The sequence below is a fragment of the Apostichopus japonicus genome, chromosome 16 (assembly GCF_037975245.1).
Source record: "Apostichopus japonicus isolate 1M-3 chromosome 16, ASM3797524v1, whole genome shotgun sequence".
NCBI lineage: Eukaryota > Metazoa > Echinodermata > Holothuroidea > Aspidochirotida > Stichopodidae > Apostichopus > Apostichopus japonicus.
In genome coordinates, this window is record NC_092576.1 from 1045437 (window position 1) to 1300333 (window position 254897).

The following is a 254897-nucleotide window of genomic DNA, read 5'->3' on the forward strand; positions in this document are numbered from 1 at the left end:
TTATCTATTTATTTATTCATTCGCATTATATTGAAACTGTCTGGTTATCTCCCAATTGAATTTTGATATTATCCCCAGGCTATTGACTATTCTTTGGAACTAAGACTTGGGTTTCCTAAAAAAGTTCACTGTTGTATTTATTTTGTATTTTTCGGTCTTTCATATAAACGGGCATAGGAAATTAACTCAGTATATATCTCAAGTTACTGTTCTTAACTTAATTTTTTGTGCGTGCCACAGCTAGAATGGTCATGTATGTTATGTTCCGTTGGTTCTTCAAACAGTGAAATATGTTAGAAACGAAAATATAGGTAAAACTGTACAGTAAAAAGATAATGAAGACCATGTAGACTTCTGTAATAAAGATTCTTTTAAATTATTCTGTTCCGACCATCTTTCTCATGGCCATACGTTTCAATTATCCTCCTGATTTTCTTGACATTACTTGTTGTAATATCTTCCTTCCTTTCAGACTGAATTTCCATTCAAATTCGAAGGCAAACTACCAAATTTGAAACAAGGTCCTTAATTATTTCAATTTTACATGTTTTGCTTCCTGTTCGTCCATTGTAGTAGCCTATATACAGCATCTTGAACAGGTGAGGCGGTCAGTGTTGTTTTCAAGTACAAATGTAATGTATACTCTTGGCCCACAGATAAATCAATCTACATTCTTATTCATTAGCCCAAATGCAGCTGAACTTGGTTCGGAAGAAAAAAGGTCCCCCATCCCAAACAGGCTAAATAAACCTGGTATTGACTTATGTAGGCAAGGGCAAGGCCACTTGTATCACATTTTAATATATGATCTTTCTTGTTGAAGGGTTTGATTGCGGTCACAATACCCATGCCTCAGGCGCGGTTGCAGGGATATCATTCCTTTTATTCTGTAGCCTTTAGAACACTTGATAAAAATACAAACAAAAGGATTTTTCCTGTTGGTTTTTCCCCCTCCCGCAAGGATGGTCATAGCTAGGTCTATTGTCAAAATCAGAAGAAATCGACAGCCTCATTACGCCTACGGCGTCATGTTTTGAAATTGCCGGCCGTATCTTGACAACACCGTGAAATATCCGCATTATTCATCCTCCCCTTACACCCCTCCCCCATATCAATCGCAAAAAGTGCTCCCCCTGCCAAATTCCTGGCTACGTCGTTGGGATATGTACATTGTTTCTATGGTATACAAATAAAACACTCAATGCTCATCTACGGAAGTTTAAAAGTGCCATCAACATAAGCAAAAACTTTGCCCCATAAGGTACAAATGTTGTTGACGATTAGTACGGGGGGGGGGGGGGGGGGGGGTAAAAGGCAGCAGTAGGAATTTTCTGGCTCCAAAACCCATCCAATTGGAATTTCAGCCACTACACCCCCCCCCCCCCAATCATCAGGCCTTAGCTACGTCCCTGGACTCAGGAAAACTCATTTACTCGCTGCGCGATTCCTGGCGTCTTGTAATATGCTCTACTTTTATCGTCAAGTTGCTCACGATTCATTTTCTGCGAAAAGTCCATTCACACTCCACGAATTCGTCGCGCACGTCTGTCGTGCACGACAAATCGTGAGGAAAGGACCACAACATATGATGATGTTACTGATGATCTTATTTTGTACGATCATGTACTAAAAACTTACGATCATGTACTAGAAATACAAGATCGTGTACTAACAATTTACGTTCATGTACCAAACAAATACGATCATGTACTAAAAGTATACGATCATGTTCTCAACATATCCGATCATGTACTACAAACGTCTACAAAAGATTTGGGTCTCCAAAGGCATCTGTAAAAATAAGGCTATTCAAAACACTGGTACTACCGGTCCTACGATATGGATGCGAGACCTGGAGAAAGAATAATGGGGATGAAAAGAAAAGCGATATTTTTCATAACAAATGCCTCAGGAGAGTACTAAGGATAAGATGGCAAGAACGAGTCAGCACAAAAGAACTGCTAAAGAGAGCAAAAATGGGACCACTAAGCATCGAAATTAAGAAAAGAAGATGGAAATTCACTGGGCATATATTGCGCCAAAACCCTAACAACGACAGCAACATCAGCATGACTTGGGCACCAGAGGGCAGGAGTAAGAGAGGGCGACCAAAAACAACATGGCGCAGGGCAGTAGACAAAGAAAGAGAGGGGGCTGGTTGGCCATCCTGGAATGAGGCCAGAAACGCAGCTGCCGACCCAGATAAATGGAGACGATCTGTGGAGGCCTTTTTTGCCTCTAGGCAAGAAGACAGATGATGATGACTACAAACGTACGATGTACATCAAAACAAATACGATCATGTACTAATAATGTTATGTTCAAAAAAGTGGCGTCTGCATGCGCGTATGTATATTCATATGTGGCGTATGCATACGAGTATGAATATTCAGTGTAAACTCATTAAGAACCATTAGGGGCGGGACTTCGGTATCAACTTTGATATTCCTCGAGGTACAGTACTTTGTAATCAACGGGTATCATTCCACAGTATTTATTTAATGTGAGTAATAATACTGCACATAGAGTGCTACTGCTAGCTTAGCCTTAGGCTAGGCTCAAACTCAAAGACCCATATCTCTCGTGCACAAAATAATTTCATGGCCCAGGTCACTTTATTCTCTATTTAGGTCCATTGGTGCCAACTGTGCCATATTCATCAATCGCGCTGATCAGTACTATATATTTCTGGCAGATTCAGAGTGAGACTGAGAGAAAAGGGCTAATAATAATTAAAACTATGTAGGCTTAAATTAAGGCTGTAGTTTAGTCTTTAAGTCGCTCAAATAAAAGTATACCGAGCAAACACAAAAACGTTTTTAAAACGTTTCACCCTTTGTTTTGATAACGTTATTTGTGGTGTAATAAAACTGTCACAAAACGTTTTCAGGCTATTATTTCAAAACATTTTTTTTCGTTAAAACATTAATATAACATAAATATCTCATAAAAACGTTATGCCGACGTTTCTATAACACCACATTTAACGTTATAAAAACATATTTTAGAGGCTCTTTTAAAAATGTTATGATAACGTTTCACCAGTTACAGAGTGAAGTAACATCCTTCTTCCTAATTCCCAAGGATGACCTAATGCGTTTCAAAGTTGTTACGCTTATATCGAGCATATCTGCCATTTCCTCATTAGTAAAGCCCATTTTAACAACTCCTCTAATCGTTTTTCTGTAGCATCTTGGGAATCCGTTTCTTATAGCAAGTAGTAGTAAATTGTTTTATTTAAAAATCCCGCGTAGGCTAAGTTAGGTAGGCCTATATACTTAAGTATAGGCTAGCCCTATCGTTACATGTATTATTATTTCGACGAAAGTATATATGACTACGTGCGTTGAGACTAACCTTCGTACCACGGAGCAAAATAATAGCGACCACGTGTATTCATTCAATATAAGCACCGCCCCAATAGACACTTACATATTGATATTCATTCGCGTATTCAAACGACAATACTGGATGTTCATACGTCACTTTTTTGGTAAATTACGCTTTTTTATCATCATCACAAGTTTTCAGTACATGATCGTATATGTTTTGATGTACATCTTAAGTTTTTAGTACATCATCGCATGCTTTGATGTACATCTTAAATTTGAGTACATAATCGTATATTTTTGGTACATGATCGTAAGTTTTTTAGTACCTGAACGTATAAAATGAGATCATCATATGTTGTGGTCCTTTTCGCGTTCCATACTAATGTGTACTACTATGGACAACGAACTAAAACTTTCTGTTGGATAATTAGTTATTCGTGAAATTTCCTGTGATAAAGAAATCTGTTGAAACCAGAATATATGTATACAGATTTTTGTCAGTATTTTTTATTATATCATTTTCACATCCTATCAAAAGTGAGAATAATGCAATTTCCGTAATCTCGAGCATTTGCTGCTCAACCTTGAGAAACCCTATCACTGTTAAATGCATATCTTCATGAGTGCCTCCGAACACAAGACTACAAAATTCCCATTGTTTATGAGCAAAATACCTGAAACTATTCTCTCATAATGACAATACCAGCGCCGTTGGAAACAGGAGGTCGGAGGCGATTAGGAATCGATGATTTCATAACTCTATCGACCATCACACATAACTTTGCGCTGTCTCCTCTAGTCAGTTTACCTACCAACTGAGTGCGGGCGCCTTTCCCGATGTATCACGTGACTCTAGTTTAAGCGTTTCATCCAAACACACAGTAAATCAACAGAGTGACGATCTTTCCGAAGGTGAAATAGTTTATCTTTGACGCTACTCTCACATGCATGGATTTTCGAATGGCTCAAGGAAACAACGGATGATGAACTCAGCTCTCTTGTGATTGGCTGAATAGCATCGCTCGTGTCTATGCAAATTACGGATTTTTGAGAGCATGGTAAATAAAAAACTACGAGCTAGGCACACAGAACTGATTAATTTCTGTGGCTAGTTGCCACAGAAATTAATTTCTGTGCTATAATTTGAATAACAAATAAATTTCGTTACAATATGAAGCCAGTAGCGGAGGTGGACTGTGATGTGACGTCATAAGTCTAATTGTCATATAACCAATCACACTGTTATAGTATATGCCAATCAGATAAGATGCTGGTTAGCCAATTACATCCCATGTATGTAATTATAAGTACAAATATACGCTACCGTACTATCACTCTCCATGCTTGCTGCTACTCCTTGCGGATATACCCTACACATCATTGTTTATGGTTATTTACGTTACGTGAAATATATACATTCAAGAATCAAGAATGACTCTTCCTTCATTAAATTGACGTCTTCCGGAACACATAATATGACAGTGGCTGCCACCATGTCAGCCAGAGCTCCAGCTAGAGATTTATCTAAATCATGCGCATTAGAAACGTTTGCCATCTAATATAAGTCCCTCCTCCTTAACGAGGGAATTTCCAACTCCTTGAAACTGTGCATGAGCTTATCCGTGGGCCGAAGTAGGAAAAGTGATCTAAAAATGAAATTTCGTTGCAAAGTCACGGGGTCTACATGAAACCCATTATATTTTATTAGCAATATGTATTATTTTTCAAACTCAGTTGTTCCCAAGCGTCAATGTTGCACATTAATGTTTTTATGCCAAAATGGCGGCAATTCCCCCATACATTTCTGCACAAAATAGAATAGGCCATAAATACCGTAAAATTGATCAGAAGGAGAATCTACCTTCATGTTGAGGTTCCGCCGCCTATTTTGAACATATGTGGAATGATAATTTGTTAAGTGTGGGGGGGGGGGGGTCTACTGAAAGGTCATAAAGCAATAAAAACAGAATAGAGGGCGCTGTCCATTTCAGTATATCAGAGCATTGCATACTGCTATGCGAAAAATTATAATTAAAATTACTTCGCGATGCTTTTCTTTGTAATTACATGGAAAATCTGTCATAACCTTCTGATCATATGCCAAACATCATTCTCCCCAGCCCAAACCTATGCACTGCAATTCCCATACCTATGTTTGGTAGCTGGACATGGATATATTAAATGGTGCTTAAAATCCTACCCCTCTCCAAAATTTCAGAGATTGAAGCCCATCTTGAATTGAAAATATTGAGGCAAAGTTAAGGGTTTGGGAATGTGTGGGGAAGGGTGAGGTGGTGAAAGGAGGGGATATGTGTAAATCTAGTTTATAAATGAGGAAAGCATATGAGAGTGAGGCTCCAATGTAAACCATAAAGTGTTATGAAAAGAAGGCGAGAAAGGCGTGTTAGTTTCAGTTCTGAATTATATTATTATCGCAAAAGATCTTTTTTATAATATTTTCTTTTCTTTTTACAGTTACTTTATAAGAGCCAATACCTTATGAATGGAGAAGTGTAACTAAAAACAAGCATTTAGCATATTTGGTCAACGGCATATATGAACAGTGACAGTATTCTAGTAATTGTTACACTTTTTCAAAAAGACAAGCAACATGCACTGAGTGAGTACATTATGTGGTAAAATGATAATTATTTTTATATAATCATTCAGAGAGTCAACTGAGTTGGAGATTCCTTGGAAAACAAGATTTTCAAAGCTAACAACACTTTTGACCGAAAGAGATTTAATAGGTGTGCCTACATGCAAGTTTGAAAATGTACTTAAATACTAAAATATACTGTAATAAAATATTATGTGTACAATCCAAGACATCACAGGCACACACAATCACCAGTGCATAAATTTCTTTTTACCAATATTGTTAAACTGAAGTAACAATTGAAAACATTTACTATATATATCTAGTAGCTACAGTATGTATACATTTTCATAGAACAGGACCTATGAAGTACATTGTAAATATTCATGAAAATTTGCAGGAATTTAGACATAGCAACTTTCCATCATGTCGTCTCTCATGCAGAATTGCAAATTTGAAGGTCTTGAATAATATAACTACTGGAGGCAGAATGTGGCCACTGTGTAGTGTGTGGATGGATCGCAGCAGCTTTGGGGCAGGTCCTTGATTCATTGATTCTGTTGACAGAGCAGATGAAGATTTATTTAAAATGTATTTGTGATACACTAATGGGCTACTTTACTTCACCTCAAGTAATTATGTTGCTTTCAATTACTTCAATGTTGCATAGCTGATAGATAGTTTAAAAAGAGATATGCAACTTTACAATAAATTTCCACATTAATAAAAACAGTGCCTGATAAAGCTGAAATAAAATATGCTAACTTATGCTGCATACCATGAGTTTTGCAAAATGATTATTCTATATTAATTTTTTACTTTACAATTCAAATTATTTCCTCCCCTCTTCCCCTCCCTTATTTACGTTTAAACAGAACATGTACCTGAATTTACATTGAAATACATTTAAGTAGCAAGACGGTATGCATGTCTGTTTTACTTACCGAACCATGTGTCGTTTTTTCAAAGATATGTTCACAAATAGAAAGGGACTACAAGCACTTATGTATGTTAAAAGAGCAACGTTTTGCATCATTACAGTATCATAAGTTTCCATATAGGCCTATATTCCAACACGTACATAATTGCACTTTATTTGAAGGCAACAGATGGAAATCTTACCTGATTGATCATTGTGTGAGAAGTCTCCAAAATCTGCAGTATCAGTTTGAGCTGGTAAATCCTCTGCAAGACAGAAAATAAAGAAAGAGATTTTAACAACAGTTTTGTTGTATTAAGCCTAGGATGACGATAATATATTTACTTTGTGATTACGATTACTTCAAGGCCTGTATCCAAGAAAAGGGTTGTAACTGTTCAGTTGGTTAAACTTGTATTAGTTCAAAATATATATAAACAAGGCATCTTCAACAAGAAATACAGCATATTTCAAAGACCATACCAAGGGGAAAAAACTTTGAATTCATTGCAAAGTTTTACCAGCACCAGCAACCCACTTCGTTCCTGTGACAAATTGTACACAGAACGTACACCCAGCCAACCTTTTTGTTTCAGCATAGCCTGGACTTTGAATAACAGTTTAGTCAACGTTAGAAATTAGCTAGAGCTGTGTACATTTTTTACAGCGTAGGCCTAGGCTAGTTGAGAACGACTGTGGTTACTGTAACGGTACGAACTCGAATGACGCAGTTTCCAGTCGAATATTTCATTCATTTTCAAAGTAATATTTCAAGAATACTTTAATACAACTCACCAACTGATTGTGTAAGTTTAGATATAGTCCTGGAGATTTTGGATACGTCGGTAAACTTCATATAACATTGCCGATGATACCGGCACCTTGTTGAGTCCAACGTCAAGTTGAGGTCTGCATTTTCAGAAAGAAATAGTATTGGCAAAATCCCTTAATTCTCCACCTCAACCCTCCATTCCTTAGCACATCTGATTACTTTAGCTTTGAAGATATTGGTTAATGCAGTCACTTTCCCTGAGGCTGTCTTTGAAACATGGATAATGCATTCTAATTTCATTTTCGTTCTGCAGGTCCGCCTTATTACTAGTTGACGCCATGTTCAAATGTTGCCAGGTGTTGAAAAGTATTGCGCAAGCCTGTAGAGCGATTGTGATTGGTTACTCGTGACATCATACGCTGTATTTTCGCCTTATAAACTCTCTCCAAATTTGATTAAAATGGTAACGGTTATTAATAACAACTGCAAAAATGTGCACGTTAGACAACTAGGAACAATCGATAATGGTGATTTCATATTATTTTCATAATTATAATGGCATTTGTTGGTAGTCCTCTCTCTGTTGCAACGAACTTAAACGATTTTGGATTTCGACCCACGGTCTATATGAGGAAGTAACCTGTTCATGTGCTTATAACACTACGTATATGAACTGATTTGGACGTAAGTTTCAGTTCCACGTGTGTTTCTGTTTGTCTGGATTGCACGTCCTTGGTAAGCTATTAAATTATATCATGTCCAACTGTCACGGGATGATAACCCTTTCGCTGGAAGCGTGCATCGCTTAATTCGAGTCATTTTACGATACACGCATAGTAGGCTGTAGGCCTATAGACACACCCCGATTAGCATTCGCATAGGAATAGCCCTATCCTATACTATACCCTACACTCTAGCCAGCTGTAAAATTACGCCTACGCAAGCCTAGCAAGGTAATGAAAATACCATTCGAAGTTAGGCCTAGCTTACCACCCATTATTCTATGGCAGTAATGGAGACTTAGGCAAAAGAACAAGATCTTGCTTGGCCTAGTTTCGGAATATGTTAACATGTTAGGTCTAGGCCTAATTACTTTTTTTTTACAAATGTTGGATAGGTAATACATGGTCATTCCATATCAAATCACCAGATTTTGGAGCATGTTGTAGTTCGAAATTTTTGAAAAATTCCCAAATATATTGTATGATTGGAACACCAGTCAGAAATCAGACTGCGACTTTTGACCGTTATTTCGCAATCATTAAACACTTCGCAAAACCGGTGAAATGCATTGTGGGAGTTTAGCCCACTATATTAGCTCACTATATTTCAGTACACTGCAGCTTGGATATCGTCTAAAAATCCGTTTTAATACATATTCGTAGAGCAGCAATCGAATTGCTTGAAGCAAAACTTTGAAGAAAAGAAGTTGAATATTCCTTAAATATCTGTTTGCGACTATGTCGGACTCACGATGTGGATGAAATTCGGAAATTTCTTTGCCTCGGCTTGAAAAATAAAAACGAAACGCCGTGAGTAAAAACCTTTCACCTTTCGAATTGCACATTTAACGTTTTCAAGGAGATACTACCTCCATCGTCCGGTCGATGGTAAAAAACAAATTAAACAATGATTTGGGGCTAAATTCGGAGTTGTTCCAGCATTCTGGTTTGAATTAAAGTGACTTTTGTAAGGTTGCTCTTGATCACCGGCATCAACGTATCCTATCGTGGTTAAGTGCAAATGTACATGTGTATGCACATTACCATAGCGTGTAGCCTAGGGTTATAGTTTTAAGTATTCTACAGTGCAGTATATTAATATTATTGTGTTTATGAATTATGATGTTAGACATTGTTTACGAATACAATGTCGTTTCCTTGAATTTTGGAGGACTTGAGCTGTTCAAAGTAGGGTAGTGCTAGTACTCTAGTGACTGAGCAGTAGGACCCTACAGTAAAACTACACAATACTAGACCTATGCTGGTATTATTAGTGTACTACTGACTTCTGCCACTGGTGGTTGTCAGCACTGACAATACCTTCATGTCCAGTACATATGATAGTACTTGAAAATTAAATAAGCTTATATTAAAAAAGATACTGCCTTGGTCGGCTCTGGTTAGTACTAAGTAGTTTTACCCTTGTGTGATTTAATCAGGTTTACCTAGATACATAGGCTCACCTGTTAATTCTGGATAAAGTCACTGTAGGCTACATTGCAGGTTGGTCGAGTATCAGTGACAAGTGAACATTGGTTCTCAATTTTGTCCAAAGGATAAGGCAAAGGATAAGTCTGCACTGAATTTTCCTTCAGTGTTCGCAATGCATTTTGGTGGTATTCTTTTGTGTGTGAATTCTTATTGCAGTTATTTATTTATTTTTTGGTTGTGCATGTGCCTATTTCACTTTGTTTCGAAGTTCTTCACCCTGTACTGTATGTATGTCTCTGTCATTTTCAGAGAGAAAATGCATTTACAAGTTCCACTACAATGTTATGTAATATGGGCTTGTTGCAAGTAGTCTCTGCCTGTTGCATTTAAAAGCAATGTGAAGTCATTCGTCATGTGACTTTATATATTGTCTCCTATTATCCAACGTTCTGTTAACATTTATTTTTGTTTTCTTTCTTTTTCAGGACTCTTTCTGCATCTGCGGGTTGGATTCTCCTATGTGGGCACTTGGGATATAGTACATGTATCAATATTCGAGAAAATTGTAGCCTGCAATTACTTCAAGTTGCTTCCTTAATGTGTTTGTTTTTACAATATTCACAGTTTCAACAAATATGCAAAGTGTAAAATAAAAACCCAACCATATTATCTTCATTGTCTTACATCATGTAGCAAATATTGATGGAATTGCATGTGGTTGTTTTTGTAGGTCCAGTTTGAAATAATGTTGCGGTGGACTGGAAAATCAATTGTGCATCTTTTGTCCCTTGCAGAAAGTACACGAACCTAAGCATGCAATAAGGCCCAGGTTGATGTTTGTGTTCATGCATATGTGACATCTACCTTCGATAATTCACTATGTAGCCACAATCTAATGGGTATAAGTGACCTGTTGATCTTGCTACTTGGTCACAGGGTCAAACATGACAAATTTCAAATAATGACAAGTACCATTGTACTGGATCTTGGTGTGATCACTGTGATGTTGTTTGGTGATAATATGTACATGTTATAGGGAGTAAATAACCCTATTGTGTTGGTACTCATCACGAATACTAATGAGGCCACAATTTCAAAGTTAATTCTTCAAAAATATAGTTAGTGCCAGCAATTGGTCTAACTGCATTGAGACATTGTGGTTGTTGGCTGATGACAGGTAAATGATAATATTTGGTATATTGATTATGTATATTAATGAGGGGATGTGTCCTAATACTAATTTGCAAAACTAAGATTGGGTGGCCCATTAACCCTATACAGTAATATGGCATATGTTCACCAAGGTATAATAAATATTTTAATTAAAGCTTGTTTCAACAGACTACTAATTAAGTCATTTCCAGTCAATTTTTTCCAAGTCAGATCAATTTGCTGGTCCTTGAAGAAATGCAAGTCGAGAAATTGTGAAAGTTTTGCTATCGCACAGGTTGTTACACTGTTACTTCACCCTGAATTTCCTCGTTACATATTTGCTGACACCTCATAAACATCTTAATGTGCTTGCTAAGAACAGAAGTACAATGCTAAAGTCAGTTTTGTCAATCTCACTCACATTAACCTACCAAACAATTATTTTTTCATGAGTGTTTGTTCATTGAGCATGAAACATATAGCCTTTGCTTTGGCCATACCAAAACAGTTCATGGAAGACATAGTCATCCAATTCTTTCATTTCACCTTTTAACTTACATTTATGGAAAAGCGTCTTTACACTGAATCTTTCGTGTTGCTTTGAAGTGTTTCGAATGATATTTAAGGTAGTCAGTATAGGCCCCAAATTATAGCACGCTATAATTGCTAGAAGTTTTCAAAAATTACTTTCCTTGAGGTCTTTACTCTCCAAATGGTTCTCAGACATTTTGAGGAACACAAAAGGTGACTGAATGTCCCAGTGAGGAAAATTCCCTCGAAGGTTGTTATACAAACAGTTTAAGAATTTTGACCAAAGGTGAACATACTTTAATATCTAGCATATTTGTGGCAAATACAGCATACCTCTAATGGTAACATGTATGTTTATGTGTTTCATATAAATTTAAAATAGAGGTTTCCTAATGAGCAACTATCAAAAGTATAGTGTGTTCATATATTAGATGAACAGCTTAGTACAAACTACTGAGTATTGTTTACCTTTTCTCTAATTTATGACAAAAGTAACTCTTTTTTTGTTTCTTTGTACATTTATTTTAAGGCAATCAGTCTTTAAGGTAAAAGACATTTTCCTCCAATAAAAGAGAAATTCCTTTACAATTGGTTTTCTATTTGATTCTTTGTTTGTCAAAGGTGTCAGATCTTGTACCTCATACCACATGTCCATAAGACTACTAATATTTACAGTTCCTTAAAGACAAACATGCTATTCTGCTCCTCTGTACCTTTAAATGCAGTCCCTTGCAAGAGAGTTGTTACAGATATGCAGTTGCACATACTTATCCATCCCTATGCAAGTTATGCTACAAGCGGATACCTCCTGTGGGTGTTGTGGGGGGGGGGTGTTCCAATCACTATACTTTGACTTCACCTCTCATGGGATGCTAAGGAATATGCAGTGCAATGTTACTATGATTAGGCTAAGCACATGAATTCGCTATAGTAACCACACGCCACTCTTTGAATCGCATTCTCAAGTTTTCATAAGGAGTGTGATGTAGTATGCTAAGCACATCACTTGTCTGAGATCCCCCACCACATCCCCAGCACACACCATCGTTGAAACGTGCAATTGAAAACGAACCAGGTGTTTGATTATCGGCTGCTACGTAGTGCTTACGAGTATCCCTACGAACCGTGGAAACGTGTTGAATGTAGAGCTGGATATGATGCTAACTTCGTTACAAATTCAGTGATAGTTGTCTAACATCACTCGCGCCGTGTGGACTGAATTTTGACGGGTTGTTTTCTAGCAAACTGAAATTTGACGAATGTTTTCATTTGTGGTATGGATTTATCCAAGCAAAAACCTATCTAAACCTTTTACATCTGCTCAAATCGATGAAGTATGTACACTGGCTTCTGCGTTGTTTCATTCCAGCGCATACGCTGTGTTAAATTTAGAGCTGTATATATGATGCTAACTTGTTAAAATTTCAAAGATGGCGGTCCGACATCACCCGCGATCATCGGAGACATGTGAAATGAATTGTGTTCGGCCGTTTTCAAGCAGACTATGATAATTAACGGATGTTTCTATGTGTGGAATGAAATTATCTAACTGTTTGTGAACATTTGGCGTTTGTTCCGGTATTTTAAGTCTTTTTTGAGTCGATTCATGATCGGTCGCTGCGACTTTTGACCTAAAAAGTGTGACGTCACCAGAGCTTAATAAATTCCGGCGAACCCTGGGTCTGCTTCTCAACTGCACTATGAAATAAGCATATTCAGAAAATTTCAGTTGCACTACTTCACAATTGGCCGACTTATCACACTTTGAAATTCCGCAATTTGTCGCCACCGTGGCATTTGGCATTTTTGTGGCTTTTGAGGTCTCATTTCTCAGCAATTAAACATCCTACTACCTTTCTATTACAGATGCATATAGAGTCTATCCCATAGAACAGGAATTTAATAAAAAAAATTAGGCTACAAACATATTTTCTTGTGGAGTTACGTCAACTTCAAAGTGTCAAAATAAGTTCGATTTTTGTACTTTTCACTCAAAAATTAGTGATGAATTGCTCCTTAACCATTCCTTTAGGGTACTTTATTCTTTTAGAGGTTATTATTTCTAGTACAAAAAATACAAAATAATGATGACAATTCTTTCCTATAATATATTTGCAAGTTGTGCAACTCTAAAGTTGCTATTTCATGCTGCGATTCATCTTGAGGAAGAGGTTTTGATGCCAAGTTTTTTACCAAAGTAACCATGTTAGAGCTGTCAGAGTTTCATACTTTAATTATAAGTATAAAGTTCTAACACCTTAACAAATTTCAGGGTTCTAGCTTTTCTCAATATTAATTTATGAAGTTGTTAAGTTGCTCCGATGTACAAAAGAGGTCGTCTTTGACAGCCAATAACTCTAAACGCGTCATGTTGAAAAAATCTGATATTTTTTTCTGGGAGAGATGTAGTACCACCCTGTTTGTACAAAAAATTTCAGGAGGGTGTTTTGCCTAATTTTGAAAAAAAAATCCACAAAATTTGCGATTTTTACAAAAACAACGTTTTGCCTGTTTTGATGTTCCACATGTTTTGAGCCTGGGTATTGTATTTCAAGGACCTTCAATTTAATACTGTGCAGTTTTTAATTTCATATAAACAAAAACTATTTGCAATGTACCTGTCTGTTTCTGGTTTAATTCATTTAATTAAAAGACTTTACTATAAAATGAATATCAAACAGTACATACATGTACAGTGTGTACAGTACATACATACATGTACTGGGTGTACATGCACAGTGTGTATTTAGTGTTATGTGTAAACATTGTCTTCTGGCACTCATTGTCCTTATCCAAATGCATCCCCACCAAACATGATTGTAGCACAGCCTTTTACACTATATTATCGTGCAGATTTCAATGTCATATAATTTTTGGAGAGGGTGCAGCATCAGAGAGAAAAGTAGTGGCTCGAAGTTTGAAATACGTACCAACTCATCATTCCCTTACCAATGTTGGGACGCGGCCAAACGGGAGAGGGACGTACTGAGTAAGCCCGTCGGTAAAGATCGGTGACAACAATAAAGGCGACACTCTGATGTTAACGTTAACGTCTTCTTTATTTAATAAGGGAGGAAAAACAGCTTCAACCCAACAAGATCATTTAAGTATCGGATCCAGAGTAACGGATGACATCAGCCTAGCATTGAATGTTGGAGTACACAGAACCAAACATCTTATCTTACAAATCTTATTTCATATCGAAACGCAAAACCTTCTCTTTGACTTCTGTTACGATATTTTCACTTTACTTTGTTTGTTTATTTGGAAACCCACGCTCGGAATGGCTGGGATGCACCACGCTAGCGTGCCTACCATTCAGCGGAGTGATTCAGTTCGCATCACTACCTACAAGCTGACGGAGTAATGTACATGTATACCATGCCGTTACTACATTAACTGCAGTACGATACTATTATGTAGGGTGAAGAGGGTGTCCAGCAATTGGTCAATAGTGATACCCCCTTGAGGATATAGAAGTAGTACCAAGCTCTGAATATTCAAAACTTCACCTCACTACACTAACATTGTCTATGTCACGGGTACTCCCGACATTTGTCATACAGTTATTACAAAAGAGAAAACCACGACACTGACACAGTGGTAGTCTAGACCTGGTCTAAGCTATACTGTAAAAAATAAAGTTTTAATTTAACGGTAAAATACCGGCTGCGAGGATTCCGGTGGGGCGACGTACTTTAACAGTTGCCAGTAGAAAACGTTAGGACGTTATTTTAAGAGTTAGGTTACAGCTTTCATCATATGATTTTTTTCGTGCACATTAAAGAAATATCACTATAGTCTTCCATTGCGCACAAGCCAATGTTTTGTCAGGGTTCATTATAACTACAGTAAGTATGGTGCAGTCCCGTAGAGCTATATTTAAGTGCATGTTTTCATTGAGGACTGTAGGGACGCAAGTTTTTCTGAGCAGATACAAATATTTTTAAGACATTGCGTCCCGCGGGCACAAAATTTAAAATCCTGGTAACCTAAGTTACCTTTGGTTGTGTACAAGAACCCGATTGGTTCTGGTGAAAGTCAAATGAATGTATTAGTGCAAGAGCATTACTGATCACTTGAAGATAGTAATGGCCAATACTTCAAAAATCTTGTAGGCAAATGAAATAAAATATAGCAACATTTACTGTAACAACTAAAGGAAACAGGCTCCGTGAAAGAGACTTGTGTTGCTAAGGACAGCGAATCGTATCGTCTGATGCTATATGTGAATATGTATATTGATAACAGTCATATATGAAGAGTACGTGCGTTCCATCTGCTGTTCGACAAAAAACATCACTTTTTGTAAATGAATATTGCGGTAAAATATGAAAAATGTATACCACTAAGCTGAGTTTCACCGGGGCGGTCACAGCTATGCCGTCATAACATAACTCAGTGGAATAATTCTAGAAGAACCAGAGTTCATTGCAAAAGTATAGAGCACGTCAAGTTGACACTCAGTAGTTTGTATGGTTTCTGCCTGCTCCGTATTTACATCAGTGGTCTAGCTTTCGGCTTCAAATGTCTATGTTCAGCTGTTGCAAAGACACTACCTGTGACTAATTTTAGCATGCTGTATTCTGCTAGAGAGTGAACGCTGTCAATTTGAAGGTATTAATTAGCATCACCTTCATAAAATTGTTAACCAACCCCCCCCCCCCCAGTAATCATTTCTGATCGTTCACTTTTCCTGAATGTTCCCAGCCTTCCACTTATTTCAGACTTCGTCAAAATTCTTGGAAGATAACCAGTAAAATCCTTTTCGGAATTTGCATCAGTTACACGTATTTGACTCTCTAGCACATTTTGGGGCGGACCTGTTACGGTGCACCGGTAACAAAGGACAATTGTTGCATAGTTCTGAATCACTGACTTTTATATGTGCAGAACCACGCAGAGGTGTATGCACCCCCCCCCCCTCCCCGTTTCAACCTAACATATCGGTATAATAGTTGTTATTAACATGACATAGCATTTGAAATTAAAATCGAATCAGCATCAGGTGCGTTAAATTATGTAGAAATTACTTGTTCTCAATTATAAAGCACCGTTTCTGTACGAATCACATGATTTTCTTTTACAACACTGTGATCATGTGAGCCTATGCCTAACTAGACAACCATTGTTAAGTCGTAACACCCACTACGTGACCAAGTAGGCCTATTATTTTTGTTTTCGACAGAATTTTACATATAGGTCCAAACCGGATCATGTGTGCAATAGTATGGTACCATATGTTACCATTCTTGTATTCATTTATTTATCTATTTATTTTATTCATTCATATTATTCGTATTATATTGAAACTGACTTTTTATCTCCTAATTGTATTTCGATATTATCTCACACTATTGACAATTTTCTAGAACTTACACTTGGTTTTCTTAAAAAAGTTCACTGATGTATTTATTTTTCGGTCTTTCATATAAACGGGGATAAGAAATTAACTCAGTATATCTCAAGTTTTAAACTTAAATAAGAAGACAGTTTGAAGTTATGTTACTGTTCTTAACTTAATTATTTTGTGCATGCCACAGCTAGAATGGTCATGTATGTTATGTTCCGTTGGTTCTTCAAATAGTGAAATATGTTAGAAACGAAAATATAGGGAAAACTGTACAGTAAAAAGATAATATAGACCATGCAGACCATACAGATTCTTTTAAATTATTCTGTTCCGACCATCTTTCTCATGGCCATACGTTTCAATTATCCTCCTGATTTGCTTGGCATTACTTGATATAATATCTTTCTTCCTTTCAGACTGAATCTCCATTCAAATTCGAAGGCAAACTACCAAATTTGAAACAAGGTTCTTAATTATTTCAATTTTACATGTTTGGCTTCCTGTTCGTCCATTGTAGTAGCCTATATACAGCAGCTTGAACAGGTGAGGCGGTCAGTGTTGTTTTCAAGTACAAATGTAATGTATACTCTTGGCCCACAGATAAAGCAACCGATACATTCTTATTCATTAGCCCAAATGCAGCTGAACTTGGTTCGGAAGAAAAAAGGTTCCCCATACCAAACAGGCTAAATAAATCTGGTATTGACTTATGTAGGCAAGGGCAAGGCCACCTAAAGGATAACATTGTATCACATTTTAATATATGATCTTTCTCGTCGAAGGGTTTGATTGCGGTCACAATACCCATGCCTCAGGCGCGGTTGCAGGGATATCATTCCTTTTATTTTGTAGCCTTTAGAACACTTGATACAAATACAAACAAAATGATTTTTCCTGTTGGATTCCCCCCCCCCCACCCCGCAAGGATGATCATAGCTAGGTCTATTGTCAAAATCAGAAGAATCGACAGCCTCATTACGCCTACGGCATCTTGCTTTGCCGGCCGTATTTTGATAACACCGTGAAATATCCGCATTATTCATCTTGCAAAAATTATGCAATTTTCTTCTGCTGTCAATTCCGTTAACAAGTTTGGAAAGTCTCTTTCTGAAGGAGCCATGGCCTTGGCCATTAATACGACCCTCTTCTTTCTGCGCCGTGGCCTTCGTCTTTTCATCAGAAGAAGCACGAATTGCGATGATGCTACAGCCTCCATGTCACACATATTTATTGCATACGACTGTCGTGTCGTGTAAATGACAAGTTATTCAAATGGAACAACTTTCTAACTGTGCGTGATAAATCGTGCGCGACTCAGGAAAACTCATTTACTCGCTGCGATTCCGGGCGTCTTGTAATATGCTCTACTTTGCGCTTCAAGTTGCTCACGATTCAGTTTCTGCGAAAGGTCCATTCACACGCCACGATTTCGTCGCGCACGTCTGTCGTGCACGACAAATCGTGAGAAAAGGACCACCACATATGATGATGTTACTGATGATCTAATTTTGTACGATCATGTACTAAAAACTTACGATCATGTACTATAAATGCACGATCATGTACTAAAAATGTACGTTCATGTACCAAACAAATACGATCATGTACTAAAAGTATACGATCATGTTCTAAACATATCCGATCATGCATGTACTACAAACGTCTACAAAAGATTTGGGTCTCCAAAGGCATCTGTAGAAAACAAAAATAAGGCTATACAAAACACTGGTACTATCGGTCCTACTATATGGATGCGAGACCTGGAAAAATGACCTGGAAATGAACAAGGGGGATGAAAAGAAAAGCGATATTTTTCATAACAAATGCCTCAGGAGAGTGCTAGGGATAAGATGGCAAGAACGGGTCAGGACAAAGGAACTGCTAAAGAGAGCATAAATGGGACCACTAAGCATCGAAATTAAGAAAAGAAGATGGAAATTCATTGGGCATATATTGCGCCAAAACCCTAACAACGACAGCAACATCAGCATGACTTGGGCACCAGAGGGCAGGAGAAAGAGAGGGCGACCAAAAACAACATGGCGCAGGACAGTAGACAAAGAGAGAGAGGGGGCTGGTTGGCGATCCTGGAATGAGGCCAGAAACGCAGCTGCCGACCAAGATAAATGGAGACGCTCTGTGGAGGCCTTATTTGCCTCTAGGCGAGAAGAAGACAGATGATGATGACTACAAACGTACGATGTACATCAAAACAAATACGATCATGTACTAATAATGTTATGTTAAAAAAAAGTGGCGTCTGCATACGCGTATGTATATTCATATATGGCGTATGCATACGAGTATGAATATTCAGTGTAAACTCATTAAGAACCATTAGGGGCGGGGACTTCGGTATCAACTTTGATATTCCTCGAGGTACAGTACTTTATAATCAACGGGTACCGTATCATACTACATTATTCATTTAAGGTGAGTAATAATACTGCACATAGAGTACTACTGCTAGCTTAGCCCTAGGCTAGGCTCAAACTCAAAGACCCATATCTCTCCTGCACAAATAATTTCATGGCCCAGGTCACTTTATTCTCTATTAAGGTCCATTGGTGCCAACTGTGCCATATTCATCAATCGCGCTCATCAGTACTATATATTTCTGGCAGAATCATTCAGAGTGAGACTGAGAGAAAAGGGCTAATAATAATTAAAACTATGTAGGCTTAAGGCGGTAGTTTAGTCTTTAAATCGCTCAAATAAAAGTATAGTTCATCAAATGCCAAAAATGTCCTACTTGGTATAAATGCCTCTAGTTGTAACAAAAAAATAAATAAAAAATGACGTCATGCAGATTGCTACTACTAGTAGTAGGCTCCTAACGTGTTGTTAAGTAAACTCTGTACTGTACGTAGGCGTTAGCTTAGGCCGTTACGCGCCCTAGGCTAGTTATACTATGCTCACCAGTTACAACTGAAGTAACATCCTTCTTCCTAATTCCCAAGGATGACCTAATGCGTTTCAAAGTTGTTACGCCTATATCGAGCATATCTGCCATTTCCTCATTAGTAAAGCCCACTTTAACAACTCCTCTATTCGTTTTTCTGTAGCATCTTGGGAATCCGTTTCTTATAGCAAGTAGTAGTAAATTGTTTTATTTTAAATATCCCGCGTAGGCTAAGTAAGGTAGGCCTATATATATATATATATATACACTAATTTAGTATAGGCTAACCCTATCGTTACATGTATTATTATTTCGACGAAAGTATATATGACTACGTACGTCGAGACTAACCTTAGTACCACGGAGCAAAATAATAGCGACCCCGTGTATTCATCCAATGTAAGCACCGCCCCAACAGACACTTAAATATTGATATTCTTACGCGTATTCAAACGACAAAGATGGATATTCGTACGTCACATTTTTGGTAACATACGCTTATTCATCATCATCACAATTGTTCAGTACACGATCGTATATGTTTTGATGTACATCGTTTTTAGTACATCATCGCATGTTTTGATGTTCATCTTAAATTTGAGTACATCATCGTATATTTTTGGTACATGATCGTAAGTTTTTTAGTAGCCTACCTGAACGTATAAAATTAGATTATCATATGTTGTGGTCCTTTTCGCGTTCCATACTAATGTGTACTATAATGGACAACGAACTAAAACTTTCTGTTGGATAATTAGTTATTCGTGAAATTTCCTGTGATAAAGGAATCTGTTGAAACCAAAATATATGTATTTGGATGTTTGTCAATATTTTTTATTATTTCATTTTCAAATCCTATCAAAAGTGAGAATATTGCAATTACCGTAATTTCGAGCATTTGCAGCTCAACCTTGAGAAACCCCATCACTTTTAAATGCATATCTTCATAAGTTCCTCCGAACACAAAGACTACAAAATTCCCATTGTTTATGAGCAAAATACCCGAAACTATTCTCTCATAATGACAATACCAGCGCCGTTGGAAACAGGAGGTCGGAGGCGAATAGGAATCGATGAGTTCATAACTCTATCAATCATGACACATAACTTTGCGCTGTGTATAACAAATAAATATCGTTACAATATGAAGCCAGTAGCGGAGGTGGACTGTGATGTGACGTCATAAGTCTTATTGTCATGTAACCAATCATACTGTTATATTATAGGCCAATCAGATAAGATGCTGGTTAGCCAATTACATCCCATGTTATAATCTCATGTATATATGTAAGTATAAAAACTCATGTAGGCTACGCTACAGTACTATCACTCTCCATGCTTGCTGCTACTCCTTACGGATATACCCTACACATCATTGTTTATGGTTATTTACGTTACGTGAAATATATACATTCAAGAATCATGAATGACTCTTCCTTCATTAAATTGACGTCTTCCGGAACACATAATATGACAGTGGCTGCCACCATGTCAGCCAGAGCTCCAGCTAGAGATTTATCTAAATCATGCGCATTAGAAACGTTTGCTTACTTATATAAGTCCCACCTCCTTAACGAGGGACTTTCCAACTTCCTGAAACTGTACATGAGCTTATGCGGAAGTAACCTGTTCATGTGCTTATAACACTTCGTATATGAACTGATTTGGACGTAAGTTTCAGTTCCACGTGTGTTTCTGTTTGTCTGGATTGCACGTCCTTGGTAAGCTATTAAATTATTTTCATGTCCAACTGTCACGGGGTTATAACCCTATCCTTGAAGGGTGCACGCGTGATTCGAGTCATTCTACGATAAACGCATGGTAGACTGTAGGCCTATAGATACACCCCGATTAGCATTCGCATAGGAATAGCCCTATCCTATACTATACCCTACACTGTAGCCAGCTGTAACATTTCGCCTACGCAAGCCTCGCAAGGTAATGAAAATAGCATTCGAAGTTAGGCCTAGCTTACCACTCATTATTCTATGGCAGTAATGGAGACTTAGGCAAAAGAACAGGAACTTGCTTGACCTAGTTTCGGAATATGTTTAACATGTTAGGTCTAGGCCTAATTACTTTTTTACAAATGTTGGACAGGTAATACATGGTCATTCCATATCAAATCACCAGATTTTGGAGCATGTTGTAGTTCGACATCTTTTGAAAAATTCCCAAATTTTATTTTTGATTGGAACACCAGTCAGAAATCAGACTGCGACTTTTGACCGTTATTTCGCGATCATTAAACACTTCGCAAAAGCGGTGAAATGCATTGTGGGAGCTTAGCCCATCACTATATTTCAGTACACTGCAGCATGGATATCGTCTGAAAATCCGTTTTAATACATATTCATAAAGCAGCAATCGAATTGCTTGAAGCAAAACTTTGAAGAAAAGAAGTTGAATATTCATTAATTATCTGTTTGCGACTATGTCGGACTCACGATGTGGATGAAATTCGGAAATTTCTTTGCCTCGGCTTGAAAAATATAAACGAAACGTAAGTAAAAACCTTTCATCTTTCGAATTGCACATTTTCCGTTTTCAAGAAGGTACTACCTCCATCGTCCGGTCGATGGTAAAAAACAAATTAAAAAATGATTTGGGGCTCAATTCGGAGTTGTTCCAGTATTCTGGGTTGAATTAAAGTGACTTTAGTAAGGTTGCTCTTGATCACCGGCATCAACGTATCCTATCGTGGTTAAGTGCAAATGTACATGTGTATGCACATTACCATAGTGTGTAGCCTAGGGTTATAGTTTTAAATATTCTACAGTGCAGTGTATTAATATTACGGGACCGTGCGTTTATGAATTATGATGTTAGACATTGTTTACGAATACAATGTCGTTTCCTTGAATTTTGGAGGACTTGAGCTGTTCAAAGTAGGGTAGTGCTAGTACTGTAGTGACTGAGCAGTAGGACCCTACAGTACAACTACACAATACTAGACCTATGCTGGTATTATTAGTTTACTACTGACTTCTCCCACTGGTGGTTGTCAGCACTGACAATACCTTCATGCCCAGTACATATAATAGTACTTGAAAATTAAATAAGCTTATATTAAAAAAGATACTGCCTTGGTCGGCTCTGGTTAGTACTAAGTAAGTTTTATCCGGTGTACCTAGATACATAGGCTCACCGGCTAATTCTGGATCAAGTCACTGTAGGCTACATTACAGGTTGGTCGAGTATCAGTGACAAGTGAACATTGGTTCTCTACTTTGTACAAAGGATAAGGCAAAGGATAAGTCTGCACTGAATTTTCCTACAGTGTTCGCAACGCATTTTGGTAGTATTCTTTTGTGTGTGAATTCATATTGCAGTTATTTTTTTTTGGTTGTGCATGTGCCCATTTCACTTTGTTTCGAAGTTCTTCACCTTGTACTGCTGTATGTCTCTGTCATTTTCAGAGAGAAAATGCATTTACAAGTTCCACTACAATGTTATGTAATATGGGCTTGTTGCAAGTAATCTCTGCCTGTTGCATTTAAAAGCAATGTGAAGTCATTCGTCATGTGACTTTATATATTGTCTCCTATTATCCAACGTTCTGTTAACATTTATTGTATTTTCTTTCATTTTCAGGACTCTTTCTGCATCTGCGGGTTGGATTCTCCTAAGTGGGCACTTGGGATATAGTACATGCATCAATATTCGAGAAAATTGTAGCCTGCAATTACTTCAAGTTGCTTCCTTAATGTGTTTGTTGTTACAATATTCACAGTTTCAACAAATATGCAAAGTGTAAAATAAAAACCCAACCATATTATCTTCATTGTCTTACATCATGTGGCAAATATTGATGCAATTGCATGTGGTTGTTTCTGTAGGTCCAGGTTGAAATAATGTTGCGGTGGACTGGAAAGTCAATTGTGCATCTTTTGTTCCTTGCAGAAAGTACACGAACCTAAGCATTCAATAAGGCCCAAGTTGATGTTTGTGTTTATGCATATGTGACACCTACCTTTGATAATTCACTATGTAGACACAATCTAATGGGTATAAGTGACCTGTTGTTCTTGCTGCTTGGTCACAGGGTCAAACATGACAATTTCAAATAATGACAAGTCCCATTGTACTGTATCTTGGTGTGATGTTGTTTGGTGATAATATGTACATGTTATAGGGAGTTAAAAACCCTATTGTGTTGGTACTCATCATGAATACTAATGAGGCCACAATTTCAAAGTTAATGCTTCAAAAATATAGTTAGTGCCAGCAATTGGTGTAACTGCATTGAGATATTGCAGTTGTTGGCTGATGACAGGTAAATGATAATATTTGGTATATTGATTATGTATATTAATGAGGGGATGTGGCCTAATACTAATTTGCAAAACTAAGATTGGGTGGCCCATTAACCCTATACAGTAATATGGTATATGTTCAACAAGGTATAATAAATATTTTAAAGTGGCCATGACACGAAAATGTCAAAGTCCTATATTTTTGGGGAGAAGAAGACTTGAGAATGAATTTACTCTCTTCGGCGTTTGAAACTTTGTTTACTCGAAAATTTTCCGATTCGCATGACGTCATGTGACGTCATGTTATGAACACGCTTGTTGTCGCTGTTTACGATCCTCCGAACATACCATTCACGTACACATTAGACAAGTACACATACCACTAGTAGTTACTAAACAAAACACCGATCACAAGTGCGATATCAAATCAAAATTTCCTGTGAAATGGTGGATCCAGAACCAATTGCGGCAACCGAAGTTCAAAGTGATAGTGGTTCTTCACCAGGCAGTGAAATTGGGCTATAATTAGAGTGCCCTTTCTCATATTCGAAGCAGAGAGTGAAGGCGATGATCATGCCAATATTGAACCGAACGTTGAGGGTGGACCTGAGGTGTTAGAACCGTATCAGTTCGAGCCTGTTAAACGAGCCGAAATTGAAGCTCCACAACATATCGAAGAAGAAACCCGTTCGAAACGATTGCAAGGAACACACAACGTGGTAAGAATTTATTAACGAAGCATTTAAAAACAAAATCCAGTCCATTTTGTGCATGTGTTGTTGGAATTCGCGGAACCCCCTAAACCGTATTGTGCGTTGTGTTACGGTAACTTACAACCCATATGTACAGTGTGTTGGCCATTACATATACTTTATAGTAGTAGTCGGGTTGCTTGCATACTGAAAGTTTGGCGCGGGGATGTAAGTTGCATTATGCAGCCATGCTAGGTAGGCATACGTGTTATTTCATACTCATTATTACTAGGCTAGTACTTTGGCCTGGATTTTTGCAAATCAATTTTCTGAAACAAAAGAATGTTTCATGATACATGGAAGGTGTAAATTCACAACAAATGTAACCATAACTGTACATTGTATGCCTGCTTGTTATTGTGGACATCATGGGCCAACATCAATACATTTTGAACTTTCATAATTTTTTTCCCCAGGCAGTACAGATACATAGCCTACTGTCAACAGGTTCAATGGTACTGGGGATTCCTAGCAAGACACGTTAGGGTTGTGCTACCATCATGTGCAGTCCAAAGGATCAGAAGTGAGTTTCCAGCCAATGGTCATTACACTGGATTCAAGTTGCCAGGAGAAAACTCATTGTATAGGAAGCCTTGGTTGAGAAATTCCTCCAGAAACACCTTTTCTATTCTACGATTGTGTTGGATTATCAATCCGTCAGGGTTCCCTCAGTGCATGTTGATATATTGAAATTCAAGACTTTTAATTCAGGATGAAATGGTTATTTTCCAGACCCAACATCAACAATGAAAGAAAAGGCATGTGTTGAAGCATTTGGACACAAGTATTGGCGTGACCGTGACCGTTTTAGGAGCATTTACCTCCCAGACATGTTTGCTTCGTACCTTTAATCTGGAAGCCAAACTATCCGTATCACCAATGATATTTGACAGAAAAGTCATAATAAAGACCAATGGAGGCAGCAGAACTCTTGAATGTTTATACTTTGTTTCTTCAGCAGCAGTTGGTTTGTTTTACAATCTTTCTTCAGAAACTCAGCAGTACACCCTGTTAATGGTCTTCGATTGTTTTAATGCGTGTGATGCTGTGTTTCACGTTGCCCGACAGTGTTGTACGTGTCGTAGTGCGTGGGTAACATTTTTGCATGTGAGTTGCGTCGTGCAATGTTTCTTGGTTTAAATTACCCTTTATTGTATTTGCTTCTGGATTATTCTAATTAATTTGTCACAACAACGATTGATAGCGATGGACATGCAACTGCTTTGTAGGCTTAAAGCAAAAAAAAATCATGTAAGTTGTTTTTCTTTAAACCTCCTTTGATGTCACAAATTACATTAGTGTAATTTAAGAATGATAATGTCTATGGAAAGTACAGTTTTACTTTTATGTCATATAATACAATGATTGTTGTTAATGTTAGTTTAGTCACAGGCTTGTTCAGATTGTCCAGAATGACTGTCTAGAACTGATATTGAATAAACTTTCTTCAATGATTTAAAACTTGAACTACGTTGTGTGGATTTTTGGCTCTGTCACTTTAAACTAAATCGCTTTGAGATTTAAACACCCTTTGGAATAAAATATTTTTACCTACCTATTTTGACCCATCCCCTATACCCCCACTCCCTCCCAACATAAAAAATGGTGTTCCTGGAATAGGAATAAGAAATTATTGCTATAACTAACTGATCCAGCATATTCCAGAAATAAATTGGGGCACCGAGTTTTTCACAAGAAGATGTAACCCATCACTTCTGAAGCTAACCTCATAGCTTATTAGTATACAATGGAGCAATGAAGGGGGTGTTAATTTAGATGACACAGCAAAATCTCTTCGTCTATTGCGACTGCAGTGTAGTACAGCTAATACTAGTACTACTAGTGCTCGGCCGCGCTACCTCCAAAGGATCGCCACTTGCCCCATTGGAGGTTTCCTGTTCCCCGATCTGGTCTTCAGAGTAGTTTTAATGTGGATTACTTGACAGAAGAACGACTCTTTTATGTCGAACCGTTAAAGTCCATTTGTTTTATTTCATCAAAAAAGGAGGGATCGTAGTATGCTTCCGTGAAGTGTTCGCTTCATACGGAGCTGCATACTGGCTAGGCCCAGTGAAATCGGCGCTGGTGTTGTGCACTAACTTGGTCATAATCGCCGTGTTTTTTTCGTCCTTCGGCCATCGATGAAGGCTAATTGCATGGTTTATGTTTTGTGCAGCCCCCAACAACACAACGGACCGGCATTTCTCTCGGATATTTTACAACATGTTGTAAAACAAACTTGAAAATTCTAACGATATAGCGTAATACAGTGGTTGTTCTCTCAGTGTAAATGTGCGTATATGTGTGACGGTATGATTGTCGCGCATCCGGTACGTGCCTGGGCTTGGCACTTGTGTTCCTAACAGGACGTCATCATTGTCTTGTTTTGAAATCGCATTTTCAGATATCTATTTTCAGATGCGAATATTAAAACGTTAATTTCTAATTAGTCCTTGAGGTTTTCAAGGTGATGAGGATAGTTTTGAACATAGATTTTCTCATAGATTCAGGGGAAGTTACTCTCGATAAGTTGGATTTTTCGTGTCATGGCCTCTTTAATTAAAGCTTGTTTCAACAGACTACTAATAAAGTCATTTCCAGTCAAGAGTGTAAAGTAATGTGTTAGTTCACATACAATTTTTTCCAAGTCAGATCAATTTGCTGGTCCTTGCAAAAATGCAAGTCGAGAAATTGTGAAAGTTTTGCTATCGCACAGGTTGTTACACTGTTACTTCACCCTGAATTTTCTCGTTACATATTTGCTGACACCTCATAAATATCTTAATGTGCTTGCTAAGAACAGAAGTACAATGCTAAAGTCAGTTTTGTCAATCTCACTCACATTAACTTACCAAACAATTATTTTTTCATGAGTGTTTGTTCATTGAGCATGAAACATATAGCCTTTGCTTTGGCCATACCAAGACAGTTCATGGAAGACATAGTCATCCAATTCTTTCATTTCACCTTTTAACTTACATTTATGGAAAAGCGTCTTTACACTGAATCTTTCGTGTTGCTTTGAAGTGTTTCGAATGATTTTTAAGGTAGTCAGTATAGGCCCCAAATTATAGCACGCTATAATTGCTAGAAGTTTTCAAAAAGTACTTTTCTTGAGGTCTTTACTCTCCAAATGGTTCTCAGACATTTTGAGGAACACAAAAGGTGACTGAATGTCCCAGTGAGGAAAATTCCCTCGAAGGTTGTTATACAAACAGTTTAAGAATTTTGACCAAAGGTGAACATACTTTAATATCTAGCATTTTTGTGGCAAATACAGCATACCTCTAATGGTAACATGTATGTTTATGTGTTTCATATAAATTTAAAATTGAGGATTCCTAATGAGCAACTATCAAAAAGTATAGTGTGTTCATATATTAGATGAACAGCTTAGTACAAACTACTGAGTATTGTTTACCTTTTTCTAATTTATGACAGAAGTAACTCTTTTTATGTTTCTTTGTACATTTATTTTAAGGCAATCAGTCTTTCAGGTAAATGACATTTTCCTCCAATAAAAGAGAAATTCCTTTACAATTGGTTTTCTATTTGATTCTTTGTTTGTCAAAGGTGTCAGATCTTGTACCTCATACCACATGTCCATAAGACTACTAATATTTACAGCTCCTTAATGACAAGCATGCTATTCTGCTCCTCTGTACCGTTAAATGCAGTCTCTTGCAAGAGAGTTGTTTCAGATATGCAGTTGCACATACTTATCCATCCCTATGCAAGTTATGCTACAAGCGGATACCTCCTGTGGGTGTTGGGGGGGGGGGTGTTCCAATCACTATACTTTGACTTCACCTCTCATGGGATGCTAAGGAATATGCAGTGCAATGTTACTATGATTAGGCTAAGCACATGAATTCGCTATAGTAACCACACCCCACTCTTTGAATTGCATTCTCAAGTTTTCATAAGGAGTGTGATGTAGTATGCTAAGCACATCACTTGTCTGAGATCCCCCACCACATCCCCAGCACACACCATCGTTTAAACGTGCAATTGAAAACGATCCAGGTGTTTGAACATCGGCTGCTACGTAGTGCTTACGAGTATCCCTACGAACCGTGGAAACGTGTTGAATGTAGAGCTGGATATGAAGCTAACTTCGTTACAAATTCAGTGATAGTTGTCTAACATCACTCAGTGCGGTGTGGACTGAATTTTGACGGGTTGTTTTCTAGCAAACTGAAATTTGACAAATGTTTTCATTTGTGGTATGGATTTATCCAAGCAAAAACCTATTAAACCTTTTACATCTGCTCAAATCGATGAAGTATGTACACTGGCTTCTGCGTTGTTTCATTCCAGCGCATACGCTGTGTTAAATGTAGAGCTGTAATATTAATTTTTGAAGTTGTTAAGTTGCTCCGATGTACAAAAGAGGTCGTCTTTGACAGCCAATAACTCTAAACGCGTCATGTTGAAAAAATCTGATATTTTTTTTCTGGGAGAGATATAGTACCACCCTGTTTGTACAAAAAAATTCAGGGGGGTGTTTTGCTTAATTTTGAAATAAAAAATCCACAAAATTTGCGATTTTTACAAAAACAATGTTTTGATCCTGGGTATTGTATTTCAAGGACCTTCAATTTAATACTGTGCAGTTTTTAATTTCATATAAACAAAAACTACTTGCAATGTACCTGTCTGTTTCTGGTTTAATTCATTTAATTAAAAGACTTTACTATAAAATGAATATCAAACAGTGCATACATGTACAGTACATACATACATACATGTACTGGGTGTACATGTACAGTGTGTATTTAGTGTTATGTGTAAACATTGTCTTCTGGCACTCATTGTCCTTATCCAAATGGATCTCCACCAAACATGATAGTAGCCCAGCCATTTCCACTATATTATCGTGCAGATTTCAATGTCATATAATTTTTGGAGAGGGTGCAGCAACAGTCATCCGTGATTTGACACGGAATACCCATATGTAAGCCTTTACCAGAAATAATGCTGATAAGTTAAGTAACTTATGCCATAGAGAGAAAAGTAGTGGCTCCAAGTTTGAAATACGTACCAACTCATCATTCCCTTACTAATGTTGGGACGCGGCCAAACGGGAGAGGGAGGTACTGGGTAAGCCCGTCGGTAAAGATCGGTGACAACAATAAAGGCGACAATCTGATGTTAACGTTAACGTCTTCTTTTATTTAATAAGGGAGGAAAAACAGCTTCAACCCAACAAGATCATTTAAGTATCGGATCCAGAGTAACGGATGACATCAGCCTAGCATTGAATGTTGGAGTACACAGAACCAAACATCTTATCTTACAAATCTTATTTGATATCGAAACGCAAAACCTTCTCTTTGACTTCTGTTACGATACTTTCACTTTACTTTGTTCGTTTATTTGGAAACCCACGCTCGGAATGGCTGGGATGCACCACGCTAGCGTGCCTTCCAATCAGCGGACTAATACAGTTCGCATCACTACCTACAAACTGACGGAGTAATGTACATGTATACCATGCCGTTACTACATTAACTGTAGTACGATACTATTTATGTAGGGTGAGGAGGGTGTCCAGCAATTGGTCAATAGTGATACCCCCTTGAGGATATAGAAGTAGTACCAAGCTCTGAATATTCAAAACTTCACCTCACTACACTAACTTAGTCTATGTCACGGGTACCCCCGACATTTGTCAAACAGTTATATATTAAAAGAGAAAACCACGACACTGACACAGTGGCAGTCTAGACCTGGTCTAAGCTATACTGTAAAAATAAAGTTTTAATTTAACGGTAAAATACCGGCAGCGAGGATTCCGGTGGAGCGACGTACTTTAACAGTTGCCAGTAGAAAACATTAGGACGTTATTTTACGAATTAGGTTACAGCTTCATCATATGATTTTTTTCGTGCACATTAAAGAAATATCACTATAGTCTTCCATTGCGCACAAGCCAATGTTTTGTCAGGGTTCATTATAACTACAGTAAGTATGGCGCAGTCCCGTAGAGCTATATTTAAGTGCATGTTTGCATTGAGGACTGTGGAGACGCAAGTTTTTCTGAGCAGATACAAATATTTTTAAGACATTGCGTCCCGCGGGCACAAAATTTAAAATCCTGGTAACCTAAGTTACCTTTGGTTGTGTTCAAGAACCCGATTGATTCTGGTGGAAGTCAAATGAATGTATTAGCGCAAGAGCATTACTGATCACTTGAAGATAGTAATGGCCAACACTTCAAAAATCTTGTAGGCAAATGAAATAAAATATAGCAAGGTCAACCACTATGACAATTGGTTTTGGATTTTTGTCATTAGTGATGCAATTTTACTACCTGATCATGTTTGTTTTGTATTATTGTATGTTCATGTAATTACATCAACGGCACATTTTCATGTACCTTTATTGTCACTAAGTAAAATATGGTCGTCGTATGTGGTAATCAGTGTGTCATTCCATATTATTGTACTCTGAATAAATAAAACTATTTAAGACATGTGCAAGAAGTTAATCTCGCTCTGCGGATTAATTATAATGATCTGTTGTAGGTAGGTTTTAACTCATTTGACATGACGATATTTCTTGTGATTACATTGATGTACAGTAAGCCAGAATTAGATCTACCAACTTTAAAATGGAATATTTGCTTTCTCTTACAGGGTTGTGCAGTAGTTTCAACTTGTCAACCAATTTTAACATTCTTATTGGGATATGTAGTCTGTTGTGACTGGTTGCAAACTTTTTTAATCCGATACTTTGTACAATGTAACGAACTGGCAATATATATCTTGATAATGTGTACATGAACTGGCAATATATATCTTGATAATGTGTAATTACTTTTTTTTTTCTTTTGGCAGAACTTGACATGGCTGGAAGAGACAATACTCCAAATGGTATGAATGTGAATAAGTTAATTACTGCGTAATTGTCTTGTGAATCGTTTTCATTATAATGCTAACAACAATTTTTGTACAAAAAACAATAGTATAATTTATAATGGACCACATGCAGAGCCTCCAAAATTGCTTCACCAAATTTGAATACCAAATTATTCCCTGGTATGTGATGCTTGCTACTCAACACTGTAGCTCAAATAATTTATTGTAGATGAACTTCACACTTGGTTTGTGAATTCATCTTATTAACTACATGGTCATTTGAGGTCAACAGAGGTCAAAGTCTGAATACCCTGTCAACACTACAGTATAAGTTAAAATAGTGCATCTTTGTTAAGGCTCATTTGTGTACAAAAGCCTTATGGAAACTGGATGGAGGTCAAGGTCATTTCAGATGAACAGTCAATACTCTAACTTTTTTTAATGGATTTCAAAGGTCATGTGAGGTCAGCCCAAGTATGAAAACATTGAAAATGGAAAATTCCAGAAGTGAATCTTGATGAACTTCATAATTTGCGTGGGGCTCCACATTAGTCAGTAAAAGAAGCTTGGATGAATTTACTTGACTGTGGTGGTTCCACATTATTGCAAGAACCTTGCTGATCATTTGAAGTCGGTAATATTAATGTTCGATTACAAAGTGTTTGTCTGTTTCTAAGAATCACTAAAGGAACTGGCTTTCTGCTTTTTGTATTGGAGCAATACTGAACAGATTGAATTCGATCTCCAGCTGTCCCATGGAAACACCCTCTTTCATGAATCATTATGTCCAGAGCAATAATGTGAAACTTAAACAAAATATCCTGTCTCAAATTCATCATGTGTAACTCAAGGTTTACAATCTTGCAGCACAAGTTTGCAGTAAACAGTCTCTAGAACTCTGATAGGCAGTGTGGCCCTGCATTAGGTAAACCTTGCACACTATTTGTGCATTTGAAAATGGTAATTTAGGGTCCGGTACTCAGGTGGTAGGAGTCCTTGAAATGATATTCTTTGTCACATTTATGCATGCTGCTCTTTGACCTTTTTTTTTTGAACTTTGTAGTAGGCTATGTAGATTCAGCTTGGTGAGTGTAATCACCCTTTTGAAATTGGTGGAGGTGAAAAACGGCATGAGGTCAAGGTGTGTTAAAGTTTGAAAACTTGTGAATATGATACTCCAAAATAAAACTACAATTAATCTGTGAGTTTTCTGATTCCATAATGTTCTTTTGGTGAAAATAGTCAGGGGCGTATCCAGGATTTTCTAACCCGGGGGGGGGGGGGCGCGAAAAACTATCTAAGCGGAGCGCCACCGTCGGTTGGAGCGCAGCGTACAAGAAAATTTCTTGTATTGATACCACCCAGATCACAGGAAATGGCACTTCTCGGGCTTGGAAATGACCAACCAGACGTACACTTTTTGCCTGAGAACCAAGTATTTCCCAAAAGTTTTTTTTTCCATCCATAACCTTTTGACGATTGTCACCAGTCACAAATCATGTTCGACCTCATCGCATGTCCTGTGGATCATTGCTTTTGTAGTTGATTCTACGTCGCGGCCCACAATATCCGTCAACCCCACTTTTCAACGTTTTAAGCCAATTATTTGTTCAGAATTTGAAAATTCACATTTCTCGTGAATAAACTCACTTCAAAACATACCCATAATGTTGTACAAAATTTCATCTATGGACAACCAATATAGAAAAATTTCCTTCAACCCCTAACAGGCCGGTCAAAATTGCACTAGTAGAGGGAAGTGTGATGAAGAATGTTGGTCAGAAATTTTCGAAAATTCAGACACAGTTAATTTATTGGTGTAGAAATATTAAAACCTCTTATAACGACTATTATAAAACTTCGTTGAAGGAAATGATAAAATAGCAGATATTTCCGAAACTGAACACTACACATAGGTGTAGGAGGCGGGGGGGGGGGGGGGGTGCAGCCCCTAATTCGGCATTACTAATGTTAAAGAGAGTTTTGACATAATTGGACATCCATACTTTTTCTCCATCTACATAAGACATTTCGTTGTTTACATTAGCATCCCGCGGTATACTGCGCAACTTTCTCGGACCGAACGGTACACGATGGCATGCGATGTAATAACCGATGCTTGCTTATATGATATTGACATTAACATGTTGAACGCGCGCGCAGCACGCGAAAATTTTTGGTTATTTTTGTCGGGCAAGTCGGAGAGTTTTGAGGCTTTTCATCCTGGAACGCCATTTTCATGCTCACTGATATGATGTGATATATGCTGTTTGCTTTACAAATTAGAACAGGCGCGTAGCGAGGAATTTGCCAAGGGAGGGGCGAAGCCTGTAGGCAAATTATCTAAGCGTACACTGTTAAAAGAAATTCTGTAAATTAACAGAAAACGATTAATGTAATTTTTTACAGACAATCTGTAAAAAGGAATTAACTGGAAAATAATGTTTTCTTTTTACATATTTTTCCAGTTAAAAGTTTTACAAGAATATTCTGTTCGATAGATTAACATGAAAATTATGTTTTCTTTGAGCATTTTTCTTATGTATATTTAACTGAATTCTTCTGATAGAATTACAATTTATTCCTGTTCGTTTACAGACAGATTTATTGTGTTTTACTTCCAAATTCTGTTTTTTTACAAGTTTTTTATGTTAATTGTTCAGTTAATTTATCAAATCGTCTGATAAAATTACAATTTTTTTTTTTTTTTACAGAAGTTTTTACTTCTAAATTCTGTCTTTTTTACAAGATTTTGATGTTAATCGTTCAGTCAATTTACTTAAATCTTCTGATAAAATTCTAATTTACGTTTTTTATACGGACGCTTTTAACGTGTTTTTCTATACCAAATCTGTCCTTTAAAAAAAATTTATGTGAATTCTTAATGATTTATCAATTGCATAAAAAAGAAACATAAGTGTGAAAATTTAATATTGACAATTAAAATAAATTGATGGGTTTTATCTGTCTTAGTTTACGGGAAGGTTTCTACAAAAAGAAAGTGCATATTTAGGGAATACGCCAAAAATACACGGTAGAAGTACGTTGAAATGCTCATGTTTATTTTCACCCTTTATTTACACAACTTCTTCATTCATCTTAGAGTGAGGTCTTCCCCAAAAACATGCACATACAAAGGTGCTTTTAACCTATCACTTTTAATCACTTTACTAAAACTAAAAGCTTCTTAAGTAGATACTAGAAACACGAAAACTCAATTATAAAACAACAAGTAGAGAACTTAAACTTCAACACTGAAACAGTAATTCTACTTCTAAACATTTGAGAAAAGACTGGTGACTGATATCACAAACTTCAGGTAAGAGTAAGATTTTTCATACAATAATATCCTTGTAATGTATTAACATTCATATACTATATTATGTCAGCCTCCTCACAGCATTAAAAAATCTCCATAGAGTTGGTCAAGGCATGTGGCCGATGACCAACTATTCAAGAACAACTATATGATCATCTTCTATAAATCAGTTTCATACATTATTTTTCAACCCATGAAGTGGAAGACCCCATTTTGGGAAGACAAACACCCTGAAACTATCCCAAAGTGGGCATTTCAAATGGAAACAATCATTAGCCAAACCCTTATAACATGGTAGGCTTAAGGGCTAATTGACGTTATAGGCTTCAAACTTTCTAATTAAACTTTCAAACATTTTCATATAAAGCTGAGCCATGATATCATGAATATGCAATCATTTCTGCAATGCAAATGTCAAAATGGAAACTAAAACACAGAACTTAGTAAATCAGCAAGGAAGTAACTTAAAGTCCAAAACTGAAACAGTAAAACTCTTTTTCAATGTTGAAAAAATTGGTGCATGCCAATATAAACTTCAGGCCCTGACAATTCCAAACCAGCCACAGATGTCTATGAATACCAAGACTGAAATATTAATTCCAGCCAGAATTGGATATTCTCACAAGTACATGAAGAATTATTGGATGAAGGAGTATTTCACTGGGGTAGGGGATGGAGAAAGGGAAAACTTGGTCTTAATGTTTAGGCCGTGCAATTCCTATAGACCCTACACTACACACAGTAATAGACTAGCATACGTTAGTATAGTTTTGTGGCATTACACACTGTAATCACACTTTTTTTTTAAATGAAGTAGTTTAAATAATATCACATAGTATAAACTCACCACTGAGAACGAAAAATGGCAAACATTTCACCATTTAAGGAATGGTCCAATGTGCATGAGCACTGGTATGAAAATAAACCCATTGTCTTTGTAAACATATATATTATACTTATTAAAAGTTTCTTCACGAGTTCCTACTTGCAGGAGGATCTAATATACATACATACATATACATACATTTCTTTCGTGGCTACTGCCTTAATGCATGCTACGATCAGGAAATCCACCGGATGAAATTTTCTTCAATTGAATAGCACTCTAGGGTGACGATAGAAGAGGGCACAAATTTGCAGTCAATTTCTTTGGGCAATTTGAAAAGTAAGGTCATAGAAGGTGTCACATTTACTATCAAAAGTGAACTTAAAGCAGGCAGGTGTAACAATATAGTGTTAGTAATAGTACTTCATATTAATCAATACTTTATATGTCTGAATAACATGCCAATATGAATGAATAGAATTCCTTAAACAGACTCTACAGTCTCATCTCCTGTTTGCTTCAAGTCCACTTTAGGTAGAAAATGTGATAAACTTATCTGCTAGTACCTCAAAAATTGTAAGAAGGATCTGTGTGCAAAGCCCATGAAAATGCATAGATTTCAGTTCTCTTAAATGATCTAAAACAAAATTTCATCTGAAACCATTCTGCTTTAGAGGCACAGAATATGGAGATTGGTGTGCAGATTATTTCATGTCTGTGTATTGATCGTAGTACATAAAAACATTATCCACCTGAACGTTCCTTACAGATAAGCTGAATGTCTATATACATGAAGGGAACACTAAGTGTGGCTAAAGGCGACACTGAGGTTCCAGCCAGAAGTAACCATCTTAACTTGATTTTGAATGAGTTGAATGAAAACAAAAACATACGTTTGCAAATTGTTCCTGTAGTCACTAAACTCGAAATAAGTCCACTGATCACCATATTACACTGTTTGATTGTTTTTTACTTTGTGCATGTTTTGATCGTTGACCAGTAGAAAATCATGTCTTTAAAACATGATACTTCTGAAAATGTTGTTGTTGCACATTTATTAGTAAGTTCAATGTTTCAGGTATAAATTAAATGGCTACTCACACTGCTTTCATATTTCTTTGTATTTATAATTCATAATAAGTCATAATGATTGTGGTCAAAACATTTTCCAGCATATTTCCTAATTCACAATTCTTTTATACTTTTTTTGAGAACAGTTGTTGTTTATAACAGTTAATTCCACAAGAAGACTGTCCATGAAATCAATTTGGAATGTACAGTTTGAAGGATTAAAGCCTGGGTCCCATCTATACAATTCTACAAGCAACACAAACACTAAGTAAACACCTACTGCAGTTGTTCATCTAAACTGAGGTAAATAATTGTTAAGTTAGACTATGACCAAATTTTATCTAACAGTACCTTCAATGGTATTCTAAGTTGGATCATGATCTTCTCTCTAGACAGACAAATTATGACTTACTTGTGTAACTACTCAACTGAATTTTACACCTGTTTAATTCTTTCCCAAGTGTTGGTAGAAATCACATCATACAAGGAAAACACTACCATGAGTTACAACTCCAATCCCAGCTATAACCACTAGTCTACTGTACAAATATTCATTCATATTCCATTAACACTTACCTCCGGATGAACTCCAATGTCACACAGCTGTCTGCAGGATACTGAATGTTTAAAACATAGTATGTGGCAAAGAGGTAGGCAAGGGCACTCTGAAAATCAGCCATAAGATGATTGACAACGACCTTGTCAACTGCGATCATATACTTCCGTCCGGCCAACAGTTTGGTTCCTGTGATATCAATATTCAAACAAAGATAAAAATGTCAATCCCTGTTTCACTTTGTCATTATTTTCCGAAATTGAATTTTTTAGTGCTGTTACGGACTAAGAATATGTTTCCATTCTTTTACTGAAGGATTATCATGTTACATTCTCAAGACTCCAACTCCAAGAGTAGTAACTTTTTTAGGGACCTTAAAAAAGGTATGTCCATTTAACACTTAACCTAGAAACTGCAAGGGCAAGATCAAAAGTTAATTGCAAGCAGAACCCACTGATTTTTCACTGAATGATGTAAAGCCTAAATCAGTAGACAACCCCTCCCCCACATTGGAAGAAAACAATTCTCTGCATTGCCTCTGTAAGAATAAGTATCACACCAACACTGCTAATTTGGAAAAGTTTGAATAACCTACTAATAAACCCACACCAATTTAATTTGCACTAACTTCGGTTGTTAAAGCTACGGTGAATTTATACATTTTTTTATGTTTGAAGTTGAACATGTACTGAGTACAGCTACAGTACAAGATATAGGAAAGCTCTTGCATACTTGCTTCTTTGTGTACACATGATTTTGTCTAGATGCATAATCAATGCAAATGGTTGTGTCAAAATGATTGACAGACTGTGGTAGTGTGGACAGGTTCAGTCCAACTCATACTGGTCCTCACATAATAAAACTACTCTAGCATTACTGTTAGGCCGTAAGCTTTGTTGGGTATCATAAGCTTTCAAAGCTAATGAGTAATGTTGGCCTAAATTTGATCTACAATTTGGTTAAAAAGTAGCCAATTAACTTAAAAAAACTTGAATGAAACTTCCACTACGCCCACCTCAGTCGAATATTGAAGAATTCTCCTGCGTCTTCAGTGATTCTTCCACGAAAAGGCTGCTAGTGTTGTGAACTGGATGCTGGACGGTGGCAGTAGTAGTGTGTACGTACGCACGCGGTCGGAGTTCGGAACGCTGTTGTATTGTTCTGCATGTCATATATAACTGCAAAGTTTCTTGTGCATTGATACGTCAGGCCGTGGACTGTTATTTTAGCGGGAAACGTTGATATGCATATGTTACACTCTTGGAACCCAGTTGGAAACCATGACCTTAGGTCACCGAGCCATTGCAAAACCACTGGACTGGATTAGGTGCGCCATACGCGATGTAAGTTGTTTTTCACTCCAATGCAACCCTTAACAACATCAATCTGTCTCACCCACATGCTCGCTGTATCACAAAATCGATCGGCATTTACTCAACTTTAAATTATTTTAAATAAAAATGCCCAAATTAAATATAATTTTTTTCGTCTATTTAGTGCGCATTCAATGCCAATTGAAGACAGTTAATTGCTTCTGATTATCACAATTTTTTTTTTAAACCCCAGAGCTTCCGTGCATGGGCATCGCCCAAAGGTCCCGAAAACACATTGAATAACAAAGGCCCGAAGCGGGTCCCTGGACCACACACCCTCGAGAGGAGCGCATCCCATATATTGTTCAGTCAGATTGTGCTTGAAGAAACATACGGTGAATTGGTCTATAAAAGGACCCTATAGTGTTGCTAATTGAAATACTAAAAATGTGTTTATTCCGTTAAAATGAAAAGGTTCTGTTTAAAAACATTTTTTTGTCGTAGTAAATACAAACTGATGGTAAAAAGAAACAGTGCGATCATGTTATTGCAATAAAACAGATATAAGTTGTAAAATAACAGGATTTTTTAACTGTAACTTTAATTTACAGTTACTTCTGTAAAAATATTAATGGTTGCAGTCAAATTTTGTTAAAAAATAGAAAATAATTGTTTTCTAAATAAACAGAAAATATATGTATTATAACATTTTGTTTTTGTATCAATACAAACTGTTTGTAAAAATACAGTAATTTTGGGTTAATGTGGAAAAACCGGAAATTTATGTTAAAAGAGTAAACTGACAGATATGTTTAACAGTGTAGCGCCACCATGTGTTGGCGCGAAGCGTACAAGAAAATTTTGGCAAAAAATGCCTTCTAGATCGCTGGAAATGGCACTAACCAGGACCATTTGTTGGCGAGGAGCGTGCAAACAAATTGTGGCAGAAAATGCCTCCCAGATTGCTGGAAATGACACTTCCCAGGCCTTGTAAGTTGCATCTAAGCACTTTCTATTTTGAAATTACTAGCGATATCATAAAAAAATATGCTGAAGAAGGGGGGGGGGGGCGGTCGCCCCCTTCCCGAAATGCGTCATGTTCCCCGACTACACGGTCGAGTTCGAGACCAGCGACAGTTGGGTTTATAGCACACTTCTACAATTGTTTAAGGCGTATATACACACATGCGCGTTATGATAGACCATATATAGTATATATATATATATATATATATATATATATATATATATATATATATATATATATATATAGATCATGAGTGAGAAAGGAAAAATGGAAACGTCAAAACTGGAGTTGTCGGTGTAAGGGGTAGGATGAGGCACACGCCCATTCCGAAATCCTTGATCCGTCACTGGCTACCCTGTGTATATAATAGGGATCAGCGCTGTAATGATGTCACTGTTCCTCATTTTCTTCCCCGGTGTCTTGACGTTTTTCTTTTACTCCCTCCTTTTCTCTTTTTTCTTTCTTTCTTCTTTTTCTTTTCCCTTCCTCCCTCTCCTCCTCTTTTCCCCCTCTTTTTTTCCTTTTTTCTTACTCTTTTTTTTCTCTCCTCTTTTTCTTACCCGGGGGGCGTAGGGTTAGGGTTAACCCTGGATACGCGCCTGATAGTTTAACACTTACCGTTCAGTCTGGTTGATTCAAGCACTCAAGATGCCCATATTTTCACCCTTTGGCTTCCAGGGGTCTACAGGTTGTCCCAAATAGTCTCAAAAAAAGCCATTTTCTATGTGATTTAATCTGGATTACTCTGGCAGTAGGTTGTGAGAATATTTCACAGTGTGTAAACAATGTCATGTAACTCTCATTCGCTAATAGCAATTATTAAAGGGATAGACGGTTGCTGGCAGAGCCGATTTGCTATCACAAGATTGGTGAAAGAAAATGACCATTTGCTCATACATCTATGTGTCTCTATATACATATTGGAAGACTGTCCTTTCTGGATATTGAATCATTTTGGAATGAAAATGCTATACTGTAAAATCCTTTCAAGTGAATTAATTGATTGATGCCCACAAGGGATTGCTACAATAAAGAGCAAGAAACCTGATCTTTTCTGTTTCTCACTTAATTCTTGGACAAACTTTAAACTCAATTGCTCCACATTAGTCAGACATTTGTTTCTGTGAGTTCTCCAATTCTGTAATTTTCTTTTGGTGAACATAGTTTATCAATATCAGTACAGTTTAGTGAAGGGGTTCTATACAATAGGTCTTCCACACGACATACTGTCAACCATGAAATAAAAACCAGCTTTAAACAGTTGATACTCTTGTGTTAGGTGATTTAAACACTAAATTGGCTATTTTTTTTCACCCTTTACTTCAAGAGATCAACCAGTCTCAAAATTGGCCATATGCTCTGCAATTCATACTAGACGACTTTGGCATTTGAAGTACTAGGTTGTAATATAAGTAATATCAAGTAACTCTCATTCATTAATTACAATTATTTTAGGGATGGTTGGTGGCAAAGCTGATTTGCTAGCTGAAATTTGGTGAAAGGAAATGTCTATTTGCTCATACACCTATGTTTCTATTTTCACATAGGAAGACTGTTCTTTCTTGATATTGAAATATTTTGGAATAAAAATTCTACTCTGTAAAGTCCTTACCAGTGAATAAATTGGGTTGATGTCCACCATGTATTAATACAATTAGTAGCTGGAAACCTCTGATCTTTTCTGGTTCGCATTTAATTCTTGGACAATTTAAGTCACTTGCTCTTTATTTGACAGATAGTTATGTGGAATGTTTAGCAAATTGTTTGCCATTGTATTCAACTGTCTCTCTGGTTCCTTTATGTTTTGGTCCTTTTAAAGTATACCTTGCTGGTCAAATGACCCTAGTGTAATCCCACCGGCAACTTTAAAATATATTCAGGTTTGAGCCATTGTTGAAGGACACGAACGGCTTTGTGTGAAACAGAAAATGGCAGAATAGAATTTGAGAACACACTTGTTGCGAGAGGTGTTATAAAAAAAATGACATGTACTGTAGGTGCTTGACTATTACAAGTAGACACCCTCTTTGATTCCTTGCCGAAGGCCGAAGGAATCTATGCGATGGTGATGGCGTATGTGTGTGTATGTGACGCTTTGGCTTGTAACACGGTTTCTCAAGAAGTTTAAGTTGCATGAACTTCAAACTTGGTGTGTGGGTAGCCCTTAGTAAGTTGATGATCCCTATTGTTTTTCATGGAGTTCAAAGGTCATTTGAGGTCAAAGTCTGAAAACCTTGTAAGAACAATATCTCAAGGAGTAAAAGTTTTTTGAATTTCAAACTTAGTATATGGGTAGCCCTTAGTAAGTAGATGGTGCCTATTTTTTCATGGAGGTCAAGGGTCATTTGAGAGATCACCAGTGGTCATAGGTCAAAAACATTGTAAACACGGTATCTTAAGAAGTACATATTGCTTGAACTTGAAACTTGGTCTGTAGATAGCCCTTGGTGAGCAAGTAATCCCTAATGTTTTTCATGGGATTCAAAGGTCATTTGAGGTCACCAGAGGTCAAAAGCTGAAAACCATGTAAACATGATATCTCAAGAAGTAAAAGTTGAATTGAACTTTAAACTTAGTATATTTATAGCTCTTAGTGATTAAATGATCCCTATTGTTTTTCATGGAGGTCAAAGGTCATTTGGGGTCACCAGAGGTCAAAGGCTGAAAACAGTAATTCCCATTGACAGGGTCCGACATGTTTTTTATTAGCTCATACCAGCATGCTGGTGTGAGCTATTGTTACAGTGCGGCGTCTATCACTCTATCATTCTATCACTCTATCACTCTATCCGTCAACAATTGGTAAAACCGCTCCCACTCGCACAGTGTTTGATGGAATTTCATGAAACTTGGACACAAGGACCATTGGGTATAGGGCCATCAGACATGGTCCGAAATTTGGGGTCAAAGGTCACCTGTGGGCCGTAATGGGTCATTTTGTGGAAATACGCAAAATGCTTCTTCTCCTACAGATTCCATGGTACAATGTTGAGGGTTTGTCACGATAGTACTATGGAAGTTTTACCTTCAGGTTGTTCATGAATTTGAGATCAAAGATCAACTAGGGGTCTTTTGTGGCCCGGGCTGCGGCCCTATATTTTCAAATTGCTCCTGTTCGTACAGTGTATGGCCAGTTATAATGAAACTTGGTCACAACGTTCCTCAGGATGAGAGTTAGGAGGGGTGTTCGGAAAATTGAGGTCAAAGGTCATTTAGGGGGTCATCGGGGGTCATTCTTTGTAATATTTTCAAATATCTCAATCTCCTCAAGATTTTGATGGATCATATTCAAAGTTGAACTGATGATTGTTGGATTGTGTATGAATAAGGTGATGCCTAATAATTTTTGGTCAAAAGTTAATTAATTATAATTAATCCCCATTGTTCAAAAAAATCTGAGGCTTCACCTTTTGCCAAAGCTCCTTTAATTTGTCTCCCAGTCTCTGCAGTGTTTGTTTACATTTGTGGTTAAGCTCTGCAGAGGCTGTTAGTGGAATTAAAGCAGGACTGGGAGTTGTTATTAACTGTTGAACTGTAAGCATGAGAGCCTAGATAGCCAATCAGCACTTGCCGATTCTTAGAAGTCTTTGAGCCTGAGGTATGTAGGCAGCCAGCCAAAATTTTGGCAAGGAGTGCTTCAGGTCTGCTCAGGTAGAGGGGAGAAAGTTTAATAGGGTAGGTCAGTGGTATTGTTTGAGACTGAGAGAGTGGGTAAAATAGGATTTTAAGGGGAATTATAGCCAGTGGTGTGGCCAGGATTCTGCTAACGGAGGGGGGTTATCCCTCATGGGCCCAAAATTGGTGGAATCTGAAAAATGGCCTGAAATTTGGTGGGCCATAAAGTTTTGTGGGCCCTACATTTTTAAGCTCGAAAAGGTATAAGCTTCTGCACCATTGGTGCTCTAGTTTTGGTACTAGTTGTAAATGGGGTAGGGGATCGTTTTCAAAAATAACAGTCGTGTGCTCCAAGGTCAACAAGGTCAATTAGGGGTCATAAACTAGTATTTTTGCGATAACTTGAGAACAAAATGTCTTTCAAGGTTGGGAGTTACGCTATTGTAATCCATTAGTCGACCCGCATGTTTGTGACCTTTGACCTAAGGTTGACCTCTGGTGACCTGTATTAGTTTTTTGGTCATTTGAAATTTCGTGGCCATATTCAGATCTCAAATGATCTTCCAATCAAAATTGTCCATGGGTTGACCTCTGTGCGACCTTCGGGTGCAAAGTTATCAGAGGTTACATTTTTTATAAATAAGCCCATTTTAGGAGATACAGGGCAAAGAAAAAATGTGTGTCAATATTTTAATATATGATAGAGCTCTGTGTGCTCTAAACAGACCAAACCAACTCCCGCTTCGATCGGACACCTGGTTCTTAAGTTATGAGGTTCCAAAGGTTGGATTTGATACCTTTTTAGCAATAACATTGGAGTGCATAACAATTTTAGGATGGACTGCACATCATCAAGGAGAACATTTTTCATAGAAACCGTCATGCCATTCAAGGTCGCTTATGGGCAAAAGACGGCCCACTTATGTTAGCTTTTGCAACAACTTCAAGTGACGAAGTCTGACATTGCTGATATATTTGTATAAGTTGTGAATGAAGTAGGTGCACGTTTTTTGAAATAATCGTTATGTAATCCAAGGTCACCAAAGGTCAATTATAGCTCCAAAAGGTGTTTTTTGGGGAGCAGTAACTTGTGAAACTCCAACTGATGGGGTGAGACATGGTTGACATTTTGAGACTAGTTGTGAATAGGGTAAGCGATTGTTCCAAACATAATGGCCATGTGATCCAAGGTCAATTATGGGTCAAGAACTCAACCTCCAAACTGATCAAAATTGTCCATGGTTGACCCCTGTGCGACCTCCATGCGCAAAGTTAGCAGAGGTCAAGTTTTTTTTTTGAGGTGGACCTATGTTGACCTCATATGACCTTGGAATTGCGCCTCCAGTTATTAGTTTTTTTAAGTTGAATATTTGAATTTCTGTGGCCATATTTTAATTGTCCATGGGTTTACGCCTGTGCAACCAAAGTTATTTAGTACAGTTAGGATGATTCTGCAAGTTCTTATAAACAAATCTAACAAAAGTCAATAGATTCTCAAAAGGACCAATCATTGATCTGTGATATTTATGGCAATAATATTGTGTGTGTACATTAAACCCGGAAATAACAATTTTAGGATAGTGCTTAGTCCTTATAAGCAAGGAACCATAGTGCCTTTGGGCTTTTGTGTTTTCCATGGCGGTCAAAGGTCATCGAATGTCAGTTGTTGGTTACAGTCATAAGTCTTATTATGCAGAAACGAAGTTTGTTTGACCTTCGACCCTCTTTGCATAGGTATGCATTACTCAATTCTGCAAGACTTGCCATCTCTGCTGAGCAATTCAGCTCATTACAAAATCTTGTATCTAAAGTTTCTTCTCAAATTGGCAAGGAATCACTAAGTAACGTGACTATCTGGTTCCTTCCTTGCCCGAGGTGAAAAGAAAATTTGCGATGGTGATGGCTGGTGTGTATATATGTATGTGAAACCTGCTTGTTACCATGGTAACTCATAAACTTCATGATTGATTAACTTCCTACTTGGTATGGGGATCCATCTTATTGAGTTCAACAACTCTATTCGTTTCTGTGAAGGTCATATGTTATTTGAGGTCATCTTAGTCAAAGTCTGAAAACTTTGTAAACATGATAACGCAAAAAGTGCATCTTTGTTGAAACGTCGTACGTGGTACGTAGATCCAGCTTGGTGAGTATATAAGAACAACACTGTTGAAACTGGTGGAGGTAAAAAATCATTCGCATTGAACATAAACTTAAACACAATAAGTCACGAATTACATCTTTGTTCCCAGCAAACACAAAACGTTTTTAAAACGTTATGAAAACGTTTCGTCTTTTGTTTTGATAACGTTATTTGTGGTGTAATAAATATGTCACGAAAACGTTTTCAGGCTATTATTTCAAAACAATTCTTCGTTAAAACATTCATATAACATTAATATAACATACATATATCATAAAAACGTTATGCCAACGTTTTTATAACATCGCATTTAACGTTAAAAAAACATATTTTAGAGGCTCTTTTAAAAATGTTATGATAACGTTTTGTGTTTGCTGGGTTGAACTTCATACTTAGTATGTAGATCCATTTTGGTGAGTGCAGGAACCCTACTAAAACTGGTAGAGGTCAAAGATCACATGAGGTCAACGTATGTAAAAGTTTGTTATCCTTGTTAACATGCTAACATCAAAACTGCAATTAATCTATCAGTTCACCGATGCTATACTTTTCTTTGTGGACACTCTTTGTCTAGTGAATTAATCCAATATAACATAGATCTCAAACGATCTCCAACAATTTTATATATATTCATCCACGAAATCTGCTTCCAATAGTTGATACTCTTGTGTTGGGTGCTTGAAACACATTCAAGTGGCCCTGATAATTTCTTATAACTCAAGATGCTAACTGTTTTTTTTTTAAATGGCCTAACATTTCCCCAAGGGGTCAACAGGTTATCAAAATTGGCCTTATTCTTTGTAATGTATAATATATAATTTTGGCTTTTGCATTAAGTTGTAAACATATTTCAGAGTGTATAGAGAATGTCATGTATTAAAGGAATGGCTGCAGGCAGAGCTGATTTGCTTTCTCAAAATTGATCAATTGTACAAGCCAATTAATTGTTTGATGCCCACAAGTGAGTGATGCAAATATGAGTTGGAAATAATTGTTGGTTCTCACTTAATTCTTGGATACATTTAACTCACTTGCTCTATTCATCTTGTGAGATATACAGTTGTGTGGAATTTTGAGCAAATCGTATAACAAGGAATAACAAAGCCATCTTGCTTTCTGTTTTCAATTTGTTTTCAATCACTCTTGAAACTTTGTAATGACTTGCAGACAATTATTACAACCTTACTTGTAGCTGCTGGTGTACTGAGTGGAATATGATGAAAATAGCACAATGCGTAATCAGTACTAACAATTTTTGCCCATGTTGCTTTTCCTTCAGGATTTGGGGCATTTAAAGTATATATGGCCAGTCAACTGACAGGTTCTCAAATCGCACAACTTTCAACTTTCTTTGATTTTTCGCGGGCATTGTTTGATAAAGTGGAAGGTAACGGACTGGCATTTGTAAACACACTTGTCGATAGGGGTACTATCGACGAAACTGACATCTCAAGGCTTCTTGAGGCATTGGAGGTGATAAAACTATGTGGAATACAGAAGAGATTTCAGAAAAAATTCAGGAGCTGTATGGAAGTTGCAACTCAGGGTAAGTGATAAAGTAATGTTTCATTTTAACAGTGTTTATTATTTAACAGTGCACAATTGATCAAGGAAATGTGATAAAGCTGCGACTTCAAAATGATTTTGGGCTGTAAGTGGGCATCACCTATTTGAGTTAAATTCTGACAATAGAGAGCTTGTTTCTAACAATGCCTGGCTCGTAAACAGGAACTCCTTCACCAAGTGTATGGTGCATGAACTTTAAACTTTGTATGTAGATTACACTTAGTAAGTTACTAAGTTTTGTTATTGACCTAGCTGTAGGTCAAATGTCACCAGAAAGACCTTGTAAACAACCTTACTAAACATCTGTAGCATTGGTTAACATGTCATACTGTAATGGGTAGTACGTGCAGGCCCCTTAATGAGTAGGCTACTTTACTTCCAGCAATTGTGGTTGAGGGGTAAGAATCATTTGAGATCACAAGGAGTCAAAACTGAAAACAATAAACAAGTTGATTCAATAAATCTAGCTGAAATTGATGAATCAATTATAAACTGAGTAGTCGGGTGCCCCTTAGTAAGGTTTCACATGTGTTTGTTCTTGGTAAATATCAACGATTATTTGAGGTCAATAGATGTCAAAATCTGAAGTTCTTGTAAACTTTATATATAGAAGTAAAGCTGCAATGAATCTTATACTGAAAATGTACATCCATCTTAGGGAAAACTGTGATGTTCTTTGAAGAGGTCAAAGGTCACTTAAGGACAATATAGATCAAAGTCTGAAACCTTGTAGACATCATGACTCTAGAAGGAAAGCTTGGGATGAACCTCATACTTGGCGAACATAAATGGGTTAACTTCAGCGCAGTTTGTAAAGGGGCTCGATAAATACACACCACTACAGTACATCAGAAATAAACTTGAACTGTGCATACAATCAGAAAATGGCTTGTAGTTTGAGACTTGATTCTCTCTTGTTGGATAAACTGCTGTAAACACTCTTGGTGCCTGTCAGTTGTCACACTCTGAGCATCAAGGGGTCAACAGGTTATCTGAAAATTGGCCTTGTGTTCAGTGATATATGGTTTTAGGGAAAGTTGTCAAAATGTTTGAGAGTGCATTTATTTTAAGCAAAATTTATGTTTTATTCTTTAGTAACAATTTTTAAAAGGGGTTGGTGGCAGAGCTAGCTGATTTGTTAGCTCAGTTAGGTAAACGAGAATGTTCATGTGTTGGTAGGGCATCTATGTGACTGTATTCCATATAGAATGACTGTTCTTTCTGGATATATTGAATATGTTTTGCATAAGAATCATATAGTACAGTATAAACTCATAATCAGTGACGTATTTGATGTCCAAAAGTGAGTAATTACAAGAATATGTCATGATCTTCTGGTTCTCACTGAATACTTGGACAAATTTACCTCACTTGTTCATCATCAGCCCGGTAGTTTAGTGGCAATTTAAGGGAAGGAAGCACAAACGGCCTTCTGATGTTCTGATTGTAGATTGTTGCTGTTTTTGCCATTTTATGGTTTAATGGCTATTAATTACCAGCTGATTTTACCATTTCATGCGAGAAAGTGCAACTATATATTTCATATAGTATTAGTATGCGACATTGTACTAGTTGGATAATTCTCAGATTTTCCTGATGCAAAAGCTGGTCATCATACATGCGATGTGAAAATTAAAGAAAGGGTATAACTGCCATTTGAAAGAAAAATGGAATTTTGAATCCCCGGCCTACAGGTCAAATGGTCTTGCATGTTATAAATTACAGTAATACAAGTGCATCATTTTATGGTAACATACCTGTGAGCTTCTTAAACTGCCATTTTAATTTTGTGACGTATAACTCAGCCAGATGTGGGATTTTGACTAGTATGTGTGGGTCAACAGGTTTGCAACATCAAATGCTGGTCAAACCCACCAGTTGCTCGTGGGTCACTTGGGAGTTTTCTAGTTGGTTTAGGGATCTTGGTGTGAATTGTGAAGTGGAGTATTTTAATGTAACGATTGAAATGCAATAGCGTCTGTTAAGGAATGAAAACATGTCTTGATATTTCCCATATTTTATTTCTTCTGGTGGAAAAAGATGAACCTTCTCCAACTCAGAAAGGAGAACTATCGAAAACGAATACTCATGGTAATTTCTCCACCGGAAAAAGACAAGGTAAATTAGAATTAATTTGCGAAAAGGATCACAAATTTTTGTATTCACAGTATATACTGCATTTCATACAGTTAACTCAATTGCTTTTGCAAATAAACAATGGTGCTAATGTTTTATATAGGTAGTAGGCATCTGAGATGAAAACATGACTTCATTCAAATGAAGGAATGACAACGTGTCTTGATCTTTCCCATATTTCCTTTCTTCTATAGTGGAACAAGTTTCCTCTCTACTTAAACCTTCTCCTCCTCTGGAAGGAGAACTATAAAAACTACGAGTATTAATGGTTAGTTATTCACTGCAAAAAACAGGGAAAGGTAGCAATATTCCTGAGCAAATTGATCACAAAACTTGTTACCCACAGTTTATCTTGCATTTCACACATTTAGCTCAATTGCTTTTGCAAACCAATAGCGCTAATGCCTTATAGGTAGCCCGGCATCTGAGATTATTAAATGTCTTAGATCAAATGATGAAATGACAAGGAAAAATTAGAAATATTATTAAGGGAGGTAGCAGGGCATTTGAGATCAATGAATGTCTTGATAGATGATAAAACCAATGCATGTACTGATGTGTGTGTAGCTTTAAATGTTTGTGTAATGCAAATGAGGACATGCACATACTCAATAAATCAACAAATTGCTGGCACTTCATATCGTATCATGAGATGAGCTCTGTGGATTCATTTCTTTTTTAATTGCTATGGTTAAAATATGCACACCTTTTGACTTATTACTGGTTACAGGGTGAAGTCTATTTTTTTGTTTTCATAAAAACCAATATGGCTACAAAAATACCTTTGATGAAATTGGATCAATTTTGTGAATCCTCATAAACTGAATGATTCATAGTGAATTGTAGTGATTATGAAATTAAAAATCTTGAGATCATGTCATTTATTTTCATACAAAGTGTTTTAAAGGATTGGTTCAGGTGTTTGACATGTCTATTTTGTATGAAAGAGCACAAAAAGACAAAGAGAACAGTGAAGAAACTACCATGCTCTGTGAAGGGGATATGACACTGTGAAGGGGATATGACACTTTGAAGATATCAAAATTTCTTTGAAAACGACTGGTGTAGAAAACTTACTGTGAGGGTGTGACGTCACATCCTCACTTCCTTAACATTTGTGAATATATTTCTTTAAAAATTATTTACATTTTTTAACACATTTGAAAATAATATAATTTTCAGATGTTTAATCTCAAATACTTCCTTTGACAAATATGAGATCTCCTGATATATCATTTGGTTGAAAGTCATGAAATCTCACGAAATATTTAGAGAAAAAAACAAAGACTTTTCAGGAATGTGAGGATGTGACATCACAGCTAGTCAGATTTCAGCAGTTTCTACACAATCTGATAAAACTTTACACTTGAATATCTCTTTAACCAAAAAAGATATTTGTACAGTTTTTTTCACCATTGTGTTTCTTTTATTGTCCTCATAAACATGTATGACAACTGAACCAATCCTTTAATGAATAAATAAGTATGTCTGTTCTAGTTTTTGTAGACTGTTCTTTCATCTAATTTTGAATCAATTTTGTAATACTTTTCGGTTGACACGGGCAAAACGTACTAAGCGCTTTGCAAAACGAGGCGTATAAAAAGATGTTAGAGCAAAGGAGCTGCAACAAGTATTTTCCACATGGAGCTTATAGATGATATCTTTTTTTCTTCATTTGCCTACAGATGATACAAAACCAGTATTCATCAGCTTTAGTTCTAAGGATAAAACTAAAGTTGAGGAAATTGTAGCCACTTTTGAGGAGGCTCTAGGGCCTAAAACATGCTGGATGTATACCACTGGAATTCAGGGAGGACAAAATATTGATAGAGAAATTGTTCGTGCCGTAGATAAAGCTAAAGTGGTTATTTGCATGATTAGCCAAACTTACATCGATTCTGACGAATGTGAAAAAGAGGTATTGAGTGATTTTGATATTTTTAAATTTATTTACTTATTGTAGTAGTGACTAAGGCGGGTAGGTTATTACTGTGCTAAAACTAGACTTTATTTAGCTGCATAGTTAACATTGAGTGAAACTCTTTTCACCAGTTCGGGATAAAGTTAATTGCAATTTCATTTGTTGGAAAGGGAAATTCAGGAACAATTCTATTGACAAATACACAGTAATGTGAAATTTAAGTACAACAATCACCTCTATTGTTTCCTTCTAACTCTACATACTGTTGTTTGAAGAGGCAGCTGCTGCCATGTTTGACAGTAAATTTCAGACCCTACTGTACTTCAGGTGTAGATGCCACCATTAAAAAGCTTCCCTTCCCTTGAATGATCTTTTAATTGCATGATTTGAAATTACAACTGGAATGTGTGCATAGCTGTTCATATGAGTTAAAGACTGATCAAAGTGCCATGATGGCTTAATTACCTTCTTTGAAAATAACATGACTATGATGATATCACTTTCCCTGGTTTCACAGCATTCAGTTAATAAATGTTAACAACCTTTTAAGATGGAAAAGAGCAAATAATTTAGGGCTAGAACGGGATCAAACCAGTGACCTCTGGGTTATAAGCCCAGTTCTGTACCAACCTTGCTATCCTACCCTCAGTTCGTAGCAATGCCTATATAGCCATTTCTTTGCTGGGGCCTCAATCAGAAGCCACAGTACCTTGCATACCATGTCACCAGGGATCAGGTACAAGTTTCATTCAATACAAGCCAGGAAGTGGCAGTGAAGGGATTTCAAGATAAAATGAGCTTTCTATATAATCATTTCAGATGTTACCTTGATGTGGTTTTCTCTTTGTAATGCAAAACCTTGTATTTGAGGTCAACAGATTGAAATCTGGACATCTATCAAACAGATATCTAAAGAAATGGAAAGTTGATATTTGCCAAGTGGCTTCTTATTGAGTACAATATTCCTCTTGTTTGGTGGGGTAAAGGTCAGTCTTAGTTCACGAGATGACAATGTGTGAAAATCTCAAGAGCTCTCTATCTAATGAAATGTAATTTGGCAAAGGTTATATATACAAGGCATATCATTGCTGTTATGAACTGCCAAATTTCTATTATTCATGCTGGAATTTTTTTTGGGATTAAATTGACCATAGAAATGACCTGGGTTGGGATACTACTTGGAATTGGCATTTCTGTTGCAACCATAAACTGAATTTGCCGGATTCAGCCATATAAAATATCTACATCCTGTATCGCCCAGAAATTCATTCCACAACAAAAGTTGCATTTTGATGAATTCTAACTGAATGAAACATTAACAGCTAATCAAAGTTTGGAAACATTCCAAATGTTTCACATCTCATATTAACTTGACAAAAAGATGATCATATGAAGCTTGTGAACAACATTTGCCCTGATGACATCACAGACTCCTGTTGTGGTTCACTTTGTGGAGTAACATATGGTGAAGTTATTCAAAGTAGGTTACTTTCAATCAATCAACTATATCTTGACTTGGAGACAAAATATTGAGGTGCGGTTGTCAAACTTAAGGTGGGAAGTAGCTTTCTCTAAGATAAGTGTGATATTTTTTGCCATTCGGATATCCCTTTAATTGAATACTCAGGTTTGTATTCCTTATAATATGACAACAACTGGAGGTTCACCACTCTGGTTTCCTCTAGTGCTTGCTAGTATTCATGACTACTCATTTGGGGGAAAAAATATTGCTGCAGGATTAAATATCAAATGGCATTAAAGGTTTACAAAAAAACGATTTCTGGTTTGTTATCCTTTCTTTGAAGGTTATGCTTGCAGTAAATAGAAAGAAGGAAATTATTGAAGTTCGCATTGAAAGTGTAAACCGTCATTACAAGGACAAACATGGTGATGAGTCTGCAGTGGAGCTTACATTTGCTCGCAGGTCTTACATAGACCTGACAGGGGAGGACATGGAAAAGAAGATGCAGGAATTAATTAAGAGAATTCAAGAGTTGATCAGTCAAGAAGACAATCAATCTACTGGTGAGTGCTATTTCATCCAGTAATACACCAAGTTATAGTTAACTGACAGCATGACATGGTCAGATAATTAATTTCCATCATTTTCATATAATGGGTTAGTTGGATAACATAATTATGGTATACTGTTGAATTAATGAACATATTTTTCCATCATTCATTTATAACTTAGAAGATGACACGTTGTGAAGATGTGTTAGTGATCATAGTTGGAATATCTGTTGATCCAGTTGGGAAAAGGGGGGAAGTTGGCAGAATATAAGTACATGTCATAAAATCTCACTTAAAGTCACTTACATCAGTCAAGCTTGCACTATGAAAATATAAATTTTAAACAAACTTGGGATATAGACAAATTAATAGATGCTATAGTACTTGGGTTATGCAGATTTGATCTGCATGAAGAGCTGATGTCATCTTTGAATTTAACATGATATACGGTTAATATAATAAATGGACTCAAAGATGCTAGCACAGCTGGCTGTAGCATTTTTAGATACCTGTCGCCCCACCCCCACTTTTAGGTCAAATTTATAACAATGCCACTTGAAAATGGCTGCTTAAATGCAACGGTTGGCTCTATTGCCTTGCCACATGTTCGTCACTGCAATCCTGAGATTGGCATACATGATTGACTATATCAAGTTTACTTGTAGAGAAATGAAGAAAGCTGTATGCATTGCGATATTTTCAGAACGATAACATTTCTTAACCAATGGGGATAATGCCCTATAAGTAGAAGGGCATATGAGATCAATAAATGCCTTCAATCAAATGTTGAAATGCAACAGCCTCTGTCAAGGAATGACAAAGTGTCTTGATCTTTCCTATATTTCATTTCTTCAAGAAGAGCAAGTTCCCTCTCCACTTAAACCTTCACCTACTCCGGAAGGAGGAAAACCATCGAAAACGAGTACTGATGGTAAGTTCTCCACTTGAAAAAGATATGGAAATTAGCAATATTACTAAGCGAAATGGATCACAAAATTTAGTATTCATAGTATATTTAGCATTTCACACATTTAGCTCAATTGCTTTTGCAAACCAATTTGGCTAATGCCCTATAAGTAGCAGGGCATATGAGATCAAAATATACCTTAAATCAAATGATGAAATGCAACAGCCTCTGTCAAGGAATGACAAAGTGTCTTGATCTTTCCTATATTTCATTTCTTCAAGGAGAGCAAGTTCCCTCTCCACTTAAACCTTCACCTACTCCGGAAGAAGGAGAACCATCGAAAACGAGTACTGATGGTAAGTTCTCCACTGGAAAAAGATATGGAAATTAGCAATATTACTAAGCGAAATGGATCACAAAATTTGGTATTCATAGTATATTTAACATTTCACACATTTAGCTCAATTGCTTTTGCAAACCAATTGGGCTAATGCATTAAAAGTTGCAGGGCATACGAGATCAATAAATGCCTTTAATCAAATGTTGAAATGCAACAGCCTCAGTCAAGGAATGACAAAGTGTCTTGATCTTTCCTATATTTCATTTCTTCAAGAAGAACAAGTTCCCTCTCCACTTAAACCTTCACCTACTCCGGAAGGAGGAGAACCATCGAAAACGAGTACTGATGGTAAGTTCTCCACTGGAAAAAGATATGGAAATTAGCAATATTACTAAGCAAAATGGATCACAAAATTTGGTATTCATAGTATATTTAGCATTTCACACATTTAGCTCAATTGCTTTTGCAAACCAATTGGGCTAATGCATTATAAGGAGCAGGGCATACGAGATCAATAAATGCCTTCAATCAAATGTTGAAATGCAACAGCCTCTGTCAAGGAATGACAAAGTGTCTTGATCTTTCCTATATTTCATTTCTTCAAGAAGAACAAGTTCCCTCTCCACTTAAACCTTCACCTACTCCGGAAGGAGGAGAACCATCCAGTACTGATGGTAAGTTCTCCACTGGAAAAAAACAAGGAAAATCCTGTTTGACTGCATCTACAGAGACGAGGGATTCCAAAGTCAATCCATATTTCTGTGCCTATTGCCAAATAATTTTTGAAGAGTCCTGGCAACATCAGTACCACACAGAGACTGAAAAGCACAAAGAAAACATCAACATCAAAAAGGATGATGAAAAATGGGCCTATGGAGAACCACCATTAGGCATCACAGATGGAAAGTTCGAACTTTGTCCAAAGTGAGTGTTCTTTTTTCTATGGAACCCTGTGTGCATTCTGCATTCAAGGATTCTTTTAAGTTTTTCACAAAACACCCCTCCCCGCTCCTCTGGCCCTGGTCGCAAGTTAGTTATTTGTCCTGTTAGGCATCAGTCCTTTATTTACATTAACAGCACCCTTTTGGGATTTTATCCTATAATGATTGTATGGTACAACTATTTCTGTAGGTATACATACATAGTACATATATATTGATAAATGTATGTGTATGGGTGCGACCCCTAGCTCGTATATATGTTGGATTTCTGTGCAGGCCAACAGAGGTCAAAGTCTGAAAACCTTGTAAACACGTTAACTCCATAACTACATCCCTGACCATACTACAATTAGTTCGAATGGTGTCCTTCCCAAGGAGAGTAGAAAGGCCAGGTAAAATATTATCAAAACAGCGACCAAACGACAGCTCTCTGCTCCATCAATTCTATTAGTGTGAATAGGCACAGTAAACAAGATGTATATACAATTTACAAATAATTCCTCCAACAAATAACAAGAAAAGTTAAGATACGTTTTCATCAGACAAGGTTGACAGCTATATATATATCTACACAGTGGACAAACTTTAACCTCAAGAGTGCCCATATTCTACTAATGCCCTGTTGACTGGCTCACAAGAAAACTGCATCTCTTTCTAAGACTCCTGGAAGTGAGCTCCTAAACCACAGCATATAAACATGTGACCAACTTAACTCCTCTCATTGGCCCAACTACACCCTTGGTACCAGTAGCAACACTTAGAATCAATCAGGGTTAATCACCCAATACTACATTTGCATACTACTAATGGACTCCCTGTCTCTAAGAAAAGGGCAAGAAGTAGGGAAGTTGTTTACTACAGACAGAGCAAACAGGCAGAACAAAGAAAGTAATATTTTCAAAGTCTAACTACTACTTACAAAGAGTTAAATGAACACAGCAGATAAAAGAGAGGAAAAAGCATAAATATATATATATATATATGTACACTAGGCTTGGCAAATTGATTACGTAACACACAGGCTAATGTTCCAGACTAATAACATTTAAAGGTACAGAAGTTGCCAGTGGCAAAAAATGAAAGGCAGTCTGACTAAAGGGCAGACTTTAGAATGTGAAGTCTGCGAGAGTCTACCCTTTCTTCTGCTAGGAGGACCCAACCCCTTTGTAGGTCTAATACTGCTCCTAGGTACGTGAAATGTTGGGTTGGTGTCAGAGATGACATGTTTTCATTAATTATCCAACCTAGGACCTTTAGGAGGGAAAGTGTGAAATCTGTGTCTACCTCTGAATCCTCTTCCGATATTGAGATGATCAACCAGTCGTCTGTATGTGAATAGTATTGTGCCCTTCCTTCATAGAAACACTAGTATGGATCTCGTTACCCTAGTGAAGACCCTTAGTGCTGTGAAACTGGTAATCCACTCCGATGTGGTGGAGGCCAGAAACGATTGAGGAAAGTGTTTCTATCTGGAACAACTTTGGTTTTACAAACTGTTTGTTCATGGGTTTTATGTTAAGGATGGGCCTCCAAAGGTATGTTCCCTTCTTCGGAGCCATGATGATGGTAGCAGAATCTGGTCCCTGTATGAGTGGACCCTTCTGATCGATTCTTTTGTCAAGAGATCCGCGATCTCCATCTCCAGTGTCCGCCGTTGGTCCGGTTCTGAAGGAATTGGGATGGCTTCCCAATTGCCGGACAAAAGATGTTTGGAGGTGAACTCTTTGGAGTACCTGATGTTGATGACCTCCAGTACCTACGAACCTGGATCTAAAAGGTCCCAATTGCAGGGAATCCCGGTGGGATGGGCATCCCTTGGGGCGCTGTTGTTGGCGGTGACCTCTGTTGGAGCCTCTGTAGTTGCATTGACAGGTTGAACCTCTGCCTCTTCCGGAAGTTCTTGGTTGGTCCTTGTCCTCGTTATTATGTTGCTTGTCATAGATCTACCTGCCCTTATATGGATGTGACAAGCAAGTCTCTGAGCTGGTCAAAAATATCCATGGTCACCTGGCCGTCGTCGTCGGATATGTCTTGTCCTCGGTCTGTCTGACTCAGAATTGGTGTTAACCGATGAATCCGATGAGGATGACGATGAAGACGATTGAAGTCTTTACTGTTTTTATAGCTCTTTCTTTGGATGTGAAATTAGGCTGTCGGACTCAAGCAATTCCGTTGAGGTCGTTTTAAAATTGGGCTAGACGTCATGGAAAATGGCTTCCTCTGGATCCGCTGGGTCCCCATCAAATACTGCCTCAGCTCCCCGGCCGGGAGAGGTTTATGTGACCTTCATGAGAGCCACTAGCCAACAGTTGTTGCGGAATCGCCGGCTACCAGACCTACCTGCTGGCCAGCCTCCTCCTGGCAGTCCGGCATCTTGTCGGCTCACTGGTTGCGTGGCTCTCGGGTTCTCTGGTTACCTGACACATCGGGTAGCCGAGTGGCAACGGCCTCCCGCTTTGCAGGACCTTGGCTTATATTGCTGGATCTGTTACCATGATCTTGGTTCAGTCCGGACAAAAGCACACCGGGCTGTCCACTCTTTTCCTTCTTTCAATACGAATGGTCAAACGAGGAAGGAGGAGTTTAAGCCTGGATAGATGGTAGCCACACTCCATGTTTAAAGACTTGACCAACTTGAGCGTAGTATTTAGAGGATAATGCATATCTATATGAGGTAAGAGCGTGTTATAAATCTAAGTAATTTGCATGGTGAGGGAACTTGAAGTGAAGGAATGCTAGAAAACATGACATCTTAAGGGCTAGACATTGGATTCATGCCATATTTATGATAAACTGATAGCCAATAGGCAAGATGCGCTATTGTTTTTACATTTCAAATGGCATCCAGAAAGCTTCGGAATGATATAAATTGTGCTGTTTTGTGGTTAGCTCTTAAAAATTTATTTGAAGTTTCCATATTTGGAAAGTAAACACAGGGAAGGTTCCTGATTTCTGAAAGTTGTTTGGCAAGTGAAGGCTTGAAATATTCTGATATTGCTTTGCTCTTTTTAATTACCAATGCTCAGGCAAAGTGGAGAGTGCTCTGGATGTTCACACGCCCACTCCCAAAAGGAGCTTGATGAATGGAACAAACGACATGAATATTGTTTGGAGGCTCTATACAACTATCAACCACTTCCTTCAGAAGATATGACAGACCAGACGGTCAGATCTTGCTCTATGTCTTATTTGTATGACGAAACAGTGTAACACTGTAATTGAGAACAAGTTTGATGAATAAATACCAAATAAGTAGATGAAATTTACTTACTTACCGTTACCTTGTTCTTAACATGTGCATTCTTAAATTTGCTGTCTCAAATTATCTTGCGCATAAAGAACAATGAAGGTCCAAATAATGCTATATTCTTTATTGCATGGTAATGATTTATGGTCGTTATGGTGAAAACGTTATCTCGATAGGAGTATTTTCGATCCCACTTTAGATACCCAAATTCAATCAGAGGACCACAAATGGTGTCATTTTTTAATATATTACAGAGAAAGAATCTCAGGCTAAAAGGTGGATATTGCTCATCCCACAAGTAAGGGCAGTTGACATACATGCTAGATGACCAGTGTTGTTGTTCTCAGATGCCGCCATGTTGAAGAAACTGTGGAAATAAAAGTTTCTTGTTTTGTTTCTTACAGACAAAGATGAAGACACTAGTTGAAAAGTATGAAGAAGAGAAACAGAAGAATAGTGGAGACATTATGTATGTTGACAAACTCTCGTATTTATCAGCCTTAGATCAGATTATCGCAAAAGGAAGTGAAGGTGCTCTGATATTTGTTGGGAAATACGAGGATGAGTATGTAGCAGTGAAGAGGATTCAGACCATTCAGAGGGAGGAAGATCTATGTAAGATGATGCAAGATGAAGATATGCATAATGTCGTCAAGATGATCTGCATTGGAAAAGATAATTTCTTTTATTATGTGGTCACTCCACTATGTGAGTGTGACTTGGAGTCTTTCATCAAGGCCGGCTCAGCGCCTTCACAGCTCCAACAGATTGAGCTCTGTCTGGACATTCTCAGTGGCTTGAAGAGCTTGCACTCTTTTGGTGTTGTACATCGTGACTTGAAGCCAAGGAATGTCTTAATAAGTAAGTAATATTTTACTGAAAGTTGGTTTACATTATTGTAGTTTAAATTTTTTGTAGGTCTAATGGTTTGGTAAGGGAAGAGATTTTTGTGAAAAAAGGGGGTGGGGGCAGGAGAGGGCATTTACAGGAGCAATGTTATTTTGCATTGAGATTCTGGTTCAACTGTCGTCACATGGCATGTGTGTGTGAGTTACATTGCCTGTCAACACAATAGCTCTAAACGGGGAACCCTGATGGATCTCAAACTTGGCATGTTGATGTCCCACATTGAATTCAAGAAGCATATTGTTAACAGTGAAGGTCAAAGGTCACTAAAAATAGGCAGACTGATATAGGTAAAAACCTTGCACATTATGATATCTCGAAGAAGGGATTTCTATCTTTGTGTGTGAATGCCTGCCCCATGGTGCCATATGTCCTAGTAATTATGGTGGATATGGAAGGTCATCTGAGGTCAAAGTCTGAAAAGCTAAAATTTCAAATATGGTGTCGCTGAAATTGAATTTTATGTACATCTTACAGTTAGTATGTAGAGGCTTCATATTGTAAAGAATCCTGTTGTTTTTTTAGTGCAGGTCAATAATTATCCAAATGCATCAGATGATGAAGTCTGAATACTTTTAAATGTGATATCTTAAAAGGGTAAATTTGGATGTATCTCACATGTAGTATCTGGATGCCCTTTATTCTGCAAATGAACCCTATCATTTTAATGATACAGTAGGTCAATGTTCATTTGAGGTCGTCAGAGTCTGATAACTTTTACCCGGTAGGTAAACTAAATAGAAAAAGCCTTATTGTCTTAATCTCAATTTGGTATATTTATATGGAGATCATGCCATGTAATCATAGTTTCTATCTATATAGCTATCTTCATCAGTATAAAGATTGTTATTGGCAAAGATTACAATAACTGCTAAATTGTGACAAAGTCGTCTAAGAGAGGGGCTTCATTAAGTGTTGACAAAAAAAAAAGGTTCTCAGGTATGTTGGAATCAAGCCAATTCTAGCCAGTTCAAACTTCTCTGCTCTTTTCCACTTCAAACTATTATTAAGTAGTACATACTCATTCTAACTATGTTGTTACTAACTCTGTCTTCATTATCGCACAGACAAGAAAGGAGAGGCACTGTTGACAGATTTTGGGATAAGCAGGATCTGTATTGGGGCATCAACATCTGTTACAGCTCTTGTGGGAAGTCTGCTATGGTTACCATCTGAATGTATTGCTGCAGTCGAAGAAAAACGCTTCTCCAAGGCATCAGATATTCAGGTAAACTAGAATTGTCAATTTGAAGTTCGGTTCCATTTTGTTACAGTAAATAGTATGGCTCTTTCATTATTATAGAAAGCTGTTTTAAAAGTATTTTGTTCAATCATTGAAAATGAAAGACACCAATTTATGAACATTTTGAAGTTAGGTGTGGTGCCCAATATTGTGGGGCATTTGCTATATATATATTAGTCACTACTAACATCCAAAATAGGATGTTGAAATGGATGCTGCAGCCAGGCTGTGTAGAGCTATATTTTGTGCTGTGCAGTTTTCACACACTCCATAAGTATCAAACAATAGGCACTGCTGGTCTGGCAGATGTTTTTTTTATTTTTTTTTATATATATTATCAAGTCTTGCTGCAGGGATTTTTAGCTGCTGACATTGTGCTTTATGTAATACTGGCCTAGAAGGCAGTAACTTTATGAAGCTTTGCTACCACAACTTCGTGTGTGAAAGACTGATTGGCTTGTTACATACACTACACATTGGTGGCTATCCATGACACTTTTGCTCATTTTGGAAGACCATTTCAGATGAACAACCAATCATACTTTACTTGTAGGACTCAACCCACCTCCTCCCAGGCACCAGGTGTCATTGCTTTACTGCCTTTATGCACTTGGCCAGTGCCCAGTTTATGATTATAGTTTTGTATAAAACTAATGGATTTATTTACAATTCTGTGTTCTTTTCTTATAAAGTGTTATTTTTTATTCCTTGCTGAAAGCAACAGGAATCTATGCCATGGTGATGGTACATGTGTGTGATGCCCTTGGCTTGTAAACAAAATAAATCAACAAGAGCCCAAGGGCACTGTGGTTCCTTGCATAGGGGTATATATAACAATACACATAATATTATCATAGCAAGATTGGGTTCAAATAGTCAAGTAATTGTGGTCCTACATGTACCCATAAAGTAACCAGCACTATAGCCAACACTTTTGTGATCACAAATTCTGATCAGAGTTTTGATCGGAAGGCACTTTTGAGATCTGAATATGGCGTCGAAAATGTAAGAAATATAAGGTCACCTACAAGCGGGTCAACAGATATGATAACATTGGTGACCTCAGATTCCAAGTTTAAGATTAGATTACAAGATCAGATCGGATTACAAGATCAGATTACAAGATAACAAGATCAGATTACAAGATCAGATTACAGATTTAATATCAGATTACAAGATTAAGTTTGAAAATGTTCCACTACCCCATTCACAACTTGTCCCAAAATATCAATTGTGTCAGACCTTGGCACTGGGAGTTATTGCATTAAATGTCTTAAAATTAACTTTGAACTTGTATAACTTCACACAAGAAGGTCATCCGGGGGTCAACGCATTGACATTTTTGATTGGTGAGACATGAATATAGCATCAAAACTGTAAAACTTCAAATATTTTTTCTTTGCCCATTTTCTCCACCATAATACTATTTTTTAACATTAATTGACCTTTGGTGACCTTGGATCATATGACCAATAAGTTTGAAAATATTCCCCTATACCATTTGCAAGTTGTCCCAAAATATAAACCGTGTCAAACCTTGGCACTGGGAGTTATTGCACTAAATGTCTGAAAACTAACTTTGACCTTGTATAACTTCACACACAAAAATCACCTGGGGTCAACCTATTGACATTTTTGATTGGTGAGACGTGAATATAGCATCAAAACTAAAAATTCAAACTTTTTTTTCTTTGCCCATTTTCTCTCCCAAAATACTACTTTTTATTACATTAATTGACCTTTGGTGACCTCGGATCACATGACCGTTAAGTTTGATAATATTCCTCTTTCCCTTTTGCAACTTGTCCTAAAATATCAACAGTGTCACACCTTGGCACTGGGAGTTATTGCATTAAATGTCTGAAAATTAACTTCGACCTCATATAACTTTCCACAAAGCTCACCCGGGTGTCAACCTATTTACATTTTTGATCGGAAGGTACCTTTGATATCCAAATCTAGCATCAAAACCAAACATTTTCTTTTTCGCCCCTTTTCTCCCAAAATAAGCAAAAAATTTCTAATGTGACCTTTGACCTTTTGACCTTGGTTTCAGATGTAGTTTGATCTCCTCATTCCAAAAATCAACACGACAAGTCTGTACAGCCATCCTCACTCCGACCGAAAACTTTGACCCCATATAACTTTGCACACGAAGGTCACACCCCTGGGGTCAACCTATTGATATTTATGATCGAAAGGTACCTTGGACATCTGAAAATAGCATCGGAAGTGTAAAAATCCCCAAAACACCTAAAGGTCACCAGAGATCAAATTGAGGTCACCAAGATGCTGGTCGACAATTGGATTACATTGAAGCAACTCCCAACCCTAACGGACAATTTGTTCTCAAGTTATGGCAAAAATACTCTTTTTTAACATTATATGACCTTTGGTGACCACAGATCACATGACCATTAAGTTTCAAAATGTTTCCCTAACCAGTTCACAATTTGTCCCAAAATATAAACCTTGTCGCACATTGGCACTGGGAGTTATTGCAGTTTTAATATTTTGGGTTTTTGGACCATAACTGACCTTTGTGGGCACCAAAAACAATAGGGATCTTCCTCTTACTATGTGCTATCCACCCACCAAGTTTGATCATGATACATCATTTCCTTATTGAAATATCACGTACACAAGCCAAGCGTCACATACACACACACGCCAAGTTGAATGCATAGGTTCCTTGCTTTGCAAAAAGCAAGGAACCAAAAAGGGCATAGTGGTTTAACTTCATACCTATTGAAAGTAGCATAGGTCAATGGTCATTTTCAGTCAGCAGAGGTCAGTCTGCAATTTGAAAACACTCTAACTCAATATATTGACAGTGAGTTGAAGTTCATACTTGGTATGTAGATCCTGAATGATATGTGCAAGATCCTCACCGAAATTGGTGGGGGTCAATTGAGGTCAAAATATGAAACCTTGTAAACACAATAACTTTTGCAGTGAAGCTTGGTTGTGGTTTTAATGTTCCCATTTTACTGCCTATTATGTCATCTTAGAGGCCGCTGCAAGTAGATTTTTTGGGACCATCTTGGCCCCAAAATATTCCGGGTGCATTTTTGGACCGATTGTTTTGGTCTTGGGGCCCAAATTTTCTTTCCACCTCCATTGCATGTTGGAAACATTCTCTAGGACCATTTAGACCCACATTCTGTGGTGTTTCATGTTTTTTGGTGATGCAAATAATATTTTTGTGAACATTTTAGGTGCCAAATTTATTCGGTCCAATTTTTGGGAGAGCCCAAAAGTTTAAAATTGCAATAACTCGACAATGATAAATCAGATTGTATTCCGAACCCAATTTTGGATAGTAGCACTTGGCTCTTGTGTTTGCATTTACTTTACTATTGGAATGACTGACATGCACAACACATATTTTTCCTTTAAGCAAGGAAGCACAGTGCCCATTTGTGCTCCGGTTATGTGATGTTACTAAACAGACTTTGTCAAAATGATATGTGTTTCCGGGTACCTTATTTTATATGTTGCCGCATTATTCAATACATAATCCTCTTCATTTTGGTTTTTACAAGTTCAGGTAACAGGTAAGCTGACCACACATGAAATGTTTAGGCATCGTAACCAATCAAAGTTTGCGTTTACTGGTTAAAATCAAGTTTAAATAAATGAAATAAAAATTTCAATCTGGAGGGCTAAACAAATTTGTTTATTACATAACTACTACAATTAATTTGAATGTTTTTACAGTTGATGCAACTACTAGGATTCTTTTTAATTAGTTTGTATCACAAGACATTATTCAAATGCAATTTGCTCAAAACAAATGAAAAAGAGACAAACAACACAGATTTTAACATAATTAATGTCCACAGACTGCTGGATACCTGGTGTACTACATTTTGTCCAATGGTCATCATCCATTTGAAGCATCAGACCCTAATGACACAGTACTGCTGCAGGATAACATAAAAAAGGGAATGTTCCAACTTCTTCATTTGGGAAATTTTCCAGAAAATTGCAAGTCTTTACTTACCAAAATGCTGGACAAGGAGGTTAAGAACAGACCCGGGATAGAAGATTGTCTCCAGGAAATGAAAGGTGAAATACTTTGAGAAGTAAACAACGCTTTCCAAAATAAACATTAAAAGTGCTGTTTGAACAGAAAAATATCTTGTGCATTTGATACATAGTTGATACACTTCTTTCCCAGTTTCATTTTGAGTTGAAAAACAGAAAAAACAATAACAGCAACAAATGTTTGTACATTTACTGTACATGTTGAACCTCGAAAATATAGGCGATAATGCTACAAGTTTACTGTGATGTTACAATCTGTTCAGCACCTGGAAATTTGATTTGGTATAAAATAGGGTGATAGGGTTAGCATTGCCGATAACAAAATAAAAGGGAAGTGATGGTAAAAGTTCCATTACCAATTCCATTCAATTACCAATTGATTTTGAAGATGGCGTAATTGTCAATTACTGTTTCAGCTGAAATTTTACAATAAAATAATAATAAAAAATATCACCATCAAGAATAAAAGGAAGGGTTATCTGGCTTGCAAAAACTGCTGGTTAAACTCATCAAAATAAATCAGGAAAGACATGAGACAAAAACTTCAAAATAGAAAGAAATTGCAGGAAACATCATTTTTAAGTGTTTGTTAACTTTCTAATCAGGAGTAGAGAAATGGTTTAACCATGAAGATGTATTAGTTCAATGGAAGTGTATGTAATATCCATTCATCCATCACTGTACACACCAATCTACATACATGCCTGCTCCTTTGTCTGTCTATCCATCAACATCCATTTAAAATGCACTTCCTGACAGCTCTTATATCTCAATCCTAAAGGTGTCCAGAGTTGATGCTCATTTCAAGGGTTCTCTCCTGTTCACCTTGAAGTTATTTGTCAGTTGTAATTGGTTAGAAATCTTCTTCTTTTTGTTTCTTAATTGCAGAAGTGAAGAGTTTGCTCATTCAACAATTGAGCGAGGAAGTAAGTATATTTTCAAAATTACTTTGCAACTGTGGTTCAGTTAGTGCAACTTCAGGGCAGCATATTTCAGTAGTCTTTCCATTCTCAGGTAGTGCATCATTCCCTTTACTGTAGTGATGTTTAATTTAGTCCCTAAATGATGCAATCAGATGATTATTTGCATGGGTGCATTAGAGGACTGATGTCACAATTGGACGTGTTTAGGATTACCTAAAAAGGATAATCCAGAAGCAATTTTATTTTTGATCAATGAAAGAAGAACATACATTCTAAAGCATCATGTAATTGCAAAGAAAACTGGATGAAAACTTTAAAGACAAAACAAAATAAAACAATTTTTCAGAGTGCATCCAATAGTGATCTGAACCGCCCATACATTTGATCCCTGGTACCCCGATTACTAATTCTGCCGGTGTTCTACTTTTGAGCTGCCCAAGAATACATAGGTCAAATTCCGATGCATTGAAAATGTGAAAGTATGCAATGCAGAGAGATTGCTTAGGCTCTACAGTACAGTGTGCACATGTGAAAGCAGTTGATCAACAAATTTCAAGCGAGAATACAGTAGTAAACAATTTTCACCAAATTTTACGCTTCATCACAAGATAGAGGGAATATTAGCAAATGAAGAGCTTATGGGGAAGATACACATGGATTTTTTCCCTCCATTTTATTACTTTGAATGAAAATGTTAACTGAAAATGGAGAACAGTTTTTTCGATTTTTACCAATTTCCAGACTCCAGTACAGAAAGATGTATGGTTTATAATGTACAAAGATATTTATTCTTAAATGTATCCATAAAGATTAAAGTACTCTTTGCAAGTTATAATTTTGTGCCTTGTTCTTAACTGAATCGATTAGCAGATCTATGATAAGATATGTTATTAACCTCTTCCATGTAGATACAGCCTTCATTGCCAGGTGTTGAAGTCCTGTGTGGTGAATCGTCTATTGACATGACAAAAGACAGGAACTCTAAACAAACATGGTCTTTTCGTGTGAAGAGTGGAAACAGGGTGAGAATTAAAACCTTCGGATTAGTCTTACCCCATTGTTGAGTTTAAAGTTTAATTTATTTTCAAAATTTAACTTAAAAAATACTATAACTTATGAAACCATTTTGCCCTGTTCATCATGTCAACAGTAAACAATTGTAATCCACCTTAGTACATGAGTACAATGACACCAATACCTGCTTTACTATCTCTACAAAAATGAAACCAATAATATCCCTATTTAGCACTTTCATCCCATTTTGGTCATGGTAACAACTACCCCTTTTCAATCTTTATTCATATCCATTCATTTGGAATGATGCTGGGCTGCTTGCATATACCAAGGGTGGTGACTGTCATATTGTCAGGTGATCAATGTTGCATATATAAACAAACCAGTGCACAAGTGTGAAGGGTGTGGCTCCACTTTGGCCCATATTTTTACATTCAGTTGGGGAAGAATAAGTTCATTCTTGTAGGCCCAGGACAATCTCAGACACTATCCTAGGGAAATGGACAAACCCTGATTAATCTCACAAAGAAAAATTGCAAGAGTGTTTAGTAGCACAGCCTTGTGTTAAGACCTACTTATAACATACCTAATATTTAGTCTACACTTCGTAGAATGCACCATGTCATTTCAATAGACAAACTTTTTCAAGGAGAGGAACCCAATATCCCACTTGATGGGAGCTGGCTTTGACAGCCCCAGGACCCACACCCACTGTTTTAAGTTATTGATCCACCTCTGGCCCTTCCATAAAGACACATGCCCTTCCCTAAAGCAGTCCTATTTAGACCCACCCAGCCTGCAAAATGTGGTAATTAATAACTTTCTGGTTATGAAAATTTATAGGTGAAATTTTGTGTGTACATTGTATCCTACATTGTAAACATGATACTGTATCCTACATTGTAAACAAGATACTCAAGAACAACTGGTAGCATTGATAAATCTGATGGTTGGCACGAAGCTTCCTTATAATGAATGAAAGGTTGCTTTTGTTTTTGGTTGGGGTCAAAGGTTACGGCAAAGTGTGAAAGACTCAAAAGCCCTAGATCTGAAGAACCGTAACCCAGACAAAGTTTGTAAATGCATTCTACATTTTATCTCAGGATGTACAAACTATTTAGGTTCTTATGCAGGTCGAAGATCTTAGAGGTCAATGGAAGTTGAAAGTTGAAAACCTTAAGAAGTGGAGTGTTAACAGAAGTGATATGAGACCTATGGGGTCCCTATAAAAGATGGAAAAATGTGAAAATCTTTCAAGCTCTCTATCTGGTGAAATGTAACTTTGAGAGGGCTTTTATGTACAAGGTCCATGTTCTAATGATTGTCAAATGTCCAAATAGTTTTACAAAGGTCAATCTTTGCAGATCTACTGTAAACCACTTCCTAGAGTGACAGTTTTTTTGCAGTTGGAATATTTTTCTATCAGATAATACTACAATGTCTGCCACAGGAATATCCCTTAAATTGCAAACTGGTTCTTATATTATATGTCAAGTAACTATTACAGGGTTTTCAACTCTATTATATTTCAGAATTTGAAAAATATATCCTTCCGTCATAATGACAGTAGAGAGCTGTTTTTCTTTCCCTCACCTGAGAATCAACCATGTCCCAAGGAGCTCTTTGCAAAAGATATGAAGACAGATTCAGAGGGGTATGCTTGCTTTGAGGTACATTTCCAGGCCAAGGAAGATAGTGGGCTATTTGATGAGCAGGTGATCTTTGACTTTGGAGAGAAACCCTTCTTATGCCAGCAGCTCCTGGTTTGGATCGACCCTAAGTCTCCTACTCAGTAGGAAATCTGACCCAATGACCCTCTATTAACACAAAATAAAAGGGTGAATACAATTACTCAGACAGTGTAATGAAGATAGAAAATAGATGAAATATGAAACTTTTGGGTCTATAGGTTCTGTAACCTCATCTTCCTTTGTTTCAAAGTATTTGCAAGTGATGTACAATAATGAAATTTATCTATGAGGCATCAAATAAATATGGATAATTTAGTTTTATATCATAATTATGTACAGTAATGTAAAATTATGATAAATTTTGAAATTTTTTGTCTGATGTTGAGATATAATGAAATATTACTGAAATTGCCGACCAAACACAAGCAGCTGGTTTTGAATATGCAAATAAGGTTAGGGTTTTTATATCATAATTATGTTAATATGATTATTATTTTATATCAGATTTATGTTAATTTAAATTTGATGAAATTTAAACAGATGTCAAATGTCTTTCTTTTACTGTTCAAAGCAACAAGCAGTTGTAATGTCTTCATGATAATGTGTGCATATCTTTGTTGTTAACATTCCCATCTAAAGTTTTGAAATAGTTTTTTTCCCTACTTTTTGGCAAATTTAGAAGCACAGCTGATGGCCATGATTTTGACGAAAATTACTTTTAATATCATTAGGTACCATACTTCTCAAACAGTATGCAGGAACCTGAGTGTCACTAAAATAGATTAAACAATCTTGCCTTACAGTGGGTTGTTCGATTGTTTGTTTCTTTGAGTTGATAATTAATGAACGTCTCTGATATTGTAATTTGGATACTGCGCAAACAAGTTTAAAGATTTGCATTGACATCATTACTTAACCCCTCAAAGCAAATGCACACTCACTTCTACAATGTCTAGATCACCAGGTAGCCATTAGGCACAGTATATTGCTCTCTCAGTTACTGACATTATGGTCTACCACCCTCCTCCTCAGTGTAATGTAGTAAAGATGAAGTAGTATACCGCCACTTTTCTGCTATTAACTATATAGACAGAATTGGACAAAAACGGACAGTTTAAAGATTAGAATATAGTCCCAGGAGCATGATAACACACGTCTCTTGTTTGATCTCTGCATCTTTGTTCATTCTTTATTAGTACCCTTACCTAACACCGAAGGATATCACACTCAGTATACCTAGTACAATATTAAGGAAAATATTTTAATGCACATTTATCTGAAATATGTATCTTTATCTGACATTTATACTCAGCTATAGCCACTTTGAAGAAATAAAATATTATCAAGTAGTGTGAAATTTTTATTTAATAATAATTTTTTATTTTTTAATCTCCTCCTAAAAGAAAATGTCTTTCTCTCTGATAATGGATTTACCCCCCCCCCCCCAAAAAAAATAGTACTTATAATTGGTAAGGCACCAACTCTAAGATAGCAGAAAACTACTTTTAATCTCATTAGGTACTAGTTTTCTCAAACTAGTGTCTAATTACCGACGGTAGCAAGCTGTGTGTGCATTTTCTGGGATCGATAGTGATGTCTAACACTTCTGTTACACCTCATTGGAGACTAGGTCAGATTACCGGCATGAGACGTTTCTTTGTGTGCGAGTCTTCACACCCTTTATTGATGGCACATTTATCTGAAATATATATCTTTATCTGACATTTATACTCAGCTATAGCCACTTTGAAGACAACGAAATATTATCAAGTAGTGTGAAATTTTTATTTAATCATAATTTTTTTATGACAATGCCATTAAATAATCTACTTGCCTTTAAAAAACAACATATCTTCCTCTATGATAATGGATTTACCCCCAAAAATAGTTATAATTGGTAAGGTACCGACTCTAAGATAGCAGAGAAGGGCTAGTTTGACATGAATCAATTGTAGCCACTACCGACGTTATTGGCCAGCAATAATTGCTGTGATTATCAAGTCCCAAGCCCATTCGATAACACCATACAAGAATGTTATGTAAGACAAGTGGATTTTAACTTAGTCCAAATTTTGAAGGATATTTTTGTAAGGTGACTTAAAGTGCCTTTAAGAAAGTACATGACTAATAATGGTAAAGTACTTTTTATATGTTTGGTATATTGAATAAAGTTGTCATACGTCTTCCCCACTTTTGCTTGCCACCTGTTTGTTGTTTTTGTTTTCTGTTTGCTATAGATCAGCTTAAAGGGGACAATCACTGGACATAAATAACTCAAGCACTACAGTTGCAAAAATCACTGGAAAAAGAGAAGAAAATAACTTCTTCAAACTTGAACTACTGATGACCAATGTATCAATTTTAGACACTACTTTCCTAATTGGCAATATTTTTGACTCCTAGGCCACTATATAAAACTTATATACAACAATATGTTGGGAAAGGTCATTAACATAGTCAACAATTAAAGCACAAGTGTTCCTACCACTGACGAGGCACTCTCAAGACACCAGCAATTATATTGGTTCTCAGCATACAGGGGCTGACTGGAATAAAACCTGACACCGGGAATTATCATCATGTTGGGCCCCCAATATATCAACATCCACCTCGCAAAAGAGCTTTCCATATAGAGAAAACGTGGAACAATAAAGTCATTAACAGGAATATGCTTAGTACAGCATATGACACTAATGAGAAGTATAAGAAGCCTACCCAAACCACATGCCTTTGAAAAGAGGAAAATGAACATTAGCTTTGTTCAAGACATGATTGAAAAGGCCCCTACATTTGGGCCCAATATTGGCAAATATTTGTGTCTGATGCTAGGCATAAGTGTTATTGCAGTGGACCTCTACATCAGTTTTCACAATTTCAATTTGAACTAACCTTAAACCTTGTGCACTGACTTCTCAACTGTGTATGAGTATTATGGAAACAGCATAGGTGGAAACCCTGGGAAATTTCCCGGTGGGCCAGTCTGCCCCTGACAGCACATGAGTGCTCTTGGATGTTGCAGGTTGTTTTTTAAGTTATGAGCTATTTCAAAATAGGGAATGAAATATAAATTGCATTTGTAATAGAAAAGATTTGTGATTCAACTGCAAGACAAAACAAATGCTAATGAAGCAACTGGACACTGTAACACTTTTGCGAAAAATAGAATACCACCAGTTGACATAGAATATTGTAATGCCAACCGCGGAAAACTTAAAGCAACCTTCAACCTGTACAGCAATGATGAAGACGGAAGATTAATTCCGTTTGTTCATTTGATTAATGATTTGTATACTGATATGTTGATTGATTAGATGATCCAAACAAAACACAATTTGAGGTACAATGACAGACTCAAAGAAATATAAACCAAATTAAAAAAACAGTGAAGAATTCTGTCGTGTGGCTATTACTTTGCTGTAGCTACAATTATGTACACTGTAGTTTTTAAGTATTATATTACCAGGCGCGTAGCCAAGGGGGGGGGGGGCAAAGGGGAAACCGAGCCCCCCTTGAGCATATTTTTTGTACGTTTTTATGAAATTGCTAAGTAATTTCAAAAAGAAAATGCTTAGATGCAACTTGCAAGGCCTGGGAAGTGCCATTTCAAGCGATCTGGGAGGCATTTTCGGCCAAAATTTTATTGTTACGCTTTGGCCAACTCATGGTGGCGCTTCGCTTAGATAGTTTCCAATGCCGAATCTACGGCTCTGATAATTTGCCTACAAGTTCGCCCCTCCCTTGGCAAATTCCTGGCTAGGTGCATGTTTATGAACCTGCGTCATGGGTTGGGGCTATTGGGGCTGCAGAAAGAAGACCGAGAGCATATGAGTCGAACAGCTCAATTGGCAGATAAAGAAAGCAAATTTGTTCAACTGGCAGTTTTCAAAAGCACAATTAAAACCACATCAATGATCCTGGAAAATTGATCTAGGGGAATCCCCTAATTATGTGACAGAATCGGTGGTGCCCTTGAACAACGTTGATAACCACAATACTCATGCTGTGACTGATTGCACGTTAGGTCTGGGCCTAAGCTAGACAGTAACGAAACCGTGAGCCTAGCTTAACAGTATAAATTCACTGCCGTACACCTACGTGATAAACATTTAAAGAAATACACTAACTACCGTACAGTACTTGACTTACACACTCGCTGACCTAACATACTATATTATGCGTTACACAAGTTGTAACATATTTTTATCTTGTAGAATCCGGTCGTTTGCCTTAAAATCATCAACCATGACTTGGTCAAATCAAATCTAGAGATGTTTTAATACAACCGTTTGAATTTATGGTTTATAACGTTAACTATTTCATGTAAACTCACTTGTAGAAAGGATACCGAGAACATAGGAGTCGAACAGCTCAATTGGCAGATATAGCAAGCGCGCGTGCACGACGTACGTACGTTCCTACGCAGACCTACTAGTACTAAGGCACGTACGCATGTACACATATAGAGCGCGTTTCGGTGCTAGTAATATATATGGAACGCCAAATTGATATATTTTGTAGGGGTACCTATTTTTCCGTGCAACAATCCTAGCACAAGTTTAAGGTCCACACAGTTTATAATTATACGTAGGCCTACTTGGCTAAAACTTCGGATCACTTCAAACAAGACTAAACGCCCAATTATCCAAAAATTGTCCAGACTTGTATTAAAATATTAACAATGTTATAATAAATATGACAGCAATGATTAGCAAGCAGAAACTTGACTATTCATAATCACGTAAAGCAGCTTTGGCTTTCTTGGCATTAGCAATTCAATTACCCTCGGTCATATCTATAGGCGCTATAAATATACACAAATGTTACGCTGTGGCTTGTAATACGTTGTTAAATTAAATTAGTGTAACCTTGTGGTAGAGATTAACACAAGTAAACATTAAGTACAAGTTTATTAGTCGACATCACAGCATACTCCTTCGACTGCGTTAACGGTACACAGAATTCTACATTCTCTTCATCTTATAGTATTTAACTCATTTTACCCTAAATGAAACAAAATATGTAACAAAGCTTAAGTAATTAGTGATTGTTACGATTATCGTTAAAATAATTTACAGAAAGTAAACAATTTCTGTACAAGAACCGCCGTTATTTCAATTCTGTCTAGTGCAAAGCTACCATCAATCTCTCCGCCTGTTCACTGGCGGATCCAATGGGGGCCAAGGGGGGCCATGCCCCCCCCCCACCCCAAAGGTGAGCCAAAAAGTGTTTCCGAACATCCGCTAAATCATATGATTGGAAATTTAAAAAAATCGAGAGGAATAGCAGTGGTAGACTAGTCTAAACCTTTTCGTTTTCTGGTTTAAAATTAAATGCAGAGCTCCCAACTGACCCGCAATTCGCGGGAATTAGACCCGCATTCTAACACCCAAACCCGCTGACCCGCACAAGCGTCCGGAAAAACCGCATTGTAATTGTCAAGTATACATAAAAAATTTGCATCAAATTTTGACTAGCATCCATCATTTCTTTAGCATTTAGCATTATAGAGTATAAAACCTCCTTTACAGCATCATTTGAACCTCAAATTAGCCTATATTTCTTTTCATTGGGGCGAGCAGCGAACATTTTCATGCCACGGGAAAGAATGAATTATCACCTACTATTCAATTTATTGATGTTACACAAAAAAAAAATGCATATTTCTCAGAAATTTTGGGTGACAAAAGCCTTTCTAAGTGCCACCATTTTACATGTAGGCATCACCAGGATTCCAAAAAATCAAAAGGGGAGGGGGACACCCCCTCCCCTTATACCCCTCCCCCAGGACGGCGGTTCGTGGCATGGACCAGCATTTGCCTTCTCAAGAGTTGGGAGCTATGTAAATGTATGAGCATGAGGATTTACAGTTTAACACCATTTTGCAGTTACAGGCTGGTTGTAAGAAATTTATAACCTATGAGAAATAAAATTTCTTGAGAAAGATGATCCCAACTTTGTTTTATAAATATTTTAGAAAATTACACCTGGGAAACATTTTTTTTAGAAGTAAATTAACATCACCATTGTACACTTTTGGCGCACCAAATTGCATCTGAGGGCATTCAGCAATAGAAAATTTTCCTTAGACCCCTCCACCATATCACTCTAATGCCACTTTGGCCCCTCCGAAACAAAGGCCCTGGATCCGCCAGTGCGCCTGTTATGCTCAACTCTGTAAAACAACTTTGTAAAGCGACAAGCAGTGGCGTGACAAGTTCAAATTATGAGCGCTGATTGGTCAACATACCAATCTCCCGAGTGTCGCGCTTACTTGCTATTGGCTGCCTCCGTCTGCAACTAGTACTACTGCATGCAACAAGGCTTCAATTTCAATTTGCACCGCTCTCCGAGCTAAGAAAAGAAATCCTCAACAATAATTTCAAGCGATGCAGTTTTTGTTATAACATAGCCTACTTATTGTGAAAGGAATCATTTCATTACTTGTGACAAACAGGAGCAAGACCGACATACATATCATTTATGCAGGCTGAATATCTTCTCTGTTGATATGCCCTAAAATCAGAAAAGAAAAGATAAACATACTTTATGTATCAAGTGATTAGCCCTCATAGCGAACAGAAGTTAAATCGTAGCCTACCGCTCAGGGACTTACTTTCTTAAGTTTAACCAATAATACATGTTCAGAGGACAGCTTAATTTACACCCACAATCTATATCCAAAACCCATGAAAACAATATAGTGTTGTTTTCAAGTACAAATGTAATGTATACTCTTGGCCCACAGATAAAGCAACCTACATTCTTATTCATTAGCCCAAATGCAGCTGAACTTGGTTCGGAAGAAAAAAGGTCCCCCATCCCAAACAGGCTAAATAAACCTGGTACTGACTTATGTGGGCAAGGGCAAGGCCACCTAAGGGATAACATTGTAACAAATTTTCATGATCTTACTTGTCAAAGGGTTTGATTGCGGCAACAATACCCATGCATCAGGCGCGGTTGCAAGGATATCATTCCTTTTATTTTGTAGCCTTTAAAACACTTGATAAAAATACAAACAAAAGGATTTCTCCTGTTGGATTTTTCCCCCTCCCGCAAGTATGGCCATAGCTAGGTACATTGTCAAATCAGAAGAAATCGACTGCCCCATTACGGCGTCTTGTTTTGAAATTGCCGGCCGTATCTTGATAGCACCGTGAAATATCCGCAGTATTCACCTTGCAAAAAATATGCAATTTGTCTTCTGTTGTCAATTCCGTTATCAAGTTTGGAAAGGCTCGTTAAGTCTCTTTCTGAAGGAGCCATGGCCTTGGCCATTAATACGACCCTCTTCTTTCTGCGCCGTGGCCTTCGTCTTTTCATCAGGAGAAGCACGAATTGCGATGATGCTACAGCCTCCATGTCACACATATTTATCGCATACGACTGTCGTGTCGTGTAAAGACAAGTTATTCAAATGGAACAACTTTCTAACTGTGCGTGATAAATCGTGCGCGACTCAGGCAGGGACGTCGCTAGAGTGAGGGGGTGTCTCACCCCCCCCCCCAATCTTGTTAAAAATAGGAACGATAGTTGGAAAATTTGAGTGCGAAGGTCGGAATTTCCGACTGTCGCCAGCTTCAATTCGGAATTTCCGACTGTCGCACTCTAATTTTTCTGACTGTCGCACTCTTATTTTCATGTTCTTGTTATTTGTGAGTGGCATAAAATTTTCGATCAAAATTGACCTTTAATCAGTCATATTTACCACGTTTTCCTCGTCACATTGAGAAATTGTATCTCGCGATCCTTATACTCCACCATACAAAACTTCGTATATGATTTTGAATACTCTAAAAAAAATACGTTCGCCAGCTTCAACTCGGATCATTTATGTATTAATGTTGCTATTGGGTGGTTCGACCCTGTTCGCTAGCTTCAAGTTAGTTCAGGATATACCCGGCACGTAGCCAGGGGCAGCAGGGGAGCGACTGCTCCCCCCTTTTGAGTGTCGACAAAAAATGTTTAAAACTGTTGTTTTTTAGCATGGTATTTTGTCAGTGCTCTTTTGATCTTGAATACTTTTCGGCTCCGTTAACTCGATTATAATCGTAATAACATTCAGGCCTGCTGATTCAACTACTTACCTAGTTTGGCAGATGGCAGATGCTAAATTTAGCCTATAGCCTTTTTCGAAACTACAGTTGGCCACTGCGTAATAAAATACATATCTACCTAACCTCACTCGATGGAATGTCACGAATCGTGTGCACAACGACGACGACAACGTGCGTTCTCATCCTTTCTATGATTCGTCATAAGTTGTTGCACGAACAGCATGTTATGAAGCTAAGCAAGCAATCGTACGTGTTACGCACTTCCTGTAAATAATTATTACACTGCTAATACACGGCGATAACGATATATATATTTTTTTTAGGCCACTGCAAATCTGGCTGTCTTACAAAATATGAAAGTTTATATTGTCCATCAGTTAAGTTCGTCAAATGTATTGAAGTCCAGACATTGGACAATAAACAAGAATCATCCTTCTGGAAATTTTTTAAAAGAGCACTATGTTTGTCTTTCTGATATATTATATAAAAGGACACCCTCTCCCCTTACACCCCTCCCCCATATCAATCGCAAAAGGTGTTCCCCCTTTCAAATTCCTGGCTACGTCGTTGGGATATATACATTGTCTCTATGGTATACAATAAAAACACTCAATGCTCATCTACGGAAGTTTAAAAAGGCCATCAACATAAGCAAAAACTTTGCCCCATAAGGTACAAATGTATCGAAAAAAGTGCGGAACAAAAGTGCAGTCGCGAAAGATGGGGTGTCTGACTGACACTGACCGTATCATTGACGATTAGTGCGGGGGGGGGGGGGGGGGTAAAAGGCAGCAGTAGGAATTTTCTGGCTCCAAAACCCATCCAGTTGGAATTTCAGCCACTACACCCCCCCCCCCCCCAATCATCAGGCCTTAGCTACGTCCCTGGACTCGGGAAACCTCATTTACTCGCTGCGCGATTCCTGGCGTCTTGTAATATGCTCTACTTTTATCGTCAAGTTGCTCACGATTCATTTCCTGCGAAAAGTCCATTCACACGCCACGAATTCGTCGCGCACGTCTGTCGTGCACGACAAATTGTGAGGAAAGGACCACAACATATGATGATGTAACTGATGATCTAATTTTGTACGATCATGTACTAAAAAGTTACGATCATGTACTAGAAATACACGATCATGTACAGAAACTTTACGATCATGTTCTAAGCATATACGATCATGTTTTGTACTACAAACGTCTACAAAAGATTTGGGTCTCCAAAGGCATCTGTAAAAATAAGGCTATACAAAACACTGGTACTACCGGTCCTACTATATGAATGCGAGACCTGGAAAATGAATAAGGGGGATGAAAAGAAAAGTGATATTTTTCACAACAAATGCCTCAGGAGAGTGCTAGGGATACGATGGCAAGAACGGGTCAGCACAAAGGAACTGCTAAAGAGAGCAAAAATGGGACCACTAAGCATCGAAATTAAGAATAGAAGATGGAAATTCATTGGGCATATATTGCGCCAAAACCCTAACAACGACAGCAACATCAGCATGACTTGGGCACCAGAGGGCAGGAGAAAGAGAGGGCGACCAAAAACAACATGGCGCAGGACAGTAGACAAAGAAAGAGAGGGGCTGGTTCGCCATCCTGGAATGAGGCCAGAAACGCAGTTGCCGACCGAGATAAACGGAGACGATCTCTGGAGGCCTTATTTGCCTCTAGGCAAGAAGAACACAGATGATGATGACTACAAACGTACGATGTACTACATTATTCATTTAAAGTGAGTTATAATACCGCACATAGAGTGCTACTGCTAGCTTAGCCCTAGGCTAGGCTCAAACTCAAAGACCCATATCTCTCGTGCACAAAATAACTTCATGGCCCAGGTCACTTTATTCTCTATTAAGGTCCATTGGTGCCAATTGTGCCATATACATCAATCGCGCTGACCAGTACTGTATATTTCTGGCAGATTCAGAGTGAGACTAATAGAAAGGGGCTTAATAATAATTAAAACTATGTTGGCCTAAGGCTATAGTTTAGCCTTTAAGTCGCTCAGATAAAACTATAGTTCATCAAATGTCAAAAATATCCTTATTGGTATAAATGCCTCTGTAGTTGTAACAAAAAAATGACGTCATGCAGATTGCTTCTACTAGTAGTAGGCTACTAACTTGTTGTTAAAGTAGACTCTGTACTGTGCGTAGGCATTAGCTTAGGCCGTTATGCGCCCTAGGCTAGTTATCAAGGGCGGCGGAACCGGGGAGGCACAGGGGGCACGTGCCCCCCCCCCCCCCACTTTTCCTCAGGTTAAAAATGTGCCCTTTTTCTACATAAAAATTGAGGTGTCTCAAGTAAGCAGCCAGGGAACCAGAATGAACACTAGGGAAGGGCCGTTTCCGGCCATCTGAGGGGTTTGTAAAACCACAAATTTTCTTGTACGCTCCGCGCCAACCGATGGTGGCGCTCCGCTCAGATAGTCGCGCATACAACTTTGCAAATCCTGGCTACGCCCCTGACTTTTAATGAATTTCTGTGGGTCAAACTCAAAGCTATTTCGAATGGAAAAAATTTGTTAAGATATTAACAAGAATAAACTCTAATTCGGAAGATTCCTACTTCAGCAACTAGCATGATTTCAACTCATTTTGTCTCAAAAGAAAACTTGTTCCTTGTTTCCCATTTTGCACATTGGATATTGCAGTGCTAGTATGCATATTTACCTTGAAGGGGGGGGGGCGGCGTTGATGGAGTGATGTGTATACGCAAATGAGAGTTATAAAGGGTACTAAATATAAGGCTGCATCAGTCCAATCGAATTTCTGCAAAGTGCCCTTTGATGTCGGTGCCCCCCCCCCCCCCCCAGATTAAAAGTGCTTCCGCCGCCCTTGCTAGTTATGCTATGCTCACCAGTTACAACTGAAGTAACATCCTTCTTCCTAATTCCCAAGGATGACCTAATGCGTTTCAAAGTTGTTACGCATATATCGAGCATATCTGCCATTTCCTCTTTAGTAAAGCCCATTTTAACAACTCCTCTAATCGTTTTTCTGTAGCATCTTGGGAATCCGTTTCTTATAGCAAGTAGTAGTAAATTGTTTTATTTTAAAAATCCCGCGTAGGCTAAGTTAGGTAGGCCTATATACTAAAGTATAGGCTAGCCCTATCGTTACATGTATTATTATTTCGACGAAAGTATATATGACTACGTACGTCGAGACTAACCTTAGTACCACGGAGCAAAATAATAGCGACCCCGTGTATTCATCCAATATAAGCACCGCCCCAATAGACACTTACATATTGATATTCATTCGCGTATTCAAGCGACAATACTGGATGATCATACGTCACTTTTTTGGTAAATTACGCTTTTTTATCATCATCACAAGTTTTCAGTACATGATCGTATATGTTTTAATGTACATCTTAAGTTTTTAGTACATCATCGCATGCTTTGATGTACATCTTAAATTTGAGTACATAATCGTAAATTTTTGGTACATGATCGTAAGTTTTTTAGTACCTGAACGTATAAAATGAGATCATCATATGTTGTGGTCCTTTTCGCGTTCCATACTAATGTGTACTACTATGGACAACGAACTAAAACTTTCTGTTGGATAATTAGTTATTCGTGAAATTTCCTGTGATAAAGAAATCTGTTGAAACCAGAATATTTGTATATGGATGTTTGTCAATAATTTTTGTTATTTCATTTTCACATCCTATCAAAAGTGAGAATAATGCAATTACCGTAATCTCGAGCATTTGCTGCTCAACCTTGAGAAACCCTATCACTGTTAAATGCATATCTTCATGAGTGCCTCCGAACACAAGACTACAAAATTCCCATTGTTTATGAGCAAAATACCCGAAACTATTCTCTCATAATGACAATACCAGCGCCGTTGGAGCAGGAGGTCGGAGGCGAATAGGAATCGATGATTTCATAACTCTATCGATCATCATACATAACTTTGCGCTGTCTTTTCTAGTCAGTTTTGCCTACCAACTGAGGCGGGCCCTTTTCCCGATGTATCACGTGACTCTCGTTTAAGCGTTTCATCCAAACACACAGTAAATCAACAGAGTGACGATCTTTCCGAAGGTGAAATAGTTTATCTTTGACGATACTCTCACATGCATGGATTTTCGAATGGCTCAAGAAAACAACGGATGATGAACTCAGCTCTCTTGTGATTGGCTGAATAGCATCGCTCGTGTCTATGCAAATTACGGATTTTTGAGAGCATGGTAAATAAAAAACTACGAGCTAGGCGCACAGAAATGATTAATTTCTGTGGCTAGTTGCCACAGAAATTAATTTCTGTGCTATAATTTGAATAACAAATAAATTTCGTTACAATATGAAGCCAGTAGCGGAGGTGGACTGTGATGTGACGTCATAAGTCTAATTGTCATATAACCAATCACACTGTTATATTATATGCCAATCAGATAAGATGCTGGTTAGCCAATTACATCCCATGTATGTAATTATAAGTACAAATATACGCTACCGTACTATCACTCTCCATGCTTGCTGCTACTCCTTGCGGATATACCCTACACATCATTGTTTATGGTTATTTACGTTACGTGAAATATATACATTCAAGAATCATGAATGACTCTTCCTTCATTAAATTGACGTCTTCCGGAACACATAATATGACAGTGGCTGCCACCATGTCAGCCAGAGCTCCAGCTAGAGATTTATCTAAATCATGCGCATTAGAAACGTTTGCTTACTTATATAAGTCCCACCTCCTTAACGAGGGAATTTCCAACTCCTTGAAACTGTGCATGAGCTTATCCGTGGGCCGAAGTAGGAAAAGTGATCAAAAAATGAAATTTCGTTGCAAAGTCACGGGGTCTACATGAAACCCATTATATTTTATTAGCAATATGTATTATTTTCCAAAATCAGTTGTTCCCAAGCGTCAATGTTGCACATTAATGTTTTTATGCCAAAATGGCGGCAATTCCCCCATACATATCCTGCACAAAATAGAATAGGCCATAAATACCGTAAAATTGATCAGAAGGAGAATCTACCTTCATGTTGAGGTTCCGCCGCCTATTTTGAACATATGTGGAATGATAATTTGTTAAGTGTGGGGGGGGGGGGGGTCTACTGAAAGGTCATAAAGCACTAAAAACAGGATAGAGGGCGCTGTCCATTTCAGTATATCAGAGCATTGCATACTGCTATGCGAAAAATTATAATTAAAATTACTTCGCGATGCTTTTCTTTGTAATAACATGGAAAATCTGTCATAACTTCTGATCATGTGCCAAACATCATTCTCCCCAGCCCAAACCTATGCACTGCAATTCCCATACCTATGTTTGGTAGCTGGACATGGATATATTAAATGGTGCTTAAAATCCTACCCCTCTCCAAAATTTCAGAGATTGAAGCCCATCTTGAATTGAAAATATTGAGGCAAAGTTAAGGGTTTGGGAATGTGTGGGGAAGGGTGAGGTGGTGTAAGGAGGGGATATGTGTAAATCTAGTTTATAAATGAGGAAAGCATATGGGAGTGAGGCTCCAATGTAAACCATAAAGTGTTAAGAAAAGAAGGCGAGAAAGGTGTGTTAGTTTCAGTTCTGAATTATATTATTATCGCAAAAGATCTTTTTTATAATATTTTCTTTTCTTTTTACAGTTACTTTATAAGAGCCAATACCTTATGAATGGAGAAGTGTAACTAAAAACAAGCATTTAGCATATTTGGTCAACGGCATATATGAACAGTGACAGTATTCTAGTAATTGTTACACTTTTTCAAAAAGACATGCAACATGCACTGAGTGAGTACATTATGTGGTACAATGATAATTATTTTTATATAATCATTCAGAGAGTCAACTGAGTTGGAGATTCCTTGGAAAACAAGATTTTCAAAGCTAACAACACTTTTGACCGAAAGAGATTTAATAGGTGTGCCTACATGCAAGTTTGAAAATGTACTTAAATACTAAAATATACTGTACTAAAATATTATGTGTACAATCCAAGACATCACAGGCACACACAATCACCAGTGCATAAATTTCTTTTTACCAATATTGTTAAACTGAAGTAACAATTGAAAACATTTACTATATATATCTAGTAGCTACAGTATGTATACATTTTCATAGAACAGGACCTATGAAGTACATTGTAAATATTCATGAAAATTTGCAGGAATTTAGACATGGCAACTTTCCATCATGTCGTCTCTCATGCAGAATTGCAAATTTGAAGGTCTTGAATAATATGACTACTGGAGGCAGAATGTGGCCACTGTGTAGTGTGTGGATGGATCGCAGCAGCTTTGGGGCAGGTCCTTGATTCATTGATTCTGTTGACAGAGCAGATGAAGATTTATTTAATATGTATTTGTGATACACTAATGGGCTACTTTACTTCACCTCATGTAATTATGTTGCTTTCAATTACTTCAATGTTGCATAGCTGATAGATAGTTTAAAAAGAGATATGCAACATTACAATAAATTTCCACATTAATTAAAACAGTGTCTGATAAAGCTGAAATAAAATATGCTAACTTATGCTGCATACCATGAGTTTTGCAAAATGATTATTCTATATTAATTTTTTACTTTACAATTCAAATTATTTCCTCCCCTCTTCCCCTCCCTTATTTACGTTTAAACAGAACATGTACCTGAATTTACATTGAAATACATTTAAGTAGCAAGACGGTATGCATGTCTGTTTTACTTACCGAACCATGTGTCGTTTTTGTCAAAGATATGTTCACACATAGAAAGGGACTACAAGCAGTTATGTATGTTAAAAGAGCAACGTTTTGCATCATTACAGTATCATAAGTTTCCATATAGGCCTATCTTCCAACACGTACATAATTGCACTTTATTTGAGGCAACAGATGGAAATCTTACCTGATTGATCATTGTGTGAGAAGTCTCCAAAATCTGCAGTATCAGTTTGAGCTGGTAAATCCTCTGCAAGACAGAAAATAAAGAAAGAGATTTTTACAACAGTTTTGTTGTATTAAGCCTAGGATGACGATAATATATTTACTTTGTGATTACGATTACTTCAAGGCCTGTATCCAAGAATAGGGTTGTAACTGTTCAGTTGGTTAAACTTGTATTAGTTCAAAATATATATATAAACAAGGCATCTTCAACAAGAAATACAGCATATTTCAAAGACCATACCAAGGGGAAAAAACTTTGAATTCATTGCAAAGTTTTACCAGCACCAGCAACCCACTTTGTTCCTGTGACAAATTGTACACAGAACGTACACCCAGCCAACCTTTTTGTTTCAGCATAGCCTGGACTTTGAATAACAGTTTAGTCAACGTTAGAAATTAGCTAGAGCTGTGAACATTTTTTACAGCGTAGGCCTAGGCTAGTTGAGAACGACTGTGGTTACTGTAACGGTACGAACTCGAATGACGCAGTTTCCAGTCGAATATTTCATTCATTTTCAAAGTAATATTTCAAGAATACTTTAATACAACTCACCAACTGATTGTGTAAGTTTAGATATAGTCCTGGAGATTTTGGATACGTCGGTAAACTTCATATAACATTGCCGATGATACCGGCACCTTGTTGAGTCCAACGTCAAGTTGAGGTCTGCATTTTCAGAAAGAAATAGTATTGGCAAAATCCCTTAATTCTCCACCTCAACCCTCCATTCCTTAGCACATCTGATTACTTTAGCTTTGGAGATATTGGTTAATGCAGTCACTTTCCCTGAGGCTGTCTTTGAAACATGGATAATGCATTCTAATTTCATTTTCGTTCTGCAGGTCCGCCTTATCACTAGTTGACGCCATGTTCAAATGTTGCCAGGTGTTGAAAAGTATTGCGCAAGCCTGTAGACGCGATTGTGATTGGTTACTCGTGACATCATAAGCTGTATTTTCGCCTTATAAACTCTCTCAAATTTGATTAGAATGGTAACGGTTATTAATAAAAACTGCAAAAATGTGCACGTTAGACAACTAGGAACAATCGATAATGGTGATTTCATATTATTTTCATAATTATAATGGCATTTGTTGGTAGTCCTCTCTCTGTTGCAACGAACTTAAACGATTTTGGACTTCGACCCACGGTCTATATGAGGAAGTAACCTGTTCATGTGCTTATAACACTACGTATATGAACTGATTTGGACGTAAGTTTCAGTTCCACGTGTGTTTCTGTTTGTCTGGATTTAAAATCAGGCTGGCACGTCCTTGGTAAGCTATTAAATTATTTAATGTCCAACTGTCACGGGATTATAAACCTGTCGCTGGAAGCGTGCATCGCTTGATTCGAGTCATTTTACGATACACGCATGGTAGACTGTAGGCCTATAGACATACCCCGATAAGCATTCGCATAGGAATAGCCCTATCCTTTACTATACCCTACACTGTAGCCATCTGTAAAATTACGCCTACGCAAGCCTAGCAAGGTAATGAAAACACCGTTCGAAGTTAGGCCTAGCTTACTACTCATTATTCTATGGCAGTAATGGAGACTTAGGCAAAAGAACAAGATCTTGCTTGGCCTAGTTTCGGAATATGTTTAACATGTTACTGTAGGTCTAGGCCTAATTACTTTTTTTTAAACAAATGTTGGACAGGTAATACATGGTCATTCCATATTAAATCACCAGATTTTGGAGCATGTTGTAGCTCGCAATTATTTGAAAAATTCCCAAATTTATTGTATGATTGGAACACCAGTCAGAAATCAGACTGCGACTTTTGACCGTTATTTCGCAATCATTAAACACTTCGCAAAACCGGTGAAATGCATTGTGGGAGCTTAGCCCACTATATTAGCTCACTATATTTTAGTACACTGCAGCTTAGATATCGTCTAAAAATCCGTTTTAATACATATTCATAAAGCAGCAATCGAATTGCTTGAAGCAAAACTTTGAAGAAAAGAAGTTGAATATTCCTTAAATATCTGTTTGCGACTATGTCGGACTCACGATGTGGATGAATTTCGGAAATTTCTTTGCCTCGGCTTGAAAAATAAAAACGAAACGTGAGTAAAAACCTTTTACCTTTCGAATCGCACATTTAACGTTTTCAAGGAGATACTACCTCCATCGTCCGGTCGATGGTATAAAACAAATGAAACAATGATTTGGGGCTAAATTCGGAGTTGTTCCAGCATTCTGGGTTGAATTAAAGTGACTTTTGTAAGGTTGCTCTTGATCACCGGCATCAACGTATCCTATCGTGGTTAACTGCAAATGTACATGTGTATGCACATTACCATAGCGTGTAGCCTAGGTTTACAGTTTTAAGTATTCTACAGTGCAGTGTATTAATATTACGGAACCGTGTGTTTATGAATTATGATGTTAGACATTGTTTACGAATACAATGTCGTTTCCTTGAATTTTGGAGGACTTGAGCTGTTCAAAGTAGGGTAGTGCTAGTACTGTAGTGACTGAGCAGTAGGACCCTACAGTAAAACTACACAATACTAGACCTATGCTGGTATTATTAGTGTACTACTGACTTCTGCCACTGGTGGTTGTCAGCACTGACAATACCTTCATGCCCAGTACATATGATAGTACTTGAAAATTAAATAAGCTTATATTAAAAAAGGTACTGCCTTGGTCGGCTCTGGTTAGTACTAAGTAGTTTTACCCTTGTGTGATTTTATCAGGTTTACCTAGATACATAGGCTCACCTGCTAATTCTGGATAAAGTCACTGTAGGCTACATTGCAGGTTGGTCAAGTCAGTGACAAGTGAACATTGGTTCTCTACTTTGTCCAAAGGATAAGGCAAAGGATAAGTCTGCACTGAATTTTCCTACAGTGTTCGCAACGCATTTTGGTGGTATTCTTTTGTGTGTGAATTCATATTGCTGTTATTTATTTATTTTTTGGTTGTGCATGTGCCTGTTTCACTTTGTTTCGAAGTTCTTCACCCTGTACTGCTGTATGTCTCTGTCATTTTCAGAGAGAAAATGCATTTACAAGTTCCACTACAATGTTATGTAATATGGGCTTGTTGCAAGTAGTCTCTGCCTGTTGCATTTAAAAGCAATGTGAAGTCATTCGTCATGTGACTTTATATATTGTCTCCTATTATCCATCGTTCTGTTAACATTTATTTTTGCTTTCTTTCATTTTCAGGGCTCTTTCTGCATCTGCGGGTTGGATTCTCCTATGTGGGCACTTGGGATATAGTACATGCATCAATATTCGAGAAAATTGTAGCCTGCAATTACTTCAAGTTGCTTCCTTAATGTGTTTGTTTTTACAATATTCACAGTTTCAACACATATGCAAAGTGTAAAATAAAAACCCAACCATATTATCTTCATTGTCTTACATCATGTGGCAAATATTGATGCAATTGCATGTGGTTGTTTTTGTAGGTCCAGGTTGAAATAATGTTGCGGTGGACTGGAAAGTCAATTGTGCATCTTTTGTTCCTTGCAGAAAGTACACGAACCTAAGCATTCAATAAGGCCCAGGTTGATGTTTGTGTTTATGCATATGTGACACCTACCTTCGATAATTCTCTATGTAGACACAATCTAATGGGTATAAGTGACCTGTTGTTCTTGCTACTTGGTCACAGGGTCAAACATGACAAATTTCAAATAATGACAAGTACCATTGTACTGGATCTTGATGTGATGTTGTTTGGTGATAATATGTACATGTTATAGGGAGTAAATAACCCTATTGTGTTGGTACTCATCATGAATACTAATGAGGCCACAATTTCAAAGTTAATGCTTCAAAAATATAGTTAGTGCCAGCAATTGGTGTAACTGCATTGAGACATTGCAGTTGTTGGCTGATGACAGGTAAATGATAATATTTGGTATATTGATTATGTATATTAATGAGGGGATGTGTCCTAATACTAATTTGCAAAACTAAGATTGGGTAACCCTATACAGTAATATGGCATATGTTCAACAAGGTATAATAAATATTTTAATTAAAGCTTGTTTCAACAGACTACTAATTAAGTCATTTCCAGTCAAGAGTGTAAAGTAATGTGTTAGTTCACATACAATTTTTTCCAAGTCAGATCAATTTGCTGGTCCTTGAAGAAATGCAAGTCGAGAAATTGTGAAAGTTTGGCTATCGCACAGGTTGTTACACTGTTACTTCACCCTGAATTTTCTCGTTACATATTTGCTGACACCTCATAAACATCTTAATGAATGTGCTTGCTAAGAACAGAAGTACAATGCTAAAGTCAGTTTTGTCAATCTCACTCACATTAACCTACCAAACAATTATTTTTTCATGAGTGTTTGTTCATTGAGCATGAAACATATAGCCTTTGCTTTGGCCATACCAAACAGTTCATGGAAGACATAGTCATCCAATTCTTTCATTTCACCTTTTAACTTACATTTATGGAAAAGTGTCTTTACACTGAATCTTTCGTGTTGCTTTGAAGTGTTTCGAATGATTTTTAAGGTAGTCAGTATAGGCCCCAAATTATAGCACGCTATAATTGCTAGAAGTTTTCAAAAAGTACTTTCCTTGAGGTCTTTACTCTCCAAATGGTTCTCAGACATTTTGAGGAACACAAAAGGTGACTGAATGTCCCAGTGAGGAAAATTCCCTCGAAGGTTGTTATACAAACAGTTTAAGAATTTTGACCAAAGGTGAACAGTCTTTAATATCTAGCATTTTTGTGGCAAATACAGCAAACCTCTAATGGTAACATGTATGTTTATGTGTTTCATATAAATTTAAAATTGAGGATTCCTAATGAGCAACTATCAAAAAGTATAGTGTGTTCATATATTAGATGAACAGCTTAGTACAAACTACTAAGTATTGTTTACCTTTTCTCTAATTTATGACAGAAGTAACTCTTTTAATGTTTCTTTGTACATTTATTTTAAGGCAATCAGTCTTTCAGGTAAATGACATTTTCCTCCAATAAAAGAGAAATTCCTTTACAATTGGTTTTCTATTTGATTCTTTGTTTGTCAAAGGTGTCAGATCTTGTACCTCATACCACATGTCCATAAGACTACTAATATTTACAGCTCCTTAAAGACAAACATGCTATTCTGCTCCTCTGTACCGTTAAATGCAGTCTCTTGCAAGAGAGTTGTTTCAGATATGCAGTTGCACATACTTATCCATCCCTATGCAAGTTATGCTACAAGCGGATACCTCCTGTGGGTGTTGGGGGGGGGGGTGTTCCAATCACTATACTTTGACTTCACCTCTCATGGGATGCTAAGGAATATGCAGTGCAATGTTACTATGATTAGGCTAAGCACATGAATTCGCTATAGTAACCACACCCCACTCTTTGAATCGCATTCTCAAGTTTTCATAAGGAGTGTGATGTAGTATGCTAAGCACATCACTTGTCTGAGATCCCCCGCCACATCCCCAGCACACACCATCGTTTAAACGTGCAATTGAAAACGAACCAGGTGTTTGAACATCGGCTGCTACGTAGTGCTTACGAGTATCCCTACGAACCGTGGAAACGTATTGAAAGTAGAGCTGGATATGAAGCTAACTTCGTTACAAATTCAGTGATAGTTGTCTAACATCACTCAGTGCCGTGTGGACTGAATTTTGACGGGTTGTTTTCTAGCAAACTGAAATTTGACAAATGTTTTCATTTGTGGTATGGATTTATCCAAGCAAAAACCTATAAAACCTTTTACATCTGCTAAAATCGATGAAGTATGTACACTGGCTTCTGCGTTGTTTCATTCCAGCGCATACGCTGTGTTAAATGTAGAGCTGTAATATTAATTTTTGAAGTTGTTAAGTTGCTCCGATGTACAAAAGAAGTCGTCTTTGACAGCCAATAACTCTAAACGCGTCATGTTGAAAAAATCTGATATATTTTTTTTCTGGGAGAGATATAGTACCACCCTGTTTGTACAAAAAAATTCAGGGGGGTGTTTTGCTTAATTTTGAAATAAAAAATCCACAAAATTTGCGATTTTTACAAAAACAATGTTTTGATCCTGGGTATTGTATTTCAAGGACCTTCAATTTAATACTGTGCAGTTTTTAATTTCATATAAACAAAAACTATTTGCAATGTACCTGTCTGTTTCTGGTTTAATTCATTTAATTAAAAGACTTTACTATAAAATGAATATCAAACAGTACATACATGTACAGTACATACATACATACATGTACTGTGTGTACATGTACAGTGTGTATTTAGTGTTATGTGTAAACATTGTCTTCTGGCACTCATTGTCCTTATCCAAATGGATCTCCACCAAACATGATAGTAGCCCAGCCATTTCCACTATATTATCGTGCAGATTTCAATGTCATATAATTTTTGGAGAGGGTGCAGCAACAGTCATCCGTGATTTGACACGGAATACCCATATGTAAGCCTTTACCAGAAATAATGCTGATAAGTTAAGTAACTTATGCCATAGAGAGAAAAGTAGTGGCTCCAAGTTTGAAATACGTACCAACTCATCATTCCCTTACTAATGTTGGGACGCGGCCAAACGGGAGAGGGAGGTACTGGGTAAGCCCGTCGGTAAAGATCGGTGACAACAATAAAGGCGACAATCTGATGTTAACGTTAACGTCTTCTTTTATTTAATAAGGGAGGAAAAACAGCTTCAACCCAACACGATCATTTAAGTATCGGATCCAGAGTAACGGATGACATCAGCCTAGCATTGAATGTTGGAGTACACAGAACCAAACATCTTATCTTACAAATCTTATTTGATATCGAAACGCAAAACCTTCTCTTTGACTTCTGTTACGATACTTTCACTTTACTTTGTTCGTTTATTTGGAAACCCACACTCGGAATGGCTGGGATGCACCACGCTAGCGTGCCTTCCAATCAGCGGAGTAATACAGTTCGCATCACTACCTACAAACTGACGGAGTAATGTACATGTATACCATGCCGTTACTACATTAACTGTAGTACGATACTATTTATGTAGGGTGAAGAGGGTGTCCAGCAATTGGTCAATAGTGATACCCCCTTGAGGATATAGAAGTAGTACCAAGCTCTGAATATTCAAAACTTCACCTCACTACACTAACTTAGTCTATGTCACGGGTACCCCCGACATTTGTCAAACAGTTATATATTAAAAGAGAAAACCACGGCACTGACACAGTGGCAGTCTAGACCTGGTCTAAGCTATACTGTAAACTAAAGTTTTAATTTAACAGTAAAATACCGGCAGCGAGGATTCCGGTGGGGCGACGTACTTTAACAGTTGCCAGTAGAAAACATGAGGACGTTATTTTACGAATTAGGTTACAGCTTCATCATATGATTTTTTTCGTGCACATTAAAGAAATATCACTATAGTCTTCCATTGCGCACAAGCCAATGTTTTGTCAGGGTTCATTATAACTACAGTAAGTATGGCGCAGTCCCGTAGAGCTATATTTAAGTGCATGTTTGCATTGAGGACTGTGGAGACGCAAGTTTTTCTGAGCAGATACAAATATTTTTAAGACATTGCGTCCCGCGGGCACAAAATTTAAAATCCTGGTAACCTAAGTTACCTTTGGTTGTGTTCAAGAACCCGATTGATTCTGGTGGAAGTCAAATGAATGTATTAGCGCAAGAGCATTACTGATCACTTGAAGATAGTAATGGCCAACACTTCAAAAATCTTGTAGGCAAATGGAATAAAATATAGCAAGGTCAACCACTATGACAATTGGTTTTGGATTTTTGTCATTAGTGATGCAATTTTACTACCTGATCATGTTTGTTTTGTATTATTGTATGTTCATGTAATTACATCAACGGCACATTTTCATGTACCTTTATTGTCACTAAGTAAAATATGGTCGTCGTATGTGGTAATCAGTGTGTCATTCCATATAATTGTACTCTGAATAAATAAAACTATTTAAGACATGTGCAAGAAGTTAATCTCGCTCTGCGGATTAATTATAATGATCTGTTGTAGGTAGGTTTTAACTCATTTGACATGACGATATTTCTTGCGATTACATTGATGTACAGTAAGCCAGAATTAGATCTACCAACTTTAAAAGTGGAATATTTGCTTTCTCTTACAGGGTTGTGCAGTAGTTTCAACTTGTCAACCAATTTTAACATTCTTATTGGGATATGTAGTCTGTTGTGACTGGTTGCAAACTTTTTTAATCCGATACTTTGTACAATGTAACGAACTGGCAATATATATCTTGATAATGTGTACATGATGTAATTATTTTTTTTCTTTTGGCAGAACGTGACATGGCTGGAAGGGACGTTAATCCATATGGTATGAATGTGAATTAGTAAATTACTTGCATAATTGTCTTGTAAATCGTTTTCATTCCAATGCTAACAACAATATTTGTACACAGAAACAATAGTATATAATTTATAATGGACCACATGGAGAGCCTCCACAACTGCTTCACCACAATTGAATACCAAATTATTCTCTGGTATGTGATGCTTGCTTCTAAACACTGTAACTCAAATAATTCATTGTAGATGAACTTCTCACTTGGTTTGTGAATTCATCTTATTAACTACATGGTCATTTGATGTCAACAGTGGTCAAAGTCCGAATACCCTGTAAAAACTACAGGTATAAGTTAAAACAAAGTGCATCTTTGTTAAGGCTGATTTGTGTACAAAAGCCTTCTGGAAACTGGATGGAATTCAAGGTCATTTCAGATTAACAGTCAATACTCTAACCTTATTTTAATGGATTTCAAAGGTCATGCGAGGTCAGCCCAAGGCAAAGTATGAAAACATTGAAAATGCAAAATTCCAGAAGTGAATCTTGATGAACTTCATAATTTGCATGGGGCTCCACATTAGTCAGTAAAAGAAGCTTGAATGAATTTACTTGACTGTGGTGGGTCCACATTATTGCAAGAACCTTGCTGATCACTTGAAGTCGGTAATAGTGTTACTAATTAATGTTCGAATACAAAGTGTTTGTTTGTTACAAAGCATCACTTAGGGAACTGGCTTTCTGCTTTTTGTATTGGAGCCATACAGAACAGATTGAATCCATTCTCCAGCTGTCCCATGGAAACACCCTCTTTCATGAATAATTATGTCCAGAGCAATAATGTGAAACTTAAACGAAACATCCTGTCTCCAATTCATGATGTGTAACTCAGGGTTTACAATCTTGCAGCACAAGTTGGCAGTAAACAGTCTCTAGAACTCTGATAGGCAGTGTGGCCCTGTATTAGGTAATCACCTCGCACGCTATTTGTGCATTTGAAAATGGTAATTTAGGGTCCGGTACTCAGGTGTTAGGAGTCCTTGAAATTATATTCTTCGTCACATTTACGCATGCTGCTTTTTGATTCTTTGCCGGAGGTGAAAGGAATGTGATGGAGATGGCATGTGTGTGTATTTGACACTTGTGGTCAACAGTTAAGTATAGAGTCTGAAAACCTTCTAAACATGATAACTGTAGAAGTACATCTTTCTTGAACTTTGTCCTTAGTATGTAGATTCAGCTTGGTGAGTACAAGGACCCTATTGAGATTGGTCTAGGTGAAAAGTGGCATGAGGTCAAGGTATGTTAAAGTCTGAAAAACTTGTGAATATGATACTCCAAAATAAAACTACAATTAATCTGTGAGATCTCCGATTCCATAATGTTCTTTTGGTGAACATAGATTAACATTTTCCGTTCAGTCTGTTTGATTTAAGCACTCAAGTTGCCCATTTTTTTCACCCTTTGGCTTCCAGGGGTCAACAGGTTGTCCCACATAGTCTCAAAAAAGCCATATTCTCTGTGATTTAATCTAGATGACTTTAGCAGTAGGTTGTGAGAATATTTCACAGTGTATTTTGTCATGTAATTCTCATACACTAATGCAATCATTAAAGGGATAGACGGGGTACAGAGCTGATTTGCTAGCACAAGATTGGTAAAAGAAAATGACCATAATTTGCCCATACATCTATGTGTCTATTTATACATATTGGAAGACTCCTTTCTGGATATTGAATCATTTTGGAATAAAAATGCTATACTGTAAAATCCTTGCAAGTGAATTAATTGATTGATGCCCACAAGGGATTGCTACAATAAAGAGCAAGAAACCTGATCAATTCTGTTTCTCACTTAATTCTTGTACACTTAACTCACTTGCTCCACGTTAGTCAAATAGTTATCTGTGAGTTCTCCAATTCTGTAATTTTCTTTTGGTGAACATAGTTTTATCAATATCAGTACAGTTTAGTGAAGGGGTTCTCTACCATAGGTCTTCCACACGACATACCGTCATCCATGACATAAAAACCACCTTCAAACAGTTGATACTCTTGTGTTAGGTGATTTAAACACTAAATTGGCTATTTTTTCACCCTTTACTTCAAGAGATCAACCAGTCTCAAAATTGGCCATATATGATCTAAAATTCATACTAGATGACTTTGGCATTGGCAGGAGATTGTTAATGAATTTCATAATTTATAAGTAGTATCAAGTAACTCTCATTCATTAATTACAAATTATTAAGGATGGTTGGTGGCAAAGCTGATTTGCTAGCTGAAATTTGGTGAAAGGAAATGTCCATTTGCTCATACACCTATGTGTCTATACTTCACAAAGGGAGACTGTTCATTCTTGATATTGAAATATTTTGGAATAAAAATTCTACACTTGAAAGTCCAAACCAGTGAATATATTGGGTTCATGTCTACTATGGATTGCTACAATCAGTAGCTGGAAACCTCTGATCTTTTCTGGTTCTCCTTTAATTCTAGGACAAATTTAAGTCACTTGCTCTTTATTTGACAGATAGTCATGTGGAATGTTTAGCAAATTGTTTGCCAATGAATCACAAAGTCAACTGACTTCCTGGTTCCTCTTATCTTTTGGTCCTTTTACAGTATATCTTGCTGGTCAAATGATCCCTGGTGTAATCCCACCGGCAACTTTAAAATACATCCAGGTTTGAGCCATTGTTGCAGGACACGACCGGCATTGTGTAATTTACAGAAAATGGCAGAATAGAATTTGACAACACCCATTGTTGCGAGAGGTGTTATAAATCAAAATTACATCTACTATAGGTGCTTCACTATTACAAGTAGACACCCTTTTTCATTCCTTGCCCGAGGTTAAAAGAATATTTGCGATGGTGATGGCTGGTGTGTATCGGTATGTGACACCTGCTTGTAAACACGGTAACTCATAAACTTTATGATGGATTTACTTCATACTTGGTATGTGGATCCATCTTATTGAGTTCAACAACTCTATTTGTTTCTGTGAAAGTCATATATGTTATTTGAGGTCATCTTAGTCAAAGTCTGAAAACTTTGTAAACATGATAATGCAAAAAGTACATCTTTGTTGAAAGGTCATACTTGGTACGTAGCAAATATCATTCGCATTAAACATAGACAATGTCTGCAAACGTAAACACAATAAGTCACAAATTACATCTTTGTTGAAATTCATACTTAGAATGTAGATCCATTTTTGTGAGTGCAGGAACCCTACTGAAACTGGTAGAGGTCAAAGATCACATGATGTCAACATATATTAAAGTTTGTTATCTTTGTTAGCATGGTAACATCAAAACTGCAATTAATCTATCAGTTCCCCCTCCCTCCCCCCGATGCTATACTTTTCTTTGTGGACATAGTTTGGTCAATATAACATAGATCTCAATTGATCTTCAACTATACATATATATTCATCCAGGAAATGAAATCTGCTTCCAATAGGTGATACTCTTGTGTTGGGTGCTTTAAACACATTCAAGTGGCCCTGATTAAAAGTGTTAATTCAAGAGGTTAACTGGTTGTCTGAAATGGCCTAACATTTTCCCAAGGGGTCAACAGGTTATCTTTAATGGTCTCAAAATTGGCCTTATTCTTTGTAATGTATACTAGATGATTTTGGCTTTTGCAGCAAGTTGTGAAAATATTTCAGAGTGTATAAAGAATGTCATGTATCTCTCATTCATTAATAACAATAATTAAAGGAATGGCTGCAGGCAGAGCTGTTTTTCTTCCTCAAATTAGTAAATTCTACCAGTCAATTAATTGTTTGATGCCCACAAGTGAGTGATGCAAATATGAGCTGGAAATAATTGTTGGTTCTTACTTAATTCTTGGACACATTTAACTCACTTGCTCTATTCATCTTGTGAGATATATAGTTGTGTGGAATTTTGAGCAAATTGTATGACAAGGAATAACAAAGCCAATTTGCTTTCTGGTTTCAATTTGTTTTCAATCACTGTCGAAGCTTTGTAATGAATTGCAGACAACTATTACAACTTACTTGTAGCTGCTGGTGTACTGAGTGGAATATGATGAAAATATAACTATGAATAATCAGTACTAACTGTTTTTGTGCTTGTTGCTTTCCTTCAGGATTTGGGCTTTTTAAAGTGTATGCATCTGATCGACTGACCAAGCTTGTTATCAGAAAACTTGCAACTTACTTTAATATTCTGCCGGCATTTCAAGGTGATGGACTGGATTTTGTCCACAAACTTGTCGATAGAGGTATTATAAAAGAAACTGACATCTCACAGCTTCTTAATGCCTTGCACGAATTGAAGCAATGTGGAATACAGGAGGACATTCAGAAAGCATTCAAACAACCTCAGGGTAAGTGATACAGTAATGTTTCATTTTAACCGTGTTTATTTTAACAGTGCACAATAGAACAAGGAAATGTGAAGCTGGGACTTCAATACGATTTAGGCTGTCAGTGGTCATCACTTATTGGGGTTCAATTCTGCCAATAGAGCTTGTTTGTAAGAATACCCGTCTCGTAAACAGGGACTCACTCACCAAGTGTATGGTGCATGAACTTTAAATTTGTTATGTAGATTACACTTAAGTGGTAAGTTGCTAGATTTTGTTATTGACCTAGCTATAGGTCAGAGGTCATGAACAAGACCTTGTAAACAACCTTACTGAACATCTGTAGCATTGGTTAACATGTCATACTTGGGTAGTAGGTGCAGGCGCCTTAAAGCAGCATTTTGCGTCCTTTTCTATGATTTTTCTCAACCTCACTGATTCCACTTTGCCATAACGACATACATAACTAGCTAATCTATTTATATTTTACTTCAAATGGTGGCATAAAAGTCGAAATATTTGCAACTTTCAACTTTGTTGTTCTCCAAGATATTTTCCGTTGGGAACCCAATAAACCTCGCCCATAATATGAATATTTAAACACTACGAACGTCATTGACAGATACGTAATATAACACCACGCTTGATTTGTGTACAGTCTATAAGGCAGTTGTACCAGGGAGTTGCTGTTTTATGATTGATACATGTAAAAAAATCGATGCACATGTTAAAAAAGTGGAAAAAAGCGACCCAACGCAAAATGCTGCTTTAATGAGTAGGCTACTTTACTTCGAGCAGTTGTGGTTGGGGGTTAATGGTCACTTGAGGTCCCAAGGATTAAAAACTGAAAACAATAAACAAGTTTCTTCAATCGTTCTAGCTGATATTGATGAATCACTAATAGACTAAGTAGATGGGTGCCCTTTAGTAAGGTTTCATGTGTTTGTTCTTGGTAAAGATCAAAGACTATTTTTTGAGGTCAATAGATGTCAATACCTGAACTTCTTGTAAACTTGATAGAAGTAAAGCTGCAATGAATCTAAAACTGAAAATGTGCATCCAGCTTATTCAATTAGAGAACTGTGATGTTTTGAAAATTGCTTGTTTACTTAAACTTAAACGGATCACAAAATTTAGTCTCCACAGTTTATGTTGGATTTCATACATTCAACTCAATTGCTTTTGCAAACCAATTGTACTAATGTTGAATATGTAACAGGGCATCTGAGATTATAAAATGTCTTAAAATAAAGTAATGAAATGACAAGGAAAAATTAGAAATATTATTAATTAAGGAAGGTAGCAGGGCATCTGAGTCTTGATAGATGATCAAGCCAATGCATATACTGATGTGTGTGTAGCTTTAAATGTTTGTGTAATGCAAATGAGGACATGCACACACTCAATAAATCAACAAAATGCTGGCACTTCATATCGTATCATGAGATGAGCTCTGTGGATTCTATGGTCAATATATGCACAATTTGGTATTCATAGTATATTTTGCATTTCACACATTTAGCTCGATTGCTTTTGCAAACCAATGGTGCTATTAATGCACTATTAGTATAGCAGGGTATCTGAGATCAATAAATGTCTTAAATCAAATGATGAAATGCAACAGCTGCTGTCAAGGAATGACAAAGTGTCTTGATCTTTCCCATATTTCATTTCTTCAAGAAGCACAAGTTCCCTCGCCACTTAAACCTTCCCCTTCTCTGGGAGGAGGAGAACCATCGAAAACGAGTACTGATGGTAAGTTCTCCACTGGAAAATTAGCAATATTACTAAGCGAATTGATTACAAAATTTGGTATTCATAGTATATTTTGCATTTCACACATTTAGCTCGATTGCTTTTGCAAACCAATGGCGCTAATGCCCTATTAGTATAGCAGGGCATCTGAGATTAATTAATGTCTTAAATCAAATGATGAAATGCGACAGCTACTGTCAAGGAATGACAAAGTGTCTTGATCTTTCCTATATTTCATTTCTTCAATAAAAAAATAAATTATAGGTAAATTAATTATCAATGACAAGGAATTCAATTTGATACTTGTAGGAATAAAAAATAAGGGATAGTAAAATATTTTCAAGTAATAAAAAGAAAATTTGATATTTTTTAATTTTTTCAGTCTTTCTGTGGGGGTACCCCCTAAAGCTTCCCCTACTCCGGAAGGAGGAGAACCATCGAAAACGAGTACTGATTGTAATTTCTCCACTGGAAAGAGATATAGAAAATTGGCAATATTACTATGCCCTATAGGTAGCCCGGCATCTGAGATTATAAAATGTCTTAAATCAAATGATGAAATGACAAGGAAAAATTTGAAATATTATTAAGGGAGGTAGCAGGGAATCTGAGATCATATCGTAGCATAGGATGAGCCTTGTGGATTCATTTTTTTTAACTGCTATGGTCAAATATGCACACCTATTGACTTATTACTGATTACAGGTGAAGTCTTATTTTGGGTTTCATAAAAACCAATATGGTTACTTGAATATACCTTAGATGAAATTAAATCCATATTGTGAATCCTCATTGACTGAATGAATCATAGTGAATTGTAGTGATTATGAAATTGAAACTCTTGAGATCATGTTATTTATGATTTTATACAAAGTGTTTTAATGAATAAATAAGTATTTCTGTTCTAGTTTTTGTAGACTGTTCTTTCATCTAATTTTGAATCAAATTTGTAATACTTTTTGGTTGACACGGGCAAAACGTACTAAGCGCTTTGCAAAATGAGGCGTACATATAACGATGTTAGATGTGTGTGTAGCTTTAAATGTTTGTGTAATGCAAATGAGGACATGCACAAACTCAATAAATCAACAAAATGCCGGCACTTCATATCGTATCATGAGATGAGCTCTGTGGATTCTATGGTCAATATATGCACAATTTGGTATTCATAGTATATTTTGCATTTCACACATTTAGCTCAATTGCTTTTGCAAACCAATGGTGCTAATGCCCTATTAGTATAGCAGGGCATCTGAGATCAATAAATGTATTAAATGAAATGATGAAATGCAACAGCTGCTGTCAAGGAATGACAAAGTGTCTTGATCTTTCCCATATTTCATTTCTTCAAGAAGCACAAGTTCCCTCGCCACTTAAACCTTCCCCTTCTCTGGGAGGAGGAGAACCATCGAAAACGAGTACTGATGGTAAGTTCTCCACTGGAAAATTAGCAATATTACTAAGCGAATTGATCACAAAATTTGGTATTCATAGTATATTTTGCATTTCACACATTTAGCTCGATTGCTTTTGCAAACCAATGGCGCTAATGCCCTATTAGTATAGCAGGGCATCTGAGATTAATTAATGTCTTAAATCAAATGATGAAATGCGACAGCTACTGTCAAGGAATGGCAAAGTGTCTTGATCTTTCCTATATTTCATTTCTTCAATAAAAAAATAAATTATAGGTAAATTAATTATCAATGACAAGGAATTCAATTTGATACTTGTAGGAATAAAAAATAAGGGATAGTAAAATATTTTCAAGTAATAAAAAGAAAATTTGATATTTTTTAATTTTTTCAGTCTTTCTGTGGGGGTACCCCCTAAAGCTTCCCCTACTCCGGAAGGATGAGAACCATCGAAAACGAGTACTGATTGTAATTTCTCCACTGGAAAAAGATATAGAAAATTGGCAATATTACTATGCCCTATAGGTAGCCCGGCATCTGAGATTATAAAATGTCTTAAATCAAATGATGAAATGACAAGGAAAAATTTGAAATATCATTAAGGGAGGTAGCAGGGAATCTGAGATCATATCGTAGCATAGGATGAGCCTTGTGGATTCATTTTTTTTAACTGCTATGGTCAAATATGCACACCTATTGACTTATTACTGATTACAGGTGAAGTCTTATTTTGGGTTTCATAAAAACCAATATGGTTACTTGAATATACCTTAGATGAAATTAAATCCATATTGTGAATCCTCATTGACTGAATGAATCATAGTGAATTGTAGTGATTATGAAATTGAAACTCTTGAGATCATGTTATTTATGATTTTATACAAAGTGTTTTAATGAATAAATAAGTATTTCTGTTCTAGTTTTTGTAGACTGTTCTTTCATCTAATTTTGAATCAAATTTGTAATACTTTTTGGTTGACACGGGCAAAACGTACTAAGCGCTTTGCAAATGAGGCGTATATAACGATGTTAGAGAAATGGAGCTGCAACAAGTACTTTTCACATGGAGCTTATAGATGATATCCATTTTTCTTCATTTGCCTACAGATGTTACAAAACCAGTATTCATCAGCTTTAGTTATAAGGATCTGACTAAAGTTGAGAACTTTGTAGCGACTTTTGAGGAGGTTCTAGGGCCTAAAACATGCTGGATGTGTACCACTGGAATTAAGGGAGGACAAAATATTGATAGACAAATTGTTCGTGCCTTAGCTGAAGCTAAAGTGGTTGTTTGCATGATTAGCCAAGATTACATCGATTCTAACGAATGTGAAAAAGAGGTATTGAGTGATTTTGATATTTCTAAATTGATTTACTTCTTGTAGTAGTGACTAAGGTGGGCGGTTCATTTGTAGGTTAGTACTGTGCTAAAATTAGATTTTAGTTTGCTGCATAGTTAACATTGAGTGAAACTAATTTCACAAGTTTGGGATGAATTGAATTGCAATTTCATTTGTTGAAAAGGGAAATTAATGGAAATTCTATTGACAGATACACAGTAATATGAAATTTAAGTATTGCACAATGCCACAAAAATCATCTCCATTGTTTTCTTCTAACTCTACATACAGTTGTTTGAAGAGGCAGCTGCTTCCATGTTTGAAAGTAAATTTCAGACCCGTCTTTACTTCAGATGATGTAGATGCCACCATTAAAAAACTTCCCTTCCCTTGAATGATCTTTTAATTACATGATTTGAAATAACAACGGAAATGTTTGCATAGCTGTTCATATGAGTTAAAGGCCGATCAAAGTGCCATGATGGCTTAGTTATCTTCCTTGAAAATAACATGACTATTATGATATTACTTTCTCTGGTGTCACAGCATTCAGTTATTTATTTTTCTAACCTTTTAAGATGGAAAAGAGCAAATAATTTATGGCTAGAACGGGATCAAACCAGTGACCCCTGGGTTATAAACTCAGATATGTACCAAACTTGATATCCAACAATCAGTTCGTAGCAATCCCTATATAGCCAATTCTTTGCTGGGGCCCCAGTCAGAAGCCACAGTACCTTGCATACCATGTAACCATGGATCAGGTACCAGTTTCATTCAATACAAGCCAGGAAGTTGCAGTGAAGGGATTTCAAGATAAAATCAGCTTTCTATATAATCATTTGTTACCTTGATGTGGTTTTCTCTTTGCAATGAAAAATCCTTGCATTTGAGCTCCACAAAGATTGAAATCTAGATATCTAAAGAAATGGAAAGTTGATATTTGCCAAGTGGCTTCTTAATGAGTACAAGATTCCTCTTGTTTTTGGTGGGGTTGAAGGTCAGTCTTAGTTCACGAGATGACAATATGTGAAAATCTCAAGAGCTCTCTATCTAATGAATTCTACTTTGGCAAGGTTATACATGCAAGGCATATTGTTGCTGTTATGAACTGCAAACTTTCTATTTGCTGGAAATTTTTTTGATTAAATTGACCATAGAAATGACCTGGGTTGGAATGCTAATTGGAATTGGCATTTCTGTTGCAACTATAAACTGAATTTGCCGGATTCAACCATATAAAGTATCTACATCCTGTATCTCCCAGAAAATCGTTCTTCAACAAAAGTTGCATTTTGATGAATTCTAACTGAAACATTGGCAGCTAATCAAAGTGTGGAAACATTCCAAATGTTTCACATCTCAAGGATAACTTGAAAAAAATATGATCATATGAAGCTTGTGAACAACATGTGCCCTGATGACATCACAGACTCCTGCTGTGGTTCACTTTGTGTAGTAACAAATAGTGAAGTTTTTCAAAGTAGATTACTTTCAATCAACTAACCATAATTTGACTTGGCGACAATATATTGAGCTGCGGTTGTCAACTAATGGTAGGAAATAGTTTTCTCTAAGATAAGTGTGATATTTTTGGCCATTTGGATATCCCTTTAATTGAATACTCAAGGTTGTATTCCTTATAATATTGTTTGTATTTTACTGTAAACAGGCGCGTAGCCAAGGGGGGGGGGGGGGCAAAGGGGGCAGCCGCCCCCCCCTTGAGCATATTTTTTAAATATTTTTGTAATGCTTTTATGATATCGCTAGTATTTTCAAAAGAGAAAATGCTAAGATGCAACTAACAAGGCCTGGGAAGTGCCATTTCCAGCGATCTGGGAGGCATTTTTAGCCAAAATTTCCTTGTACGCTTCACGCCAACCGATGGTGGCGCTACGCTTAGATAGTTTGCAATGCTGAATCTACAGTTTCGCCCCTCCCTTGGCAAATTCCTGGCTACGCGCCTGACTTTAAAGCGCCTTAGAGCAATTTCTGATTGGATAAGGCGCTATAGAAATTTTGTATAATAATAAATAATAAATAATAATATATGACAACCACTGGAGGGTCATCACTGGTTTTCTCCAGTGTTTGCTAGTATTGACAACTACTCATTTTGGAAAAGTTTATTGTTGCAGAATTAAAAATCAAATGGCATTAAAGTTTTACAAAAATTGCTTTCTGGTTTGTTATCCTTTTTTTGTAGGTTATGCTTGCAGAACATAGAGAGAAGGAAATTATTGCTGTTCACATTGAAAGTGTACAACGTCCATACCAGAACAAAGATGGTGGTGAATCTGCATTACAACTTAGATTTGCTCGCCACTTGTACATGAACCTGACAGGGGAGGACATGGAAAAGAAGATGCAGGAATTAATTGCGAGAATTAAAGAGTTGATCAGTCAAGAAGACAATCAATCTCCTGGTGAGTTACAGTTAACTGACAGCATGACATGGTCAGATAATTGATTTCCATCATTTTCATATAATGGGTTAGTTGGATAACATAATTATGGTATACTGTTAGATTAATGAACATATTTTTCCGTTCATTTCCATCATTCATTTATAACTTAGAAGATGACACGTTGAAGAGGTGTTAGGTATGTGAAGATGTGTTAGTGATCATAGTTGGAATATCTGTTGATCCAGTTGGGAAAGTACATGTCATAATAATCTCACTTAAAGTCTCTTACATCAGTCAAGGTTGCACTTGAAAATATAAATATTAAACAAAATTTTAATATAGAAAAGTTAATGGATAACATAGTACTTGGGTTATGCACATCTTAACTGCATGAAGAGCTGGTGTCATCTTTGAATTTAACATGACGTACGGTTAATATAATTAATATACTCAAAAATGCTAGCACAGCTGGCTGTATCATTTTAGGTGCCTTTTTTTACATTCCCACACCGCCTCCCTCTTTTTAGGTCAAATTTATTACAATACCACTTGAATGTGGCTGCTAGTGCAACGGTTGGCTCTATTGCCTTGCCACATTTTCGTCACCGCAATCCTGAGATTCGCATACATGATTGACTATATGAAGTTGACTTGTAGAGAAATGAAGAAGGCTGTATGCTTTGCGTTATTTTCAGAACGTTGGATAACATTTCTTCTAAATTATGATGTGCACTCCCGGTTTCTCTGACAAAACTGAACAAACTGATTCATGATCAAGTCCTTTTTGATATGTCAGAAAGTATGTTTGTGTCCATATTGTTTCTCAAGGTGTATACTGCCTATTAATGAATTGTCAGATATATTCAACAAAGTGCGACAGTCTAATGCCCTATAGGTAGCAGGGCATCTGAGATCAATAAATGTCTTAAATCAAATGATGAAATGCAACAGCTGCTGTCAAGGAATGACAAAGTGTCTTGATCTTTCCTATATTTCATTTCTTCAAGAAGAACAAGTTCCCTCTCCACTTAAACCTTCCCCTGCTCTGGAAGGAGGAGAACCATCGAAAACGAGTGCTGATAGTAAGTTCTCCACTGGAAAATGATATGAAAATATCCCAATATTTCTAAGCGAATTGAACATAAAATTTTCAACAAAGTGCGACATAGTCAACAAACTTCAAGTTTGATCATACTTGTCACCATAGTTTTGTCTCAATTTGTGCAATTAATTCTTTTGTCCTGTTTGACTGCAGCTACAGAGACGAAGGATTCCCAAGTCATTCAATATTCCTGTGCCTATTGCAAAATAATTTTCAAAGAGTCCTGGCAACAGCAATACCACACAGAGACTGAAAAGCACAAAGGAAACATCAACATCAAAAAGGATGATGAAAAATGGGCCTATGGAGAACCACCATTGGGCATCACCGATGGAAAGTTCAAACTTTGTCCAAAGTGAGTGTTCTTTTCTCTATAGTATGTCTGCGATGTGGACGTTATTGTATGCAGCATGTGCTTGATTCTTAAGGCAGGATGCTTGGTTCCCTGTGAAGGTCGCCAAAGGTCAGTTAGAGGCCAAAAACCAAAATATTAAAAACAGCAATAACTCCAATTGACAGGGTCCGACATGGTTGATATTTTGGGAGTAGTTATGAATGGGGTAATGGATCGTTGCCAAATATAACGGTCATGTGATCGAAGGTCAACAAAGGTCAATTAGGGGTAAAAAACTAGTATTTTTGCAATACCTTGAGAACCAATTGTCTGTCAAGGTTGGGGGTTACGCTATTGTAATCCAGTAGTCGACCCGCACCTGGGTGACCTTTGACCTCCGGTGACCTGTATCAGTTTTTGGGGTTATTTGAATTTTCGGGGCCATAATAGGATCTCAAAGGTACCTTCTGATCAACATTGTTCATGGGTTGACCCCTGTGCGACCTTCGTGTGCGCAGTTATCAGAGGTCAGGGTTTTGTTTTTAATAAGTACAGTTAGGATGGTCGTACAGACTTGTAATAATGTTTTTTGGAATCAGCATGTCACACTATATCTGACTGTGAGGTCAAAATGTGAAATGTTGAAAAAAATGCCCATTTAGGAGATAAGGGGCAAAACAAACAAAAGATTGTCAATATTTTGATATATGATAGAGCTCTTTGTGCTCTACAGAAGAAACCAACTCCTACTTCAATCAGACACCCAGTTCTTAAGTTATGGGGGCCAAAAAAAGTTGGTTTTGATCTTATTAGCAATAACATTGTGTGTGCACATTGGAAAACATAACAATTTTAGGAGAGGTTTCACATCATCAAGGGGAATATTTTTGATAAAAACCATCAGGTGATCCAAGGTCATTCAAGGTTGCTTATATGCAAAAAAATGCCAACTTTGCTAATTTTAAACTGCTAATTTTTGCAACAACTTCTAGTCACGAAGTCTGACATGGCTGATATATTGGGAAAGGTTTTGAATAAGGTAGGGGCACGTTTTCTAAAATAACCGTTATGTCATTCAAGGTCATCATAGGTCAATTGCAGGTCAAAATGTGGTTTTTAATAACTTGTAAAACTCCCACTGAGAGGGTCCGACCTTGTTGACATTTGGGAATAGTTGTAAATGGGGTAAGAGATCGTTTCCAAACGTAAAGGTCATGTGATCCAAGGTCAACAAAGGTCAATTAGTGGTTAAAAACTGGTCTTTTGCAATAACATGAAAAAATGTCCGTCAAGGTTGGGAGTTACGCTATTGTAATCCAAAAGTCGACTCGCATCTGAGTGACCTTTGACCTCAGGTAACCTATATTATTTTCTTTGGTTATTTGAATTTTGGTAGATATATTCGGTTCTCAAAGGTACCTTCTGTTCAATATTGTCCCTGGGTTGAACCCTGTGCGATGTTCCTGTGCGAAGTTACCATAGGTCAAGGTTTTGTTTGGTTTGAATAAGTACATGTGCTTATGATGGTCGTACAGACTTCTCATGTTGCTTTTTTGAATCAGTGCGTCAAGCTACATCTTACTATAAGGTCAAGAGGTAAAATCTGGAAAAATATGCTCATTTTGGGAGATATAGGGCAAAGAAAAAAGTGTGTCCAAGTGTGCTATATAGAGGGAACCAACTCCCGCTTCAATCGGACACCAGGTTCTCAAGTTATGAGGGGCCAAAGGTCGGTTTTGATACCTATTTAGCAATAACATTGTTTGTGTACATTGGAGCAAATAACTTTTTTTAGGACAGAGTGCACATCATCAAGGGGAAAAAACCATAAGGTCATCCAAGGTCATTCAAGGTTGCTTTGTATGCAAACATTTGCCAACCTATGCTAAGTTGTGGAATTAAGTAGGGGCACATTTTCCAAAATAACCGTGATGTGATCCAAGGTCACCAAATGTCAATTATGGGTCAAGATGTGTTTTTTGGCAATAACTTGTGAAACTACCATTGACAGGGGCTGACATGATTAATATTTGTGGACTGGTTGTGAAAGGGGTTAGGGATTGTTTCAAAACATAACAGTCGTGTGATCCAGGGTCAACGAAGGTCAATTAGTGGTCAAAAACTATTATTTAAATTGCAATAACTTGAGAACCAAAATGTCCATCAATCATAATTTGACACTGTTAAGTTGACTAAGCTCAAAAGACAATATTTTTGTAGCCTAATTTGTTATGATCCTGTTCTATGGGATAGAGTCTATAGGCATCTGTAAAAGAAAGGTAGTAGGATGTTTAATTGCTGAGAAATGAGACCTCAAAAGTCAAGAAATTGCCAAGGTGGCGACAGATTGCAGAATTTCAAATTGTGATAAATCGGCCAATTGTGAAGCAATGCAACTGAAATTTTCAGAATATGCTTATTTCATGATGGTCCAATCATACAATAAATTTGGGAATTTTTAAACAGGGATGTAAGTCTTCCGTATTTTTACGGAAATCCGGTTTTTTTTTAATTCCAATAAGTCTTCCGTATTTTTACGGAAATCCGTTTCTTTTTTTAATTCCAATAAAGTTCCACAAAATTGTTCGAATATCAAAGACACAACGCGGCAAAAATGCCTGGCCCTTTGCAGCAAGCTAACTTCAATTTTCACTCATCGATCACTCAAAATACCATTTCCAGTTTCGCATCGCATTGCACTGTACAACATTGTGCCATGTGAATATCGCTGCGAACGTGCGAACTTCAAATCGCTATAGCTCATTTCTGTCGTTGAAAAACCTTGCCTAATTCATGTTGATTGGACTGCTAATTAATATCTTCGTAACTGCTGGTGCTCGACATAAGTTTTGGGATTAACGCTTGTGATATTTGTGAGCGGCGGAAATCTACGGGATACGCATATGAAAGTTCGCTGCGACGTATTCGTAACTTTGAGCTAGCCTAACATAACGATAGTGTGTAAGTAGTAAGAACTAGGGGTAGGATGTGTTAGCGCTAATACTTCTAAGCTAGCCTAACATACAGTAACGATAGTGTGTAAGTAGTCAGAGCTAGGAGTAGGATGTGTTAGGACGGCATTCACCGGGGGTCTCCGAATAGCTTTCCGGTTTTTTTTTTTTTGGCTGCACTTACATCCCTGTTTAAAAGATGTCGAACTACAACTCCAAAATTTAGTGATTTGATATGGAGTGACCCATAAGCTGACTCCTCTGCAACCTTTGTGTGCTAAGTTATTAGAGATCAAGGTTTTGTTAAAATTCTTAATAAGTACAGTTAGGATGATTCTGTGATTTCTGTAAAAAGAGCCAACTCATGCTTATATCAGTCACTTGGTCCTCAACAGGTTGTCAAAAGGACCAACGGTGGATTTGTGATATTTTGCAATAATATTGTGTGTGTACATCGGACCACATAACAATTTAAGGACAGTGCTGCTCCCTTGTAAATATTCCTTACAAGCAAGGAACCATAATGCCCTTAGGCTCTTGTTTGTTAAAGTAATGTCATGCATATTAATAAATGGGCAAGGCATAATGTAAAAAATGTAAAGATGGCCATATTTTGGCAACTTCTTGTGTTTTCTTTCATGTTTGGGTTGTTTATGCATTGTTAGCGAAATGTTAAAATCCCCAAAACCACTTAGAACAGGAGAACTAACTAATAATTAAAACAAAAATTGAATGAATGTATTTACAGCTCACATTATTGAGTTTGAGAATCATCTCTCTGATTCAAGTAGGTTCCTCTCCATGCACTCCTGTCTTGGGACTGGCACCAACATTAGGAGATAACTATGGCTTCTCACTTTCCAAAGAGATGTTCCAGAGTGGGGAAGGTGGGTGGACTTATATGCGGTAGGTGAGTGGTTAACAAATTCCAAAACAGGTAAGTGGTTAACTTATAACACGCATTTACTTACCTCATCTACATATGCATTCAGACTAGCACTGTTGAGAAGGGGGTGGGACCGGAACGCAATGTCCTGGAACACTGAGTACTGCTCTCCCTAAGGAGCCCTCTGCTGAAACTGAGGGTGTGAGTTTTCCATTCCGCAGCCTTTATGACATCTTCCATTGGGACGTTTCAGAACCAAGCCCTGGCGATGGCTTGTGCCCTATAGTCTGTTCTTGCCTGTCAAATGGGTCTTGATTAGATTGACAATTCAACTCAACAGAGTCTGTTTTGAGGCTGTGGCGAAGGGACGTCTTCGTAGGATGTCAGCCTTTTGACGTCCTGATTGGTTTGGTTTTCTCTAGGTACCACTTTAGTTCCCTGAATGAACATCAAAGTTTGTCCTCAGTCATCGATGATATTGAGGTTAGTGTCTGTAGGAAGATTTCCTCTTGGGTAAATAAGGATGACTGGTTCTTTGCCAGGAACTCTGGGTGAGGTGGTAGGCATATTCCACCTGGTTTGGTCGTCAAGGTGTGTAGGCAGCTTCTTCTTGCTGGTGTCGCTGCCAAGAGGAAGAGTGTCTCATATGTGAGAAATTCCAATGGGTTCAATTGGTGCAAACGTGGTTTTTCAAGGTCTTGAAGTACATTGTTAATGGACCATGTTGGAGTCAGATTCTTTGTTTGGTAGACGACAATTGCACATGCCCTTTTATTGTTGTTGTTGCCCACAGTTGAACCGACTGAGAAGACCTTGTGAACTGCTGCAATGGATGATCTGCAGTTTTTTATTTTGCTAACTTGTTTGCCCTCATCAAAACGTTGTGTGAAGAAGTTAGCGATTTCTGTTGCAGAAGCTTCCAGGGGACGGTGAGAGTTTGTGGCTGCCCCACGAAAAGGACTTCGCCAATCTCAAGTCATATATGCTAGTTGTGGAGACCCTGTGCCAGCTGTTGCCAGAGCTGTAGTTTCTGGTGGAACTCCTTCTACTGCCATGTTTCCGGATAGTTACCACATTGAGAGATGTGGACTGTGAAGGTCTCTGTAGCGAAGTCGGCTTCATAACTAGGTTAGTAGGGGTCCTTCTTTGGGAAGTTTGAATGGGAGATACACAAGTAGACTTAACAGCAGCGGGAACCAAGTGTGGTTGGGCCAACATGGAGCTATCAGTGTCATATCCCCGTTCGTTCCTTGTAGCGTCACTAGGAACATGTGTAGAAGGCGGAGGGATCGCACAGGTCAACAGGTCTGTCAAATGGACACAGGATTACATGTGTCTACCGTGCTTCTGGGTGAAAGTGTCTTGAGTAGAACAACAGGAGCTTCTTGTTGTCCACGGTTGCAAAAAGATCAAGGGATGGTTGCCCATGACACATGATCTGCTCAGGTTTGAGAAAGAGACAACTGTCTCTTTCCCTCTGAATAGAGATTCCGTTATCAGGCTTTCATCGCATGCTAGGTGAGAGGTGCGGAGGTCTATGTTGTGTTCGTCACACAGTAGGAAGCCCCATGTTCTCTGAACTATCGAGTGGGACTTCATTTCCCCTTCGTGGTTGATATAAGACACTGCCGTTGTGTTTCATGTCTGTAAAGAGACTATGTAGTTCTTTTGAATGGTCTGCCCGAGGCAACATTGTGTCGTTGGCCCACCAGCCGAGGAACGTCCGTTTGTCCGATGGTAGAGGGATCACTTTTGGTTTCGATGATAATCGTTACCTTTGACAGATCTCATATTTGGACGAGGCTTGCCATCAGGCCTATTAGTTTAAGCCATGCTCTCGACCTTTGAACGTTCTTTGAATAGAACGTCCATCATTAGAAGTCTAACAGCGTCTACCCTTTCTTCTGTTAGGAGGACCCAACCCCTTTGTGGATCTAATACTGCTCCTAGGTACGTGAGATGTTGGGTTGGTGTTAGAGATGACTTGATTTCATTGATTATCCAAACTAGGACCTTTAGGAGGGAAACTGTGAAATCTGTGTCTCTCTCTGAGTCCTCTTCCGATCTTGAGACGATCAACCAGTCGTCTATGTAGATGAATAGTAATGTGCCCTTCCTTCATAGAGACACTAGTATGGATCTGGTTACCCTAGTGAAGACCCTTAGTGCTGAGAATAGGCCAAATGGTAGGGTGACACACTGATTATCCACTCCGATGTCGTGGAAGGCCAGAAACGATTGAGGAAAAGTGTTCCCATCTTTTTCCAAGAGATCCGCTATCTCCATTTCCAGTGCCTGCCGTTAGTTCAGGTCCGAAGGAATTTAGGATGGCTTACCGGTTGCCGGACAAAAGAGGGTTAGAGGTGAACTCTATAGAGTAGTTGATGTTGATGACCTCCAGTACCTACGAACTGGATCTAAAAGTTCCCGATTGCGGGAACATGTAATGAGTTTCTCCCCCTTCACTGGCAGGGAATCCCGGTGGGATGGGCATCCCTAGGGGCGCCGTTGTTGGCAGTATCCTCTGTAGTTGCAGCGACTGTTTGAACCTCTGCCTCCTCCGGAAGTTCTTGGTTGATCCTTGTCCTCGTTATAATGTTGCTTGCCATACTGTAGACCTGCACTTTTGGTCTCCTGACGCCTTCCGGAATCCCTCCATGCGATGGATGTGACAAGCAAGATTGATGTCTTTACCTCGGTCTGTCTGACCCAGAATCGGTGTTTACCGATGAATCTGACGAGGGTGACGATGATGTAGAATGAAGTCTTTTCTCTGTTCTTATAGCTACTTCTTTGGTTGACAAATCAGGCTTTCGGACTCAAGCAATTCTGTTGAGGCCGTTTGTGAATTGGGCTAGACGTCATGGAAGATGGCTTCCTCTGGATCCCCATCGGATACTTCCTCAGCTCCCCCCGGCCGGGAGAGGTTTCTGTGACGGAACCTTCACGAGAGCCACTAGCCAACAGTTGTTGCGGAATCGCCGGCTACCAGACCTACTTGTTGGTCAGCCTCCTCCGGGCATTCCGGCATCTTGTTGCCTCACTGGTTGCCTGGCTCTCGGGTTCTCTGGTTACCTGACACATCGGGTAGCCGAGTGGCAACGGCTTCCAGCTTTGCAGGACCTTCGCATGCGGCTTATATTGTTGGATCTGTTACCATAAACTTGGTTCACTCCGTACAAAAGCACACCGGGCTCTCTTTACTCTTTTCCGGCTCAACCTGGGTTGTGTCTTTCAATACGAATGATCAAAAGAGGAAGGAGTTAAGGCCTGGATAGATTGTAGCCACACTCCGTGTTTAAAGACTTGACCAACTTGAGCGTAGTATTTAGAGGATAATGCATATCTATATGAGGTAAGAGCGTGTTATAAATCTAAGTAATTTGCATGGTGAGGGAACTTGACGTGAAGGAATGCTAGAAAACATGACATCTAAAGGACTAGACAATGGATTTATACCATTATTATGATAAACTGATAGGCAATAGGCGCTATTGTTTTTACATTTCAATTGGCATCCAGAAAGCTTTGGAATGATATAAATTGTACTGTTATGTGGTTAGCCCTTACAATGTATTTGGAAGTTTCCATATTTGGAAAGTATACACAGGGAAGGTGGCATGATTTCTGAAAGTTGTTTGGCAAGTGAAAGCTTGAAATATTCTTATATTGCTTTGCTCTTTTTAATAACCAATGCTCAGGCAAAGTAGAGAGTGCTCTGGATGTCCAAAAGCTCACTCCCGAAAGCAGCTTGATGAATGGAACAAACGACATGAATATCGTTTGGAGGCTCTATACAACTATCAACAACACTCTTCAGAAGATATGACAGACCAGACGGTCAGATCTTGCTCTATGTCTTATTCATATGACGAAACAGTGTAACATTGTAACTGAGAACAAGTTTGATAAATAAATACCAAAGTAGATGATCTGTAGTGACTGACTGTTACCTTGTTCTTAACATGTACATTCTCATAGTCTGCTGTCTGGAATCATCTTGCACATAAAGAACAATGAAGGTTCAATAATGCTTTTCTTTATCGCATGGTAATGATTTATGGTCGTTAAAGTGAAATGTGTTATCTCGATAGGAGTATTTTCAATCTCACGTTAGATACCCAAAATTCAACGCACCACAAACGGTGTCATTTTTCAATATATTACAAAGAAAAAATCTCAGGCTAAAAGGTGAATATTGCTCCTCCCACAAGTAAGGGATTTTGACATATACATGCAAGATGACTAGTGTTTTTGTTCTGACATGCCACCAGGAGAATTTGTAGAAATAAAGTTTCTTTGCTTTGTTTCTTTCAGTCAAAGATGAAGAAACTAGTTGAAAAGTATGAAGAAGAGAAACAGAAGGATAGTAAACACATTAAGAATGTTGGCAACATCTCGTATCTAAAAGCCACAGATCAGATAATCGCCAAGGGAAGTGAAGGTGCTCTGATATATGTTGGGAAATACAAAGACGCATATGTAGCAGTGAAGAGGATCCAGATCGAGAACATTCAGAGGGAGGAAGAAATGTATGCCAAGATGAAGGATGAATATCCGAACAATGTCGTCAAGATCGTCCGCATTGAAAATGATGAAGACTTTTATTATGTGGTCACTCCACTATGTGAGTGTGACTTGGAGTCTTTCATCAAGGCCAGCTCATTGCCTTCACAGCTCCAACAGATTAAGCTCTGTCTGGACATTCTCAATGGCTTGGTGGAGTTGCACTCTTTTGACATTGTACATCGTGACTTGAAGCCAAGGAATGTCTTAATAAGTAAGTAATATTTTACTGAAAGTTGGTTTACATTGTTGTAGTTTAAATTTCTTGTAGGTCTAGTGTTTTGGTAAGGGAAGATATGTTTGTGGAAAAAAGGGTTTGGGGCGGCAGGGGGCATTTACAGGAGCTTTGTTATTTTGCTTTGTGATTCTGGTTCAATTGTCGTCACAATGGCATGTGTTTGTTACATTACCTGTCAACACAATAGCTCTAAACAGGGAACCCTGTGGGATCTTAAACTTGGCATGTTGATGACCCACATTGAGTTCAAGAAGCCTATGTTTTCAATTAAGGTCAGAGGTCACTTGAAATAGGCAGACTGGTATAGGTAAAACCCTAGTAAATATGATATCTCGAAGAAGGAATTTCTATGGTTGTGTGTGAATGCCTGCCCCGTTGTGTGGTATGTCCTAATAATTATGGTGGATATGGAAGGTCATATGAGGTCAAAGTCTAAAAAGCTAAAGCTTTCAAACATGGTGTAGTAAAATTGGAATTTTCTGTACATCTAATAGTTAGTATGTAGAGGCTTATTGAGAAGAATCCTGTTGTTTTTTAGTGTAGGTCAACAAGTATTCAAGTGCATCAGATGATGAAGTCTGAATACTATTTAAACATGATTTCCCAAAATTGAAAATTTGGATGTATCTCACATTTAGTATCTGGATGCCCTTTATTCTGCAAAAAGACCCTGTCCTTTTAATGATAGGTCAATATTCATTTGAGGTCATCAGACGGCAGAGTCTGATAACCTTTACCCTGTAAGTAAACTAGAAGTAACTTAGTAAACTAAGTTAAATAGAAAAGCCATATTGTCTTAATCTCAAGTGGTTTATTTATGTGGAGCTCATGCCATGTAATAATAGTGTCTATCTATATAGCTATCGTCATCAGTTTTAAGGTTGTTATTGGCAAAGATTACAATTACTGATCAATTGTGACGAAGTTGTCCAAGAGTGGGGCTTCATTAAGTGTTGACATAAAAAAGAAGATATTTGGTCTGTTAAGATCAAGCCAATTCTAGCCAGTTAAAACTTCTTTGCTCTTGTCAACTTCATACTGTTATTTAGTAGGACATACTCATAATAATTATGCTATTGTTTAAACTCCTTCCTTTTTATTGCACAGACAAGAAAGGAGATGCACTGTTGACAGATTTGGGGATAAGCAGGAAGTGGACTGGGACATCAAAAAATGTTACAGCTGCTATGGGAAGTCAGGGATGGTTAGCATCTGAATGTATTACTGCAGCTTCAGAAGGAGGAGATACACGCTTAACAAAGGCATCAGATATTCAGGTTATATTTTCCTATGCTCATATATTTTTGTACTGTTTTGAACTTTTATGTGCGAGACACTAATTTCCTTATTTGGAGCAATAAAGTTTTACTTGCTTACTTTGCTTGCTTGCTCATTCATTATTAGAGCAAGTATTTTGTTCAATCATTGAAAATGAAAGAAACCAATATATGAACATTTTGAAGTTATGTTGGGTGCCAAATATTGTAGGAAATTTGTAATTTCTTAGTAAGTACTAACACCAAAGTAGGATGTTGAAGTGGCTGCTGCAGCCAGGCTTTGTAGAGCTATATTTTATGCTGTGCAGTTTTCACACTCAATAAGTATTAAACAATAGGCACTGCTTACATAATTACTTTAAAAAAAATGGAAAAGAGACAAACAGGACATATTTTAACATCATTTATGTACTCCACAGACTGCGGGATACCTGGTGTACTACATTTTGTCCAATGGTCATCATCCATTTGAGGCATCAGAGTCTAGTGACACAGTAGAGCTGCATACTAACATAAAACAGGGAAAGTTCCAACTTCTTCATTTGGAAAAATTTCCAAAGGAGTGCAACACTTTACTTAACGACATGTTGGATAAGGAGGTTGAGAAGAGACCCAAGATAGAAGATTGTCTCCACAAAATGAAAGGTGAAATATTTTAAGAAGTAAACTATTCTTTACATAGTGATACATTGTTGATACACTTAGCGACAGTACAGAAGGATTTATTATTATTATATAACAGACTAGACAGCTCCTTAATATTCAGCATAACAGTTGCATTTAGAGTTGCTATAAATTTGTTTAAATAAACACAGAAACAAACAATAACCGCAAAAAACTGTATGTTGAACCTCGAAAAGCAGCCAATAATGCTATGAGTTTACGGTGATATTACAATCTGTTGAGCACCTCGAAATGTGATTTGGTATAAAAAATAGAGTGATATATAAGGGTTAGCATTGTCGATCACAAAATAAAAGGAAACTGATGGTAATAATTTCATTGATTATCAATTACCAATTGATTTTGAAGATGGCATAATTGTCAACAACTATTTCAGCTGATATTTTACAATATAACAATAATAAAAATATCACCATATTAAAGGAAGGGTACTCTGGCTAGCAAAAACTGTGCTAGTAAAACTCATCAAAATCAAATCAGGAAAGACATTAGACAAAAACTTCAAAATAGAAAGAATTTGCAGGAAACATCATTTCTAAGTATTTCTTAACTTTCTAATCAGGAGTAGCGAAATGGTTTAACCCTGAAGATGTATTAGTAATGAAAGGGTATGTAATATCCATTCATCACTGGACACACCCACCTACATACATGCCTGCTCATTTGTCTGTCTATCTATTAACATCCATTTAAAATGTAATTCCTGACAGCTCTTATTGCTCAATCCTGAAGGCGTCCAGAGTTGATGCTCATTTCAAGGGTTCTGTCCTGTTCACCTTGAAGTTATGAGTCAGTTGTCAATTTTAATTGTTAGTAATCTTCTTCTTCTTTTTTTTCTGTTTGTTTTTGTTGTCAATTGCAGAAGTGAAGAGTTTGCTCATTCAACAATTGAGCGAGGAAGTAAGTTTATTTTTAAAATTACTTTGCAACTGTTGTTCAGTTAGTGTAACTTCAGGGCAGCATATTACAGTATTCTTTCCATTCTCATGTAGTGCATCATTCCCTATACCGTAGCCATGGATAATTTAGTCCCTTAATGATGCAATCAGTTGGTTATTTGGATGGGTGCATTTGAGAACTGATGTCACAATTGGAAATGTTTTGGATTACCTGAAAGGAAAATCCAGAAGCAATTTCATTTTTGATCAATGAAAGAAGAACATACGTTCAAAAGCATCATGTAATTGCAAAGAAAACTGGATTAAAATGTTATAAGACAAAGCAAAATAAAACTATTTTTCAGAGTGCATCCAATAGGGATCTGAACCGTCCATAAATTTGATCACTGGATCTGCTTAGGCTGTACAGTACAGTGTGCACATGTGAAAGTAGTTGATCAAAACTTTCTCGGACAAGAATAGTAACCAATTTCCACCAAATTTTACGCTTCATCACAAGATAAAGGAAATATAAGCAAATGATGGACTGACGGGGAAAATGCACATGGATTTTTTTTACTTTGAATGAAAATGTAACTGAAAGTGGAGAACAGTTTTTTGCGATTTTTACCAATTTCCAGTACAGAAAGTTTAGACGTATGGTCTATATTGTACAAAGATATTAATTCTTAAATGTACCCATAAAGTTTAAAATACTCTTTTGCAAGCTATATTTTTGTGCCGTGTTCTTAACTGAATCGATTAGCAGATATATGATAACATATGTTTTTTCACTCTCCCATTTAGATACAGCCTTCATTGCCAGGTGTTGAAGTCCTGTGTGGTGAATCGTCTATTGACATGACAAAAGACAGGAACTCTAAACAAACATGGTCTTTTCGTGTGAAGAGTGGAAACAGGGTGAGAATTATAACCTTCGGAATAGTCTTACTCACTTGTTGAAATTTAATGTTTAAATCATTTCACTGAAAGAAAAGCACAAACAACAAAACTAGCATGAATTATGAACCACTTTGCCCTGTTTTTCATGGGAACAGTGAATTCATCATGTTTATCCACCTTATTGAGTACATGGACATCAAATACTACCAAATTGCACTATCTCTACAAAGAGGAAACCGAAAATACCACTATTTAGCACTTTTATCCAATTGTACTCATGATAGCAACTACCCCTATTCAATCTATATGTATATCCATGCATTTTGGAGTGATGCTGAGCTGCCTGCATATACCAAGCATCACCATGTCAGGTGATCAATGTTGCATAAACCAGTCGGGTGCGCATGTGGGAGGGGTATGACTCCACTTTGGCCCCATATCTTTACATTCAGTATCGTAACAATTTGCTATGCAGGCCTAGTCTATCGGCCTGACGCTTACGTCTTAGTGACTAGTCTTAGGCCTATGGAGATCGACTTTGTGAAAATATGGGACAGTGTAGAGTTCTAGACATGTTATGTGTATTTATTTCCAGAGACTGAGCAATCCCAGGATTTACAGCATGTACATTGCAGCAAAATAGACGAGCATGCAGTATGCCCACATGCACAGTATAGTACTGCATACACGGTGTACTCCAGCTAGCTTGTCATACGTGCATTTGGCCATGAGGTAGAAAGCAAGCGTGGTTGCGGCTGCCAGTGTCTGTAGTGTACGAAGTATACGATACTGTACGTAACCAGTAGTGCATATGCATATTGTGTCTTTACTAATAACAAAAACTGCTTACTGCAAGTTATTGATGCTAAGAGGTGTGCATGCAGCTAAAGTGTAGAATTTTCCCCTTACGTTGTTTCTAATATGAATGGAGGGCGATACTGACAAGCTACTTTATTTTTTGGGGGCACATTTTATATCCAACTTGTCTTTGAAGTGTTTAACATTTCCAGCAAATAGGCGAGTCGTATTGCGGATGACTGAAGCAAGGTATTAGGTTGTCCATCTCTGGAAATGATCGAAAAAGATTACAGAAATAATTTTTCACTACCAGAGAATTCCTGTGGATTCATGATTAATCATGAACAGTGTCGTACACCACATTATATGTCTATAACTCTACACTACAGTTCTATCCAAGATTTGTCGATCTCCGTAAGACTAGTCACTCGTAAGACTTAAGCCTCAGGCCGATAGACTAGGCCTGCGTAGCCTTACATTACGGTACTCACCTACAAGGCTTATTCGAAACATTTTAGTATTACTTATGTACGGCGCTCCATTTAGAAAATCCAAGTGCTTTCATTTGGACGACCAAAACTATCCTTTGGACAACCAAATATGTAGTCAAGGCTGTCCGAAGGACAACCTTTAAATTTTCTTAAAAGCAAGCCTTGTTATTTTTGGGTGCTTTCCTTTGGACATTCAAAAGATCCTTTGGACAACCAAATATGAAGGCAAGGTTTTCCAAAACACAACCCTTAACCTTTTTCTTCAAAATGTACCCTGCAGCCTTATATTTAGACCTAATATAACAGACCTAATATTTAGTCTCAGAATGCACCATCTCTTTTCTATATACAAACTTTTTCAAGGGGAGGACCGCCAGATCCCACTTTGTGGGAACTGGCTTTGATAGCCCAGGGTCCACCCCTACTGTTTTGAATTATTGATCCACCTCTGGCCCTTCCATAAAGTTAAATGGCCTGGGGGGGGGGGGTGGGGATGCACCCATCCCACTCCTTTGAAATTCAGTGTAGTTTTGATACGTGAAAAATAAAGTGAGTTTACAGCAGTCCCATTTAGACCCGCCCAGCCTGCAAAATGTGGCAATTAGTCATTTGCTGCTTATGGTGAAAACCAACTCCTGCTTCAATGGGACACCGGTTCAGTTATGAGGGGCCAGAAGTTGGTTTTTGTACCTTATTAGCAATAACAGTGAGGTCATTTGTGGACTAGTTGTGAATGGGGTAATGGATCATTTCCAAACAAAATAGTCATGTAATCCAAGGTTAACAAAGGGCAATTAGGGGTCAAAAACTAGTATTTTTGCAGTAACTTAAACCAAATGTCCATCAAGGTTGGGAGTTACGCTATTGTAATCCAATAGTTGTCCTGCATTTGGGTGAACTTTGACCTCAGGATGACCACCAGTGACCTGTATTAGTTTCTTTCAAGTTGATTATTTGAATTTGTGTGGCCATATTCCAATCTAAATTGTCCATAAGTTGACTCCTCTGCAACCTTTGTGTTAAGTTTTTAGAAATCAAGGTTTTGTTTGGTTTTGTTAAAATTCTTAATAAGTACAGTTAGGATGATTCTGTGAGTTCAGTAAAAAAAGACAACACTTGCTCATATCAGACACCTGGTCCTCAACAGGTTCTCAGAAGAACCAATGGTTGTCTTGTGATGATTTTGGCAATAACATTGTGTGTTTACATCGGACCACATAATGATTTTAGGAAAGTGCTGCTCCATTGTAAATATTTCAAAAAAGCAAGGAACCATAGTGCCCTTGGGCTCTTGTTAAGTTTATTATGCAGGTTAAAGGTCATAGAGGTTAAAACTTGTAAATATAAGTGGAGTGTTAGCAGATGTGATATGAGAGCTATGGGTTCCCTATAATGATTGGAAGGTTGCTTTTGTTTTTTTTTTTTCCAATGTCATACATTTTTGGAGGTCATCAGATGGCAAATTGTTAAAATCTTTGAGGCTTTTAACTCTTTTATTTTTCAGACTATGCACGAAATATACTTCCGTAATAATGACAGTAGAGAGCTGTTTTTCTTTCCCTCACCTGAGAATCAACCACGTCCCAAGAAGCTCTTTGCTAAAGATTTGAAGGTGGATTCAGAGGGGTGTACTTGCTTTGAGGTACATTTCCAAGCCAATGGTGATACTGGGCTATTTGATCAGCAGATGATCTTTGACTTCGGAGAGAAGCCATTCTTATGTCAGCAGCTTCTAGTTTGGATCAACCCAAAGTCTTCTAAAAGGAAATCTGACCCCATGACCCTCCATAAACAAACAAACAAAAAGCCCAAAAAATAAACACAATTACCCAGACAGTGTAATGAAGATAGAAAATAGATCAAATATGAAACTTTTGGGTTGATAGGTTCTGTAACCTCATCTTCCTCTGTTTAAAAGTATTTGCAAGTGACAATAATGAAATCTATCTAGGAGGCATCAAATAAATATGGATAATTGAGTTTTATATCATAATTATGTATAGTAGTGTTGAGAAGATTATGCATTACAGAAAATAACGATTACCGATTATTTTTTTCATAATGGTACCGATTCCAATTCTGATTATTTGAAAACGAGAAAATATCCTGTGATTTTCCTCTGTTTCCTTTTGCTTCGTTGTAATACAAGGCTCTTGGGTATCCTTTTGTATGTACCAAATTACCTCTGGAGTTTCTCGGAAAGAAAAAAAAGATTTTTTTTTTTAAATTTTCAAAATACGAAAATAGCTACCTACTCAGGACTGTGCTAAGCGAATGGCCTAGCCACCTCGATGTGATTGTCACCTGTTAATGGCTTGAAATGGGCTGAGAAAAGTTACTCAAAATATCAATCTCAAAAAGTATCTCAGACAAACCATCCATCTTCAATCTTAACCAAAGTTAAAATTTTAACTACATATTGCCTTCATTCCGACATCATTTTGTACTTAATTTCAGTATTATACCGTTTATGAACAAATAGAAATGTTACGAACTTGAAGTTAAGCATACCTATTCATTACCTATTTAACTCCATTCAGGTTCAATAAGAAAAGGTAAGCTTAGGCCAATCAAACTGAAAAGCAAATTGTACCATCATAACTTGTTTAAAATTACTCTAAAATGTTACCAGATTGATGTAAAGATATAATAACAACTAGAAACTACTCCAATATAAAATATAACATTCCCTCTATATCACATTCCTTCCAAACAAATGCCGATTTCCAGCAAATTGAAGGTTGTAAACTAAGCTATGCATTTTTTTTTTTTGGCAAACCGATGGTTAGGCTACATTCCCTATTGACTTAGTGTGGTTGTTAGGCTAACATGTGGTGGAAGATTGCAGTTTCCATGGATATTTTTATTTTTTATTTGCGACACAACTAGAGCGAATAAACAGATGGCAAGGTTAGATTTCCATGCAGTTGACTTAGTGTGAAGAAAGACTACCATGTGGTCGGAGATTTGTGGGGATTTTAGGTTATTGTCGCTGGTACTGAAATTGCTTTGTGGTAGCCGTAATTTTCGAGTCACTCTGTGGGAAATTCCCAGCGATTGTGCGCGACCCTACCGCACTGCTTCAAATTTGATGCGGGATGTGAGAACTGTTTGCATGATTCGCGCTGAAACTGCAATTCCTAGCTAAAGCAAACGCATGTCACAATTAATTTTACACAGACACCTGATATAACGAGGGCGATTTTCTTATATTTCTTCATCAGTTGATATTTTCAACTTCCAAATGTTTTTGAATAATGATATTTTCACCTTCCATATGTTTTTGAATAATCGGTATGACATAACTGGTATTCCATGTAATTTTTACCGATTCCAATTATGCAATAATCGTACCGATTCCGATTAGGTTAATCGTTTGAACACTAATGTATAGTAATGTAAAATTATGATAAATTTTGAAATTTTATGTCTGATGTTGATATTACTGAAATTGCCGACCAAGCACAAGCAGCTGATTTTAAATACGCAAATAAGGTTAGGGTTTTTATATCATAATTATGTTAATATGATTATTATTTTATATCAGATTTATGTTAATTTAAATTTGATTAAATTTAAACAGATGTCAAATGTCTTTTTTTACTGTTCAAAGCAATAAGCAGTTGTAATGTCTTCATGATAATGTGTACATATCTTTGTTGTCAACATTCCTATGAAAAGTTTTGAAACAGTTTTTTTTTTTCTGCTTTTTAGCAAATTTAGAAGCACAGCTGATGGCCATGATACTGAAAATACTTTTAATATCGTTAGGTACTAGTTTTCTCAAACAGTAAGCAGGAACCTGAGTTGTCACTAAAATAGATTAAACAATCTTGCCTTACAGAGAGTTGTTCGATTGTTCGTTTCTTTGAGTTGATAATTAATGAACGTCTCTGATATTGTAATTTGGATACTGTGCAAACAAGTTTAAAGACTTTTCATTGACATTATTACTTAACCCCTCAAAGCAAATGCACACTCACTTCTACAATGTCTAGATCACCTGGTAGCCATTATGCACAGTATATCGCTCTCTCGGTGACTGACATTCTGGTCTACCATCCTCCTCCTCAGTGTAATGTCATAAAGATGAAGTAGTATACCGCCACCTTTCTGCTATTAACTATATAGACAGAATTGGACAATAACGGACAGTTTAATGATTAGAATATAGTACGTGGAGCATGATAACACAAGTCTCTTGTTTGATCTCTGCATCTTTGTTCATTCTTTATTAGTACCCTTACCTAACACCGAAGGATATCACACTCAGTATACCTAGTACAAATATTTGAGAATATTTGAATACACATTTATCTGAAATATGTATCTTTATCTGACATTTATTCTTAACTATAGCCACTTTGAAGAAATAAAATATTATCAAGTATTGTGAAATTTTTATTTAATAATATTTTTTAATTTTTTATGACAATTTATCTGAAATATGAATCTTGATCTGACGTTTATTCTTAACTATAGCCACTTTGAAGAAATAAAATATTATCAAGTAGTGTGAAATTTTTATTTAATAATAGTTTTTTATTTTTATGACAATTCCATTAAATAATTTAAGTGCCTTTAAAAAGAACATGTCTTTCTCCCTGATAATGGATTTACCCCCCCCCCCCAAAAAATAGTACTTATAATTGGTAAGGTACCAACTCTAAGATAGCAGAGACGGGCTAGTTTGACTTGAATCAATTGTAGCCACTACCGACCTTATTGGCCAGCAATAATTGCTGTGATTTTTACAACTCCTAGCCCATTCGATAAACCATACAAGAATGTTATGTTAGACAAGTCGATTTTAACATAGTCCAAATTTTGAATGATATTTTTGTAAGGTGACTTAAAGTGGCTTTAAGAAAGAACATGACTTGTACCTAATAGTGGACTAAAGTACTTTTAATTGGTAAGGTATATTTGAATAAAAGATTTCATACGTCTTTCCCACTTTTGCTTGCCATCTGTTTGTTGTTTTTGTTTTCTGTTTGTTAAATATTTACCTACATGGATCAACTTCTGTGCAAACTAATTCCCTGGCTCTGCTCAATATTTGCAAATGTTGGATTTTGACCAACGTTGAACCTGTACCAAACAGAGGCCCTAAGATTCCATCCTGCCTATAAAATTACAATGCCAGATACTAACCATGTGGTTGATGAGAGAGGGAGGGCGGGTGAGCGTCAACATCATGATTTCCTGGGAAAAGAACTGGTCACTTCATCCTATAGATCAGCTTAAAGGGGACAAGCACTGGACTCAAGCACTACAGTTGCAATAATCACTGGAAAAAGAGAAGAAAAAATTTCTTCAACTGATGACCAATGAGTCAATTAAGACCCTACTTTCCTTATTGGCAATCCTTATTTTTGACTCCTAGGCCACTATATTAAACTTATATACGACAATATGTTGGGAAAGGTCATTAAAAGGAACATATTCAACAATTAAAGCACAAGTGTTCCTTCCACTGACGAGGCACTCTCAAGCACCAGCAATTATAATGGCTCTCAGCATACAGGGGCTGACTGGAATAAAAGCTGACACTGCAAATTTTCATCATGTGGGTCCCCCAATATAGTAACAGCCACCTTCTCACAAAAGAGACTTCCATATAGAGAAAATGTGGAACAATAAAGTAATTTCAGACAGGAATATGCTTAGTACAGCATACAAGGGCGGCGGAAGCACTTTTAATCTGGGGGGGGGGGGGGCACCGACATCAAAGGGCACTTTGCAGAAATTCGATTGGACTGATGCAGCCTTATATTTAGTACCCTTTATAACTCTTATTTGCGTATACACATCACTCTATCAACGTCCCGCCACCCCCCCCCCCCCCTTTAAGGAAAATATGCATACTAGCACTGCAATAACCAATGTGTAAATTGGGATACAAGGAACAAGTTTTCTTTTGAGACAAAATGAGGTGAAATCATGCTAGTTGCTAATGTAGGAATCTTCTGAATTATATAATTCTTGTTAATATCTAATTAGATATTAACAAGAAATAAACTCTATAGAGTTTATTTCTTGTTAATATCTTAACAAATTTTTTTCCCATTCGAAATAGCTTTGAGTTTGACCCTCTGAAATTCATTAGAAGTCAGGGGCGTAGCCAGGATTTGCAAAGTTGTATGCAGGACTATCTGAGCGGAGCGCCACCATCGGTTGGCGTGGAGCGTACAAGAAAATTTTTGGTTTTACAAACCCCTCAGATGGCCGGAAACGGCCTTTCCCGAGTGTCCATTCTGGTTCCCTGGCCTCTTGCTAACTTGAGACACCTCAATTTTTATGTAGAAAAAGGGCACATTTTTAACCTGAGGAAAAGTGGGGGGGGGGCACGTGCCCCCTGTGCCCCCCGGTTCCGCCGCCCTTGACAGCATATGACACTAATGAGAAGTATAAGTAGCCTACCCAAACCACATGCATTTGAAAAGAGGAACATTAGCTTTATTCAAGACATGATTGAAAAGGCCCCTACATTGGGGCCCATTATTGGCAAATATTTGTGTCTGATGCTAGGCATAAGTGTTATTGCAATGGACCTCTACATCAGTATTCGCAATTTCATTTTGAACTAACCCTTAAACGTTGTGCACTGACTTCTCAAGTGTGTATTCAGTATTATGGAAACAGCATAGGTGGAACCCCTGGGGAATTTCCCGGTGGGCCAGTCTGCCCCTGACAGCACATGAGTGCTCTTGCATGTTGGAGGTTGTTATTTTAAGTTATGAGCTATTTCAAAATAGGGAATGAAATATAAATTGCATTTGTAATAGAAAAGATTTGTGATTCAACTGCAAGACAAAACAAATGCTAATGAAGGAACTGGACACTGTACCACTTTTGTGAAAAATAGAATACCACCAGTTGACATAGAATATTGTAATGCCAAAACTGACTTTTCTTCTTTGTCACGCTTGCGGAAAACTTTAAGAAACCTCCAACCCTTACAGTAATGATAAAGACGATAGATTAATTCCGTTCGTTCATTCGATTTATTGATTGGTATACTGATTCGTTGATTGATTAGATGATCCCAACAAAACACAAATTTGAGGTACAATGACAGACTCAAAGAAATATAAACAACCAATTGAGAACAAAAGAATTATGTTGTGTGGCTATTACTTTGTTGCAACTACAATTCATGTATACTGTAGTTTTAAGTATTACACTGTTGCACCCTGCGTCCCATGGGTTGGGGCTGCTACTGGGGTAGCTGCCTTTAGGACTGCAGAAAGGAGAGTGAGTCGAACAGGTCGATTGGCAGATATAGCAAGCAACTTTAATTCTTTGTTCAACTGGCAGTTATTTCCGGTTCAAAAACATAATTAAAACTACAGCATTGATCCTGGAATATTGATCTAGGGGAATCCCCTAATTATGTGACATAATCGGTGGCGCCCTTGAAAAACACAACACTCACGTTGTGACTGGTTGCACGTTAGGTCTGGGACTAAGCTAGACAGTAACGAAACCGTGAGCCAAGCTTAATAGTATAAATTCACTGCCGTACAGCTACGTGATAAACATTTTAAGAAATACACTAATTACCGTACTTGAGTTACACATCGCTGACCTAACATACTATATTATACGTTACACGAGTTGTAACATATTTTAATCTTGTGGAATCCCGTCGTTTGCCTTAAAATCATCAACCAGGACTTAGTCAAATCAAATCTAGAGATGTTTTCATACAACTGTTTGAAGTTATTGTTTATTAAATATTTCATGAAAACTCACTTGCAGAAAGGAGACCGAGAACATAGAGTCGAACACTCAATTGGCAGATAAAGCAATGAGAGATTAACAAAAGTAAACATTAAGTACAAGTTTATTAGTCGACATCACAGCATACTCCTTCGACTGCGTTAACGGTACACAGAATTCTACATTCTCTTCATCTTATAGTATTTAACTCATTTTACCCTAAATGAAACAAAACATGTTACAAAGCTTAAGTAATTAGTGATTGTTACGAATATCGTTAAAATAATTTACAGAAAGTAAACAATTTCTGTACAAGAACCGCCGTTATTTCAATACTGTCTAGTGCAAAGCTACCATCAATCTCTCCGCCTGTTATGCTCAACTCTGTAAAACAACTTTGTAAAGCGACAAGCGGTGACGTGACAAGTTCAAATTGTGAGCGCTGATTGCTCAACATACCAATCTCCCGAGTGTCGCGCTTACTTGCTATTGGCTGCCTCCGTCTGCAACTAGTACTACTGCATGCAACAAGGCTTTAATTTCAATTTGCACCACTCTCCGCGCTAAGAAAAGAAATCCTCAACAATAATTTCAAGCGATGCAGTTTTTGTTATAACATAACCTACTTATTGTGAAAGAAATGTGCATTACTTGTGACAAACAGGAGCAAGACCGACATACATATCATTTTATGCAGGCTGAATATCTTCTTTGTTGATATGCCCTAAAATCAGAAAAGAAAAGATAAACATACTTTATGTATCAAGTGATTAGCCCTCATAGCGAACAGAAGTTAAATCGTAGCCTACCGCTCAGGGACTTACTTTCTTAAGTTTAACCAATAATACATGTTCAGAGGACAGCTAAATTTACCCCCACAACCTATATCCCAAACCCATGAAAACAATATAGGTTACCATAGACATAGCATACAAAACACTTGCAGGTCTATCCAAAGCTAAACTAGGGAGTAGTCTTCGTTACCCATCCGCCTCGCATTTTCTCCTTTCGGACTCGTTGTTCAACGAATGTTCCCAGCCTTCCACTAGTTTCAGACTTCGTCAAAATTCTTGGAAGATAACCAGTAAAATCCTTTTCGAAATTTGCATCAGTTACCCGTATTTGACTCTCTAGCACATTTTGGGGCGGACCTGTTACGGTACACCGGTAACAAAGGACGATTGTTGCATAGTTCTGAATCACTGACTTTTATAGGTGCAGATCCACGCAGAGGTGTATGCACCACCCCTCCCAGTTTCAACCTAACACATCGGCATAAAAGTTGTTATTAACATGACATAGCATTTGAAATTATAATCGAATCAGCATCAGGTGCGTTAAATTATGTAGAAATTACTTGTTCTCAATGATAAAGCACCGTTCCTGTACGAATCAAATACTTTGGTCTCGTGATAAACAGCACATGATTTTCTTTTACAACACTGTGATCATTTGAGCCTATGCCTAACTAGCCAACCATTGTTAAGTCGTAACACCCACTACGTGACCAAGTAGGCCTATTATTTTTGTTTTTCGACAGCATTTTACATATAGGTCCAAACCGGATCATGTGTGCAATAGTATGGTACCATATGTTACCATTTTTGTATTCATTTATTTATCTATTTATTTTATTCATTCGTATTATTCGTATTATATTGAAACTGACTTTTTATCTCCCAATTGAATTTCGATATTACCTCACACTATTGACAATTTTCTAGAACTTACACTTGGTTTTCTTAAAAAAGTTCACTGATGTATTTATTTTTCGGTCTTTCATATAAACGGGGATAAGAAATTAACTCAGTATATATCTCAAGTTTTAAACTTAAATAAGAAGACAGTTTGAAGTTATGTTACTGTTCTTAACTTAATTTTTTGTGCATGCCACAGCTAGAATGGTCATGTATGTTATGTTCCGTTGGTTCTTTAAACAGTGAAATATGTTAGAAACGAAAATATAGGACAAACTGTACAGTAAATAGATAATACAGACCATGCAGACTTCTGTAATGAAGATTCTTTTAAATTATTCTGTTCCGACCATCTTTCTCATGGCCATACGTTGCAATTATCCTTCTGATTTGCTTGACATTACTTGTTGTAATATCTTCCTTCCTTTCAGACTGAATCTCCATTCAGATTCGAAGGCAAACTACCAAATTTGAAACAAGGTCCTTAATTATTTCAATTTTACATGTTTGGCTTCCTGTTCGTCCATTGTAGTAGCCTATATACAGCAGCTTGAACAGGTGAGGCGGTCAGTGTTGTTTTCAAGTACAAATGTAATGTATACTCTTGGCCCACAGATAAATCAATCTACATTCTTATTCATTAGCCCAAATGCAGCTGAACTTGGTTCGGAAGAAAAAAGGTCCCCCATCCCAAACAGGCTAAATAAACCTGGTATTGACTTATGTAGGCAAGGGCAAGGCCACCTAAAGGATAAACATTGTATCACATTTTAATATATGATCTTTCTTGTCGAAAGGTTTGAATACCCATGCCTCAGGCGCGGTTGCAGGGATATCATTCCTTTCATTTTGTAGCCTTTAGAACACTTGATAAAAATACAAGCAAAAGGATTTTTCCTGTTGGTTTTTCCCCCTCCCGCAAGGATGGTCATAGCTAGGTCTATTGTCAAAATCAGAAGAATCGACTGCCTCATTACGGCGTCTTGTTTTGAAAGTGCCGGCTGTATCTTGACAACACCGTGAAATATCCGCATTATTCATCCTGCAAAAATTATGCAATTTTCTTCTGTTGTCAATTCCGTTATCAAGTTTGGAAAGTCTCTTTCTGAAGGAGCCACGGCCTTGGCCATTAATTAAGACCCTCTTCTTTCTGCGCCGTGGCCTTCGTCTTTTCATCAGGAGAAGCACCAATTGCGATGATGCTACAGCCTCCATGTCACACATATTTATCGCATGCGACTGTCGTGTCGTGTAAAGACAAGTTATTCAAATGGAACAACTTTCTAACTGTGCGTGATAAATCGTGCGCGACTGTCAGGGACGTCGCTAGAGTGGGGGGGGGGTGTGGGGGTGTCTCACCCCCCCCCCCCAATCTTGGTAAATATGACGATAGTTGGACAAATTGAGTGCGAAGGTCGGAATTTCCGACTGTCGGAATTTCCGACTGTCGCCAGCTTCAATTCGGAATTTCCGACTGTCGCACTCTAATTTTTCTGACTGTCGCACTCTTATTTTCATATGTTCTTGCTATATATATATATATATATATATATAAAAATATGCAGTAGCTTGCCCGAATCTTTTTCAAATTTTTGCCCGACAATTCCATGATTTTCTTTATTTAGCATCATGATGCCCGAATATTTCCGTGTAACACCACCGTAAGCGCAGTTCATCTGGGCTACCACGCTTTTTGCACGATCAATTTTTTTCTAACTAGTCAATTGTATACCTGGACCAAGGGCGGTGGAACCGGGGGGGGGGGGGGGGACAGGGGGCAGGTTAAAACTGTGCCTTTTTTCTACATAAAAATTGAGGTGCCTCAAGTTAGCAAGAGGCCAGGGAACCAGAATGAACACTCGGGAAGGGCCGTTTCCGGCCATCTGAGGGGTTTGTAAAACCAAAAAATATTCTAGTACGCTCCGCGCCAACCGATGGTGGCGCTCCGCTCAGATAGTCGTGCATACAACTTTGCAAATCCTGGCTAAGCCCGTGACTTTTAATGAATTTCTGTGGGTCAAACTCAAAGCTGTTTCGAATGTAAAAAATTTGTTAAGATATTAACAAGAAAAAAACTGTACTTCGGAAGATTCCTACATTAGCAACTAGCATGATTTCACCACATTTTGTCTCAAAAGAAAACTTGTTCCTTGTTTCCCAATTTGCGCATTGGATATTGCAGTGCTAGTATATATGCATATTTTCCTTTAAGGGGGGGGGGGGGGACGTTGATGGAGTGATGTGTATACACAAATAAGATAATACAATAAGAGTTATATAGGGTACTAAATATAAAGCTGCATCAGTCCAATCGAATTTCTGCAAAGTACCCTTTGATGTCGGTGCCCCCCCCCCCCCAGATTAAAAGTGCTTCCGCCGCCCTTGACCTGGACATCCCCAACATGAGTGTATATAAGAAACATTTTCTTTTTCCATGGATGGTGGGGAGGGGGGGGGGTGCCTACAAGCCTAGAAGTACAGGTTTATCGTATTCTTTGTTATATTTTATACTTTTTTGTGAGAAAAATTTCAGTCTCACCCGACACAGCGACATTATCCCGCCTACGTGTCGTTGAACAATTTATGTTTTTCTGGAGGTAGTTGAGTACTGTGTTAAAATAATAAATAAGGTAACTAAATAGGAGCTTAAAAAATATACTGTCCCATTTTTCCCCTTCAAAGTGATTTTACCATTTTTTCTTCTTCTAATTTACCAAATTTTTGGGGAAGTGTAAATTTCTAAAACGTGAGATTATAAAATAAAGAATGTTTAGATGCAACTTGCAAGGCCTCAGAAGTGCCGTTTCCGGCAATCTGAGAGGCATTGTGTGCCAAAAATTTTCTTGTACGCTACGTGCCAACCGATGGTGGCGCTCCGCTTAGATAGTGTCACGGGAACTTTCAGGCACAAAAAGTTCTGCCCCCCAAACTGAAATGGTCCCGTACGCCTATGATTATATTGTCATCCCATCACAACCCCCACCCCTATTATATTAAGTAGCGCATATGCTAAAAATAATAATAACATTACCACTGACCTTTGCGATTCACGTAGACATACTCAGCAGGACCAAGAACTACACCATAAAGCCGGATATGAGTCCCATCTATCGCTCCAACAACGCGTGGAAAGCCTTGAACTGCGAGAAAATCTCTCTGTTTTTGTTGCACTTCCTCGGGGGTAGTAGGGAACTTTATAAATTGGGACTTTCGTCGGCATAGCGCACGAGATACCCGTCTAATAGCTCGACACGCTGTTGGAATGCTGACACCGTGGGGCTCAGCACCGGAGTCATCGGTTATTGAGCCATGACCAAAAAAACGAAGTGCAATGAACACCTGCAGTCATGGGCGTCAGCAGGTTTCAGAAAGTGAGGGGGACACTATACTATCTAAGCGGAGCGCCACCATTGGTTGGCGCGTAGCGTACCAGAAAATTTTGGGTAGGCCTACATAAGACCCCCTAGATCGCAGGAGACGGCCTTCCTGAGTCGTTTTTAGCTACATCAGAACCAGATCTGTGAGGAGAAATTTTGTCTCACAAAACTAAATCCCGACAGAAAGTACTGGTAGAAAGATGCCGTTCTGACACCAAGGGAGACGAATTACACAGCGTCCATCTCAAACGAAATATTGAAAAAGTGGCGCCGTCACCTCCGGGATGAGTGGAGTGGTATATATAATACATGCATGTAGGTGCGAGACGTCAGTTTTTATGTGCCCAGGTACTTTAATAATAATAATCAGAAAAAGGCACCGCGCGCAGAGCGTGTGTAGCGCCTAGCCGGCACTCAACAATAAAGATCTACCATATCCGGCGAATACATGTAGCCTTAATTACTTAACCCCTACACCCCTATTCGTCCGTCCAGTCCAAGGGACTGGAGGTAGTGATATGAACATAGTTACTCATCACCATCTACCTGTATGGCTTACCTAATCCCTTGAAACCCATACAAACAACATGTGTGCAAGATTCAATACACTTTCGAATGGTCTCCCCCCCCCCCCGAACGAATTAAATGGGTAGATTTAGGATATTGGGAGAATGGGAGATAAATGACGGTGCAAGTGATAGATAGCAGGGGCCCAGGGAGTCCAGATTTCTTGACCTTAAATAGAAAATCGCGCATATGCATGTGATTTTTTTTAATAACTACTCTGAAAAGTGGGTGGGACAAATGATATGATATCCCCTCCGCTTTTGAAAGTGGGGGGACATGTCCCCCCCCCGTCCCCCACCTGTTGACGCCCATGCCTGCAGCGATGGTGGTAGTGCGCGATTGCGCCTGCTTGTATGTTGCAGATCATCTTGCAGCAAATCGATGATGTTGAGACATGCAAGTCTACTGAACCGGTACTTCGCATGTATCTGCCGGTCTGTCCATAGATCAAGTGGGTTTGTTCTGTCCCTAAATACCTTTCCCTCCGTAGAGCTCGTTGATTTTCTCTTTCTAGCAGCCCAAAAGCCATATACATAGCCATCACATAGCATCCACATTAAACACCTAAATAAGCAATGATGTGTTATGATTGAAATTTCCCGCCTAATTGACATGTGACACTTAAAAACATAGTTAAGAATGATGCTGATTTCAGGGCAAAGATAAGAATGAATTCTTCTTAAGTTGCTTTATGAAATAGAAGATAAGAATGTTCGTAAAGTTAAGAACAATTTCAGACTTAAGAACGATTATTCTTCTTAAGTCCTAGATAAGAATGTTCTTAACTTTTATGAAATAGGGCCCTGGTCAGTCAGAGCGCCAGCTGGAGATTTATCTAAATCATGCGCATTAGCAACGTTTGCCTACTTATGTAAGTCCCTCCTCCTTCAAGGGAATTTCCAACTCCCTGAAACTGTGTGTCATGAGCTATGAGGAAGTAACATGTCCATGTGCTTACATAACTTGGACGTAATTTTCAGTTCCACGTGTGTTTCTGTTTGTCTGGATGTAGCATCGGGCTGACACGTCCTTGGTAAGCTATTACATTATTTTCATGTCCAATAAGCGAGTTCAGAGTTACGAGTGCGCATGCCCGATTCTCACTTGGGGTCAGGTCAACTGAGAATTGAATCCTCGGAAAACTTAAACAATGACAGCTTTTCATAACGATAATCGCACTAAGAATGGGTTACTGCGACATTCGGAATTTATTTCTAGTGCATATTTCGGTGTGTTTACGACTTAAAAACGTGTATAAATTGACTGAAACTACTTCATAATAATATTGAATATAATGGAACACAGGTCCGTATCGCACGTGAAATAGTTAGTCTGATATAGGCCTACGAACGGGAAAAACAAGTATATGTGACTGTATCCTTCGTATGGGTTACGCGACCTTACGTGGTTGCGGGTGTCTTAATGCTTCGGAAATGAATTTAAAATATAGCATGGAACAAACTAATTTGCCCTTTTGTTTGTCATTATGAGCCTGAACTGTTTTTTAGAGAATATCGTAAGCAACTCGAGTCTAAAATACTAACAGTGACACTGACAGAACTGTAGATCTAAATAGGCCTACATAACCTATCCTCATGCTCGTTGCTTTTACGTCCATCAACGAACACTGCATAGTAGAGCCATTGGTATCTTGTAGTTGCAACTACATGGTTTTTCATGTTAAGAAATATTAGTTCTCTTCATTTTTATGCGCGATTTAAAATAAGCTTAGTCTTATTCTTGGCATATTCCTACTACTTATAGGGGGGTGTTACTAAAACGAATGACAATTGCGTTACACATAACGAATGACAATATGTTGTAGGCCTACACACTAAAAAATTGCGTTGACTAAAACGAATGAAAGTAAATGACAGCACAGACATTTGCTTCAACCGGATATCACAGTTCAGACTTTGTGGGTATATTAAAGCCACGCAAAAAAATCGGAAAATTGGGGTTTAAATCGCAAGATTTCGAGTTGACATTTTGCGACTGTGACCGGTGTTTTCGGTAAATTCTTGAGCAAGATGTTTGACTTGTCCTGTGAGATTTTACCCCGTGAACTTAGGGGAATTGAAAAAAAATTGTTGCTGTATAAAAATTAGTTTTTATTACCCCCCCCCCCCCCCAGGGCAAGGGGACGGTCGCCTCCCTGGCGGAGGTTCTTTTCCCAGACTGATCATAAAGGTGGGACCTCTTCTCTCTTATCCCTCTTATATCCACTCACCACCGTCCTTCGTTGTTATTCGTTGTCATTCGCTGTCATTCGCGAATGATAATTAACCCTGTACAAAGTCAATTGTCATTCGGTCATTCGCTGTCATTCGTTTTTGTTTGTCCTCTTATAGGGTGGGTTCAATTTGTTCGAAAAAAATAAATAAAAATATTTATTTTATTTGGAGAAGAACATTATAAAAAATAATAGTGGGTGGGGGGATTTCCAGGGGTTATTCCAAGGAATATTATTAATACGCTGCGATGGTGTACACTCTGCCTTTAGAAAGCACAACCTTGACTCGGCAGAAATGGCATTGTAAAATATTTCCCTGTGCCACCCAGACTCTAAATAGCTGAAGACTTTACCATCTTTATAGTACGTCATCAGTCTTTGCTTCAGTTCAATGTTATCAATACTGGTAAAATAATGCGCAATATCAATGTACATGCAAGGCGGCCATTTTTTCATTTCAATTTCGCCTTCCCATGCAAGTGGTAAATCCGAAAGAGGATCGGGCATGGTCTTTCCTTCAACCTGAAGTACCGATGCGTAGTCATCTGCCTTTTCATTTCGCGCATCTGCTTTATTAACTTCAGCAATGTTCATCTGAACGGCAGCATACGCTAAAGCAACCAACTCTTCTTTCCGGCCATTCATCTTCAACTTTCGTTTCTTTAAAAATTCCTTCAGTCTGTCAACTTTCCAAAGTTTAAACTCTTCCAAACTTGTAGGAATATCCATCCCAAAGCGAAAAAACAGAGTAAATTTAGACGTAAATTATGCGATTTCTAATGTTTACTGTAAGTGCTCATTAAGTTAACGTGGGTACGCGAGCATACCAGTGTTACCAGCGACAATTGACGAAAAAACGCTAGATTTGCGAAAATAAAACCCTAGAAAACGGTAAATGGTAGTTTCCCTAACTTTCGTGTTGTTTCGAGTCAATTTAGAACAGATTCGTAGGATGAATGGTCACCGATCACAAAATAGATTTTGAATAGTTGATTTGAGTGATAGTCTGACCCAGAAAATTTGAAAAAAATATTGAAATTTTCGGTAGGAAAGTCCGAAGATTGGGCAAAAATACTCAAAATAAATTGGATGGGTCTCCAAGTAAGAATTTTGTCTAAAAAATCTGAAAAAAGGTCTATTTTTTGTAAATTTAACTAGTTTTAGGCAAAAAACGCTAGAATTACCAAAATTAGAAAAAACGTGCGCTAGAACCCCAGAAATGACTAAAAACGCTAGATCTAGTGTAAAAACGCTAACTCTGGTAACACTGGAGCATACAACTCTCGCCGCAACGAGAGTATTCTTATTTGACCTCTTGACCTCCATTGCGCAATGCAAACTCTGAACTCGCTTATTGTCACGGGCTTATACCCTATCGCTGGAAGCGATCATCTCTTGATTCGAGTCATTTACGATAGACGCACGGTAGACTGTAGTGTAGGCCTAGCTACACCCGATTAGCATTCGCATAGGAATAGCCCTATCCTATACTATACCCTACACTGTAGCCAGCTGTAAAATTACGCCTACGCAAGCCTCGCAAGGTAATGAAAATAGCATTCGAAGTTAGGCCTAGCTTATACAGTAATGGAGACTTAGGCAAAAGAACAAGATCTTGCTTGGCCTAGTTTCGGAATATGTTTAGCATGTTAGGTCTAGGCCTAGGCCTAATTACTTTTTTACAAATGTTGGACAGGTACTGTAAAACATGGTCATTCCATATCAAATCACCAGATTTTGGAGCATGTTGTAGTTGGACATTTTTGAAAAATTCCCAAATTTATTGTATGATTGGAACACTATGAAATAAGCATATTCAGAAAATTTCAGTTGCATTGCTTCACAATTGGCCGATTTATCACACTTTGAAATTCCGCAATTTGTCGCAACCGTGGCATTTTGGCATTTTTGTGACATTTGAGGTCTCATTTCTCAGCAATTAAACATCCTACTACCTTTCTATTACAGATGCATATCCCATAGAACAGGAATATAACAAATTAGGCTACAAAAATATTTTCTTGTGGAGTTAAAGTACGTCAACTTCAAAGTGTCAAAATATTTGACTTTTGTAATTTTCACTAAAAAATGTGCTATTTTTAGTGATGAATTGCTCCTCAAGCATCGCTTCAGGGTACTGGATTCTTTCAGAGGTTATTATGTCTAGTACAAACAATACAAACTTATGATTACAATGCTTTCCTATAATATGTTTGCAAGTTGTGCAACTCTTAAAGTTGCTAAAATATTTCATGCTGCGATTCAGCATGAGGTAGATGCCAATTTTTTAACCAAAGTAATCATGTTAGAGCTGTTAGGGTTTTTTACTTTAATTATAAGTATAAAGTTCTAGCACCTTAGCAAATTTCAGGGTTCTAGCTTTTCTCAATATTAATTTATGAAGTTGTTCAATTGCTCCGATGTACAAAATAGGTCGTCTTTGACAGCCAATAACTCTAAACGCATCATGTTGCAAAAATCTGATAATTTTTTATGCCATATAGAGAAAAGTAGTGCCTCCAAGTTTGAAATACATACCAACTCATCATTCCCTTACTATCTAACTTTGTCTATGTCACAGGTACCCCCGACATTTGTCATACAGTTATTATAAAAGAGAAAACCACGACACTGACACAGTGGCAGTCTAGACCTGGTCTATGCTATACTGTAAAAAATAAAGTTTTAATTTAACGGTAAAATACCGGCAGCCAATTTCAACATTCTTATTGGGATATGTACAGTAGCTTGTTGTGACTGGTTGCAAACTTTTTTAATCTAATACTTTGTACAATGAAACGTACTGGCACTATATATGCTTTGATAATGTGTACATGATGTTATTATTTTCTTTCTTTTGGCAGAACTTGACATGGCTGGAAGGGACATTAATCCATATGGTATGAATGTGAATTATTTAATTACTTGCGTAATGCGTAATTGTCTTGTGAATCGTTTTCATTCCAATGCTAACAACAATTTTTGTACACAGAAACAATAGTATATAATTTATAATGGACCACATGTAGAGCTTCCAAAATTGCTCCACCAAATTTGAATACCAAATTATTCCCTGGTATGTGATGCTTGCTTCTAAACACTGTAACTCAAATAATTCATTGTAGATGAATTTCACACTTGGTTTGTGAATTCATCTGTTCATTGGTTCATTTGAGGTCTTTTGAGTTCAACAGTGGTCAAAGTCTGAGTACCCTGTCAACACTACAGGTATAGGATAAAAAAATGCATCTTGGTTAAGGCTCGGGTACTCAGGTGTTAGGAGTCCTTGAAATGATATTCTTTGTCGCATTTATGCATGCTGCTCTTTGATTCTTTGCCGGAGGTGAAAGGAATGTGATGGAGATTGCATACATTTTGTGTGTATCATACACTTGCAGTAAAAAGTTAAGTCAAGAGTCTGAAAACCTAAACATGATAACTATAGAAGTACAGTACATCTTTCTTGAACTTTGTCCTTAGTATGTAGATTCAGCTTGGTGAGTGCAAGGACCGTATTGAGATTGGTGGAGGTGAAAAGTGGCATGAGGTCAAGGTGTGTTAAAGTCTGAAAAACTTGTGAATATGATACTCCAAAATAAAACTACAATTAATCTGTGAGTTCTCCGATTTCATAATGTTCTTCTGGTGAACATAGTTTAACACTTTCCGTTCAGTCTGTTTGATTTAAGCAGTCAAGTTGCCCATTTGGTCACCCTTTGGCTTCCAGGGTTCAACAGGTTGTCCCAAATAGTCTCAAAAAAGCCATGCTCTGTGATTTGATCTAGATGACTTTAGCAGTAGGTTGTGAGAATATTTCACGGTTCCCGAACACTTCCCCCTGGACGTTTTCCCCAGGACGACTACCCCCCGGACGATTCCCAACCCCGATAATTTCCCCCCCTGGACAATTACCACCCGGACAATTGCCCCCACCCTGGACAACTCCCACCCGGACAATTGCCCCCCGGACAATTTCCCTCGGAAAATCCCCGGAAATTTTGACGATTGATTGACAGCCCATGTAGGCGGGGTTAAGGCTATTATTCCAGAAAAAATGGGAGTGTTCAACAGGAGATTTCAGTTTTGGTTTCGATGACAATCATAACCTATGCATTCATGACAATGGAGAGTGTGTGTAGGGGTGGGGGGGGGGGGTGACGTCACGATTGTAAACACGATATCTCAAGAAGGAAGCTTGGACCAATCTGATATTGGTGTATATGAGTAGCAGATTAGGTAGAAGAACCCTATTGTTTTGTGGGTAGGTCAAAGATCATGTTGAGTCACCTGGGGCCAAATAGTAAAAGCCTTGTAAACACGATATCTCAAGGAAACTGTTAAGGTTATCTAGCTAACATGCATGTGCAAGGAGTAATTAATTCTTACAGCATCAATGCAGTTAGTGCGCACGAAGCACGCCAAATCTGTTTTTCCAAAAATTTACCAGACACCCAAAATATTATCATAGTGTCAGTTAAGCTATAGTATACATAATGCACGCAAAACAAGAAAGTGTTTTGGTACTTTGTCTCCTAAAATACAGTCGTTTTGCTATTTAAGCTTTTCAATTCAACGGTTTTACTACATTGCAAAAGTATTACATTGGTACTGTAGCGTGACAGGACAAAAGTGGTCATTCAGATCTCTATGTAAGTAGACCAAAGTAAACCAATATCTCACTCCTTTATGTGGAAAAAAATAAGCGAAAGTGACTCTTTACAGGGTAGACATGGTTTACACACAGAAAGCGGAAATAAACACATATATCACTCATGCAGGAGAATCTCGCACAAAGATACGTGTTGTCTTTATTTCACATAGGAAGATCTTTCCTAATATTGAAATATTTTGGAATAAAGATTCTTCACTGTGAAGTCCTTACCCGTGAATAAATTGTGTTGATGACCACCTACAATCAGTAGCTGGAAACCTCTGATCTTTTCTGGTTCTCATTTAATTCTAGGAAAAATTTAAGTCACTTGCTCTTTATTTGACAGATAGTTATGTGGAATGTTTAGCAAATTGTTTGCCAATGAATCACAAAGTCAACTTTCTGGTTCCTTTTTGTTTTGTTACTTTTAAAGTATATCTTGCTGGTCAAATGATCCCTGGTGTAATCCCACCGGAAACTTTAAAATATATTCAAGTTTGAGCCATTGTTGCAGGACACGACCGGCATTGTGTAAAACAGAAAATGGCAGAATAGAATTCGTAAACACCCATTGTCATGAGAGGTGTTATAATTGAAAATGACATCTACTGTAGGTGCTTCACTATTACAAGTAGACACCCTTTTCATTCCTTGTCCGACGTGAAAAGAATATTTGGGATGGTGATGTGTATATTTATGTGACACCTGTTTGTAACCATGGTAACTCATAAACTTCATGATGGATTAACTTCATACTTGGTATGGGGATCTGTCTTATTGAGTTCAACAACTCCATTTGTTTCTGTGAAGGTCATATGTTAATTGAGGTCATCTAAGTCAAAGTCTGATAACTTTGTAAACACAAAAAGTATATACATCTTTATTGAAACGTCGTACTTGGTACGTAGATCTAGCTTGGTGAGTATATAAGAACAACACTGTTGAAACTGGTGGAGGTCAAAGATCATTCGCATTCAACATATAATACAGTTAATGTCTGAAAACATAAAAACAATAAGTCACAAATTACATCTTTGTTGAACTTCATACTTAGTATGTAGATCCCTTTTGGTGAGTGCAGGAACCCTACTGAAACTGGTAGAGGTCAAAGATCACATGAGGTCAATCATAAACGTTTGTTGTCCTTGTTAACAAGCTAACATCCAACTGCAATTAATCTATCAGTTCCCCGATACTATTCTTTTCTTTGTGGACATAGTTTGGTCAATGTCAGTTCAGTCTAGTGAACATAGATCTTAATTGATCTTCAACTATTCATCCAGGAAATGAAATCTGCTTCCAATAGTTGATACTCATGTGTTGGGTGATTTAAACACATTCAAGTGGCCCGATCATTTTTTTAAATCAATAGGTTAACTGGTTTTCTGGTTGGAAATGGCCTAACATTTCCCCAAGGAGTCAACAGGTTATCTCAAATGGTTTGAAACTTGGACTTATTCTTTGTACGAGATGATTTTGGCATTTGCAGTCAGTTGTGAAAATATTTCAGAGTGTATAAAGAATGTCATGTATCTCTCATTCATTAATAACAATAATTAAAGGAATGGCTTGCAGGCAGAGCTGATTTGTTTCCTCAAAGTTGGTTTATTGTACCAGTCAAGTAATTGTTTGATGCCCACAAGTGAGTGATGCAAATATGAGCTGGAAATAATTGTTGGTTGTCACTTAATTCTTGGACACATTTAACTCACTTGCTCTATTCATCTTGTGAGATATATAGTTGTGTGGAATTTTGAGCAAATCATATGACAAGGAATAACAAAGCCTTGCTTTCTGGTTTCAATTTGTTTTCAATCACTGTCGAAGCTTTGTAATGAATTGCAGACAACTATTACAACTTACTTGTAGCTGCTGGTGTACTGAGTGGAATATGATTAAAATATAATTATGAATAATCAGTACTAACTGTTTTTGTGCATGGTACTTCTCCTTCAGGATTTGGGGCTTTCAAAGTATATGCAGCTGATCAACTGACCAATCCTGATATCACAAAACTTGCAACTTACTTTGAATTTCCGCCGGCATTGTGTGAAAAATTGGAAGGTGATGGGCTGGGATTTGTCAACACACTTGTCGAGAGGGGTATTATAAAAGAATCTGACATCTCAGGGCTTCTTCATGCATTGAACAAATTGGAGCTATGTGGAAAACAGGACGTCCTAAAAGAAAAATTCAACAGCTGTATGGAAGTTGCCCCTCAGGGTAAGTGCTACAGTAATGTTTCATTTTGTGTACAATTGAACAAGGAAATGTTATCAAGCTGGGACTTCAAGACGATTTGGGCTGTCAGTGGTAATCACTTATCGGAGTTCAATTCTGCCAATAGAGCTTGTTTGTAAGAATAACTGTCTCGTAAACAGTGACTCACTCACCAAGTGTCTGGTGCATGAACTTTAAACTTGGTAAGTAGATTACGCTTAGTAAGTAACTTTTTTTTTTTATGGACATAGCTATAGGTCAGAGGTCACCAACAAGACCTTGTAACAACCTTACTAAAAATAATAATAATAATAATAAATGAGACTTATATAGCGCCATATCAGTAAACAAAAGTCACTGCTCAAGGCGCTTCACAAAGAAAGTTAATTTATTTACAAAAGAACTAATGAAAACATGGGTCTTAAGTAGACTTTTGAAAGTAGCATGTTCGAACGTGATCTGGTAACTTGTTCCAGAGGTAAGACCCAGAGTATTTGAAGCTTCTGTAACCATAGGTCTTCAAGCGTGGTTTAGGAAAAGTTAAATACAGTTTGTTAGAAGAACGAAGTGTGCGAGTTGGAATATATGGCAAGAGAAGTTGTGACAGGTATATAGGCCGTTTCAGATGATGAGCACAAAAGGTGAGAAGAAGTAGTTCATACTGAATTCTGTAGCTGATAGGGAGCCAATGAAGTTCCTTCAGAAGTGGAGTGGTTTGGCTTGTTCTTCCTTTCCTTTTCACAATACGGGCAGCGGTGTTTTGGATCTTTTGAAGTTTCTGGATGGTCGGTCGAATCAGGAAGGCCGAATAAAAGTGAATTTAGAAAGTCAAGCTTTGATGTCACAAACGCATGGACCAGTATCTAACAAGTCTTATTATCGAGGTAATTCCTCATCAGACTGATTTTCCTCAGTTGCCAATTTGCAGAACGACAGAGATTAGTAACATGATTTTCAAGTGACATGGTCTGGTCAAAATATGCACCAAGGTTTCTAACAGTCGAGGAGATATTAATAGAGTCTTTACCAACAGTAAGTGGTGGAAAATTGGGTGTAACTTCAAAGAAACGAGATCGAAAAACAATAAACTCTGTTTTATCACAGTTAGGTTTCAACTGATTAGTTGTAAGCCAAGTGTTTACACCACTTATACAAGTTTCCATTTTATGAAAAACATTGGGCACATCATCCTTATCGAAAGCAAGAAGTAATTGAGTATCATCCGCATAATGATGAAAATGAACACCATGGTGCCGAATAACATCACTTAACTATGCAAGATACAAAGAAAAAAGAACAGGTCCAAGTACAGAGCCCTGTGGAACACCAGTAACTAATGGACGAGGAGACGAAAGAACATCTGTAGCATTGGTTAACATGTCATACTTGGGTAGTAGGTGCAGGCCCCTTAATGGGTAGGCTCACTTTACTTCCAGCAGTTGTGGTTGGGGGTTAAGGGTAACTTGAGATCACAAGAAGTCAAAACTGAAAACAATAAACAAGTTGAGTCAATGAATCTAGCTGAAATTGATGAATCAATAATATACTGAGTAGGTGGGTGCCCCTTAGTAAGGTTTCACATGTGTTTGTTCTTGGTAAAAATCAAAGATTATTTGAGGTAAATAGATGTCAAACTCTGAATTTCTTGTAAACTTGATAGAAGTAAAGCTTCAATGAATCTAATGAAAATGTACATCCAGCTTAGTGAATACAAAAACTGTGATGTTCTTTGAAGAGAGGTCAAGGTCACTTAAGGAAGTTAAGTTCTGTAAACTTGTTAGATAATTAAAAAATAACTATAATGTAGTAATAACACAAGACAGGTTATTCCAGTTGTTGAGGCTCTGTATTCAATAGTAATAATAATGTGTATATAGTACTATAGTACAGTAGAACAATCTGTAATATAAGCTCATTTACTCTTTAATCCATATATGGGCATAGATAGGCTAGGATGGTGGCTGGGGTCAGGGTAAGTATGTAACCTCCAGGTAGGACTGGCAGTGGTTGGTCTAAACTGCAGGTTGCAGTACAATATGTTACAAGTTCAAAGTCTGACCACCTTGTACACATCATGACTCTAGAACTAAAGCTTGGGATGAACCTCATACTTGGTGAACAAAAAATGAGTTAACTTCAGTGCAGTTTGTAAAGGGGATATATAGATACACACCACTGTACTGTACATTAGAAATAATCTTGAACTGTGCGTACAATCAGAAGATGGCCTGTAGTTTGAGACTTGATTCTCTCATGTTGAGTAAACTGCTGTAAACACTCTTGGTTCCTGTCAGTTTTTACACTCTGAGCTGCAAGGGGTCAACAGTATGGAACGCGAATAGGGCAAACTTATTTCGTTGCTAAGTTTAACGGAATTTTAGACATTAACGTGAGTTTGAGCAACAGCATGGTAAAACAGCAGCAACAACTTTAGTTTAGGCAACAACAAACTTAGATTAGACAACGAAATCAGTTTGCCCTTTTCGCGCGAAAAGGGCAAACTGATTTCGTTGTTTAAACTTACGTTGTTGCCATCGGCGCTGTTCAACAATTGATTTACCACGTGGGCTTCATATGATTACTATACGCAGGGGGTTGGTTCTTACGAAGATCTAGAGAGGACATGGTAAAAAAAATTATTACGTACGTACGTAATATTTATAACGTACGTACGTAATAAATATTACGTATGTACATACGAAAAAGTTCATCCCTCTCCATCTTTGATATGAAGATGTATCACCCGCAGTATATAACGTAGGCTCGCTTACGTTAGACAAGTGTTAACATAGGCTATATCACTAAACACATACGTATACGTAGGCCTACATTCGTTATAATTATTAAATACGTACGTGATAATCCCTACATAGGTACGTAGTAATTATTATGTGCGTACGTACAAGGGCGACGGAAGCACTTTTTAATCGGGGGGGGGGGGGGGGGCACCGACATCAAAGGGCACTTTGCAGAAATGCGATTGGACTGATGCAGCCTTTTATAGTACCCTTTATAACTCTTATTGTATTATCTTATTTGCGTATACACATAACTCCATCAAGGCCCCCCCCCCCTCAAGGAAAATATGCATACAGCACTGCAATATCCAATGAACAAATTGGGAAACAAGGAACAAGTTTTCTTTTGAGACAAAATGAGGTGAAATCATGCTAGTTGCTAATGTAGAGTTTATTTCTTGTTAATATATCTTAACAAATTCTTTCCATTCGAAATAGCTTGAGTTTGACCAACAGAAATTCATTAAAAGTCAGGGGCGTAGCCAGGATTTGCAAAGTTGTATACACGACTATCTGAGCGGAGCGCCACCATCGGTTGGCGCGGAGCGTAGAAGAATTTTTTTGTTTTACAAACCCCTCAGATGGCCGGAAACGGCCCTTCCCGAGTGTTCATTCTGGTTCCCTGGCCTCTAATTGCTAACTTGAGACACCTCAATTTTTATGTAGAAAAAGGGCACATTTTTAACCTGAGGAAAAGTGGGGGGGGCACGTGCCCCCTGTGCCCCCCCGGTTCCGCCGCCCTTGCGTACGTAGTGATTATCACGTACGTACGTAGTAATTATGACTTTAGTACGTAGTAATATCACGTACGTATGTGATATTATTACGTACGTACGTAGTATTATCACGTTCGTACGTGATAATTATTACGTACGTACGTAGTATTATTACGTATGTATGTAATAATTTTTTTTAACCATGTCCTCTCTAGATCTTCGTACGTTCTTGCTGCCTGGGTTTAGGAAAACAGTCCTGTGGACAAGGCCGCCTTTGTTCTTCGCATATACGGGAAGTTACTGGAGGAGCAAAGTGGGCGGGGTCAGCTGATGTATGTAGCATGGTGGAGAGCGTTGACCGGCTCGTAATTGGGTCGGGATATGTGTCAATCTTACTGACTATTTCGTAATTGGTCAGTAAATTAACGACGCGTATGTGTATACAGCGCAAATGGGCATTTCGCGCGAAATGCCCATATTTTATATATCACGTGATTGGGCAATAACGTTAGTTTAGACAAAAACGTAGGTTTAGACAACAGCGTAAGCTTAGACAACAATGTAAGTTTGAGCAACAACATGATAAAACAGCAGCAACCACTTTAGTTTAGACAGCGAAATTTGGTTGCCCTTTTCGCGTTCCATACAACAGGTTATCTGAAAATTGGCCTTGTGTTCAGTGATAGATGGTTTTAGGGAAAGTTGTCAAAATGTTTGAGAGTGCATTTATTTTAAGCAAAATTTCTGTTTTATTCTGTAGTAACAATTTCTAAAAGGGGCTGGTGGCAGAGCTAGCTGATTTGTCAGCTCAGTTAGGTAAACGAGAATGTTCATGTGTTTGTAGGGCATCTATGTGACTGTATTCTATGTGACTGTTCTTTCTGGATATTGAAAATGTTTTGCAGAAGAATCATATAGTATAAACTCATTATCAGTGAAGTACTTGATGCCCAAAAGTGAGTAATTACAAGAATATGTCATGATCTTCTGGTTCTCACTGAATACTTGGAAAATTTAACTCACTTGTTCATCATCAGCCCGGTAGTTGAGTGGAAATTTAAGGCAAGGAAGCACAAACAGCCTTCTGATCTTCTGATTGTAGATTGTTGCTGCCATTTTATGGTATAATGGCTATTAATTACAAGCTGATTTTACCATTTGATGCGAGAAAGTGCAACTATATATTTCATATAGTATTAGTAAGCGACATTGTACTAGTTGGATAATTCCCAGATTTTCCTGATGCAAGAGCTGGTCATCATACATGCGATGTGAAAATTAGGAAAAGGGTATAACTGCCATTTGAAAAAAAAATGGAATTTTGAATCCCCGGCCTACAGGTCAAATGGTCTTGCACATGTTTTAAATTACAGTAATACAAGTGTATCATTTTATGGTAACATACCTGTGAACTTCTTATACTGCCATTTTAATTTTGTGACGTATAACTCAGCCAGATGTGGGATTTTGACTAGTATGTGTGGGTCAACAGGTTTGCAACATCAAATGCTGGTCAAACCCACCAGTTGCTCGTAGGTCGCTTAGCAGTTTTCTAGTTGGTTTGGGATCTTGGTGTGAAATGTGAAGTTTAGTATATTAATTTAACGATTGAAATGCAATAGCGTCTGTTAAGGAATGAAAACATGTTTTGATATTTCCCATATTTTATTTCTTCTGGTGGAAAAAGATGAACCTTCTCCAACTCAGAAAGGGGAACCATCGAAAACGAATACTCATGGTAATTTCTCCACCGGAAAAAGACAAGGTAAATTAGAAATATTACTTTGCGAATAGGATCACAAATTTTTGTATTCACAGTATATACTGCATTTCATACAGTTAACTCATTTGCTTTTGCAAATAAACAATGGTGCTCATGTTCTATGTAGGTAGTAGGCATCTGAGATTAAAACATGACTCCATTCAAATGAAGGAATGACAACGTGTCTTGATCTTTCCCATATTTCACTTCTTCTATAGTGGAACAAGTTTCCTCTACTTAAACCTTCTCCTCCTCTGGAAGGAGAACTATAAAAAACGAGTACTAATGGTTAGTTATCCACTGCAAAAAACAGGGAAAGGTAGCAATATTCCAGAGCAAATTGATCACAAAACTTGCTACCCACAGTTTTTCTTGGATTTCACACATTTAGCTCAATAACTTTTGCAAACCAATAGTGCTAATGCCATATAGGTAGCCTGGCATCTGAGATTATTAAATGTCTTAAATCAAATGATGAAATGACAAGGAAAAATTAGAAATATTTTTAAGGGAGGTAGCAGCGCATCTGAGATCAATGAATGTGTTGATAGATGATCAAATCAATGCATGTACTGATGTGTGTGTAGCTTTAAATGTTTGTGTAATGCAAATGAGGACATGCACACACTCAATAAGTCAACAAAATTGCTGGCGTTTCATATCGTATCATGAGATGAGCTCTGTGGGTTCATTTCATTTTTAATTGCTATGATCAAACTATGCACACCCTTTGACTTATTACTGGTTACAGGTGAAGTCTATTTTTTGTTTTCATAAAAAACCAATATGGTTACAAAAATACCTTTGATGAAATTGGATAAATTTTGTGAATCCTCAGTGAATTGAAGTGATTCTGAAATGGAAATCTTGAGATCATGTCATTCATTATTTTCATACAAAGTGTTTTAATGAATAAATCAGTCTTTTTATGTTTCTAGTTTTTGTAGACTGTTCTTTCATCTAATTTTGAATCAACTTTGTAATACTTTTCAGTTGACACAGGCAAACTGTACTGAGCGCTTTGCAAAAGAAAGGCGTTTACAAAGATGTTAGAGCAATGGCCCTGCAACAAGTATTTTTCACATGGAGCTTGTAGATAATATCTTTTTTCTTCATTTGCCTACAGATGATACAAAACCAGTATTCATCAGCTTTAGTTTTAAGAATCTAACTAAAGTTCAGAAAATTGTAGCGACTTTGGATGAGGCTCTATGGCCTAATTCATGCTGGATTTGTACCACTGGAATTAAGGGAGCGCAAATTATTGATGAAGAAATTGCTATTGCCATGGGTCAAGCTGAAGTGGTTGTTGGCATGATTAGCCCAGATTTCATCAATTCTGTGGAATGTACACAAGAGGTATTGAGTGATTTTGATATTTCTAATTTATTTACTTATTGTTGTAGTGACTAAGGCGGGTAGTTCATTTTAAGCCCTCTTCTATGCAATTTATAATGGTGAATTGGTGATGTACAATTGTCATTGGTTTGATTTTAACATCGATGAGTTCGGCAGATGACAGTACTGATCATGATATAACATTGTCGACCCATCGAAGACGAGGTCTGCCAGGGCCCTGACGAGTACCGGCAGGAAGACCACCAATCGCAGCACGTGCAAAGCCACCCTGTCTTGCCGCATGTCCAAGCCACATGGTTTTCCTACAAAATGATGTCGTTGAATGAGAAACACCACCGACCGCCATCATCTCATGCAGCCTATCGTTTCAAACATGGTCTTGCCACCTGATTTTAAGCATCGCACGCCAGATTGAACTTCCCAGACTGTCATACTTCTTAAAACCACCTGACTTCAAAGTCAGTGTAGATGCACCATATAAAACCCTAGATAGAATTAGGGCTTTAGCCAGTCTCACTTTCGTTTCGCTGCTAACACATTTACTATGTATGTACGAGCAATTACGAATAGCAACCTTCCCCATGCCGATGCGCATACTGATTTCTTTTCAGTCGCAGAGATCGTGACTGATTGTGACGCCAAGGTACTTGAACGATTGCACACGGAGGGTTGAGTTTTCACAAAAAGAAATGGTATGATTGTCGAAAGTGCTGAATCTCAAAACTTTCAGTTAGCAGCGACTTCCAATGCAGGCGACCATTGGCATTGTAATATAGGTCTTCCACAAGCATTATAACATCTGATGGGACACCGAGTACAGTTAGCTTTTGAATTAGTAAATGGTGGTTGACACTGTCAAAAGCTTTTTTATAATCAACAAAGACTGCATGTAGGTCCTGTTTCACTGTGAGATAAGCCTCAGATATACCCTTCAGAGTGTAGATAGCATCATATGTATCCTTTCCTTTCACGAAACGAAACTGAGTAGGTCTTCTCTATCGGCTGTCACATTTGCTTTGGAGCAATTTCAGGACAATCTTGCTCCCGTGACTGATCAAGGCTAGCGTCCGGTAGTTGTGACCGCAGTCACCTCTATCGTTCTTCTTGTGCAACGCAATTTAAGCACTCTCCGTCATCGTTGGTGGCCACTTACCAGATTTCCAAATCTTACAAACAGCATTGTGAACAGCTAACAGTGTGTTGCGATCCTTTGAAGCCACTTTCAGGGCCTCAGCTGTCACTCGGTCGACACCAGTTGCTTTGTTGCTCTTCAACTTGTTGATGGCATCAGCTGTATGATATCTTTGAGACAAGACGGACTACATGGTGTTGTTACATATGTTCGCGGCGGTCGTAGCAGCTCAGAATTAAACAGAGTTACCGCATATTCGTGCCACCTGTTTGTCTCATCCACAGCAGACTCAGGAACGAATCAATCTTTGTCTTTTACAGACGCCACTAGTGATCTAGGCTTTTACAATAATTTTTTTGTAGCCTTAAACAAAGTTTTAGGATCGTTCCTGTTATAGGCATCATTCATTTCATCAATGGTGTCATATAACCATCTTTCCAGATCAGTGTAGGTTAGTACTGTGCTAAAACAAGACTTTATTTTGCTGCATAGTTAACATTGAGTGAAACTAATTTCACAAGTTCGGGATGAATTGAATTGCAATTTCATTTGTTGGAAAGGGAAATTAATGGAAAGTTCTATTGACAGATACTCAGTAATATGAAATTTAAGTATTGCACACCGCCACAAAAATCATCTCAATTATTTTCTTCTAACGCTACATACAGTTGTTTGAAGAGGCAGCTGCTCCCATGTTAAACAGTAAATTTCAGACCCTACTTTTCTTGAGAAGATGTAGATACCACCAGGAAAAACTTCCCTTGAATGATCTATTAATTGTACAATTTGAAATTACAACTGGAATGTTTGCATAGCTGTTCATATCAGTTAAAGGCTAATCAAAGGGCCATGATGGCTTAGTTATGTTCCTTGAAAATAACATTACTATGATGATATCACTTTCCCGGTTAAAGCATTCAGTTTAAATTTTAACAACCTTTTAAGATGGAAAAGAGCAAATAATTTATGGCTAGAAAGGGATCAAACCAGTGACCTCTGGGTTATAAACCCAGTTCTGTACCAAACTTGATATCCAACAATCAGTTTGTAGCAATCCCTATATAGCCATTTCTTTGCTGGGGCCCCCAGTCAGAAGCCACAGTACCTTGCATACCATGTAAACATGGATCAGGTACAGGTTTTGTTCAATACAAGCCAGGAAGTTGCAGTGAAGGGATTTGAAGATAAAATCAGCTTTCTATATAATCATTTAAGATGTTATCTTGATGTGGTTTTCTCTTTGCAAGGCAAAAACCTTGCATTTGAGGTCAACAGAGATTGGGATATGAACATCTTTTAAACAGATATCTAGCGAAATGGAAAGTTGATGTTTGCCAAGTGGCTTCTTAATGAGTACAAGATTCCTTTTGTTTTTGGTGGGGGTGAAGGTCATCTCAGTTGAAAATCTCAAGAGCTCTATCTAATAAAATGTAATTTGGCAAAGGTTATATATGCAAGACATATCATTGCTGTTATGAACTTTCTATTATTCATGCTGGAAAAATTTGGTTAAATTGTCCATAGAAATGACCTGGGTTGGGATGCTAATTGGAATTTGCATTGCTGTTGCAACCATGAACTGAATTTGCCGGATCAGCCATATAAAATATCTACATCCTGTATTTCCCAGAAAATCATTCTACAACAAAAGTTGCATTTTGATGAATTCTAACTGAATGAAACATTGACAGCTAATCAAAGTTCGGAAGTATTTCAAATGTATGACATCTCAAGGATAACTTGACAAAAAGATGATCATATGAAGCTTGTGAACAACATGTGCCCTGATGACATCACAGACTCCTGATGTGGTTCACTTTGTGGAGTAACAGAAGGTGAAGTTATTCAAAGTAGATTACTTTCAATCAATCAACCATATCTTGACTTGGAGACAAACTATTGAGGTGCAGTTGTCAACTAATGGTGGGAAATAGTTTTCTTTAAGATAAGTGTGATATATTTTGCCATTCGGATATTCCTTTAATGGAATACTCAGGTTTGTATTCCTTATAATATATGACAACCACTGGAGGGTCACCACTCTGGTTTTCTCTAGTGTTTGCTAGTATTCATGACTACTCATTTTGAAAAAAAAGTTTATTGCAGGAAAATCGCTTTCTGGTGTGTTATCCTTTTTTGTAGCTTCTGCTTGCATTTGATAAAAAGAAGACAGTTCTTCCTGTTCACATTGAAAGTGTAAAATTTCCATACGAGCTCAAAGACGGTGGTGAATCTCCATTACAACTTAAACTTGCTCACCACCTGTACATGAAACTGACAGCGAAGGACATGGAAAATGATATGAAGAAATTAATTGAGAGAATTAAAGGGTTGATCAGTCAAGAAGACAATCAATCTACTGGTAAGTGCTATTTCATCCAGTAATACACAAAGTTATAATTAACTGACAGCATTTCATGATCAGATAATTAATTGTGAGAATTAAAGAGTTGATCAGTCAAGAAGACAATCAATCTACTGGTGAGTGCTATTTCAGCCAGTAATACACCAAGTTATGGTCAGATAATTAATTCCAATCATATTCGTATTACGGTAAGTTGGTGAACCTAATTATGGTATACCGTTGAATTCATGAACAGATTTTTCCATCATTTAACTTACAACATCACAAGTTGAAGAGGTGTTAGGTATGTGAAGATGTGTTAGTGATCATAGTGGGAATCTCTGTTGATCCAGCTGGGAAAAGGGAGACTGTTGGAAGAATATATTAGTACATGTCATAAAATGTCACTTAAAGTCACTTACATCAGTCAAGGTTGCACTTGAAAAATATAAGAATTAAACAAAATTGTAATATAGAAAAGTTAATAGATGCTATAGTACTTGGGTTATCCAGATCTGTATTGCATGAAGAGCTGATGTCATCTTTGAATTTGACATACGGTTAATATAATAATTGGGCTCAAAATGCTAGCACAGCTGACTGTAGCATTTTGAGGTACCTGTCGATCATCACATTCCCACTTCGCCCGCCCCCTTTTTCTTCAGGTCTAATTTATAACAACGCCACTGGAATATGGCTGCTTATGCAACGGTTGGCTCTATTGCTTTGCCACATGTTCGTCACTGCAATCCTGAGTTTGGCATACATGATTGACTATATGAAGTTGACTTGTAGAGAAAAGAAGCAGGCTGTACCCTTTGCGTTATGTTCAGAACGTAGAATTACATTTCTTCTAAAATGAACAAACTGATTAATGATCAGGTAGTTTTTGATATGTCGGAAAGTATGTTTGTGTCCATATTGTTTCTCAAGGTGTAAACTGCCTATTAATGAATTGTCATTTTTTTTCAACAGAGTGCGACATTGTCAACAAACTTCAAGTTTGATCATACTTGTCACCATAGTTTTGTCTCAATTTGTGCAATTAATTCTTTTGTCCTGTTTGACTTCAGCTACAGAGACGGATACCCAAGTCATTCCATTCTTATGTGCCTATTGCAAAATAATTTTTAAAGAGTCCTGGCAGCATCAGTACCACACAGAGACTGAAAAGCACAAAGGTAACATCAACATCAAAAAGGATGATGAAAAATGGGCCTATGGAGAACCACCATTGGGCATCACCGATGGAAAGTTCGAGCTTTGTCCAAAGTGAGTGTTCTTTTCTCTATGTCTGTGGTATGGACATTAGTGTATGCAGCATGTGCTTGATTCTCAAGGCAGGATGTTTGGAGCCCTAGAGGGACACACTATTGGCATTTGCTGATATTTATTAGTTACCTGGTGGAAGAGGATTCAATACAGGAAGGGGGGGGGGAGCAAAACTTCAAAGTTCAGTGTGACATGGGACTTTGACACCAACAAAATGAACCCTGTGTGCATTCTGCATTCAAGGATTCTTGTAATTTTTTCACAAAACACCGCTCCCCGCTCTTCTGGCCCTGGTCGCAAGTTAGTTATTTGTTGTGTAGTCCTTTATTTACATTAACAGCCCCCTTTTTGGATTTAATACCATAATTATTTTATGGTACAACTATTTCTGTAGGTATACAGACATAGAATATATATCATAAAAGGTATGTGTGTATGGGTGCATCCCCTAGCTCGTATATATATATATATATATATGTTGGATTTCTGTGTAGGCAAAGAGAGGTCAAAGTCTGAAAACCTTGTCAACAACCACTTAGAACCTGAGAATTTAGTAAGAATAAAAACAAAATTATTGAATGAATGTTTTTACAGATCACATTATTGTGTTTGAAAATCATCTGTCTAATTCAAGTAGGTTCCTCTTCATGCACTCCTGTCTTGAGACTGGCACCCACATTAAGAGATAACTATGGCTTCTCACTTTCCGAAGAGATGTTTCGGAGTGGGGAAGGTGGGTGGGCTTACATGAGGAAGGTGCGTGGTTAACAAATTCCAAAACAGGTACTGTATGTGGTTCTTTATAACACACATTTAATTTGTAGGAAACTAGAGCTGAGGAAGTGACTTTGCATGCTCGTTCACTTTGCTATTGTACGAGATGCGAGATATAGGGTTCTTGTCAGCAGCTAGCTGACCAGCAGGCTTGTTGGGATTCCCAATAGTGGTTACAAAGTGTGGGGACAGCTAACCACTATATTTTGAATACAACAGGCTAAATAAAGAATAAGACTTGCTTTTAGAGTAAGTATGTAACTATATTAACTCGGCCCTCAACATTTAAGTAAATATGCAACATGAGAAACTTGGCAACGTACACTTCAAATGAACGCACTGTTATACAATTATACTTAAAAACAGGTATCAATTTACACTTAATTGTGGGATAAAAGTTACATTAAGTAGGGAGTGTCAAGTGGCCTCAAGACTAGTATATTGTGCACATTAATAAAATAAGAAATATATAGGCTTATCTGGCAGGCGGGTCTGTATCTTCCAGTAGCACTGTATTCCTGTCGGCTGTTTGCTTTGTTGTTGCTGGCTAGAAACTTCTTGACCATGTGAATAAGTCCTATAGAACGTTTTTTTTTTGTCCCAAAGTTATTAAATTAAACGGTAGACACCCGATGACTGGTAGGCACCATAAATGATAAACAGGGTCAATGAATGTCAGGCAGATAACAGCTAGTACAAAAAGGGACGGTGGGCGATAGCGATAGATGAACTTTCAGTAAATAACAATTAGTTCAAATGGTGTCCTTCCCAAGGAGAGTAGAAAGTCCAGGTAAAATATTATCAAAACAGCGACTAAATGACAGCTCTCCGCTCCATCAATTCCATTAGTGTGAATAGGCACAGAAAACAAGATGTTTATACAATTTACAAATAATTCCTCCAGAAAAGTTAAGATACGTTTTCATCAGACAAGGTTGACAGCTTAGTTAACAGCAATTCTATATATCTACACAGTGGACAAACTCAAGAGTGCCCATATTCTATTAATGCCCTGTTGACTGGCTCACTAGAAATCTGCATCTCTTTCTAATCTGACTCTTTCTTCCTGGAAGAAAGCTCCTAAACCGCAGCATATAAACATGTGACCAACTTAACTCCTCTCATTGACCCAACTACACCCTTGGTACCAGTAGAACCAATCAGGGTTAATCACCCAATACTACATTTGCATACTACTAATGGACACTCTGTCTCTAAGAAAAGGGCAGGAATTAAGTTGTGAAGTTGTTTACTACAGACAGAGCAACAGGTAGAACAAAGAAGGTAATGTTTTCAAAGTTTAACTACTACTTATAAAGAGTAAAATGAACACAGCAGATGAAGGAGAGGAAGAAGCATGTATATATATATTTACACTAGGCTTGGCGAATTGATTACGTAACACACAGGCTAATGTTCCAGACTAATAACATTGAAAGGTACAGAAGTTGCCAGTGGCGAAAAATGAAAGGCAGTCTGACTAAAGGGCGGACTTTAGAATTTGAAGTCTGAGAGAGTCTACCCTTTCTTCTGTTAGGAGGACCCAACCCCTTTGTAGGTCTAATACTGCTCCTAGGTACTTGAAATGTTGGGTTGGTGTCAGAGATGACATGTTTTCATAAATTATCCAACCTAGGACCTTTAGGAGGGAAACTGAAATCTGTGTCTCTCTCTGAGTCCCCCTTCCGATCTTGAGATGATCAATCAGTAGTCTTTGTAGGTGAATAGTAATGTGCCCTTCCTTCATAGAAACACTTATATGGATCTGGTTACCATAGTGAAGACCCTTAGTGCTGTGAAACTGGTAATCCACTCCGATGTGGTGGAGGCCAGAAACGATTGAGGAAAGTGTTTCTATCTGGAACAACTTTGGTTTTACAAACTGTTTGATCATGGGTTTTATGTTTAGGATGGGCCTCCAAAGGTATGTTCTCTTCTTCGGAATCATGATGATGGTAGCGGAATGTAGTCCCTGTATGATTGGACCCTTCTGATGGATTCTTTTGGCAAGAGATCTCCATCTCCAGTGTCTGCCCTTGGTTCGGTTCTGAAGGAATTGGGATGGCTCCCCAATTGCCGGACAAAAGAGGTTTGGAGGTGAACTCTATGGAGTACCTGATGTTGATGACCTCCAGTACTACTAACTTGGATCTAAAAGGTCCCAATTGCGGGCACATGTAATGAGTTGCTCCCTCCCCCTACTGGCAGGGAATCCCAGTGGGATGGGCATCCCTAGGGGCACTGTTGTTGGCAGTAACCTCTGTAGGAGCCTCTGTAGTTGCAGCTACAGTTTGAACCTCTGCCTCTCCCGGAAGTTCTTGGTTGGTCCTTGCCCTCGTTATAATGTTGCTTGCCGTAGACCTGCCTGCCCTTATAACCGGACTTTTGGTCTCCCAACGCCTTTGGGAATCCCCTACAATGGTAGCCGAGTGGCAACGGCTCCATGCTTTGCACGACCTTCGCATGCGGATTATATTGCTGGATCTGTGACCATGATATCTGTTTACTCCGGACAAAAGCCACCGTGCTCTCCACTCTTCTCCAGCTCAACCTCCTGGGTCAGCCCCTTCCTGGCTCTTAAAGCTGCTTCTTCCTAGCTGGTGGTTGGGTTAAGTTTTGCTGTTGCGTTGGTCTTGGCCTTTTCTGTTGTCTCGGGTCCAGTTGATGCAGATCTTATACATTGCCTTCTCTGAACAGGTGTGGCACTGAGGGCACTTTCTGTGCTAAGAAACTGGTGGCAATTGGTACAGGAATTCTTCTATAAGGCTATCAAGAATGTTCAAAACATTAAAGATACACAAAAGATAAATCGATGTAGCTTTACACTGCTAGTTTGAACAGAGGATAACAAGCCCATAAATAAGTATAGGAAATAGCATTTGTAACGTGATGTATCCTAACATGTAACATATATGGAGATAAAACATAAGGACACAAAATGAGTAAACAACTTTGGACAAAAAGTTTATCCAAAACAACATTTATAGAAAAAGGGTACTTAGTTGAAAACTGCTCAAAAAAGATGTTGGTAGGATTTCAAGTGGCATCCAGAAAAGCTCCAGAATGATATAAATTGTGCTGTTTTCTGGTTAGCTCTTAAAATTTATTTGAAGTTGCCTTATTTGGAAAGTAAACACAGGGAAGTTGGCCTGATTTCTGAAAGTTGTTTTGCAAGTGATGGCTTCAATAATCACATATGGCATTCATTTTTTTAATTCCCAATGCTCAGGCAAAGTGGAGAGTGCCCTGGATGTTCACACGCCCACTCCCAAAAGGAGCTTGATGAATGGAACAAACGACATGAATATCGTTTGGAGGCTGTATACAACTATCAACAACTTCATTCAGAAGATATGGCAGACCAGACGGTCAGATCTTGCTTCTACATCTTATTCGTATGATGAAACAGTGTAACACTGTATTTGAGAACAAGTTTGATAAATAAATACCAAATAAGTAGATGGTCTGTAGTGACTGACAGTTACCTTGTTCTTAACATGTGCATTCTCAAATTTTGCTATCTGGAATTTTCTTGCACATAAAGAACAATGAAGGTTCAAATAATGCTGTTCTTTATTGCATGGTAACGATTTATGGTCGTTAAAGTGAAATGTGTTATCTCGATAGGAGTATTTTCAATCTCACTTTAGATATCCAAAATTCAACCAGAGGAACACAAATGGTGGTCATTTTTCAATATATTACACAGACAAAATCTCAGGCTAAAAGGTGGATATTGCTCATCCCACAAGTAAGGACGTTGACAGACATGCTAGATGACCAGTGATGCCAGCACGTTGAAGAAACTGTGGAAATAAAGTTTCTTGTTTTGTTTCTTACAGTCAAAGTTGAAGACACTAGTCGAAAAGTATGATGAAGAGAAACAGAAGAATGACGGAGACATTATTTATGTTGACAAAATCTCGTATTTATCAGACAAAGATCAGACTATCGCCGAAGGAGGTGAAGGTTTCATATTTGTTGGAAAATACGAGGATGAGTATGTAGCAGTGAAGAGGATCGAGAAAATTCAGAGGCAGAAAGAACTATATACCATGATGCAGGATAAATATATGAATAATGTTGTCAAGATGATCTGCATTGGAAAAGATACTTTCTTTTATTATGTGGTCACTCCACTATGTGAGTGTGACTTGGAATATTTCATCGAGGCCGGCTCATCCCTTTCCCAGCTCCAACAGATTAAGCTCTGTCTGGACATTCTAAGTGGCTTGATGAGTCTACACTCTTTGGACATCGTACATCGTGACTTGAAGCCAAGGAATGTCTTAATAAGTAAGTAATATTGCACTAAAAGTTGGTTTTCATTGTTGTAGTTTAAATTTCTTGTAGGTCTAAAGTTTTGGTAAGGGAAGATATGTTTGTGGAAAAAAGGGGTGGGGGCAGCAGGGGGGCATGTACAGGAGCACTGTTATTTTGTATTGTGATTCTGGTTCAATTGTCGTCACAATGGCATGTGTGTTACATTGCCTGTCAACACAATAGCTCTAAACGGGGAATCCGGTGGGATCTCAAACTTGGCATGTTGATGTCCCACATTGAGTTCAAGAAGCCTATGTTTTCAGTGAAGGTCAGAGGTCACTTGAAATAGGCAGACTGGTATAGGTAAAAACCTTGTAAATATGATATCTCGAACAAGGGATTTCTATCTTTGTGTGTGAATGCCTGCCCCATGGTGCGGTTTGTCCTAGTAATTATGGTGGATATGGAAGGTCATCTGAGGTCAAAGTCTAAAAAGCTAAAGCTTTCAAACATGGTGTCGTAGAAATGGAATTTTATGTACATCTTATAGTTAGTATGTAAAGGCTTCATATTGAGAAGAATCCTGTTGTTTTTAGGTCAACAATTGTTCAAGTTCATCAGATGATGAAGTCTGAATACTTTTTAAACATGATTTCTCAAAAGGGAAAATTTGAATGTATCTCACATGTAGTATTTGGATGCTCTTTATTCTGAAAATAAACCCTATCAATTTAATGGTAGGACAATGTTCATTTGAGGTCATCAGAGTATGATAACCTCTACCCTGTAAGTAAACAAAATAAATAAAGTCTTATTGTCTTAATCTCAATTGGTACATTTATATGGAGCTCATGCCATTTAATAATAGTGTCTATCTATATAGCTATCGTCATCAGTTTAAAGGTTGTTATTGGCAAAGATTACAATTACTGATCATTGTAACAAAGTTGTCCAAGAGACAGGCTTTATTAAGTGTTGTCATAACTCGTAAAAAAGTAGATATTGGGTCTGTTGGGATCAAGCCAATTCTAGCCAGTTAAAACTTCTTTGATCTTGCCAACTTCAAACTATTACTTAGTAGGACATACTAATAGTAACTATGCCATTGTTTAAACTCCTTCCTTTTTATTGCACAGACAAGAAAGGAGATGCACTGTTGACAGATTTTGGGATAAGCAGGAAGTGGACTGGGACATCAAAAAATGTTACAGCTGCTATGGGAAGTCAGGGATGGTTAGCATCTGAATGTTTTAGTGCAGCTTCAGAACAAAAAGATATACCCTTATTAAAGGCATCAGATATTCAGGTAAACTAAAATCGTCAATTGAAGTTCGTTTCCATGTTGATACACTAGATAGTATGGCTCTTTCAATATTAATGAAAGCTGTTAAGTATTTTGTCCAATCATTGAAAATGAGAGAAACTATTTTACAAACATTTTGAAATTAGGTTGGGTACCAGAGTTGTAGGGAATTTGTAATTTATTAGTAACTACTAACACCAAGTAGGATGTTGAAGTGGCTGCTGCAGCCAGGCTGTGTAGAGCTATATTTTATGCTATGCAGTTTTCACACACTCAGTAAATATCAAACAATAGGCGCTGCTGGTCTAGCAGTTAATCTTTATTTGTTTAATATTTACCCAGTCTTGCTGCAGGGGATTTTTTAGTGCTGACACTGCATTACTGGCCTAGAAGCCAGTTACATTATAGAGCTTAGCGACCACATGTGCACGTGGGAGAGGCTGATAGGCTTGTTATGTAAGCTACAACTTGGTGGCTATCCACTTTGACACTTTTGCTCCTTTTGAGGTCAATATATAATCCTCTTCATTTTGGTTTGCACAAGTTCAGGTAACAGGTAATGTTTAGTCATCGTAACCACTGATGTTGCGTTTACTGGATAAAATAAAGTTTACATAAATGAACTAAAAAATCAATGGATCTGGAGGGCTAAAAACAACATTTTACGAATATTACATAGTTACTTCAATTAATTTGTATGTTTTCACAGTTTATGCAACTACTAAGATTCTTTCTATTTAATGTGCATCACTAGACATTATCCAAATGCAATTTGCCCACAACAAATGAAAAAGAAACATTGATAATGACTGACAAACAAGACAGATTTTACATCATTTATGTCCACAGGTTGCTGGATACCTAGTGTACTACATTTTGTCCAATGGTTTTCATCCATTTGATGCAACAGGCTCTTTGAATGCATTCCAGCTGCAGCAAAACATAACAGCTGGAAAGTTCCAGCTTCTTCATTTGGACAAATTTCCAAAGGAGTGCAAGTCTTTACTTACCAGCATGTTGGATAAGGATGTTAAGAAGCGACCCCGGATAGAAGATTGTCTCCACAAAATGAAAGGTGAAATATTTTAAGAAGTAAACTATGCATTTCCATGATAAACATTAGAAGTGCACAGTTCGCAAAGCATATATATCGTGATACATAGTTGATACACTAAGCGACAGTACAGTAGGATTTATTATATTATTATAACAGACTAGACAGCTCTTTAATATTCAGCCTAACAGTTGCATTCTGAGTTGTTTTTTTGTTTAGATAAAAAACAGAAACAAACAACAAAAGCAACAAATGTTTGTACATTTACTGGACATGTGGAACCTCGAAAATATATCCAATAATGCTATAAGTTTACGGTGATATTACACTCTGTTCAGCACCTCGAAATGTGATTTGGTATAAAATAGGGTGATAGGGTTAGCATTGCCGATCACAAAATATAAGGAGAGAGTGATGGTAACAGTTCCATTCCATTATCAATTTCCAATTAATTTTGGAGATGGCGTTATTGTCAATTACTGTTTCAGCTGATATTTTGCAATAAAATAATAATAAAAATATCAACATCAAGAAATAAAGGAAGGGTAATCTGGCTTGCAAAAACTGCTAGTAAAACTCATCAAAATCAAATCAGGAAAGACATTAGACAAAAATTTCAAAATGGAAAGAATTTGCAGGAAACATCATTTCTATGTGTTTGTTAACTTTCTAATCAGGAGTAGCGAAATGGTTTAACCATGAAGATGTATTAGTTCAATGGAAGCGTATGTAATATCCATTCATCCATCACTGGACACACCCACCTACATACATGCCTGCTCATTTGTCTGTCTATCTATTAACATCCATTTAAAATGTAATTCCTGACAGCTCTTATTGCTTAATCCTAAAGGTGTCCAGAGTTGATGCTCATTTCAAGGGTTCTCTCCTGTTCACCTTGAAGTTATGGGTCAGTTGTCAGTTTAAATGTTATTAATTGTTATATGTTATTTTTTGTCAATTGCAGAAGTGAAGACTTTGCTCATTCAACAATTGAGCGAGGAAGTAAGTATATTTTCAAAATTACTTTGCAACTGTGGTTCAGTTAGTGTAACTTCAGGACAGCATATTACAGTAGTCTTTCCATTCTCAGGTAGTGCATCATTCCCTCTACCGTAGCTATGGATAATTTAGTCCCTAAATGATGCAATCAGTTGACTATTTGCATGGGTGCATTAGAGAACTGATGTCACAAGAAGGACATGTTCTAGAGCATCATGCAATTGCAAGAAATTGGATGAAACTTTTAAAGACAAAGCAACATAAAGCACGTCCATAAATTTGATCCCTGGTACCCGGTTACTAATTCTGTCAGTGCTCCACTTTTGTAGCTGCCCAAGAGTACTACAAAGATCACATGTTGTTGCATTGAAAACGTGAAAGTACGCAATGCGGAGAGATTGCCCAGGCTGTACAGTACAGTGTGCACATGTGAAAGTAAACAAAGTAGTTGGTCAAATATTTCTCCGGCCAGAATAGTAACCAATTTGCACCAAATTTTATGCTTCATCACAAGATAGAAGGGAATATCAGCAAATGATGCAATTACGGGAAAATGCACATGGAATTTTTCCCCTCTATTTCATTACTTTGAATGAAAATGTAACTGAACATGGAGAACAATTTTAGTGATTTTTACTAATTTCCGGACTGGGTACAAATGACATGGACCATTCAGTAATGTTTTTGGTGGATTCCCATCACTAGCATCTATGATATCACACCTGTTTGCTTGAAATGTACACCCAGGTACAAAAGCATGTCAAATTAAAATGTTATCTGGAAATACATAGAATTGGGATATAAATTTCACCAGGATGCTAACAACAGGTCCTATCATAAGTTAACTGTATGCTGTTCTTTTATTGTATCTTATTTCAGTTCTTAACTTCTCTTTCACTTCAACCCTGTAAATGAGCCACTGAGGGTAAAATGTCAAGTACAGAAACGTATGGTCTATAATGTACAAAGATATTAATTCTTAAATGTATCCATATAGCTTAAAATACTCTTTGCAAGTTATAATTTTGTGCCGTGTTCTTAACTGAATCGATTAGCAGATATATGATAACATATGTTTTTTCACTCTCCCATTTAGATACAGCTTTCATTGCCAGGTGTTGAAGTCCTGTGTGGTGAATCGTCTATTGACATGACAAAAGACAGGAACTCTAAACAAACATGGTCTTTTCGTGTGAAGAGTGGAAACAGGGTGAGAATTATAACCTTCGGAATAGTCTTACTCACTTGTTGAAATTTAATGTTTAAATCATTTCACTGAAAGAAAAGCACAAACAACAAAACTAGCATGAATTATGAACCACTTTGCCCTGTTTTCATGCGAACAGTGAATTCATCATGTTTATCCACCTTAGTGAGTACATGGACATCAAATACTACCAAATTGCACTATCTCTACAAAGAGGAAACCAAAAATACCACTATTTAGCACTTTTATCCAATTGTGCTCACAATAACAACTACCCCTATTCAATCTATATGTATATCCATGCATTTTGGAGTGATGCTGAGCTGCCTGCATATACCAAGCATCACCATGTCAGGTGATCAATGTTGCATAAACCAGTCGGGTGCGCATGTGGGAGGGGTATGACTCCACTTTGGCCCCATATCTTTACATTCAGTATCGTAACAATTTGCTATGCAGGCCTAGTCTATCGGCCTGACGCTTACGTCTTAGTGACTAGTCTTAGGCCTATGGAGATCGACTTTGTGAAAATATGGGACAGAACTGTAGTGTAGAGTTCTAGACATTTTATGTGTATTTATTTCCAGAGACTGGGCAATCCCAGGGTATAAAGCATGTACATTGCAGCAAAATAGATGAGCATGCAGTATACCCACATGCACAGTATTGTATTGCATACACGTTGTACTCCAGCTAGCTTGTCATACGTGCATTTGGCCATGAGGTAGAAAGCAAGCGTGGTCGCGGCTGCCAGTGTCTGTAGTGTACGAAGTATACGATACTGTACGTAACCAGTAGTGCATATGCATATTGTGTCTTTACTAATAACAAAACCTGCTTACTGCAAGTTATTGATGCTAAGAGGTGTGCATGCAGCTAAAGTGTAGAATTTTCCCGTCATTACGGACATCGTGATTTATTTCTTACGTTGTTTCTAATATGAATGGAGGGCGATACTGACAAGCTACTATCATTTTTGGGGGGCACATTTTATTTCCAACTTGTCTTTGAAGTGTTTAACATTTCCAGCAAATAAGAGAGTCGTATCGCGGATGACTGAAGCAGGGTATTAGGTTGTCCGACTTGATTTTGGTCCTCTTGAGCGATCTGACGACCGTCTCTGGAAATGATCGAAAAAGATTACAGAAATAATTTTTCACTACCAGAGAATTCCTGTGGCTTCATGATTAATCATGAACAGTGTCGCACACCACATTATATGTCTATAACTCTACACTACAGTTCTATCCAAGATTTGTCAATCTCCATAAGACTAATCACTGAGAGTAAGACCTAAGCCTCAGGCCGATAGACTAGGCCTGCGTAGCCTAAGGATACGGTACTCACCTACAAGGCTAATTCGAAAATTTTTAGTATTATACTTATGTACGGCGCTCCATTTAAAAAAAAAACCAAGTGCTTTCATTCGGAAGACCAAAGCTATCCTTTGGACAACCAAATATGTAGTCAAGGCTGTCCAAAGGACAGCCTTTAAATTTTCTTTAAAACAAGCCTTGTTATTTTTGGGTGCTTTCATTTGGACATTCAAAAGATCCTTTGGACAACCAAATATGAAGGCAAGGTTTTCCAAAACACAACCCTTAACATTTTCTTAAAAATGTGCCCTGCAGCCTTATATTTAGACCTAATATAACAGACCTAATATTTAGTCTCAGAATGCACCATCTCTTTTCTATATACAAACCTTTTCAAGGGGAGGACCGCCAGATCCCACTTTATGGGAGCTGGCTTTGATAGCCCAGGGTCCACCCCTACTGTTTTGAATTATTGATCCACCTCTGGCCCTTCCATAAAGTTAAATGGCCTCACCCTAAAGCAGTCAAGCTGGGGGGGGGGGGGATGGGGATGCACCCATCCCACTCCTTTGAAATTCAGTGTAGTTTTGATACGTGAAAAATAAAGTGAGTTTACAGCAGTACCATTTAGACCCGCCCAGCCTGCAAAATGTGGCAATTAGTCATTTACTGCTTATGGTGAAAACCAACTCCTGCTTCAATGGGACACTGGTTCAGTTATGAGGGGCCAGAAGTTGGTTTTGTACATTATTAGCAATAACCGTGAGGTCATTTGTGGACTAGTTGTGAATGGGGTAATGGATCGTTTCCAAACATAATAGTCATGTGATCCAAGGTTAACAAAGGGCAATTAGGGGTCAAAAACTAGTATTTTTGCTAGTGTTGCGCCGATATCACCAATATCGGTTTTGGCCGATATCCGATATTATCATCCCAATATCGGTCCGATACCGATACGATACCGATATTTTTTAACAGTCAAAATAAACTGGACGCAGTTAATGTGAGCCTTTTTAAATTTATCAGTTTCGTGACAATTTAAATAAAAAAAGTTGTCAGTATTTTGTGTTCGTGGGAAATTGAACAAGGTTTTCCAACACTGCTGAACTGTGAAGTTATACATCATGTTCAAGGTTTTCACAGCCTTTGAGAAAATGAATGGTTAGTTCAGTGTATATATGCTGCACTAATGCTGTGTGTAGGCCAAGGTTCACGAAGGTCATTGGTTATATTCGCGCGCCGTAGACATGTTTTTAGAGGTTACGGAGGGTCAGCTTTCCATGGATATTAATCGAAAATGAATCTGAGTTTAACTGACGCTAAAGAAATGATCGTCTTAGGCAGATTAACAGATCATTGCAAGTATAAAGAAGTAGCACTGCTGTTAAAAAGAAAAGTTCAATATCGGTTTGCTGTTATCGGCAATTAGGCAAAATTTTACCAATACCGATATGCTGCCGATATTGCAAATATCGGCCGATACCGATATTGAAAACGATTATCGTAGCAACACTAATTTTTGCAGTAACTTAAACCAAATGTCCATCAAGGTTGTAATCCAATAGTTGTCCTGCATTTGGGTGAACTTTGACCTCAGGATGACCACCAGTGACCTGTATTAGTTTCTTTCAAGTTGATTATTTGAATTTGTGTGGCCATATTCCAATGTAAATTGTCCATAAGTTGACTCCTCTGCAACCTTTGTGTGTTAAGTTTTTAGAAATCAAGGTTTTGTTTGGTTTTATTAAAATTCTTAGTAAGTACAGTTAGGATGATTATGTGAGTTCTGTAAAAAAGAGACAACACTTGCTCATATCAGACACTTGGTCCTCAACAGGTTCTCAGAAGAACCAATGGTTGACTTGTGATGATTTTGGCAATAACATTGTGTGTTTACATCGGACCACATAATGATTTTAGGAAAGTGCTGCTCCATTGTAAATATTCCGAAAAAGCAAGGAACCATAGTGCCCTTGGGCTCTTGTTAAGTTTATTATGCAGGTTAAAGGTCAATAGAGGTTAAAACTTGTAACCATAAGTGGAGTGTTAGCAGATGTGATATATAAGATAAGATATATAAGATATAAGAATCTTTATTGACCATAAAAGGAATTGGAGTTCACTCCATCTCAGTATAACATACATAAAACAGTCAAAAATACATCAAAACATAAGATTTATAATATATACATTTCTTAAGACAATAAAAATTCATGTACTGGCATATAGTAAAAAACCTTATTTCCTACAAAACTCGTTGGCAAGACTAAGAATGGCCCTTGGCAAGAACGAACGTCTGTATCTTTCTGTCCGGCATCTGATGACAATTGGCCTGCCAGTTCGACTGCTATAATCAACCTGATTTCCTAGAGGATGTTCCGACGACGTAATTGACATAATATTTCTTTTAGTTACCCTGACAAGCAGCTCATCTACTGATCTGAGATCATCAGACCGGCAAACTCGCCTCGCTTTTCTAACAAGTGTATTAATCTTAGCCATGTCTCTAGCGGTCGTATTGCCACCCCATGCAGCCAAGCAGAATGTAATAATGGTCTCGATGGCCGCATTGTAGAACAAAGAAATGAGAGAGGGGTCTAGTCTGAATAAATTGAGCTTCCGTAGAAAGAACATACGTTGATTAGTTTTGGCCAGAACAGTATTCACATGTTCACCCCACTCCAATTATATGAGAGCTATGGGTTCCCTATAACGATTGGAAGGTTGCTATTGTTTTTTTTTCCAATGTCATACGTTTTTGGAGGTTATCAGATGGCAAATTGTTAAAATCTTAGAGGCTCTATATCTGAAGAAATGTAACTTGGAGAGGGTTTATACGTACAAGGTGCATTGTTCTAATATTCGGCAAATGTCCGATTAGTTTTTACACAAGTCAACCTTTGCAGATCTGCTGTGATCCACTTCCTGGAGTGACAGTTTTTGTAGCATTTTTTCAGCCACCCAAACAACCATTTATCAATTTCAGACTCAGTATTTTGGTTGGTTTTCAGCTAACAGTTGGAAGATTTTTTTTTTTTAAGTGAAGTGCTACATTGTCTGCAATAGGAATATCCCTTAAATCGAATACTGGTTCCTATATTATGTCAAGTCACTATAACAGGGATTTTAACTCTTTTATTTTCAGACTTTGCACGAAATATACTTCTGTCATAATGACAGTAGAGAGCTGTTTTTCTTTCCCTCACCTGAGAATCAACCACGTCCCAAGAAGCTCTTTGCTAAAGATTTGAAGACAGATTCAGAGGGGTATCGTTGCTTTGAGGTATATTTCCAGGCCAAGGGAGATACTGGGTTATTTGATGAGCAGGTGATCTTTGAGTTTGGAGAGAAGCCCTTCTTATGTCAGCAGCTTCTGGTTTGGATCAACCGAAAGTCTTCTAAAAGGAAATCTGACCCCATGACCCTCCATAAACAAACAAACAAAAAACACAAAAAGATAAACACAATTACCCAGACAGTGTAATGAAGATAGAAAATAGATCAAATATGAAACTTTTGGGTTGATAGGTTCTGTAACCTTATTCTCCTCTGCTCTGTATTTGCAAGTTACAATTATGACATCAATCTAGGAGGCATCAAATAAATATGGATAATTTAGTTTTATATCATAATTATGTACAGTAATGTAAAATTATGATAAATTTTGAAATTTTATATCTGATGTTGAGATATAATGAAATATTACTGAAATTGCCGACCAAACACAAGCAGCTGGTTTTGAATTTGCAAATAAGGTTAGGGTGTTTATATCATAATTATGTTAATATGATTATCATTTTATATCAGATTTATTTTAATTTAAAATTTTTATAAAATTTAAACAGATGTCAAATGTTTTTTTTTTACTGTTACAAGCAACAGGCAGCTGTTATGTATTCATGATGTGTGCATACATTTGTTTTCAACATTCCCATGAAAGTTTTGAATTATTTGTTTTCTACTTTTTAGCAAATTTAGAAGCACAGCTGATGGCCATGATACTGACAAAAAGTACTTTTAATATCATTAGGTACTAGTTTTCTCAAACAGTCAGTAAGCAAGATTCTGAGTTGTCACTAAAATAGATTTAACAATCATAGAGGGTTGTTCAGATGATTGTTTCTTTGAGTTGATAATTAATGATCGTCTCTGATATTGTAATTTGGATAATTCGCCAACAAGTTTAAAGACTTTTCATTGACATTATTGCAGGGCTGGAAAAGCTTGCGAACCTGCTGAACCAGGTTCGCGGGAAATCCGCAATGCTCGCTGGAAATCCAGCCTGGCTTAAGTAAAAAAAATTGAGAAAAAAAACCTGGCGAAGGATGGGGGAAAAGGTACATCTGTAAGAAACAAAGAGAATTTTTAGTCACATTACCAACGGGAATGATGTGCCCCCAATCCACTCGCAAGGGCAATTTCAATGGCTATTTTCGCACACTTCAGGGTAAACGTGTCACACGGACACCCACGGCCCAGCGCGGGAAGGAGGCTGTAATATTGTCTCTTATTATCTGGGAAATATTTTGAACAATTTATTGCCATTCCACGTTTCTTTTAATTGTTATTGTATGTTCATAAACATTCTCTTTTGTATGAATTTAACGTCAGTTCCGTGTTCTCTCTAAGGTGCGGGATTCCATTCATCTGACTCAGTAATCCCGCAAAGAAAACATTTGTCTGCTGGAAATCCAGCATCGTTTTCTTGCATTCCCGATATGGTTATACTCAATGCACAACTTATTCACTTGACCGTATAGAAATAAAAACTCTGAAAATCATATCAGTAGAGAAATAACCAATTGTGTACCAAAAGTCTGGTGGTAGACCTTTCAAATTTTACAAAAGATTGAGCTAAAAAACTTTCGAAAATTCACACAAAACTGGCATAGCATGCTAAATGCAACAAATGTCAAATAGACAAGGTGTTAAGCGGGGGAAAAGAAAGTATTTTCTAGAATTTTCCAAAACTACGAAAAATAATATCCTACCATAGTTAGGTGTATAGCAAATAGGCTAACCACCTCGGGGGTTACGGATCTCACATAAACTACAAAAACACAACTAATTGCATTTTGCGGAGTTTAAGTTTTATACAGGAACATGGAAACAAAATTCAGTATTTACTTAGTCATGCCAAGTGGTCTAAAACATGTGATTTCAAGGTTAACTTTCATCAATATTGCCGTAGCTGGCATGGACTTTGCCTCGTGTTTTCATGGGGGATAGACAGTTTCGTTCATGAGGAGGAGTCAGTTGTTAGACAGGGGATGAGCCCACAGTTGTTTGGCTAGGGTTAAGCACTGCAATTATAATATACGTATAGTGCACGATATTCATTGTTGGGCAGTATAGAAACGGAGCTTTGCAGAACGATGTTTGTTTACTAATATATATTATATATATTGTGGTAAGTTAAACTTTTTAAAAATTGTAAGACATATGAAATCTCTTTTAATTTTATAACATTTAAGCTACTCTTACTTTTCATTTTACATTTTTTTTATCAGTTTCGTGACAATGTAACTTAAATTATTTGTCAGTATTTTGCATCTGCAACTGGGATTTTTTATCGCCAGACACGCAAATATATAATACTTGGACCCCACGCCATTATGCTCGCACGCTATGTGTGCTCGGTGTGTTCACTGCACGAGCACCGGTGGGAAATCGGCAGTTGTTTGAACTTTGAAGTGCGTTCGCGGGAAATTAAACAAGGTTTTCCAACACTGCATTATTGCTTAACTCCTCAAAGCAAATACACACTCCCTTCAGGAGGAACTAAAATACATACATATATACACACACACACTTCTACAATGTCTAGTTCACCAGGTAGCAATTATGCACAGTATATCGCTCTCTTGGTGACTGACATTCTGGTCTACCACCCTCCTCCTCAGTGTAATGTAGTAAAGATAAAGTAGTATACCGCCACCTTTCTGCTATTAACTATATAGACAGAATTGGACAATAACGGACAGTTTAAAGATTAGAATATAGTACGTGGAGCATGATAACACACGTCTCTTGTTTGATCTCTGCATCTTTGTTCATTCTTTATTAGTACCCTTACCTAACACCGAAGGATATCACACTCAGTATACCTAGAACAAATATTTGAGAATATTTGAATGCACATTTATCTGAAATATGTATCTTTATCTGACATTTATTCTTAACTATAGCCACTTTGAAGAAATAAAATATTATCAAGTATTGTGAAATTTTTATTTAATAATATTTTTTAATTTTTTATGACAATTTATCTGAAATATGAATCTTGATCTGACGTTTATTCTTAACTATAGCCACTTTGAAGAAATAAAATATTATCAAGTAGTGTGAAATTTTGATTTAATAATAGTTTTTTATTTTTATGACAATTCCATTAAATAATTTAAGTGCCTTTTAAAAGAACATGCCTTTCTCCCTGATAATGGATTTACCCCCCCCCCCCCAAAAAAATAGTACTTATAATTGGTAAGGTACCAACTCTAAGATAGCAGAGACGGGCTAGTATGACTTGAATCAATTGTAGCCACTACCGACCTTATTGGCCAGCAATAATTGCTGTGATATTTACAACTCCTAGCCCATTCAATAAACCATACAAGAATGTTATGTAAGACAAGTCGATTTTAACATAGTCCAAATTTTGAATGATATTTTTGTAAGGTGACTTAAAGTGGCTTTAAGAAAGAACATGACTTGTACCTAATAATGGACTAACGTACTTTTAATTGGTAAGGTATATTTGAATAAAGTGGTCATTTGTCTTTCCCACTTTTGCTTGCCATCTGTTTGTTGTTTTTGTTTTCTGTTTGTTAAATATTTACCTACATGGATCAACTTCTGTGCAAACTAATTCCCTGGCTCTGCTCAATATTTGCAAATGTTGGATTTTGACCAACGTTGAACCTGTACCAAACAGAGGCCCTAAGATTCCATCCTGCCTATAAAATTACAATGCCAGATACTAACCATGTGGTTGATGAGAGAGGAGGGCGGGTGAGCGTCAACATGATTTCCTGGGAAAAGAACTGGTCACTTCATCCTATAGATCAGCCTAAAGGGGACAATCACTGGACTCAAGCACTACAATTGCAATAATCACTGGAAAAAGAGAAGAAAAAAATTCTTCAACTGATGACCAATGAATCAATTAAGACCCTATACTTTCCTTATTGGCAATCCTTATTTTTGACTCCTAGGCCACTATATTAAACTTATATACGACAATATGTTGGGAAAGGTCATTAAAAGGAACATATTCAACAATTAAAGCACAAGTGTTCCTTCCACTGACGAGGCACTCTCAAGCACCAGCAATTATAATGGCTCTCAGCATACAGGGACTGACTGGAATAAAAGCTGACACTGCAAATTTTCATCATGTGGGTCCCCCAATATAGTAACAGCCACCTTCTCACAAAAGAGACTTCCATATAGAGAAAATGTGGAACAATAAAGTAATTTCAGACAGGAATATGGGGTGTTACTAAAACGAATGACAATTGCGTTACACATAACGAATGACAATATGTTGTACACACTAAAAAAATGCCTTGACTAAAACGAATGACAATAATGACAGCACAGACATTTGCTTCAACCAGATATCACAGTTCAGACTTCATGGGTATCTAGATCTAGTAAAGTACGGACAAGATAAAAACACACATTATAGTAGGCGAAATTGTAAGTCTGATTTTAAAAAGTAACTTTAACGTCATTTTTCCGAAATTAATTGTTAGAAACTAACAATACTATAATCTTGAAACGGCTTCAGTTATCTTTCTATATAAATCTACAGAGGTGAAAAGCACAGCACTCAAGCGCATTCTCACACAAAAACTTTCCCTGTGGTTTCTATCCGTAAATTACACCAAAACCCTGCAACCACGTTATATGCGATTTTCCTCAAATCATTTTTGCGCAGAAAACCAATAACCGCATTTACTCCACTCCGTTAATCATTCTCTCTCTTCTCAATACTGTCCTTCGGTGTCATTCGTTGTCATTCGCCTTCATTCGCTGTCATTCGCAAATGATAATTTACCCTGTACAAAGTCAATTGTCATTCGATCATTCGCTGTCTTTCGTTTTAGTTTGTGCCCTGTCGGGTATGTTCGGGTTAAGCCACGTCTCGGTAAAACACATGACATTAGATTCGCGGAACTCATGCTTACCTCGCGTTGAGATTGAAAGTTCGTCAATTTTATTCTGAAGGGATCTAACGTTCCCAAGTATAATCGAGGGTAGAGGGGTGTTATGACTTACACGTCTTAAACGAGCTGGTACGCCACCTTTCCCTTCCTATAGTATTGTTAGTTTCTAACAATTAATTTCGGAAAAATGACGTTAAAGTTACTTTTTAAAATCAGACTTACAATTTCGCCTACTATAATGTGTGTTTTTATCTTGTCCGTACTTTACTAGATCTAGATACCCACGAAGTCTGAACTGTGATATCCGGTTGAAGCAAATGTCTGTGCTGTCATTACTGTCATTCGTTTTAGTCAACGCATTTTTTTAGTGTGTACAACATATTGTCATTCGTAATGTGTAACGCAATTGTCATTCGTTTTAGTAACACCCCCCGACAGTGCAGTTGACATTGATAATTTTACTCTTATCAGGGCGGATCGTTCTAACAACTCCGGAAAATCTAAGGGAGGTGGTGTTTGTCTCTATTTTAATAATCACTGGTGCAATAATTACGTTGTAAAGGAGAAGTTCTGCTGTGAAGATATTGAATTACTCACCGTCGGACTGCGGCCATTTTACCTTCCCCGGGAATTTAACCAGTTGTTCATCACTGCAAGGGCGGCGGAAGCACTTTTAAGCTGGGGGGGCACCGACATCAAAGGGCACTTTGCAGAAATTCGATTGGACTGATGCAGCCTTATATTTAGTACCCTTTATAACTCTTATTGTATTATCTTATTTGCGTATACACATCACTCCATCAACGCCTCCCCCCCCCCTCAAGGAAAATATGCATGTATACTAGCCAAGGGCGGCGGAACCGGGGGGGCACAGGGGGCACGTGCCCCCCCCACTTTTCCTCAGGTTAAAAATGTGCCCTTTTTCTACATAAAAATTGAGGTGTCTCAAGTTAGCAAGAGGCCAGGGAACCAGAATAAACACTCGGGAAGGGCCGTTTCCGGCCATCTGAGGGGTTTGTAAAACAAAAAATTTTCTTGTACGCTCCGCGCCAACTGATGGTGGCGCTCCGCTCAGATAGTCGTGCATACAACTTTGCCAATCCCGGCTACACCCCTGACTTTTAATGAATTTCTGTGGGTCAAAGTCAAAGCTATTTCGAATGGAAAAAAATTGTTAAGATATTAACAAGAAATAAACTCTAATTCGGAAGATTCCTACATTAGCAACTAGCAGGTTTTCACCTCATTTTGTCTCAAAAGAAAACTTGTTCCTTGTTTCCCAATTTGCACATTGGATATTGCAGTGCTAGTATGCATAATTACCTTGACGGGGGGGGGGGGGGCGTTGGTGGAGTGATGTGTATACGCAAATAAGATCATACAATAAGAGTTAAAAAGGGTACTAAATATAAGGCTGCATCAGCCCAATCGAATTTCTGCAAAGTGCCCTTTGATGTCGGTGCCCCCCCCCCCCAGATTTAAAGTGCTTCCGCCGCCCTTGATACTAGCACTGCAATATCCAATGTGCAAATTGGGAAACAAGGATTATGTTAATATCTTAACAAATTTGTCCCATTCGAAATAGCTTTGAGTTGGACCCACAGAAATTCATTAAAAGTCAGGGGCGTAGCCAGGATTTGCAAAGTTGTATGCACGACTATCTGAGCGGAGGGCCACCATCGGTTGGCGCGGAGCGTACAAGAAAATTTTTGGTTTTACAAACCCCTCAGATGGCCGGAAACGGCCCTTCCCGAGTGTTCATTCTGGTTCCCTGGCCTCTTGCTGACTTGAGACACCTCAATTTTTATGTAGAAAAAGGGCACATTTTTAACCTGAGGAAAAGTGGGGGGGCACGTGCCCCCTGTGCCCCCCCGGTTCCGCCGCCCTTGGACAGAAGTACTATTTAAGATTGACAATTGTTCGTGAACTTTCAATAACTTTCCGCCAAACACAGTGTGCAGACATGGACATAGATGCCGCGTATGTTTGCAACATAGAACTTAATTTACGGAGAAGACACATCTAGAGTCAGGCGGAGCATTCATTTAACGTTAGTGGAACTTTATCTGTATTCTGTACGGCAATGTACTGGAGTGTATTAGCAAATATTTGCTATAAAATGATTGAAACCCGAATGAAAGTTGTATATAAATATCCACAACCGAATCGAGATACGGCTGTGTACACGGAGGTAATATATACTGCTCTGCTTATAATGCCTTCACTTTTTCTGTATCTCACATTGCCCTTCTCGCTAAATATAATTCTATGAGGAACAGTGTTTGTTTTGACTAACCTTGAATGAACAGCCGTTTCAAATACAAGCACAAATAAAGGAATGAGTCGGTCAGCAGATAAATAACGGCATGACGTCTCAAAACTATATCGATGATAATTACGATGAAATGTCAGAGAATACCATGCCCATTGTAGGGGGAGGGGATTTGGATAATTCATAAAGCTTCCAATTTAATTTCGGAGTTTTTGATTTCCAGTTTGCCAAAATTTGGTATACCGATGATATTTCATACATTGGATTTATCCTGTGGGATGCTCAACCTTACTGAAAATAAATGAAACATTTGTGACAATTCGTGTGATTCAGTTTTAAAATTTTGCGGGACATATTTTAATTGGTGATGTGTTCGACAATATTTGTTACACCTTTTCTTTGTTTGCGTACTCTCTGTTTATTGGTCTAATGTTTACGTGTTTGTTCTTTTGCGGTTCTCAAATATGGGTGGATAATGAATGAATATATTAAGACAAATTAAATACATTTATATATTCCGTTGATGCACGAACCATGATATTATAATAACATACGTAATATCTCTTCTTAGCTCAATCCATGTTTTGAATATTTCTGTACATACTTGAACGCTATTACTAGACCAATATTCCACACAAAAAAAGTGTCATTTTGGCCGTGCGGGTGCATTTTGAGTTAGTCACAGTGAATCGTGACTTATTCCAAATTCTATAATATTCTGGCTAATCTTCAGCATAGGATCAGTGTAGCATTCAAGTACCCATCTGAGTCAAGTTTTGACGGGAAGTGACGTACAACTCAACTAACTATATATATGGCAAAATATCATCAGGATGTGTTTACAGTTGGTGTTCAATTTGTATAAGTGGGTCTCAAGCGGGCTAGCAAAGTTCCCCAGCTGGGAAAGACTGTTCAGTTGGACCAAACAGTTCCACCTCAAGTAATCCGGCTTCTTGTGACATTGCCAACTCGAGGTATTCTAAAATACAACGCTACTTTATATTACTCTTGCTTAATCTCATTTTTGGAAAGGCGTAGGCATTTTTTTTTAAACTATGGGTTAAACTCAATGTGTCCGCCTAAAAGTTTGAGAGCTGCATATTGAAAGATCGGTGGGTGATTTTAATGCCGAACACATATCCAAACCGAGAGTCTTTTGATTACTTGCTTACGTAATTGTGACGTTACAACTTTGCAAGTTAAAATTGGTGTCATTTTTAAAACAAAATGCGGCAATCAATATTGTCACAGATCCCCGAAGATATGATATATAAGTTTCACCATTTTTGGTTTCGATGATAATCGTAACCTTTGCATTTCATGATGGCGTATGTGTGTATGTGTGAGTGCGTTTGTAAACGCCCAGCTGCTTGTAAACACAATATCTCAAGAAGGGAATGTCACACCAATTTCATATTTAGTGCCTAGAAGTACCACATAATGTATAAGAAGCCTATTGTTTTTGGAGTGGAGGCAATGGTCATTTTGGGTCACCAGGGTCAAATTGTGAATACCTTGTAAACACGATATCTCAAGAAGGGAGGGTCAGACCAATTTCATATTTGTTGTGTAGAAGTACCACATTAGGTACAAGAAGCCTATTGTTTTTGATGAAGGTGAAGGTCATTTGGGTCACCGGGGGTTAACTTGGGAAAACTTGTAAAGATGATATCACAAGAAGGGAAGGTCAGATCAACTGCATACTCAGTGTGTAGAAGTGACACATTAAGTACAAGAAGCCTATTGTTTTTGGTCGAGGTCAAAGGTCATTTAGGGTCAAATCGTGAAACCCTTGTAAACAAGTACACCATCACTATACATTACGTCAGATTTATGAAGAAAACTGATCATGTTGCATCATCAAAACCACAATGCATTTTTGCATTCTGTTTTTTTTAAAGTGTATGTTAACATAGGAGGATGAGTTACATGGGTTAGAGTTCCCTTTCCCCGAACGACAATATCACACAAAGTGGAGGCTACACAAATGTAAGCCTTCTCTTAAAACTTACTGTGGAAGTAGATGTTATTCTGGTTGTATGTGGGGAGGGGGAGGTGGAGGGGCATGAACCACATGCATTTACATGATAGATAACATGTGAAGCTGAACTGTACAGGATCACCTTCTTTCAAGTAAGGGTGTGGGTGGGTGGGAAGGGTTATTTACATAGCAACATGTGGATATCCAGTCAAATGATGAATAGACCAATCAAGTTCCACATGCAGTATGTTATGATATACAAGGAGGGGTGGGAGTGGGGGGGGGGTATGATTGTGACAGGTATGAATTATGCCCCCTACAAAAAAACTTGTCATTTTCCAAGTGGCAGTATTATCGTCATTTATACGACTGCGTTCGCATCGATTCAGGTTGTCAGAAGTTAGCAGATTCCATCTGTCAGTTTGGTTACTGCAGGGGCTGGGCACGCTGCTGGTTGAGAATACAGCAACGCCATTTTATCACATAAAATAAATATTTGTCTGTCTACTCTCTCCCCTCCAGGGGACGGTAACATTTTGGAGGCACCACCCGGATGGTGTGCTAGATGGGTTCATCAATCCCATTTAGAGGGCGCATCATCGAAAAGAACTAACAGGCAGCAACTAAGCCCAAAGTAGATGTACAAAGAAACGACGTGTTAAGGCAGCTGGTGAAGAGGTTACCCAGTCAAGTACCATGGCTACTCCAGAGATTGAGGAAGTGGTCCAAGAAGTCCAGTTGGCCATACAGCAGTGCACTGAGGAGCAAGTCTTAATTGTGGGTGAACTGCTTAACCTTCCTGAAGTCAGAAAAGCCAAGCTTGACGGTAAAGGCCTTCCATCCTTATTAAGATTAGTCAACCGTTACCTATATAGTGAGGCCTTTGATGAGCAAACAGAGGATAACAGGCTTCTGCTAAATACCTTGAGGGTCAAATTAGATAGCTTCAGGTTGCAGACAGAAGTGCCCGTGGAAGGGAGCCCTGCAAGTTCTACAGAGGTTAGCCACCTACCTCCTGTTGAAGGTACAAACCACCGTATACCGAGCACAGTAGGAAACATACCTTGGAAAAGGGAGTTTAAGATATCTGGCCAGATAGGAGAGCCAGGGCAGAAAGACAGGCTCAACTTTGCCAGCTTGGCCCGGCAGATAGAGAGTGGATCCAGGAAGGGTTTTAGCACAGACGAAATCATTGATGGAGTTTTAAGGGCAGTTGTCCCAGGTTCCCGTCTTCGTAACTACCTTGAAGGTAGAGCAGACATCACCCTCCCTGAACTACGAAGAATCCTTCGGGCCCACTTCCAGGAGAAGGAAGCAACTACTGTGTTCCATGAACTATCAACTGCAGTTCAAGGACCAAAGGAAACAGCCCACTCATTTGTTCTTCGAGCCATGGATTTGAGGCAAAAGGTAGTGTTCGCATCCCAGGAGGCAGGGACAGGCGTGGTGTACGGTCCCAAGCAGGTTCAACAAATGTTCCTCCACACACTTTTCACAGGCCTCCAGAGCGAGTATGTTCGGCAACAGATGCAACCCCTCCTAAGAAACCCAACTACCACTGATGAAGAGCTGTTAGAGAGTCTGTCCCTATGTGTGGGCCAGGAGGCTGAACGATATCATAAGATGCGGAAGCTGAAAATCAATCAAGTGACTTTACCTACTGAGGAAGAGGCCACCCCACCTAGAAGGACTGACAAGAACAAACCCACTGAGAGGGACACAAACCCAGTCTCATTGGAGGATATTCAAGCAGGGGTAAGGGAAATAATAAGGGCAGAAATCAGTGCCCTTCAGCAGGTTCCACCTCGTGAGAAGTCACAAAGGCCAACCAGAGAATGGGGTTGTAAAAGGTGTGTTGATCGTGGTAAAGGAAGGGAGTGCACTCATTGTTTTAAGTGTGGTAGTGATGACCACTTCCAGAGAGGCTGCAAACAAGGCAGAAATCTGGGAAACGGGCGAAGGCCACCCGAGCGGGACATCGAGTGACCAGTACCAGATCAGAGTCCCAGCCATCAGATAAGAGATCTAACATGCCAGTTAGTGCCACTTGGAGGTTAGAGAGTACCAAGAAAAGAAAGACAATGGCACAACTGGTAGGAAAAAAATGTTTAGTTCATTGTACACTGAATGGTATGCCGACTACAGCCTTATGGGACACAGGAGCCCAGGTTTCTTTGATCTCCGAGGAATGGCTAAAGCAGTGTATGCCCACTGTCCCATTGAGACCAATTGAGGAGCTGCTGGATAGTGAGGGGCTATGCCTGAACACCGCCACGGGCACTCCAATCGGGTACCAGGGATGGATCGAGGTAGCTTTCTGTATCCCCCATGAAGCTGTAGAGGGAGACAATGGGATTAGCGTACCAATGTTGGTGACGGGAGAATCCCTAGACAACCCAATCATCGGTTACAATGTCATAGAGGAGATGGCACAGGATAGGCCTGAAAGAACTGCTCAGAAATATTTTTCCACCTTGTTGCCACAAATGAATGAGGTACAGCTTAACAAATTGATTGGAGTTCTGCAGAGTCCAGACCATGAGGAAGTCAGTGTGGTCAAAACGATTAGAAGTGTGACCAAGATAAGGGCAGGAGAGACAGTTCTTATGCAGTGCGTGACCCATGCTCATGCCAAGGAGGAATCTGCAGCCTTGTTTGAACCAGATGGAGACCACTATCTTCCAGAGGGCATTGTTTGCCACCCAACGCTGGTGACTGTGAATCGTGGGAACTGTTGCCGTTTAGAGATACCAGTTACCAACAACAGTTCAAGAGATGTGGTCTTGCCAGGTCGACTCTGTGTGGGATACATATGCAGCATCAGAACTGTTCTCCCAGGAGAATTCCTACAAGGTCTGTCATCAGGGGTCAACACAAGAGCTGGTGTAAGAGGAGTAAAAGCTGGCATCTTAGAAAATGGGGCAACTAGGGAAAGGGGAGATTGGCTACCAAGTGTAGATCTGTCCGACCTGACGAGTGAACAGAGGCGGTTGGCCAAGCAAATGCTAACTGAGGAATGCCATGCTTTTGCCAGAAATGATGATGACCTTGGCACCATACCTACTCTGAAGATGAAAATACAGTTAGATGATGATGTACCAGTCCAGAAATCATACATTTCAGTCCCTCCACCACTCTATAAAGAGGTAAAGGAGTATGTGAAGGACCTCATCAGTAGGGGATGGGTGAAGAAATCACAGTCATCGTATTCTTCCCCCATGGTGTGTGTTCGAAAGAAAGATGGAACTCTTAGATTGTGCATTGATTTTAGGCAACTTAATTTGAAAACGATTGCAGACAGACAACCTATACCAAGGGTGCAGGATATATTAGATTCCTTGGGTGGCAACCGATGGTTTTCTACACTGGACCAGGGTAAGGCATACCACCAAGGGTTCGTGGATGAACCAAGCCAACATCTTACTGCCTTCATCACCCCTTGGGGTTTGTACGAATGGGTTAGAATTCCATTTGGATTGAAGAACGCACCAGCAGCGTTCCAGAGATGTATGGAGGCATGCCTTGGAGATCTTAACAACGAGATATGCGTTACCTATTTAGATGACATCTTGGTCTATGGGGAGACCTTCACTCAACATCTATTAAGGTTGAGACAAGTCCTTCAGAGAGTGCAGGAACATGGAATGAAATTAAAGGCTGCCAAATGCAAACTGTTCAAGCAGCAAGTCCGTTACTTAGGGCGTGTAATTACCTCAGAAGGGCACATGGCTGATCCAAGTGACACTGCAGCACTACAGGCTCTGAAGGAAACTTCACCAAGGACTGTTGGTGATGTGAGAAAACTAATGGGCTTTATTGGATATTACCGACGCTACATCCAGGATTTTTCACGACTGGCTAAACCTTTATATGATCTCTTATCTCCCCCAGGAAAGAAAGGCAAGGGTAAAAGAGGAATGGGACAACTTCCTTCAAAGACTCAAGTAGAATGGACAGCCAGACATCAAGAGATCATTGAGATGTTGGTAAATAAACTAGCCCAACCTCCAGTCATGGCATTTCCTGAATATGACCAACCGTTTGTTGTACACACTGACGCCTCCCAGGAAGGCCTCGGGGCAGTTCTCTACCAAAGACAAAGTGGTAAACTAAGGGTTATCTCATATGCATCCAGGTGCTTATCACCAGCAGAGCAGAACTACCACCTCCATTCGGGAAAATTGGAATTCTTGGCATTGAAATGGTCAATTACTGAGAAGTTCAGGGACTACCTGTTCTATGCCCCATCATTCCAAGTTTACACCGACAACAATCCTCTGACCTATGTGCTGTCATCAGCAAAACTAAATGCTACTGGCCAGAGATGGGTTGCAGAGCTGGCAGATTTTCATTTCTCTATCAAATATCGTCCTGGGCGAAATAATTCTGATGCAGACACACTATCGAGAATGCCACTACAGATAGAGAATTTCATCGATGAGTGCTCAGAAGAAGTCAACTTGTGTGCAGTCCAGGCAATAGGAGCCGCTGTGCAGGCTCAAGCTCAGGGTGAACAGTGTCCCTGGGTGATGGCTGTCACAGGAGATCCAGACGGAGCAGGAGATATTGAGCAACCACCGAGCACAATGTACCAAATCAGTAAAGAGGAAATACTGGAGGCACAACTTGCTGATGAAGCCATTGGAAGGGTCATAAAATTGAAAGGAAAGGGTCAACGACCAAATACGGTGGATTGGAAGAAGGAGTCAGTTTCCACCCGTGCAATGCTGAGAGAATGGAACAGACTCAGTATAGGGGACAATGGCTTGTTGTACCGAGACACACCAACTCGCCATCAACTGGTGTTACCTGCTACTTTCAGAGACAGAGTGTACAATGACCTTCACATAGAAATGGGGCATTTAGGCATGGACAGAGTAATGGATCTTGCTAGACAACGGTTCTATTGGCCAAACATGGAACGGGACGTGGAAACCTTCATAAAGAAGAAGTGCAGATGTCTGTGTCAGAAAAAGCCAGCCCGTCCCCTTAAAGCACCATTAGTGCCTATTGTAACATCAGAGCCCTTGGAATTAGTCTCCATTGATTTTCTGCATCTTGAGAGGAGTGCTGGAGGCTATGAATACATTTTGGTCATTGTAGACCACTTTACAAGGTTTGCACAGGCCTACCCCACTAGGAATAAGATGGCAAAGACTGCTGCAGATTGTGTTTTCAACAACTTTGTGATGAGGTTTGGATTCCCTAAACGAATTCTCCATGATCAGGGGGGAGAATTCCAAAACAAACTTTTCCATCGTCTGCCGGAACTTTCAGGGGTGAAAGATTCGAAAACAACACCATATCACCCAGAATGTAATGGGAAAGCTGAGAGGTTTAACAGGACACTGTTGGGCATGTTGAGGACATTGGCAGAGAGCAAAAAGAGTAGATGGAGTGATAATTTGCAAAAGGTGGTACATGCCTATAATGCCACAAGAAGTGAAGCAACAGGGTTTTCACCGATGTACCTCATGTTTGGTCGACATCCTCGTCTTCCAATTGACCTTGCCTTTGGTCTGGGAAATCAACAGGATTCTCAGGGTGACCCAGTGAAGTTTGCACAACACTGGAAAACCGCTATGAAGGAAGCTTATGAACTGGCTAAAAGAGCTGCCGTGAAGAACTCACAGAAAGGTAAGAGGTACTATGACAAAGGCAAGCTGCCCGCACCTCTTGAACCAGGCAACAGAGTTCTTGTCCGGAATGTTGGCAGGTCTGAAGGTCCCAACAAACTTGGCTCGTTCTGGGAAGACAAAGTATATCGTGTGGTAAAAAGACACTCACCAGACCTACCAGTATATGATGTTGCTCCAGAAGATGGCATTGGAAGACAGAAAACAGTGCATCGTAATATGCTCCTGTCGTGTGAACTGTTTACACCCGAGAGACCGACGAAGGATAGGAGGTCCCAAACTCACAGGCCAAAGCCAAGACAAAGGGCACGGTTTGTGGAGGATTGCAAAGACTCAGGGTCTGACTCTGAGGATGACTTTTACCTGGTTAGGGAACCGCTAAATACTATGAACCAATCAGGGGGACCTAATGGCGAGGTTAATCAGAATGACCTAATGCCAGTGGGCTCAGCTCAACAGGATGACCTAATGCCAGTGGGCTCAGCTCAACAGGAACAGGTAGCTGAGAGATACCCAACTAGACAAAGACGACCGAAACAGATGTTCACTTATGACCAACTCGGAGTACCACGTCAGTATCAACCAGAGGTGAATCACGTGCAGACAAGGATTGCCCACAATGGGGACATGTCTACATTACCTGATGTTGAACGACGAACAGAATATAATGGACAGATAGAGCATTATATCAAACCAGAGGACAGGATTCTGTGGCAACCAGCTCCCCCCATATATCAAGGACCAGGGTGGTATCCGCCCCCCGTCCCGCCATATAATGCATCAGGTGGTCCGATTTTTACCCAGCTGTGCCAACCGCAGATGCACGAGATGTACCACCCACAGACATATCAACCAGTGTGGTAGGCGACTGTTGAGGGGAACTGGTTAAAACTGCAAGTAGACTCCCTATAATTTGGTTAAAACAGGACATTCTGTTTAAATTTTAGTAAACCTGAGAATTCAGAGGGATATTGATTGTTATCGGCATAAAAATATTTTACTACAAATGACTCTACAGGAAAGATGGGTTCAAAACTCTAACTGGATTATACTAGATTGGTAAAAAGAGTGAGTAGAGACAAAGGAGATAGTACCAATGCCCAAGCTAGTTTAATGGGGTGTGCAAACTAAGTGCCTATCTTATAATGGAAATTTAATTAAACCAAGCAGAGTTCAGTTGCTAAAGGACAATCTTTTAACCGCAGCAAGATAGGTGGCCACTGTTTTGTAGTGAGACATAGGGAATCTCCCTTCTAGAATCTGTTGGTGGCACTGTGTTAATAGTCCAGAATTGTGGAATTTGTAGGCAAGCAGAAAGAAAAAAAAAAAGGTAAATCAATAGTCAAGTGAGAGAGGAACGTATTCAAAAACAAAAAAAGAGGAGATACAACTTTGTTGAACGTATTTCGTATTTCATTTTCTATTCATCACTTTCTTTTCTGTTCAGTACCCAAAAGTTCTACGAGGTCGAGGACGACTTCTTTTAAGGAGGGGAGAGTGTGACAGGTATGAATTATGCCCCCTACAAAAAAACTTGTCATTTTCCAAGTGGCAGTATTATCGTCATTTATACGACTGCGTTCGCATCGATTCAGGTTGTCAGAAGTTAGCAGATTCCATCTGTCAGTTTGGTTACTGCGGGGGCTGGGCACGCTGCTGGTTGAGAATACAGCAACGCCATTTTATCACATAAAATAAATATTTGTCTGTCTACTCTCTCCCCTCCAGGGGACGGTAACATGATCACCAACTTCAGATGGAACCCAGTGAGAACACCTGACAGTCAGAAGACTAAATAATAAGGAGATGTTTTTTGTTGTATTTATGATGTCTGTTAAAAGAAAGATGACTTAAAACAGTCAGAAAAATCATATCCCTTCCATTTCTAATACATGAGAAATGGCTAGCAAACCACAATACCAATTTAACATGACTAACATGTACACATGATTACTTAAAGGAAGTACATGTCAATAGATAACCTCTACCAATGTAAGAATTATGCTTGTCAATGAATGATCCCTGTATCTGAGTGAGAACTGTAGTGTTGCTCTATAGTAGAACTTGTCCTTAAATTTAATTAATGGTATGGTACAAATGAAAGCAGCACTGCATGAAATATGATAACATTTCATGTTTATTTTGTATTATCCTCCATCTTTGACTGAGTGGAAAATACATGTTTGCAAGTGGAAGTTACTAAACAGGAAATTTGAAAAATACAGTAATGACTATGTCAGGTCTGATTTGAATCTCTATTGGCTACAAAATCAAAACTGCTTTAAGGGATGCTTCCTCTAAGTGCTTCTTTTTGTGGAAGTAATGCAAAATCCATAGGAGTAGTCCTACATGTAAGTTGCTGAGAACTTTGGAAGTATAATCTCCATCATCATTGGGCTTGGCAAGAAAAGTACATCTGACATTTACAATTTTATAACTCTGGAAGTGTTCATTTAGGATCCCATTTAAAATTTCTTCAAATATTCATCATACATGAATGCAAGACTGGTAAATACTTTCCATTGACACATGCAAAAATCTTTGAAGTTTCTCCAGAGAAGCTATATAAGAATCCTGCAGCTAATCAGAGTACCTTATATAGGTTCCATACCATTACATCTGTTCTGATCTAACCAATGCAACAACAATTTCCTTCATTTAGTTATCTGTTGAATATAAACTAGGCAACAAAAGAATAATTAAAGATTTTCTTGCACTGACCATAAATATCTTATTAATATAATTTGACAATGGAGATAACATATTGCAAGCAGTAAGAATATTTTTGGTTCCTTGCTTTAGCAAAAGGAACCTATGCAGTCAGGTTGGCGTATGTGTGTGTGTATGTATGTATGTGTGTGTGTGCGTCTGTGACACTTGCTTGGGTACGCTCTATCTCAATAAGGGAATGTTGGATTGAGACCAAACTTGGACTATAGATCCGCCATATGGAGAAGGTGTGCCCTATTGTTTTTGGTGCCCACAAAGGTCACCAAAGGTCAGTTATGGTCCAAAAACCGAAAATATTAAAACTGCAATAACTCCCAGTGCCAATGTGCGACAAGATTGATATTTTGGGACAAGTTGTGAACTGGTTAGGGGAGCATTTTCAAACTTAACGGTCATGTGATCCAAGGTCACCAAAGGTCAATTAATGATGAAAAACTAGTATTTTTGCAATAACTTGAGAACGAAATGTCTGTTAGGGTTGGGAGTTGCCTCAATGTAATCCAATTGTCGACCTGCATCTGGGTGACCCTTGACCTCAATTTGACCTCTGGTGACCTTTTTGTGTTTTGGGGATTTTTACAGATTCGATGCTATTTTCAGATGTCAAAGGTACCTTCTGATCATAAATGTCAATAGGTTGACCCTGTGTGACCTTTATGTGCGAAGTTATATGGGGTCAAAGTTTTTTCGGTCGGAGTTAGGATGGTTGTACAGACTTTTCGTTTTGTTTTTTGGAATCAGGAGATTAAACTACATCTGAAACCAAGGTCAAAAGGTCAAAGGTCACATTAGAAAAAATGTGCTTATTTTGGGAGGAAACGAGCAAAAAAGAAAATGTTTGGTTTTGATGCTAGATTTGGATATCAAAGGTACCTTCCGATCAAAAATTTCAATTGGTTGACACCCGTGTGACCTTCGTGTGCGAAGTTATACGAGGTCAAAGTTAATTTCAGACATTTAATGCAACAACTCCCAGTTCCAAGGTGTGACATGGTTGATATTTTTGGACAAGTTGCAAATGGTATAGGGGAATATTTTCAAACTTAACGGTCATGTGATCCGAGGTCACCAAAGGTCAATTAATGTCAAAAAACTAGTATTTTGGGGGTAGAAAATGGGCAAAGAAAAAATGTTTGAATTTTTATAGTTTGATGCTCTAATTTAGGTCTCATCAATCAAGAATGTCAATAAGTTGACCCAAGGTGACCTTTGTATGTTAAGTTATATGAGGTCAAAGTTATTTTCAGACATTTAGTGTAATAACTCCCAGTGCCAAGGTGTTACACAGTTGATATTTTGAGACAAGTTGCAAATGGTATAGGAGAATATTTTCAAACTTAACGGTCATGTGATCCGAGGTCACCAAAGGTCAATTAATGATAAAAAACTAGTATTTTTAGGGTTGGGAGTTGCTTCAATGTAATCCAATTGTCGACCCGCATCTGGGTGACCCTTGACCTCAATTTGACCTCTTGTGACCTTTTCGTGTTGTGTGGATTTTTACAGTTTCGATGCTATTTTCTGATGTTAAAGGTAAATTCTGATCATAAATGTCAATGGGTTGACCCCCGTGTGACCTTCGTGTGCGAAGTTATATGAGGTCAAAGTTAATTTTCAGACATTTAATGCAATAACTCCCAGTGCCAAGGTGTGACAAGGTTGATATTTTTGGAGTAGTTGCAAATGGTATAGGGGAATATTTTCAAACTTAACGGTTATGTGATACAAGGTCACCAAAGGTCAATTAATGATAAAAAACTAGTATTTTTGCGATAACTTGAGAACAAATTGTCCGTTAGAGTTGGGAGTTGCTTCAATGTAATCCAATTGTCGACCCGCATCTGGGTGATCCTTGACCTCAATTTGACCTCTTGTGACCTTTTCGTGTTGTGTGGATTTTTACAGTTTCGATGCTATTTTCAGATGTTAAAGGTACCTTCTGATCATAAATGTCAATGGGTTGACCCCCATTTGACCTTCGTGTGCGAAGTTATTTGAGGTCAAAATTAATTTTCACACATTTAATTCAATAACTCCCAGTGCCAAGGTGTGACAAGGTTGATTTTTTTGGACAAGTTGCAAATGGTATAGGGGAACACGGTCAGAAAACATGTTTTTTTCCCTAGAACATAAATTTGACGAAGTCGGATTTCCCGCCGCGGAACGCAGTGTAGGGGGTGTCTGAGGGGGGATGTTCCCCCCTCACAAGCTGAAGCTTTTTGAAAATTTAAGACCCAATTGACGCGATTTGGTGGACCATTTTTACAGTGATTGCCAGTGTACTACAAATGTGTTAAACCATGTTACGGTAGCACATGAGTCGTTTTGTTGCAACATGAATCCCGGTATCGTAACTACAACCGGTATTTTCCTCAACTTTCATCTATGGTTCAAAGCACTTAGTTCCGAGACTGTCAATGCCATACATTCAATATGCATAGCCTAGGCTTCAGTATACATGTACATACTCTTACACGCACGGTTATAAAAAAAAATATAAAAAATAACACGCTATATTAGGGCCTTTGTTTTTTATCATACACTTCCAAAAGAAAAGCACAAACCTTGGAAAAAAACAACCGACACCATCCTTCATTCATACTCGACGTACGATATTAGATTATCACGTTCGCACATGGATTAAACTAGTAATCCGTTCTAGGGATCAAACGATTATGCATAACAGAAAATACCGATTATTTTTTTCATAATCGTACCGATTCCGATTATTTCAAAAAGAGAAAATATCCCGTTTATACGAAACCAGCAATAAAATTTGTGATAGAAAAAATTATTGTTGTGATTTTCCTGTTTCCTTTTGCTTTCGTTGTAATACAAAGGCTCTTAGGTATCCTTTTGTTTGTATCAAACTACCTCTGGAGTTTCTCGGGATTTTTTTTTTTTTACAAATTTCCAAAATACGAAAATATGACATCCTACCTAGTCAGCACTGTGCTCAGCGAATGGCCTAACTACCTCGACGTGTATGTCACCTGTTGCGGCTTGAAATGGGCTAAGAATAGTTACTCAAAATATCCATCTCAAAAAGTATCTCAGACAAACCATCCATCTTCAATCTTTACCAAAGTGTAAATTTTATTAACATATTGGCTACATTCCGACTTTATTTTGTACTTATTTTCAGTATTATACCGTTTATGAAGAAATAGAAATGTTACAAACTTGAAGTTAAACATACCTATTCGTTACCTATTTAACTCCATTCGAGTTCAATTAGAAAATGTATGCTCAGGCCAAGGGCGGCGGAACCGGGGGGGCACAGGGGGCTCGTGCCCCCCCACTTTTCCTCAGGTTAAAAATGTGCCCTTTTTCTACATAAAAATTGGGGTGTCTCAAGTTAGCAAGAGGCCAGGGAACCAGAATGAACACTCGGGAAGGGCCGTTTCCGGCCATCTGAGGGGTTTGTAAAACCAAAAATTTTCTTCTACGCTCCGCGCCAACCGATGGTGGCGCTCCGCTCAGATAGTCGTGCATACAACTTTGCAAATCTTGGCTACGCCCATGACTTTTAATGAATTTCTGTGGGTCAAACTCAAGCTATTTCGAATGGAAAAAAATGGTTAAGATATTAACAAGAAATAAACTGTAACTCGGAGGATTCCTACATTAGCAACTAGCATGATTTCACCTCATTTTGTCTCAAAAGAAAACTTGTTCCTTGTTTCCCAATTTGCACATTGGATATTGCAGTGCTAGTATGCATATTTTCCTTGAGGGGGGGGGGGGGGTGGGGGGCGTTGATGGAGTGATGTGTATACGCAAATAAGATAAGACAATAAGAGTTATAAAGGAAACTAAATATAAGGCTGCATCAGTCCAATCGAATTTCTGCAAAGTGCCCTTTGATGTCGGTGCCCCCCCAGATTAAAAGTGCTTCCGCCGCCCTTGGCTCAGGCCGATCAAACTGAAAAGCAAATTGTACCATCGTAACTTGTTTAAAATTACTCTAGAATGTTACCAGATTGATGTAAAGAAATAATAACAACTAGAAACTACTCCAATATAAAATACAATTTTCCCTATTTAAGATATAGCACATACCTTCCAAACAAATGCCGATTTCCAGCAAATTGAAAGTTGTAAACTAAGCTACGCATTTTTTTTTTTTTTTTTTGGCAAACCAATGGTTAGGCTACATTTCCCATTGACTTAGTGTGGTTGTTAGGCTAACATGCTTGTTGTTGCAGTATTTCATGGATATTTTAGTTTTAGCTAACTGCGTCACAATTTCAGCGAATAAAGAGATGCTAAGGCTAGATTTTCCCGTTGACTACGTGTGGTGTTCGGGTACCATGCGCGACGATAGCAGCCTGGAAAGTATGTAAAAAAGCTACGCAAAGTATTGTTGTTTTTTTTTTTTGGCGAAACGATCGTTGGGCTACATTTCCCATTGACTTAGTGTGGTTGTTAGGCTAACATGTGGTCGAAGATTGCAGTTTCCATGTATATTATTATATATTAAAATTTTTTGTATTTGCGACACAACTAGAGCGAATAAACAGATGGCTAGGTTAGATTTCCACATTGACTTAGTGTGAAGTAAGGCTACCATGTGGTCGGAGATTTGTGTGGATGTTAAGTTATTGTCGCTGTTACTGAAATTGCTTCGCGGAAGCCGTAATTTGCCAGTGACTTTGCGGGAAGTTCCCGGTGATTGTGCTCGACCTGCACTACTTAAAATTTGATGCGGGATTGTGAGAACTTATCGCGCTGCTAAAGCAAGCGCATGTCACTATTAATTTTACACAGACACCTGATATAACGAGGGCGATTTTTTTTATAGTTCTCTGTTTTTGCTGTCTTGTTTTTTTTTAATTTTTTTTTTTATCTCCGCTCCAAAATTTCCCGCGAGTGACGAATATTTATATTTTTATCTCTGCTCCAAAATTTCCCGCGAGTGACTAAAATTTCCCGGGAACCAGGTTCCCGTGTTACCTCTTTTTTCCTGGCCTGTAGGGGAATATTTTCAAACTTAACGGTCATGTGATCCAAGGTCACCAAAGTCAGCTAATGTTAAAAAAGTAGTATTATGGGGGAGAAAATGGGCAAAGAAAAAATGTTTGAATTTTTACAGTCATGCTCTATTTAGGTCTCACCGATCAAAAATGTCAATTGGTTGACCTCCGGGTGACCTTTGTGTGTGAAGTTACATACAAGTTCAAAGTTAATTTTTTGACATATAATGCAATTAAATCTCAATGCCAAGGTGTGACATGCTTGATATTTTGGGACAAGTTGTGAATGGGGTGGTGGAACATTTTGAAACTTAAAGGTCATGTCATCTGAGGTCACCAATATTATCATATCTGTTGACACGCTTGTAGGTCTCTTATATTTCTTACATTTTCGACGCCATATTTAGATCTCAAAAGTGCCTTTTGATAAAAAATCCGATCACATTTTGTGATCACAAAAGTGTTGGCTATATATAGTGTTGGTTACTTTATGGGAACATGTAGGACCACAATTACTTGGACTATTTCAGCCCAATCTTGCTTGATAATATGTGTATTGTCATATACCCCAAGCAAGGAACCACAGTGCCCTTGGGCTCTTGTTATAAGATGGATTAATGAAGATCCTATCTGATGGCATTTTTATTGTCAGTGGCTTCTTTATTAGGAAACCATTTGGTAGTAAAATGTTACTGATGGACCTTGCATTGAACACAAAATAGTAAATGAAATAATACACAAGACAAAAAAGCATTTTAAAGCAGTGGTAAATAAATGAAATGTTTTGACGTCTCTGTTATGTGTACAATTTCTCAACATGAAGATTAATAGATCACCACCACCGCCACCATTACCACCATCACCACCGCCACCATCACCACCTCCACCATCACCACCTCCACCATCATCACCATCACCACCTCCACCATCATCACCACCTCCACCATCATCACCACCTCCACCACCATCACCACCACCACCAAAACCACCACCACCACCTCCAACACCATCACCACCATCATTAAGATTAAGTGACTCACAGGAATATCACAGGAATATCAATATTTCCTCTACTTGCTATATCAAATTGACTTTTTAATATAGGTGATAAAGAATCAATAGAAGACTTCTTTCCTTTGTAAAGAACTAACAGGCCTTCTTTATTCGGTAGCTGTGAAGCTCTAAGTTTGATATGAGGTTATGAAGTAATGAGGCCTGAACATCACCAATCTGAATGGTGTACTTCACGTCCTTTGTGGTGATTTGTTCCTCTTTTTTTGCTCTCTCTAGCATGTTGAGGGCACAAACTGCCCTCCTCTTCAAGTTTTTCTTGTCCTGGAAATTATGAAGTAAGTGTGTTCCCTTGTTGAACAATAAGTAAATACTAACAATGCATTCATTCATTGTACAAATACTATATGCAGTCAGTGATGCAGTCACTGTAATTGTGCACATTTTTCTACAAATAAATGACTAAATGGATATAAATATAATTTCATTTTTTAGAATGCAAAGAGGCTTGCAAACACCAGCAGGATTACAATCTATGTTTGCTCTATATGTGGATGGTATATGTATGATACATGTTTCCATCTAGTTTTAAACTGTAATGGTTAGTGATGTAAGTCCTACTTTGTCTGCTGTTGTTAGGAACCAAATAATACTGTTTTTGACTGTCTACCCTGTAACAACCAGAGCAAATAGATATATGTACATTTAAAGGTGCAATGACTCAGAAAACAACTGATCAGTCAGTCAACTGTCAAACATATACAATAATAATCCGTTGAATGTGCATCATCCAAAACATGATACAAATTATATTACTGAAAATTTGATTGTAGGGTTTGATGAGAGCCTGTTATTGATCGGGAAGATTTTTTAATTTGTTTTCCTAACTGCTGTGCAATAGCTTGTCCATCTAAATAGGAAAAAAAGAACAGTTAGTCAGTAATAAATACAGTTTGTAAATGATATTAAATCATTTACAAATTTAGCTTTTCTCAGGAACCATTTTCATACTGATTGAAGGTGATATGGTGAGTTGGTAAATGGTTACATCAACAGTACATTGCAGAAGATTTCATGTGACATCCAAAGTTCACACCTGCACAACATTAATTTGCAACGCAATCATATGAAAAAAGAAACGTGTTTTACAATTTACAGTACAACTATGGTCAAATACTGTACATCCATTGACCTCATGAAAAAGTTACCATTGTCTTCATGGTGGGTAGCCTTCAGCTCCTTCTAAAAGTTAAAAAGTAGAACAAACACTATCTTTATATAATCAAATTAAAATCATATGTAAACAGATTGGTGATCAGTTTTGTGAGCCATAAACTACTTTAAGGACTTCATGTTAGAAATAAACCCCTCCTAAAAGAAGATTTGTCATGCGCAATAAATATTAGTCCAAACTTGCTTTTATGTTTTCAGATCTTGACCTCTGTCAACTATTTTGCCTTTACTTTACAGTCCTTTGCTGGCCTTAGACCTCCATAGAAAACAAGATGTTTTTTTAATACTCAAACTGTCAATTTACATGTGAAGTTCATAAACAAAGTACTTCTTGATCTATCATGTGTACAAGCCAATGCATCACATAGACAAAAACATATAGCATTACCATCACATATATGCTTCCTTTGCTGTTGACAGGGAATAAACATCAAAACTGATATTCATCAGCACATAGTATACATCTACTGATGGTGACGACTAAACATACTGCATCAACATAAGACGGATATTCACCATCTTCATTAACCTGTGAACCTGTGCTTGATTGACACACATGCAATAAGGGCATCACTTAATATAATGATATTTACAGCATGAATTGATATCCTAGCAATATTGCAGCTAGTACAAAAATACATATAATAACTTGATATCATGACACATTCATACCCCACCAATCCTATCATAGCTCCTTACCCACAGCTCCTATTAAACGCATGTATAACCCATGCAAACCATATACATATAGTACAGATTGTGAAGTAAGGAAAATAGAGTAGCATACCTTATACTGCACCAAGTTGTGATACTTTGTATTCAGTGCTAGCTTTTCCACTGCTCATACAGGGCACTTCACTGGTCGAGTGTCGCAGTCGAAGCAGATGACCAATACTTCAAGGGGAGGGTTGGGAACAAAAGTGGCAACCGCTGCAAGAGGGTACAGAGGATTCAATGTATGCTGTTTGTACATTTTGTCTATTAATATTTTGCCATGCAATGACCTCTTCCTCCTTCTTGGTGCTGGAAGTTTCTCTATGCTGACCTCATCAGCCAGATGATCCATAGAAGGAGTTTGACTGCTTGATGGTACTGCTCCGTCACACAGACATTTCAGTTGAAACATGTGGCTTATTGACTACGGAGAAATTGACTGGTATCCTTGTCACAGATAGGTATTTGTTTATGCTTCTTCTAGTAAAAAAGTCTTCTTCGGAGGCATATTTGCAGGAAAACTTTTGAAGATGAAAAACATGAAGAACTTAGGTGAATGTGAAGTTTCCTTCATTAAGGGAAGGGGGGGGGTAGGGGGTCTTCAATTTCGAAAGTGGAGAGAGAATGACAAGGAACATGCAATCAGCTAACACTTGTATTTTTACCCAAAACACATACATGTGTAAAAAAGTCTTCTTTGGAATTTTGATTAATACTCACTATACCTGTATTTGTTACCATCTCATTTACCAACAACCATGCATAGGAATCACTGCAGTAGAGATTTACTACAATAATTACGTACTTTCAAAAGAAAAGATGCAGTTTGTAGTTTAACAATGAAAATTGGTGTGCACAATGTTTTCAGTTACTGTAAATGCTTTGTCTTTATACAACTGTGTTAAAGTCCACAAATATCGAACAAATAGCAATGTACAGGTAAAGCACATGCGAACAGATTATTTATCCCTCAACACACTATTTGGTTAAACAAGATCAACAAAGCAATATGCAGATTCACAAACATGCACAAAAAATGTAGACCATTCCAGTAATATGTTACTGTACATGTATATATCCCAGGATAGTGGGAAAATTTCTGTTTCGTTTGAAATGAGGATTCTATCAATTGAAGCTATCATGTGCACCAAAAGTGAAGTTATTGTATGGCATACGCAAGTGGTTCCTTCGATGCACAATCACATGAAAATATTTTGTTTTTCTATTAATTTGAGTCCAATTTCTATTTCAAAACCTATGCATCACTGGGCAAGCTAGCAACTCTACCCTTATAGCAACATACAGGTATAAAAAAATAAAAAAACATACAGTATTTTTGTCGCATGGATCAATGACAACACACTATTTCACTTTCAAGTAAAAGTGGTCAATGAGCATTAATACAGAAGCTACTGTATTGTGGTTGTTCACATTCAAAATGGAAGACTAGTTTGTTGTTGTACTGAAACTAGTGATCAACCACTCATCAAAATGCAATAATAAGATCTTACAATTACTTGCACTTTACCTTCCATTACTAAACCAGAACCCACTTTTGGAAAGTAAACTTAATTGACTAACTCATGAATGTCTTATACAGTAAATACTTTGCGGTCATAATGGCATGGGTGTTTGTGTACAGTATGTATATGTGTGTATGGGTGTATAGATGTGTGAAGGTAGGTATGTATTCAGGTTTTTAAACAAAATAACTCAATATTGTAAACTTGGATGGACTTCAAACATGACGTCTCAGCCAAATGTCATACAAGGTGATCAAATGCCAAAAACTAAGAATCTTGTAGACAGGCTTATTCACGAAATAAACATTGGTTTATACTTAACTATGAGATGTTTAGATTTTCACAGTGACCACTCACTTTCTACAGATTTGAGTATAATCAATGTTTTTTAGATGTTATTTTTGTTTTAGCTGTGGTCAAAGGGCATTTAAGGTCAGCTGAGGCCATAAAGTGGAATTCCAGAATGAATGCCATATATAGCGAGTAGCTAGCTGATTCTCACAATCAGTAACAAGCATGTACAATTTGGGGAAGAGGTCATTGGTCATTTGAGCTCCCTCAAATGGCAAATCCTTAAACCCTGTAAACATGTGTAAAACTAAGTTGGCCTGACGTTTCGATCCTAGCAAGATCTTCTTCAAAGGCTAATGACAAGTAACAGTAACAGAAGGGACAAAAACATGCACAGAATACAGACAGGTTTTTACCCTGTAAACATGATAACTCAAGATTGCAACTGAAGTGGATAGGAAACAAAAGTGAGTTTATGGATGCTTTCATTTTTTGCTGGGGTCAGATGTCATTATTTTAAGACAAAATGCATCTTTACAACATTCTAAACTTGTGGAGTTGACAACACATGTCAAATGACCACCTACCTTACAGCAATTTAACTTCTAAAACCAATTCATATTATTCCATGGTATTTCCTTCAATCTGAAAAAGACGTCATCCAATAAGATCATTCTCTACAGTATGGTAACAATAGCAAATGTTGGTGTCATACTGTTTTAAAATAACTGAGAAAAGATCATCCTTACGTTTGATCTAAGTAGTGCTGTCTTCATCTGCATCAAGTGGTTTCACCTTTGAAAATCGGTAATTGCAGAAAAGAATGTACAACACTCTCTACCAACTGTCTACAGAAAATAAATAAAACTCATTCAGGCTGACTGACATCTTTCAGGCAAGGACTCACCAAGCCTTCTGGTTCAATTTAATGTCCATAGTGTACACCAAGTACACATTGCATCATTCCTACTACCTACTGTATGGTCTGGCACACAAGAAGGTTTACAATGCGTTGAAAAATGGGACTGGACATACTGTACTGTACTGTATTGTAGAGTGCAGTGAATTGAAAATTTTATACAATTTAAACAATCATTAAAACTACTGTACAATTGGATAATTTCTGAGTTACACTCATTTATTGACCCATGGTAAGCGGGTGAATCTCGGTTAGCTTAAAGAGCTTATCTTACCCGAGACCCTTCATCTTTTCAATCATATTTTTTCAGCACCTGTTGTAGATTTAAAAAACTCTTCGGTAAAGTTGGATGAGAAAGCAGTTGTGTATCTCATAGTGGGTCTTCTTATTCCTCACTGGTACATTGGTTGTCCAAATATTGACCAGTATCATCTAATGTTGTATAAAGTTAAACTCTGTGTAGTTAGGAGGAGATATTGTAATTCACTAATATCTGTAAAGTCTTCATCAATTATTCCAGAATGCATGTTCCATTACAAAAATGCTACATGATACACTAGAAAGGACATTCATCTGGGGACTTTGGTGGGATTCGAACCCACACTCCAAAACCATGCTTTGGGTTCAACCTCATGACAAAGTCTTGTACACAAGAATGTCCAACCTGGATAACATGCTCTTTGTGTAATGAACAGTACAGAATTTGCTTAGACAAAGCATTGTGAGAACTATGTATTAAATATAAAGTAAATTAACATCAGAGGAACGATGACAAACCCTTGACCTACATTCATAATTACTAATTACCTAGGACTAGACATGTCATGTTTCCCAATTATGACATGTCCAAAAACATCACCTAAGTACAAAGGCACCTAGGAATAACAAAGAGCAAGTGTGGAGCACACACCAATACTTGACATAAAATTTACATTTCTTTATTAATTTCTTGTGGGTTTTCTGTAAAATAAGCATGACAGGCTATGTTTTATTTATTTTCTTCTTGGTTCTCATTTGAATAAAGAATACATGCTTGAGCGAACTGTACTTGCAGTTGTGTCTTGTAAACCTATCTGTATGTACACTTCTGTATGTGCACTTCTGGCATCTTCAAATTCAATGTAGCCTTGTACTTTTAGGATTCCCACTTTACTTAAGTTAGTCATCACCAAAGGGACCAAATTAAGGTAGGCCTAGCCTATGCCCGAAAAGAGTGGCACTGTGTGAACTGTGATATGGTCAGTGATAGAAGCCCCACTAAAAACTAGGCATATAACCTAACAAAACAAGTTACACCGACTCTCTGAACAATAACATTAGTACCAATATAAGTAGTAGTACTACTAGGCCCTAAGTAGCCGAATTTCAATTAGGCATAGCCTACTGTACGACTACGAGTAGTTAGGCCTAGGCCTACGTATAGTAAGGCCTAACGTTAGGCTAGTAAGTACTGTAGCCTAGTAGTAGTAGAACTGATCAGTTATCTCTAACACACGCCTATCAATTTCTCTATGACATAAATGGACTTACTACATGAATATTACCCAAGTCGGAAGGGTTGGCAGAGTCGTGGTTGACTTATTATCTAATTCGATTCTGCGTATAACCAGGCATTAAACTTGTTTGATGTTGGTTATAACAGGCTTACTACACAGTGTATAGCTTTATGTTAGCAACAACAATCATGATAGAAATTGCCAATTTCTTTAGAATTAGCATCTCAGTCGCTTTCTGTAATATCCGACTATCAAAAGTCTCCTTGAATGGCTTGTAAGGGTCCACGATAGTTATCGTGAAATTCATAACATGTGTGATGAAGTTATAACACAGCACGATAACTATCGTGGATCACCATTAACAAGAACCACGTTAGTTATCGTGACGACAAGGAGAATCGGGTGGCCAAACCCACTAGTTTGAATTCAACCAATCAGAGATGCAGGTTTAGTTATGAGCCGTTGCTAAAAATAGATTCGAGACTTTGCGTTGGTACAACCAGGGAGATGTAATGGAACTCTCTGGTACAACTACCATATAGTATGTCTAGATGTCTGTGTGTTTATCCATCCATCAGTCTGCCAACAAAGTTTATCCATATTAATGTCATTTAAAAATATGCTTTCATAGTAATATATTCTTGCCATCCAGCCTTCATTACCATGCTTTGCTGTATTATAAGGTCATGCTAGTATGTCTACATGTCTGTGTGTTTATCCATCCATCAGTCTGCCAACAAAGTTTATCCATATTAAAGTCATTTAAAAATATGCTTTCATAGTAATATATTCTTGCCATCCAGCCTTCATTACCATATTTTGCTGTATTATAAGGTCATGCTAGTATGTCTACATGTCTGTGTGTTTATCCATCCATCAGTCTGCCAACAAAGTTTTTCCATATTAAAGTCATTTAAATATACATTTTAACATGTTTTTTTTTTTTTTTCTCTCTGAGAAGATTACACTGACAAATGAAATGCTAATACACAGGTTCTCTTTTTCATTTTTTAGTCTGTGTTTTTATTTTAAAGATATTCATCATAGAATCCTAAATTGTGTTATTCCAAACATTGCTTTTCTCACAATTGTGTTTATTCTTAAGTATAAAGAACTTCAAAGAATAAAATAGGTTTAAATGTAAAGTATTTTTGGCCCTACATATCTGTTCAAAAATAACATGTAAGGTTTTGCTCCTACCTAAAATGCCACACTATAAGAAACTCAAGTTCCTGCTACCCCCCCCCATCCCAATTCCCACCCCAACCCCCACCCCACTTATGTCCACTTTCACACATATATGTATATGTCTGTGAGCCAAACAAGTGCCTTAAAAGTTTCTCTTTTTCAAGCTGATGAGGATGGGAAGTACTCTGCTATTTGGGAGTAAAATGCAGGGATGATTCGTGAAAGTTGGAGTGTATAGCCTAGTGGTTAACGCCGGCGTCTCCCAGTCATGAGATCCGGGCCCGGTTCGATTCCCCGCCGACAGCAATGTGTGTCGTCTGGCAAGGGTGTTGTTCAATAACAACTTCCTGACATGGACGTTAAATGAATGTGTGCCGAGAGATTGGCTTCGGTCAGCTTGCGAGTCTATAAGCCTCCATGGCTTCTTTCGCGAGTTCCTGCTTGCGGGAAGATCACATATACATACATACATACATACAAAGTTATTGTATTTGCAGTAACCTCTGTTTCAAATGGAATTCAGCAAGATCACCTTCAAGGAGGCTATTGCATACGTGACTCAACCCCAAGTATTCAAAGAAAAAGTCTATAAGTGAAATAAACTTCGTTGAAAAGACAGCTAAAATACGACTGCCTTGAGGCGATAGATTTATACAACAGCAATGGGTCCCATTTCAGCGAATCCATGCCAAGCTACAGAAACACGCATTGGCTATGGTCAAAGGGTACTGAGGGTGATCTTTGAGCTGTGCTCCCTGAGAGTAAGTGACAAGATGGCCGCGATGCGAACGATGTAGTACCGTCGTTGACAAAAGATCTGTGACTGGCCGTCCCAGATAATTTTGATCTCGGAAACAGTGCTCTAATGGATAACAATTACATAAGGAAACGTTTGTTGGTATTTTTATTTATGTTCACGGAGTAAACAGTTTACACGACCAAATTTTATCAGTGCGTGGTGAAGGGCCCTTGACGTAGGTTTAAATTTACGGTAAGTCTCACCCTTCTGTTTTCGATAAAACCTTCTCTAACTTTCATATATGGAAAGGTAAGTCATTCCCCGTCATATTTAACATTTATTTAGCGAAGAACAGTTAAGAAACTTCGAGAATTTTACACTCGCACTCTGCTCTCTGTGTACAGCATTTCGCGGGTAAAATTTAAATATTTAAAAAATCGTGACGTAACAAATCTTTGAAAATATTGAGGGTCGCGAGGTCAGCTTTCCGACTGATAGACGATAGACTGTACACAAATCAAGCTTGGTGTTGGGTTACGTATTGGTCAATGACGTTCGTAGCGTTTAAATATTCATATTATGGGCGAGGTTTATTGGGTTCTAACGGTAAATATCTTGGAGAAAAACAAAGTTGAAAGTTGCAAATTTTTCGACTTTTATGCCACCATATGAAGTAAGATTTAAATAGATAAGCTAGTTATGTATGTCGTTATGGCATAGTGGAGTCAGTGAGGTTGAGAAAAATCATAGAAAAGGACGCAAAATCCTGCTTTCAGTTCCTCGTGTGTTTCTGTTTGTCTGGATTAAAAATCGGGCTGGCACGTCCTTGGTAAGCTATTAATTTATTTTCATGTCCAACTGTCACGGGGTTATAACCCTATCCCTGGAAACGTGCATCACTTGATTCGAGTCATTCTACGATAAACGCATGGCAGACTGTAGGCCTAGATACACCCGATTAACATTCGCATAGGAATAGCCCTATCCTATACCCTACACTGTAACCAGCTGTGTCTTAACGCCTGCGCAAGCCTCGCAAGGTAATGAAAAAATAGCATTCGAAGTTAGGCCTAGCTTACCACTCATTATTCTATGGCAGTAATGGAGACTTAGGCAAAAGTACAAGATCTTGCTTGGCCTTGTTTCGGAATGAGTTTAACATGTTAGGTCTAGGCTAGGCCTAATTACCTTTTTGCAAATGTTGGACAAATGATACATGTAAGCCTTTACCAGAAATAATGCTGATAAATTGAGTAACTCATGCCATAGAGAGAAAAGTAGTGACCCCAGACATTTGTCATACAGTTATTATAAAAGAGAAAACCACGACACTGACACAGTGGCATTCTGGACCTGGTCTTAGCTATACTGTAAAAAATAAAGTTGTAATTTAACTGTAAAATACCGGCAGCCAGGATTCCGGTGGGGCGACGTATTTTAACAGTTGCCAGTAGAAAACGTTAGGACGTTATTTTATGAGTTAGGTTACAGCTTTCATCATATGATTTTGTTTGTTCACATGAAAGACCTACCTATATCACTATAGACTTCCATTGCGCACAAGCCAATGTTTTGTCAGGGGTCATTATAACTACAGTAAGTATGGTGCAGTCCCGTAGAGCTATATTTAAGTGCATGTTTTCATTGAGGACTGTAGGGACGCAAGTTTTTCTGAGCAGATACAAATAATTTGAAGGCGTTGCGTGACGCGAGCACAACTCCTGGTAACCTTAAAGTTACCTTTGGTTGAGTACAAGAACCCAGAAGTCAAATGAATGTTTTAGTGCAAGAGCATTACTGATCACTTGAAGATAGTAATGGCCAACACTTCAAAAATCTTGTAGGCAAATGAAATAAAATAGAGCAAGGTCAACCACTTAGACAATTGGTTTTGGATTGTTGTCATTAGTGATGCAGTTTTACTACCTGATCATGTTTGTTTTGTATTATTGTATGTAACATGTAATTACATCAACATCTGTTACAGTACATTATCATTTACCTTTATTGTCACTAAGTATTAGATGGTCGTTGTATGTGGTAATTATTGTGTCATTCCATATTATTGTACTTTGAATTAATAGAAATATTTAAGACATGGGCAAGAAGTAATCTCGCTCTGCGGATTAATTAAAATGATCTGTTGCAGGTAGGTTTTCATTCAATTGACATGATGATATTTCTTGTGATTACATTGATGTACAGTTTAGCCAGAATTAGATCTACCAACTTTAAAAAGGGAATATTTGCTTTCTCTTACAGGGTTGTGCAGTAGTTTCAACTTGTCAACCAATTTCAACATTCTTATTGTGATATGTAGTCTGTTGTGACTGGTTCCAAACTTTTTTAATCTAGTACTTTGTACAAGGTAACAAACTGGCAATATATGCTTTGATAATGTGTACATTGACAAAATGTGTGGCTATGGAATCAACTATTATCTGACAAAGTAGGTGTTGGACTTCCTGACAAATAGGACACAGAGAGTATTTGTGAATGGCAGAGTTTCTAGCGATAATGTGATGAATACTGGTGCCCCACAAGGTTGTGTTTTATCACCCGTTCTTTTCACCCTCTATACTTCTGACTGTCGCAGCACACAACCCAACACGCATATTGTTAAATTTGCTGACGACACATGCATTTTAGGTCTTATTGAGAAGAATGGTGACGAAACCGGGTATAGGCATGAAATATCCACCTTTACGAATTGGTGTGACGAAAACAGATTACAACTGAAGGTGTCTAAAACAAAGGAGCTTGTTGTTGATTTCCGGCGTAGGGGGCACCAACTAGAGAGAATTGAAATTAGGAACGAGCCAGTGGAACAAGTCCATTCTTATACGTATCTGGGAGTTTCCATTACTGATAAATTGGAGTGGGGTGAACATGTAAATACTGTTCTGGCCAAAACTAATCAACGTATGTTCTTTCTACGGAAGCTCAATTTATTCAGACTAGACGCCTCTCTCATTTCTTTGTTCTACAATGTGGCCATCGAGACCATTATTACATTCTGCTTGGCTGCATGGGGTGGCAATACGACTGCTAGAGACATGGCTAAGATGAATACAGGGTCATTCCATGCCAACTCAACAAGGGCCCGACACCCACCGTCTCAGATTTTCACCAAATTCGGTGTGGAGTTTCATAATATAAAGATAAGAATCCACGCCAAATTTTAGCTGACAATATCAATCGGTTCGTGAGATATCGGCTTTCAAAAATTGGTGAAATTGACCCCCAAAATCCAAAATGGCGGCCATTTTGAATTGACCTAAATTAAAACCCCCGGACTTTTTCTTCAATAACTTCTCTTCTGAGTAAGCTACAGACATGAAACTTGGGATTATAGTAATTTAAAGCATGGAGATCCTCAATATGGACATTAATTTAATGTAGGAGGGTAATAAAGGTAAGTTATGGGGATTTTGAATTTTAATGAATGAAAATTAATTGCGAAAAATTTATTTTCACACCTTCTCATACATATGAAAAATTTTCAATGTGGGACAGCATCTATGAATCTGAAATTTGGCACATTGATAAAGCATATCACAAAGAACTGTCATGCAAAAAATTGTGATGGTACTCTCTCTCTAAATGGAAATATTTATTTCTGAAGCTGGAGCAAAATGTCGCAAATTTTCACAAATTTTGGCTGAAATTGCTGATATTCGTTATGTACATTCCGCCTTCGGCATAGGTAACAAGATTTTATGTCTGAATTTGCAGATATTGTGGAAGACATGTGACCACTCTTCTAGTTTAGCTAATTTTGAGGAAAATTTACGGTCCCAATTTTTTGTAACAAGTAATTAAAATGGCAGAAAATGAGATAGGGGCCTAATATGGCCCTACTTTGAGGGTACTTTATATTCACAAACAAAGGCATGTTTGAGATTTAATTTGCATAGGATCCTTGTTCAGTGCCAGTTGTACAGGAAAAGTGCCAAAAGAAGGTCAAGCGGGTCGTACGTTTTACGAACAGTGCCCTCAAACTTAAGAAATCTCACTTCTGGCCCTAATTGGGGGTCCAATTTGGGCCTGTGGGTTAATTTCAATATTTCTTTAAACACCATATTCCAGGAGTGTATTAATCATATTTTTAAATACTGAAGTCAAAAGTTTGTGTTTTATTTTTATCTATTCAAATTTACGACTCGAAAATTGCGAAAATCATGCATTTCATATGTATGAAAATGCTTGCACAAGCTGATTTGAGTAGTTCAAAGGACAACAACTTCTTAGTTTTAGCATACAGGTGCTTAACAAATAAGAGGGTGGTACACTAGCATAGGGACTCCCAATAAAGAGCACTCTCTGGGTCATATGCCCAACGATGCATGAGAACAGCGCCCTCAAAAATCACAATTTACCAATATTTTGGGCTATTTTGGGCATTTCAAGGTCAGAGTTGGTCATAATTAAAAGGGTTTTTCTTGGTTTTCAATACAAAACTAGTAAGACATGTATAGTTATGATGCAAAAAATAAGTTAAAACATCTTTTTGACAGTTTTTTAATGATCAGATGAGCAGCTGAAAGTGGCATATAGGTACAAAATAGCCCAAAATATTGGTAAATTGTGATTTTTGAGGGCGCTGTTCTCATGCATCTTTGGGCATATGACCCAGAAAGTGCACTTTATTGTGAGTCCTTATGCTAGTGTACCACCCTCTTATTTGCTAAGCACCTGTATGCTAAAGCTTAGAAGTTGTTGTTATTTGAACTGCTCAAATCAGCTTGTGCAAGCATTTTCATACATATGAAATGCATGATTTTCGCAATTTTCGAGTCGTAAATTTGAATAGATAAAAATAAAACACAAACTTTTGACTTCAGTATTTAAAAATATGGTTAATACACTCCTGGAATATGGTGTTTAAAGAAATATTGAAATTAACCCACAGGCCCAAATTGGACCCCCAATTAGGGCCAGAAGTGAGATTTCTTAAGTTTGAGGGCGCTGTTCGTAAAACGTACGACCCGCTTGACCTTCTTTTGGCACTTTTCCTGTACAACTGGCACTGAACAAGGATCCTATGCAAATTAAATCTCAAACATGCCTTTGTTTGTGAATATAAAGTACCCTCAAAGTAGGGCCATATTAGGCCCCTATCTCATTTTCTGCCATTTTAATTACTTGTTACAAAAAATTGGGACCGTAAATTTTCCTCAAAATTAGCTAAACTAGAAGAGTGGTCACATGTCTTCCACAATATCTGCAAATTCAGACATAAAATCTTGTTACCTATGCCGAAGGCGGAATGTACATAACGAATATCAGCAATTTCAGCCAAAATTTGTGAAAATTTGCGACATTTTGCTCCAGCTTCAGAAATAAATATTTCCATTTAGAGAGAGAGTACCATCACAATTTTTTGCATGACAGTTCTTTGTGATATGCTTTATCAATGTGCCAAATTTCAGATTCATAGATGCTGTCCCACATTGAAAATTTTTCATATGTATGAGAAGGTGTGAAAATAAATTTTTCGCAATTAATTTTCATTCATTAAAATTCAAAATCCCCATAACTTACCTTTATTACCCTCCTACATTAAATTAATGTCCATATTGAGGATCTCCATGCTTTAAATTACTATAATCCCAAGTTTCATGTCTGTAGCTTACTCAGAAGAGAAGTTATTGAAGAAAAAGTCCGGGGGTTTTAATTTAGGTCAATTCAAAATGGCCGCCATTTTGGATTTTGGGGGTCAATTTCACCAATTTTTGAAAGCCGATATCTCACGAACCGATTGATATTTTCAGCTAAAATTTGGCGTGGATTCTTATCTTTATATTATGAAACTCCACACCGAATTTGGTGAAAATCTGAGACGGTGGGTGTCGAAATCAAATTTTGCTTGTTGATTTGGCATGGAATGACCCTACACTTGTTAGAAAAGCGAGGCGAGTTTGCCGGTCTGATGATCTCAGATCAGTAGATGAGCTGCTTGTCAGGGTAACTAAAAGAAATATTATGTCAGTTACGTCGTCGGAACATCCTCTAGGAAATCAGGTTGAGTATAGCAGTTGAACTGGCAGGCCAATTGTCATCAGATGCCGGACAGAAAGATACAGACGTTCGTTCTTGCCAAGGGCCATTCTTAGTCTTGCCAACGAGTTTTGTAGGAAATAGGTTTTTTTTTGCCAGTACATGGATTTTTATTGTCTTAAGAAATGTATATATTATAATTCATATGTTTTGATGTATTTTTGACTGTTTTATGTATATTATACTGAGATGGAGTGAACTCCAATTCCTTTTATGGCCAATAAAGATTCTTATATCTTATATGATGTAATTATTTTTTTTCTTTTGGCAGAACTTGACATGGCTGGAAGGGACGTTAATCCATATGGTATGAATGTGAATTAGTAATTTACTTGCATAATTGTCTTTTCATTCCATTGCTAACAACAATATTTACACAGAAATAATAGTATATAATTTATAATGGACTACATGCAGAGCCTCCAAAACTGCTTTGAACACCAAATTTGAATACCAAATAATTCTCTGGTATGTGATGCTTGCTACTTAACACTGTATCTCAAATCATTCATTGTAGATGAACTTCACACTTGGTTTGTGAATTCATCTTATTAACTACACGGTCATTTGAGTTCAACAGTGGTCAAAGTCTGAATACCCTGACAAAACTACAGGTATAAGTTAAAACAAAGTGCATCTTTCTTATGGCTGATATGTGTACAAAAGCCTTCTGGAAACTGGATGGTATTCAAGGTCATTTCAGGTTAACAGTCAATACTCTAACCTTATTTTAATAGGTTTTAAAGGTCATGCGAGGTCAGCCCAAGGCAAAGTATGAAAACATTAAAAATGCAAAATTCCAGAAGTGAATCTTGATGAACTTCATAATTTGCATGTGGCTCCACATTAGTCAGTAAAAGAAACTTGGATGAATTTACTTGACTGTGGTGGGTCCTCATTATTACAAGAACCTTGATGATCATTTAAAGTCGGTAATAGTGTTACTGTTTAATGTTCGAATACAAAGTGTTTGTATGTTTCAAAGAATCACTAAGGGAACTGACTCTCTGCTTTTTGTATTGGAGCCATACAGAACAGACTGAATCCGTTCTCCAGCTGTCCCATGGAAACACCCTCTTTCATGAATAATTATGTCCAGAGCAATAATGTGAAACTTAAACAAAACATCCTGTCTCAAATTCATGATGTGTAACTCAGGGTTTACAATCTTGCAGCACAAGTTTGCAGTAAACAGTCTCTAGAACTCTGATAGGCAGTGTGGCCCTGTATTAGGTATTCACCTCGCACGCTATTTGTACATTTGAAAATGGTAATTTAGGGTCCGGTACTCAGGTGTTAGGAGTCCTTGAAATTATATTCTTCGTCACATTTACGCATGCTGCTTTTTGATTCTTTGCCGGAGGTGAAAGGAATGTGATGGAGATGGCATGTGTGTGTATTTGACACTTGTGGTCAACAGTTAAGTATAGAGTCTGAAAACCTTCTAAACATGATAACTATAGAAGTACATCTTTCTTGAACTTTGTCCTTAGTATGTAGATTCAGCTTGGTGAGTGCAAGGACCCTGTTGAGATTGGTCGAGGTGAAAAAGTGGCATGAGGTCAAGGTGTGTAAAAATGTGAAAAACTTGTGAATATGATACTCCAAAATAAAACTACAATTAATCTGTGAGATCTCCGATTCCATAATGTTCTATTGGTGAACAAAGTTTAACACTTTCCGTTCAGTCTGTTTGATTTAAGCACTCAAGTTGCCCATTTGTTCACCCTTTGGCTTCCAGGGGTCAACAGGTTGGCCCAAATAATCTCAAAAAAGCCATATTCTCTGTGATTTGATCTAGATGACTTAAGCAGTAGGTTGTGAGAATATTTCACAGTGTATTTCAATGTCATGTCACTCTCATACACTAATAGCAATTATGAAAGGGATAGATGGTTGATGGCAGAGCTGATTTGCTAGCTGAAATTTGGTGAAAGGAAATGTCTATTTGCTCATATACCTATGTGTCTATATTTCACATAGGAAGACTGTTCTTTCTTGATATTGAAATATTTTGGAATAAAAATTCTACACTGTAAAGTCCTTACCAGTGAATAAATTGGGTTTATGTCCACCATGGGTTGCTACAATCAGTAGCTGGAAATCTCTGATCTTTTCTGGTTATCATTTAATTCTAGGACAAATTTAAGTCACTTGCTCTTTATTTGACAGATAGTTATGTGGAATGTTTAGCAAATTGTTTGCCAATGAATCACAAAGTCAACTGACTTCCTGGTTCCTCTTATCTTTTGGTCCTTTTACAGTATATCTTGCTGGTCAAATGATCCCTGGTGTAATCCCACCGGCAACTTTAAAATACATCTAGGTTTGAGCCATTGTTGCAGGACACGACCGGCATTGTGTAATTTACAGAAAATGGCAGAATAGAATTTGACAACACCCATTGTCGCGAGAGGTGTTATAAATAAAAATGACATCTACTATAGGTGATGTCAACATATATTAAAGTTTGTTATCTTTTTCAGCATGGTAACATCAAAACTGCAGTTAATCTATCAGTTCCCCCCCCCCCCCCCCCGATGCTATACTTTTCTTTGTGAACAATATAACATAGATCTCAATTGATCTTCAACTATACATATATATTCATCCAGGAAATGAAATCTGCTTCCAATAGTTGATACTCTTGTGTTGGGTGCTTTAAACACATTCAAGTGGCCCTGATTAAAAGTGTTAATTCAAGAGGTTAACTGGTTGTCTGAAATGGCCTAACATTTCCCCAAGGGGTCAACAAGTTATCTTTAATGGTCTCAAAATTGGCCTTATTCTTTGTAACGTATACTAGGTGATTTTGGCTTTTGCAGCAAGTTGTGAAAATATTTCAGAGTCTATAAAGAATGTCATGTATCTCCCATTCATTAATAACAATAATTAAAGGAATCGCTGCAGGCAGAGCTGTTTTTCTTCCTCAAATTAGTAAATTCTACCAGTCAGTTAATTGTTTGATGCCCACAAGTGAGTGATGCAGATATGAGCTGGAAATAATTATTGGTTCTTACTTAATTCTTGGACACATTTAACTCACTTGCTCATTTCATCTTGTGAGATATATAGTTGTGTGGAATTTTGAGCAAATCATATGACAAGGAATAACAAAGCCATTTTGCTTTCTGGTTTCAATTTGTTTCAATCACTGTCGAAGCTTTGTAATGAATTGCAGACAACTATTACAACTTACTTGTAGCTGCTGGTGTACTGAGTGGAATATGATTAAAATATAATTATGAATAATCAGTACTAACTGTTTTTGTGCTCTTTGCTTTCCTTCAGGATTTGGGCTTTTTAAAGTATATGTATCTGATCGACTGGCCAATCTTGTTATCAGAAATCTTTCAACATACTTTGATATTCCGCCAGCATTTAAAGATGATGGACTGGATTTTGTCCACAAACTTGTCGATAGAGGTATTATAAAAGAAACTGACATCTCACAGCTTCTTAATGCCTTGCACGAATTGAAGCAATGTGGAATACAGGAGGACATTCAGAAAGCATTCAAACAACCTCAGGGTAAGTGATACAGTAATGTTTCATTTTAACCGTGTTTATTTTAACAGTGCACAATAGAACAAGGAAATGTGAAGCTGGGACTTCAATACGATTTAGGCTGTCAGTGGTCATCACTTATTGGGGTTCAATTCTGCCAATAGAGCTTGTTTGTAAGAATACCCGTCTCGTAAACAGGGACTCACTCACCAAGTGTATGGTGCATGAACTTTAAATTTGTTATGTAGATTACACTTAAGTGGTAAGTTGCTAGATTTTGTTATTGACCTAGCTATAGGTCAGAGGTCATGAACAAGACCTTGTAAACAACCTTACTGAACATCTGTAGCATTGGTTAACATGTCATACTTGGGTAGTAGGTGCAGGCGCCTTAAAGCAGCATTTTGCGTCCTTTTCTATGATTTTTCTCAACCTCACTGATTCCACTTTGCCATAACGACATACATAACTAGCTAATCTATTTATATTTTACTTCAAATGGTGGCATAAAAGTCGAAATATTTGCAACTTTCAACTTTGTTGTTCTCCAAGATATTTTCCGTTGGGAACCCAATAAACCTCGCCCATAATATGAATATTTAAACACTACGAACGTCATTGACAGATACGTAATATAACACCACGCTTGATTTGTGTACAGTCTATAAGGCAGTTGTACCAGGGAGTTGCATAACAACTCCCTGGTACAACCAACGCGAAGTCTTGAATCTATTTTTAGTAACGGCTCATAACTAAACCTGCATCTCTGATTGGTTGAATTCAAACTAGTGGGTTTGGCGGAATTGTATGCGATTAATTTTAACTGTGAAATTTGTCGAGGACACTCTTCTCATTTATCGACATAAATCGTTAATTACTCGCTAATTAACGCTCTTGGCAGGGTGAAACGTGGATGGTATCTTAGATTGCTGTTTTATGATTGATACATGTAAAAAAATCGATGCACATGTTAAAAAAGTGGAAAAAAGCGACCCAACGCAAAATGCTGCTTTAATGAGTAGGCTACTTTACTTCGAGCAGTTGTGGTTGGGGGTTAATGGTCACTTGAGGTCCCAAGGATTAAAAACTGAAAACAATAAACAAGTTTCTTCAATCGTTCTAGCTGATATTGATGAATCACTAATAGACTAAGTAGATGGGTGCCCTTTAGTAAGGTTTCATGTGTTTGTTCTTGGTAAAGATCAAAGACTATTTTTTGAGGTCAATAGATGTCAATACCTGAACTTCTTGTAAACTTGATAGAAGTAAAGCTGCAATGAATCTAAAACTGAAAATGTGCATCCAGCTTATTGAATTAGAGAACTGTGATGTTTTGAAAATTGCTTGTTTACTTAAACTTAAACGGATCACAAAATTTAGTCTCCACAGTTTATGTTGGATTTCATACATTCAACTCAATTGCTTTTGCAAACCAATTGTACTAATGTTGAATATAACAGGGCATCTGAGATTATAAAATGTCTTAAAATAAAGTAATGAAATGACAAGGAAAAATTAGAAATATTATTAAGGAAGGTAGCAGGGCATCTGAGTCTTGATAGATGATCAAGCCAATGCATATACTGATGTGTGTGTAGCTTTAAATGTTTGTGTAATGCAAATGAGGACATGCACACACTCAATAAATCAACAAAATGCTGGCACTTCATATCGTATCATGAGATGAGCTCTGTGGATTCTATGGTCAATATATGCACAATTTGGTATTCATAGTATATTTTTCATCTCACACATTTAGCTCAATTTCTTTTGCAAACCAATGGTGCTATTAATGCACTATTAGTATAGCAGGGTATCTGAGATCAATAAATGTCTTAAATCAAATGATGAAATGCACCAGCTGCTGTCAAGGAATGACAAAGTGTCTTGATCTTTCCCATATTTCATTTCTTCAAGAAGCACAAGTTCCCTCGCCACTTAAACCTTCCCCTTCTCTGCGAGGAGGAGAACCATCGAAAACGAGGACTGATGGTAAGTTCTCCACTGGAAAATTAGCAATATTACTAAGCGAATTGATCACAAAATTTGGTATTCATAGTATATTTTGCATTTCACACATTTAGCTCGATTGCTTTTGCAAACCAATGGCGCTAATGCCCTATTAGTATAGCAGGGCATCTGAGATTAATTAATGTCTTAAATCAAATGATGAAATGCGACAGCTACTGTCAAGGAATGACAAAGTGTCTTGATCTTTCCTATATTTCATTTCTTCAATAAAAAAAATAAATTATAGGTAAATTAATTATCAATGACAAGGAATTCAATTTGATACTTGTAGGAATAAAAGATAAGGGATAGTAGAATATTTTTAAGTAATAAAAAGAAAATTTGATATTTTTATCTCAATACATTACATGTATAGAGATATTGTAACAGTAAGTGGGACTTTCTCTTCTCTTAAAAATTTTTCAGCGTCTTCAAACAAAGTTCTTTTTCTCTGGAATTTCCAGAGCAAGAATATATCATATAGACCAACAAAAGTTACTATTTTTTATTCCAGAATTGTACCTCATTCTGTGACTTTTTCACCGATTTATGTCCAAATCGGGCCAATTTGGACTGAAAACACACTTTTTCACACCTGTTTTGCACACGCTCCAAAACTTATGTTTTATGAAAGAGAATAGAATAGAACTGTCTTTCAACAGTGGTATCGTCTAAGATAGGGTCCTATGTATTATATATTTTATTAAAATTTTAAACTTCCATTTGTTGTTTACAGGTAGGTATTAATATGAATTTTACTACATGTATATGACATTTAATGGCTTTTATTTGCTTCATTTGATGTTTAAATGATTTTTCTTTCTTAAAACAACACTGAGCTGCCGCCCCTACTTTTAGTAAAAAGGTCCGTTTTTGATGATTAAGCCCCGCCCCCAAGTCTGTTTTGTAGCAGATTGGCTATGACTCATAACAGCTACATGTTAGATATACGAAAATGGCTACCCTCGCGAACAATTTTCTGTTCTGTAGTTAGGTACGCGAGGTGTTAGTGTATTGCATGCTAATTACATTCTGTACTGCTGAATTCTACGTAACATCCATTTAAGGATAGTACTGGTGTAGTGTTCAACCGATTAACCTAATCGGAATCGGAATCGGTACGAATATTGCATAATCGGTACATAATCGGTATCGGTAAAAATTACGTGGAATACCAGTTATGTCATACCGATTATTCAAAAACATATGGAAGGTGAAAATATCATTATTCAAAAACATATGGAAGTTGAAAATATCAACTGATGAATTAGGTTTGTTCTTTTACTACGAAATATTAAAAAAAGGCACCCCCTATACGTCTTTCACAGTGTATACTTTCATCAAATTAGGCTGCCAGGGTCGCCGATTTTGCTTCCTTCGTGGTTATTGGCTGCATATTTCTTGGCACAGTAAGCATAGTAGCAATAGCAATTTCGCGAATTCAGGAATGTGCTGGACAGGGTAGGAAATAAGCGGGGGCAACGGGCGATTCGCCCTCGCAAGTGCTAAAAAGCCCTCCTAAAGCACAATTACGAGTGCGAAAAAGAAAAATGAAATATAAAAAAATCGCCCTCTTTATATCAGGTGTCTCTGTAAAATTAATTGTGACATGCGTGTGCTTTAGCTAGGAATTGCAGTTGCATCGCGAATCGCGCAAACAGTTTTCTCACCCCGCATCAAAATTTGAAGCAGTGCGAGAGGGTCGCGCACAATCACCGGGAACTTCCCGTGGTAAATTACGGCCTACAGTACCAGCGAAAATAACCTAAAATCCTCACAAATCTCCGACCACATAGTAGCCTTACTTCACACTAAATCAACTGCATGGAAATCTAAACTTGACATCTGTTTATTCGCTCTAGTTGTGTCGCAAATAAAAACTAAAAATATCCACGGAAACTGCAATCTTCGACCACATGTTAGCCTAACAACCACACTAAGTCAATGGGAAATGTAGCCTAACCATCGGTTTGCAAAAAAAAAAAAAAAATTGCGTAGCTTAGTTTACAACTTTCAATTTGCTGGAAATCGGCATTTGTTTGGAAGGTAATGTAAGTGATATGTCTTATAGAGGGAATGTTATATTTTATATTGGAGTAGTTTCTAGTTGTTATTATTTCTTTACATCAATCTGGTATTACATTTTAGAGTAATTTTAAACAAGTTACGATGGTACAATTTGCTTTTCAGTTTGATTGGCCTAAGCTTACACATTCTAATTGAACCTGAATGGAGTTATATAGGTAACGAATAGGTATGTTTAACTTCAAGTTCGTAACATTTCCATTTGTTCATAAACGGTATAATACTGAAAATAAGTACAAAATATTGTCGGAATGAAGGCAATATGTCATTAAAATTTACACTTTGGTAAAGATTGCAGATGGATGGTTTGTCTGAGATACTTTTTGAGATGGATATTTTGAGTAACTATTCGTAGCCCATTTCAAGCCATTAACAGGTGACATTTACGTCGATTGGTTAGGCCATTCGCTTAGCACAGTGCTGACTAGGTAGGATGTCATATCTCCGTATTTTGGAAATTTAAAAAAAAAAATTTCTTTCCGAGAAACTCCAGAGGTAATTTGGTACATACAAAATGGTACCTTAGAGCCTTGTATAACAACGAAGCAAAAGGAAACTGGGGAAAATCACAACAATAATTGTTTCTGTCAAACTTTATTGCCGATTTCGTATAAACGGGATATTTTCTCATTTTCAAATAATCGGAATCGGTACGATTATGAAAAAATAATCAGTAATCGGTATTTTCTGTTATGCATAATCGGTTGAACACTATAATGGTGTTCAGGTAGCTTTGCAGAGCAAGGGCCATGATAAGTTTGTTTGATTGCCCTTCATGTATTTTGTATAATTACGTATACACATTCTTGTATTTCTGAAGGCTATTTACTGTAGGCCTAGTGCAATTTAAAAAAAAAAAAAAAAACATATATATATAGGCCACTAGGCCTATTAGGCTTTCAGTGATAGCCACATTAGCATTGTACTGGTGTTCAGACAGCTTTTCCAAGGAAGGACCAGGGTAAGTTTGTTTGATGGGTACGTATAAAAGAGGAGCCGGCCATAGCATCACAACTTTGATAAGACAATAAAAATTGTATAAGGTTATGTTTTATTTATAAGGATATAGGCCTAAGATGTATAAGGTTATAAGAAGTATGTTTAGCTTTCTTTTGAACCTGTAATGTTTGACATCAAATGTACAAGGAATTAAAATAAAATAACAAAATGAAGAGGAACTGAGGTGGCTATTAGGGGAAGAGGAGGCCACCCATCACTTGCATATAAAAACTTGTAATCTTCTTTTACATTATTTTTTCCAAGTCATAAATCCATGAAATCTTCATGTCCGAAAAATTGAGATGGAAAAACGTGGGTTGTTTTGATATCTAGAAGTGGACACAGTTTTGATGGTAGTCACCACTACAGTCTACATTAACATACAGTAGGTCAATAGGCCTAGCTCTCAAGGCAGGCATCAAGAATATGGTCGAGTTGTTCGCCTCTTCTAATTTGGCTGTTGTCATTGACATCAAACTATATGACCAAAAAGTCCAACAGAGACTGACCTAAGATGAAGGATACCACATGAAAAACAAGTTCTTAAATATTCTATGACATTACTAAACCTTGCAACGTCGTTCTTTCGACTAACAGGCAATGAGCGCTAAAGGCAAGACTAGCAGGATAAAGTGTAACCTGCAGAGACTATTCGTGGCAAAGTAGCAAAAATGCAAGTTATATATTTGTTGTACCATGATTGATATTGATAATTGTAGAGACAGAGCAAAGATTTGAAATTAGGAATCAAAATTAAAACTTCCAGTATTGAGATACTGCATCATTGATGCTCTTGTTTAATTTTTTCAGTCTTTCTGTGGGGGTACCCCCTAAAACTTCCCCTACTCCGGAAGGAGGAGAACCATCGAAAACGAGTACTGATTGTAATTTCTCCACTGGAAAAAGATATAGGAAATTGGCAATATTACTATGCCCTATAGGTAGCCCGGCAACTGAGATTATAAAATGTCTTAAATCAAATGATGAAATGACAAGGAAAAATTTGAAATATTATTTAGGGAGGTAGCAGGGCATTTGAGATCATATCGTAGCATAGGATGAGCCTTGTGGATTCATTTTTTGGTTTCGATGATAATCGTAACCTTTGCAATCATGCGTGTGTGTGGGTGTGTGTGTGTGCGTTTGTGACGCCCAGCTTGTAAACACGATATCTCAAGTAGGGAAGCTTGGAAAGTTCTCATATTTGGTACATAGGAGTACCTTATTGAGTACAAGAAGCCTATTGTTTTTGGTGTAGGTCAGAGGTCATTTAAGGTCACCAGGGGTGAAATAGTGGAAAGCTTGTAAACATGATATCTCAAGAAGCAAAGCTTGGATTGATTTCATTTTTGGTATGTAGGTTGACCACATTAAGTACAAAAAGCCTATCGTTTTTGGTGGATGTCGAAGGTCATTTAGGGTCACCAGGGGTCAACTTGTAAAAACCTTTTCTTAATATACAGTATCTCCCATCGTCCAGCCTATAAGTAGATGACATGGGCGATTCGCCTCATAAGAATAGGAGAGCCTATTGACAATTGAAAATGATCTTACGGGCATCCGTAGATTTGAATCTGAACTCGCGACAATATCCCCATTGACTTAAGTGTGTCGCTAGAAGTCCTGAATTGCTATGTACATAGCTGCATACATGTGTGTGTGTGTTACAGTGTCTTCCAAGGCTTGCTTGCAGACCATAGATATATAAAAGTGCTAGAGATACTGCAACACTTGTCACTCATCCGTATGGATATTTTGCTAAAGAGTTGATGTGATTTTGATGGAATAGTGCACTTGAATGGCGAAGCATGCCTTCTCTAGAAAATATTTGTAGTTCATTGGTAGTTCTGGTTGGATGTAAGTTACACAGTTACCACGAATTTCAAAACATTTCTTGGCCAGCTGCCAAGGAGAAACTAGGTCAAGCACCTATGAACTTGAGATTTGCTTTCACTTCATGGAGTTGGCTGTAATGTTGGCCTAGTTTTTCTCAAGTACTTGTGAAACTACCATTGACAGGGTCCGACAAGGTTGATATTTTGGGACTAGTTGTGAATGGGGTAAGGGATTGTTTCAAAACATAACAGCCATGTGATCCAATGTCAACAAAGGTCAATTAGGGGTCAAAAACTAGTATTTTTGCAATAACTTGAGAACCAAATGTCCATCAAGGTTGGGAGTTACGCTATTGTAATACGATGGTAGACTTGCATTTGGGTGACCTTTGACCTCAGGTTGACCTCCAGTGACCTGTATTAGCTTCTTTCAAGTTGATTCTTTGAAGTTTCGTGGGCATATTCCAATCTAAATTGTCCATAAGTGGACTCCTCTGCAACCTTAATGTGCGAAGTTATTAGAGGTTTGGTTTGTAATACTTGATGTGCGGATTCATAACAGGGCAAGTCCAAGCTATTTGCACTGTGACGTACGGGACATTTCAGAGACTTAAATGTGTCTAAAAGTTATAAAAAATCTATTTTCCAGAAACTTTTTCAGGTTTTCATATTTGTTATTGCTGCTACTTTATTACAAACTCATGAAGATTTCCTACACTTGCTTTAATTAGGTCCCATCTTAATTAATGTACAGTGTGACGTACGGGACCAGAGAATTTTGTGTTTTTTTTGCTAAAGAGCAAAGCTTAAATCGCTCTGAAATTAGGAGGGCAGTGATCAAGCTGTTATAACTAGTGAATAGCCTAACCTTCCAAGGGCTAAGCTGTAACATATTAGAAAAAAATATGAAGCCATTCCAGTTCAGTGATTACACAAATGAAAATTGTCCTGTGACGTACGGGACATGTGACGTACGGGACAATTTGTCCAAATAAAAATTGACTATGAAAACTCATATTTTTATTCCTGAATATACCATAACAAGCTGATTTCTACATACAAACATTCATTTGGATATGTCAGAACAATGTCATTTGTAATTTAATGCCATATTTCCTTCTTTCGGGGATCGAAAAGAGCAGTGACTGTACTTGTGAGATCATTCCACTACATAAAACATGGAATGCGTAAAGTATAAATCTACTCTACACATTCATCAAATACTCATAACATCAATTTTAGCTTTGTTAGACCACAAATGATCCAAGATGCAAGTTTTGGTGCAAAACTGTCTCGGTATATACTGTACAACACTGTATCATACTCCCCACTATTGACCCTGAAGTTGAAATATGATCCATCATATTCTACCAAAATGTCCACAGTAACGTCCACATAATGTCCATCTATGAAACTAGTACAACAAAGAAAACTCTCTAGACCTAATACTGGTTACCAGACCAAATACTCATAACATCAATTCTAGCTTTGTTAGACCACAAATGATTCAAGATGCAAAGTTTTGGTGCAAAACTGTTTCCGGTATATACTGTACAACACTGTATCATACTCCCCACTATTAACCCTCAAGTTGAAATATGATCCATCCCATTCAAAACATATCAAAATGTCCACAGTAACGTCAATGTAATGTCCATCTATGAAACTAGTACAACAAAGAAAATTCTATAGATCTGATACTGATTATTGAACAAACTCATGAGTGTTTGTCCTCTGCAAAAATTGGGCGAGCAAAACTCTACACTTGTAACTAAAAATCTCAATGTCTACTAAGTTCAGGACACAAGAACATTGTTGCACAGTCATGATAGTCACACTTCACAAAAGGCCTACGAAATGTTGAAATGCAAACTCAACATTCTTGAAGTTGTCCTCATTCAATGTCAATGTTGAATAGCATTGTAGATGATTCTGTATCCCACACACACACACAATTGACTTCCCGATAGTATATTGAACAACACCTGGGCTGTTGGTGGTCATCAGTCAATGGTTTATTTGAAGCCATGTTGTGCTCTTCAGGCATGCAGGGATTATTAGTTGCAACTACCATCTTTCAACAAAATAGATTTGTAAGCATTGAAAGGTTTCCAGTTAAGGTCCCCATTGGAGCCCATGCATGTTTTTTATGTATAAATACAGGGTTTCCCCCACACTATGTCCCGTACGTCACATTTTGTCCCGTACGTCACATTTTTTATTTTGATAATTAGATTTGCTGTGAATATTTTTTCAATTTTTTTGGGATGGATTTTGTTGAACAATGTTCTTAATTAGAACTTTACAGAATATCACCAAAAAAAAATTGTTCGTCCATATCAAAACTTGAAAAAAAGTGCTGAAAATTGTGACGTACGGGACATCAGTATTTGGACACTAGCTAATTAGCATATTTAATTGATGAACCCAAAAACATAATATGTCAAAATTATTGGAAGGAAGGGTGTATCATGTCCCACATAACTTTTATTCAATAAGTTCATATTGCTGGCAGGGAAATAGAATTCCAAATGTCCCGTACGTCACGCTGCAATTTGAATTTATGCAAATTAGCCGGCTGTAATTGTTCGAATAGGCAAAACAATTAAAAAAAATTATGAAAATCTGAAACTTCAATAATTCAGCTTTAACATGACACCACATTTAGGGAGCTTCAGTAAAGTTTGAAATTTGGCTTCTAGGGATACAATAGCTTGGACCTGCCCAACATTGAGTACAAGAACCCTACTGTTTTTGATGGAGGTGTGTATAACCACGTACAGACTGACCTGTGTTAGCATGCCATAGTGTTATTGTAACAGCTAGTTCTGGTTATAGTAACAAGCAGAAGTCTAGTGCATTGAAGTCATCGAAACCTCAATGCATTTTGCATTCTGGTTTTAATTGCTATGGTCAAAATATGCACACCTATTGACTTATTACTGATTACAGGTGAAGTCTATTTTTTGGGTTTCATAAAAACCAATATGGTTACTTGAATATACCTTTGATGAAATTAAATCCATATTGTGAATCCTCATTAACTGAATGAATCATAGTGAATTGTAGTGATTATGAAATTGAAAATCTTGAGATCATGTCGTTCTTTATTTTATACAAAGTGTTTTAATGAATAAATAAGTATTTCTGTTCTAGTTTTTGTAGACTGTTCTTTCATCTAATTTTGAATCAAATTTGTAATACTTTTCGGTTGACAGAGGCAAAACGTACTAAGGGAAGGCTCGCAAATTTAACCGGCGATGATCGAAGGCCCAGCCAGCAGCACACCACTGCTCATTATGCAGCCTGCATATCGCTCACGCTTGAGTGCACACACCCACGGTAACTCTGTGAAAGTAATGAGCATTGAGCTCCCAACACAGAAGCGCTGCTATTGTTTGTAAACAAAAGCGGTACTTGCCTTTTCCTGGTCTGTGGTTTTTACGTAACAATGGCACTCTGACCACAGTAGGAGATTTATTTCAAGAACGAGTTGAAATCTTCATGAACTATTTTCGTATCGAATGTTTCAAAATACTTTCAGACTTCTTTTCCTGTACAAAGTATTTTCATTCACTAACACTGATCCATCTCTCTTTTCTCTACTCGAACAGTAAGTTCGTACACCTTTCAAATTTTACGAAAGATCGACCAAAATACTTTCGAAAAATTCACGCGAAACTGGCATAACGTGCTAAAGGCAACAAATGTCATGTAAACAAGGCTCTAGTACACCCATTTATGAATAAACCATACGACCACATCTGCTGTTAAGCGGGGGAAAAAGAAAGTATTTTCTATAATTTCCACCAAAAAAATAAAAAATAATTATCCTACCATAGTTAAGAGTATAGTACATAGCCTAACCACTTCGTCGGTTACGGATCTCACGTAACAACAAAAACACAACTAATTGTATTTTGCGAAGTTGACGTTTTCTACAAGGACATGGAAACAATATTGAGCATAGAGAAATTACCAATTGTGTACGAACAGTAAGTTGGTACACCTTTCAAATTTTACGAAAGATCGAGCAAAATACTTTCGTAAAATTCACGCGAAACTGGCATATCGTGCTAAATGCAACAAATGTCATGTAAACAAGGCTCTAAGTACACCCATTTATGAATAAACCATACGACCACATCTGCTGTTAAGCGGGGGGAAAAGAAAGTATTTTCTAGAATTTCCACACAAAAAAGGAAAAATAATTATCCTACCATAGTTAAGAGTATAGTACATAGCCTAACCACTTCGTCGGTTACGGATCTCACGTAACAACAGAAACACAACTTATTGTATTTTGCGAAGTTGACGTTTTCTACAAGGACATGGAAAAAATACTGAGCATTTAGTTAATCATGCCAAGTGGCCTAAAACATGGGATTGCAAGGTTTACTTTGATAAAGATGGCCATACTGTAGCTATTGGGGCTTTGATATCGTACTATGTAGCCTATGTATGGTATAGACTGTGCCTCGTGTATCATGGGGAACAGATTGTTTTGTTCATGCGGATGAGTCGGTTAGCTTGAGGTGTGTTTTATATACATCCATGGTTTTACTTTTTTACGGGGATATAAATTTTCTTGAACGTCTAAGATAATATTTCGCATAACTTTACCGATCCTTTACTGACTGACCTACTGTAATTAATTCTAGAGTGGAGTCAAAATAGTTTACTTCATGAAAAGTTTTTTGGAAACGTGCCAAAAATGTTATCAAACAGGTGTTAGACAGTTTTGCCTGGCTCTGATGAAATACTACTATCTCAAGTAACGTTGGCAAGTTGCCAAGAAATAAATGTCACGCAATGTGATACAAAAAGTCATATTACCCATTCATGAAAGCTTCAAACGCAAGTTTTCAAACATTGGTTCAGTGTATAGTACAATTACAACTAGTCATACCGTTGTAGTCTAAACCAAATTTATGCTTTATGCTAAACGATCTGAACAAACGTAATTTCTCAAACTAAATTAAAATTATATCATTCGTGACTTTGTTACAACTTACAACTAAAGCCAATTAAGTCTACTATGAATTAAGAATTATTCGGTTTCTTTATTAGCCATTCCATTTCGTAAAGCGCCATGCAATAACAATTTTTCTTGCACAAGTCGCGAACTGTTCAGGTTTTTTACAACCCGAAAGCAGCTGCGCAACGTGAAAGTAAGATCACGCACATGTCTTAGCCTACTGTCTGACTGCATGACTCGCGTGTAGGTGATTCTGCGTATAGATACGTACGAGAGTTTTAATGGTTAGGCTATATATTTACTGTCATTTCAATAAACTGTTTATAGTACGAACGAAAGAAAAGTCCCCACAGGTTTGAGAGATTGTCTAGAGCATTGATGATGTAGGTTTTTGTGTATTAAGGGATTCAAGACCAAACGGAGTGTCTCCGTTAGTTCAATTGCAAAACATGAAATGAAAAATAGCGATGATAGCGCCACGTAAAATTCATGTTACGAGCACAAACTGTCAGCAAAGTACACACTAAGTGTGTAGTAACTCAATGCAGTTACAGTAGCCTATATGTAGTAGCTTTATTGATAAACAATTCTCCAACCTGCAGAGAAAATTCTATAACCCTTTTGTGTACATCCTGGACCAAAGTGACCAGTTCATTGTCTGGTCTTCTTTTGTGCATAAGAGGCTTAATTTGTGGTCTCATAGTCAAGTGCATACAACTGTCCACCAACTCTTGGAAGGCAGGAAATGTGTGCGTTCAAGCATGACTCATTACCAGCTGGTTGCTGTGCTCATTACACTGGATAGCAACGGTTGGGCCTTCGATCATCGCCGGTTAAATTTGCGAGCCTTCCCTAAGCGCTTTGCAAAAGGAGGCGTATATAACTATGTTAGAGCAATGGAGCTACAACAAGTACTTTTCACATGGAGCTTATAGATGATATCTTTTTTTCTTCATTTCCCTACAGAGGATACAAAACCAGTATTCATCAGCTGTAGTTCTAAAGATCTAGCTCAAGTTCAAGAAATTGTAGCGACTTTTGAGGAGGCTCTAGGGCCTAAAACATGCTGGATGTATACCACTGGAATTAAGGGAGGACAAAATATTGATAGACAAATTGTTCGTGCCTTAGCTGAAGCTGAAGTGGTTGTTTGCATGATTAGCCAAGATTACATCGATTCTAACGAATGTGAAAAAGAGGTATGAGTGATTTTGATATTTCTAAATTGAATTACTTCTTGTAGTAGTGACTAAGGTGGGCGGTTCATTTGTAGGTTAGTACTGTGCTAAAATTAGATTTTATTTTGTTGCATAGTTAACATTGAGTGAAACTAATTTCACAAGTTTGGGATGAATTGAATTGCAATTTCATTTGTTGAAAAGGGAAATTAATGGAAAATTCTTTTGACAGATGCACAGTAATATGACATTTAAGTATTGCACACCGCCACAAAAATCATCTCTATTGTTTTCTTCTAACTCTACATACAGTTGTTTGAAGAGGCAGCTGCTTCCATGTTTGACAGTAAATTTCAGACCCTACTTTACTTCAGATGATGTAGATGCCACCATTAAAATACTTTCCTTCCCTTGAATGATCTTTTAATTGCATGATATGAAATTACAACTGAAATGTTTGCATAGCTGTTCATATGAGTTAAAGGCTGATCGAAGTGCCATGATGGCTTAGGTATCTTCCTTGAAAAAAACATGACTATTATGATATTACTTTCTCTGGTGTCACAGCATTCATATATTAATTTTACTAACGTTTTAAGATGGAAAAGAGAAAATAATTTATGGCTAGAACGGGATTAAACCAGTAACCCCTGGGTTATAAACCCACTTCTGTATCTTGATATCCAACAATCAGTTCGTAGCAATCCCTATATAGCGAATCTTTGCTGGGGGGACCCAGTCAGAAGCCACAGTACCTTGCATACCATGTAACCATGGATCAGGTACCAGTTTCATTCAATACAAACCAGGAAGTAGCAGGGAAGGGATTCCAAGAACAAAATCAGCTTTCTATATGATCATTTAAGATGTTATCTTGATGTGGTTTTCTCTTTGCAATGCAAAATCCTTGCATTTGAGCTCCACAAAGATTGAAATCTAGACATCTATCAAACAGATATCTAAAGAAATGGAAAGTTGATATTTGCCTAGTGGAATGTTGATATTTGCCAAGTGGCTTCTTAATGAGTACAAGATTCCTCTTGTATTTGGTGGTGGTGAAGGTCATCTTAGTTTCACGAGATGACAATATGTGAAAATCTCAAGAGCTCTCTATCTAATAAAATGTAATTTGGCAAAGGTATATGCAAGGCATATCATTGCTGTTATGAACTGCAAACTTTCCATTTGCTGGATTTTTTTTGGGGATTAAATTGACCATAGAAATGACCTGGGTTGGGATGCTAATTGAATTGGCATTCCTGTTGCAACCATAAACTGAATTTGCCGGATTCAACCATATAAAGTGTCTACATCCTGTATCTCCCAGAAAATCATTCTACAACAAATGTAATTTTGATGAATTCTAACTGAATGAAACATTGACAGCTAATCAAAGTTTGGAAACATTCCAAGTGTTTCACATCCCAAGGATAACTTGACAAAAAGATGATCATATGAAGCTTGTGAACAACATGTGCCCTGATGACATCACAGACTCATGCTGTGGTTCACTCTGTGGAGTAACAGATGGTGAAGTTATTCAAATTAGATTACTTTCAATCAATCAATCAACCATATCTTGACTTGGAGACAAAATATTGAGGTGCGGTTGTCAAACTTATGGTGGGAAGTAGCTTTCTCTAAGATAAGTGTGATATTTTTTGCCATTTGGATATCCCTTTAATGGAATACTTAGGTTTGTATTCCTTATAATATATGACAACCACTGGAGGGTAACCACTCTGGTTTCCTCTAGTGCTTGCTAGTATTCATGACTACTCATTTGGAAAAAGTTTATTGCTGCAGGATTAAAAATCAAATGGCATTAAAAGTTTACAAAAATGGCTTTCTGGTTTGTTATCCTTTCTTTGAAGGTTATGCTTGCAGAACATAGAGAGAAGGAAATTATTGCTGTTCACATTGAAAGTGTACAACGTCCATACCAGTACAAAGATGGTGGTGAATCTGCATTACAACTTAGATTTGCTCGCAGGTTGTACATGAACCTGACAGGGAAGGACATGGAAAAGAAGATGCAGGAATTAATTGCGAGAATTAAAGAGTTGATCAGTCAAGAAGACAATCAATCTCCTGGTGAGTTACAGTTAACTGACAGCATGACATGGTCAGATAATTAATTTCCATCATTTTCATAAAATGGGTTAGTTGGATAACATAATTATGGTATACTGTTAGATTAATGAACATATTTTTCCATTCATTTCCATCATTCATTTATAACTTAGAAGATGACACGTTGAAGAGGTGTTAGGTATGTGAAGATGTGTTAGTGATCATAGTTGGAATATCTGTTGATCCAGTTGGGAAAGTACATGTCATAATAATCTCACTTAAAGTCTCTTACATCAGTCAAGGTTTCACTTGAAAATATAAATATTAAACAAAATTTTAATATAGAAAAGTTAATGGATAACATAGTACTTGGGTTATGCACATCTTAACTGCAAGAAGAGCTGGTGTCATCTTTGAATTTAAGATGACGTAAGGTTAATATAATTAATAGACTCAAAAATGCTAGCACAGCTGGCTGTATCATTTTAGGTGCCTTTTTTTACATTCCCACACCGCCCCCTCTTTTTAGGTCAAATTTATAACAATACCACTTGAATGTGGCTGCTAGTGCAACGGTTGGCTCTATTGCCTTGCCACATTTTCGTCACCGCAATCCTGAGATTCGCATACATGATTGACTTTATGAAGTTGACTTGTAGAGAAATGAAGAAGGCTGTATGCTTTGCGTTATTTTCAGAACGTTGGATAACATTTCTTCTAAATTATAATGTGCACTCCGGGTTTCTCTGACAAAACTGAACAAACTGATTCATGATCAAGTCCTTTTTGATATGTCAGAAAGTATGTTTGTGTCCATATTGTTTCTCAAGGTGTATACTGCCTATTAATGAATTGTCAGATATATTCAACAAAGTGCGACAGTCTAATGCCCTATTGGTAGCAGGGCATCTGAGATCAATAAATGTCTTAAATCAAATGATGAAATGCAACAGCTACTGTCAAGGAATGACAAAGTGTCTTGATCTTTCCTATATTTCATTTCTTCAAGAAGAACAAGTTCCCTCTCCACTTAAACCTTCCCCTGCTCTGGAAGGAGGAGAACCATCGAAAACGAGTGCTGATAAAATGATATGAAAATATCCCAATATTTCTAAGGGAATTGAACAAAATTTTCAACAAAGTGCGACATGGTCAACAAACTTCAAGTTTGATCATACTTGTCACCATAGTTTTGTCTCAATTTGTGCAATTAATTCTTTTGTCCTGTTTGACTGCAGCTACAGAGACGAAGGATTCCCAAGTCATTCAATATTCCTGTGCCTATTGCAAAATAATTTTCAAAAAGTCCTGGCAACAGCAACACCACACAGAGACTCAAAAGCATAAACGAAACATAGACATCAAAAAGGATGATGAAAAATGGGCCTATGGAGAACCACCATTGGGCATCACCAATGGAAAGTTCAAACTTTGTCCAAAGTGAGTGATCTTTTCTCTATAGTATGTCTGCGATGTGGACGTTATTGTATGCAGCATGTGCTTGATTCTTAAGGCAGGATGCTTGGTTCCCTGTGAAGGTCACCAAAGGTCAGTTAGAGGCCAAAAACCAAAATATTAAAAACAGCAATAACTCCAATTGACAGGGTCCGACATGGTTGATATTTTGGGAGTAGTTATGAATGGGGTAATGGATTGTTGCCAAATATAACGGTCATGTGATCGAAGGTCAACAAAGGTCAATTAGAGGGTAAAAAACTAGTATTTTTGCAATACCTTGAGAACCAATTGTCTGTCAAGGTTGGGGGTTACGCTATTGTAATCCAGTAGTCGACCCGCACCTGGGTGACCTTTGACCTCCGGTGACCTGTATCAGTTTTTGGGGTTATTTGAATTTTCGGGGCCATAATAGGATCTCAAAGGTACCTTCTAATCAGTGTTCGACCTATGGCCGAAAAATTGCATAGCAACAAATTTCGACAATTGCTATACAATATTTTTGTTGCATAGCAGTTCCCCAATATTGAATAGCAGTTTTGAAACTAGAAAATGTGTGTTTATTATTATTTATACTAGTGTTGCTACGATAATCATTTTCAATCGCTATCGGCCGATATTTGCAATATCGGCAGCATATCGGGTATCGGTAAAATTTTGCCTAATTGACGAAAACAGCAAACCGATATTGAACTTTTCTTTTTAACAGCAGAGCTACCTGTACTTCTTTATACTTGCAATGATTTGTTAATCTGCCCAAGACGATCCATTTCTTTAGTGTCAGTTAAACTCAGATTCATTTTCGATTAATATCCATGGAAACCAGACTCTCCGTAACATCTAAAAACACGTCTACGGCGCGCGAATATAACCAATGACCGTCGTGAACCTTGGCCTACACACAGCATTAGTGCAGCATATATACACTGTACTAACCATTCATTTCCTCAAAGGCCTCCGTGAAAACCTTGAACATGATGCATACAGTAACTGCACAGTTCAGCAGTGTTGGAAAACCTTGTTCAATTTCCCGCGAACACACTGCCGATTTCCCGCCGGTGTTCGCCTGCCTAGCACGCGTAACGTGCGAGCATAAAGGCGTGGTGTCCAGGGGCCCGTCTTAGGGCTATGGTGGGGTCATGGGGTAGAACCCCTCGTGGGGATCCTGGGGGAGAAAGCCCCCGAAAATTGTCATTTTTTGCGATGTCTGGCGATGCAAAAATAGCAGTTGAGGATGCAAAATACTCACAACTTTTTTTATTTAAATTGTCACGAAACTGATGAAAATTTTAAAATGACAAGTTAAAGTAGCTATATTATGTTATAAAATGAAAAGAGATTTAATCTGTCTTTCAATCTTTAAAAAGTGCAACTTACAAAACTTCCGATATTATGAAACAAACAACATTCAGCAAAGCCCCGTTTGTAGACTGCCTAACAGTGAATAGCGTGCACTATGCGTACATTTTTACAACTGCAGTGTTTAACCCTATACCCAACTACTGTACCATGGTACATGTGCTGCGAATTTGCCCAGGTACCTTCCCAACAACTGTGAGCTCATCCCCTGTGTAACACCTGTTTGTTAAAAAAAAATTGGCACGTTGCCAGGGAACCTTTTAGTTACGTGAGATCCGTAACCGCCGAGGTGGTTAGGCTATTTGCTTTTCACTTAACTATGGTAGGATATTATTTTTCAAGTTTTTTTTTTTGCTATACGGTCAAGTGAATAAGTTGTACATTGAGTATAAACTCAATAAATTATAACTTCTACATTGTGATCGACAGTTCGTAAGTTAAGGTTTGAGTGTTTGCTCCCAAATCTGACTAGGAATTTGTATCGCACAAATCGGCACAATGTGCGATGCTGATTTGGAAACGTCTCGCAAGTTTGTCGTTTTGAATCGCATTTTGCGATGCGATACCGGAAAAATCGAACACTGCTTCTGATCAACATTGTTCATGGGTTGACCCCTGTGCGACCTTCGTGTGCGCAGTTATCAGAGGTCAGGGTTTTGTTTTTAATAAGTACAGTTAGGATGGTCGTACAGACTTGTAATAATGTTTTTTGGAATCAGCATGTCACACTATATCTGACCGTGAGGTCAAAATGTGAAATGTTGAAAAAAATGCCCATTTAGGAGATAAGGGGCAAAACAAACAAAAGGTTGTCAATATTTTGATATGTGATAGAGCTCTTTGTGCTCTACAGAAGAAACCAACTCCTACTTCAATCAGACACCCAGTTCTTAAGTTATGGGGGCCAAAAAAAGTTGGTTTTGATCTTATTAGCAATAACATTGTGTGTGTACATTGGAAAACATAACAATTTTAGGAGAGGTTTCACATCATCAAGGGGAATATTTTTGATAAAAACCATCAGGTGATCCAAGGTCATTCAAGGTTGCTTATATGCAAAAAACTGCCAACTTTGCTAATTTTAAACTGCTAATTTTTGCAACAACTTCTAGTCACGAAGTCTGACATGGCTGATATATTGGGAAAGGTTTTGAATAAGGTAGGGGCACGTTTTCTAAAATAACCGTTATGTCATTCAAGGTCATCATAGGTCAATTGCAGGTCAAAATGTGGTTTTTAATAACTTGTAAAACTCCCACTGAGAGGGTCCGACCTTGTTGACATTTGGGAATAGTTGTAAATGGGGTAAGGGATTGTTTCCAAACGTAAAGGTCATGTGATCCAAGGTCAACAAAGGTCAATTAGTGGTTAAAAACTGGTCTTTTGCAATAACATGAAAAAATGTCCGTCAAGGTTGGGAGTTACGCTATTGTAATCCAAAAGTCGACTCGCATCTGAGTGACCTTTGACCTCAGGTGACCTATATTATTTTCTTTGGTTATTTGAATTTTGGTAGATATATTCGGTTCTCAAAGGTACCTTCTGTTCAATATTGTCCCTGGGTTGAACCCTGTGCGACAGGGCTCAAAATAATTTTTTGGTGACGAGGGCTCTTTTCAGCACAAGCAGATTTTTTTTACGAGGGCTGTTTTACTGATGACGGGGGCTCTTTTTGGTGTTGCGAGGGCTGTTTTTCCTGTACAAATTGTAGCTACAAAACTGATTAATTACAACATTTTATCAGTAAAATCCATATACAGGGATGAGCCTGGGGTAAAAAAAAATCACAGAACTTTGTGGGTGATACTATACTAATGCAGAGGGCGTCAGTCAGCACGCAGTGCGACACAGTTATAGGTGGGGACCATGGGCCTGCCTTAGTGCCCAAGGTAGGGTCCATGGGCAACGCCTTGGTTGGGGTATGGGGGTCGAAGCCCCCAGAAGCTCTGAGAAAATTGAGGTTTAAAGACAACATTTTGGTGCCTATCTTATAAAGAATTTTAAATTTATTAGAACTCTCAAAGCAAAGTTTCACACTCAAAATGCGCACACTGAAGCCACATGCCTAGCCTGTCGTTTGCACCCTACTTGATTATATTCAATCATGGCGACCCATAATTAAAAAGTTACTGTTCGTAAAATGTACACAATGGTCAGTTTTAATCTGGAATAATATTCAGCAGCTACAGCACTACACTTCTCCTCAATTGTCCCTAATCTAATGATACTAAAGTATTGAAAATCATGGGAAACTTATGAAAATATCGTTCAATATTGTTGGGAACGTTATGAAAATCCCGAGAAAAATTTACGGTATAGGCTCCAGTTTGCTTATGCTACAGTGTGTTAGGATAATAGTTTTGTCCCCCTGCAGGTTGGATATGCATCGGTAATGAAAAACATAAATGACGGATCAAATAATATAGTAACGCTGTTGTTAGAAATTCACGGAAATTGGCAGGTGTAAATTTCGGAGGTAGAAAAGAAATCACGGAAATCCGCAATATCACATTAATATACCCCTCCCCCATTGGTTCATAGGCCTATATCTTTTTATCATGTTAGTCATTTGATCAATTCCCCTATATCGAAACAAGTCTGTTAGCTGTTCATTAATAACCCACATGGCACCATGTCCTACGACGTAAGTCAGCTGCGGTTCAGATTTTCCCATTAAAAAGGAGTCGGAAATTTCCCGCCATTTTGTAACTAGACAGACTGCATGGTCGTTACTACGACGCAAAACTTTTCCCTCCTGCCTTTTAGGTATATTAGGAAAAACATCGCAGGAGCTTTCAATGTTAGCTCACTCTTTCCACAGTACCGTGATACACAACACCTAGCTGGGAGAAAAAAAATACACATACACGGGTGTGCGAAAAGGATCACGCGATGAACCGATATTTTTTTAGCTAGCTAAGTGGTTGGCTATTGAGTGTGGGTTTTCATATTGCGTTGTTGACTAGACTATTACAGTAATTAGTGTGTGAGCGAACGTACAAACCAAGCTGTTATAACGAAAGGATCGGCAGTTAGGGTTTTTTTCAGTGATTTATTTCACAGTATTGTGTCATCTTTTTAAACGTGCGGCGCCCGTTGACTGAAAAGTACATGTGGAGGGCGATTTTAGCGTTATTTACATTTTTTTTTCGCCCCCGTGATTTCTTTTCTGGGGCGATTTTTCAACTTCATAGGGCGAATCGCCCTTCGCCCCCGTCTATTTTGAGCCCTGCTGTGCGATGTTCCTGTGCGAAGTTACCATAGGTCAAAGGTTTTGTTTGGTTTGAATAAGTACATGTGCTTATGATGGTCGTACAGACTTCTCATGTTGCTTTTTTGAATCAGTGCATCAAGCTACATCTTACTATAAGGTCAAGAGGTAAAATCTGGAAAAATATGCTCATTTTGGGAGATATAGGGCAAAGAAAAAAGTGTGTCCAAGTGTGCTATATAGAGGGAACCAACTCCCGCTTCAATCGGACACCAGGTTCTCAAGTTATGAGGGGCCAAAGGTCGGTTTTGATACCTATTTAGCAATAACATTGTTTGTGTACATTGGAGCAAATAACTTTTTTTAGGACAGAGTGCACATCATCAAGGGGAAAAAACCATAAGGTCATCCAAGGTCATTCAAGGTTGCTTTGTATGCAAACATTTGCCAACCTATGCTAAGTTGTGAATTAAGTAGGGGCACATTTTCCAAAATAATCGTGATGTGATCCAAGGTCACCAAATGTCAATTATGGGTCAAGATGTGTTTTTTGGCAATAACTTGTGAAACTACCATTGACAGGGGCTGACATGATTGATATTTGTGGACTGGTTGTGAAAGGGGTTAGGGATTGTTTCAAAACATAACAGTCGTGTGATCCAGGGTCAACGAAGGTCAATTAGTGGTCAAAAACTATTATTTAAATTGCAATAACTTGAGAACCAAAATGTCCATCAATCATAATTTGACACTGTTAAGTTGACTTAGCTCAAAAGACAATATTTTTGTAGCCTAATTTGTTATGATCCTGTTCTATGGGATAGAGTCTATAGACATCTGTAATAGAAAGGTAGTAGGATGTTTAATTGCTAAGAAATGAGACCTCAAAAGTCAAGAAATTGCCAAACTGCCAAGGTGGCGACAGATTGCAGAATTTCAAATTGTGATAAATCGGCCAATTGTGAAGCAATGCAACTGAAATTTTCAGAATATGCTTATTTCATGATGGTCCAATCATACAATAAATTTGGGAATTTTTAAAAGATGTCGAACTACAACTCCAAAATTTTGTGATTTGATATGGAGTGACCCATAAGTTGACTTCTCTGCAACCTTTGTGTGCTAAGTTATTAGAGATCAAGGTTTTGTTAAAATTCTTAATAAGTACAGTTAGGATGATTCTGTGATTTCTTTAAAAAGAGCCAACTCTTGCTCATATCAGTCACCTGTTCCTCAACAGGTTCTCAAAAGGACCAACGGTGGATTTGTGATAGTTTGCAATAATATTGTGTGTGTACATCGGACCACATAACAATTTAAGGGCAGTGCTGCTCCCTTGTAAATATTCCTTACAAGCAAGGAACCATAATGCCCTTAGGCTCTTGTTTGTTAAAGTAATGTCATGCATATTAATAAATGGGCAAGGCATAATGTAAAAAATGTAAAGATGGCCATATTTTGGCAACTTCTTTTGTTTTCTTTCATGTTTGGGTTGTTTATGCATTGTTAGCAAAATGTTAAAATCCCCAAAACCACTTAGAACAGGAGAACTAACTAAAAATAAAAACAAAAATTGAATGAATGTATTTACAGCTCACATTATTGATTTTGAGAATCATCTCTCTGATTGAAGTAGGTTCCTCTCCATGCACTCCTGTCTTGAGACTGGCACCAACATTAAGAGATAACTATGTCTTCTCACTTTCCAAAGAGATGTTCCAGAGTGGGAAAGGTGGGTGGGCTTATATGCGGTAGGTGAGTGGTTAACAAATTCCAAAACAGGTAAGTGGTTAACTTATAACACGCATTTACTTACCTCATCTACATATGCATTCAGACTAGCACTGTTGAGAAGGGGTGGGACCGGAACGCAATGTCCTGGAACACCGAGTACTGCTCTACCTTAGGAGCCCTCTGCTGAAACTGAGGGTGTGAGTTTTCCATTCCGCAGCCTTTATGACATCTTCCATTGGGACGTTTCAGAACCAAGCCCTGGCGATGGCCTGTGCCCTATAGTCTGTTCTTGACTGTCAAATGGGTCTTGATTAGATTGACAATTCAACTCAACAGAGTCTGTTTTGAGGCTGTGGTGGAGGGACGTCTTCGTAGGATGTCAGCCTTTTGACGTCCTGATTGGTTTGGTTTTCTCTAGGTACCACTTTAGTTCCCTGAATGAACATCAAAGTTTGTCCTCAGTCATCGATGTATTGAGGTTAGTGTCCGTAGGAAGATTTCCTCTTGGGTAAATAAGGATGACTGGTTCTTTGCCAGGAACTCGGGGTGAGGTGGTAGGCATATTCCACCTGGTTTGGTCGTCAAGGTGTGTAGACAGTTTCTTCTTGCTGGTGCCGCTGCCAAGAGGAAGAGTGTCTCATATGTGAGAAATTCCAATGGGTTCAATTGGTGCAAACGTGGTTTTTCAAGGTCTTGAAGTACATTGTTAATGGACCATGTTGGAGTCAGATTCTTTGTTTGGTAGACGACAATTGCACATGCCCTTTTATTGTTGTTGTTGCCCACAGTTGAACCGACTGAGAAGACCTTGTGAACTGCTGCAATGGATGATCTGCAGTTTTTTTATTTTGCTAACTTGTTTGCCCTCATCAAAACGTTGTGTGAAGAAGTTAGCAATTTCTGTTGCAGAAGCTTCCAGGGGACGGTGAGAGTTTGTGGCTGCCCCACGAAAAGGACTTCGCCAATCTCAAGTCATATATGCTAGTTGTGGAGACTCTGTGCCAGCTGTTGCCAGAGCTGTAGTTTCTGGTGGAACTCCTTCTACTGCCATGTTTCCGGATAGTTACCACATTGAGAGATGTGGACTGTGAAGGTCTCTGTAGCGAACTCGGCTTCATAACTAGGTTAGTAGGGGTCCTTCTTCGGGAAGTTTGAATGGGAGATACACAAGTAGACTTAACAGCAGCGGGACACCAAGTGTGGTTGGGCCAACATGGAGCTATCAGTGTCATATCCCCGTTCGTTCCTTGTAGCGTCACTAGGAACATGTGTAGAAGGCGGAGGGATCGCACAGGTCAACAGGTCTGTCAAATGGACACAGGATTACATGTGTCTACCGTGCTTCTGGGTGAAAGTGTCTTGAGTAGAACAACAGGAGCTTCTTGTTGTCCACGGTTGCAAAAAGATCAAGGGATGATTACCCATGACACATGACCTGCTCATGTTTGAGAAAGAGACAACTGTCTCTTTCCCTCTGAATAGAGATTCCGTTATCAGGCTTTCATCGCATGCTAGGTGAGAGGTGCGGAGGTCTATGTTGTGTTCGTCACACAGTAGGAAGCCCCATGTTCTCTGAACTATCGAGTGGGACTTCATTCCCCCTTCGTGGTTGATATAAGACACTGCCGTTGTGTTTCATGTTTGTAAAGAGACTATGTAGTTCTTTTGAATGGTCTGCCTGAGGCAACATTGTGTCGTTGGCCCACCAGCCGAGGAACGTCCGTTTGTCTGATGGTAGAGGGATCACTTTTGGTTTCAATGATAATTGTTACCTTTGACAGATCTCATATTTGGTAATATTCCTACGAGGCTTGCCATCAGGCCTATTAGTTTAAGCCATGCTCTCGACCTTTGAATGTTGTTTGAATAGAACGTCCATCATTAGAAGTCTGACAGCGTCTACCCTTTCTTCTGTTAGGAGGACCCAACCCCTTTGTGGATCTAATACTGCTCCTGAGATGTTGGGTTGGTGTTAGAGATGACTTGATTAAATTGATTATCCAACCTAGGACCTTTAGGAGGGAAACTGTGAAATCTGTGTCTCTCTCTGAGTCCTCTTCCGATCTTGAGACGATCAACCAGTCGTCTATGGAGGTGAATAGTAATGTGCCCTTACTTCATAGAGACACTAGTATAGATCTGGTTACCCTAGTGAAGACCCTTAGTGCTGTGAATAGGCCAAATGGTAGGGTGACACACTGGTTATCCACTCCGATGTCGTGGAAGGCCAGAAACGATTGAGGAAAGTGTTCCCATCTTTTGCCAAGAGATACAGTACTGATTTCGCTTAACTCCCGTTGAAAAAAATCAACGATCGATAACAAAAGTTAAAAATCGATAAAAAAAGTTGAAAACCGGTTAATTTCGTTGACAAGATTTAGACTACTGCGGGCACGGTTGTCAACGAAATTTCCACGAAAGTTATCGCGATCAAAAACCGCAAAGGCAATTCTAGACATATCAAGGTTGTGACTTGCGTTGAATCCTTAGTGTTAACTACAGCCGTTTTCAGACTCTACCAGAAGTTGCCGAGGAATATTACAAACGTTGCAAAAGTTTGATTGTATATAAGACGGAGTAAGTTCTGTACTAGGTGTTTGAAAAATGATTTGGCTAGGATAATAAAAACTAGTCTTGGTCGATCGTAACAAGCACATTCTATGACTCTTAAGTTATAGGCTAGTATTAAACTAGGATAAGTTTAAGTTAACTCACCAAGGAACGCAGTGTCAGAAAAAACAAGAAAAAAATATCAACAATGAAACAGTCGTAGCTGGATATCAAAGAGATCTTTATTTCCAATAAATTCCTGTGTTACTTGACGTACTACAGTACCGTTTACTACAGAACCGCACTCACTTTCAAACTTTTCTGAGAGCGCATTCCGTCCAAAAATCTCCCCGACTTCAATGCACGCAAAAAAAAACAAAAAAAAAAACTTATTTTCCCCCTAACCTGTTACTGTAAGTTGCCCGCGAAAGCAGATGGACTGCCCTGGTAAGGTCGCAGCCTGGGTCTGGGCCACCTATAGTATGCTGCTTACATGTGCATTCCCTACCCTGGATATCCCCACCACCAAACTTTTTTGAAAGGCTTAGTCCAATCATAAACTTGGCTTTGTCAAATTCACGCCTACCTTATGTTAATTAGCATAGTATTTATCTTCGTGGGGGGTTTAGCACTGCAGAACCTTCATGGCTGGCTGCCTCTAGAAGCAAACATTATTTTACCCCTACTGTTCGTAATGGAATGGATGTTATCTGTTACTTAGTTAATTGAAAACCAAATATTCATTCATATATATATAAGTAGAACAATCCAGCAGGGATAGAAAGTTTATCTTAAATGAACCAATCAAAAGTAGTGCTATTAATAAAACTTGAAAACACCTGGCCAGCAAGAGAGTTACAAACAATTGTTTCCATGACTACTAAGAAAATAAAGCAGTGACTTGGGGCCCACGTTGGGTAGATTTCTGTGGAAAATGAATATATTTTCATTGCTTATTTGAGTATTGTATATTGGGAAGAGCTGATCAAACATAACTGGGGAGGGCTTTCAACTGGCCTGACGGCATGTATAAGTTTATTTTAATGAGTAGGGGGAGTTTTTATGAGTCTCCCGGTATGCGTCACATGAGAAGTAAATGTTTTGTTTTTCGGTTTTATCATCGTTTTTCAAGTGGAACAACTCATAAAATCATGTCAAATGAAAATAATATATATTTGAATATCCTTCCTTAGTTTTACTAATCAGGAATGCTTGATAAGGCATGCAATGCATCGTTCGAAAATGTAATTTTAAAGTAGAATTGAAAATGAACGACATAAAACAATATCTGTGAAGCGTGTGGAGCACAACTTTGAATATTCGTTGTGAAAGAAAACATAATGAACGATGTTTACTGCGTAAATAAATTTCGCGGAACTGGTATAGAGAAATTACGTACTGCAGCTTACGTCAGAAAAGCTCATAAATGACACAGGTGGATAGAGCGCATCAAAATTCGGTTTAGGAAATCCCTATGCAGCCGACAAAAGTCGATGTCTCGTTCCGTTTTCGAGTTATAAGCGATTTTGTGTTTTTGCGATATGGTTTTCAGTATATTTTCATTGAATAAGGGCGTTTTGTTGTGTGTGTTTAAATAAGGGTGTGACCTATCAGATATTTCGCTAACCGTTTCACCGTATCGCCTCCCGGTCGGTTAAACGTTTAAACGCCGTTTCCCGATCGCGGCTTTTTCGACGCACCGTTACTGGACTTTTAATGAAAATAGGACGTTATGAGTACAATAATTAAGGTTTTCTTTTCCAGCAGGTAGCAATTCAGGCAGCAAGGCAACGATCAATGTATGTTAATTACTTAATTAATTAGGCCCAATAATATTGCGAACCTTTCGTGTAATAATAATTGCCTAACACACATGATCAGTATTCGTGGTCTTCAGAAGTTCAGATCACTGAATTTATATAACTCGGCCTTCGGCAACGTCGTAACTTTTGAAGAAAAAAAAACAATATATTTGTCTATCAATCACAAGATTTTAAACAAAAACTCGCATAAATTAGCAAACTTAAACACCTTTCCTACTTACTCATTAAAAGTCATGTTAAGAAAACAAATTACACACGCACGTGTTGTGCGATGGGTTGTAAAAATCAAGCTGAAACTGGTTCGAGCATCCTCCGATTTCATTTTCTTTCTCTTGTGTCACATACATGATACAGTACCTTACATTTGATACAAAAGTTACTTCAAACAACAACTTCCCAAAATTTGTGTCGCAATAGGTTAAGATTTAACCACGCTGCGCAGTACCATTCATAATTTGCATATTACACTCGGCGTCCAGATGGCGGGAGAATATAACATCATGTTCAATGTGTTGTGTCGTTCCCATGGTGCGATGAACTTTGGCAAGTTGCCAAGTTCGAATGTCAATGACCTACTTATGTTCTGTGACCAATGTCAGTGGGAATTATGTGTGTAAAAACTCGGGTTTTTCCATTTGTTTTATATATAGAAATTTTTCCGTAAGCGGAGCGAATTTTAGGGCCTGAGAGAACAAACTGGCCTTGTGTTGTTAATGTTATGACGGTACTTTCTAGAACGGCCATTTGCGTCTTTTGGGGTCAACATATTTTCACACGGGGTTTCACCATGCCATTGATGGATATGTCGCAAATATAAACTGAGAAAACGAATTGAGGACACTATCATGACTATTGGCCTACTACTTTAGTTATATTAAACACATTATTCATGCCTAAAACATCGTTTTTCTGTTTTTATAGATAGTTTGCAGTACATTACTAAGTTCTTTACATATTTTAAAATAATTTTCATGTTTAAAAGTAAACAAAATAGAAAAAATAAAAAGAGAAAACGCCTTTTTGAAAAATGGAAGCGTCCTCGCAGAATGGGCAGGGCATCTTTATTTTGCTTCAAGTTACATGTTTTCGCTCAGAAACAAAGTTTCATACTCCAACACTAATAAAAAACCAAATTTACATCTCTAAAAAATAACTATTTTTCGTAATCTGCAAGTAAACCAAGTTTATATGTCCATTCATTGTTATTTAAATGGTTAAACAGCACTCTAATTTATCTGGAAGGGTGCCTCGTGGTACATAGCTTTGACTGCAATCTCTCTTAAGTCCTGGCGAAGTTAAGACTTATGTCACTGTGTTTGGGGTTCACAGTTAGAAAACGTCCCCCGTCAGTTTCACTACATGTTTCTTTGAGTGTCACTACTCATGCAAGTACAGGAATGCTCTTGAGAAAATTCCTGCCTTCAAACGACTGTTCCAAAGTCTAATCAATACTAATAAACGAAGTTGCTCGTTTTCCGACGTTTTGCGTAACCGCACATTGACCTTCTATTTCGTTTAAAAAAGAATTTCAACGTATCGTTGAAAATTCCACGAAGGAAATGACTGAAATAACCAATCGTTAAAATTCGGGGAATTTCGATAAAAATCGGGGAATTTCGATGACAAAACGTGGAAATTCGGTTATTTTCCTTTTAACGAATTTTAACAGGAGTTAAGCGAAATCAGTACTGTATGCTCTCCATTTCCAGTGCCTGCCGTTAGTCCAGGTCCGAAGGAATTGGGATGGCTTACCAGTTGCCGGACAAAAGATGGTTGGAGGTGAACTCTATAGAGTAGCTGACTTTGATGACCTCCACTACCTACGAACTGGATCTAAAAGTTCCCAATTGCAGGAACATGTATTGAGTTTCTCCATCCCCCCCACCCACTGGGAGGGAATCCTGGTGGGATGGGCATCCCTAGGGGCGCCGTTGGTGGCGGTATCCTCTGTAGTTGCAGTGACTGTTTGAACCTCTGCCTCCTCCGGAAGTTCTTGGTTGGTCCTCGTTATAATGTTGCTTGCCATAGACCTGCACTTTTGGTCGCCTGACGCCTTCCCGAATTCCTTACATGCGATGGATGTGACAAGCAAGATTGATGTCTTTTCCTCGGTCTGTCTGACCCAGAATCGGTGTTTACCGATGAATCCGACGAGGATGACGATGATGTAGAGTGAAGTATTTTCTTTCTGTTCTTATAGAGCTCTTTGGTTGTCAAATCAGGCTGTCGGCTCAAGCAATTCTGTTGAGGCCGTTTGTAAATTGGGGTAGACGTCATGGAAGATGGTTTCCTCTGGATCGGCTGGGTCCCCATCGGATACTTCCTCAGCTCCCCGGCAGGGAGAGGTTTCTGTGACGGAACCTTCATGAGAACCACTAGCCAACAGTTGTTGCGGAATCGCCGGCTACCAGACCTACCTGCTGGCCAGCCTCCTCCGGGCAGTCCAGCATCCTGACTTGTCGGCTCACTGGTTGCCTGGCTCTCGGGTTTTCTGGTTACCTGACACATCGGGTACCTTTGCAGGACCTTCGCATGCGGCTTATATTGCTGGATCTATTACCATGATCTTGGTTCACTCCGGACAAAAGCACACCGGTCTCCCCACTTTTTTCCAGCTCAACCTCCTGGGTTGCGTCTTTCAATACGAATGGTCAAAAGAGGAAGAAGGAGTTTAGGCCTGGATAGATTGTAGCCGCACTAAGTGTTTAAAGACTTGACCAACTTGAGCGTAGTATTTAGAGGATAATGCATATCTATATGAGGTAAGAGTGTGTTATAAATCTAAGTAATTTGCATGGATGGGGGAACTTGAAGTGAAGGAATGCTAGAAAACATGACATCTTAAAGCAGCATTTTGCGTTGAGTCGCCGTTTTTCCTCAATTTTTCCGTGTCTATCAAGTTTTTATCATAATACAATCACAAAAGACAAAACTAAGACTTTCTCATACTTTTTTCCCCACAGCGAACGTTAATTAGCAAGTAATTAAGCCTTTTATATGATTCTGAGAAAGTGTCTCCCTGACACATCGAATCATTTAGTATTTATCACATGCAGCTCTACAAAACCGCCTATTCAAATTCAACCAATCAGTGAAGAGATGTTTATGTATGACTTGGCACTAAAAATAGACTCATCCATTGGCATGGTAATCCCTTGCTGCAAAGCACTACTTAAATCTCCACACGGCCTAGCCAATTTGCCTTATAGCATTTCCTTGAGAGACGTTACTTTCCTCTCCTGAAAAATGTTATTTTCTCCCATGTTGTTAGAGGAAACTAAGGTTTTTCAAGGAAAGAAACTAACGGGTCCGGAAACTAACGGCCCCCATTGCGCTACACTCATACACAATGCACAGCGTGTACATAACGTTATTCAGGCCTAACCAGTGTAAGTCACACACTAATAGGTCTGATTGTACTACAGTAACTAGCCTATGTAACACCGAGTAGAGTGATACAATAATGTTCTTGCCAATGTTACGTACCGATCGGGTTCTTCTGGTTCCATGACTTTCTCTCTTATGTATCCTCGCTGTTTTATTTTCGCGGAGCGACGAATTTTCTTGGGTTTTTAGGGCAATGTATGCAATGAGATATGGCGTAACTGTCCCTTCGCGCGGTACGTACATCTCCTCAGCTGATTTTTGTTAACTGTTTACCTTGCTATTCAAAGTACCTTGTTCGTTATACATATTCACAAGGTTCCAATAAGTGGGAGGAGTCTATCGAAGTCAAAGATTCAAAATACGAAAATCAAAAAATGTCATATTTTTTGCACTTTTCGGGAATAGTTTGAGTTGAAACTTTACAGTTAGCTTAGTTTGCGTCATTGGTATAGTATCCTAGTATTGTAAAATATCGAGAATCAACGCAAATTGCTGCTTTAAGGACTAGACATTGGATTCATGCAATATTTATGATAAACCAATAGGCAATATGCGCTATTGTTTTTACATTTCAATTGGCATCCAGAAAGCTTCGGAATGATATAAATTGTGCTGTTTTTTGGTTAGCTCTTTAAATTTATTTGCAGTTGCCTTATTTTGAAAGTAAACACAGGGAAGGTGGCCTGATTTCTGAAAGTTGTTTGGCAAGTGAAGGCTTGAATATTCTTATATTGCTTTGCCCTTTTTAATTCCCAATGCTCAGGCAAAGTGGAGAGTGCTCTGGATTTTCACACGCCCACTCCCAAAAGGAGCTTGATGAATGGAACAAACGACATGAATATCGTTTGGAGGCTCTATACAACTATCAACAACACTCTTCAGAAGATATGACAGACCGGACGGTCAGATCTTGCTCTATGTCTTATTTGTATGACGAAACAGTGTAACACTGCAATTGAGAGCAAGTTTGATGAATAAATACCAAATAAGTAGATGATCTGTAGTGACTGACAGTTACCTTGTTCTTAACATGTGCATTCTCATATTTTGCTGTCTGGAATTATCTTGCACATAAAGAACAATGAAGGTCCAGATAATGCTATGTTCTTTATTGCATGGTAACGATTTATGATTGTTATGGTGAAATGCGTTATCTCGATCATAGGAGTATTTTCAATCTCACTTTAGATATCCAAAATTCAAACAGAGTACCACAAATGTTGTAATTTTTTTAATCTATTACACAGACAAAATCTTACGTTAAAAGGTGGATATTGCTCATTCCACAAGTAAGGAAGTTGACAGACATGCTAGATGACCAGTGTAGTTGATGCCAGCACGTTGAAGAAACTGTGGAAATAAAGTTTCTTGTTTTGTTTCTTACAGTCAAAGTTGAAGACACTAGTTGAAAAGTATGATGAAAAGAAACAGAAGAATGACGGAGACATTATGTATGTTGACAAAATCTCGTATTTATCAGACAAAGATCAGATTATCGCCGAAGGAGGTGAAGGTTTCATATTTGTTGGAAAATACGAGCATGAGTATGTAGCAGTGAAGAGGATCGAGAAAATTCAGAGGCAGAAAGAACTATATACCATGATGCAGGATAAATATATGAATAATGTTGTCAAGATGATCTGCATTGAAAAAGATACTTTCTTTTATTATGTGGTCACTCCACTATGTGAGTGTGACTTGGATTATTTCATCAAGGCCGGCTCATTGATTTCACAGCTCCAACAGGTTAAGCTATGTCTGGACATTCTCAATGGCTTGATGGAGTTGCACTCTTTGGACATTGTACATCGTGACTTGAAGCCAAGTAATGTCTTAATAAGTAAGTAATATTGGACTGAAAGTTGGTTTACATTGTTGTGGTTTAAATTTCTTGTAGGTCTGTTTTGGTTAGGGAAGAGATTTTTGTGGAAAAAAGGGGGTGGGGACGGGCATTTACAGGAGCACTGTTATTTTGCATTGTGATTCTTGTTCAATTGTCTTCACAATGGCATGTGTGTGTTACATTGCCTGTCAACACAATAGCTCTAAATGGGAAACCCTGATGGATCTCAAACTTGGCATGTTGATGACCCACATTGAGTTCAAGAAGCCTATGTTTTCAATTAAGGTCAGAGGTCACTTGAAATAGGCAGACTGGTATAGGTAAAAACTTGTAAATTTATATCTCGAAGAAGGGATTTCTATCTTTGTGTGTGAATGCCTGCCCCATGGTGTGATATGTCCTAGTAATTATGGTGGATATGGAAGGTCATCTGAGGTCAAAGTCTAAAAAGCTAAAGCTTTCAAACATGGTGTCGTAGAAATGGAATTTTATGTACATCTTATAGTTAGTATGTAAAGGCTTCATATTGAGAAGAATCCTGTTGTTTTTAGGTCAACAATTATTCAAGTGCATCAGATGATGAAGTCTGAATACTTTTTGGTTCCTTGCTTTAGCAAAAGGAACCTATGTAGTATGGTTGGCGTGTGTGTGTGCGTGTATGTATGTGTGTGTGCATCTGTGACACTTGCTTGGGTACGCTCTATCTCAATAAGGGAATGTTGGATTGAGGCCAAACTTGGACTATAGATCCGCCATATGGAGAAGGTGTGCCCTATTGTTTTTGGTGCCCACAAAGGTCACCAAAGGTCAGTTATGGTCCAAAAACCGAAAATATTAAAACTGCAATAACTCCCAGTGCCAATGTGTGACAAGGTTATATTTTGGGACAAGTTGTGAACTGGTTAGGGGAACATTTTCAAACTTAACGGTCATGTGATCCGAGGTCACCAAAGGTCAATTAATGATAAAAAACTAGTATTTTTGCAATAACTTGAGAACAAATTGTCCGTTAGGGTTGGGAGTTGCTTCAATGTAATCCAATTGTCGACCCCCATCTGGGTGACCCTTGATCTCAATTTGACCTCTGGTGACCTTTTCGTGTTTTGGGGATTTTTACAGTTTCGATGCTATTTTCAGATGTCAAAGGTACCTTTCGATCATAAATGTCAATGGGTTGACACCCGGGTGACCTTTGTGTGCAAAGTTATACAAGGTCAAAGTTAATTTTCAGACATTTCATGCAATAACTCCCAGTTCCAAGGTGTGACATGGTTGATAATTTTAGACATGTTGCAAATGGTATAGGGGAATATTTTCAAACTTAATGCAGGTGCGTATCCAGGGGGGGGGCGTTGGGGGCGCGCGCCCCCGGGTAAGGAAAAGAGGAGAGAAGAAAAAAGGGAAAAGGGGGGGGGGAAAGAAAAGGAGGAGAGGAAGGAAGGGAAAAGAAAAAGAAAAAAAAAAGAGAAAAAGGAGAAAAGGGGGGGGGGGAGTAGAAGATAGCCAAGACCTCGGGAAGAGAAAAAGGAACGGTCATAGTTAAAGCGCTGATCCCTATTATATACACAGGGTAGCCAGTGACAGATCAAGGATTACGGAGGGGGTGTGCGCCTCACCCTACCCCTTACACCGACAACTCCATTTTGACGTTTCCATATTTCCTCTCTCACTAATGTATCTATATAAATACTATATATGATCTATCATAACGCGTGTGTGTGTGTGTATGGACGCCTTAAACAATTGTGCTATATGGAACCAACTGTGGCTGGTCTTGAACTCGACCAAGTCGTCGGGGAAAATGACACATTTCGGGAAGGGGGGACCCCCCCCGAGCAAATTTTCTTTATGACATCGCTAGTAACTTCAAAATGGACAATGTTTAGATGCAACTTACAAGGCCTGGGAAGTGTCATTTCCAGCGATCTGGGAGGCATTTTCGGCCAAAAATTTTATTGTACGCTTCGCGCCAACTCATGGTGGCGCTTCGCTTAGATAGTTTGCCTACAGGCTTCGCCCCTCCCTTGGCAATTACTCGCTACACGCCTTTTCGAATTTGTAAAGCAAAGAGCAGATATAACATGATATCAGTGAGCATTGAAATGCATGTTCCAGGAACAGCCTCAAAAACTGTCTATGTGTGTAGTCAAAGGCGTAGGAGCCCAATTGGATTTGGGGGCTGTAATGACTTGCCCGAAAAAAAAGCCAAAATTTTTCGCGCGCGAAGCGCACGTTCAACATATCGGTGCCAATATCATATAAGCAAGCATCGCTCATTACATTGCATGGCATCGTGTACCTTACGGTCCGTGAAAGTTGCACAGTATACCTCCGGATGCTAATGTAAACAACCAAATGTCTTATGTAGATGGAGAAAAGCATACAGATCCATTTATGTCAAAACTCTCTTTTACATTAGTAATATCGGCCAAGCTTAGAACTTTATTTTAATTACCAAGGAGATTATTTTTAAGCTATTCATTGCTATTTATTTTTCTTTCAGTAGGTGCCCGAAAAAATGGGGAAAATTTGGTTGCGGGGGGGGGGCTGCAGCCCCCGCCTTCTACGGGACCTACGCCTATGTGTGTAGTGTTCGGTTTCGAAATACCTGATATCGGAAATATCTGGTATTTTTCATTTCCTTAAACAAAGTTTTATAATAGCCATTATAACAGGTTTTAATATTTGTACACCAATTAATAAACTGTGTCTGAATTTTCCAACATTTCCTCACCAACATTCTTCATCATACTTTCCTCTACTCGTGCAATTTTGACCTGTTAGGGGTTCAAGGAGGTTTTTCTATATTGGTTGTCCATAGATTGAATTTTGTGCAACATTATGGGTATGTTCTGAAGTGATTTTATTCACGAGAAATGTGAGTTTTCAAATTCTCAACAAATAATGGGCTTAAAACCTTGAAAAGTGGGGCTTTCGGATATTGTGGGCCCTGACGTAGAATCACCTACAAAAGCAATGATCAATAGGACATGCAATGAGGTCGAACATGATGTGTGACTAGTGACAATCTTCAAAAGGTTATGGATGGAAAAAAACTTTTGGGAAATACTGCGGTTCTCAGGCAAAAGTGTACATCTGGTTGGTCATTTTCAAGCCCGAGAAGTGCCATTTCCGGTGATCTGGGGGGTATCGAAACCCAGAAATTTTCTTGTACGCTCCGCGCCAACCGATGGTGGCGCTCCGCTTAGAAAGTAATTCGCGCCCCCCGGGTTAGAAAATCCTGGATACGCGCCTGTAATGGTCATGTGATCTGAGGTCACCAAAGGTCAATTAATGTTAAAAAACTAGTATTTTGGGGGGAGAAAATGGGCAAAGAAAAAAATGTTTGAATTTTTATAGTTTGATGCTATATTCACGTCTCACAGATCAAAATGTCAATAACTTGACCCAAGGTGACCTTTGTGTGTTAAGTTATATGAGGTCAAAGTTAATCTTCAGACATTTAATGTAATAACTCCCAGTGCCAAGGTTTTACACTGTTGATATTTATGCAAATGGTATAGGGGAATATTTTCAAACCTAATGGTCATATGATCTGAGGTCACCAAAGGTCAATTAATGATAAAAACTAGTATTTTTGCTATAACTTGAGAACGAATTGTCAGTAAGGGTTGGGAGTTGCTTCAATGTAATCCAATTGTCGACCGCATCTGGGTGACCCTTGACCTCAATTTGACCTCTGGTGACCTCTTCGGATCTTGGGGATTTTTACAGTTTCGATGCTATTTTCAGATGTTAAAGGTACCTTCTGATCAAAAATGTCAATAGGTTGACCCCCGGATGAGCTTTGTGTGTGAAGTTATACGAGGTCAAGTGTGAAGTTATGTATACAAGTTCAAAGTTAATTTTCAGACATTTAATGCAATTAAATCCCAATGCCAAGGTGTGACACAGTTGATATTTTGGGACAAGTTGTGAATGGGGTGGTGGAACATTTTCAAACTTAAAGATCATGTCATCTGAGATCACCAATGTTATTTTATCTGTTGATCCGCTTGTAGGTGACCTTATCTTTCTTACATTTTCGACGCCATATTTAGATCTCAAAGGTGCCTTTTGATCAAAAATCCGATCACAATTTGTCATCACAAAAGTGTTGGCTATAGTGTTGGTTACTTTATGGGTACATGTAGGACCACAATTACTTGGACTATTTGAGCCTAATCTTGCTTGATAATATTATGTGTATTAATACCCCTACGCAAGGAACCACAGTGCCCTTGGGCTCTTGTTAAACATGATTTCTCAAAAGGGAAAGTTTGGATGTATCTCACATGTAGTATCTGGATGCCCTTTATTCTGCAAATAAACCCTATAATTTTAATGATAGGTCAATGTTCATTTGAGGTCATCAGACGTCAGAGTCTGATAACCTTTACCCCGTAAGTAAACAAAATAAATAAAGCCTTATTGTCTTAATCTCAATTGGTACATTTATATAGAGCTCATGCCATTTAATAATAGTGTCTATCTATATAGCTATCGTCATCAGTTTAAAGGTTGTTATTGGCAAAGATTACAATTACTGATCAATTGTGACAGTTTTCCAAGAGAGGGGCTTCATTAAGTGTTGTCGTTAAAAAGTAGATATTGGGTGTGTTGGGATCAAGCCAATTCTAGCCAGTTAAAACTTCCTTGCCCTTGTCAACTTCAAACTATTATTTAGTAGGACATACAGTACTAATAGTAACTAAGCCATTGTTTAAACTCCTTTCTTTTTATTGCACAGACAAGAAAGGAGATGCACTGTTGACAGATTTTGGGATAAGCAGGAAGTGGACTGGGACATCAAGAAATGTTACAGCTGCTATGGGAAGTCAGGGATGGTTAGCATCTGAATGTATTACTGCAGCTTCAGAACAAAAAGATATACCCTTATTAAAGGCATCAGATATTCAGGTAAACTAAAATCGTCAATTGAAGTTCGTTTCCATGTTGATACACTAGATAGTATGGCTCTTTCAATATTAATGAAAGCTGTTAAGTATTTTGTCCAATCATTGAAAATGAGAGAAACTATTTTACAAACATTTTGAAATTAGGTTGGGTACCAGAGTTGTAGGGAATTTGTAATTTATTAGTAACTACTAACACCAAAGTAGGATGTTGAAGTGGCTGCTGCAGCCAGGCTGTGTAGAGCTATGTTTTATGCTATGCAGTTTTCACACACTCAGTAAATATCAAACAATAGGCACTGCTGGTCTAGCAGTTAATCTTTATTTGTTTAATATTTACCCAGTCTTGCTGCAGGGGATTTTTTAGTGCTGACACTGCATTACTGGCCTAGAAGCCAGTTACATTATAGAGCTTAGCGACCACATGTGCACGTGGGAGAGGCTGATAGGCTTGTTATGTAAGCTACAACTTGGTGGCTATCCACTTTGACACTTTTGCTCCTTTTGAGGTCAATATATAATCCTCTTCATTTTGGTTTGCACAAGTTCAGGTAACAGGTAATGTTTAGTCATCATAACCACTGATGTTGCGTTTACTGGATAAAATAAAGTTTACATAAATGAACTAAAAAATCAATGGATCTGGAGGGCTAAAAACAACATTTTACGAATATTACATAGTTACTTCAATTAATTTGTATGTTTTCACAGTTTATGCAACTACTAAGATTCTTTCTATTTAATGTGCATCACTAGACATTATCCAAATGCAATTTGCCCACAACAAATGAAAAAGAAACATTGATAATGACTGACAAACAAGACAGATTTTACATCATTTATGTCCACAGGTTGCTGGATACCTAGTGTACTACATTTTGTCCAATGGCTTTCATCCATTTGTTGCAACGGACTCTTTGAATGCATTCCAGCTGCAGCAAAACATAATAGCTGGAAAGTTCCAGCTTCCTCATTTGGAAACATTTCCAAAGGAGTGCAAGTCTCTACTTACCGACATGTTGGATAAGGAGATGGAGAAGAGACCCGGGATAGAAGACTGTCTCCACAAAATGAAAGGTGAAATATTTTAAGAAGTAAACTATGCATTTCCATGATAAACATTAGAAGTGCACAGTTCGCAAAGCATATATATCGTGATACATAGTTGATACACTAAGCGACAGTACAGTAGGATTTATTATATTATATAACAGACTAGACAGCTCTTTAATATTCAGCATAACAGTTGCATTCTGAGTTGTTTTTTTGTTTAGATAAAAAACAGAAACAAACAATAAAAGCAACAAATGTTTGTACATTTACTGGACATGTTGAACCTCGAAAATATAGCCAATAATGCTATAAGTTTACGGTGATATTACACTCTGTTCAGAACCTCAAAATGCGAATTGGTATAGGGTGATAGGGTTAGCATTGTGGAAATAATAGGAAAGTGATGGTAACAGTTCCATTCCATTACCAATTCCATTATCAATTTCCAATTAATTTTGGAGATGGCGTAATTGTCAATTACTGTTTCAGCTGATATTTTACAATAAAATAAAAATATCAACATCAAGAAATAAAGGAAGGGTAATCTGGCTTGCAAAAACTGCTAGTAAAACTCATCAAAATCAAATCAGGAAAGACATTAGACAAAAACTTCAAAATAGAAAGAATTTGCAGGAAACATAATTTCTAAGTGTTTGTTAACTTTCTAATCAGGAGTAGAGAAATGGTTTAACCATGAAGATGTATTAGTTCAATGGAAGCGTATGTAATATCCATTCATCCATCACTGTACACACCCATCTACATACATGCCTGCTCCTTTGTCATCATCCATTTAAAATGCACTTCCTGACAGCTCTTATTGCTCAATCCTGAAGGTGTCCAGAGTTGATGCTCATTTCAAGGGTTCTCTCCTGTTCACCTTGAAGTTATGGGTCAGTTGTCAGTTTAAATGTTATTAATTGTTATATGTTATTTTTTGTCAATTGCAGAAGTGAAGACTTTGCTCATTCTACAATTGAACGAGGAAGTAAGTTTATTTTCAAAATTACTTAGATAGATAGATATTTATTCAGCCAATCATAAAAAATACATTGGAAAGTGGTTGATAACAAGAGCTCAAAACATTAAAAATTGTAAACAACAAATATGAAAACGTTCCTATAAAACATTAAGATAAACAAACAAAATATAAAATGTACCTACAAAATATTAAAGCGTACAAATATATATAAATGCCCTCATATCCAATATATATCGTCTACAAAGTTTAAAATTATTGAACGGTTTTCGTGCGAATTGAATATCTTCACAGCAGAAGGATAAAAACTGTCAGTAAATCTAAATTGGAACCCTTAAAAGTATGCATTCTTTTGCCTGAAGGCAGGAACTTGAAATAATCAGTTGCTGGGTGGTTATCATCATTCAATATATTTTCAACACGTTTTAACGTTCACTCCTGGTAGAGTGAGTGAAGGGACGGTAGGCATGTGCCAATGAGGCGCTCCGCGTTTCTTATGACAGATTCTAGTTTCCTAAGATCATTCTGAATCGTGCGACCAAACCAGACTAAAATGTTTAAAGTTAAAATATTTTCAATAATAGCACAATAAAAATTAATTAAAATCTTCTGACTGACACCATACGATATTAGAGCTCGCAAAAAGATTAGTCTCTGTCGTCTCTTTTCTCAGTATATCATCAGTATTTTTGTTCCATGATAAGTTGTCCATAATAAACGTGCCTAGCAACTTAAATGCATTTACCTGTTCCACAACAGATCCATTTATAATGTAGGGGTCCTTTGTATTTTTGTTTCTTTGCAACTCTGGTTCAGTTAGTGTCACTTCAGGGCAGCATATTACAGTACTTTCCATTCTCATGTAGTGCATCATTCCCTATACCGTAGCTATGTATAATTTAGTCCCTAAATGATGCTATCAGTTGGTTATTTGCATGGGTGAATTAGAGAACTGATGTCACAAGAGGACATGTTCTAGAGCATCATGCAATTGCAAGAAATTGGATGAAACTTTTAAAGACAAAGCAACATAAAGCACGTCCATAAATTTGATCCCTGGTACCCGGTTACTAATTCTGTCAGTGCTCCACTTTTGTAGCTGCCCAAGAGTACTACAAAGATCACATGTTGTTGCATTGAAAACGTGAAAGTACGCAATGCGGAGAGATTGCCCAGGCTGTACAGTACAGTGTGCACATGTGAAAGTAAACAAAGTAGTTGGTCAAATATTTCTCCAGCCAGAATAGTAACCAATTTGCACCAAATTTTATGCTTCATCACAAGATAGAAGGGAATATCAGCAAATGATGAAATTACGGGAAAATGCACATGGAATTTTTCCCCTCTATTTCATTACTTTATATGAAAATGTAACTGAACATGGAGAACAATTTTAGAGATTTTTACTAATTTCCGGACTGGGTACAAATGACATGGACCATTCAGTAATGTTTTTGGTGGATTCCCATCACTAGCATCTATGATATCACACCTGTTTGCTTGAAATGTACACCCAGGTACAAAAGCATGTCAAATTAAAATGTTATCTGGAAATACATAGAATTAGTGTTCAACCGAATATGCATAACAGAAAATACCGATTACCGATTATTTTTTTCATAATCGTACCGATTCCGATTATTTGAAAATGAGAAAATATCCCGTCTATACGAAATCGGCAATAAAGTTTGACAGAAACAATTATTGTTGTGATTTTCCCCTGTTTCCTTTTGCTTCGTTGTTATGCAATGCTCTAAGGTATCATTTTGTATGAACCAAATTACCTCTGGAGTTTCTCGGAAAGAAAAAAAAAGTTTTTTTTTTTTTTAAATTTCCAAAATACAGAAATATGACATCCTACCTAGTCAGTACTGTGCTAAGGGAATGGCCTAACCACCTCGACGGGAATGTCACCTGTTAATGGCTTGAAATGGGCTAAGAATAGTTACTCAAAATATCCATCTCAAAAAGTATCTCAGACAAACCATCCATCTTCAATCTTTACCAAAGTGTAAATTTTAATGACACATTGCCTTCATTCCGACATTATTTTTTACTTATTTTCAGTATTATACCGTTTAAGGACAAATAGAAATGTTACGAATTTGAAGTTAAACATACCTATTCGTTACCTATTAAACTCCATTCAGGTTCAAATAGAAAATGTAAGCTTAGGCCAATCAAACTGAAAAGCAAATTTTATCATCGTATCTTGTTTAAAATTACTCTAAAATGTAATACCAGATTGATGTAAAGAAATAATAACAACTAGAAACTACTCCAATGTAAAATATAACATTCCTTCTATAAGACATATTACTTACAGTACCTTCCAAACAAATGCCGATTTCCAGCAAATTGAAAGATGTAAACTAAGCTACGCATTTTTTTTTGGGGGCAAACCAATGGTTAGGCTACATTTCCCATTGACTTAGTGTGGTTGTTAGGCTAACATGTGGTCGAAGATTGCAGTTTCCTTGGATATTTTTATTTTTTATTTGAGACACAACTGGAGCGAATAAACAGATGGCAAGGTTAGATTTCCATGCAGTTGACTTAGTGTTAAGTAAGGCTACCATGTGGTCGGAGATTTGTGAGGATTTTAGGTTGTTTTCGCTGTTACTGAAATTGTATCGTGCAGGCCGTAATTTGCCACGGGAATTTCCCGGTGATTGTGCGCGACCCTCTCGCACTGCTTCAAATTTGATGCGGTATGTGAAAACTGTTTGCGCAATTCGCGCTGCAACTGCAATTCCTAGCTAAAGCAAACTCATGTCACAAGAAATTTTACGCAGATATAACGAGGGCGATTTTCTTATTTTTCTTTTTTCTTTTTCGCACTCGTAATTGTGCTTTAGGAGGTCTTTTTAGCACTTGCGAGGGCGAATCGCCCATCCCCCGCTTATTTCCGACCCTCTCCAGCACATTCTTTAATTCGCAAAATTGGTATTGCTGCTATGTTTACTGTGCCAAGAAATATGAATTTCTAACCACGAGGGAAGCAAAATCGGCGACCCTGGCAGCCTAATTTGATGAAAGTATACACTGTGAAAGACGTATGGATGTCTTATTTTAATATTTCGTAGTAAAAGAACAAACCTAATACATCAGTTGATATTTTCAACTCCCATATGCTTTTGAATAATGATATTTTCACCTTCCATATGTTTTTGAATAATCGGTATCACATAACTGGTATTCCACGTAATTTTTACCGATTCCGATTATGCAATATTCGTACCGATTCCGATTAGGTTAATCGGTTGAACACTACATAGAATTGGGATATAAATTTCACCAGGATGCTAACAACAGGTCCTATCATAAGTTAACTGTATGCTGTTCTTTTATTGTATCTTATTTCAGTTCTTAACTTCTCTTTCACTTCAACCCTGTAAATGAGCCACTGAGGGTAAAATGTCAAGTACAGAAACGTATGGTCTATAATGTACAAAGATATTAATTCTTAAATGTATCCATATAGCTTAAAATACTCTTTGCAAGTTATAATTTTGTGCCTTGTTCTTAACTGAATCGATTAGCAGATCTATGATAAGATATGTTATTAACCTCTTCCATGTAGATACAGCCTTTATTGCCAGGTGTTGAAGTCCTGTGTGGTGAATGGTCTATTGACATGACAAATGACAGGAACTCTAAACAAACGTGGTCTTTTCGTGTGAAGAGTAGAAAGGTGAGAATTATAACCTTCGGATTAGTCTTACTCACTTGTTGAAATTTAATGTTTAATTCATTTCACTGAAAGAAAAGCACTAACAACAAAAATACCATGTATTATGAACCACTTTGCCCTGTTTATCATGCAAACAGTGAATTCTTCATGTTTATCCACCTTAGTGAGTACATGGACATCAAATACTACCAAATTGCACTATCTCTACAAAGAGGAAACCAAAAATACCACTATTTAGCACTTTTATCCAATTGTGCTCACGATAACAACTACCCCTATTCAATCTATATGTATATCCATGCATTTTGGAGTGATGCTGAGCTGCCTGCATATACCAAGCATCACCATGTCAGGTGATCAATGTTGCATAAACCAGTCGGGTGCGCATGTGGGAGGGGTATGACTCCACTTTGGCCCCATATCTTTACATTCAGTATCGTAACAATTTGCTATGCAGGCCTAGTCTATCGGCCTGACGCTTACGTCTTAGTGACTAGTCTTAGGCCTATGGAGATCGACTTTGTGAAAATATGGGACAGAACTGTAGTGTAGAGTTCTAGACATTTTATGTGTATTTATTTCCAGAGACTGGGCAATCCCAGGGTATACTGCATGTACATTGCAGCAAAATAGATGAGCATGCAGTATACCCACATGCACAGTATAGTATTGCGTTGTACTCCAGCTAGCTTGTCATACGTGCATTTGGCCATGAGGTAGAAAGCAAGCATGGTCGCGGCTGCCAGTGTCTGTAGTGTACGAAGTATACGATACTGTACGTAACCAGTAGTGCAGATGCATATTGTGTCTTTACTAATAACAAAACCTGCTTACTGCAAGTTATTGATGCTAAGAGGTGTGCATGCAGCTAAAGTGTAGAATTTTCCCGTCATTACGGACATCGTGATTTATTTCTTACGTTGTTTCTAATATGAATGGAGGGCGATACTGACAAGCTACTATCATTTTTGGGGGGCACATTTTATTTCCAACTTGTCTTTGAAGTGTTTAACATTTCCAGCAAATAAGAGAGTCGTATCGCGGATGACTGAAGCAGGGTATTAGGTTGTCCGACTTGATTTTGGTCCTCTTGAGCGATCTGACGACCGTCTCTGGAAATGATCGAAAAAGATTACAGAAATAATTTTTCACTACCAGAGAATTCCTGTGGCTTCATGATTAATCATGAACAGTGTCGCACACCACATTATATATCTATAACTCTACACTACAGTTCTATCCAAGATTTGTCAATCTCCATAAGACTAATCACTGAGAGTAAGACCTAAGCCTCAGGCCGATAGACTAGGCCTGCGTAGCCTAAGGATACGGTACTCACCTACAAGGCTAATTCGAAAATTTTTAGTATTATACTTATGTACGGCGCTCCATTTAAAAAAAAAACCAAGTGCTTTCATTCGGAAGACCAAAGCTATCCTTTGGACAACCAAATATGTAGTCAAGGCTGTCCAAAGGACAGCCTTTAAATTTTCTTTAAAACAAGCCTTGTTATTTTTGGGTGCTTTCATTTGGACATTCAAAAGATCCTTTGGACAACCAAATATGAAGGCAAGGTTTTCCAAAACACAACCCTTAACATTTTCTTAAAAATGTGCCCTGCAGCCTTATATTTAGACCTAATATAACAGACCTAATATTTAGTCTCAGAATGCACCATCTCTTTTCTATATACAAACCTTTTCAAGGGGAGGACCGCCAGATCCCACTTTATGGGAGCTGGCTTTGACAGCCCAGGGCCACCCCTACTGTTTTGAATTATTGATCCACCTCTGGCCCTTCCATAAAGTTACATGGCCTCACCCTAAAGCAGTCAAGCGGGGGGGGGGGGGTGGGGATGCACCCATCCCACTTCTTTGAAATTCAGTGTAGTTTTGATATGTGAAAAAAATAAAGTGAGTTTACAGCAGTCCCATTTTGACCCACCCAGCCTGCAAAATGTGGCAATTAGTCACTTACTGCTTATGGTGAAAACCAACTCCTGCTTCAATGGGACACCCTGTTCAGTTATGAGGGGCCAGAAGTTGGTTTTGTACCTTATTAGCAATAACCGTGAGGTCATTTGTGGACTAGTTGTGAATGGGGTAATGGGTCGTTTCCAAACATTATAGTCATGTGATCCAAGGTTAACAAAGGGCAATTAGGGGTCAAAAACTAGTATTTTTGCAGTAACTTAAACCAAATGTCCATCAAGGTTGGGAGTTACGCTATTGTAATCCAATAGTTGTCCTGCATTTGGGTGAACTTTGACCTCAGGATGACCACCAGTGACCTGTATTAGTTTCTTTCAAGTTGATTATTTGAATTTGTGTGGCCATATTCCAATCTAAATTCAAATTGTCCCTAAGTTGACTCCTCTGCAACCTTTGTGTGTTAAGTTTTTAGAAATCAAGGTTTTGTTTGGTTTTATTAAAATTCTTAATAAGTACAGTTAGGATGATTCTGTGAGTTCTGTAAAAAGAGACAACACTTGCTCATATCAGACACCTGGTCCTCAACAGGTTCTCAGAAGAACCAATGGTTGACTTGTGATGATTTTGGCAATAACATTGTGTGTTTACATCGGACCACATAATGATTTTAGGAAAGTGCTGCTTCATTGTAAATATTCCGAAAAAGCAAGGAACCATAGTGCCCTTGGGCTCTTGTTAAGTTTATTATGCAGGTTAAAATTTCAATAGAGGTTAAAACTTGTAACCATAAGTGGAGTGTTAGCAGATGTGATATGAGAGCTATTGGTTCCCTAAAACGATTGGAAGGTTGCTATTGTTTTTTTTTTCCAATGTCATACGTTTTTGGAGGTCATCAGATGGCAAATTGTTAAAATCTTAGAGGCTCTATATCTGAAGAAATGTAACTTGGAGAGGGTTTATACGTACAAGGTGCATTGTTCTAATATTCGGCAAATGTCCGATTAGTTTTTACACAAGTCAACCTTTGCAGATCTGCTGTGATCCACTTCCTGGAGTGACAGTTTTTGTAGCATTTTTTCAGCCACCCAAACAACCATTTATCAATTTCAGACTCAGTATTTTGGTTGGTTTTCAGCTAACAGTTGGAAGATTTTTTTTTTTTTAAGTGAAGTGCTACATTGTCTGCAATAGGAATATCCCTTAAATCGAATACTGGTTCCTATATTATGTCAAGTCACTATAACAGGGTTTTTAACTCTTTTATTTTCAGACTTTGCACGAAATATACTTCTGTCATAATGACAGTAGAGAGCTGTTTTTCTTTCCCTCACCTGAGAATCAACCACGTCCCAAGAAGCTCTTTGCTAAAGATTTGAAGGTGGATTCAGAGGGGTATCGTTGCTTTGAGGTATATTTCCAGGCCAAGGGAGATACTGGGTTATTTGATGAGCAGGTGATCTTTGACTTTGGAGAGAAGCCCTTCTTATGTCAGCAGCTTCTGGTTTGGATCAACCGAAAGTCTTCTAAAAGGAAATCTGACCCCATGACCCTCCATAAACAAACAAACAAAAAACCAAAAAAATAAACACAATTACCCAGACAGTGTAATGAAGATAGAAAATCGATCAAATATGAAACTTTTGGGTTGATAGGTTCTGTAACCTCGTTTTATATCATAATTATGTACAGTAATGTAAAATTATGATAAATTTTGAAATTTTATATCTGATGTTGAGATATAATGAAATATTACTGAAATTGCCGACCAAACACAAGCAGCTGGTTTTGAATATGCAAATAAGGTTAGGGTGTTTATATCATAATTATGTTAATATGATTATCATTTTATATCAGATTTATTTTAATTTAAAATTTTTATAAAATTTAAACAGATGTCAAATGTTTTTTTTTTACTGTTACAAGCAACAAGCAGCTGTTATGTAATCATGATGTGTGCATACATTCGTTTTCAACATTCCCATGAAAGTTTTGAATTATTTGTTTTCTACTTTTTAGCAAATTTAGAAGCAGAGCTGATGGCCATGATACTGACAAAAAGTACTTTTAATATCATTAGGTACTAGTTTTCTCAAACAGTCAGTAAGCAAGATTCTGAGTTGTCACTAAAATAGATTTAACAATCATGCTGAACCAGGTTCGCGGGAAATCCGCAATGCTCGCTGGAAATCCAGCCTGGCTTAAGTAAAAAAAATTGAGAAAAAAAACCTGGCGAAGGATGGGGGGAAAAGGTACATCTGTAAGAAACAAAGAGAATTTTTAGTCACATTACCAACGGGAATGATGTGCCCCCAATCCACTCGCAAGGGCAATGTCAATGGCTATTTTCGCACACTTCAGGGTAAACGTGTCACACGGACACCCACGGCCCAGCGCGGGAAGGAGGCTGTAATATTGTCTTTTATTATCTGGGAAATATTTTGAACAATTTATTGCCATTCCACGTTTCTTTTAATTGTTATTGTATGTTCATAAACGTTTTCTTTTGTATGAATTTAACATCAGTTCCGTGTTCTCTCTATGGTGCGGGATTCCATTCATCTGACTCAGTAATCCCGCAAAGAAACCATTTGTCTGCTGGAAATCCAGCATCGTT

At 37.8% G+C, this 254897-nt stretch overlaps 2 protein-coding genes and 3 long non-coding RNA genes across 36 annotated transcripts; 3 read left to right on the forward strand and 2 right to left on the reverse strand.

The window, feature by feature from the left end:
- Positions 1–5753: 5753 nt before the first annotated feature.
- LOC139983362 (uncharacterized) lies at positions 5754–7939 on the reverse strand. The gene is made up of 3 exons (XR_011798630.1): positions 7646–7939; positions 7054–7116; positions 5754–6488 (listed from the first exon to the last, which is right to left on the reverse strand). It is a non-coding gene; the product is annotated as an uncharacterized lncRNA (long non-coding RNA).
- Positions 7940–8051: 112 nt separating this feature from the next.
- Positions 8052–168970, forward strand: LOC139983324 (uncharacterized). 25 transcript variants are annotated; one of them, XM_071996793.1, is made up of 24 exons: positions 8052–8357; positions 17228–17354; positions 31564–31599; positions 46734–47000; positions 49061–49138; positions 50842–51074; positions 52883–53102; positions 53947–54021; positions 54279–54353; positions 54611–54685; positions 54943–54985; positions 97669–97700; positions 99053–99127; positions 100223–100455; positions 102662–102881; positions 103871–103945; positions 104119–104320; positions 111838–111976; positions 112454–112916; positions 114048–114217; positions 159014–159239; positions 160186–160223; positions 161317–161430; positions 165889–168970. In XM_071996793.1, the coding sequence occupies exons 3-24, from the start codon at positions 31572–31574 to the stop codon at positions 166225–166227; spliced, it is 3420 nt and encodes a 1139-aa protein (XP_071852894.1). In that variant the 5' UTR covers positions 8052–8357; positions 17228–17354; positions 31564–31571; the 3' UTR covers positions 166228–168970. The 25 variants fall into 25 exon arrangements, 24 of the variants coding, with proteins under 24 accessions (XP_071852894.1, XP_071852912.1, XP_071852902.1 ...); XR_011798607.1 differs by lacking the exons at positions 8052–8357; positions 17228–17354; positions 159014–159239; positions 160186–160223; positions 161317–161430 and adding exons at positions 21061–21434; positions 114637–114862; positions 115764–115801; positions 116587–116700; positions 119476–119925 and having other exon boundaries at positions 166337–168970; XM_071996801.1 differs by lacking the exons at positions 8052–8357; positions 17228–17354; positions 111838–111976; positions 112454–112916; positions 114048–114217 and adding exons at positions 21049–21434; positions 155828–155966; positions 156441–156894; positions 157998–158167.
- LOC139983363 (uncharacterized) lies at positions 81491–84605 on the reverse strand. The gene is made up of 3 exons (XR_011798631.1): positions 83885–84605; positions 83291–83353; positions 81491–82725 (listed from the first exon to the last, which is right to left on the reverse strand). It is a non-coding gene; the product is annotated as an uncharacterized lncRNA (long non-coding RNA).
- Positions 168971–197375: 28405 nt separating the features above from the next.
- On the forward strand, positions 197376–253947 carry LOC139983325 (uncharacterized). Of its 8 annotated transcripts, none has more exons than XM_071996821.1 (15): positions 198168–198452; positions 199708–199772; positions 203955–203990; positions 206975–207214; positions 209108–209182; positions 220064–220296; positions 222150–222369; positions 223587–223788; positions 238631–238769; positions 239254–239707; positions 244461–244630; positions 245478–245703; positions 246630–246667; positions 250242–250352; positions 253554–253947. In XM_071996821.1, exons 3-15 carry the CDS (start codon positions 203963–203965, stop codon positions 253866–253868), a joined length of 2451 nt encoding a protein of 816 aa, XP_071852922.1. In that variant the 5' UTR covers positions 198168–198452; positions 199708–199772; positions 203955–203962; the 3' UTR covers positions 253869–253947. The 8 variants fall into 8 exon arrangements, with proteins under 8 accessions (XP_071852923.1, XP_071852922.1, XP_071852920.1 ...); XM_071996819.1 differs by lacking the exon at positions 199708–199772 and adding an exon at positions 199886–199991; XM_071996822.1 differs by lacking the exons at positions 198168–198452; positions 199708–199772 and adding an exon at positions 197376–197875.
- On the forward strand, positions 209539–210514 carry LOC139983366 (uncharacterized). Its single transcript, XR_011798633.1, has 2 exons — positions 209539–210413; positions 210447–210514. It is a non-coding gene; the product is annotated as an uncharacterized lncRNA (long non-coding RNA).
- Positions 253948–254897: the final 950 nt, after the last annotated feature.

What these genes read in the sequence shown, in the direction of transcription:
- LOC139983324 (XM_071996793.1), top strand. Translation starts at nt 31,572, where the DNA reads ATGGCTGGAAGAGACAATACTCCAAATG. An exon ending in CTCCACCGGAAAAAGACAAG is followed by an intron (nt 49,139 to 50,841) that starts GTAAATTAGAAT and finishes ATTTGCCTACAG; the next exon opens with ATGATACAAAACCAGTATTC. An exon ending in AGAAGACAATCAATCTCCTG is followed by an intron (nt 102,882 to 103,870) that starts GTGAGTTACAGT and finishes CATTTCTTCAAG; the next exon opens with AAGAACAAGTTCCCTCTCCA.
- LOC139983325 (XM_071996822.1), top strand. Translation starts at nt 203,963, where the DNA reads ATGGCTGGAAGGGACGTTAATCCATATG. An exon ending in AAGTTCAAACTTTGTCCAAA is followed by an intron (nt 223,789 to 238,630) that starts GTGAGTGATCTT and finishes CCCAATGCTCAG; the next exon opens with GCAAAGTGGAGAGTGCTCTG. An exon ending in CTGTCTCCACAAAATGAAAG is followed by an intron (nt 245,704 to 246,629) that starts GTGAAATATTTT and finishes TGTCAATTGCAG; the next exon opens with AAGTGAAGACTTTGCTCATT.